This window comes from Crocodylus siamensis, chromosome 2 (assembly GCF_052110815.1).
Source record: "Crocodylus siamensis isolate JL-2025a chromosome 2, ASM5211081v1, whole genome shotgun sequence".
NCBI classification, from domain to species: domain Eukaryota; kingdom Metazoa; phylum Chordata; order Crocodylia; family Crocodylidae; genus Crocodylus; species Crocodylus siamensis.
The window spans coordinates 17,663,094-17,951,451 of NC_143396.1; the positions used below are offsets into that span (position 1 = coordinate 17,663,094).

The window sequence follows — 288,358 nt, forward strand, 5'->3', positions numbered from 1 at the left end:
CAAAGCTCAGTATTTCACAGGTTAGTCATGGTGGTGACTATTTCTTCACCCTTAAATTTATTTACCCCTCTCCCAAACAAAACAGGGTTTTTTCCCTTTAATTTTAAATAGGGGAAAGAATTTGCTTTTTGCCCCAAAACAAAAGGTACGATTCCAGGACTGTTCTTGATCTTTTTTTAGTCATCTTTAATATTTGAGATTTTGCAGATGTACTAAATTAATGTTTAATGCTTTGAAGTTGTTTGACCTGGCCTTTGTAATGTAAATCATCCTGCTTCTTAAGTGTGATAACGTTAGGCTAGTTCTGGCATGAAAATTTTAGGCCAGCTCTACACTGGCTTATGTTTCCACTTCACAGGATAAATAAGGAAACTGTATTCAAATTCACACTTAAAAAAAAAAGCTTTTCAAAATTAATTGTCCCTAAAAAGTAATGTTACTTTTTTCATTTGAATTAATTATTAAATAGTATTATTGGTGTTTAGACCTGGTGCAAATATTTTAAATTCAGAATTGTTGCTTTTTTTTTTTTTGCAAAATGTATTGCAAAATGCAGATTTTTTTTTATCAGCTCTTATTTTAAAGTGCTTAAACAGATGCATGTAAAAGTGTCCCTTATTACTACTTAAATGGAGAAATAGAAGGATTGAAGAAAGGAGCACAGTCAAGTGATGAATACTTCTTGCTACATTCACCCCCACATTAAAATCCTGTTTGTTATAACTTGGGCGGGGGTGGGGTTGTTCCCTATAGAAACGTAATGAACTTCTCTGGAAATCACTCTAAAATCCACAGACCTTATTACCGAGTTACAGAATTCAATAGCAGAAATAGTCTTATATGAAATTTTATACAAAGGTTTCAAATGAAACCTACTTAAAGTTTATTATTCTCTATTCAATTCCATAGTATTTTCTGATTCATAGACATAAAGGCCAAAAGGGACCATTATAATCATCCAGCCTGATTGCCTAAAGGCCTAAGACCCTCACAACCAAGGTTGTGCATAGTCCATAATTCTGTTTGACATCTAACTTATCTTTGAAGGAATTAGCCTTGATTAAAAGAAATCAAGTGCTAGCTAAAAATGCTGTCAGGCATCCAGGTTGTTAGCTAAAACTGCTAAAATTTGCGCCTAATCATTGCTTTTTGACAATAAGATCTTTTTTTTTTTTTAAATCAATACCACTCGAAATCACCCAGCCTGCACATTCCCTTTACTAGCCAGGGTTCATAACGTTTCTCTTTCTCCAGTCCTCTTATCTCTTGTTTCTTTCCGTCCAGCTAATGACTGAGCCAAATGAAGTGTGGCAGCTAATGATGCTTCCTTTAACAAAGGGGTTTAATGTGTGGTAAAAGATTATCTGAAGTTCAGGGATGAGATAATTGGCATTTGAAGAATAACAGTGCTATGCGAGTATCAAACTAGTGACAAGTAATACCAAACAACATGCAGCTGATAGCAGAAGGCTGGCTCCTGCAAGCCTTATGTATGCAAGTGCCGGCAAAGAAATAGGTCAATTTGAGGCAAGTTGCTCACATGCATAAATGTTTACAGAGTTACCCTATATATAACAATTGCATAAGCAACTAATTCGTATATATAGCAAGCTCTAACGAACTGTGTTTATTACTAGCAGAAAAAATAGCTTTTTGCCATATACAAAAAGAAGTAATTTTCCATGAAAGTTCACTAAGCAGAAACACACACACAGAGTCCATTTCAAAATGTTAATTCATTTCATACATCAAGTCCCCTGGGAAAATATTGATTTTTTTTTTTCAAAAAAGAGTAGCATTTTCCCTTGTAAAAATGTCCAGTAGCTTTAGGTCACATTTTTTGCCTAAATATAGGTTAATTCTCCATTTGAAAAAAACCCCAAAACCAACAACTGCCAGTGTGTTCAGGCCAGCAGTCTGAGAGTTCAGAAGGAAGAAGCATTTGTCTCTAGACCTAACTTATGAAATGCATGGGCTTAAGTTTAAAAAAAAATTGAAAACAAACCCGCAGACACACAACATGACATAGCCATTTCAGAGCCTGAGTCTTAAAGCAACCATCTTGTTTGAAGGGGGTGTCAGCCATCTTGTTGCAAAATGATGTCATGTGTGACATTGGCAGTGCTGCTGGAAGAGCATTGCAAAGCCCTGGTTTTCAACCCGGCTTCTTACAGCTGAAAAATTTAAAAAAAAAAAATCAGTGCTGTATTGAAACAAAACTGACATTTCTATTCAACCTCAGAGCTTTTCTCTGGTTCTTATTGTTAAACAAATATCAAAGCAAACGTGGAACCGGAAAAAAGGATAAAACAAATACACTGCTGAGAATCACCTCCATGGGACGACACTTCATTGATGCACAAACAAAGCCCAGTGATCTAACACATGCGAGAGCTTGTTGCATGGTTCTCTGTAGTGGGCACGTGCATAAAGCACATGGTTATAACAGTGGGGTTTTTTTATGTACAGGCGTAAAACGAGCAGGCTAGCAAAATGTTAATATTGAATCTGGCTCTGCTGCTTCTCAGACTTGCGGGGCGCATGTCAACGTTGCAGAGGGAGTTAAAAAGCAATGGCTAATTGCAGGAAAATCCATATTATTCACAGCAGATTTCTGCTCCCCCCCCCATAATGCTGGTAACTACTTGTCCCCAGCTGTTATTTCCCCCCCACCCCGCATAGCGGTACCCCTAAGGGGCAGTGCGGAGCCATGAACTGGAAGGCCCGTGTGGTCACTTTCTGAAGAAATAGGAATGGGCAGAACTGGATCCTTCAAAGGATTTGGGGGCATCTGCACAGAAAGATGCAATTCGCCCTCACCTCAGCTGTCGACATTTCCTGAAAGGAAGTCGCCCATACAAAGCTTATCATCCCCTTCCCGCTTACAGCTCTGGGATAGACAACGGGACCTTCAGCCCTGCCCTAGGGCATATAGAAGTTGATGGATATGCCTTCTGCGAAGCTGGCTACAACACTGCGCTTATGTAACTTCGCAAGTCATTGGTGGTGCTGGCCCATGTGCAGTATTTAAAAGTAAGATTATGCTTGTAGGCTGAAAAAATCTGTTTCCGTGGCGATGTCCAGGGTGACTCCTTGAGCAGGTTCAACTACATAGGATTAACCTTATCTCTTTATTCATCACCGTACAGCAAAAGTAGGAAAAAAATTCCAGCGGTGTGCCAGAAGACGCACTGAGTTAACATTCAACGTGGAGAAACCAGGTGACTGAGGTCCTTTTTGACATGAGAAGAGGAAAATTCTTATTCTGAACTCCAGTTTTGGGAAGAGATTCCCAGAGTACAGAAGCAGCCTGCTTGCAAGTATTAAAGTCCAAAGGCAAGAGTTCAGGTTATGGCCGCGTTATGGAATGTACCGCAATATCATCAAGTTGTAAACAGGATCGAGATGACTTTCACTTTGGTCAGTAACCAGCAAAATCATCTGGTTGTCAGCCTAGCGAGTGTTGGCTGTCCACCCTTTATCGGGAAGTGTAGGCAAGGACAAGCTGTTTAGTACCAGCTCAGAGACCATAATTAAAACCTGCTCAGCAGTTTCCATACTGATAAGAATGCGCAGTAAACAATCACTCCCCACATAGGCACAATTATTTAAGTGCCAAACATATATTGTTTCAAATACAGAGTTTAACCTGAATCTCCCCATAGAGCTGCTGAGTTTGTTGCCAACAAATTTAATCTTTCATCTGAGCAGACAAGTGGACTATGATTGTATAAACATGCACAATGTTAAATCCTGTCAAACAGAGGAAAAATAGATTTAGGGTGACATTGGCTCAGTCTGGAAAATTATACAGATTCCAGGTTTTACCAGCAGATGGAGCTTAAGTGGAGCAAACAACTAGGTGCATAATCATTATTGTGCAGAAAATGCTTGTCCTAGAAAGACCAGCTGCAGGAAGGGAAGAGGACACAGTGAAAGCTAAATGGTTCTAGCCAGGAAAAAAAAAACCACATCAGAGAAAGGAAAGGGTGACAGCCAGGCAAGATCCCTGGCTCCCCAATGCACATGTCTCTCCCTACCAATATCCCTCCCTTCAGCCAGCTCTAGTTATCACAGCCAACGTGACCTTCCTTGCCGAAACAGAGAATGTCCCTCTTCCATTTTAATTGAAAGAAGCATGCCCCTTTGCTCACATCATCAAATTTAAAATTCTCATCCTTATGCATTCAGACCAGCCCACACATTGGATCTTAAAAAAAAGTCTTATCACCCTTGCCCCTACTAACACACCCATCTTCCATACTGCTTCCTATGCATGGAACAACCTCCCAGTTCCCATTTTCAAGCCTCCTGCACCCTTATTCAAATCAGAGGTGCTTTCTCCTGAGCCACTCTTTGTCCCTCCTCCCAAAGATAATAAAACACAGATAAAGAGATGACAAATACTTAAAATAACTCTTTCCTTTGGACTGGCCAATATGTTTTACCATGTTCTAATCTAGCAGATGCCAACTTTTGGCATGTGCCACAAGTTAGCCCCATGCCCTCCCAAAGGGCCACTGACTCCCTTTCCCCGCATTATCTGTTGCTCTTCTTTCTTCTTCCTTCCCTGTACTTCCTGCCTTATCTGCTCCTCTGCTTTTGCTTCTTGTCCCATAGCCAATTTGCCATCTGCCACACAGGGTGCCTATGCCACTTGTGGCACATGGGCTGCAGATTGGCTATCAATTTTAAACTGTAAACTCCTTGGTCAGGGACTGTCTGGATATCAGCATCTAGATCTCAACAGCAGCTACAGCATTGGGCCCTAAATCAGCTAAACACCTACATATGATGCATATTGCTTTACTATGGTAGCAGTGGAACTACAGGCTGTAGCAAAGTTAAATACATGCATAAGTATTTGCAGTATTAGGTGCTTGGTGCAAGTTACAAGTGTTGGGGTAGGTTGGAGCTACAGTGAAATTCTCTCTTTGCATGCAGGATGTGGAAGGAGCAACAGTTTGTCAAAACGAAACTTTCAACTCAGTTAATAACCTTGGGGTTGAGCCAAGATGTAAGCACATTAGGAACATACCAAGGGGAAATCATTGTTAAAAGTTAAACTACTACAAATAATTATCAGTACAGCTAAGGACGCATGCGCGCACACACCGCTTTGCTAGGGTTTGTTCTAACCTCTTTTCCTTCTCAGTCCTTCCCACAAACTCACTGCAAGCACAAGAGCATTGTGAAAGCAATCCAGACAGGGGGCATCTATACAGGTGCTTCAGAAGGGGGGGAAGAGGTGGGAAGCATTTTAATTAGGGCAGCTCTTGGGAACCACTTTAAATTAAAACACTCACATCTCAGGTATTCAGTATCCCACATTTCAAAATAGCAATGGGAGTGCTTTAACTAAAGCTCATCCAACATGCTCAGTTTGGTGCTATAGTAGGTTGTTGTTCCTTCAGCCAGGCCCAGAACCCAGCCTTCCCCCTTTTCTACCTCAAACTAAACAGAACCAAAACAGCAATAAAAACCCACAGGCACAAGCTTCAACAATACTTTTCTTAACAGCTTCTTCCTTCTCCAGTATCAGCTGTCTGGGAGCTTTTAACTTCCTCCAGGGCCACCCAATCATCCCCATCAGCTGGCCCACAATTCCTAAGTAGGCAAGCTATTACCCTCTAACCCTCTGCAGCTGAGCTTCATCCCCTGGCCTGAGCCATGCACTTTGTTATAGGTGCCTATAGATCAAAAGCAACTGAGCAGAGCATGTTGCAAGCAGAAACACTATAGACATGCCCTGATTTTACAACTTTATCAACAACTGGAGGCAACTGTGTATTTTTTGGAAATTAATTTTCTTTCCTTTCTTGCGCGATTTATCCACTAGCTTCTATGTAACATGGCAGGATTAGAGCTGAAAAAGGATGATTGATAGTTCTGCTCTGAAAATGTTACGACCACTGCAACATCAGAGGACCATCAGTGTAAATAAGGCAATACTCCATGGTCATTATTTTTAATGCTACATTATTTGAATCTGTTTAGGCCACTTCCAGATTACATAGAAGCAAGTACACCTGTATCTTCCATTACTATTGCTTTAACTCAGGAGTGTCAACCCAACTGGCCCCATGGGCTGGATAAGTGGCACAGGGCCAGTCTGCAGACCTAGTTGGGCCCATGGACCCCTCTCTTTCTTCCCTACCCAGCATGTGTTCTGGCAGCTACTCTAGCTGGTCTGGGATGAGGCTGTGTGCGTCAAATATCATGGAGCATCCAAAACAGGCATCGTGTACACTGCAGCCCAGCAGGTCAGACTGGGCAGTCAGACTGAGAGGCTCCACAGACTGGATCCAGCCCACAGGCCATATCTTTGACGCCCCCACTCTAAGTCTTGCTACCGACCATTAAGGAGCAATAATGTTAGCAACAGGGAGGGATTTTCCAACGATTTGTTAGAAAGCTAGGAAGGAAAGAAGTCAAGGCTTAATTCAAATAATAACTTACATAAAAATATGTCCTAGAGGTACATCCTAGAACTTACCACTTCTTGGGCTATAGTTGCCTTCTATATTTATTATAGATAAATAAATCTTATGGAGCCAGGCTTCTACCTTAATCCACCAGCAAAAAGTTACTTTTTATCTCTCCCTGGTGGATCACTACCAGTGAATGCAGTGAATATATAAAACTGCACTAGGATTTTTTCTCTTGCTCCTCTTACTGGCATTTGTTTATCAGGCTCTTTCTCCATTTTTTCTTTTGCTCTGTGATCTGTCCCTTGGACCTATTCCCTGGAACTGGGACTAGCTACCCGGATCAAGGACAACAAGAAGTTCTTTTTTAAATACATAGGGGGTAATAAGAAGGTACTGGGTAACGTGGGGCCTCTGCAAGACATGCTAGGAAATCTGGTCATCGCACCAGACAGCAAAGATAACCTATTTAACAATTTCTTTGCCTCCATTTTTCTGACCAGGGACAGGGTCATCCCCACCACCGGGACCCCCGTAGGCCCCAGGGGAGGCGCTGCCAGGCCTAGGGTAAGAGAGGACCTAGTCAGGGAACTTCTGGAGGGACTGGACGTGTTCAGATCAGCAGGTCCTGACAATCTCAGGTTCGAATCAGCGAGTCCAGATGCTCTCCATACAGGGTGTTGAGGGAGCTAGCAGGGGTTATTGCAGGGCCCTTGGCACGGCTTTACGAGCGCTCGTGGTGCTCTGGCCAGGTGCCAGATGATTGGAAGATAGCTAACATGGTCCCCATCTTTAAAAAAGGAAGGAGGGAGGACCCGGGTAACTATAGGCCCGTCAGTCTTACCTCAATCCTAGGCAAACTCTTTGAGGAGATAGATCATCATGGAGCACATCTGCGATGGGCTGGCCTCAGAGATGATGCTCAAGGGCAACCAGCACGGTTTCATTAGGGGCAGGTCATATCAGACCAGCCTGATTGCCTTTTATGATCAGGTCACAAAAGCCTTGGATGCAGGTGTTGCCGTGGATGTAGTCTTTCTGGACTTCAGCAAGGCCTTTGACAAGGCTGAGTGGGGATCTTGTGGCCATTTACAAACTAGTCAGAGGAGACCAGCGGGTATTGCGGGAGTCCCTGTTCCCCCGAGCACCGCCAGGAGTGACCAGGAATAACAGTCACAAGCTGGCAGAGGGTAGATTCAGGCTAGATACCAGGAGGCGCTACTTCACGGTCAGAGCGGCTAGGATCTGGAACCAACTTCCAAGAGAAGTGGTGCAGGCTCCTACCCTGGGGGTGTTTAAGAGGAGGCTAGATGAACACCTTGCGGAGGTCGTTTGACCCCAGTACTCTTTCCTGCCCATGGCAGGGGGTCAGACTTGATGATCTGCTCAGGTCCCTTCCGACCCTAGAAACTATGAAACTAAGTTTTGTCTCATTGGCCTCCTGCCTCGTTCGAACTTGTGCCTCCTCTTCCCTTTTGTTCTTGTAGCACTGCTGTGGTTCTCAACCTTTTTCTACCAGGACCCATTTGTAAATATTAGTGGCCAGTCCTGACCCAGTGCTCCTTGCTCCTAACCTACTACCCCTCACCCCCAGCCCCTCAGTGTGGGGGGAAGGGGGTGGGTGTGTGGGGCAGGGGATGGCCCAAGCAGCCCCTCATAGGCTGGACCTCTGCCATGGGGAAAAACCACAGTTCCCCACATTTTTCTTCTTTGAAGGAGAATCCATTTTTAAAGTTTGGTCATGAATATATGAAACAAATATATTTCATATATTCTTTCATATGTTCTTGCAACCCACAGGTTGAGAAATGCTGCTCTAGAGCATAGCATTTCAGCATAGCATTTCAGCATATACAGCTATTCTGGTGTTCTCTGTTAAAAAATCCAAAATTCCCTGTTTAAACACCCCCCCCCCATCCAGGTTTTTCCATGATTAAAATGAAACACTGCTATATATAGAGAGGTATCAGTTGAACACAGTGTTTTATTGATATATTTACAATTTTAAAGCAATTTGGAAGCTTCCCAGTGCCTCAATCATTATAATAAAATCAAATATATATACCTATAAGTTTTGGCATTTGATTTTGGGATTTTTATCATGGAAAATCAAAGCTTCCCCTGCCTCCTTCATTCACCCCCACCCCCCTGCTTTGTGGCACTGAACAGCCCTGTTATGCAAATACCTTGTCCCTTCCCATGCCATTGCCCCTCACTCCCAACCCACAGTCCCCCATGCCCCCAGCCTTGCTGGTGCCCATCACTCCTGACCCGCAGTCCCCCACACCTCCTAGCTCTGCTGGTGCTCCTCACTCCCAGCCAACTGCCCCCTGGCCCTGCTGGTACCCCTCACTCCTGACTCACATTCCCTTGCCCTACCCCAGTTCTGTTTGTGCCCCTCACTCCAGGGGGTTTGTATGGAGGGCTGGGGGTATACAGGCATAGGTGATACCATAGGTGATGTGTTTGGGGGTCATGGAGGGGCACATGCCCCCCCAGATTTCTGCACCCACAGTGGGGCACAGGGCTGCACTGTGCCCAGACCAACACCAGGCAGGAGCCATCTCTGCAGCCTGGCAGGCAGGACCCAGCACAGGAAGAAATGCTCTGCCTCCATGGCTGCCAAGGTGAGGTACCCCCTGCCTGCCTGGCAACAGTGGGGAGGGGGCATAACTACACACTGCTGCCGCTGCCAGGAGCCCCACACCAGCTACACCACCATGACCACCAAGGTGAGGTGCCACAGCAATGGTGATGCAGAGTTGTGTCCCCCCCCTTTGCCCCCCACCCAGTGCTGCCAGGTGGGCAGTGGCACATCACCTTGGCAGCCATAGCAGTGCAGTGCTCCTGGTGGCAGGCTTCTCACCCCACAATGCCCTCCTGTGCTAGGTTCCTCCCACTGGGCTGCAGATGTGCCTCCTGCCTGGTGCTGGACCTGGATGCAGCCCCATGCCCTGTTGCAAGCACAAAAACCTGGGGCGGGCATATGCCCCCCATGCCCCTCCCAATGCATCGCCTTTTCCCCCCCAGCCTCCCACATGTCTCTATGCCCTTATCCCCCCAGTGTTACCCCCTATCCTCCTATGCATCGCCTGTGCCCCCTGCCCCCTATTGACTTACCTGCAGGGAGGTGTGGGAGCTCTTCACCACGCTGCCTGGCTGTACTGTCAGCAATATGTATGTGCACGTGTACATGGCACCCTGCCTTCGATCGCCCTCTTCCCACTCCCCCCAGCTCTGAGTGACCCCACAGTCTCCCAGGTTTTACTCCTTTAAAAGGGAAAATCTATAACTTTCTTCTTTCAAGGGGAAAATTCTCATTTTTCCACAAGAAACAGAAAACCTGGATCCATGGCCATATATATATGTATACACATAAGTGAGTGAGAGTGTGTGTGTGTGTGTGTAGACACACACACATACATGAAAGCAGAGAAGCAATTCAGGCATGTATTCAAAGTGAAGCATCATAAGGAACCTCAGCCTCTAATTCAGAAGCAAACTGCACAGCACTCAGACATTCAGGAGACATATATTTGGATAAACAGGGGCCCTAAGCTCTGGCTTCGATTGTTTCCTGAGGTTTACTACTAATTCTTTTCCCCCTAGAGACCCTATAAAAAGTTTCAACATCCAAATTTGGCTGGCCTTAAAACTGACTTAATTTGATTGAGAAAGTCTTCTGGCTGGTTGTTTAGTCTGTTTATTCTAAATTTTGCTATTCCATCACCAAGAAATTAATGGCAAAATACATTAGCCAGCAGTGTTACATTTAATTTTGGCTCTGCAGCAGCAACAGTTAACTACCAAGGAGTATTTGCAGAGCCCTGCTGACAATAATTGAGAAGGATGGATATCTCAAATATGTTGAGACAAGATGCTATAGAACCTGATTTGCCGGAGTGTTTTCTGTCAGTGGGCCTGAATTGTACCCTTGCAGAATGATGGACTGTATAGGCCAGATATTTTTGGGATGGCTACAGTGAACTCAATGGAGATACATTAGGAAAGAAACTACTCCTATAATCTCAAAGGTGCTATTTTTCTCAGACTCCTCTGATTGTACTTTAATTTAAGCTCCATCTGAAAAGCAAGGTGAATGTGCCCATATTTGCGAAAAGAACAAAAGTAGTTGAGGAAAGATTTCTTAAGAATATATTTAGTATATTTCCTACATTGGCAACTATGTTTTTAATCATCACATCCATCTACTGAAAGCTTTGAATTAGTAAATAGGTAACGAGATGGACGTTTTTGCTCCATTCCAGTGTGGTATACAATATACCCTGGGGGCATTGCTTCTTTCCTCATATCTGCTGTCTTAAAGATGTTATTCAGTTAATAAGATTCCTGTCAGAACGGTAGTTACAGCAAACCAAAGAATCACATGGGGAAACAGAAATAGAAGATTAGTTGAAAATTAATTGAACCAGAACAAAACTATTGATGGCATAGGACCCATTTCATGATGCACAGAGCACCACATTCTGCTCCAGGTGACACCTCTGTGACCTGTAGAAGTAAATAGCCCAAATAGCATGTTTATATGATTATTGTGGAATTGCATGCATTGTGCCAAAAACAGATTTGTCATATACACTTACATCAGTCTTGCCAGCGCTCCAAAGTTAAGCCTCCAAAAATCATGCAATTGACTTAAAAATTATAAGCAATTTTTAAAAGGTTTGAGTTCTTGTCACTTGATCTTTTTGAAAATATTCAGGGCACATTGTGAAGCTTTTCTCTGCACTGTGAGGCCTGATGCTTCCTTTTCTTTTCAAAAACAAGATGAGATTCTTAAATTTGTAGGATTTCGTGAACTGATGCTTTAACAAAAACAATGGATGTCCTGAAAGTTGGTGTGTATGTGTGTATATGTGTGTGTGTGTGTGTATATATATACACACACACACACACACACACACACATATACCCCCCCCATATATATGGGGGGGTATGTGTATGGTATGCACACATTATGATGTCTGGAGTTTTTTTAGTCAATATTGGTAAGATTATTTTTTCTACCACATGAAAAATTGAAATGCAGATGAAAATAAATGTGCTGTAGTCTCTTTTGTAAAAAAATCAAGATTTCTTAGGAATTGGAGACGTCACAATAACAACATGTGACATTAAGTATCTATGAAAAAATGGGGAGCCTCAGGGGGCAAGGAGTTTTAAAGTGTGTTATGTTGATTTATATAGTGGCAAAGCTATGTTTTGGTAGTGCTGGAAGATACGGTGGAATTGGATTGAAGATCCTCTTTGTTCTTTTCTTTTTTTTTATCTACAGATGGGGAATGGAGACAGAAAGTTTTACTAACTTATCCAAGGAAGTCTGTAGCAGGAGCAGAAACTGAATCTGGATATCACAAGTCCTAGGCTAGTGGCCAAGCCACCAGGTCATCTTTCTTGTTGTGCTTGAAAGTTGAAGTGGACAGATTTGACATATCAAAGCAATGATTTTACTGCCACAAAACAGAGAAAGAAGAGATTTGAACAACATCTGTATGTAGTATGTGAGTGTACACTTTTAATTATTACCCTGCTTAGAAAAAATGTTAAACCTTCCTTCCTAGTTTTCTAACAGTCAATGTCTAGATAGAAATAGAGTTTACATTAAGAGGAATCTCTCTTTTGGGAAGGGGCTATAGAAAAGTGACCTCTTTCTCAAATCTCTTCCCCCTGTCTACATGTGCTATTAATGCTATGAAGGCTTACTGCATGGTAAAATCTACATGTGCTCCTTGCTCCTGCCCAGCTCTGGCCCCCTACAGCAACCTGGGGGAGCTTCAGGCTCCCCCAAGGTGCTAGCCCAGGGGCTGGCAGGGAGCATGGGGCTGCTCCCCATACACACAGGGTCAGGAGAGCTCTGCCAGCTGCAGCAGTGGCTGTCTCCTTGCCCCATACACATTGGGAGGGGTCCTGATGTGCACAGAGCCGGGAGACAGCTGGCACTGAAGAATCCTCCCAGCCACATGCACATGGAGAAGTGCGACAGTTCCTGGCCAGCTCCTGGATGCAGGGGAAGCAGAGAGCTCCCTAGTCCTGGTGCTGCTTGGCTCCCAGCTCCTGTAGGGAGGCAGGAGCAGCACCAGGATAGGGTGGGGCAAAAAGCTACCTTGTCCAGGTGCTGCTTGGCTCCTGCCAGGAGCAGGGAACTGAGCAGCACCTGGACCAAGGGAATTCGCCATCCCCTGTGGCCCCCTGGTGTCAGGGCTTACTGGGAGCAAATTTTCCCCAGTCAGTGTCTACACATGCACTACTGCGCAGTATCTACTGTGCAGTTAGTTTATGACCCATATTTACAGTGGTAGCTAGCTGCACAGTAGACTAATTTACTGTGCAGTAAATGGTGTGCATGTGTAAACAGTGATGCTTTACTATGCAGTAGATTAGTCTACTACTCAGTAAAGCATCTCTTGTAGATACATTCAGTGATGAAAATACTTCATAATATTTTTGTATTTTTTGTATAATGTTTTTTTAATTTTTTATTACTGCCAACATAGCTCAGCAAGAATGAATTGTATCCTACTCCTTCTCTTGCATATTTGAGACTTTTTAAAATTCAGCTTCAGCCATTTACACCTTTGCAAACCCATGGAAGGCAACAGTTACATATGTCAGTGTAATCTGAAGTCAGTGAGAGTGCACAAGAGTAACTGACAGGATGATTGGGCTTAGTAGCAAACCTTAATAACTTGTACAAATGTGCAAGAAATAAAGAGTCCAACTTCATTGTCCATTCCCATGCTGAGTTTATAGAGCTGGTGTTAAAAATGCATCCTTTGGCTTCTTAATTGAAAACACTTGGCACTGAATTCAGTTAGACACTAAAGATACAGGGCCCTTCAATGCTACTGCAAATTTTGTTTAGATTGGATGTGAACTCTTTGGTTTGATTGAGCAGTAGCGTAGGGATGCAGCTGGGAGCCTAGAGCACAGGGAAAGCGATGACTTCCAGTTGCTATGCAATCATAATTGCCATCGTGAAGCCACCAGCAGCAGCCACTTTTTTGCACCCCCTCAAAATGAAACACAAGATAGTTGCCCCATTTACCCCACCCTATTTATGCCACTGGGATCAAGCCTTATTCTCTCACTGGTGGTAAAGATAGGCAGGCAATAGTTTAGTAGTCTAAACACAGGAATACGAACCAAGAATCCTGGTGTCCTGACCTCTGTCACCAAAAGTATCACCCATTTGCAGTGAGTGACCATGTCCTGGCTCATGAGCAGATATGCTCATGCTTGCCAGGTCTGCCTCCAAGCCTTTAATGTTACAGAGCTGCACATAACCCATACCTACATGCCCACATCCACACTGGCACTACAGTTACAGGTTTAGTATTACGATTCCTTGGGTTATATATCAGGGTTCTCAGCACCTTATTAACTTCAGCTGTTGCAGGCAATGATTTATAGCAGAGGTTTGTAAATGTTTTCTTATTGTGCACCCCTTCCAGATTTACCAGCTGTCTTTCCAGCATACATTTTATATTTTAACCCCTTAAATGTTACATTAAGCATACATTAAATATTTTAACCCCTTATTATTATTATGAAAATTATATCTTCCATTACACAATTTTCCCTGCATACCCTCGGAGATGTCTTGCATACCCCCAGGTGTATATGTACCACAGTTTGGGAACCCCTGGTTTACAGTATAGTGTGGGAAAACAAACCCCTTGCAGAAATGGTTTTGGCCCACCTGTACATTTAGTTGAACTACTTCTGGTTCTGCAGTTTTTATTTGTCTCCATTCAAGCTGCTGCCAAATGATTCTGTCTATACAGAAGCATTAATCAATTTGGTGTTGACAAGGCATCTGTCAGTGCTGTGCTGATAGAGGTTTGTGAGGTGATAAATACTGTGGGTTGTAAGCATAACTAATGTGCCTGAAATAATAGCAGGCTTTGCAGGCATGGCCTTCCCAGAATGGCTGGGGCCATTTCATGCCTTTATATACCCACAGTTTTTTCACTATAATGTGTAAGTGAATAGTGCAGGCACAAGGTTCGCTACTCCATCATTATGCACAGCTTGTTTAGTCAGAGAGGAAGATACATGAACACCAATGGGAGATGCGCTCGGAAGGTGCTGAGAAGATCTGGTCCCATTTATTTCAACAGGGACCTTATTCCCTCCAAATAACATGATTAACAACAGGGTGTTTGTGCTCACTGTATCCACTTCCCCTTTCTTGCCATGGCCCATGAAACCCTGCCCTGGCATCACATCACAGCCCTTGGACACTTAGCATTTGCAGGTGGTAAAATGTGCATTTGGTGGGCCGAAGGCAAGATGGCACTGCCTACAAAACTGTTTGAATATCAGTGTGGGCAGTGCCATGAATATTATTGTGGCATGCCACACTGTGCAACATCCAGATACATGTGAGAGTTTTCAAATGGAGTACACTTCCCAGTTTTGCAGGCCCAGTACCGTTAACCAGAAAGTGCATCCTTCACCTCTGGGCATCACAGACAGATGGAATAAGGAAATGTGATGCCATACACTTTTTCATATACCTATCACTTTATTTGCTATTTGCTGATTTACTGTTGTGTATTTGACATGTATTATACCTCATATTAAGAAAATCTGACACTTTATTAAACCCTTTGGCTACACTTCCTGACTCTTCTTCTTTTCCATGTGCTCACATGCAAATTATTCTACAATCAAAGCTATTTATTAACAAAAGAAATGTATTAAAGTATTCAAAAGTATTATCAAATCCTTACAGGCATTCAAGCTGCCTGTCAACAAATAAAGTGAAAATGTATGCAGAGCAGTGACATAAATTACAGTCCAGGCTCCATTTCTCCTTCATTCTGCAAGTAGATGTCAGAAGTAAACTCCTGTTCTCTTTCCCTGAAGCAGTGTTTTACATCAGCAAATGCCAGCTGCATCTTCTTTGTCTCTTCAGGGATCAGGACTGGGTAGCTGGTCTTTGAGCAGATGTTCACCATAGTGGCCACCAAACTGTAGTGTCTAGTACTGGTCCACTATCACCTCTAGCACCATCCACCATGACCTTAAATTCTGCTTCACATTACCGCATCCTGCAGCCAGGACAGACTCTGGAAAACTCTGGGGATGGGTGAAGAGCTCCAAGAGTGGAAATGGACAGATATACCTGTGCACTCTATCTCCATATGACCTTGTAAAATATTGGCTTCAAAGTGGAACAATGCCTTTTGAGGCCATGAAGCAAGGATTGAATTGTGGGATCAGACCATGATGCAGATCTGGACAATGAGCAGCAGACTCTGAACTTTCTGAAACAAAAGGTCTCATTTCTGGAATTCCATGACAAATTTTCTCTGGGCTTCCAGTGGGGGCACACTGGATGAGATCTGTCTTTAAAAGCAAGCAATAATTACACTCTGGAAACTTGCAACCCAGACTGCTATATGCTAATCAGAAATCAGATCATTGTTGGAAAATCTGTGGTGGGAATGGTTGTCACTGAGGTGCTCAAGACCATTGGGTATGTCCTTTTGCATAGATTTATGTCTCAGCAACATGAAGGAAATAACAGAAGGGTTTTGAAACAATGATCTTCCTGTACTATGGAGGGGCTAATGGACTGTCTCAACAAGTTCAATGACTTGCCTTAGCAAGGTAGGAGGGACACGGCCAGGCCCTGCACTTACTGGGGCAATGACCGCTGAGTGCTTCACAGATGGTGGACTCCCAGGCCATCCCAAAGAAAAGCAGTGAGCCCACAGGCCAACAGCACCCCCACCCCCACTCCTATGCCCCTGCCTCCTAGCTGGGGTGGGCAGACTGCGGGCAACACACTCCCCACAGGCCCATCTGCCCTGGCAGAACTGAGAGCTGGAAACTGGATTCCACTTAGGCCTGGGGTCCAGCCCAGGAAGAGAACAAGCAGCCGACACGGTGCTGCCTAGAGCCCAGAGGCCATAGCTGCAGAAGACATTGAGCCCCTCAGTGGCTCTCAGCACTCGGCAGCAGACTCAGGGCACATGGGGGCATGCAGGGGTCTGGGCCAACCCATGGGAGCATGCAGGACCTGGGCTAACCTGGAACTTCCTTTATAGGGAAGTGCCAACCTCAGACATGGGGAGGCACTGATGTAGGAACTGGCCCATACTGCTTCCCTCCAACAGAGCCAAAGACATCCAACCTGAGACCAGCTCAACTCCAGCTCCCTCTGCAGAATCCTGACCACCTTGTAGATGCTGGAGGTCAGGTACCTAGATAGGGACTTCATGGGGGGTTTGTAATACCCACGGCCCCAGGCTACCCAAAGGGTTTGACCCAACACCGGCCAGCCTATTCGGATTAAGTTCGTAACAGGGGGTGAACCCTGAAGAGCCTCGACTGCCTGAAGAAAGGCAGCCACATGTTGCAAGGCCAAGACAGGGCCTGAAGCAGATGCAGACATTATTAGTTAGGTTATATTGGTTTATTTGTTTCTACATGGCCCAGACACCATTGCCTGAAGACCCTTATCAGGATCCCTGGGCTCGGTCAATTCATGCTGATTTCAGCCCACTTGGTTTTCTTCTTTCAACAGGCCTTTCTACCCAGCACATGAGGTCAGGTGCCTAGGAAGGCCAGGCACCTACCCTGAACCCCAACAGAATACCTGAGTGAAAAGGGGTAGGGTGTAGGGATGGTAGAGCCCCACAGAAGACTTCCAAACATTGAGATCTGCACCTGTCTCAACAAGCCCCATACATTCAGGTACCACCTCCTGATATCCTTTACAGTTACATCAAGTCATGCTGGATGGAATATAGAAATAAGAAGATAAGACACCATTGAGAGTGTGGCACCAGGGTCCCACCCTGGTGTGTCTTTTGATCTGGGTCCCACTACAGCAGATATTCCTATTATTATTTAGACGTTGTATTTTATGGAATACTTCTGAAGCAAAGGATAAAACATTACTGACATGATTAGGAGCAGAAGGGGTAAAGTGGAAAGGCTGCTGGTTTTGAACAGCTAAATACAAGGTCAGTTACAAGAGTCCCCCATGAACTAGTAGACAGAGTACTGAAGTGTGTTGTTTTTTAGCTAGTTTCTTATTTGGTTTGAGTATGAATTTGGAAAGGTATGCACACGGCTGTTATGAATTAGGTGAGAAAGTGCCAGTCAGATATGGACATTTGCATTTCCTTAGATCCAGCAAATAGATTGTGATTTCTAAAAAAAACCTTCTTTTATTGAATGGTAATAAACATAAACACATGTAGAATACTCAGTTAAAAATATTAAAAGTATCAAACCAATTAAATATTAAAAATTCAAAGTGCAACTTGCTTGCTGACTGATTCTGCAGGTCAGTATATGCATAGTCATACCAGTTCTCCATGGGATCCATTGGAGAAAAGTGATAGGGATAACATGCCTTGTTGAGTATGGGGGGACAGAATGGTCCCATGAATATTCACTTGTCCATGGGATACAAAGCCTGCTGAACTGAAGTCCTTGGCATGTTTACTCCAAAATAGCCTGCCATATTGATGTTTGTTTTCCCAAAAGCCCATAATCTCCTGATGCACTTTACAACACAGCTTTATATTCTCCCACATTTCCTCTCAGTCTGTTTGACTTTGCTTCAGAGCAAGGTCCTTCCTGTCCTAGTTGACTCAAGCAAGCTGTCCCTCAATCCTTATTTTCTTGGTAAGCAGTCTCTGAGGAAACTAAGAACAATGAAATCATGTTCTTCCATGTCTACTGCTTTCCCTCCTGATCCAGGTCAGTCTTTGTACAGGTGGAGGGGAAGCTCTTTCAGGATGCTCCAGATGAGACCACTGATCTAAAGACAAAGATATTGTTATATTCACAGTGAAAGCAGAACGGAAGAGAGAAGTATAAAGTCCTAAGTCCTTTCTCATAAGAAATCTTTCTGAAATGCTGCTGCAGTTTGACTTGTTTCAGACCAGCTCGTTTCAGGATAACTCTGCACCTACTGGCATGGGGGGTGGGGAGATACCCTCCCCTGAACAAGAAGTCAGAAAGTTCACAGGTTGACCAATGACCTACCCAACTATGTGGCCCAATGCTAATATTCCAGCATTGTGGTCTTTCACTAGAATTTGTCCTTCTCTTCCACTGCAGTATTCCCAGAACAACCACTTTCCCTTTTCCTCCAATCTAATATTTAAAATAACTTGGCACAGAAGTGCATCATGAAGGACTGTGAACTCCATGCAATGGGCAATAGTGAGGACCCAGTCAAACTCTTTGGAATAGGGGCAGGTAGATAGGAAATTAATCGGTTTACTGTTGCCATCTTTGGCCTTGTGACATAGGGGTTTTAGGTGTTTTATAAACTCTTTGTATACTGTAGGAATCCAATCCATCCCCCTCTTATGCCACCTTCTTTAGCTTGGTGTCATATAACAGTAGATATCATACTCCTTGAATTTGCCATATTTCAGGTTAACCAGAACCCTGGAGAGCTCCTCCGGGCAGCTAGCAGCACACTGCACAGCTGGTAAATTCTGGGGCTGTTTGTCTGTGCACAAACTGGAGTAGGCCATATGGAAGTGAAGGGTTAAATGCTGAGCATGTATATTAAACTGGCAAGGAGCCTCCAGGGTGTAGGGAAGAATAGGAAGTGAGGAGACAAAAGAACTGGAAGGCATAGCCGCTAGAAATGGTGGCATAACATGGGAAAACTCTTTTAATATGATCACAGCTATGTGGGCTTCAGCTGTTTCCTGACTGTAAGATGGGTGGACTGAAGCATGTTTCAAGCAACAGTATGAGCTTTATGCAGTACTTCCAGCACAGTATAATACAGGTTTAATACGTAACATCAAAGGTCTGGAACCACTGCATCCAGGCCCTATGCATAAACAGGTGCACAAGGCTTGGTGTACAAATGGTTTGGGGTGACAATATGTATGGTAACTCACAGAAACTGCAATATAACCTAACTCTAACTGTGACCTTGCAGGAGTCACTTAACCTCCCTGGCATACATTTTCAGAGTCTATTAAAATGGTTGCTTACCTATCTTACAGGCATATTGTGAAGATTACTGTTTGTCAAATGCTTAGAATATCAACTGTGATGTTAAGTGTTAGACATTATTAAAGAGGTAACAATTATGACTCTTTAGCTAAGACTGCACCAGGATTTATTATTAACTTGATTAGTAAGACAGCTATGAAAAAGTACTGTAATCATTTTTTTCCCATTGCAAGAGTTTTATTATTCTTATCATTATTAAAAGTTCTTTCTGGAGTAATGATAATTCTATTATTTTTCCAAACCCACCTCATCTGTAGGATGTTATAATTTGGCAATTTCAAGGCATTTTAATATAAATCCTATGGCACATGCCATATAACGCATTGCAGAGTTCACCCAATAGCAGAAAATGTATTCTGAATGCAATATCACCTTATCAGTATTCTAACACCACAAGCTTTCTATCTGCGAGTAGGGCACTGTTCATTACAGTGAAGCTGAAAATGAAATAAGGGAATGATACATTGTTATGCCCCTCATTTAGGAATGTTTTAATTTTGACATAATCTCTTTTACTGAACACTTAAACACTGTATAATTTTTTATTCACTGCCTTTAAAGGAAGGAGCACAGATCTATAGATCAGCAGAGTAAACGGTGTGTAACAGAGTGGTAGAACAGATCATGAAGACTGCAAGAAAATGCACGTTGATCATGTGACTGTGCTCCAAACATTGTCTCGAAGAGCCAATCCCTGAATTGAGCTAGTCTGAGAGCAAGCAAAAAGCATTATGCAGACATTTCCACAAGTTCACTCGTTTGCTCAGAAATCCCAGTTGACTCTGTACATTGTTATAGTGAGATTAAGAGCATGCTAGTAAATTAAACTGCAAACCAATTTGCTTATTATAAAGCACAGGAAAATGTTTAGAAAATTAGTGATCCTACAGAAAAACACAGGCAGATTCTGATGTCTGCTGTGCTCCCAAAGAGGCACTGAATCTGCTGCCACCAGACAGCTAAGGATTTCCTGCTCCCCAGTGGTGCAGCTCACTGTTTTATCCTCTTCTGATAGCACCTTTTTATATGGGGCATAGGGAGGGGTGGGAGGGTAAAGAACGGGAATGCTGCAGCAAGTGAAAGTTAGAGCAGCAATGCACAGCTTTCTGGGGAAGCAGCTGGTTTGAAAGCAGATAGAATCCATATTGAGTTGGATGGAAAGATGCTTTTTAAGGAGGGGAATATGCTTCTGCCTACCAGAAGCCAGACAGCTGTGGAATATGCTGTTTGTTAAAACTCTGATGAACACAGCTCTATTGTCGTAAAGGATAAAAAACAATGCATCTTTTTATTTTAAACAGATTTACAGAAATTTTTTTTTAGTTCAGTGCTAATGAAACACCCCATCATCCAGATGGTCAGTCCAAGGCTACCATTCAACCCCTTTCTTTTTCCTTTTCCCATTCCTGTTTCTGTATATTTTATTTTCCCTCTACACAGGCAAATCTCTCTCCCTTTGAGTCTATAACATGTTCCTCCTCCTTTTCCCCCCTAAAATGTTCTTCTCTGAAGCTTAATCAACCTTACTCCATCATATCTGGAGGAATGATGTTTCTGTTTTAAAAAAAACCCTTATTTTTATTTAGTATATTTTGTGTCTGATCTGTAGAGTTTGTCTAAGCTTTAGTTAGATGTAATCTGTTTTAAGCAGGGGTATTGTCTGCTTCTATGTTTCATAGCATGCTAGTCCAAAGATATTATTCCCACCTATAAATGGGTGAAGACACAATCTTACCTAGTTCATTTACTCCTTGTCCCCTTGGCTATGGACAGACTGTGCAAGAACTGCAGAGGCTACTCTGAATGTACTACAGGCTGTTGAAGACAAAGCTGCTCCCATGAATGTGTCAAAATGGATGGAGAGGACTAAATTTGCTGCTTTTTGTATTAGTAAATGCCTGGTTTCCTTTATATATTTGATGAAGGAGAAAAAAGGCAATTCCAGTGTGACTCCAATTTATATATGGGTTTACCCATATATAAAAACAGTTTTCAAGAGTGAGATAAAACAAAAGATTATATAGTAATTAGCCTGCCACCAGGAAAACCTTAAGATCCACCAGCACTGAATATGGAAGAAAACAAGGAACAAGAATTACTGGTATTTTCTTTTTTTGTATAATTCAATTAACCCTTGATGTGGATATAGCACTTGCTGTTGCACAGGAATACAATATTGACTAACATCAATTCTCTCTCCTGGGGAACTTCATGCAAGGATCAGTTCTGCAAATGCTTGCATGCATATTCCTCTCCAGTCTATTGAATTTCCAGACAACAATCTTGACCGCATTTATCAGGAAGATCGCGACTGCAACAGAAGCAGTCCACAACCTGATGTTCCAAACTGCCATATTATAACCTATAAGTCAGTTCTGTGACTTGACTGGGTATCATATCCCTGATTCCCATTGGTCCATACCACTCATCCATTTAATAGAATCACAGGAGAGTAGGGCTGGAAGGGGCCTTGGGAGGTCATCTAGTCTACGCCCCTGCCTGAGGCAGAATCATCACTATCCAAATCATCCCATCCCATACAAATCCTTGTCTAACCCATTTCTAAAACTACACAGTTGACCCTGTCACACAATCACAAGGACCCTAACCTGCCATGGGTAAAGCAGGAGAATAACAGTGGTCAGTGTCCTGCTGCAGCTGAGGTTGTTAAAATATGCTCAGGAGATCCAAGGACCCCCATCCCTTCCTACAGAGAAAAGCAAAATCCCCACAGTCCACAAAACAATATGACCATGGGGTATAATTTCTTCCTGCCCTTAAATGCCAGGGGTGCTCAACATCTGGCCTACAGGCCAGGTCAGGCCTGCATGGCCACATCATCCAGCTCATGGCTGTCCCCACAGGTTCAAAAATTTGGATCCAGGGAAGCAGTGGCTGGGATCCAGGGGAAGGGGGGGGGGCGGGGCTGGGCTCGGCACTGCTCCTCCTGCCCAGGGCAGAGGGAGATTACTGCTCTGATCATGGGTCACTCACACGTGTGTGTGTGTGTGTGTGTGCGTGTGTGTGTGTGTGGTACCCCCCTGACCATGGTGCCCTGGGCAGGTGCCCAGATCACGCCCCCCTAAGGCCAGCTCTGGTTCCAGAACTAAATTTGATTCAGTGTCGATAAACCAATGCCTGCTAAAAGCACCTCTAGGAAGCTTTAGAAATAATCCCCCTTGGGAGGAAGGCGAAGGTAACCCTAGTCAGTGAGCGATAAACCCTAGTTAGTGAGTGATACAGGATTGATAAGGACATTTTTATAATGCGCTTTGCATATGCAAAGCATTATGTTAGTATTACTCTTCCTGCACACTGATAACAGTGGCTATCCTAGTTATTATAAGAAAACCTAGGCTTTATGAGTAAGCAGAAGATTCAAGGACTATTTCAAGAGTTGCTGAACATCCACAACTTGCATTAGAAAGTAGCGGGAACTGTAATTGCCCAGTGCCTCTAAAAATCAGGGCCAAACTCTTTGGCTGAAGAGCAATGAAAATGTGTGAATGGAGCACTCCCAGAGTCAGCCAGAGGTTGAGGGATGTATGCCCTGGGGGCTGAAGAGGAAACTTGTAGAAAGTCACAGTGAGAATCAGAGCTAAACTGTAAAACACTGGTAAAGATACCTGATACAGGAAACATGCAATAAATCTGTGGGTTTGGAACAGAATGACTTTTTGGAAGAATATTTTGTTCATGTACTAATTGAAGTATCTCATAGGAATAGAATGAGACAATAGGTGTTATAAGAAGTTTTAAAAAGTGCTTTCTTTTTGAAGTGAGAACTGTATTAAAAAGAATAAAAATGATTTTCTATTGTTTGATAAGAGTTACCTTTTGAAATGTGTAATCTGTGGTGCTGTATTTAAAGCATATTCTATATAACAGCGGACAAGATCCCAACTGTGCGGATGCCTACATTAGGTTAGAAAGGGAAGCAATTATATTTTCTACATCTTAGAATTCCAGAGGGAGTTTTGATGAGTTTTAAACTCAATTGGAGATGGAAGAGAAGTACATATGTCTTTATCTCTGGGTGTCATTTTTGAATAGCTAGGGTCAGGTGGCATTACCTCAGGATGCTGATCAGATATCTGGTCTCTATGTAGACCTTAAATCTGATCCTCAGCAGACAATACAGAATTTCATTTGTATTTCTGGGAACAATTACCCTATTTAGGGCCCATATCAGAAATAATTTTCCTTGCTTCAATACCCCTGATTCAGTGGTAAATTAGAAGCTCTTTTCTGCCGTTCATTTTTTTCACCAATAGGGAAAGGTGTTTCTGTACTACTGTAGCATACACGCCAAAGCTGTATCTTCCTTTCATATCAGCCAAGATATAGATCCTGTTTCAAGCCCAGGTCAAGGGAAAAAAATAACTCCTGATTGTTTAAGATGCAAAGTCATGAAAACAGAAGAAGTCCTTTGTACTAGTTGTATACTCTGCTAAGGACAAAAACCAAAGTATCGTTTCTCATCACTGCATAGTAGACATATGTATACAGGCCTAGCAAGCTGCAAGTCAGTCTTACTCGCAGTCTTAAAGCTCACTTTATCTGAGCTCTTTCTATCTGCAAGACAGAAAGATTGCACAATGGACTTTCAAAGTAATGCCCTAGGGAACATGTCGCACACAGACACAGCCTTTTAGCCAGTGCAACCTTCTAGATGCAGGACTCTCTGATTTCCCGTACCAGTTCCCTTTCTTTCCATTTTTCAGTTCTGCTAGACACATACCCCAGATAGGAGACAGATGAGGAGAAGAAGGGAATTCCAAGAACTACCGCTCTTCTCCCCTCTGTTTGAAGTGAAACATATTTCTTACATAACGATTCTTTTAATTGACTCCATTACTCCAATACAAATTCATAGATTCATGGATTATAAAGCCAAAGGGACTACTCTGAATATTCAGTCTGATTACTATAATGTGGACCATAAGATTTCCCTAAATTAGGTCCTGCTAGAACCAAACCAAATTTTTTAGTAAAGCATCTGATGCTGACTTCAAAATCTCCACAAAAAATACCTGTATTTTGGTATTAATACATTTTTTAAAAATTGGTAACGTTTTTATTACTAATCTGACCTACATTATTGTCTTGGAAGATACTGAAAAGCAAAGAGGGGCTGGAGAAGGGGTTAGGCTGCTTTGAGGTTACTAATAGTCTTGGTTCTCATTGATTTCCAACATCTGCTTATTTTAAATTAGATTATTTTATTGCTACCTATAACACACCCAAGCATTACCCATTCAGTAACTAATACCCAGTCTTTAGTATTAATTTACAATAAGAAGTATCCATTATTTCCTAGCACAGTGTTTATTTTAGGAAGTCAACCAAACAAATCAAACAAAACACATCAGATCTTCCCCAGGTCTTGCATCCCAGGCCTTCTGTTTCTTTATATGCTTTAACAACCACAGCTATAAGAAATATAAATAGTCCAAAGTACAACAGAATCACTGTTCACAGACAACTGGCCTAGAGTCCTACTTTATAAGTTGCACCAGTGTAAGCAAGGTATATGATCCCTAACCGGCAGGTTAACAAGGCCCATCTGCCAAACAAACCCGCCTGTGAACCCTACTTGCTCTGGATAAATCCATGTAGTCAAGTCAGAGAGAGAGGATTTTCTCCTCAAAGACCAGGTTGAGCAGATACACTTTTATCCAGAATGGTTTACCCTTTTGAGCTCTAAAGAACTAGTATACCTGAAACCCATTCGTGAAAAGGCAAAGAGGTTGGAAACAGAGGAAGGCATGCTCCCTCAAAAGATGCTGTCCCACAAAAGATACTATTAATAGTTATATTTCAATACTGTCTGAACCAGAAGGGTCAAACATGTGGCCTAGGGATCAGATCTGGCCTGATAATCTGTATCATTCAGCCCCACAGTACTGCCCATGGGTCTTGCTACTCTGGGGCGCCGGGGCCATACTGCCCACCCCATGGCAATGGTGGCAGTGGCTCCGGGGCCCTGCTGCACAGCCCTGTGGCAGTGGCAGTTCCAGGGCTGTGCAGAGCAGCACTGGAGGAGTTAAAGCAGGACTGCGCCACACGTGGCACCCATTCCAGATCCAGAATGCAGGCTAGTCTGTTGGTCCATGAAGCCCATGAGTTTGACACCCCTAGTCTAAACACTATCACTCTTCTGACCACAACAGTGCTTGTGCTGTTTGAGCAGGTGAGCCCTGAAGTCCCTGCCTTTTCTAAGGGCTAAGTATTAGAAATAATCAAGCCTTCAAGTTTTCTAACAGCTTAGTGCACAATGCATGTTTGCAACAGCTTGAAAGGAAAATGGAAGAACAGGGTCAGTCTAGTTATTTTACTAGCTTAAGAGCTAAAAGTTATGTGTCACTATGTTGAATTTTAATATCTGTAATGATCCTAATCAATGCAGAGTTCCCTTCATCCTGTAAACACTTATGCATATGAGTAGATGTAAATGTCTGATACTCTCTCTGAACTCTTGGTTTCTTAATTTGCCCTCTCCCAGCTCAGGTCGGGCCAAAGCCTGTAATCTGTTCCTTGTAAGCAGATACCTGGACCTTGGCCTACAGGGACTTGTATCTTACTGAACTGTAAGTAATATTACTAGTAGATTCCTTAATACACTGGTCATTTTTAACTTTTTATATTACCTGTACATATATAATGGGGAGAAAGTGTATTAGAGTATGTGTCAGAGCCTTTAAGAATGAATAATGCCATTAATTCATGTTACTGGCAAGTAGCCTGATAAGGCAGAAGAATTCTGGAAAACATAATTTCCCAGGAGGCATAGTCCCAAATGAGGCCATATGATACAAGGATCACAAAACAACTATATTAACAGAGCTAAAAGGGACCCAAGAATAATCTAGGAAACAAAAGCACTTGGTCAAGGAATGGGGGCTGCAGAAAAGGCTTGTGAGAGATGGGTCAGGGTCCTCCATAAGCAGAGAGCACCTCTTCAGATTTCAAATCCTGGTCTCTGCAGGTCCCCCTTGTTTGCTTGCGCATGCTGGAGAGCCTGCTTATGGAGCCTGTCTCCATTCAAATTTTTCTTATTAAGCCCCATTCTTCATGCAATCCTAATGGTCAGATTAGTTCTCTTATTCATATGACTCCTGTGGGTTACATTTCCAGTCAGGCAGCCACTGCTGGGGCTCACCTGTCTTCCTTAAAAGGTGATTTTCAATTATGTACCAGGTAGTAGCAGGTGTTCCTCAATGTCCCAGGATGCTTTGCAACAGCATGGAAAAAATACTCCTTTTTTCTGCCACGTTTCAAACAGTAAACAGGATGTCTGGGTCACCACTTAGCTACATAATACAGCTTAACTGACCTGAGCTTGTGGAAGCCCCCCACAAAATTACTGTATTTCCTCTCCCTTGCCCAAGTATCCTTACCCCTTCTGCAGCATTTAATTTATTCCATGTACACCTACCTCTTTGAATAAAAACATGGAACAGGACATATCTACCATAATTCTGAAGCAGCCACTAAATGAAACAATTTTATTTATAAAACATTTGTTCTCACTCATTCATCTCCTTCTTTTCTTTCTTCACCTTTTTTTGGTTTGTCTATTTTTACTGAAAAAAGTCTGCAATGAAGTTTGCACAGAAGCTCCAGAACTTCAAAAGTCTGCAATGAAGACTGAAGGATGAAGGATGTGGTGTACCTTGATTTTAGCACAGCTTTTGATATGGTCCCCCACGGCATTTTCATAGGCAAGCTAAGGAAGTACGGGCTGGATGAATGGACTGTAAGATGGATACAAAACTGGCTGGAGCATTGGGCTCAGAGAGTAGTAATCAATGGTTTGATGCCGAGTTGGCAGCCAGTATCAAGTGGGGTGCCTCAGGGGTCAGTTCTGGGGCTGTTTTTTTTCAATGTCTTCATCAGTGATCTGGAAGATGGCATAAACTGCACCTTCAGCAAGTTTGCAGATGACACCAAGCTTGGGGGAGTAGTTGGTACATTGAGGGGTGGGGGGTAAGGCTAGGATTCAGAGTGACCTAAGCCAAGTGGAGGCTTTGGCCAAAAGGAATCTCATGAGGTTCAACAAGAACAAGTGCAAAGTCCTGCACTTAGGACAGAACAATCCCATGCACTGGTACAGGCTGGGGGCTGGCTGGATGGGCAGCAGCTCTGCAGAAAAGCACCTGGGGGTTACAGTGGACAATAAGCTGAATATGAGCCAGCAGTGTGCCCTTGCTTCCAAGAAAGCCAACAGCATACTGAGCTGTATTGGTAGGTGTGTTGCCAGTAGATGCAAGGAAGCAATTCTTCCCCTGTTCAGCACTGATGAGGCCACATCTGGAGTACTGTGTTCAGTTTTGGGCCCCCAACTACAGAAAAGAAGTGGAAAAATTGGACAGTGCAGTGGAGGACAACAGAAATGTGGAGAGGGCTGGGGGACATGACTTATGAGGAGATGCTGAGGGAACTGGGTTTATTTAGTTTGGGGAAAAGAAGACTGAGGTGGGACTTAATACATATAAACCCCCACCCTAAGTGACTTAGGGCTTTAGGGAAAGCCTCCATTCATTGATTTACAACCCTAAGGTAGGTGCGCATGTCATTTCTTTCTATTATTTTTTAAAGCAGGGGTAGACAGTTATTTTGGCTAGAGGGTCTCTTAAAGAGTTTTGGTGAGCTGTGGAGGTCCTCAACAATAGCCCCACCCCTTGACACATGCCCCGCCCCTGATTGCCATCTTGGGACTGAAAGTCCTGACCCCTAACCCCTGACCTTTGCCACTGGAGGTCTCTCCCCTTACTTCTTTTGTGGGGGTTGCAATCTATCTTGGAACTGAAAAAAAATCAAATCACATCCTAAAAGTCAAACAGCTACTGTAATGTATTTTATGTTATTTTAAAACTATTTTTGCCCTGATTGATGTGTGTTTGCATAGTGCATATAGAGGTGATTGCATAATAGCTCAAATATAAAGTCTTACTCTTAAGATAGGTTGCAACCCCCACAAAAGAAGTATATGTGGGGGGCTGTAGGAGGGGTGTGGGCAGGGCATGTTGTGCACACACCCACACCCTGCCTACCTGAGCACCATGCTCCTGCTGCCTTGCTGGGCATAGGCCCCAGGTCCCCACCAGTCCCAGCCCCATGCTCCACGCTCCTGCTCAGCTGCGGCTTCCCTACCTGCTGCTGGAGCAAATGCAGCAGGGAAACAAGGAGGAGCCTCTGGAGGCTGGAGAAGCTGAGCAGGTGCAGCAGTGGCACCAGTGGTCCTGCCTGGAAGCTGTATATGGTGGCTAGGCCAGGGTCAGGTCAGGACCAGAGCCCTCCCATGCATGAGGATGGAAGTGAAGTGAGTGGCCTGGGGAGGGTACAATTAATTGGTGAGCGTTCATAGGCCGGATGAAATCACCCGGCAGTCCAGGTCTGGCCTGTGGGCTGTATTTTGCCTACTTCTATTTTAAAGGATGGCTAAGGGGGAGGTGTTAGTAATGCCCATCTTCTATACATTAGCCTTCTGGGTAGAGCACTCACCCAGAAAGTTAAGACTGTTTCAATTTAAACCCACATTTCATACCTCCCAGGAAATTACTCTTACCACCAGATGACAGGGTGGGAGAGGAAAGGGGAAACTCTTTGTTCCTTTTTTTGAAATTGTGCCAATGTACAAAAAACATACATTATTTTTGGCCAGAAAGAAAGGGAACAAGGGTGAATGTGACTATGGATGATGATATGGCACTGTGCTAGGAAGGGGGAATCTTGGATTCTGGTCTTTCACCCCAGGATTATTTCTGTATTTATTTTTAAGGGAAAATGTGAGTTTGAACCTGTAAGCCAACTCTCTCACTTTCTGGATGAGCACTCTAATTGTTAGGCCAGGGGTGTCCAACTTTTGACTGGTTGAGGGCTGCATGCCCCCTGGACCACACGCTAGGCAGGCCACATATTGCACAGCATGGTTTCCTCATCACACCACGTGGACTTCCCTGGTGCACTGCCCATGCCATGAGGGGGACCCAGCCCTCCAAGCTACAGGCTTCCTCGGCTTTGCAGGCTGGGCTGATGTGCTTCACGCGTAGGGCCAGAGGCAGAAGCAGAAGCTGGAGCAGAGAAGGGAGGAGTCTGGAAATCCCAGCATCAGCAAAAGAAGAAAAATAGGAGTGGACCTGGACTGCAGGGGGCACAAGTTAACCCATCACAGGATGCTGGTTGTCTCGCCCTAACCTAAGGCATTGCATGAAAAATAGCATGCTATTTTGAAAATATGCATGTTTCTTTTCCTCCACCTCTGTGTTTTAAAAGAAAGTGATGGCTGCAAGATCCTGATCCTGTAGGCACTCAGAACATCTAAAGAAACCAAGCCCTTCAGAGAGGGTTGGGGGAAGGAGCAGGAGGGAGCCCCTCAAGAAAAGTGGGAGGAGAAACATCTGTTTCTGCATCCTGAGCAGGTTCAGGGCTCAGCTGGGCCCTGAGCTGCTGCGATCTGCTAGGACTGGGGCAGTCCTCGGCACCCATTGCAACTCAGCATGTCTGTAAAGTTTCAGTGGCAGCCAAGTAGCTTTCAGGATTGCAATTTTGGACTGAGGCACCAAAATGCCACTTAAAGTTCTACTTTTTATACTTAAGTCTGTCACTTTGGTGGGGGTGGGGTAGCTATATCCTTGTGTTTCCTACATGCTCAGGGCTTGGAAAAGCATTTAACATGCTTTAGATCCATCTATATACAAATTACCACTGCTGCAAAGAAACAGGTGATAAAAGAAGGTGCTGGAAGGTCTTTAGGTAGATGAAGATGTCAGTCAGAACTGGAAAGAGAAAAAGGAGAAAAGCAAAGTCCCCTCACTAAGGGGAAGAGAGCAGGGTCAGGTCAGGCAGGGAGATCTGGTTGGAGGCAGAGTTGAGCCAGGAAGAAAGAAACAAGAAACCAACAGAAGTAGGCAGAAATGAGGAAATATGGCTGAAAGCAAATGAGAGCCCTTCTGCTAATCGCCCCTAGCTACACTGAGAGTATGAAGCCTAAACAGTGATCATCACCCATCCTTTACATATCAAAAGGGGTGGATTGCTAGCTCCAGCACCAGGAGGCAACCCAGGTAAACACATGCAAGATTTGCAATCACTTGGGCAATTGCAGAAAGGCCGGCAGCAGGGGGGCTATGGCCTCACATCCTTCCTAACCAAGATGGGATGGTTTGTGCTCCTGGAGAGCAGGAGGAGGGGTTGACAGGAGGAATCCTAGCTGTGCCTAGCTGCTGCATGAGGCACAGCACAGGGGGAGTTTATTATTTGCTCCTTCCTGGGGTAGCTACTTGGTAGCTGGGCATGTCGGAGCTCTGGTACTTTTTTCCTATTGATTAAATTCCTGACTTGGACAATAATTAGTCTTGCTGCTGGGTAAATGGGGGTCAAAGGGGGCAGTATTTTTGCAATGGCATGTTTATGTAAACTGGTTTAAAGATTTGCGGTTACAGCCGCAACTACCGCAGTACGCGACTAGGGATCCTTCAGAGCAATCTCTGGCAGAGCGAACAGCGTGGCCTAACTCACTGCAGGCAGACTACCAGCCACTGCTGAGTGCGAGGGTCCTCTTCATCAGACAAGGCTGGCTGGTAATATGCCTGTTATCATTTATAATGCTATGCTTCACCTACAACTAAATGTACAATTAGCATTCAGTGGAATTAAAAACATATCTGGTGCAAGGACATGGTAATAACATGGGGAACAGGAAGAAATGAACAATGAAAAATATCCTGTTTTATTCGATATTTATTTCACAGCAAAAGACTAAAAAAAGAAAAAAAAGACAGCACAGTTGATGTGTTACAAGTAAGGCCTGCATTTGCAAAGCATCCTCCTTACGGTGAGCTTTTTGATATCTCTCTAATTGATTAGGTTTATAGGTAGTACCGCAGCAAAATAGGCCCAAGATCCAGCAGGCTGGGCCCCCAAATCGCGCTCAAAAATGAATGGACAGTTTTGAAAATGTCTGAAAAGCGTCCTCTGCTAAGACAAACGTAGATATTGAGTGAATGAGACATACTCACAAAGCTGCAAATTCTCAGGACAGGAAATTGACTGCCACCAACATAATTAGAAACAGTTAATCTGATTATATTAACCACTCAAGAGCGATCAATTACTGTGAACAGAACAATGGAATTCTTTAAGAAAGATTGAAATGAACCTTTAAGACAGGTAGGTATATTTGTCCTCACCTGTCCACACTGACATAGCAAGGATGAGTCTCTCTGAAAAATAAAACATTGCATTAAGGGCTACGGAATATAAGAATAAAATTGTCTGGGCTATTAAGAAAATTCCTTATCTTCTACTAGTCATATATATTAGAAATATTAGTGGTTTCTTTTCAGCTGAAATAAAGTAAGATTTTCTTTAGTAATTATTTATACACAGAGCTCATCTTCATATTTTTTTTTTTGGCGGGGAGTGTGTTAAAATAGGTTGAAAGTATATATCAAGGTTTTATATTAAAATATACTATACCATAGGCATGTTGTAACTACCACCAAAATAAGGTCTGTAAAATCCAGGACATTTTAAGTTAAACTTAAAATGAATCTAAACGTACTAATATATACCCAAGGAACCTTCATTTTGCTTCATACGATTCCATGCCAATCACCATTTTGATTAATAATGCATATATTCCAAAATAAGATCAGACTGAAGGTGTTTCTGGACACAGTAGTGTCTGTGGCTATAATTACAGGCAAGAGTTACTGCATTCTGGGTGCCCTAACAGTTTTTTCCATACTTGAACATGTTTGGATCAATTTTTCGTTGTTTTGTTTTTTTTTAATTAACTCTCAGCCTGAACGTTCTTTATTTTTCAGATGATAACCGTAAGGACTGCAGATGCACCAATACATTCTGGCAACATTGTGCCATTCTGAAGCAGCCCAAACTGCCAGAGCATAGTCGCTAATTAAACTGATCTTACAATTGCTTTTCATCACCACAGCCCTGCAAAGCAACTGGGGCATACATACACCTCTTTCCCTCTCCCTCCTGACCTCTACATTCCCCTGCAAACACACGGGCCAGCTTCCCACTCCTTCTTCCACATTCCCTCCCCTCCTCCTCCTCTGAGTTTTTTCACCCTGTCTTCCCAGTTGAAATGAGGTGGGGTGACAGGGAAGAAATACTTGGGGGAAAAAAGATTTTTTTTTTTGCTATTTTTGTCAGCAGAAGCTGGTGCCTAGGATCTAGTCCTTCACAGAGATGTGCAAATTATTGCATGCTTTCACAATGGGTGCTCTCTCCTGTTCTGAGCAGGAATGAAGCTACAGGCTCACTTGAGACGTCAGACATTTTGAAAGAGGATAATTCTTGGAATTCTCTGAAGTAGATGATTCTTCAGTCTCTGCTAAAGAAACTTCCAAGTTTTAAAAACCCTTCAATGACCATTTCCTATTTTTAACGCGGGTATTTATGAGATAATATAGTTCCAGTTACATAAAGTTTGAAGTTTGTATTATCTTATTATTGAGACATGATGCCCAGCGCTTGATCTATTTTAATTAGTTTAAAAATTCAAACTCTTTTAACAGATTTGTAAATCCCATGCCCCCCTTCCCTGCAATTCAGTCTGTATCGCTCTGTGGACTGCAGTTTTGGGGAGCATATGCTGTATTTTTCTATACATAATAAAGAGGTTGAATCTGTGATTTAAGTTCCAGATTCAACTCTGTCTTAACAATTGATCTGCTACTGAGACCTCTTTTATAAAATGATTGTGAGACAATTCTATGGGCTATGCACTTTAGATGTTTTCTCTGCAACCATGATGACACACAGACTGATTGGACCATAAGTCTCCGTCTCTTGTTTAACACAGCTGAGACTGGAGCTGGGAAGGGAATGGCAAAGGTGCCAGTCTTACTCTGTTATTGTTACACGAAGTTAAATTTCCCTATCATATTACGATGGGTATCATTGACTTTTACATTGGCAGTGGAGCTAGAACCCCTTGGGCATGAAAAATTAGGCGCAAAGGTACTTTGGGTTGTCAGTGAAATAAACATGTAGGGATGTCTCTATATATACTGGTATCTTTTGACCTGGTCAATCTCTTATTTCCCCAAATATCTCTTTAGAGTGATGAGACAAACAATATCAGAAGGCCGAGGACAACTGTTTGACGACACCGAATGTACTGTGTTATGTGGAAGGGCCTGATTAATTCCTCAGATGCACACACACAACTCTGATTTACTTCATTGGTAGTTATGCATGCACCACCACCAACACAATTGGGAATCTGGGAAATATTACCTGCTAAGCAGATGATTAAATAAAATCCTGTGACAGAGTAATACAGGCATGGGTGACAGCACAAAACCGTAAGATTGATAAAGGGGAGAAGTACAAATGTGTGAAATTCATGCCAAAGAAATATAAATATATAATAAGATAAAGATATAAGACAAATAGAAGTGTGCTTGCTAACTGTAATGCACAGTATGAATAACCCCTGCATTGGGGAAGAGGAAGGCACAAAGGTCATTCACATTTGCAGCCTTTTGCTTAATACAGCACAAGGTACCCTAAAGCGTACCACAGGCTATATAGCCCAACCCACTCTGTCACTTGAAGCATCAGAACTGGCCAGGCTCCCAGAAGAGAGGACACTGCACTCTCACATGCAATGGTACAACAGGCATGCAGTTCCTCGCAGAGCTCTGCCTGGGGGCAGTGAAACTCATTGCCAGTTGTAACATAGGCCTCTGCCTCCAAGACACACTTCTGTCATATAGCTGACAAATAAATCCTCTTGCCACTTAGATTAGTGTTTCCTAAAATTCCAGAGTCCAAGGCTAGGAAGACAAACTTCCACCACCACCATTACTGAAGTGAACCGAGTAATGCACTTAAGAAGATATTTACATTGTGAATCATTTTACAGCCTGGTGACTCATTTGTAATATTTAACATGTAATTTATCTTAAATTCTGTTTCCAGGAAAATATGCATTCGTTACATTTGTTTGTTCAATTAAAGAAAGGGATTGAAAGGGATACTTATCTTGGTACTTTTTTTTTTTTTTTTTTTACACAGTATATCCATAACATTGAAAATAAGGAGCAATGAAACAAGTGGATACTAACTGAAACAAGGGTCATTAGTGAATGAATGTGATTGCCTACTCAAGCCATAGCACAGTTTGCTTCAATGATCTGTTCTGTCACCAGAGAAACATCAACCTTTAAAAAAAAATGTTGGCTAATTCAGACCTATAAGAGTTGCAATGGAGAGAATGAAAACACTAAGAGCTCTGATCTGAAAGCTATAAGAGCCTGCAACTACTGAAAACAGATGTGATATTTGCTTCAATTATTTCAGTCTCATCACTAAAAAATACATGTACTGTGCATCTGACTTGATTGGCAGTACAAAGAAATTTTGATCTTATTTCATTCAGGTGCAAATGACTGCACAGGGCAATGGGAAATCAGCCGAGTGTTTGTTGGGGTAGAGAAAGGCTTTTGCTTTCATGGCATAATCTCAAGAAAATGGATGGGCTTGTCCTTAACATATAAAAAGCATTGCAGGCGCAGTCTATTTGAATGGATCATAAACCCTCACTAAATTAAAGAGATCTGCACCACTGTAAGTACATCTGTATAGTCCAGCTGTAATCCAGTTGCTGGAGTAAATCATACCAGTATAGTCCCTGCTTTACAGTTATGCACTGGGTCTACACAGATGTAATTGCAGACACACATTTCCCTCATCTAGACAAAGCCTGTGATTCATTTCAACAGAAAGTACATGCAACATTTTTCTTTAAGGAAACACCTATGCTTCTTTCCTGAGTTTATCCCATGCCAACAACACCCTTCCATCAAATCTTAGACTGACAAGGGAAGAAAAACATCTGAGAAGCATTAAGTGTAGGGATCTCATGTATCATTAACATACACAGAATAAAAATCTGATTCTCCTTAGTAAAACTGAACCCACAGACCTGAACCAAGTATAATGGAGTGCAAATTTGTCCCCAAGAGTGGGTTGCCAACTTATTTATGTAAGTCCAGTTACTGGTAAGTAAGGAAGGCTTTCCATTCGAATGTTTTCTTGTGGGAATCATCAGTGTGCTACACCTATCTAAATATACCTTGATGCTTTTTATAGCAAAAGAAAATATGGATATGGATATACTGGAAGCGTGGTTAAGAATTTATGCATTCCAGTGTCTTTTATAAATCCTACTTGCTACTCCATCTGAAATAATTTTTAATTGGAAGAAATTGTCTGAAAATATGCATGGCTAAAATGCAACAGAAAAATTATGAACTTTAAGGGAAAAGCCTAATACGATACTTAATCCGTATTTGCCCACGTCTCACGATTCTTTGCACATCTTTATCTCAGTGCAGGAAATGTTCAAGTATTCCAGCAAAGTCTCACTCGTATAGCAGCGTATAGGTCTCACCACTCTTGTACTTAGCATAGTTTCTTCCCAGACTATTTTAAAAAGTATTACTGCATCTTCATTGTTGTGGACAGATCTTTTGCAGCACCTTTGAGATAAAATCTTTAAACATCCAACTATTAAAGTTTCTATCACCCGATGATTCAAGTTTTCATTACTAAGCAATTGGCACTTAAAACTTTAAGTGCTAACTACTTAAACAGCTAAATGCAATCCAAGGGAAGATATACCATTAAAAACACCTGTAAAAACCCACCAGGGTTAAAAACTAGAGAAATAAGAAGGTTAGTTTGGGTAAACAATACTGACACCAAGGCTGACATCCAGCTTACACACACAGGCCTGTTATTAAAAAAAGTAAAAAAAATCTTATGGACTAACAAATAGCAAAAGAACCCAGTTTGGAAAAGATTTACATGTTAGCGTAACCTCTTGCACTGCACATATTCAGCATGTAAGGCTTTGAAAGACTGAACTCTTGATTGATTTATTTTCATTTGAGGAAACAATTCAAAATTCCATCCAAGGCATACATTTTCAAACCAGAAAGGACTATGAGATCCCCGTGATGCGCCTACCACAAGCTGGTAATTTGAGCTGGCACTGCCTTCTCTCCCCTTGTCTGGTCTTTCCTTTGACTTGAAAGGGAGTTAACAGCAAAATTGCAGTGTCCTGGGTCAGACCCCAGGTCCAGTGTCACACCTTGGGCTTGAGCCCATGTCCTGCAGCTGCACAGGATGAGGCCTGTGTCACACAGGGGCAGGGAGTGGATGCTGACAGGGAGGGTGAACTGGGTAAGAGCAGGGTTTTCCCCCCCCATCTCTTTGCAGCCCCCAGCCTTTGAGGCCCAGGAGGTCCTGATTCCAGTGTTGCCAACTCTCATGATTGTTGGCATTGTTCTTAAAGTCTGTGCTTCAAGAATGTGAAAAACTTAGCTCTTTCTTATATATATGCATATAAAAGAAAAAAGCTAAGGTTTTCTTAAAGCGCAGGCTTGAAGAACAATGCCAACAATCATGAGTTGGCAATGCAGATTTCCCTTGCTATCTGTGGATTCTGTATGTGTGAAATTGCTCTTATGCGATGTCCCTTTTTATGCCAAAAATTTGTTATATGCAAGGTAAATTCACTCTTATATGATCGGTGTGGTGAAAGCCTGCAGCCAGCTGCTTTGTGTGGTGCATTGCAGGAGTGACACAAACCAAAATATAGTTCGTGTGTGGATCCGCGCTCCTCGCTCATTATCTACGACACATGTTTCTGTAGTTGTCATCACCATGATGGCTTCTAAGTGTCCCGCTAGCTTACCTCCTACCCCTCCCCCTGGTCCATCAATGGCCATCACCATCTTTTCTTCACAAAACTAAACATTCACCACCACCCTGTGCGTGCACTGTCTGCTGTTGACGAGTACCAAAACTGTCTTGTAAAAGCAGTTGAAATGGGCCTGAGGGAAAGTACAGTTGAGGTCTTAGAGCATATCCCTGTTTGTTACATTGTAAAGTGGCTTCCCTTTACATGAGTTTGAGTTATCTATCGTTTTCCAGGAACTATACATTTCCCTCCTGGCACAGGAATAGTACCTGCCAGGGTAACGTATAGTAAACCTCCCACTTAGCTCCTGGAGTGGGAAGGTCTTGGCTTTATGTCCACTTTATGGAAAGGGGAGACTCCTCCCTAGCTTGCTCCTGCGGCCTTATAGCTAAGGGCAAGTGAAACTTGGGAGCATCCAAACCCCAAGCCTCTGGGCTTGGGCCTGCAAATAGGATGCCTGCCAAAGGTTTTGGAAACATCTAAAGCCCCAGATGGGGCGGAAGATGTTTGCCAGTAGTAGGAACACTTATGGTTCTGGACTCTCGCATTTGGAATTCGTTTTGGCTAATTTGGCCTGGAATACTTAAAATTAAAAAAACAAACAAAAACCTTGGCCTATTGAAGACTCAGATCAAGCATAGTCTATTCTTGCCTAGCAAGGGAAACACTGTGACCATGGAGGCGGTCTTCCTAGCTGCACCGGGGAAGACCGCTCTCCTGGCATGGGGATAGTACCTGCCAAGGTGATGTATAGCGAACCTCCTACTTAGCTGCTTGAGCAGGAAGGTATTTGTAGATTCAGTTTCAGCTTTCACAGATTCACAGGTCTCTGCTTTAGGCCCACTTTATGGAAAAGGGAGACTCCTCCTTAGCTTCCCCCTGAGGCCTTACGGCCGAGGATAAGTAAAACAGGGATCATCCAAACCTCAAGAAGCATTCCCTCTAAGCTGCGTGGCATGCCAGGGGTGCACCTGCATGGCCACACAATGTTAGAGGGAACGCTGACCCCAAGCCTCCAGGCTTGGGCTTGCACGTCTGACTCCCAACAAAGCATTTGGAAATATCTGAAGCCCCAAATGGGGGTGGAAGATGTTTGCGGGTACAGCTTACCCTCACTTTATGTGGGTTCTGTATGCACTATGACTCTTCTTATACCGAAAATTTATGTGCAAGGTAAATTCACTCTTATGCAATCAGTGTGGTGGAAGCCCGCAGCCAGCTGCTTTGTGTGGTGCATGGCGGGAGTGACATGCACGAAAATATAGTGCACGGATCTGTGCTCCTCGCTTGTTGTCTGTGACATGTGTTTCTGTAGCTGTCATCTCCATGATGGCTCCTGAGTGTGCCGCTAACTTATCCCCTACCCCTCTCCCTGCTCCATCAACGAAGGCTTCACCGTCCTTTCTTCACACCAGCTAAACATTCACCACCACTCTGTGCGTGTGTGCACTGTCTGCTGTTGGCGAGTACCAAAATTGTCTTGTAAAAGTGGTCAAAATTGATCTGGGAGTCAGCAAAGTTGAGGTCTTGGAGCATCCCTATTTGTTACATGGTAAAGTGGGTTCCCTTTACGCAAGTTTGAGTTATGTGCCATTTTCCAGGAACGTGTGAAGTGAGGGAAACCTGTAGTATGGCTCTGCCTCTCAGATTGGGAATTAATTTGGGCAGACATGTCTTGGATTAGAGAAAATTTAATAACCCCTCCCCCCCACATATCAAAACATTTTATGCATTGTTTCCCAAGAACACATGAAGCAAGGGAAACCTGCAATATGGTTTTGCTTCTGGGATTTGGCATTCGTTTGGGCCGATTCAGCTGGGATTAGGGAAAAATCTAATAAAAATTTTAAAAAAAAATCCAATGCATCATAACAATGGTGCCTTTTTCCAGGGATGTATAAAGAGGGAAACCTGTCTTGTGGTTCTGCCTCTCGGATTTGGAGTTTGTTTGGGCCAATTCAGCTTAGATTAGGGAAAATTTAATGTTTAAATAATTTACATGCTGTTTTCCAGGAATGCACGTATCACATAAAGCAAGGGAAACCTGTAGTACAGTTCTGCCTCTTGGATTTAGAATTTGTTTGGGGCGATTTGTCTTGGCTTAGAGAAAATTTAATTAACCCCCAGCCCCCAACAAAAACCCCACCCCAATATATCAAAACATTTCATGTACCGTTTCCCAGGAAAACACGAAGCAAGGGAAACCTACAGCGTGGTTCTGACTCCGGGGTCTGGCATTCGTTTGGGCGGATTCCCCTTGGATTCGGGAAGATGTAATGTAAAAAAAAATGAAATAAAACCCACCCGCCGGGTCTGAAAGCGCCGGGCCGAGCGCAGGCGGCGGCGGGGCCGGTGCTCGAGGCCCGCGCGTGCGGGCGGCTCTGCGCGGGGGGATTTGAACGAGCCGCTCCGGGGCCGCGCGGCTGCGGCGCCCAATCAGCGCGCGGGATTTTTCGCGCTGGTTCTGGCCGGCGCGGGGGGCGGGGCTGTTGCCACCGTTGCCGCCGCCGCTGCTGCCGCGTCTGGTCGGTGCCGCCGCCGCCGCTCGCGGGCTCCGCGCTGCAGCTCGCCCCGGCCCGGCCCCAGGCCCCGGCCCCGCCGTTGCCGCCGCCGCGGGAGGATGCGCTAGGGCACAGGTCAGTGTCGCGCCGCCGCTCCCCGCCCCCGGGCCGAGCGGGACCCGCCGTTCATCCCCTCGCAGCGCCCCCCCCCCCCCGGAGCAGCGAGGCGGGCGGGAGGCTGGAGCCGTGGCAATGTATGGAGGGGGAAGCCATGTTTGATTTATTCCTCCAGCAAACACTGGTGCGAGGATCCCTCGGCTCCCACCCGCCGCGGCTCGTCCCGGACCTGCCTCGCTCCGGCTTTGGGCGGCCGCGGAGTCAGGATCGCGTCTTCCCCGGCGCCGCGGGCGGGCGGGCGGGCGGGCGCGCGCATCCGTTGGCGCGGGGACCCGGCCACGCTGCCCGGGTGCCTCGGGCTGGCCCTGGCCCCGTGGGGCTGCTGCAGGAGCGGGCAAGCCGCCCCCCCCCCCCCCCAGCGAGAAAACAGGCTTGTATCGCACCCGGTTGCGGCGGGAGCGCTGCTCGACCATGTCGGGGCGCTGCTGATTTTTATTTTTATTTTCGTTCTTTTTTTTCTCCCCCCCCGCCCTTTCAAGAGTTTCCTGGTTGCTTCTTGCATTCAGATGAGCTTATCGTGATTTTTTTTTTTTTTTCAAATGTGAAGGTGCCCTGTTGGGAGTGAGCTAGCCAGGTTGGGAAGGAAGGAAACAGGGGCTTGAGGGTCTCTCCGGGCATCCTGCACACGGGGTGGGGGGGGGTGGAGCTGGGAAGTTATTGTCAGGGATTTTGCAAGGTCTTGTTTGCAGTTGATGCATCAAGGTCTGTCCCAGTACTTATTGCAATCTTGGATGTGGAGAGCCCTGCTGGATCTGGTAGGTTAAACTGGTATATATAGTTATTCCAATCCCGAATGTGGTAAGCACCGCTAGATCTGGTAGGCTAAATTTTGGTATATAGACTTATCCCAGTCTCTTGAATGTGGAAAGCACTGCTGGATCTGGTAGGTTAAATTGGTGTGTATATATACTTATTCCAATTTCTTGAATGTGGAAAGTGCTGCTAGATCTGGTAGGTTAAATGTAATAAGTATATATACCAAATCTTGAATTTGGAAAGCGCTGCTGGATCTGGTAGATTAAATTTGCTATTGATGCCAAAATGCTGCTGGAATTTGAACTTAATACAGAAACTCTAACAGATTTCTGTTGCAGTAGGAATTGTGGTCAGGTAACCAGAACAAATCAACCCAAATTAACTCTCCAGTACCATGTAGTGAAATGACTTGACTGGTGGGATGTGCTTGCTTAATGAAAATGCTGTCTTGGAGGGCTAGTCAGAGCTCAGATCCTTAATAGCGTGGGTCACAATTTAGATTTTAGTAAGCCTTTAGGTCACATTTGTCAATAATGTGCTCTGGAATTTATGTGTCAGTGGGGAGCCAGGAGGAGGGTTGGTGAGAATCAAGGTTCTTTGCTGATTTATGAGTCTTCACTGACACCTGTAGTAATACTAGTCCTTTCGTTAAGGCTAGAAGGCTACATGTTCAGAAATAAGCAGTTTTAAAAGACCAGTAAAACAGCAGTTTATCAAGTGCCCTAAGTAAATAGAAGTGCTGGGGGGGTGTATTTGGATGGGTGGTCTTTGATGTGTGGAGAGTGGGGCAGCCAGAGGTAGCTCTGGGATTTAAATGTATCAAACCCCAAATACCAGGATTTTTATAACTCTTTTTAAATAAGTAGGAACTCGAATGGTCATTGCAGAAAATAATTTAAAAAAAAAAAAGTATTGTTAAGAGACTTTAGATTCTCCTGAGGTTGGGACCATAATAAAAATCCAGAATATTATATACTAGCTGTAGCATGCTTATGAGATGCTGGGTTTTATGATATGGGAGTTAACTGGTATTAGGCCAGGAAAGGAAAAAGTAAAATGGCTAGGGCTCCTCCCCTCCCCCACTCCTCCCCCTTCCCCTCCTCAGGCTTGGGTAGATGAACCCCCCCCCACAAATTTTAGTGCTAAGATTACATATTAGCAAAAGCTTGCTGATATGGAAAAATGCACTGTTACTTCATGTCATATTGTTTGTGGCCTGTTTTGCTTTGGATGTGACTTTTGTGGGACTGGTATTGGTATGTATCCAAAGCTAGGCTTTATCCTAATGATTGTATTAACGTGCATAGAGCCCTGTGCCTATGTGGGGCGTGCTGAATTTCTTGGGACTCCACATAAGTGTAAGGCTTCGTCTGCTCCACTCGGACTGCTCGACTGAGGCCTTAGTCTTTGCCAAAAGAGGAAAAATATGGGTAAGAGTCATAAACATGGTGGCAGTTTAGCCACCTCCATTTTTAAAAAAATCTTTCTGGTGCTTGTATAATTGCAGAGCACTGTTTTAACTGTTAAGCATATATCTTATGCCTAGCAAATTCTGCAGAACACAATAAAGCATCTTTTTTTAAATAGGGGGAAAAAGTAAAATCTTCCTTAGAGCTCCACAGTGCATTGTGGGATACAAGATATCTTAGCTGGTAACCCTGTAAATAACATGCCATCCTTAATCTTAAAGAAATCTTTCTAATAAATTAATTCAGTGTTTACTAGAATTGTTTCTGAATAGTGCGGTCCAGGTTTTGGCACTATGCTGATAGCTGTACTATTTTAGTACTAATTTGAATCCCTTTTATTACCTTTCTGTAAATAACTCGCTAAGGCAAGTAAATGAGAGAGTTCTGTGATTTGGTACATTTCTTTTATACATCAGACACCCAAATTCATAATTTTGGTGTGTATTACCTTTTGACCAAGGAAGAATGGAAGTGCTGAGGCAGAATGAAGTGGATAACCAAGTCTGTTTCTACCAAACGTCTTATTTTCCAGTCAGTTAAGTGGCTTTGAAGCTTATGTGCGCATCTTCACTGAAGTGATATCAGCTAAGGATGAATTGCCAAATGTGGGGTAGAGGGGGAACAGTGCCTTAAATTGGGATTTGTATTTTCTCATTGCAGGCTCATTTAGGAAGTCAGAGTCCCTTTGGTTTATGCTTCCAGGAAATAGGAAAAGAGGCTTGGTGAGACACCTTAATGGTTTCTGCCTCAGTCTTTTCAGATTTATAGACTATCCATATGTTGCAAATTAAATAGGTGAGTTTTATCATTTACTTATAGTAAGTGAATAATTGGAGTTTTTATGATTAAGAAACATATTGTTGAAGGAATAAGTAAGCTGCATAATTGTAAGATGCTTCTTCAGCCTAAAGGGGTCCTATCATCTTCCAAATAAACTCTTCTTGTAGAAATTGTTATCTATGATCACTACAAGAAGTACCTGAAATAAATAAAATTGCAAAAGTATAATAATTTTTCTGCTTTTGGTGACCATTTTGCGTTTGACAGAAATGAAAACAATTGGATTAAAATTAGAAAAGACAGTGTAGCAAATGATATTGCTTTAAACACATTTATTAAATTGAGTGGATTTCAAATTGACAATCACCTTTTAGTAGTCAGAATGATTATTTTTTATTAGCCTGTTTATCTAGTAAAAATTAACGGGTTTTCAAAGTGAGATTGTTATCATACATGGAATTTTAAGATGGGAGTCCTGGGTTTATTATTAAGCACAGATCATTCTGTGTTCAGCTTTGCCAGTCTGTTTGGGTGAATGAATAAAGTACTCAAGATTTCTGAAGAGCATGTCTTTACATTTGAATTCTCTGTACCTGATGGGTTATAGATAAATGTATAGTACAACATGCATCACTATGCGTAGAGGCAAAAAGCTAATGATGAATTAACTTTCCAGTGTTAATAAAACAGAATGTCTGAGAGAGATAAAAAGCTACATCTTTCTCCGTAGGACAAAATAGAATAGATTATTCTTAAAAACAATAAATCTTTTAAATATGTTTTGTACCACAAATACATATCTGTAACTGCTGAACCAAAAATAAATTTTCTGCTATTGTGTTTGGCTTTAAAAGAAGGTGTGGATGTTTTTCAGGTAATCCAGTGGAGGAATGGGTAATGCAGCAAATACAGATGTTGTAAAGTATCTCTTTGAACATTTCATAGGTGTATATATAGACTTTAAAATTAGATGTAATTTGGAACCAAGCAATAAATTGTAGGTGGTTTTGGTAAGGTTATGAGAATTCCCCAGCACGTGATCGCCATTCTGCCAATCTTTTGGCTTCTGTGTTGTAACTCACTGGGCACATCTAAACAAGACGCTTATGACGCATTAGCCTAACAACACTGTGCAGTAGCCTGGTGGGTAAAAACTGATCTAATAGCCTTCTGCGTAGTGTTATTAGGTTAATGAGCAGTAAGTGTCACATAATAACCGTGCACCAGTGCTACTGCACAGTAGCTCTAATTACAACACATTCAGTTAGTACTTTATTAAGCAGGTAATACATGTGACGTATCTAAGGCACATTAATGAACATGTAGACATGCCCACTATGGTGTTAACTTAATGTAGGACAGTAATATGCTATTAAAATGAGTGTTGTTACTAAACTCCAACTTCTGTGTCTCAGACTTGGAGCTATTTTGTGTTACTTAATCCCTAACTAAAATTGAGGAATGGCTTCTCCTGTATCTATAGGTGTAGATATAGTATGGAGATGGAGGGGCATGAAACACCAGATATTGCAGTAATGATTGCAAAAGCAGTGCTTAGCTTGAAAGCTAAGTGCTGGTCTTTTTTTTTAACTGCTTACCATCTCATGGTACCCACTTGAGAAATAATGACTAACTTAAATACACAAGCTTTTTTTTTTAAGTCTATTAAACTGCTTTGTAAAATACTCTTAATCAAACTGAAATGGACTTGCATAAAGGCCTTTATAATTATAACCTTCCTGTGTCTGTGGAAGCCAGCTTTAGATTCAGTCTGCTGAGTGAAGCCCGTGCAACAGTCTTAGCTCTGCTGCTTCTCTCAACTAAGCAGACAACATTGGGGATTAAATCAGTTTTGTAAAATGTGGTGGTCTTTACCCAGCATCAAGCCTTCCTGTGAAAGCTGAATAGCAAAATACTCAACATTTAAAATTTCAAATCAAGAACAGAAGGCATACACAACTTGTAATTTTTGTAATGGATAACTGATCATTATTTTTATGTTTTGGGGTCAAGATTCCATTTTTCCTTTGCAGCAGTTGATGTTTTTCTCTTAGTCCTGATTTAAAAAAAATATCCAAGAAGTAGAAGATAGAATATATCACAACAAAAGTTCCTTCAAACGATAACAGCTGGGGCTAGGTAAGATCTTAAAGGAGGCATGATTTAAACTGAATTTGAAACATTTTTTTTTTAATAGCTGTATATTGATGGAAAACAGAGGAAATGGCAGATGAATAAAAACCATAGTAAATAAGAGCAATGCATGCTTATCATTTTTTAGTGTACTACCATGATTGGTTTATTGCCAGCCTTGTGATAATGAAGAGTGAATAGACTTTAGTAAGTTTTTGCTGGAGTATGGATTAGGTTATGGAGCTGAGATGTGCTGCTCCATGCTGGATAAACTAGTTCTGGAACTTACCAGTCACAGTGCATATGAGCAGAAAACGTGGCTGAACTGACATTCAGGAAAGACCAACCTTGATGTGTGTTTACAGATAAATGCCCAACTTAGTCTCATCAAAGTGGAAACATGTTAACCCTAAAGAATCAAAGCCAAAGTAGAGACCTGGTCAGTAGTGTCATAAACATTGAATCTGATATGTTAGGGGAGAAAAATAACTGCTCTTGAATGAGATTTTTTTAATTAGAAGTAATGGGCTACCATGTTTTATTGCAGCTTTTTAAGGTAAACTCTCAACATAGACTTGCTTATCTAAAGGGGAAAATATTACTGAATAAGATGAACTGTGCGTGAGTCAATGCAGTATTTGTGTTGGATAAGGTCAGGCAACAAGAAGAAAATCTGTAAACCTCTAGTTGCTTTATTGTTAATGATTGTACATATTAATCACAAAGGGGCAGTTGGAAGCAAGTTCTGAAGAAAACATTTTCCATGCTTGTTCAATAGAAATCGCTTTTACTGTCTCAATTAACTGTTTCAATAATGTTTTAATTCACATTGTTAACAGACCATTTTTAGTAATGGTTTACACTTCCATACCTCCATATACCCAAGGATCTCAGTTCTTCACAATATCATTTAAGTTTTCAACACTTTTTTTGTAGTATGGTAATATTATTACTACTTTTATAGATGCATAAGTAAATGGAGATACAGAAATTGTGTGACCTAGGGATGTTGCAGATTTCAAAATAAAACCCAAAACTTGTGACATTTTCGAGCCATTGCTCTGTTTCTAATACAAAACAGTCTTGACTTCTGATCATTACATGTCACTCATTTTATTGCAAAACAGGTCTTGTGAATCTGAGCTTTTTTTAAATGTAAAACCTTGCTGTATTTATGATCATGGTGATTGAAATTTAAGCACTGGCACAAAATCTAAGAGTGAAAATTTAAAAGCAGGTATAAAATTAATAAAAAGAAATGCCTACCCAATCTCTTTAGTAATGGAACTTTCTGCTTCTGGATGTTATGGAATCAAGTAGGTTAGATCAGGGGTGTCAAACTCAACTGGCCTCACAGTCCTCAGAGCGGGCCGAAGGGCACTCCTTTCCCTGGCACGCTGGATCCACCGCAGGCAGTATCTGTCTCAGACTGGCTGGGGTAGGTGCCACACGTGGTGCAGTCTGGCCAGGGCAGGCCCCACGATGTAGTACATCGTAGACTGACCAAGAGCCGGTGCAGTGTGTGACTCATGGTGCCTGCCTTGGTTGGGCTGCATTGTATGGAGTGTCCTTTCCAGGATCTCTGCAGCACATAGCAGTGCCACCCCCCACCGCCGGCTGGTCCTGGATTGTGCATCATGCAGAGCCTGCTCCAGGTGGTTCATATAATGCCTCTGGGTGCAATGTGCAGCACAGGCCCTGGACTGGCTGGGATGTGGTGCATGCATGTCCCATGCCCTGCCCATAGAGGGCAGCACCAAGACGTGCGTGACAGGTTCCATGGGCCAGATCCAGCCTGTAGGCTAGATCCAAAATTAAAACAGTAAAAACAGCATCAGTAGGTGCATAACAGGACTTACTCCCAGGGCATAATCTTGTTCCTTTTCACTTGTGAAGAATAGAAAAATGGTATTAAAGGAATTTTCATCTTTTGGTTTAATTTTTCTGATCAAAACTTTTTGTGAACAAATCATGCTAGAATGTGTGTGTGTGTTTTCTCTTTTTTAACTTGAATTGACTGGTAATCTGTGATAGGAGATAGGGGCAAAAATACTCTGTAACCAAGGCAGGACATTGTGTATGACATCAGGAGAATGGGCAATGGGATTGTGTGTGGCACAGAAACATTTTATGTTGTCTCTTGGTTGGGAGACATGTAATTAAGATATGCTTGCATTGTCCCAATAATTTATCTTTTATATTGTTCATCTTCCTAAATGGAACCTGCTTTGTGGCCTGTAGTTTAGTCTTTCTCTAAATTAGTGCTTTTTACATGCCTATGTTGGTCACGAGAGTGGTCTTTTCAGTGCCAAAAAACTGGTGTACAATCATTGATATCGGTATCTGCATGCGTGTACTGAAAGCACAATTGGGCTAGGTCTGTACAGCTGACTTAGGTTGGCTTAGCTGTGTTGATTAGATGCATGAAAAGATATGCCCCTTGACATCGTAATAGTACTAGTAGAAGCCTTGAGTGTGGAGGTAGTGAAAGCACAGATTCACCAGCACTTACTCATAGACTGCATAAGAGAAATAAACCATAAGGAATGCACTGACACACCAACAGCTTTGTCAGTATAGTTGTGACCATGTCAGAAGTGCTTTGTAAGTGTTAGTATACTAGTACAAAGTGAACAGACATAGGTTTTTATTGCTATAACCATGTATTCACTAGAGGGTTTTAATGTTATATCTGTATTTATATAAGTATTGGCAAAACTCTCCTAATACAGAAAAGGCCTTAAAACTCACTCATTCTGCCGTAGTGCCTTTTAGAGATGTCACACTGCGTTACATTAGGGTGCTTTTGGCCTCCGAGCCTGATTGAATGGTTGAACAAATTCCAGTTAAATGGAAAATGAGTGGTTGGAACTCCAGGGTGTATGGAGAAAATTTCTTTGTCGTATTTATTAATCCAATTATTGAGAGGAGGGCAGTAGAACTGGAGTAATAGGTGCACACATTAAAAAAATATTACAAAACACATTTTATGTTGATTAGCCTATTGGGGAGACTGTCCTAGATGTCTTATGGCTGTAAGCCCATTGCTGTGGATGAGGATTTCTGTAGAGAAGACAGGCCTCACTTTGCACTCCATTTGCACACAAGGTTCTGTCCTTACTGGGATTTATGCAGGCACCTAATTTTGTGACTTGTATATTTGTTCTTTTCTCTCCATCCACTTTACAGTGAACATTTCTTAAGTGTAATTTCACAAAAAACTTGCATGCTCTTCTTGGCCATATCCAGGCAAGGTGTAGCAGAAGCACCAAAGAGAAATCTGACAGATTTAATGTGTTTCAATCTGCTGCAGAGGTGTTTTTCATGGGAATAGTGGGCAAAGTCCTGATTTTGCTGAAGGAATATGTATGGTGAGAAGAGTGGTTTTCAAGCTTTTTAGGCTCAAGGTAGCCCTCAGTCTACTTAAAACACCTCTCCATAACTTCTGTGAATTGGGTGGGGTACCCCATTTCAAAAACTAACTTATTTACTATAGTGATTACTTCCTTGCAGAGGGGCTGGGCAGTAGGGGCTGAGGAACAGAGGTGCAAGGACAAGCCTGGGCTTCTCTGTTTAGTTCCTCACACTTGGCTTATTTTTTCTACCTTGTGGTACACTTCAAAGGATCTCATGGTATTTCAATGTGCCCTAGCACCCTGGTTGAGAATCACTGGGTTAGAAAGTAGAAAGGAAGCTAAGAGAGGAGGCTTGAGAGAGAAGTGGAAAAAAAGCTGCTGCTGTATCAGCAGGTTAATTAATTTGAGATTATACTCTTTGTAGGACACATGGAGACTAAGAACACAGTAGAGAAAATACTTGGACACCTTGTGGGAAGCAGCTGTCCTATCATTTGTAAGTGATCCCTAAGCAACTGGAGAAGCATGGGTTGGCTGTATTATGTAGCCCTTCTCTGCTAAACAGGTGCTGTGGAAAATAAAGGAACCCTCAAACAGAAGTTTGAAAATGGTACCATTCTTTAGGGAAGTGATCAGGGGAAAGAGAAGAGCTGCCTCCAGATGTTTGCTAGATGGTATCCTGGATTTCCTGCCAAAGCATAGCTGTTCCCTGCTTGTAGCTTTGGGCTGGAGGAGATGGGGTGGGGGGAATAGCATGTTGATATAGGAATCTGAGGTGCCATCTTTGGATCCCTTAGTATCTGCTATTTCTGGTAAATGTGAAGCTGCTTTTGCTGTGTTTCAGGAGAATGGCAGTTCTTTGTTCTTCCCTCTTTATGCTTGGGTGTCATGGGAAGACTCCTTTGTCTTGCCATGAAGATGCAGAGCTCCTGTCTTCCCTGTATGTGTTTTGTCATCCTGCCACTGTTGCGATCCATAATGTTGTAACCAGCAACTCATTTATGAGAATCTACGTTTTCAGTCAAGCTTCCCTGCCTATTGAGTGGCAGGAACATGACATGGACAAGGTTTTAAGAGAAGTTTCTCTTTCTGCATTCTGAAGAAATCCCATTTCATCTCGTCTCTCACTCAGTCCCCCAGCAGTTTTTCTAAACAGCAGCAAAGTGAACTTGATCAGATTTTTTAAATAAGTATTTGTATGTGCTGTAGCTGCTGAGTAATATGGGTTTTGGCTGGAAAAACTCTTCATTCCCATCAGAAGTTCAGGAACCAGTATGATTCCTTCCCTTCCTTTCTCCCCCAGTAAAACAGTTAATTCAAGAACATCTTGTATTTGAAAGCTTGTCTAACTTTATCCCAGCTATGCAGTTGGTCCAATAAAATGTATTGCCCTAAAAATCATAGAAACGTGGAACTGGAAGGAGCTGTAAGATCATCAAGTCCGGTCCCCTGCTGTGGGCAGAAAGTTATGGGCTCAGATGAGCTCAATAAGGTACCTATGCAGCCTCATCTTCAATACCTCTGAGGAGGGTGATTGGACCACCTCAGCTGGGAGTGTGTTCCAGATTTTGGTGACCCTTATAGAAAAGATGTTCTTATATCTAGCCTGAATTTACCCTCTATTAGCTTGTGCCCGTTGGTCCTTGTCTTTCCTTGGGGTGCCTTCCTGAAGAGTTGCTCCCCTAGATCCCGGTGCTCATCTCTGACATACTGTTTGGCGGCTACTAAGTCGCATCTTAGCTTTCGGTTACTCAGGCTGAACAGGCCGAGTTCCCAGAGTCTCTCCTCATAGAGCCCTTGGTCATGTGAGTGGCCCTTCTTTGTACCCTCTTAGGCTTATCCGTGTCCTTCTCGAAGTGCGGTGCCCAGAATTGGACTCAGTACTCCAGCTGAGGCCTCACCAGTGCTGAGTAGAGGGAGGAGCACCTCCCTGGATCTGTTGGCCCCACATCGGCTGATGCACACGGCTGATGAGTTCTATTTGCCCTTCTGGCAACCTCGTTGCGCTGTGACTCGTATTCATCTTTCGCTCAGTCGTGACCCCCAGGTATCATTTAGATGCTGTGCCAGCCATTGCACTACCACCCATTGTGTAGTTGTGGTGAGGGGTCTTCCTACCCAGGTGAGGGACCCTTGCACGTATTCCTGTTTAAATGTCACCTGATTTAGTTCTGCCAAAGAGTCCAGTCTCTCACGGTCATCCTGGATCCTGGCCCTGTCCTCCACTGTGCTTGTGTTTCCTTACAGCTTGGTATCATCCTTGCCCCTCACACAATTCCTGGACCGTTGCAGCCACAGCATCACTGTAATAGTGATTTTCAACCTTTTTTCATTTGCGGATCCCTTTGGAAATCTCAATGCAGGTGTGGACCCCTTTGAAATGTAAGTGAGTATTCACATACATTTGATTGATCATAGCTGTCTTTCGTGGACCCCATAGACATAACCTGCAGACCCCCAGTGGTGTGTGGCCTACAGGTTGAAAACCACTGCTCTAGCACTACCATCAGTTTCTCTTTGCATTCTATTTGGGACTAAATCACAACTTTCCTGACTTAGGAGGAAATGAGTGCATACAGCCTCTCCCTCAACCGTCCCTCTGCACTGGCTTCTTTTTCTAGAGCATCCGTACGTTGGGACAACTGGTCCCTGCTCACTAGCCTAGAGCAACACAGTTCCTTCTCTTTAGGTTTGGCAGCTCTGGTATTGCAGAAAAGCTTAATGCAGAGATCTGTAGCCCCCTCCTGGTTTGGCAGTTTTGTGACGTTTACATTTATTACCTTAAATGAAAGTATTTCTTCACAGTAGATTTTGAAACTCTGCTCCCTCTTTTAAAAACTTAATACTGGAACCAGGGCTATATTAACAGAGTCCCTTTTAGTGTAGTTAAGTACTTCCTGATACTTTTGTTATACCTGTACTGGCCAGTAGAATCACAATCATACTGCTCAAAGCTAGATCGTCCCAGTCAAAGCTTTGTCCAGCTGAGTCTTAAAAACCTCCAAGGATGTTTTGCTCAACAATAAATGCCCAAATGTGCTTATTTTCTCTTCCGGTAAATACAGATCACCAGATTCTGTCTTGAGTAAGTATTAGGCAGACAAGGTTCTTTAGGTTGATGCGATATCTCTTATTAGTTGGTCTAATAAAAGATATCGCATCTACCCAAATAACCTTGCATGCCTATAAGACTTGTGCAAATAGGGAAGTATTCAATTTGGATTCAGATCTGGCCGATTCGGAAGACGGTGATTTGATTTGGTGATTCAAATCACTGTCCCCATTTGATTTGACCGAACCAGAATCGGCTGTTTGGCACTGATTCAGAGATTCGCGTTGGCTGGGGAGAGGGAGAGGCAGGCACAGCCAGGGGGCTGCATGTTCTCCCACAGCTCCCAGGTGGGGGGGCAGCTGTGGGAGAAGCCTCCATGGGTGCCCTGCCCAGCTCGGCCGCCACAGGGGAGAGGGGTGCGCAATGCAGGTGCGGCTCGCTCTGGGCAGCAGCAGGGCATAGCTACCATGCCTGTGTCAGTGCTGGGAGCAAGGGCTCTGTCTAGCTGTCACTTGTCAGCTGGTGCAGGATGCAGGCACGGCAGCACTGGGAGTGGGGGCTATGCCCTGCTGCTGCTTGCCCCCTTCTGCCTGGAGTGAGCCGTGCCCGCATCTTGCTCCGCCCTGACTTGGCAAGTGTCAGTGGGGCAGAGCCCCTGCTTCTAGCAGTAATGCGCCTCCCCTGCCCGAGCTAGGCAGCTTGTCCCCATCCCTCCCCCAGTCCCTCCCTCCCCCATGCCCTTTCCCTCCCCCAACCCCAACAGACTTACCAGATGGAGGCAGCTATGTCAGCTGCCTGCTTAGTCTATGGCCGAATCTCCAAAGTGGCCAAATCTTTTTCCGAATCAATTTGGGTGCTTTGAATTGGTTCGGAGAATTTAACTGGTCTCCTGATTTTCAATTCAGGTTTAGAGATTTGGTCCCTGAATTGGGCCAAATCTCTGAATTGAATTGGCTACTGAAGCTTCACACAGCTCTACTGCCTATGTTCTTAGACCAACATGGCTACAACCAACAATCCTTAAAGCATGGAAGATATTTGATTAAATATTAACATTCATTCAATTTGAATGCTTATCCCAACTTTTTAGAATTATTATATATAACAAAGCTAAATGTCTTGCTGCATGTAGGTGTGTTGCCATTCTGGTTAATATAAGTCCTTTCTATCAGGTGTATATATCCTTTGCAGGACAACTCTTGGGCTTTAACTCTTCCTCCTCTGAGGCAAGTGGAAAATATCTGCTTTAACATTTTGGTAAAATTATTTCTAAATGCTTTTCTTCCATCCAGGTGAAAATGGATAATGCTGTCAAAAGGTTTTTAGGTGCATTGTTTTGCACTTGGATAACTAAGATATAATGATAACATTACATTTGTATAGAGTTGCTAGTCACTGGTGAGTCACAAGCTTCTGATTGATAGAGGAAAACTGGCTTATAAAAAAAATACTACTGATCACATTTCTAATGTTTCCCAATCTTGTATTGTTCTTGAGCCAAAGTCCTTTTTATTAAAATATGCAGTAACTTTGCACTCTTAAGGACCTGGGGTCTGGCTCTTATGGCAAGTCTGTGTTGTGCTATACTGTAAGACATGCAATGCAGATCTTGGTTCATTTGGTGTTCTGAATTTATGTGCAAAAGAGTTTGAATAAATAAATGACCAGGATATTCAAATGCAGTATTTATTTAACAAGAAGTCTCAAGCCACTCCTAATCCTCTTCCTTATCAATTAAATCGTGCAGATGAGTTAATTTAATGCTGACTTGAGGATGGGCACAAATGTCGAATACTCACAAAATGGATGAGGGAAGAAAAGTTTTATTGTAAAGCTGTTTTTATCTTGTGTCTTTTCTACTCCAATATATATATTTTTACAGAAAATATTACAGCCTCTATTAGCTCCTTTTAGTTTTTGTTTTTATTTTGTTTTTTTCTCTTTCACCAGGTGAAAGGCTCATTTGTGGATGTCATAGTAGCTTTTATGGATACATTTAAAAAAAATTATCCATGCTGCCCTTCATATAATGAACCTTCTCATCAATTCATCTGAGAAGCAGTTTTCTTGAAGTACAAGTGGTATTTACCAATGAAACTTGTGTTGATTACTTTGTTCCAGCTCTTCCTTTTGGTAGAAATGGATAGAATTTGACTATCCAATAATTTCTGTTGCACAGACGAGCATTTCTGTGCAGGTCTTGTGAATTTGTCATTGAGGAGGCAAAAGGAACAATACTAAAAAGAAAAAAACCATGTAAATGAGTAGTTTGGACACTGAAATATAAGAACATACTTCGAACAGGTGGAGTAAGTATTTGACATATGGTTGTCATATGATAGACACTTAGCTAGTTATTACAACTCTAATATACACAAAGTAACTTGTACTGTAATCTGTATATACAGAGCCTGCTGAGGAAGATGGTAGTGGTTGGTCACTGGTTATATACATATTTTAAGGTACTAACTTGAACTCATTAGCTCCTGCTGCTACTTCTCCAGTCTTCTTTTCCAATGCACGTGGAGCACTCCAAGCCAGAAAAGAGTTAGCATTTGCACTTGGTGCTGCATCATTTTGTTTTCTAACAGGACCACAATGAATTTAAACATCGACTCTAGTGCCAGGCCCACTCACAAATACAGCTGCTTCTAGATCTCATTCCTGTAACATTGCTCAGCCAGATCCCTCTCTGCCCATCTTGCTTCATTTAGCATTACTCACATCCTTTTTACGTTAGACCTCCATCCATCTCCCCAAAGTACATAATGTTCTTAGATTCTTTGGTGCCATTGACCGTCTTGGATCCTCCCCTTTTTCTTCAGCATTGACTCCATGGGTCCCTCACATCTTCTCAAATCATTAACCCTTCTGGCTCATTTTACTCTAGTCCTGTCTCATGCTCCTTCCTTCTTTTTGTTTAATTTTGTTCCTCCTGTGCCTGCCCTCATTGCTAATCATCTCTGAAGGGATGTCAGAGACCACGCAGAATTTATTTACTCCATATGTCTTCTCTTTCAGTTTTACCACTTCACTTACTGGTCCTTTTATATTTCACTTCTGAGGTTCCTGCTCGTAGTCTTTGCCTCCTGTCTGCTACCTTTTGACATTTTCCCCTTTCCTATGCTTCTTTGTTCATGTCAGTTGACTTTGAGGGGAAGATGGATCAAACATTTTTTCCCTGCATCAGCTGACACCTCTAATGTATGGCAACTAGCCTTCAGATTGATCATCTCTGCATGATACTATCCAATTTCAGGTACTTGCTTCCCTTGTCTCTGTCACTTCTTATTCTCCTTCTCACCCTGATCTTTGTAACTTTTGGTACCCTTAACTCTTAGTAGAAATGTGGTATTCATGGTCTCATAGTTTGTAGAGTTGAAAGGGACCTGAGCAGATCACCAAGTCTGACCCCCTGCCATAGCAGGAAAGAGTACTGGGGTCAAATGACCCCAGCAAGGTGATTGTCAGGCTTTGTCTTAAAGACCCCCAGGGTAGGAGCCAGCACCACTTCTCTTGGAAGTTGGTTCAGATCCTAGCCGCCCTGACAGTGAAGTAGCGCCTCCTGATATCTAAGCCTAAATCTACCCTCTGCCAGCTTGTGACTGTTATTTCTAGTCACTCCTGGCAGTGCTCAGGGGAACAGGGACTCCCCCAGTGCCTGCTGGTCCCCCCTGACTAGTTTGTAAATGGCCACTAGATACCCCCTCGGCCTTCTCTTGTGGAGGCTGAACAGGTTCAGGTCCCGTAACCTCTCCTCATAGGGCCTGCCCTGCTGCCCCCTGATCATGCGAGTGACCTTCCTCTGGACCCTCTCCATGTTGTCCACATCCCTTCTGAAGTGTGGTGCCCAGAACTGGACGCAGTACTTCAGCTGTGGCCTGACCAGTGCCGCATAGAGGGGGAGGATCACATCCTTGGACCTGCTCGAGATGCATCTGTGGATGCATGACAAGGTGCGGTTGGCCTTCCTGACCGCATCCCCACACTGCCAGCCCATGTTCATTTTGGCATCAATAATGACTCCAAGATCCTTTTCTGCCTCTGCACTGATGAGAAGGGAGTTCCCCAGCCTGTAGGTCTGGTGCTGGTTCTTTCTCCCCAGGTGCATCACTTTGCACTTGTCAGTGTTGAAACCCATCCTATTCTCATCCACCCACCCCTGTAACCTGTCTAGGTCCGATTTGCAGCCTATTCCTCCCTTCTAGCGTGCCCACTTCCTCCCACGTCTAAGTGTCACCTGCGAATTTGAAATAGTATTTTCCATGTTTTAAACTCCACACACTTTTTCCCATATCTGTATTTCAGACAGCTAACCATCTTCATCTCCTCATCAGATTGACCCCATGAGCTGAACTATACCCAGAACTTCATTCACTAAAATCTCTAGCAGTTGTCTTTGTCCCTGCTTCTAAGCTGCCAACTATGACCTTGTGGAAGTTCTTAATTTATCCTTAGTTTTTGTTTATCCATCATTTCAAGTTGCTGGTAAAAAGCAGTTTTGCACTGGTACCTTCAAAAAACATTAAGGAAAAAAGTCAAATGTAACTACTAAGTAGACTGTAAGCTCCCTGAGATTTGAACTGCATTTGCCACCCACGTTTATCAAGAATAGATCTTTAATCACAGAATGGTGTTGTCTCAGGTTAGGTTTTCACACTGAACCATGGATTGTAAAAAACAAAACAAAAAAACCCCAAGCAAACAAACCAGGTAACTAAAAAAAATGCTTAGTTGGTCTCCCCCTTTGCTAATACATATAATTTCTATATCAGTCCTTTTGTCTCTAGGGGAGGAGAATATAGAGCAAAATTATTATGTTCTTAGCTTTAATTCGGCATGGGAGTCTTTTCAGAGACTTGTAAGGAGCAACTTTGAACTATCTGTATACGCATTCACTTCTTCCTCACTTTTATTTTTTTAAAATTCTCTAGATATTCTACCCTTTTTGATCCATATAATATTTAATTTTAAATGCCTGTAATTTTCCACCTCTTTATAGACCTACATTCATTGCTAGGTAGGATAACCCAAGTTAACTGAAATAACTGCCACTCTTTCTAGTTGTCTGGTTTTGTTTATTTCAACTTGTCAAATGGCTTTCCATCTTGGAGAAATAGGCTATGAAAATCCATATTATTTAAGGAGAAAAATGTTAATACTGTAGTACAATAGGGGAAAAACCAGACTAAACGGTATTGTAGATAAAATACAGACCTTCTAATCTGACACCTACATAGTTGTTGATCAAATGCCGAGTTAACCACCAGAGGGCACTAACAGCTTCAGGTATGTAGTACACATTTTTAGGTAGTTTTCTTTTGTAATGAGTTTTGGGATACCTGCTTTACGCTAAGGAAATTCAGCTATTTAAACTACTGCTTTCTATTGTGTACTGTAAGTTTCTTCTAGTAAGGACTGGTGAGGGCATAAATACAAGACTAGTTATAATTTGTTTCCTTGTTTTAAAAATAAGGGCTCAAAAATGCAAATGTTATTTCCATTGCAGTAATCTTGGAGTTGCTAGTTTATTCTGCAATGGATATGCTTCCTTGTGTTGATTTGATTTGTGTAATTTGGCTGTGATTATTATTACTGTGAGAAGCAATTTATGGTAAGAAATCTGAATCGGAATGTGAAACACTGGAAAGTACTACCTCGTACAAAATGGGTCTTCAGGTTTACTTGACTCTCAGAAGTAGAACCTTCATTTTTAGAGTAGAGTTTCTGAGCTTGCATGGGCTTTGGCTTTTTTTCAACCTCTATCTGTACCTCTACAAGCTTTTCCTTTTGGTTGTATTTATTTTATTCCTTTTTTCATCTCCTTTTCTTTTATTTTTAACTCTGTCCTTAGTTTTTCTAAATTCAGCTTCTTTTCACTGAGTGTTTGCAGCATGGTTCGTCATTCTAATTTATCAGTTACTGAATATAAATTGTGTTCACAGTAGTGTTTTGCAAATCGAAGTCTTTCACTCCTTCAGAAGATACAACTGAGAGTGTGCTTCTGCATGGGAGCATGCTTGTGATAATTCTTGTGTGACGACTTCTACTTGCTAGAGGAGAAGTGAAAGTTTATGGGATGCAAACACTGCTTTTTCCCATAACCACAGTTGAATGTAAGCTTCTGATAAGTATTTTTTTTAATCTTCAAAAAAACCCCAAAAGCTGTTCACCTTGGCTCCCACCTGACTCTTGATGCTTGTTGTCCCGTTCTCCCCACCCCATCCTATTAGGAGGTCATGTGCAGGTAACATCTTGTCTTCGGGCCTATAGTCATTCTAGATCTTCATTTAGACTAGAACAGTAATTGTCTGCTCTGGACTTTCTTCAAGAGCATTATATCTAACAACTACTTTGAACAGAAATTCTTTTTGCATAGCCTTAAATTATCATAGCAAAAAATGTTAGCTTAAAAAGAGGTCACTTAAAATTGAGGCAGGTCAGGGATAACTATAATAAAACACTGAAAATGGGATTTCAGTTAAAGCTATATAAATTGGTCCAACCTTACAGCAGATGGAGATTTAGAAAAATAGCTACCTGATCCCATACTATTGTCTGCTGCAACTGTTAGCTGTGGATCACAGGAGGAGTGGCTATTCCCATTGTAGCCCTAAGCAAGGCCAGTAATTCACAAAATAACTGGTGAAGCTGCTAAGGGTATGTCGATTCTTCACTGTAGAGATTTCTGAGCTAGCTTTAAAACTACATAGAAATAGCCTAGAAGTAGGGTGTGCTGGTATTAGCTCATAACAAGCTGCTGCCTCGCTTAGACTGGTGTTGGTATTCAAACAAAATCCTTTTAAAATTAGCTAGGATATCTCTGCATTATCCTGCAGTCACAGTCTACACATGCCTGACATAGCAGTGACCACAGTATAATTCAGGTGAGCATCCTTGGAGGGAGTTGAGTAAAAAAACAGCACTGGCACTGATTTTTCACGAAGTAGTATCAGTTTTCATGCCTAAAGCCAGTTGCTAACTCACAGACTTTCAGAAGAAAATTCTTGAATAGCAGGGAGCAATTCTATAATTGTCCATTATTGGTTTTCTTGCAGCTTGAAACCGTCAGATATTAGACTGAGTAGGCATCTCGACATGGCCGTTCTGCTTTGATATAGTCACGTAGGAACTCGGTTACTCTGTGGGTAGATGGCTTTATTCTATTTATTTCGCGATTGGGCAGGGCCTAATGCATTGTTTGAAAGTGTAGATTTTTTTAACACTAAAATGGGCTGGTTTAGCTCTGGTAATTTTTAGAAATCTGTCTATATCTGATTGTAAAAACATGTAGTTTCACTTGCTTAAGCATCTTACCTTGGTGGGTGAGAAATCGATATTACAAAGTGATGTATAGTCATGTTAAATTTACAGATGAAGTGGGTTTTTGTTGTTTTATGCTTTGAGGAAAGTAATCTTAATTGACATCCATCCAGGTCCCCATGGGCGATGTCCCCACCATAAAACTACCACTACAAGTGAAATTAATTGACATCTGTTACTGACAGTTTTTAACTGTAAAGCTTAGGATTAAGTGCAAGAACTGAGCTGCAGTACCTCCCTAGGGGTAGTGCTTTGATGGAAGGTGTAGGGCCTATTTGCAGTGCGCTGTGAAGAAGCTTCTGCCATGCCCTTGCTGCAGCCATTCAATGAATACATTAGAAACATTGGTCCGTGGGGGTTCCAGTCCCGCTGGGTTTACTAAAATGGAGATTGCCAGTTTTTGCTATTAGTGTCTTTAGGTCAAACTCCTTTTAATTCAAAAGCATGGTTTCAAGGTGTAAATGGCTCTGCTTTGTGGAGTAGTGTGAGCAGAATTTGGGCTGTAGGTGCTTAAAATGAAAACTAAAACATTTTAATTTTGCTCTGTTTGCACATTGCCAAAGTATACTTAGTGAAATTAGTGTGGTGTTGCTGGTTACATTTGGAGTTTCTGTGCTAACAGAAACTGTCGGTAGAATGTGTCCATTCTTAAAATTGGAATATATTTTTAAGTATAGATTGCAGAGTATACCTATACGGGCATCTTTAACAAGACAGTTAATTACTTTGTGTTCACTCTTATTTATCTAAACATCTCTTTTCTTTTGTTTTTACTGTAGCAGTGTAAGACTGGAAACATCAAGGCTGAATGGACTTTAGCGTCAAAAGAAGTTCTCCGCTGTTAACACGAAAAATTAACCACATCAAAATGAAGCAGGTACCAGAGATCCTTGGAAATGCCAATGGGAAAACACAGAATTGTGAAGTGAATCGTGAGTGCTCTGTCTACTTGGGCAAAGCACAGCTTTCTGCCACTCTACAGGAAGGCGTCATGCAAAAATATAATGGCCATGACGCTCTCCCGTTTATTCCAGCTGATAAATTGAAAGATCTAACTTCTCGTGTGTTTAATGGGGAATCTGGGGCCCAAGATGCCAAGCTGCGCTTTGAGCCTCAAGAAATAAAAGGAGTTGGAACACCACCCAACACTACTCCTATCAAGAATGGCTCTCCAGAAATTAAGCTGAAAATCACTAAAACCTACATGAATGGAAAACCTTTATTTGAATCCTCCATTTGTGGAGACAATGGTGCAGAAGTGTCCCAGTCAGAAGAAAATGAACAAAAAACAGCAAACAAGGAGCGGAGAAATAGAAAAAGAAGCATAAAATATGACTCCTTACTTGAGCAGGGTCTTGTCGAAGCAGCATTAGTTTCAAAGACTTCAAGTCCCACTGAAAAAAAGGTACTATTTTTTTAAAATTCTTTCTACCATTAATTTAGTAAATTAATTAGATTTAACATTTGCTTGATTTCTTTATACTTAAATACTTTAAATAACACTTTCTTTTGAATAGGTCAGTAATGGAGATCTTTTCAACTGTCTCACCCTACTAAGTACCTTATCTAACACTCCATATATTGGAGATCAAAATTATTCTGTTTTCCCAACTTTGAAATAAATTGAACAATTTCAAAAGACAAATGGTCAGTACAAGTTCCATATCTTAGCTGAATAAATAAATTGCATAAATTATAACTAGCATGTCATATCTGGATATGCCTTCATAGATGTGACGCACTCTTTCTTACAGTTTCAATGCTTTTGTGAAATTTAATTGTTACCGTAGCATCAAATTTGTGTGTTTTGTTTTCATTATGTTTTTTTGATGTGGACAATGACATTTGCTTAACTATAGGTACGTATTGTTCTGCTTTCAGAAGTGAAAATGGGAAATACCACTTGAGCCCCATTTTCCTTTTTTAGTGCAGCTATTTAGGGAATTTTTGTTTTGTATTACTCCTATCACAACAAAGATCCTTGCAGTACAAGTTTTGTGTTACTCACAAGCTTTTCAATAACATTTAGAATGGCTATATGTAGAAACCTGGATTAATACTTATTAGTGGCATGACCAGCAGGTGGATGCAATTTTTTGTGAAAATTATGAAATTGTTAAATTTACCACGCATAAAAATGCTGAGTTTTTAAATAGCTGAAGGATTATTAATGAACATTTTAAATAAAAAAGATCATTGCTGTCATGCTGTATTAAAACTGACTGTAAGTGATGTTTGAAGAAAACAATATAAATATATTGGGTTTAAAACACGCAAAAACACAATATTTTGGAAGTTCATATCAATTTCACTAGTTTTGTAAGTGTCAGGAAAATCATCAGAAACTCTGTAATTCAGATACATACAGGATTGATGATAAACATTAATAAAAGAGCATTCTTAATTAAAAAGCCTCTCCAAATAACTTAACCATTATGTAAAGAAGTATAAAAATATAGGTAAATTACTAAGTTAAATGCAAATTCAGAAAATTTTTAAATTATTACATTTCTCAAAAATTCTGAATTAAAATGATCTTGTGTAACATGAGAAGACAGCTTAACTAAGTGTATAATACGAGTTTTTGGAAAACTGATCTTCAAGTTGTGGCCTATAAACAGTGCGATCTGTTTTTCTTGTTATAGCAGAGTCTGCATCTGTTTATTATAGGGTTTACAGAAGCTTTTTTAACGACCATTTACTTTATATGTGTTGGCTTCTACACCTTATACAACAGTTGTAAACTGACCATTCCGTCCTGTCCTCTGCAGATCTGATTTCTGAAGTCCTCAAAATGTGAGTGGTAGGAAAACCAGAAAAACAAAACGGAAAATTGGAGCCTGAGCTAGAGATGTTAGGAACCTCATGCCAGACAATGCCTTAGCTCAGTGGTGCTCAGCTTGTAGCTGGTTGGATGAGTGGCATGGGCCCAGCCTCCAGGCTGGATTCTGTGGGTGGGATTTGATCTTTTGTGGGCTAGAGCCAGCAAGGGTTGGTGTGTTAGTGCAAACCAGTGCACTGGTTCTGCTCTGTGCTTGATTCAGCTGTGGCGTGACGTTACGCATTAGACTGACCCCACATAGCGAATCCGGTGTGACGTGGCACGCAACTGGAAATATTACCCAATATTACTGAAGACTTCTGTTCAAATACTAACATTATGTGGTCCTCAGGGCTCCCCACAGGTCTGGTTCTGTGGCAGTGGATTGTGCTAGGAGCACAGGGTAGGGAGTGGAAAGCTGAGCAATAGGGCAGGCAATAGAAGGGGATTCAGTTGGCACTTGGAGAAGGTGTGGAGCTGAACTTGTGGCGCACCTGCCAAAAAGGTTGGCCCCCCCACTGGCTTAACAGATGTACACAAGGAAAACCAGTATCAAGATACTGTCTGATTGGATGTTAAAGACATTGTTAGCTAGCCAGCTTTCTAACTATAGCGATAACTTATAGCTGTTTTGGCAACCACACACTGGGAACCACTGACCTGAACCTGATTAATATAAATTTATTTCAATTTATTTCCATATTTGCTTTAAATTGCTATGATAGAGCTATAGTTTAATTAGTTATGCTGGTATTACACTTTGAACATGTAACATACTGCTGCATGAAAGAAGCCAGTTTACCAATAAGAAATTACTCTTCCCAGTATCACTCTGTTGGCCCACGCAAGTACAACTTCAAAATCTGTTTTTTGCAGTAATTACTTATTAACTAATATTAGAAAACACTATCAGACTGTCATGAATGCAAACAGGGCCAGATCGTCCATCTGCTGCAAATTGGTATAACTCCAGTGGAGCTGGGTTTCAGACTTGGTCCATATCATTTAACCTAAGTGTGTGTATTGTTGGCGTGCAGAGGCCAGATGGTAGTTGTATTTCAGTTTCTTGATGTGGCTGCCTTGGTAGTCCTTACTGTTATCAAGCCAAGAGTCTTAAACGCTTTGCAGGAGCAAACCATCCTGATGTGCAGGAAGACTAGCAAGTATGGCAGAAGACCAATTTGGCTTAGCAGGGAACTCTTCAGTAAACTAAATCACAAGAAAGAAGTGGAAACTTTGGCAAATAACTAGTGAGGATTATAAAAGCATTGCTCAGGCATTCAGGGATGAAATCATGAAGGCCAAAGCGCAACTGGAGTTGCAGCTAGGAAGGGATGTGAAGGGGAACAAGAAAGGTTTCTACAAGTATGTCAGTAGCAAGAGGAGGATCAGGTAAAGTGTTGGGTCTCTTACTGAATGGGTGAGGCAGCCTTGTAACAGAGGATGCAGAAAAGGCTGAAGTGCTCAGTGCCTATTTTGCCTCCGTCTTCACAGGCAAGGTCAGCTCCCAGACTACTGCACCAGGCAGCACAGTTTGGGGAGGAGGTGAGTAGCCAACTGGTGAAAGAACAGGTTGGGGATTATTTAGAAAAGCTGGACATGCACAAGTCCATGGGGCTGGATGGGATGCCCTTGAGAGTGCTGAAGGAGTTGGCTGATGAGATTGCAGAGCCACCGGCCATCATTTTTTAAAACTAATGGCGATCAGGAGGGGTCCCAGATGACTGGAAAAGGCAAATATAGTGCCCATATTTAAGAAAGAGAAAAAAGAAGATCTAGAGAACTATAGATGAGGCAGGCTCACCTCAGTTCCTGGAAAAATCATGGAGCAGATCCTCAAGGAATCAATTTCTAAGCACTTGGAGGAGAAGAAAGTGATTGGGAACATCCAGTGTGGATTCACCAAGGGCAAATCAGGCCTGACCAACCTGATTGCCTTCTGTGATAAGATGACTGGCTCGGTGGATTTGGTATACCTTGATTTTAGCAAGGCTTTTGATAAAGGCTTCTCCCACAACATTCTCCCAGGCAATGAATGAATGGACTGTAAGGTAGATGGACAACTGGCTGGAGCATGGGGCTCAGAGGGTACTAATCAGTGGCTTGATGTCTAGTTGGCAGCCGGTATCAAGTGGAGTGCCCCAGGGGTCGGTTCTGGGGCCTGTTTTGTTCAATGTCTTCATCAGTGACCTGGAAGATGTCACAGAGTGCATCCTCAACAAGTTTGCAGATGACACCAAGCTGGGCAGAGTATTAGATATGCTGGAGGGTAGGACTAGGATTCAGTGACCTAAAGGAAGTGGAGGATTGAGTCAAAAGGAATCTCATGAGATTCAACAAGGACAAGTGCAAAGTCCTGTACTTAGGCTGGAACCATCCCATGGGGCTGACTGGGCAGCAGCTCTGCAGAAAAGGACCTGGGGGTTACAGTGGACAATAAGCTGAATATGCACCAGCCGTGTGCCCTTGCCAAAAAGGCTAACGTCATCCTGGGTTGCCTTAGTAGGTGTGTTGTCAGTAGGTGCAGGGAAGTGAGTCTTCCCCTTTTCAGCACTGGTGAGGCCACATGTGCAGTACTTTGTGCAGTTTTAGGCCCCCCACTACAGAAAGGATGTAGACTGGTTGGAGTCCCACAGAGGGCAACAGAAATGGGGGGCTGGGGGACATGACTTATGAGGAGATGCTGACGGAACTGGGTCTGAGAGGGGACTTAATAGCAGCCTTCAACTACCCGAAGAGGGGTTCGAAAGTGGATGGAGCTGGATTCTTCTCAGTGCTGGCAGATGACAGAACAAGGAGCAATGGTCTCAAGTAGCAAGGAGAGTTTAAGTTAGATGTTAGGAGGAATCTTCTCACAAGGAGAGAAAACACTGGAACAGGTTACCCAGAGAGGTGGTGGAAGCTCCATCCTTGGAGGTTTTTAAGACTAGGCTAGACAAAGCTTTGGCTGGGATGATCTAGCTGGGGCTGGTCCTGCTTTGAGCAGGGGGTTGGACTAGATGTGACCTTCTGAGGTCTCTTCCAGGCCTAATTTTATATGATTCTGTTATCCCACTGGATTCTTTATTGAATTAAAATTTGTCTTTCAGGACCATCGGTTTTCTTCTGGTGGCCTCAAATAAAAACAGGTTCTCCCCCAAGTAATTATTAAGTGTCCTTTCCTTACTCTGAGACTATGAAACTACTTACATTTTTCAGGCTTTGAGCACGAAGTAGGCCTATTTACTATTTGTAGGGGGCTACCTAAATCACAGTGGAAGTGTGATGTGCAGTGGCTCTTAATCTTAACCTTGCTCTTTCTGCCGTGCACTCCCCTCCCTGCCTGTCCCCACCACTCATTGGTGGAGGGGTCCTGTGATCCTGCTGATCAGCCAGAGGCAAAAATCTGAGTTCTAAATATGCCACAGTTTTTGCCTCCTGCCACTGACTGGCCAAGGTGCCCCCAGAGCCCCAGTGCTACTTGCTGATCAGCTGGGAGTCAAAAACCATGGTATATTTAATATCACTGTTTTTACCTTCCAGCTGATCAGGAGCAAGTAGTGGGGCCGCCGATTCAGTGGTGAGGTGGGGTGTATGGCAAAAAGGAAGATGTAAAGGAACCTCTGTGCGGCGCACTTCTGCCACAATTTAGGCAGGTCCCTAACTATATGACTTCAGCATTAAGTCAGCAAGAGGTAGGAATTGAAACAAGGATTAGGTAAGAAGTTAGTATTAAAATGAATCATTACAGCAGTGGAATAGCCAAGCTGACTGTCAAGACTCGTAGGAGCTGCCAAACTTCGAAAGCCATTCCTTTAGTGAAACAGATTTTTTGTTGTTGTTTTTTAGTGGGATGAGCCATACTTGGAACTTATTTGTCGGAAATTTTGGGACATAAGTAAAACTGATACATGTGTAGTCCTCAGTTGCCTCCTGTTCTGTCACAAGAGTTTACCTAATTCTTTGGAGTATGCCCCAGTCTGTGCAGTGGTACTAAGCAAGGAGTGTTCTTGAGTGGTCTCTGCTACTGCCCACATGGAACCTGTTTGATACCTGGCGTCAGTGCCGAAATATTACCCAATGCTGAAGACATCTGCTCAAATACTAACAAGCTCTGTTCTGACAAAGGTCGGTACAGACTTTTCCAGTACTGCTTGCCTCAAAAGTAATGCTAATGATAGTGATGGTTTCTGCACCAGACATTGTACAATGAGGTAGATCTAGAGGTGTTAGCCTTCCTGGTGCTCCTGTCATGAACATTTTCCTAGTAGTACCAACTGCAGATATTTGGAACTATAATGCCAAAATAATTTTTTAGATTGGGTCATTGGAGCCCTAATTCAGTATCTCTATTGAAGGTGGAATATTGACTCTTTTTCAGCAACAGATAAAAGTAGAAGAGGTTCACTTCATGCAGAGATTTCTATCATGTCATCCATATGCATGCAGTAAAGAATCCAAGGCTTGTGGTTGTATAACAAATACAAAGCATATAGCTAGAGACCATCTCTTCCCTTAGCTCTTGTATGCAGTTCTTATTCTTGACAAGACTGGGTACCCCAAGGTGTCCACGAGGCTGGAAACTAGCTTTCTTGCCTCCTGCAACTACATCTTGTTCTCTGATACAGTCCATTAGGTTCAGCCGTAGCTACCCCAAAGGCAGTTGCTGGCTCTCAGCAAGTGTAAGTCACCGGAGAAGCCTGTTGACTAGCCGAACATGCGCCCACTGCTATCTCATCATCTTCATCCAATGAAACTTTGGTCTGTTCCTCTTTTTTGCTTTTTGACTGCCTCCTTCACGGAGTGGTAGAAATTTCAGAACTCCAGTCAAGATGGTATTAGGGAAGTCCTACCATTGTTAGAAAGTGTGTGTCTCTTTGCTGGACAGAGTGATAATTGAGGTGCTACTAGAACTTACATACCTCCTATGACTCACCCTTTTTGCATATAACAGGTCCCAAATAAAATATGCACCTTGTTTCAGAAATGCAGAATAAAGAAAAAGATCTTTCTTGGAAAATGTAAGGAGCAGCTTTTTCAGTATGCCGGGGAAGAGAGTCCATAGCCTGAAGCTAGGGAGCTCCACATGCAATACTGCAGCATTTTCTCTCTTCACTTGCAGTTACTATATTTCACTGTTTGTAATGCCACACCCCAATTTTTGGCAGCTTGATTTTGGAAAAAAAGGTGTGTGGTGTATGTAAGAGAATGTAGTAGAACAGGGTGTTGCACTGTGGGCCTGTAGTCCAGACCTTTGTCAGAGAACTCATCCAAGACCCAGAGATCCTGGACCAGCCCAGTGTGCTGCATGCACCATGTGCTGGGCCTGGCCGTGTACACTGCGCAAGGCTGGAGCCAGTTGGGCACATGCTGCATGGGGTGCCTGCACTAGATCAGCCCTCTGTGCTGGACTTCAGGCCAGTTCAGCTCTGGGTCTGGCACATGTCCTGCATGGAGTATGTGCCCCGGACTGGCCCTTTGCATTGCATAGGGTTGGGGTCAGCTTATGTGGTGCACAGCATCAGAGCTAGGGCATGCATTGCACACACCACATAGGTCCTATCTGGGAGCATGCTGGCTTGGGTGCACGGGGCTGATTTTTGGGCATGATCCAGCCCACAGCCCGGTGCCACGCTCTTCCTCCGGCCCTCTGGGCCAGATCAGTTTGATACCCCTGCAGTTGGTAACTTGTGAAATGTATATAAGGCAGACAAAAGAAACGTTCATTCTCTGGGATGAACTTACCCCACACTTGGATCTCTTGTAAGCCTCTCAGTTAAGTTTTATGATGACTCTTAAAGAAAAGACACATGCTTTAATTTTTTTTTTTCAAAATGAAAAGCTAGTGCTTTACTAGCCTGCATTTTAGGTTTGGTGATTACCAGGAATTCCTTTATTGCATACAAGCATGATTACATATATAGAAAAAAATTAGGTGTGAAGCCTTTTGCCTTACTGCAAGAGCTGTAGGAGGAATTAAAATCTCTATTGAGAGAGGGTCAGTTAATAGAGTGAGCTATATAGACACTGCTTTATGCAATAGATATGGCCAAGTCAGATGATGAAAATGCATAATGGTTCTGATCCTTAGGGGTTTCCCAAAGAAGCAGACACCTCTAGAGGATCTTCTTTTTGAGGCTTGTGAGCCATTCAGTAATAACACAGATAAGTTGTTACTCTTCAAAGGATTCCTGAGCTATTTCTAAATTTCTGAGTGTTTATACATCACTGCTATAAAGGAAACCTATCCAAAGCAGTCTCTTACCTTTTTGGATAATCCATACCAAGGGTGTCAGAACTTCAAAGGCAGAAAGTGATTGTGTAGATTTTCCTGTTCTTCAGCTACAAGGCACAACTAGCCTATCCTGAGAGACGCTTTGATGTTTTATTCAACAACTGCTTAAAACCAGACCTCTAGACTATATCTATCACTATTTTGGGGACTGTTGACTTCTCAAGATACTTGAAACTAATATTACTTTGACTTGGATCCTGGAAATTGTCATGAGTAGGTATCTGATCCAGTTTGGGGTTTACCAGTACTTGTTATGGATCACCCTCATCAAAGGCTGTTAGAACAGGATGTTGAGTCTCTTGACTCTGGGAACATCAGGAGTTGTGCCCCTTTGTTACAGTGAAAAAGGTCTTTAGTTGTCACTTTTTAATTGGTTCAGTCTAGTGACCCTTGCCTTAATAATCTAATCTCTAGATCCTTGGGACTAGTTCATTATTGTTCTTGATGCTTATTTCACCCAAACACTGAGAAATACCAGAGGTTTCTACTGGGAACTTTTGCTTTTTGCATTTTCGGCACAGGACCCTGAGAATTTTCATGAAATGCCTTGTAGTCTGGTGTACTCCTTGCATCTTTTAAATACAAATTTACCCTTACCTTGATTGATTTTTTTACAAGGGAACTCAACAGACAAAAATGTTCAGGATATTCCACAACTGGCCACTTTGGGACTCAAGAGCAGTGAAGACAAGTCATCCTTGGTGCTTATCCAAAAAAGTGTTTGTAGGAACATATGTAAACTCAGCAGCAAAAGCACAGGACCTTTTTTACATAGTACTCTGAAAATTTCACCTTCACAGCATGTAAATGGACTTGAAATTGCTTACCTAGAAAGTATCATTTCCTTGATGTGCCAGTTCACATTCCTCCAGATAACATAAAATAATTAAATTGCATCCAATCGGGGGCATCAGTTTTCTCAAGGGCAGTAGTGAGAGGTTCTTCCAGTCTCCCCTGGAGAATATCTCTGAACCAGTGTCGATCTCAAGATTTGTACTCATGAGAAGAAAGATAACTTCATGTACTGCTCTCAACTCAAATTGTTCATTAGGTTTGTGTAATATTTTTTTGATCCCAGGTAAAATGATGCAGGTGATGCTAGCTGGTGAGAGTTGACACCATGAAGTAGAAATGAAAACTTTCTGCTTCTGGGAAGGCCTGAGTCTGGGATTTTTTCTGCTTTCATCATTCTTTGAACCCCAGTTCTGAGATGTTCAGGCCCACTGAACCCTCCCATACCAAATATATTATAGAAATTTAGGAGTTTGCAGTAACAATCCTGATCATACTAGATTAGCCCAGACAACTCTGGTTCCTGGTCTTCATGGGATTTTATATTCATCTCTAAGTAACGATGTTTCTGAACAATAGGAGCATCTTCCACCCAAATCCAATCTCCATTTCCATAGCATGGAGTGTCCTCCAGTGGGGTGCTTGCCTGGACTACTGTGGCCTTGTTTGGTCTCTGTCGGTATTCCTTTGATGCTTTGAACTCTTGGCATCATGTTCCTTACCAATGTCTTCTGGTAGCATTCTTACTAGTGGTCACACAAGATTGTAGGTTAGCATACAATGGTAGGCTGTCTAAATACTTTTCATGGAGAGAAGCCTACACTTAAGATAAAATATTAGATGATGCCTATGGTGGATGACTTCTGCCTAATCCGGATTATTATCTATCAGTGTTCTTCCTTAATCTCATTCCAGCCAAAACAAGATGAAGTTTTCACTCATCAAGGTACATGGGACCATCTTCTTGTACCTACAGTACCCAGACTAATTCAGGGTTTTACTTCTGCTGTGTTTTCTTGTTTGTTATGGGGAGAGAGGTTGATGCTAGGAACCCTGAACCCTTTTATTTACAATGATACTGAAAGTGCATCTTGGACTATATTAAGATACGCAGTCAGCTAGGTAGTGTAGATTCACCTTTTCCACTTGAGTCTATGTAGCTTTTTAGAATCATCCTCATTATGTTAATATGTAAAATAGATATTGGAGATCCATAAATATTACCTGCAAAACACCATTTCCTGGGGAAGGCATCAAGATCAGATGCATTTTGGAATGTGCTCTTTGTCAGGATCTGGCTTCCTGGTTGAACAAATATAGAATCATAGGAAGTTAGGGTGGGGAGGGACCGCAGGAGGTCATCTAGTCCAACCCTTTGGTCAAAGCAGAACCATCCCCAGCTAGATCATTTTAGCTAAAGCTTTGTCTAGCTGGGTTTTGAAAACCTCCAAGGATGGAGATTCCACCACCTCTCTGGGTACCTTGTTCCAGTGTTTTACTAAACTTTTAGTGAAAAATTCTTCCTGATAACTAACCTAAACTTCCCTTGCTGCAACTTGAGATCATTGCTCCTTGTTCTGTCACCTGCCACCACGGAGAACGGTCTAGCTCCATCCTTTTTCAAACCCCCCTTCATTTAGTTGAAGGCTGCTTGTGAAGGAGTGAGAGAGAGTGAACAGAAGCCCACAGGTGTCTTACATGCTGGGCAGGGGAGGTCAGGAGAAGAAAAACAGCTTGCAGCAACAGACGGAGAAAGTGAAAACACGCAACGCTCACAACGTGGAGACCGGAAGGGAAGAGCAACACCCACCACACTTCTGGAGCACCATCTTACTCAGGATTGGAGGAGGAAGGCTCCCCAGAGGTATTTCTGGCCCTTGAGAGGAGTCAGTTTACCGCAGGCTGCTAGGAGAGATTCTCCAAGGAACGGAGATGAGGCCAACTGGTCTGTAGTTCCTTGGATTGTCCTTTTTTCTCTTTCTTAACTATGTTTGCCCTTTCCAACCATCCAGAACCTCTCCTGGTTGCCATGAGCTTTCAAAGATGGTGGCCAGTTCTTCTGCAGTCACATCAGCCAACTCCCTCAGCACCCTTGGATACATCCTGTCTGGCTCCATGGACTTGTACACATCCAGCTTTTTTAAACAGTCCCTAACCTGTTCTTTTACCACTGAGGGATTTTCCCCTTCTCTCCAAACTGTGCAGCCCAGTGCTATAGTCTGGGAGCTGACCTTGCCTGTGAAGACTGAGACAAAAAGCCTTCGAGTACTTCAGCCTTTTCTGCATCCTCTGTCACAAGGTTGCCTCCCTGATTCAGTAAGGAACCCACAGTTTCTCTCATCCTCCTTTTGCTACCAACATATTTCTTGTTCCCCTTCACATCTCTTGCTAGTTTCAACTCCAGTTGCAGTTTGGCCTTCCTGACTTTATCCCTGCATGCCTGAGCAATGCTCTTATACTACTCCCTAGTTGTCTGTCCAAGTTTCCACTTCTTAAAAGCTTCCTTTTTGTGATTTAGTTTACTGAAGAGTTCCCTGCCAGCCAAGCTGGTCTTCTGCCATACTTGCTAGTCTTCCTGTGCATCAGGATGGTTTGTTCCTGCATTCTCAATAAGGCTTCTTTGAAGTGCAGCCAGCTCTCCTGGACTCCTCTCCCCATCAGTCTGGCTTCCCAGGGGATCCTGTATATGAGTTCCCTGAGGGAGTCAAAGTCTGCTTTTCTGAAGTCCAGAGTCCTTACTCTGCTGCTCTCCATCCTTCCTTTCCTCAGGATCCTGAACTTGGTCATCTTGTCACTGCTGCCCAGGTTTCCATCCACTACTACATTCCCCACCAGTTCTTCCCTGTTTGTGAGCGGCAGCAGGTCAAGAAGAGCACGGCTCCTAGTTGGCCATTTCAGTCCTTGCACCAGGAAGTTGTCCCCAGTACTCTACAAAATCTTCCTGGATTGCCTGCATGCTGCTGTATCGCTTTCCTAGCAGATGTCTGGGCGATTGAAGTCCCCCATGAGAACCAAGGCCTGTGATCAGGAAATATCAGCTAGCTGTTTGAAGAAAGCCTCATCCACCACTTTCTCCTGGTCTGGTAGTCTATAGCAGACCCCTGCCACAACATCACCATTGTTGCTTTCCCCTCTGACCCTAGCCCAGAGAGTCTCAACAGGCCTTTCTCTAGTTTCATACTGGAGCTCTGAGCAATCGTATGGCTCTTATATAAAGAGCAACTCTTCCTCCTCTTCTCTCTTGCCTGTCCTTCCTGCACAGTTTGTACCCATCCATGACAGTGCCGCAGTCATGCAAGCTCTCACCACATCTCTGTTATTCTGATCACGTCTTAGTTCTGTGACTGTGCGAGGACTTCCAGTTTTTCCCGCTTGTTTCCCGGGCTCGGTGCATTCATGTACAGACACCCGAGGTAACTAGTTGATTGCCCTGATTTCTCAGGAAGTATGAGAGCACCTCCTCTGTTGCCCCTTCCTACTTGCTCTTCCTCCAGGTCTCCCACTTTCCTACTTAACCTCAGGGCTTTGTTCTCCGTCCTCTGGCGAACCTAGTTTAAAGTCCTCCTTTTTATAGTTTTAAAATCATAATGTTCTGTACTTTTTTTGTAGGAAATGTTATGTTCTCTTTTTTTTACGCTAATTTCTGTATTGTCTGAGTGCACATTTTTGGAATATATTGCAGTGGGAGGGTATTTTGATCGCATGCTCTCTTAAGAGATACTGTATGCTTTCTGCTGCGCAAAGTGTAAAATAGTGTTGCTGAAATTTTTCAAATGGCATACACTGCAGCTCATAATTTAGCAGACTAAAGAAATGGAAAGACAAAACTCAAGTGAGTCTAGCTGTACGAAAATGGTTTCCATATTTGGAGGAGAAGAACTTTTAATTTCTGTTTGAAATCTATGATGGAAATGTTCCATATTTTAGATTTAACAGGTTGTATCTGTAACCAGTCAAATTTAGCCTAGACTTTTCTGTTCAAACCTTATTTCTAGACTGATGAAAAAGAATTGTATTCCTGCAGACACGCAGTATTGCCATGGTTTCCAAGATACCTGCTCCTGAAGAATTTGTGCAGTCGTCTTTGGCTGATTTTTTGAATAGGCAGAACTATGTTCTAAATATAGAAGCCGTTAGTCAAATTCTATGTAATTATTTGGAAACGAAATATTGAGAAGCAGGGAGGGGAGAACCGAAACCCCCCCTGAAATGCAGACAAATATGTTAGAATTTGGCAGCTGTTTAAGTCCAGATTTGAGTAGTGTTCTGCTTTTCAATGCCTTATCTGTATTGTAATTTTGTACCCAAACACAGATTGGCTTCCACTTACATCTCTCCTCTTTTCCTCCTGTTGTACAAAGAAATCAAGTTTTGTATAAGTGCAGTACCTTGACCTACTAAGAATCAGGTGGTAAAGCGTCTCAGTCACAGCAGGTATACTCAAACCCTGTTCCTTAATGCTTTTTTGTCTTCTCTTTTGGAAGCAAGGATCCTTATCTCTGCCCTTGTTTACTTCTCATTGCCTAGTCCCTTCTCACATTCCTTCTCTTTCGTCTTTTGATGAGCAAAACTTGAAGAAGACCCGTTAATATAACTGCATTAAAACTGCAAATGTTGGTTGCTGCTTGTAGTTCAGTATCATCTTTACATAACAGGAATCTCTCTTTGGGCACTTCTGTATTTCCAGTCCACATAACCTGGCTTCTTTTTTTGGAGTTAGGGTATCAGGTGTCTTCAGAAGCTATGGTGTAGCTTTTGCTGAACTTGATGAATTGGCTTTTTTGTAGTCTTGCAGCACTGTGTGCGCAAATGTTTCCTTACTCTACTTCCTCCCAACCTTCCTGTTCCATAATGAAGATCAGGGATCAGGTTTCTTCTTTTAAGCTTCATTCAACCACAGTCATTTCTGGTGGTCACACTCCCTATTTATTCAGCAGAGAATTTCATTTTTTTCCATCAAGCCGCTAGTTAAGCATCGTCCATCACCTTATCTTCAGTAGTATCTCTTTCTGCTCTGCACTGCTTTTTCTTTTTTCAGCAATCTTGTGTGTTTGCCAAAAAAGGAGTCTGTTAAGTTACTGAATTTTTCTGGCTTGGGTTGCACCATTATGAAGACCCCTTTCCATATCTGTTTGATGCATAAAGGCTTGTAGAGCGAACCTGCTGCCAGTCATTTTCATTATACTTCCTTTGTGCATACAAACTAGGCAAGACTAAGTTTCTAAATTGTTGTGCAGATAGTGTTGGGTTCTGCTTCTTTTCTTTCCCATCTATACAGATTTTTCAGTTTTATAAAAACTGTAACTGTATTTTTACAGTTCTGTAGATTTTTATGATCAGAAAGGACAATTAGTCTAATGCACCTGCATACCATTGTCTCTGAAATGCCACCCAGTAATTCCTGCAACAAACTTATAATTTAGTTGATATATAGTAGGGATGGGCAAAATACAGCCCACAGGCCAGATCTGGCCCACCAACAAATTGAATCTGGCCCATGGATGGATGGCTGCCAACTCATGGGATGTGGCCTGTGGGCAGCCAGTGACTGGTTGCTATATGGTGTTGGGTGAGCCAGGCTACTTCTGCCCTTGATGTGGTGGCATCAGCTGTGGACCTGGGCAGGGCTTCTTCCATAGTGGGCGAGCAGTATGGTCGACTGGATGATGTGGGCTGATGATGCTGCCCACCCAGCGTGGTGAAATCTCCTGCCCAGGGCTCTGACCTAGAATCTGCCAGCAGCATTAGCCGTGGACCTAGGCAGGAGGTGCTGCCATGCTGGGCCAGGAGACAGCATCTTTCTCTGTTTCTCTCCCCCTCCCTTCCTTTCTCTCCAAAACCTGACCAAAGCTGTAGCTTGCCAAGAGCCCCAATGCTCAGCTGTGGACCCGGGCAGGAGCTTCTGTGGTGCCCATTGGGTGTCAGCATTAGCTATGACACTGCTGGCAGGTTTCATGTTGGGGCTCTGGATTCTGCTGGCTGTGTCCACAGCTGAGGCTGTCAGTCACCTGGTGCACCAGCAGCTCCTGCCTGGGTCCACAGCTGAGCACTGTGGGGAGCTACAGCTTCTGCAGGGTTTTGGAGGAAGGAAGGGAAGGGGAGGGGAGGAGAGAGCACAGACAGAAGAAAAGAGGAAAGTGAAGAGAGAGGGAGACAGAGATGGATGTGGCCCTTGACAGGTCCCCAGAACTCATTAGGTGGCCCTCCAGCTGCAATAATTCCCCACCCCTGATATATAGCATGTATTTCAGAAGAATATCCAGTTTTGATTTAGAGGTTGTCTGTGCAGCTGCTTGATGGGTCCTGGGAAGGATGAGACCCTCCCCTCCTGGGTGTCCGGAGGCACTCTCTAGACCTGAAAGTTCACTAGTAGGGCTGGGCTCTTCCGTGCTTGTCCCTAGTGCCTGCTGTTAGGCCTGTCAGTAGCTGAGGATTGAAGACTGAGCTCTGAAGGCGAGTCCTGAGCAGCCTTTCTGATGAGTCCATAGGCAAGGCAAGAGTGAAGTTCAAGTGGCGGGGAGCACTTGGTTGACGCTACCTTTGCCATGCGGTTCTATTGCTGGGATACAGACAAACTTTTCAAGACCCCAAAGAATCTCTCGCATGGGCAGTCTATAAATTACTTGTCTTTTAATTCTGCTTGAGTACATAACCTCTTAAATACAGATCCTGCCTTGTTTTTGTCCCATCCTCTTGCTTTCGCATGCTTTTCCTATATATTGATGCAATAGCATATTCCCATGTTATACCATCTTGTTGGAATTGTGGGTCTCTCCTTCTATTTCAATTTACTTTAAGTAGGCTGGCTTGAATTAATTAAATGCAATTTAAATCACCACAAAAAAGCCTTTAGTTTATCAATTTTAATCAACTTTTCCCTTTGCCCCTTTCTTCAGAAAATAATTTTAGTACACTTTAACTGGTTGATATATAGACGTAGATTTACAAGTAAATGGAGTCCTTACACTGAATTTAGAATTTGTTACCTAGGAGGATATACTATAATTATATACATTTATTTAAGCAAGTATAGACTTTTAATATTTTCAGATTGGATTAGTTTTACATCTTAGTGTGTTAGGAAATGGTAACCGCTTATTTACTAGATAATTAATGTCTTGATTATGACTTCTCAAGGAGCTGCATTACAGTGATAATTGAAATTTCATTAAGTACACAGAAAAAGTATATAAAATGACTGAATGTTTTAGATGTGTCATTTTTTCTTATTAATACATGTTTCACCTAAAATGATTTAGTGAACAATGGGATTAACTGGTGAATAAATTCAAACTGGTTATATTTCTAGTTAGCATAGGACAAATCTCAAAAGTCTCAGTGAAAGTTTACGTCTTTTGAAAAATCTCTTAAGTTACTTAGGTTGGCCTTCCAGCTCCTTAAAGTTAGTGGATCTCATAGCTTCTCTCCCTTATTTTTATTCATAGACTGGAAGAGACAAGTTTTCCTGCTTTTTCAGCTCCAAAGATATTTTCTCACTTGACTAAAAAAAAAATCAAATGGAGACTTTTTTTCTTTCTGCAGAGGAGGCTATTGCCTTCAAAAGATTATTCATTATTTCAGCAAACTAGTTCTTGTTTTGAATAATTGTCCTCATTGTCGGTGTGCATGCACCTTGAACATCTCATTGAAGATTTTTTTTTTCCCTTTGGCCTACCCAGAGGATGCACTATAGCGCAACTTCTCGTGTCCGATGCCAAAAGGATAAAGGTATGCAGGTCATGCATGCTATCTGCTTCTCAGTTTCTTTCCATTTTTTGCCTTGCTTACAAGATAGACCACAAAGCCAAGAAACATGCTCTACAAACATTTCAGTGCCCTTCTATTTGAAGGACTTCTTAAAATTAATATAGCTTTCTGCTTTGTTGCTGGTGTTCCTTTCATTAAAGGGGATTATTTTTTCTCAGCTTGTTCTTTTCCTTTATCGCGGCTTCTGCCCTTTCGGGCCTTCCCTCATGCCCTGTTGTCTTTTTTTTTTTTTTTTTAACTGCACTGCAGGGCACTGCTATTGTGGGCTGTAAATATACCACTGTGTTTGATGCAGGCCTGATTGGTTCCTAACCCTGTGTCCTCAGGGTTCTTGCTTTTACAGTACAACTTTACTGGCCTTTGGTGTTTCTGGGCTCCCACCTCCCCTCCACCAATCCCTCAAGCTGGAGGATAATTCAGGTCTCACCTTGCTCATTTTTGACATAGTAGGTCTCTTTTGGGGCAGCCACTTGTTAGGTACCCAAATTGAGAGGACTGTGATCCAGAACTGAGACAGGGTTATCCATGGAAACTGATGTTGTCTGACTATGCCTCTTCTTTTTTCTCCATCAGATGAATTTATAGGGGATTTTAGGACCTGATATGTTACAAGGTCCAGATCCTTCAAATGCCTTTGAAAGTTCTTTGACTTCCTCAATACTAACTGGTAGTCTTCCTATAGTAGTTTCACCTGCAAAGGTATTCTTGCTCAAATAGCGAGGTAGTCATGGAGTCTGCCTCTCCTAAGAAGATATGCTCACATAAAAACCCATGCCAAGTTCCTCTTACACTGTCTGTTGTTGGTGTCGATAAGAAAGAAAGGCAGTTGATCTCAACCCCAAAAGAGACAGCTTAAGAGTTTGGACCTGCTTGAAAGAAAGTCATACATTTCCTTTAGTCTCCAGTTCAGAATTGCAAATTAGCAGACTCTTTTTGTAGGTATAATTTTCAGGCCTATGAGCAAATTACTAATGCTGTGGACTCCTAGCAGTAGAACAGAAACACTGTGGACTCCTTGCTGTGGAGGGGCAAGGGGTGTGTGGTTTGTGGTACCACAAACTGCACATGTTGAACATTAAAATGTGCCCTGCACTGCAGATTTGCAGCGCAGGGCCAAAATTCAAAAAGCAAAACAAACAAACAAAAAAACTGCACAAAAAGCAGGGCAAAACATGCGCAACAAGCATGTGCTGGTACACACGGAGTCTGGGTCATTCAGAGAAATGCTTTGGCTGTTTGCTTGGCTTCTGTGCTGCCCAGCTATGCCCCTGCTGCTCCAGGCCACCAGGTAAGACTGTTGGGTCCAGCACTGGTGCTGTCCCCAGCCTCCAGCAGCTCCTGCCTGAAGAGCCAAGAGGAGCTGGGCAAGGGCAGTTTGCCTGTGCTGCAGTAATTTGTGCAGCTGCAATTGCATGCCCCTGTATGTCTGGATGCGGCCTTAGAGTTTATTTAGCAGCTCCTTGCAGGAAATGAAAATTTGTCATTCCACTCATGGATATTTTTCTTTCGTACTCTGTTGCTTCTCTGCTGGCGCATATATCCTTAGAACTACCCAGAAAATGTCAACTATTCTTTAAGTACAAACATTTCACAGCTGCACCAACTTCTCTACCATACATTTGGGGCTACAGGCAAGGTCTCTGCTTGTGCAGTTCAGAGAGACTGTTTGCCCCGTGCAGTGTTAACCTCTTTCCCCTCCCTCCCACGACCTTTCACAACTGCCTGGCCTACTTACAGCCTCCATTGGCCCGTGTTTCTTCAGACCAGTGGGTTCTGGACACTACCACAATGGACTACAGTCCTATCTTACACTCTTACTGGTTATTTCATACACTTCAGTTTTGCTACCTGCTCCAAATTGCTTACGAGTTTCTGTGACAACAGGAGGTGCTCTAGCTGCTAGCTTTGAAGGCAGTAGAAAAGGTCCTGTCACACTTAGGAAATGGGTTTGGCAGTAGTCCTGAACTTTTGTACCTAGTACATGCCAGACTCTACCTGGGGTGCATGACAGATGCCACTCTTAGATTGGGCGGCTTACGGCAGTGACTTTCAGGCATAGGCTGTTTGGACACCAGAAGAGGTAAGGTTGAAAATAAGGACAGTACTGAGCGCATCCATGCCTTCCTCTGTTATATTCAGGGGCATAGAATCATAGAAAATTAGGATTGGAAAGGACCTCCGGAGGTCATCTAGTTAAACCCCCCTGTTCAAAGCAGGACCATCCCCAAGTACAACATCCCAGCCAGGGTTTTTATATACAGGTCATGCTAAGTAACATTACCATAAACCTTTTCTTAGCAGGAAAAGTGAACCAGGTCCATCCTGTGCAGGGAAAATGGTCTTCCTGTGATGCTGCCTCTGCCATCAGAAGACACTTGTTCACGATGCACCTGCCTCATCTTCAGAATCCCTAGACAGTCCGTCTCAGCAGACTTGTCTCCCTATACCAGGAGTGGGAGGTTGAGGGCTTGGTTCTTCGGTCCATCTTAGCAGCTTAGAGTTAACAAATAATAACTTGTTTGTATCAGAAGTCAGCATGAATTTCCAGTTTTCCTACCCCATTGAGATTTTGTCCAGGCTCCTTGCCAGTACCTTTTGTTATTCTGTCATCAAAAACCCTGCTGGATACTTCTCAGTTGAGACTTCTGAACCCATGGGTACTTGGTGAGGTGAGGTGGAACTCAGTTTAGATAACCCTGTTAGCTTCCACATGGCTGATACAGTTTTGGTGCCAGGAACCTCTGTTTGTGAACAGCCTGAGGGCTGTGCTTTTAATCTTAGATCTTATCCCTGAGAAAGGGAGAGTGATTCTTCCAGATATGAACCCGCTTTATCTCCACAACCAAGTTGCAGGATGGCTCTTGGGGAAGCAGCCTTGTCTCTAACAGATATCCTTCTGAAAATCATTGCATGAGTCCATCAATAACAGAAAAAAGGGAAATGATCTACTCAAGCAAACAAACATACCCATTGCTATATTTTACACACAAACATTTTGAAATTAATAAGTTTGTGTTTTGGGTGGTTACTTATAATGCTGTGTTATTAAATTATAGTAGATTAAAATAATGAGTGGTAGATAGTTGGTCTGAGTGTGGGCATGGCTGAATGTTCTTTTCATGGCTGCTGTTGCTGCTTGCACCCCGGGAGGGCACTGTGGGGGGTGCCCCTGCATCTGCGCAGGGTGGGTGGGCTGCAGCAGGGCGAGCTGTGGGCCCCTTTTGGCAGAGGCTGGGCTTGGTAAGGGGGCTACAGAGATGGCCGCAGCAGATTTCATTGTAGCTCTGCTCCCAGTGCTGCCGCACGCACCTGGTGCAGCCCTGGCTCTTCACGCCATGTGGGTGGAGGTGAGCCGGGCCTGGCTCTTCCTGCCATGTGGGTGGAGGTGGGGTGTCGAGCTGGGGCTGCACAGGGCACATGGTGGTGCTGGGAGTGGGGCTGTGGTGAACTATGGGGTGGCTATAGCCCACTCCATAGCCCCTGAGCCCAGCCCTTGCTGAGAAGAGCCCGGCGTAACCCTGGTTCCAGCCGCCAGCTGCAGCCTACCTGTCCTGCACAGGATTAGGGGCACATGCTCCCCCTCCCCCACCCTCTCTGTGCCCTCCTGGGGTGCAAGCAGCGGTGGGAACCGCCCCCCCACTGAGCCTCGGCTCCGTCCTGTGTCCCGCTCCGCCCCGGCTGGGCAGTGCATACCCTTGCCTCCTCCCTCGCTGCAGGGGGTGTTGATCTGCCTGCCCCCGACTTGTCAGCTGCATGCAGCTGTATCAGCCAATATGCCTCCTTAAATAATGGCTATTGGTATTAGCACCCAAAATCTCTCAGTGTACCCCGAGATAGTGCATGTGCTGCTCCAAGGTTTGTGGTTACTATACTTTTTTCTTATCCATATACTGAGCTTGAGGAGTGTGAAGAAATATTTGAAAAAAGTGGTAGGAAAGAGGGAATCCAAAACCATTACATTTACTTCTGAGTTCTTTCCTGTCTTTCATCCAGTCCAGCCGTTTCCTACAAAAGCTACCCTTTAAAGTAGCACAGTTACAGTGAAGCGGAAAGATGTAATGAAATCGCTCCCAGTTTTTCTTTGTTAGAGAATATACTTAAAAGCAACCTAAGCACTTTTCAACCCAAAGGCTTCTTTAAACACTGAGTGAGGGAGTGAAGGATATCTCTGCCGGCTCTCTGACAAACTTTGCAGCACTTTTAGAATAGAAGAGACCCCCATCATCTGCTTACCTTTCCCTCACCCGTTCTGTTACATAATGCCCTCCAGCTCTAGTGGGTCAGAGAAGCCATGGTACCCTTTCCAAAGCAGGAGAGAAATAATTACGCCTGCTATCTTTTTTTCCTCTCAGGAGAGAAGGTCATGGCATTTTCTTCCAGCGCACCTTTCTGTCTTCCTGTGTCAAGAGATAATTGACAAACTAGCTAGCAGTATTGATGGGGAGGAGGACATTTAATTGTGCTCCTCGTTGTAGGAAAGCTATGGGACTTGACCTGATTCCTGGCACAAAGCAGAGGTGTTCTGACACTAGAGTTTGATGTTTGCTTTTTTCTCTTGGCTTTGGTAGAAATACTAAGACAAATTTTCGAGCAGTAGAGCCCATGGGGAGTGTTTAGAGCAGCCCGGTCTTAGTCAGTAGTAACAGTAGGCAAAAAACTTGCTCCTAAGCTGGAGGAATCAAGCAAGCCCCTCTGAGGCTAACATGAGAAACCCCTGAGGGTGAAATATCTAGCTAGATAAGGGAACAAGTAAGAGAAGTACAAAATGATGACTTTTTAAAAGCTGTTTGGTTTTCAATTTACAGCAGCTTCTCTTTAAATATAACCAGGGGCGTCAAACTCACCACAGACCAGATTTGAATGCAGTGGCAGCCTCGGAAATTAATGCAGCCATCACTCCCCTCGCCCCCACCCCATCAGCTGCCACCAACACACATCCCCAGCTGGGTTTGCTGGCATTGTCCCCTCTGGCCCAGGCACCTCTTGGCGCCCAGTCATAGTTTGATACCCCGCTTGAAACAGTGCAGAGAGTACAAACGACTCAGGTGTAAGTTGTTTTTTGTTGCAATTGCTAGTATGCTGGTAGGGAATTGGATGGTGCATTAGTGTTAGAATACTATGCAAAATGAAATCAATAAGGTTGGAAATTGAAGGCTAAAATCTGCGTATATGACTTTCTTCTAGTATTCTTTAAAATTAAAACTTAAGTTTCTCTTCAGTATTCAATTGAATTAGTTATTAAAATTGCCAATTTAAAAAAAAGTGTTGTGTTTTTTTTAAAAGCAGATTGTTGATGAACTGTGTATGTCCTTTCTCATGATATCAGTGAAGCAGAAATCCACGAAAAGACCTGTAAAAGAAAAAGAAGTCACCTTGGTAGCAGTGGACTTTCAGTTGAAATGGTCCTTTCCTTGCAGCAGTATAATCACCTGAATACCAGATTCAAGCTAAAATAGTATTAAGCTAAAATTGTTCAGTTGAAACTAAGTTACAGAAATGGCTTATGCCAGAAATGTGTATTGTGACTTGGGTTACTTCCTACAAGAAGTTTACGTGACATACTTTAATACAATATTTTGTCACTGCTGCATTTGTGAATTTATTTTAAACAATTTAAAGTTTAGCTACAGTGAGCGATGTAGATCATGTGATAGACTGGGATTGGCCAGCTTCTGACTTACGGGGAGAGGGTGGCAGAGTGGGGAGAGACCAGAGTGGCACTTGGAGAAGGGCAGGGCTTAACTTGTGGCAGCCCTGCTAAGAAGGTTGGCCACTAGTGATAGACACTCATGTGCTTCTCACGGGAGTCTTGTGCCTTTAGTCTGACTCATGCCAGAATTCTTGGCACTTTTTTGCCCTTCAGTGTATGTATAGAGGTGCCTCAGAAGAGCCAGATATTTCATGTAGTTAGATTACTAACCTCCCTGTGAAGATAAGAGGTTGCAAACTAACCAGGCAACCAGGGATGGGCAGCCTGCAGGCTGGTAGTGTACTCCATTTCCCAGCAGCCCCTGCTCGCATGGCTGGGGCTGGTCATTGTGATTAGTGCAAGGCTGGGGTTGCCATGGAGACTGCCCCCAGCCATGATGGCAGGATGCAGAGCAGGGCAGGGGGGGCAGCTTGGTCTGGGGTCAGGGCAGAGCTAATATCTGCAGTCTGCATGCTCTGGGGAGGGGTCCGCAGGCAGCGGATCACGGGTCTGCCCCAGCTCCTGGTCCAAAAGCAGCTGATTGTTGATAATGTCATTTTTCCTTTTATTGGTACTGATTCAGCACACCTCTAGAAGACTGTCCAACTCCCCTTCAGGTACTTGAAGGCTGCTATTAAGTGCCCCCTCAGTCTTCTCTTCTCCAGACTAAATAAGTCCAGTTCCCTCAGCCTCTCCTCAGAAGTCAGGGACCCCAGCCCTCCAACCATTTTCCTTGCTGAACATAAGCAGAATTATAGCAGATGGCTGTGTGAGACCATGAGGGGACACCAGCTGTTTGTGATGCTTTTCTGCCTTAAAACGTGTCACTTCTCTGGGCAGCTGCATGGGACCCCAGCTGTGCTTCAGCTGATCCACAGAGCAGCACCCTTTGAAGTAAAGACCTCAGCATGCAGCTGTGAGTGGCTTATTCTTAATTTGGCAACCTGCTGCAAAACTATGTGGGTTGTAAACCACCCAGATAAGAAAAAGCTGAGTTTGACTGAGCTGCCCCTTCATTCCTCTCTCTAAGCATGCTTCCCTGTAGTTTTCAGTTTTTCGGTTAATCCCATTTTGAAAGGTTTCCATTAGAAAGTTTCCAGTCTTCCAAGATTTCCAAAGTTGAATCATGCTCAGAGGAAACTAAAACTGACCAGCTTACACATCCGTAGGAGGACTGGAAAACTTGATAAATGAGTGTACAGCATCAGAGAAAAGGAGGAGTGTAAGGACCTCAGGCGATCTAGGATCCTCAGAGGGCAAATGTCCATCTAAACTGCTTTTGAAATCTTCCAAGGCTGGCAATTTCTGCATCTTCTCCAGGAAGCCAGTCCCAGTGCTCATCACCCTCACAGTGAGAGACTTCTTCCTAATAGTGAACGGAGGCTTTTCCCTGCTGTAATTTAAGACTGTTGTTCCTTGTCCTTTCCCTTGTGGCTACAGAGGAAAGTTTGTCTATTCTTGCTTGACTCTTGGTTCTTGTTTGACACATGGCCCAAAAAGTTGGCCTTAAATCATCCAGAGAAGCTGACTTGAAAAATGAGTAACTGTTTCATGCGTAAATGACAGCTTCATGTTTGTTAGGAGCAGCTTAAAAAAAGGGGAAGACATTTCTTCTCATAACTTGTAAGCTGTAGACATTGTTTCCTAGTTGAACGTCTTTTAACTATTTGTTTTGAATGTCATAATTGCAATGTGAATATGATGTTTCAGGGTGCTTTAATGTTTGTGCTCAGGGTCATGCCTTATTAATCAGCAATCTTTTGCGATCATTTACTCTTTTTAGGAGCAAACATTGCTTTCTTCCGTCATGTGTCATTCCCTTGGCCCCTCATGCTCTCCAGGTCTGTTATCTCAGTCTGCTTTTGTCACATAACTAAAATTAACTTTAAACATGCAACCTGTAAGTATTATTAGATGATTTATTTCTTATTGTACTTTAGTTAGTAATACTCAAATTTTTAAAGTCAGAAAGTACTATTATATTACTGCCAGATATTAATACTATTAAATAATATCTGAAAACTAGCAATATGGATCAAAATGTAAGTAGTTTTTTTAATTGCATCTGTAACATGAGATAGAAGAATGTAGTGCAGTAATTCTGTGCATTTTCTGGTGATTAGTGAATATAATCATAAATATGAAATTCCAATGAAGTAAAAATAAGGCACAGAAATAAGCTATCAAAATAATAAGAAATAATTTGACTGAAGGTTGATGTCTGTGTTACTGGACTCTGCTTGATCTAGCAAATCCATAATCGTGCATATGTGATGAGAGAGGCATTTGAAGTGCTTTGCTGTTAGCTTGGTATAAGAACCGTTAAAATGGAAATATTGATATGCTTTCCTAATTTTTTTAATAGCTTTAGAATTTTAGTTGGACTTTTGCAAGGCTTTTATTTCCAAAGGTGTCGAAAATGATTGATAAAGGGAAACTAATAGGTTTCTGTGGTATATCCATCCTTTGACAAATGCATCTAGTTTGAAATGTACAGGGATGTTTCTGAAAGTAACAGAAGTTTTGAAATAATACAGTTTTTGTGTGCCATGCTCATTTACCACTATGTAGAGAAGTGATATGGACCAGTAAGCAATGAGCGCGTTTCACACTACTGCCTTCAGTGTTTGCCACTGCTGTGTAGTTTCCTTCTTGGTTGCAGACATATAGCTTGGGCAGCCATTTTGCCATTAGGTTGTCATTATACATCCACATTATCCTTGGGTTTTTACTAGTAACTTAGTTAGTAAACTCTTTTTTTTTAAAACCATTTAGGAAGAGATTGACTCCTGTGTTTAGTCCTGGGGTCAGATCCAGATCACAGGGGCTCCTGGGCTGGGACCATGGAACCTGCAGCAGCTGCAGTGGGTCCACACTTGGGTAGCAGCACATATCTGGGGGTGCACAAGTGCAGGGCTGCATTTGGGTAGTGGCAGAGATCTGGGGATGTGTGGCAGTGCAGGGCTGCATTTGGGTGACACTGCAGATTTGTGTGGGGGTGCTGCTGCTGCCAGGCCATATCGATCAGGGGCCAGTATTCTGTAGAAGGCCGTACACTTTGCTTCTGGCAGGCCAGATGTTTGACTACCCTGATATAAAACTTTTGCATTAATACTTCAGTAACATCTTATACAAAGGAAGACCAACTCTTTCACCTGCACTGCCTTTCTCCTTTAGTTAAGGTGCTGGAACTCACAGCGGGCATTCCAGAGAAGATCCAGCAAAATGAAGGGGACACCAAATATGACCCTGAACTGATTTATAAAGGTTAAAAAGAACAGGAATGAAAGGAGGAACATCTTCCTCCCCATTAGGACAAGAAACACAATTTAAAACAACTTTGCAAGCCATCTTTTGAATGCAAATGAAATACTGACCATTTATTCTTTTGAAAAACAAACATTGATTTCTTATCTGCCGTACAATTTTATCCCCCCTTACCCTACTTCCCCAGGTCTGTTATCCACATTTTGCCTTTGTCAGATAACTAAAATTTACTTTAAACATATAATAATTTAAACAGTATTAGATAATTATTTCTTATTCAATGTTAAACAATCAAGGTACAAGATTTGAAGGGGAAGTATACTAAGTGTTGTTTTTTTTCTTTCTTTTTTTCTCCAGACTTCTGTGAAGAGAGATGCAACTCAAATTACGGTTAAAGAAGACAAAGTCTATCTATTGAAATACAATATAGGAGATCTAGTCTGGTCAAAAGTGTCTGGTTTTCCATGGTGGCCATGTATGGTTTCAGCTGATCCTGTTCTTCATTCCTACACTAAATTAAAAGGTATGTTTCCATCGCTGCAAACATTTTCCCTCCCTTCAAGTGTGTGGAGGTGTTAATTTCTGGGAGATTCAGAACTTTAATAAGTACATTCTGAAATCTTGATATGTTAAATGAAATCTGTACCAGTCTCTTGTCTAGAAGGTGATTGAAATAGTTTTCACTTTGTGGTGGCCTCATATAGAGTGTTACAGTAATTAACTGCCAATGGCTACTTTGTCCCTTTTTTAAAAGTGAGATTTTTTTTTTTGGCGACCTTTATATTTCAGGGCTTTTTTTTCAGGGGTATTGTAGATGAGTGGATTCAATTTAAACTTTCCTAAAAGCTTATTAGTAGTATTTTTAGAAATGATAAATGACTTAGTTTCACTGATGGTTAGTGGCATTTAGATTTTTTTAAGTGCCTCACTGATGTTTGACAATTTTCCTTGTTTATTTAAGTCTAATTTAATTTAACGAGCTGTGACTTGGTAGCGATGCATCAGCTGTCTTGCTGGCACCCAAAGAAGTTTTGTGGCTTCTGGAAGGTGGAAAATTCTGGACCTTTTTTTTTTTTGGCTGAGCAGCCAAAAAGTACTGTCAAATGGAGAGTGACAGTGTAAGTACCCTGGACTGTACTTCTCCTGCTTGCTGGCAGGGAGAAAAAAGCTGGCAGCCATTTTGCAGTATGGTGTCTTCAGACTTCTAGCCTGTCAAAGAAAGTCGGCTTCTCTTCTTACGGCATGCATCCCAAATTTGGAAGGCTGTTTTGGCAGGAAAAGTATGTGCGGTATGCTAGTAGATATGGATAATTCCTTTTCATTGTGACAGGAACATTAGCTAAGCCTTGCCTGGGTTTTGTCTGGCTGAACAGTCTTTCTTCTCTTAAGAGTGTGGCAAAGGAAATAATCTCTGCCTGTTAGATAGACCAAAAAGTTACTCTATAGTAGAGGTGCACTGATATGTCAGTCTGTACCGTATTGGCATTGATAAAAGGAAAATTGACGTTATTGGCAATCAGCTTTTTTTTGTCCGGTGTAGTTGATAATGTCACTGATAAATGGTGTGTGAATGCATGCAGCCGCAGCATGCACGTGGCCAGGAATGGAGCTGGGCAGCTTGGAGAGCAGTGTCCTGCTGGTAAGTCTGTGGCGGGGGAAGAGGCAGGGGAGAGCAAAGAAGCATGTGGTGGGGCCAGATTGGGGCCCCTAGTGAGGGAAGGAGGTGGGACAGGGGCAGGCACTGCCCAGTTGGGCTGGAGCTGCAGGGCATATGGAGGAGTGGGGAGAAGGGGGCAGCTCCCGGCTGCTGCGTGTAACCCTGGGGAGGCATGGGGGGCATGTGACCCCTGAATGGGCTGTGCCAGCTTCTTTTCAGTAGGGGGCTGGGCTGGGGCTGCATTCAGAATGGGCAGGGTGGGCTGCAGCGCTGGGAAAGGAGTTATGGCGAATTTTGGGGTGGCTGTAGCCCATCCCGAATTCCACCCCAACACTGCTGCTGCTGCCCGCCATGCCCCCCTGGCCCCAAGCACAGCCCCGGCCCAGCCCCTTACTGGGAAGAGGCTGACACAGCCACTGAGCCTGCAGTGGGCAGCCCACCCTCACCCCGCACACAAATCTGGGGGGATACATGCCCCCCATGCCTCCCCCCAGGGTGTGTGCAGTGGTGAGGAGCTGCCCCGCTCCCTCCCTGTCCCCTGATTTCCCCTGGACAAGCCACTTGCAGTTCTGTCTTGCACCCCTCCCTGGCTAGGCAGCACCTGCCCCAGCCCTAGCCCCACTCTCTCCCTCACCATGGGAGCCTCTTTTCAGCCTCCTACACCCCTTTCCTCTCCCTCCCTCCCCCCCCACAGACTTACCGGCTAGACAAGCTGCAGGGTTGCATTTCGACAGTTGAAGCGGTATCGGCGGATATGGCTGGTTAATAATCTGTATTGGCCAAAAAAAATCTTTATTGGTGCACCCCTACTCTAGTTAAGATTGTATACTATTTTTCGTTGTGGCCACAGGTTTGGCTCTTCTCTTAAATCCATTGATTTACTAGCCTCAGAGCTGATGTGGAAGTACAAATTTTCTCTGGAACTTGAAGTGAATCTGAAGTGGTGGGGAGGGTCCAAAAAGGTGAGAACAGGAGGATTCAATGAGCATGAAAAAATTGTTATCCTTTTTATCCCTCTTCAGCAGGTTGTTTTTCTTCCTTATTTCTAGTTTATGGGAAATTCCCAAGCTCAGTTCTTTGTCTAGTACCACATTTTAGCTGATTCGGCTAAATTTGAAAAACATGATGTTTCTGTGGGGCATCTGTGCTATCAAGTTTATATGATATGAAATTGTTCCTAGAGGAAATAATTTTATACAGAGAGAAAATCTGGTCTTTTGTTGTACCGAGAAAGATGTTGAGCATGTAAGCTAAGGATTAGGAAAGCATGCCAGTGAAAAAGTTTGTTCTTTTTGTGTAGTCAAGGAATGGTTTTCAGTTGTTTGAGACTCAAAGGACCCCTCAAAACTTGTTGAAATGAGGTGCCATTCAGTTCACAAAATGAATTTACTTGTTACAGTGCTTACCTCCTGATTAGGCTGATGGGGGTGGCAGGGAGAGAACCCAGTTGAGAATCTTTTGTACTAAAGGTACAGAGTCTCTTGACTGGCACGATCTGCCAGGGCTGTGCATGTATCCTGTTTCTTCTCATGGATTTCAGTGCACTAGGGATCACATCTCTCCCTTGGTTTAGTCTTTGAGCCTGTGAGAGTGGGACAGAACCCAGCAGTTTCCTGACTCACTACTATGTTTAGCAATATAAACTCAGTTTTAAGGGCTTGTCTTGACAAAGCTTGTCCTTTTTGTCTTGTTTTTCACTGATGAGATGGCCCACTGTAAGTCGTATTCCCCACTGACATCTCTTCATTGTTAGGCCAAGGGCTCTGCCCAAACTACAATATCTTGTATCATTCCTAAGCTATTTGCATCCAGTCCATGGTAGTCTGATAATAGACTAATTCCACAAAGGGCAAATGAAAGGGCTGGTTTTCCCTCACTGCAGCCTCTGTTCACTGTCACTGAAAGGACCAGAGGGAAAAGGTGGCCTGCTGATAACAAATTATGGCTTGCATGAGTAAAAGCTTGTTGACCTCTGCTACATGGTATTGCTGCTCTGCATATATGCTGATGTACTGTTTTCTGGGTATAAGTAGAGATTTCTTTACTTATCTCTGTCCAGCCTAAACGAAGCTACTTTTATACCAGTGGCACTATGGGTCTTTTTACCAGGAATGGAAACTTAGTAAAAGTGCCTTTCATGACATTTTGCTCAAGTTATATTAGTCTTGCTGGAGACTGTTCATAGAATCATAGAAGTAGGGTCGGAAGGGACCTTGTAGATCTTCAAGTCTGACCCCCTGTCTGGGAAGGAGAAAAACTTTGTCTCCAGTCTCTCCCTCCCTGCTAGCGTGCTCACTTCACCCCAAATTTTGGTATCATCAGCAAATTTAAACAGGTTGCTTTTCACCCTGTTGTCCAACTCGCTGATAAAGAAATTGAACAGCGCGGGCCCAAGGACCAAGCCCTGGGGGACTCCGCTACCCACTTCTCCCCAGGTCAAATATGACCCATCCACCGCTACCCTCTGAGTGCGACCCTTCAGCCAATCTGCAATCCATCTGACTGGGTAGGCATCCATGCCACAGTCGCCCAATTTTTTAATGAGGATGGGGTGGGAGACAGTGTCAAAGGCCTTGCTGAAGTCCAGAAAGACTACATCGACGGCGACACTTGTGTCCAATGCTTTTGTGATCTGATCATAAAAGGCAATCAGGTTGGTCTGACATGACCTGCCCATAATGAAACCGTGCTGGTTGCCTTTGAGCATCATCTCTGATGTGCTCCATGATGATCTCAAAGTTTCCCTAGGGTTGAGGTAAGACTGATGGGCCTATAGTTGCCCGGGTCTTCCCTCCTCCCTTTTTTAAAGATGGGGACCACATTGGCTATCTTCCAGTCGTTTGGCACCTAGCCTGAGCACCACGAGTGCTCGTAAAGCCATGCCAAAGGCCCTGTAATAACCCCTACTAGCTCCCTCAACACCCTGGGGTGGAAAGCATCTGGACCGACTGATTTGAACATGTCCAGCCCCTCCAGAAGCTCTCTAACCCGGTCCTCCCCAACCTGAGGTCCAGAGGTGTTCCCCTTGAGTCCGTGTTGTGTCACGGTAGGGAAGTCCCGGTCTCTGCCCAAGAAAACAGAGGTGAAGAATTGGTTAAAGAGGTCTGTTTTATCCTCTGGCACAACCACCAGATTGCCCAGAGAATCGTGCAGGGGCCCCACATTTCCTGGTGCTTTCTTCATCCTCCCTGTATATTTGAAAAAGGACTTTTTATTATCTTTGATTTTGGATGCTAGTCCTAGCTCTATGTCTGCCTTAGCTTTCCTGACAGCTCCCCTACAGGCCCGAGCAGAGGAGGTATGCTCCTCTTTGGAGATAGCACCCCCCTTCCACCGGTTGTACACCACCTTTTTGGCAATCGGACATTCCCAGACACCCTTGGTGAGCCAGGGGGGCTTTCAGGCACTCTTGCTCCCCTTTCAGGCACTCTTGCTCCCCTTGCTTCTTGTTGGGATGGTCACCCCTTGGGCCTTGAGTATTGTCTCCTTAAGGAACGACCACTCATCTTGGGCACTGATCTCCCCTGCTCTCGAACCCCAGTGCCTCTCCCACTAATCTCAACTCGTTGAAGTTGGTTCTCTTGAAGTCTAGGGCTATCGTCTTGCTGCAGGCCCTTGACACCCTGTGCTGGATGGTGAATTCCAGCAGGTGATGGTTGCTATCACCCAGGTGGTCAAGGACTTGGAGACCCCTTACCAGGTTGTCACTTGTGGAAGGGACCAGGTCCAACAGGGCATTTCCTCTGGTGGGACTGTGCACCTCCTGAATCTCGGCCAGGAACCTCCTGGAACGGTCCAACCTGGCTGACTGTTCCTCCCAGCAGAAGTCCGGGTAATTTAAATCACCCAGGACAACTACATCCCTTGCCTTAAGTGCCTCTGCAAGCTGGCCAGAAAATTCCAGGTCCAGCTCCTCCCCTTGATTAGGGGGTCTGTAGTGGACCCCCACCGTTAGATCCCTCTCCCCACGGCCCCCTTGTATCTTGACCCATAGCACTTCAGCTTGCCCCTCCTCTGACTCCATTCTGCTGGCAGAGGATGTGTATTGCTCCTTGACATAGAGCGCTACACCCACACCTTTCCTTCCTTCTCTATCCCGCCTGTAAAGCCTATAGCCCCTAATGCTAACTACCCAGTCATGGGATGAATCCCAACATGTTTCTGTAAGCCCTATTATGTCTGGGTCTGAACTGGCTATTCTGAGGGCGAGTTCCTCCTGTTTATTCCCCATACTATGAGCATTGGTATATAGGCATTTAAGGCCTTGCCTAGCTGTGTGTGCCAACCCCCAATTTGGGAGACTGTCTGGGCACTCCTTGCATTTGTCACCTGTCTTGCTTGGGTGGTGTCTCCTCATCTTCCTGTGGCCCCCTCCCCTGGCAAGGCTAGTTTAAAGCTCGCCGTATGAGATCAGCCAACCTAGAAGAGAAGACACGCTTGCCTTCAGGAGAGCGGTGAAGCCCATCCCACCCCAGCAAGTCCCCTGCCCGAAAGCATGGGTCATTATCTAGGAACCCAAGGCCTGCCTGGTGGCACCAACTGCATCAGCACCGGTTGACCTTCCCAATGCAGGCCCCATGTTGCCGTCCCTGCCTACTCACCAGAAGAAGAGAGGAGAATACCACCTGTGCCCCCGTCTCCTTAAGCTTGTTCCCTAGAGCCTTGAAATCCTTCATAGTGCGGTCAGGGTTGCCCCTGGCTGTGTCATTCGTCCCCACGTGGATGACAACCATGGGGTACTGGTCTGTAGGCCAGGATCCTCTCTGTGATGTCTCTAACCCGAGCCCCAGCCGTGAAGCAGACCTCTCACGTTATGGGGTCAGGCCGGCAGATGGGACCTTCCAATCTTTGTAGGATGGAGTTTCCGATGATGAGGACCCGGCGTTTCTTCATGCTGGTGTTCACTCCCTGCCCATTCTTTGTCATGTGGGGAGTGGCATCATCCCCACTGGAGGCAATTTCTCTGTCTTTCTCCATCACAGCTGCCAGGGCATTGAACCTGTTCCCCAGGTGAACCTGGGGAGCTTCCACCACTCTAGGCCTAGCAGCTCTGGATTTGGACACCTTCTGCCACTCCTGCATTGGATGCATCTCCTGTGGAGGCTGTACGGTGGGAGACCGGGCCTGCAGAGAACAGAAATAGGCATCAATTTTATCCTCTGCATCCCTGATCCCCCTCAGCCTGCTCACGTCAGCCTGGAGCTCCCTCACCTGCTCCTCCAGGGCCCTAAGTCGTGCAAAGGAGGGACAGGCAAGGGGACCACCAGGCATGTGTTGCATGTGTCCAGCAGCTGATCCCCGTCCATGGATGTTAAAGCATTCCAAGACTCACATTGCAGAGACCCTGGAAGTTGCACTACATTCATGCAGGGGGAGTCCCATAAAGTTTTTGGTATGTTGAGCTGCACAGGTTCAGGTCAGAATAGCTTTCTGTGTCAGTGAAAGGATCCTGAAATCAGGTAGATGGCTCTGGCAAACTGTATTCTCTTTGTACTTCAAAGTGAGAGATACCAAAGAACTTTGGAGTAGCATCACAGGAAAGTTGAGCTGAAAGGGACTTTAAAATGTCATCTAGTCCAATTACCTGCTCAGGACAGAACCATCCCTGCTGTCTGTCCAATCTGCTTTTGAAAATGTCCAGAGGCCGAGAGTCCACAGTTTCTCTAGGCTGCCTGTTCTGGTGCTTGAGCACCCTCATAGTCTGAACAGTTAATCTCCAGCCTAACTTTCCCCTGCTGCAGCTTGAGACCATTTCTTTGTCCTCTCCTCTACAGCCACAGAGAGAGGCTCATCTCCATTCTGTCTTTAAATCCGATTCAAGTATTCGAAGACTGTTACCACCACCTGCTTTCTGTCCCCCCAGCCTTCCTTTCTCTAGACTAAATAGCTAAATTGCTCTTTCAGGCTGTCTTAGCAAGCCATGCTTCTTAGACCTCCAATCATTTGTATTGCTCTGCACAGGATTCTTTCCAGTCTGTCCACATACTTCTTGAAGTGTGGGGGCCAAAACTGGACACAGTACTCCAGATGAGGCCTCACCAGTTCTGAATAGAGCAGAAGAATCACTTCCCTTGGTTTGCAAGTGACACTCCTGTTAGTACAACCCAGTGTGTTGCTGGCATTTTTGCAACAAGAACACAATTGTTGGCTCATTCAGCTTGTGGTCTGCGCTGTAGGGGTGGCCAGCCTGTGGCCCAAGTGGCATGAGCGACCTTTATGCGAGACACGCAGCCAGAGTCAGGAAGGACAGCAGCAGATAGGGAAGGGAATAGAAAGCAGAGGAGGAAATTGTGCTCCCTGCTCTGGGTAGGGAGTAGAAAGCAAAGCAGGAGTTTGGGGATCAGAGTGGCAGTCAGGGAGGAAGTTGGGTTAATTTGTGGCATGCCTAGCAAAAAGGTTGGCCCTCACTGGTCTACCGTAATCCCCAGGTTTTTCTTTGCAGTATGCAGTTGTTCCCGAGTCTATATTTGTACATGCAGTTATTCCATCCCAAGTGCAGGACTTTGCATTTGTCCTTACCAAACACTTCTGTGTTCCAAATCAGGGCCCATCGTGTTGGCAGCTCATGGAAATTCCAAGTTCAGGGGACACACGCAAAGAGTATTATATCCATGTGTTTGCTAGACAGAGCTGTAGTATCAGGTCCGGTTAGTAAAATACAACTTTCTTATCTGGGAAAGGATCACTCCTTACCTGCCAACTCCTGCAGGATAGCAAGGAAAACCTACAGAAGTTAGCAGAAGAGCTTGATTTCTCTGCCATGGATTCATTAGACTGACCTAAAGGTAAATGGCTGTGCCAGTTGTAATGAGGTGAGCCTCATGGCTTTTAGGTGTCTGGCATACACGCATGTTACAAACCACTATAGGGGACCTACACTTTGAGGAATTGGAGTGTTTTACCTGAAGTGCCCCATCCCCCTCAAAGGCTCAAGAGCCATGCTGTATACCAGGACCTCATATTAAGCTAAATAAGTATTAGCAGAGGGTATGTGTCCTCGCATCAACAGCCAGAGTACTTTAGAAAGGACCTAGGTATTCCAGAAGACACCTATTTTATACTTCTTCAACAAACCTGCCCCCTCTTAGAAGCAGCAGATTTCACAGGAGCATAAAGAATCACTTGCCTGCCTTGCCTTTAGGACACCACTTACCTTTTTCTGCTAATATTAGGCATTGAAGTCTTTGCCCAAGATATGCCCTAATTATTTTTAGTCATTGCTTCCACCTATACCTTTTTTCCTTGCTTTCCAGGTTGATTCCACTGGTTTGCCCCCCCCCCACAGTCTGTAATAGAGTTCCCTTGTTTTATCTAGATGTGGGGTTTTCTGTATCAACTATTACACCTCATGGTACAGTCTAAGCTGTCATTTTTTAACTTGTTGATGAACAGGCACACACTTTTTTTTGTTTAGAAGACAGAATACAAGGGAAGATGCTTAGATTTCTGCTATTTCTTTTATCCTGAGGAATAATGTGGATTTTAATTCTGTCCTAGACCTGGGGACCCTGGAGCATGTGTATAGATGCTCTAGGATTTGTGGTGGGTTCTGATCTTCAGTATAAGTTACTGTCATTTGGAATTCTGTTAAATTAAGTGCCTAAAAGTGGTAGCAGCCCATCTCAGGAGAGAGAATATTACTTCTGACTTGATCATTGGCTGACCAGTAATCCAGCTGTGGATTTGTGTCCCCGGCCTCTCCTGTATGCTTTTGTCCAGCTCTCCTGATTCTCAGGATTCCCAAAATCAGATGAAACGGTCAAGAGCATCCTGATGATCTTCCTAACTGAACATGATTATTTTTTTACTGAGTGGTCTTCCTGCTGCTGTTGTGCCGGCCAGAAGAGTAACTGCACTGCAAACGCTTGTAGTTGATCCTTCTTGCACAGCATTTATATTAATATAATAGGGCTAAACCTCACCCAAAACTCATTCCAGGGTAATCTTGGGATTTATCTACATCAATCTCTGTGGTTTCTTCTACAACTGATACTCTGCACCCTGAGAGAAGAGTTTGCACACTCTGGATATTTCCAGGTCTTGTACCATTGAAACAACCAAACAGTTCAAATCAAATCAAGCCACCCAGTTCCTGCATGTCTCTCCCTCTTTCTCTGCCCATTATAAATGTCAGTCTGTCTCATCTGTTTAACAGTGTGTGGCAGGCCAGTGCATCTTGTTTTCTTCATTACCTCTCCTACTGAATATCACGGCTCACTCCATCATTAAGTTTAGAGAACTGAAAACACTGCCTGATTCATAATATGCGTGTCAGAAATGTAAGGTGGTCATGTAAAATGTGATACTAGTCTTTGTCAGCATTTCATCGTGGATTTAGCCACCAAATCAGAGACCAATTTTGGAAAAGCAGTACTAGAATTCCTGTTCAGTTCATGTAAATGAAACTCTTAATTTCACCTCTTGACAGACACCCACAATATGATCCCCTTGTAGATAAAAAAAAAAAAGGGGGGGGGGGCATCTGTTATAAAATTAATAGGGAAAAAGCATCCCTGGTGTGGAAGGAGGAAAGGGATGGTTGGAAGTAATGAGTAAAAGAAACAACCCTTACTTAACCTACAGCAACCATGAACCATTGAGATGTTGTAATCACCCCATGACGTGCTTTTTCATTTCTACTTTTTGTACTCCTCAGCTGTTGTAGGCTTTCATTTGCAAGGTAAGCGGGAGAAGGTTGCAACCATTTTATCCTTTGACTATACAAGAATCTGAGGCAAAAGAATGTGTGTGTGTGTCACTAATGGACAGTTGCTGTTCAAAAGACTGTAGTTGTAGATGAGGTATGTGTGAATGTGCAGCTGTTTCCACAAGAATATTGTGCTGAAAAACCATAGTTTCTTTTAAAATAAATAACCATTTTTCCTGTCAAAACTGAAGTTAAGACAAAATGTAAACTAACAACAGAAGTGATGGACTAACAACAGAAGTGATGGCCATCAGAATAAGGCAGCGGTGCTCACACAGCCTTCTGGCCCCATGGGCTGAAAGAGCCACATGAGGGCAGTCCATGGGCCTGATGCAGTGCCAGACCCAACACCATGCATAGCCAGATCTAGCCACATGTTGGCCCGACCCTGCATGTAAGGCATGTCATCTGGCCTGCAGGTCTCCCCATGGGTCTGGAAATCTGGCAGCAGTGGAGCTGCAATTAATGATACTACCACGCCCCTACCACCAGATTCTCACACCTTGGGGAGACCTACAAGTTGGATTCTGTGGCCTTGTCAGGAGTACAGGGAATTTCAGAATTTCTTTTGAGTTTATGCCAAACCTTAACCTGAGTTAGGAGTGGAAAGCATCAATACAAGCTCATTTAAAATCTTAAATTGTTGGGATAGGATGGTGGAGGATGTTTGCTAGATATCTCAGGTATACTGCATTTCCCTCTCCCTTTTTCCATTTAAGGTTCCTCAATAACTTTGGTATTTCTTATCCAGAGGCTTAAAGCATTCCCTCCTTCTTTCACCAGAGCTTAGAGGAGAAAACCACCAGTGATTTGGGGAGTAGGGGTGGAGGATATTTCACTGCAAGTCTTTTCTGTACCTTTTAAAATAAGAGACTTGACTAGTGTGCCAACAAGTTTGGTTAAAATGAAGGTGGTGGAGTAGGAGGTACTTGTCAATGGTTGGTGTATGCATTTCTTTTCAAGAATATTATCATATGCAAAATCCAGGAAATTTCGGAGTTGAAGTGAAGTATATATGATACCTAAGCTTTGAGAATGTAATCTTGACTTTTGAATTAGTTTTCTAATGCAGCTTTTTAATTTGACTTTTAATGTGTTTGAAAGTTAGCATACACTTACACTGTTGACAGATGATCGTGATATTAACTTCAGTCTTACATTTTTTAATGGAGAAACTTGCTGTTCAGTCCAACAGGCAATTTTTTTCTTTATTTGAACATATTTCTACTTTGTTTCCAAATATTTATTTTGGGTGACAGGAAATTAAGAGGCTTTCCAGTCCCTACATACATGATCCTCTAAAATTAATCAAAATAGCCAGATGATTTGTAGGAGAATAAACATTTTAACATCCTTATTGAGTACCTAGTGTCTAAGTTATCTCTGTATTTGATTCGAAAGCCTGTAAAAGTGCTGTTTACTTCCACCATTTGGTTTTAAAGTGCATTAACAGAACCTGGAGTCCTATCTTAATTTTAAAGCTAATTGCTTTGTCCAAAATTACGCAAGGAGTCTTGAGCAAAGCTGGGAATGGCATGTAGATTTTTCTTAGTCATAGTCCAGTCTTTTGAGCATAAAATCCTCTTCCAGAATAAATGCTTATTAGAATGATACTGTTTTAGAGACTGGGTTACTTAGGAACTAGGTTCCTGTTTGGATGAAAAGGGTAACTATTTATTCCTTTTGCTCAAAATTTCAAAGGTTAGGTCAGTGAAGAATTCCAGCTCATTAAGCAGATTTACAGAAGGAAAATTAGCCAAACTGTATCTGTTAGAGTTCCAAGGACAGTAATTTACAGAAATGTGAGAGTGTTAATATACTAAAACTGAAGCCATAACTCACAAAATTTATTTTTAATTTTCAGGACAGAAAAAGAGCTTTCGTCAATATCATGTACAGTTCTTTGGAGATGCCCCAGAACGAGCTTGGATATTTGAGAAAAGCCTTGTGCCATTCAAAGGAAAAGACCAATTTGAACAATTATGCCAGGAAAGTGCGAAACAAGCCCTCACAAAAGCAGAGAAAATAAAGGTAAGAGTCTTCCCAATATGAACTTGTTTGCAATTTTAGCTATTATAGAACTGTTATTTGCTACGCACTATCAAAGGGATAATCTAGAAAGAATTGCCTGCTTGTTAGTGTAGAAAATGTAATTGCTTAGACATTACTTGTTAATTTTGGTGCACACAATTTAAGCAATTGATTCATCCATGGCAAAAAATTACTGTATTTCCCATATACCACACACAATTTTTTTCCCTCAAAAACCAGCTGCTGGAAATTGGGATGTTCATTTAAGTGCAAGACATGTGATAAAAGCAGGTTCTGCTGTACTTGGGGGAAACCAAAAGTAAAATCTGTAGCCATCCACAGGGAGCAGAACAATGAGCAAGCTCAGCTCCCTAGCTGCTGCTGCCCAGTTACTTTCTACAAGGGAACATCTTAGTTTCCTTTATTCTATTTATTCCTTTATTCTTTTTTATAGCAGAACCATTCAAGCATAACTCACTTAAATATTTAGAATAGAGAGATAATGTATACTTGTTTTCAATTAATGTTAGTATTTTGGAATCGAAAGTAAGCAAGCTTCTCAAATCAGCATCTCTTCTTGCAGATGTTAAAGCCTGTTTCAGGGAAACTGCGACCCCAGTGGGAGATGGGGATAAAGCAAGCAAGTGAAGCACTAGGCATGTCAGTGGAAGAGCGGAAGGCCAAGTACACCTTTCTCTATGTTAGAGATAGACCTCATCTTAATCCTCGAGTGGCAAAAGAAGTTGGTATTGCTGTGGAACCTTTAGAGGAGATAGATGAGTTGTCTTACGCAAATGAAGAAACCACTCAAAGTCTGAAATCGGTGAAGGAATCTGGCATTCCCAACAAGAGAAGGAGAAGGACATCAAAACTGCCTGCAGCTAATGATACTCAAGAAAGTAATGAGTCGGGGACTAAGAATACTACACCCCAAAAGGCATCTGAACAGGCAGAATCCAAAAGAGGGATAGGCTCCCCTGTCACTAGAAAGAAAACTGCAGCATCCACTCCACGAAGCAGAAAGGGAGATGCAGTGTCTCAGTTCTTGGTCTTTTGCCAGAAGCACAGAGATGAGGTTAGTACTTTTGAGCTATTACATGGTGGTGTTGATTGCTGTTGTGTATTGTGTGTGCAGAAATCTTCCTTTCCATATCTGACACAATACCTGAACAGTCAGGTGTATATCACTGCAGGATCCAAAATAAATTAGGTGTTTTGTGTAGACATACTATGACATAGTCCTTGTCTCAAAAGACCATACAAACTCAAGACAAATAGGTAAAATGTAATGATGGAGGCAAGGAAGGAATATGACATTGAATAGAGTATTCTGTGTCAGTCTATTATAGTATTACATCTTGTTATTGCAATTTCGTATATTTTCATTCCATATACAATTACCAATTAACCCTTCATTTAGACACTGTGAGTTGGGTTTTTTGCATTTTTTAAAAATATATAAATATGTATGGTTATACTTTTTCAGCTTTCTGTCTTGAGTGTCGTGTCCCGTCCCCCCCCCCCCCCACTATTCTCTGGAGACCAATTTATTCATGATAAGAACTGCCATTTACTGGGTCACACCATAGGCTCATCTTGGCCACTATCCTGTGTATCACAGTGGCAGGGTAGATGCTGAAAGGGAGAGTGAGCAGGATATAACCAGGGTTTTTTTCTACTGCTCTTCTCTCACTTGCAGCATCCAGCATTTAAGCTCTAGGAAGTTCTAATTCGTAACTAACTCCCATGCTTAATAGCTACTGATGTGGCTTTCCTTCAAGACTTTGTCCAGTCCCTTTTGGAATTTAGCTAAATTGTCAGCTTCCGTTTGAATTGCATGCTGTGTGAAAAAATAACTTCTGTTTGTTGGCTTAAACTTAGTACCTACTAATTTCATTCGTATGACCTCCTCGCTCTTCTAGTGTATGAGAGAGTAAATAATAAATACCAGTTTACTTTCTCTTTACCATGTAGTATTTTGTAAACCCTTATCATGCCTGCCCATCAGTCGTTTATCTTCTAAACTGGATAGGCCTAGCCTCTTTAGTCAAGCCCCTCTATACCGCTAATCATCCTTGTTGTCCTTCTTTGTATTTCTTCCAATTCAGGACATAATGTTATTTTCTGTTTTATTTACCATGGCACGTTCCCCAGTCTTCCAAGTTCCAGAGTACTCTGTGTCCCTAATTAGAGTTTCTTTTTCCACCCTTGGGAAACAAATTACAGTCTTTAAAAGAAACCCTCAACAGGTATCTCTCTATGGAGGTAGCCATTTTCTAATGGTAAGGAGTCTACTAGGACAGGAATTGTATCCTCCTGGTATCTTCCTGATTCACTCTGGATAAGGACAGCGCTGTGTATTTAAATGGTAGTATTGTCTTGTCCCATAGGAATTATGCATGGAAAGAGAAAAATATCTCTCTCAGGTTTCAGTCCGCTGCCTTAAATACTCTTTTTCCTCCTCCTCTTCCTCATACATTGTCCATTTTGGGTGCTGAGTGAAGTATGGGCCCTGTAAGATGGAGCATTTTCTCCTGTACTTTCCATAACACAATATAGGGAGACCAAGTTAAAATTACTCTGGTGGCACAAATCCTGCCACTTTCTAACTTTTGAGTGCTTGACTTTTCCCTAACATTCTTTTAACATCATTATTTTAATACAAATACTTCAGCTTAAAAAAAAAGCTATAAAACCAGGTTTTATCCTGTGTAGTTGTATTGACCAGTCCAGTTCACAGCACTGGAACTTGAGTCCAGAACCTTTTTAGAACTTGCTTTACTTCTGTGTTGTCATGTTAGTAGATGTGAACAGGACACACACACTTAGCTTAAGCAACTCTTTGCCAGACAGTCCAAGAAAACTGGCAGTCCATTTTCCCAAATCAATACATACCTGTTCTTTATAACAAGTCATCTAAGCAAGCAAATAGATTTGATGCATTCATTTTTAAAGATGAAGCAGATGACAGTTCTTGTGTTAGAGCTGAGAGTTTTTTCTTCTGAGCTCTGTCATATGTAAACCTGTACAACTTCTGTCTGGTAAATGGCAGGGTAAAATATTACTACCTTGGTTTCTATGATGGGAGGTATGAGAGATTGCCCAATAATAAGCTCTGTGTGCCATAAAATTTTTAGCTCCAGTCCGCAGAAGTGTGGAGGCTACAACTGATGATCTCCTGATTCCTAGCCCTTCCCCTGACTCCTTCCAGCATTTAGAATTGGACAAAGACTTGGTAGATTTTTCACAGGACAAGAAAAGCACTTCTGTTACCATGTGCCAAACTTCCATGACTTCCAGGAGTCCTCAAAGAGGATAGCCAATGTCTCTGAAATTCCTTCAACATGCTACGGTGTGTCCTGTCCAGCTCTGCCAACCTGAAAACACCTAGCTTCTCTAAATAATCCCTGGCCTATTCTCCAGTATTGTATCTCCTTGTCTTCTTCCCTGGCTTTGCTCTCACTTGCACTCATCACCTGGTAGCTGAATATTCATAAAGACTAAAGTAAAAAAAAAGGCATTAAATACTTCATTTCTCTTCACACCTGTAACTAGATTGACCTCTGCGTTCATTAAGTCATCTACACTTTCCTTGGTTGTCCTCTTACTTTTGACATACTTGTAGATTCTCCCCCTCCTTTTTTTTGCCTTTTAGACTCCTTTCTTGTTGCATCTTAGATCATGTGTTGGCCTCCTTGATTGTCTTGCTGCATGCCTGTGTGAATCAAGTTTCCTCTCTTTGTAAGATTCCTTTTTAAGTTTTAACTCATTGAAGAGATCACTATTTAGCCAGGCTAGTCTCCTGTTGCACTCCATTTCATCACCTTAGGATAGCTTGCTCCTGCACTCTTAGTAAGGCCTTCTTAAAGTCCAGGAGAATTGGCTGTGTACTCTTCTTCCTCTCGGATTTGCCTCCCAGGGGATCCTGCTCCCTCCCCCCAGTTTGTTAAAATCTTTTCTGAAGTTCAGTGTCTTTATTCAGCTGGCCTTCTTCCCTTCTCCACCCTCCTGATTGTGAAATCTAGCAGTTCATAGTCTGTCACCCAAGGTGTTTTCCACCTTCATATACTCAACAAATTCCTCTGTTTTTGAGCAGCAAGTCGAAGAGCTCGGCCCCCACTCCTTTTCCCAGTTGTGTGCTGATCTTGATGATGCATTTTCTCCTACCCGGGTCTTTACCCTGGACTGGAAGTTTCAGTGAGAATATCCCCTGGGACCCTGCAGTTCTAATACAGTACAGGACTCAGTAGCATAACTAGGGCTGGGCATGAGGGGCACCAGCCCTGGGAGATGATTATGAGGGGGTACCAGAGAGTTTTCCTCACAGCAGATGTAGTCCTGTGTCCAGTCATATATCTGGGTTGGGGAGAAGCAAATGGAGCCCAAGAGGCAGCTTCCTAGAAGCCCATGCCACAGAGTTGCTGTGGTGGACTCTTTTTCTCTGCCGTGACTGCCCGGGCTCTCTGCATAGGAACGACAGCATCAGCTATGGTAGCAGTAGCTGTTGTTTCCTGGGCAGGTAAGACATCCCTTCCACTGTGGTCAGCTTGCCTCCACCACCACCCGCCATCCCAGATGCCGAATGAGCTTGCTATGCCTCTGCCAGGACTCTGCTGTTTTGTTCTGTATTTACACAACTTGGCTTCAAGAGTTAGATCTCTGGGAAAGTACACCACCTACACCTTAGGGTTTTTTGATAGAGGTCATAGATTCTGTGTATTTACTGTTTAGCCTTATACTTATAATCTCTTCAACAAATTATTAAATTCAGAGTTTTAAATGTTTATTTATAAAAAGAAACTTTCATTTAAATAATTCTTGAAATTAGATGTCAATTAAATATTTCATTTAAAAATAGGCTTTTATCAACCTGGAGACGAGATGCCATTAAACATTAAGTTTATAACTGAGGGTCATTGTGATACGTTAAAATTACATAAGGTAAAATGAGGAGACATTAGGTACTTAGTTTTGTTCACAGACACTTCTGTGAACAGTCACCCTAATATCTCACCATCAGTTTGTAATTTATCTGAGATCGATGAACAGTCTTTGATGTATTGGTATGTCTCAGGATTTCATATTGGTAACCAATAGTGGAAGCATCTGAATGATTTCTGTGTAAAATAGATTGCAACAACAAAATCCTTAGTGAACTTCAAGGAGTTTGCGGTACTTCACTTTTGGCCTTGGTAGGGATGGGGGAAGAAGAGGACACTTTATGGGTAGACTTACTGTTTTGTTTTTTAAAATAGTAAATAGTTTTTTATTTTCCTGGTGGATTATTTGGAGTATTAATGGGCTGCGATTTAGAAAAGTGTCAATCTTGTGATGGAAATAAAAGTTTTGCACTTATTTTCTTGGACTTCATGATCTGTATTGGCCCAGAGTAATGTATAGAATCATTGAAAATTAAGGTTAGAAGGGATCTCACTAGGCCATCTAGTTCAACCCCGTGGTCTCAAAGCAGAACCATCCCCAATTAGATCATTTCGGCCAAAGCTTTGTCTAGCCAGGCCTTTTAAACATCTCCAAGGATGGAGATTCTGCAACCTCTCAGTAACCTGTTCCAGTGCTTTACTACCCTCCTAGTGAGAGTTTGTCCTAATATCTAACCTAAATTTTCTTTGCTGCAACTTGAGACCATTGCTCCTTGGTCTGTCATCTGCCACCACTGAGAACAGTCCAGCTCCATCCTCTTTCGAACCCCTCTTCAGGTAGTTGAAGGCTGCTATTAAATCCCCTCTGAGTTTTCTCTTCTCCAGATAAAATAAGCCCAGTTCCCTCAGCCTCTCCTCCTCACGTTGCCCAGCTCCCGAACCATTTTTGTTGCCCTCTACTGGACTTGTTTCAATTTGTCCATATCCTTTCTGTAGTGGACGATCCAATACTGGACACATTATCCAGATATGCCCTTGCCAGTGCTGAATAATCACTTCCCTTGATCTGCTGACACTGCTGCTGCTAATGCAGTCCAGTATGCCATTAGCCTTTTTCACAACAAGGGCATACTATTGGCTCATATTCAGCTTTTTGCCCACTGTAACCCTTAGGTTCTCTTCTGGACAGGTGCTGCTTACCCAGTCAGCCCCCAGCCTGTACTGATGCATGGAGTTTTTCTGTCCTAAGTGCAGAATTTTGCATTTGTCTTTATTGAACCTCATGAGATTTCTTTTTGTCCAGTCCTTCAATTTGTCTAGGTCACTTTGAATCCTAGGCCTACCCTCCAGCATATCTACTACTCCCCCTAGCTTGGTGTCATCTGCAGACTTGCTGAGTGTTCACTCTATGCCATCTTCCCAGTCATCAGTGAAAATACTGAACAAAATTGGCCTCAGAACTGACCCCTGGGGCACTCCACTTGATACTGGCTGCCAACTAGACATCAAGCCATTGATTACTTCTCTTTGAGCCCAACAATCCAGCCAGTTTTTTATCCCCCTTACAGTCCATTCATCCAACCTGTACTTCCTTAGCTTACTTGGAAGAATGTCACGCAACACGATATCAAAAGCCTTGCTAGCATCAAGATATATCACGTTTACTGTTCTCCCTGAATCCGCAGAGCCAGTCATCTCATACAAGACAGTCAGGTTGGTCAGGCATGACTTGCTCTTGGTGAAGCTGTGCTGACTGTTCCTCCTCATCTTCTCCAAATACTTACAGATGGATTCCTTGAGTGAGTACCTGCTCCATGATTTTTCCAGGGACTGAGGTGTGAAGCTGACAGGTCTGGAGTTCCCCCAGTAGCTCTGCAATCACATTTCATAGATTTCATAGACATTAGAGCTAGAAGGCACCTCTTGAGGGCATTGGGTCTAACCCCCTGCCCAAGGGGCAGGAAGTCAGCTGGGGTTAGATGACCACAGCAAGATAAGCATCCAAGCATTTCTTAAAGGTACAGGTGATCCTCACCATTCACGGGGGATATGTTCCCGTATCCCCCGTGAATGGCAAAATCCACAAATAAGGCACTGTGTTCATGAACGCAGTGCCTGCTGCGGGGGGACAAGGCTCAGGCAGCAGCAGGAGCCTGGTGGCAGCAAGTGCAGTCCTGTAAGTGTATAAAGTGTATTTAAAATGGGGATTGAGCATTCACGAATGTTTGAAATCGTGAATGTTGAACCCAAGAACAATGAGGGTTTCCTGTATTTGGAGTAGGTGTTTGCGCTACTTCTGAGGGGAGTCTATTCCAGGTGCTAGAGACTTGGATGGTAAAGAAAGTTTTCATTATGTCCAGTCCAAAATGGTCATTCAGCATTTTGTGACCATTAGATTTTGTCTTCCCTTGGGGTGCTTGGTGAACAGATGTTCTCCCAGTTCCTGATGCCACACCCCTTATATACTTATAGGCTGACACCAAGTCACCCCTGAGCCTTCCCTTCTCCAGGCTGAAAAGTCCCTTGCCTGTCAAGCCTGCTCTCTTGACCTAATCATGCACGTGGCTCTCGTCTGGACTCTCTCAAGCTTCTCCACATCCTTTCTAAAGTGTGGAGCCCAGAATTGGATGCAGTACTCCAGTTGCGGCCTCACCAAGGCTGAGTCAAGCAGGAGGATGACTTCTTGGGTCTTGCTTGAGATGCATCAGTAGATGCAAGCCAGAGTTTTATTTCCTTTGCTGGCTGCGGCATCGCATTGGTGGCTCATGTTCATCTTGTGGCCAGTCGTGACTCCCAAGTTTCAATCATGACCACCACGGTTATGGTGCTAGCGAGCATGGGTATGATGTGGAGTTTTTCTCCCGAGGTGGAGCACCTTGCATTTCTCCGTGCTGAATGTCATCAGGTTTTGATCCACCCATCTTGCGAGCCTGTGCAGGTCAGCCTGAATTGCCAGCCTATCCTCTAGCGTGACTGCACTTCCCCATAATTTGGTGTCATCTGTAAATTCAGCCAGTCTGCTTCTGACGCCTAAATCCAGATAACTTACGAATATATTAAAGAGTACTGGTCTGAGTACTGAGCCCTGGGGGATGCCACTGGTCACCATGCGCTATGTTGACTCAGTTCCATCGACTAGCACTTTCTGGGTTTTGACCACATTGGCCAGCTCCCTCAGCACCCTCAGTTGCATTGTGTATCCATGGACGTATCCAGTTTTTCTAAATAGTCCCTAACCTGGTCTTTCTCCACTGTTGGCAGCGTGTTTCCTTCCCAAACTGCTGCCAGATGTAGCAGTCTGGGATCTGGCCTTGCCTTGAAGACTGATGTAAAAAAAGGCATTGAGCACTTCAGCCTTTTCTACATCATCAGTCACTAGGTTGCCTCCCCAGTTCAGAAAGGGACCTACATTTTCCCTGATTTTCCTCTTGTTGCTGACATACTTGTAGACACCCTTCATGTTATCCTTCACTTCCCTTGCTAGCTGCAACTCCAACTGGGCTTTTGCCTCCCTGATTTCATCTCTGCATGCCCGAGCATACTCTTGTACTCCGCCCTAGTCATTTGTCTACATTTCCCCTTTTGTAAGCTTTCTGTTATGTTTTAGCTCACTGGAGAGTTGCCTGCTAAGCCAAGCTGGTCTTTTGCCATGCTTGCTAGTCTTCCTGCACATTGAGATGGTTTATTCCTGTGCCCTCAGTAATGTTTCCTCAAAATAAAACCAACTCTCCTGGACTCCTTTCCCCCTGAGTGGCCTCCCTAGGGATCCTGAGCAAGTCAAAGTTGCTTTTCTGAAGTCCAGTATCTGTACTCTGCTGCTCTCCATCCTTCCTTTCCTCAGGATCCTTAACTCAGTCATCTTGTATTGCTGCTGCCCAAGTTGCCATCCACTACTACATTTCTCACCAATTCTTCCCTGTTTGTGAGCAGCTGGTCAAGAAGAGCATGACCCCTGGTTGGCCATTTCAGCACTTGCACCAGGAAAATTTCCTGGATTGTTTGCATGCTGCTCTGTTGCTCTCCCAGCAGATGTCAGGGTGATTGAAGTCTCCCATGAGAACCAGGGCCTGTGATTGGGAAGCTTCAACTAGCTCTTTGAAGAAAGCCTCATCCTCTTGTTCTGGTAGTCTGTGTAACAGAGCACAAGTTGTACTCTGTTACTCACAGGGGTGTGGGAGCAGCAGAGTAGTCTGCAGGTGGCTGCACTCCCAAGCAGGCACAACTGCCTGACTGGGAACAGGGCCCAGCTGTTGGTGATAAAAGCAGGCCCTGAGCCATGGAGCCAGCAGTTTGCTGCTAGCAGCCAAGGGGAGAACATCACCCGCCTGGAGCTGCTGCTCACATAACATCTTGGAGGTACAGGGTAAGAGCTATGGGGAAGGTGGAGGCTCCTGGTCTTGGGACATGACCTAAAACTGCACTCTGCTGGGGCTGGATGGTGTGGTGGGGCTGTCAGTGGCAGGGCAGTTCCCAGGAAATGCCACACCTGTGCCTCTCCAGTGAAGGGTGAGTATGGAGCACCAGCAAGCCTCAACCCCCACTGCCCTGCAGGTTACCTCATGGAGGAGAAAGGCTAGGGGAGCACACTCCAAGACAAAGCCCACGTTACTGTGCGGAGCCTGAGGTGGGGTCCAGGTGAGGTGAAGGGGCCAGAGACAGCCTGGATCCACAGCAAGGCCTGAGGCATATAAAGGGAGCAGGGTGTGAGGCTCCAGGGGGATGGGATTGTGGGCCCCAAGAAGGAGCTGGGTGTGAGGCTCCAGGGGCAAGGGATTGAGGCTCAGTATAGGTAGGGGATTGAGGTCTGGTTTTGGGCAGGGGGTGAGGTCCAGTGTGGGCGTGTGAGGGGACCAAGAGGGTCCCGAACCAGGCAGGGAGCCTGAGCAAAAGGGAGGGTCTGGGAGCCCTGAATGAGTGAGATTGTGAGCCCAGTGTGAGGGCAAGGGAGTGAGAGTCCCAACGTGAGGCACTAGAGCGCGGGTCCCAGCCTGAAGGCACGGGATTATAGGCCGGGTGGTAGGCCATGTAATCTTAGGCCAAGTGTTAGGCCATGGATGCCATCTGCAAGACATGGGACACAGTAAGGGGAGGTTCAGAGTTGTGTACAGGCCCTTGGCATCAGGGCAAGTAAATGGGCAGCCTCTTGCCTAGTTATCAACTTGCAATTATTTCATCTAAGGCAAGGTAGGCAGCGGTTAGCCCAGAAACAAGTAGGTGGGCCGACAGCTCGACCTGTAGCAGACACCCACCATGACCTTGTCGTTCTCCCCTCTCGCCGTAACCCAGAGGCTTTCATCAGGCCTATCCCCTGTTTTATACTGGAGCTCAGTAATCATACAGCTGTCTTACATAAAGTGCAACTCCTCCTTCTCTTTTCCCCGTGCCTGTCCTTCCTGAACAGTTTGTACCCATCCATGACAGTGCCCTACTTACCTCAAGGTTTTGGTCTCCATCCCCCGTCAAACCTAGTTTTAAAGCCTTGCTCGCTAGGTTTGTGAGCGCGTCTGTGAAGCTGCTCTTTCCTGTCTTCATCTGCCGTACCGCCTTCTCAGTGAATTCATCCAGAACTGGGAACCAGTTAGGAGGTGCCTTGATTTCACGGCCTGCGGCTCAGATATTGTAACATTTCGGAATAGATGGTAAAGCCAAATTTAAGGGTGCCCGAGTAGAAAGTAAATTAGACTCCTCACCAGAATGTTCTTTTCTGATTCGTTCCAATTTATTTTGATTATTTTTATTGGAGGAATCGGCTGACTGCTCTTACAGCTGCTGGTGCTTGTTTGTTGTTTGGTGTCTTGACTGTACTGCCTGGGTAGAGGAGCGAGTTCACTATGCAGAATGGTTTGCTGGCTATGGCTTTGCTATGTTGTTTGATTATGGAGGAATAGAAACCCCCCCTTCTGTCTCCTCTGCTGCCGTGGCACAGTTCTTGAACAGTTTTTGGGCTGCTGGCAAATGGAATCCAGTGTGTTCTGCACAGAGGTTGAACTTTCTGCCTCTGCAGTTCACTTGGCATATTTTATTTGGGAACCATGGTGGTCTTCACTCAGTATGAAGGCAGTGGCTGGCTTTGTCCATGCATTAATAGCAGTGAATGGCAGAGGATTATACTCTTGCACTAACTCAGCAGCACATTGACCTTGAGTTTGTGTGGCTTGTTTTCTACTTATCCCAAGTCTAGGTTTCTTTGGGGATATAGAGCAGTTTTGGTTGTTCACTACCTGGCTTGTAGCAGGAAAGGTTTGTGTTTTTGTTTTTTTTTGGCTTGGATGATTTAGTGCGTGGACTGGGTAGTGGCATATACACAACACTTGCAGTATTCATTTGTGGACCAAGGAGAATGTATTTCTAGTTTCATGTTTAGGACCAAAAACTAGAATGAAGGATCCCTTGGTTTTCATGAACATCATAAGATTAAGTACTGTTATGTCACTTGCATTGTGTGAGGTTGAATCACAAAAAACAGGAATTTGGGGAGTTACAGTTACATTGTTGGATGGTCACTCCAAAATCTTGTAGAAAGTTTTATAGGGTTTCTGCCTAGAAGTCTGTGCACCATTGGGAATACTAAATTTATCTTGTCTTTACTTTGCAGATCACATTAACAGCTTTGCATGTTTTTTTTCTGTTTTTTTTTCCTGGGATAAGCTATCTTTTGCATCAGTGATGGTTGAGAATAGAACTACTACTTTGGCATTTTATGTTGTATTTTGGGGCCAGCTTTTGATCTGATTAGAATCTTCTTTGGGGACTTAACTGTTTTAGGGTAGTGTTGGAGGTGGCATTGAACCATATCTTGTTGGTGCAGTGAGGGCAGATAGTTTATCAAAAATATGAAGATGAATGGTGCTGGCTCTGTTGATGGTTGACCTTGCATTTTTAGCAGCAGGAAAATTCAGTTTGTAGATTTATTTCTTTTCCTCTAAATAATGGCTTTATTAATTGGCTTCAGGTATCATGCTTTTGGGTTCACGTGAAGGTCCTGTGGTATCTCATCAACTCTGTGATAGGATTTGGGTTGGCACTGGATAAATTGCCTTCTAGAGTCTTTGAAGCTACTTCTGTTTGTTCTGTAGATGCCAAGGGTCTGGGAGTTTTGTGCTGTGCTGTTGCTCGGAAGAATGATATGATTTTAAACGCATCTGATTTTAATTATCTTCAAATATTAAAATAGGTCTTATGTTGAAATGCTGTATCAGTTTTCTTTTTTTTCTGTTTTTATTGAATGGACTTTTTTCTCCATTGTGAACAAACAAATAAGGGCTATTGTGTTATCCTGAAGGTACTCGGTTCCTCTTGATATTCAAATAAACTATGTATATATTCTATGTTTTGTTTTGTTTTTTTATACAAACACAATTTGGTATATATAAAAATATATAAAATGATCTGGAAGAACATTTATTGGAGATGTTGAAAGCAATATCACTATCTGCTAAAGTAGATCTAGTTGTCTTTTCATTTAAAATGAATATAGAAAAGCAGTGACTTGTCTATTCCAGTGTTGTGTGTCTAATTTCTTTTATTGTGGTATTCATTTGAATATTAATTAGGAAATTACATGGCTCTTTTCAGAGAATACATTTTGTCATAGGTTTCGTTCTTATCCAGTTTTCTGATTGTTTAAAAAGCTGTTTACTTTTAGAATAATCTACTATACTTCAGAATTATTCCTAATGCAAAATGTTACAAGATTCTAAAATTAATTAATAAATAGAATATTCAGAGAATCTTCTAATCTGTGCTCTTAATGTATTTTTTTTATGGGCACAACAGAAATGTTATGCAATTCTGTGCGTGTCAAGTTCCTACTTAAAGCAGTGCAAGTATGCTCATTGTTCTTTAATGTTTATCTCTTTAATATAAACCCTATTTTGCATGCATAGGTGGTTGCTGAACATCCAGATGCTTCAAGTGAGGAGATTGAAGAACTGCTTGAATCGCAGTGGAACATGCTTAGTGAAAAACAGAAAGCTCGCTATAACACAAAGTTTGCCATAGTGACCTCTCCCAAATCTGAAGAAGACTCTGGTAAACGTAAAACTGTGCTAGTGTACTCTAACTAAATTTGATATATACATAGAGGTGTTTAAACTAAGCACATATTTGAGACCTGTAGGGAAAACGGCTTTCACTGTTTTCCAGTTTTAATTTTTGGTGTTTGTGCCAATAGCAAAAGAATGCCAATGGTTAAATAAAAGCGACCCATGAAGTCTACATTTCTTCCTCATTGTTCTGCAAATTGTTATATGTAAACCTTCTACTGTTTAGAGATTGCTGATTTCTCATTCTTCTTCTGCCTATAAGCAGCTGCCATTATATCCACTGCCTGTTAAGTGTGGGTGGTGGGAATGGGAAGATTGGGCATTTTTATTAATGTAAATTTGAGTAAGTTCTTATAAGACTAGTTAGAGATGGTTTATAAAGTGTAATGAATACTACCCCTTTTCTTTATATATTCTTCTAAAAGTACATTACCTCATAACAGGCATCAGCTCAGGAAGCAAGTATTCCAAACTCTTTCTACATCTTTCTTCCTTTTGGCATTTTACTGTGCTGCTCAAAGCTTTTAAGACAGCGTTAAGAGATTGCAAGATGACATTTTTTTGCTGTTGGCTTGGATTCAGTCTTGAAAAATAGTTTATTTAAATTTTTGCTATGATAATTGGAGATTAGAGACTAGTTTCCTTGAAAAATAGGGACAGAGGGAGCGTGACACTTGCATGATCCTTCTTAAACCAAATTAAATTATAAATGTGGTTGATATGCACAGTGCTTTTACAGCACTATGGGAGGGCCTGCTGTGGAAGTATTAGAAACCACCAGGTGCTGCTTTGGGCAACAAAAAGAATGAGAGGGAGTGTTTGAAAGATTGTCCGAATTGGAAAAAAAAATGTATAAAATGGCAGTCAGTTCTGTTATATTTCTTTGTGTGTGAAATAACATCATTTTGTGGAAAACTGACAAAAGTTTTTTATTTAATTTTAAAGTGTCAAATATTTGGATATCAGTTTAAAAAAACCACAACATTCTGTATCTCTCAAGGTTCATCATTGAAGAATATTGGAGAGACCAAACGTAAAGTGTTTCAAGACTCACCTAAAAGGAGATCAAGATCCAGAAGTAATTGAAATTTGTGTTGTGTGGAATTAGTTCATCATTATAAGTAGCTATTGAGTGTACCTCTTATGTAATCGCCCACATATCATAACCTCTTTATTTTCTCTCAGATGTTGTCTTCCTTGACTTAGAATTTTAATGGATCCCAAATTAAATATCTAAACACTGTAGTGCTGAATTTTGTTCACCTTCCTCAGTGTCATATTGCGAGAAATGTAATTGGAATTGTACCTGTATCAGATGTTTCTAGTCCATATATTAGTGTACGTTTATATATAGTTTTCTACAAATGAAAGCATGTCAGTTCAATCATTGCCCATCCAAACCCTGCCACCCTAACTTGCAAAAATATTTTTTTTTAAACGCTGGCTTTCTGTAAATAGCAGGTTCTCCTGGACCCATTTCAGTCTGTTTGCAGATTCAGAGCTGCTTTGAATTTAAACTGATAAAAAACTTATAGCCATTAGATATGGAAAAAAATTGACAAGTAGTACTTCATTTTAAAGCTGCAGCTTTATTTTAAATATTTACAACAAATGTTTCTATCAAAACAGCACATTTTAGCTGTAGAGCAAAATTTTAAATGTTAACTACAAGAGAAGATTGTTCAGTAAATATTTGTGCCCTGGGGCTCTGTAATCTCCATATTAAAGATGGTCTATAGCCTCAGTACTGGAGTGTCTGATATTAAAAGAATGTATTAGGGTCATTTCATCATATGAAACAACTTCTTACCCGATTATCTGTCTCTCTGAGGTGTAGTGGATATAAACTATAGCTAAACCTGCTGGATGGCTATGTAGATTAGTCACTGGAATGTTGTATTTGAGTCAGTTGTTTGAACTTTTACATTGAATTAAGCAAATGGATGGTTAAACGACTTGTGAATTATTTAAGCAGTTAAAAATGACCTTAGTGAATTGAGTGGTAGTTTCTTGTTCACAAAACAATTATGGTCTTGTGTTTTGATCATTACACCTGTTACATAGAGAATTAGAAATTGCTATGCCAGAAAAGACTAGTGACCTGTCCAATTGGTGATATCCTATATGTGACAGAGACCCCTTAATACATGTCTCTTGTACCTTCATTTATATTTTTGGGAGGAATAATTAAAGAGTGAAGATGACACAAAAACTTTGGTACAGTGGTAAGACACTGTTACAAAGTAATAGGACAGTTATAGCTTGTAGGATATTCATATTTTATTTGACAATGTGAAACGAATTTGAGAAGCTCTTTACACTAGTATTTACTCAGCAAAATCTTCCAAGTTTGATTACTTAGTAATTAGGAGTTTGGATGCATTTTAGAACTGTTGTTCAGCGATAGAAATTGGACCCTAGCCATCAAGAAGTTTATCAGATTTGTTAATGGTAACCATGTTTTAAAAGTAATGACTGAAAGAAAAGTAACTTAAGTAGATCAGTTCAAGATAATTTCAAAGTGGGCTTTAGATTATTTTTCATGTAAGTTTCCCCCATCCCCCCCATTCCAAGGTAACTTACATGGAAATAAAAGAAACCAAAAAAAGAGGACAAAGGAACCAACAGAAGATTTTGAAGTTCAGGAAGCACCTAGGAAAAGACTCAGGATGGATAAACAGAATAATCGGAAGGTAATTATATTGTTGGTTTGTTTGGGTTGATTATAGCAGCACCACTCACACTGCTATAGTTAAGTTTGTCAGCATTTCCATTTTGAGGATTTAGTATTTACTCTTAACTGTCTTGGATCAAATTTCCGTAGATTTGTCTGAGGGACATTGAAACTTAGCTTGTTTAATCTTGAGGTAGAGACATCTGAAAAGGTATCCTTATGGGATACTTATTCTTAACTTTAAGTATATGCTGAAGATGACATTGGTAGGAACTCAGCCTGCTTTCAGTGATACTCTTCCTTTATTCCTTTTTCATGCATCAAAATTTAGACATGTATTTGAGAAGGTTGTCTCAATCAGATGCTAAATAAAGTGTAAAAATACTGAAAAAATATTTTTAAAAATAGAAGTTATATCTATAAATCCTTTTCAAGGCGACATGTTATCCTTACCCCAATCTGTTAGATTTGGAAATTGCCATACGTAGGACAAATTACTGTGGTTCAGATTTCAGGCTTTTAACTCTGGCTTCTTTTCATTCTGACTAGTTTTTGAGGCTTGAATCATAATTTCTTTAAATGCCATCTTTAAAAGCTTTCCTACATCGCTAAGAGATCGGCTTAGTTCACATGCTCAAATGCTGTAATTATTCAGGGTACATCCTTAATTTTATATAAACATACCCAGTGAACACAGTGGGACGATTTGTGTGGAAAGTTAAACGTGTGGAAGTATTTTTTTTTTTTTGGATGTCTTTTGCTATATAAAGACCTGCTGTAATTTAGTGTTGTGAGCCACTGGTGAGGAGGCTGTAGGTCCAATAGTTAAGCAAAAGGGAACTTTTTTTAAGTCAGTGGTTGGCAACCTGTTAAGGCTGTGAGGTGGATTGACCCAGTTCAGGTCAGAGGAAGCTCGGTGCCAGGAGCCAGCCCTGAACTTGACCTTACAGGAAGGCTTGTCACACTTCTGTAAACAGAAGGTCCCGTACCTCGGAGGATGGTTCCTTTCAAGCTGTTATATGCAAATTGTCTTTTACCCTTTCCCTCCTTTCATAGACCCAGAATAGCTCCGGCCATATGCTCTATTGCAATAAGCAACTTTAAAATCATTTGACTGTCATCTGCTATGACATGGTAAAGAGCACTGAAGTTTTCTCCCTTCCATTTTTCACCCTTGTGGCAGGCTTTGATTAAACTCCCCTGGGGAGTGAGAATCCTTAAGATTACTCATGAACTTTTACTTCTTGCATGGGAACAGCATGTAACTATTAACCTTTTTGTGTCCTTAGTTGCTGTTTATGGAATTTGAATGCTGCAATGTAAAATTACTGGGGTGGTAATTCATATTCCTTTTTGATAAATTATTAGGCTTGTTGATATCACTTATGGTGCATGTAGAGCACATGTTAGCACAATGGACAATACATTAAAGACGGTTTAATTTACAACAAAAGCAAAGACAGATTCCATTATGAGTGAAGCTTACCTTGGATTCTCAATCATCTCATAAAGCGTACATCAAAAATGTATGAACTTGATGGACCTATATACATTTATAAGTAATCATTTATATAATCTTTTTAGAAGTCAGGAAAGGTATAGTTTAGCTTATGCATAAACAAACTGCTAATGATTTCCGCTAAAGTCATGTATATATTGGGTTTTTTTGTTCTCTTCTTCTCCCCCCTCCCTTATTTCTTCCCTTTTCCTCCCCCCCACCCCCCGACAGGAGAAACTACATGCACAAGTTGTTTCCTTGTAGCCAGGCCTTAAGGTAATCCTACAAGTGAACAATGGAGTGCCTGGGGAAAACTTTAAAATACCAAAAATCCTTTTGTAAATGTATATAATTTTATTATATCAGTTATCAGGTTCTTCCATAATGCCGCTGCTGTTGATCAGAAGAGCATCATATAAGAAAAAGCAACCAGGGCTACCATTTAAGTAGTTTTCTACTTCAGTAAATCCATAGATAAGAAAAGAGACTGAGTGGGTCTGTTGCTTAAGCCAGTAAGGCCAAGTGTCTTATTTTGACCAGAGGCATGTTCACAGAATCCAACAGCTGATGTAAATTCCCCCAACATTTTGATCTAAAACCTTTTATGACAGATTTTTCTGTCAGAAGCAAATTCATACCATTTTTACATTCCCTTTAAAAAACAGTGTTTTATAATGGAAATGCTGGCACAACATTAACAATAGTAATGCAAAACTGGCACTGCTGTAGGTAGTAAAGTTGGAAACAAGCATCTGAGGTTTAACATTTTGTGCAGAGGTGATCTTCAAATTTATATATTTTTGCTGCAGTTTAATGTTACTAATTTTAAAGATTCTAGCTTGACCAGTATAGACAAAAGAATGATAGATTAGCTAATGTAAATGCTTTAGCTTCAAATGGAGATTCCCTTTTCATGATGTGGTTATCTTCAGATACTCATGTATTTCAGTTTGGGATGGATAAGCGGGGCATTGGAATATTCTGTTCTTTAATTTTTTTTGTTTTGTTTTCTGGTTTTGTTACCCTCTGCTGTAGTTGGTTTTGAAAAAAAAATAAACATGACTAAAATGGGAACCTTGAATAACTTAACTACATTAGAATACAGAGCAGGATATTTGCAGAGACCCTTTCTTTCTAATAACATAAATCCAGGAATAATTACCACCTTATTCCAATCACTCATAAATTAGGAGTTTTTTTATTTTTATTTTTCATTTTTTTTGTGACAGAGGGAGACAAGCAATGACAAAACAGCAAAAACAAACTCTACTAAGGTCACAGAAACCTCCTCTTCACAAAAGAACCAGTCAGGTAATGTGGTCAGAATAAGTTTTAATTTAACTTTTTCAATTAAACCATTTATACTAAACAAGTTGTCTGAGACAGCCAACTAAAGTTTGCTGGACCTATAATGAGTTACACCTGTGAAACCCCAAATTGGGGGGGTGCATTCTTTTGCACTGCTACTGTTTTGCAGCAACATATTCAATTGAAATTGTGTACTGCTGATTTTAAAGCAGCAGTTCACAAGTTCACCATTTGATGGCACCAAATAAAAACTATTCCCCAGTGGTATCGAAGAGCAGCAGTAACAACCCTGTTGTACAAATGCATAATTAATTACACATTTATTTGATAAAATAAGTAAAGCAACAGTCAAACTCTTAAGATCATCTGTGATCTGAGATGCCTTTTAAAGGATTTGGGAAGGCAGTGTGGAGAGTGAGAGGGAATTATAAAACAAAAATGTACAGTGAATGGTGCAAAGAACCGATTTGTTAATGATTTACAGGTTTAAGGTAACTTTTTATAAGTATGCATAAATACACCTCAGAATGAGCTGAACTTAATATCTATGGTACTTGTTGCCATTTTTAATTTAATGTATCCACTTTCTCTGTATATAAATGTTTGTTGACAAAGATTCAGATTTCAGTGATATTTAGACCTTCCCATATAGTATTCATCTGAGCAAATAGCATCTGCCCATAAGGTCATAAGGCACAGAGTATTATAATTTTAAAATAATTTAGCAAACTATTTGGGGGGATCTTTAACAGTTCTTACTATATATTTGTTTAATAGAAGACCTCTTTATTCTTAAAAGCATAACAAAACCCACCGTTGTTTCACAACTAAATCTATGTTCACTCCCAGTACTATATAGGTGACCAGAAGACCTAACTGATTCCTTCCCTATCAGAAGGACTTTTTTAAATGGCTTCAGGGAGATAACGTTGTAAAGTTCCAAACTTCACTTTGTAAACCAAAATTATTTTACAGCAACGAAAAATCTGTCTGATGCATGTAAACCACTGAAGAAGCGAAATCGGGCTTCAGCAGCAGAATCTTCAACTCTTGCTTTTAGCAAGGGTTCATCTCCTTCAGCTTCCTTAACTGAGAATGAGGTAAAAAAAAAGTGGTATTCACACACAGTCATTTAGTTCTAAAAAATGTCAGGTGTGAATCTTTTGCTTATAAAACAAACAAAACAAAACAAAAAAATCTCTAACATTGGTGCTCTAGATGAGTTACAGTTTTGACCTTCTGTGAAACCTGTTAATGTGTGCATTGCAAATTCATTTATTGTAACAGGAACGTCCACGTTGGGGATGTCAGATATTACTGTGGTTTTTAAATGTATCTACAAACAAAGTTTTAGAATTGTAAACTTTTCATAGAGGCAAAGTAAAATTCCGGTGTGTTCTGTATTTTCTTCTACAGATTTTATGTAAGTGTTGACTACATTAGTTACATTATGTAACTCAATACTGTCATGTTGCCATAGCTTTTATATTGAAGCAATTTGCTGATCCTCTATATTTGGTCTTGAACTTTCATGGACAATTTTACGAGCAGAACCCCTTAAACTCACACTAGCTTTTAGTCTGTTTGTTGAAGTACTGTTACTCTGTGATGCAAGTAGCTTCATTTCCAGTATAGTTAAACAGGCAGTGAAGGATGTATCTTTTTGATACTTACTAATCATAGTCTTAGGTCTGCGTATTTGGTACTGTAATGCTCTTCGACTGACATACAATAAATGAAATGTATGTATCAGAAGTGTATTCATACAATAAATGGAAACCATTCTCCAGGTCATCTATACTGTTAAAAATGATCACCAGCCAAAAACAGCAGCACAAGAACAGCATGTACATGCTGTATTGAAATGGGGATCCAGAAACATAGTTATTAAGTCCTGGGTTAAGAGCCAGAGGCAGAAAGCTTCAACATCTAATGCTAAAATGTTATATGTAGGGGAGTGTAAAAACACAAGAGTATTAGATTATGCAGGAAGGTAGTGATCTGTTGCTGAACATATAAGACATCAATCAGGTTGTATTATCACCTCCTGTGGCTTGGTTTTGGTGAAAAACTACAGTACTTGTCTACCATTCTGACTAGTACAAGATAAGTACTTAGATTATGTTCCGTAAATGACTTATTTTCACAAATTGGAATGATGGCATATTAAATTTTTATGTATATGGCTGAATTACGTAAATGTATTACCAGAAAAAAAGCCTTCAAAAACTACTAGCTTGGGAAATAGCCAAGTAATATAGTGCTAGTTATTATTTTCTTCCTGTCTTACTAGCTTCCACAGTTGGAGAACAACTGTTGAGGCTTTCTTTCTAGTGGCTGTGTATGTTTTGGATCTGACTACATAGTTAAACTCCATTCCAAGATAACACTACTAGGCTTTCTGGCTTTACATTTATATCCCTGTATATAGTAATCTCGGGGGGAGGAGAGTTTCTTCAATATCTAAATAGTGATTTAAAATCACTTTTCATAAATCCTTTTCTGCAAAGGCTCAATCTTTACAAACTTGAGGAAAATCGGAGGCCAAATTCTGCTTACACGTAAAGATGAATATGAAAAATGGTGCATGCAGGTAGAACCTCTCAAAAATGTTGGCTGCTAACAGTGTACCCTGCCAGTCAGCAAATGAGTTAGGAGGGAAGGAGGCAAATTAACATAACACTATGCCAGAGTTATAGTTAGAGAATACAGGGAAGTGAAATGACTTTTGTTTCTAAGGGAGGTTGAAAATATTAAAATTTCTCCTTGGCATATCCTCTTAAAACTCTCTCTTTACAAAAAGTAATTATTTTGAAAGGTAGCTTGATGTGAGCTGGTTCCTTAGTTGGTCAACACTGACTACCTTTTTGTCAACTGAGGATCTGATCCAGTGTGATTTCTATAATAATAGATATTCTGCCATTTAAATATGGCAGGTGTTTCTGAACTTATTGCTGATGCATTCCATCAAATAAAGCAAGATGTAAATAAACTTTGTTTTTTGTGGGTGGTTTTAAAAAACATTTTTTCTCTGTAATGTTACTTAGCACTTGTCTAGATTGCCAAATGTGCATGTGGCATGAGGTGTTCATTTGGAGAAAAACTTTCTCCTTGTTAATGAAGGGAAGGGATTTTTAAAAATAAATAACGAGCAAAAGATGTAATGAGCAAATTGATCTTTGTTTTCATGGGACCGTCTTGCAAAACTAGTTGAATAGGATACAGTTCTTGATATTAAATATGTTTGATCATCTTCTTTATATTTCTGTTTGTGGTCATTTTTATACCACTTACCTGTTAACTTTCTAAAGAAGAAAAAAAATAATGCACATGCTCTACTCCAGTGATGTTTGACTCATTTAGTTGCATAGAGACAGTCCACAGACTCCCTATGGATCTGGAAATTTTTCAGTGGAGCAGATGGTGACAAATTTAATTTCCAGACCTGTGGGGAGCCCTGTGGGCTAGATGACACCAGCTTGGTCACTCCTGCACTACTTGTGTGGGTGAACCCACACAGGCATATCTGCAGTGCAGTGAAGTCAGTTGCTGGTCCCTGATTCTTATCAGTAGATGAGCAGGTGTTGGTTCTGGAATTTTGACACACTACATATTACATTAGCATCTGTTAACGTGAGCAGCTGCTTCCAAAAACTTGTGCCCCTATGAATTAGTTAGTCTATCAGATGGCCACTCTGCCCTGCCTTCTACATATGATATGTTGAGGTTTGTTGGAGACTGCACAAAATTCTTACCTGTTAGCCCAGTGCTGCTGATTTTTATGAAGGGACGTATTTTAGTTTTTAAAAGAGAGAGAGAGAGATTCACTAACCTGGTATTTCTGACAATCTCTTTGAAACTCTTAAGTGCTGCTTTTATATTTCGGTGGAGGAAAAAACCTATGTGAATAATAAGGCCAAAAGTTTCAAATGATTAGTTTGGTTGCCTAATTTGGGGGGTTGGGGGAATAAAAGACCTTATTTTTCAAAGGGCATTTAAGGTTTTGTTAAAGGGCAGTTAAGCGTTTGCTTCTTAAAATTAAGCTCTTTTAAGGGGTTATAAATTGGGCACTTAAGATTGCTAGTTGTTTTTGAAAGCTTTTGGCTGTCACCAAGAAAAACTTAAAGTACTGCAAAAGAGTTAAAAATTAACACACACAAATCAGTGCATCAGAAATACTATTCATTCATCTAATTTTTTCGGAGAAAGTAATTAAATTTTCCATAAGGGCACTTGACATCCCCTCTATCTTATGTGAAACATGATTATGTTTTTAAAATTGAATTCTTAATGGGCAATTTATGATAAAATAAAAATAGAAAGTTATTAAAACACTACCAAATCTTTAGATAAAGACAGAAACCTTGTATAGCATATATCACAACTCGGTATAACACCTCAGTAGTCTTGTGGTCTTTGTAGGAAAAGATTTAGGCATTTCATTTAATTTTTAGAGAATAAGGCAAGAGGTAATGGATTTCATTTTCTCTACAGCAAAAATTGAATGGGTAGAATAAATTGCTTGGTAGTACAGGTGCCATTTTAGTGTGACCAGTATTTTCAATTAATAAAAGATCTCACGCTACCAGAAATTCTAGATAATTCGCTCACTTCTTTGACTGTGTTCATGATAGCATCTACCTAGTTCAGCTTTTCAGTCAAACTTTGCAGCTACAGATAGCTTTCAAAACAGTATCAGCATTATGCGTTGGATAGGTATTTTCCCAAGCATTGGTTTAGAGTCCACATCTTTAATAGTGGGGGAGAAACCAATCTCGAATGTGAATATTTAAAATTCTTAGCCAGGCTTTCGTTGGGAACATCTGTGAGAAGAAGGAGTTTGAGTAGACCAGAACATAGCTGTTTACAGAAGCCTGAGGACGAGCCTGTGGAATTTTAACATAATTCTCCATCCTCCTGTAGAGAGAATTCTCGCTTCTTTCTGTAATTTACAGTATCAAACAAGCTGGATTGTTACTCATAAGTACAACTTCTCCTGTTTACAATGTCATCATAATCCAAGATACCTACTTCAAATTGTACTCTTTTTGCATACACTAAACTGTATTTCTGTTGCTGTCAGTTTGTGGCAGATCTGTTATCATCTGTTTTTAATGGGGTTAGCAAATACACACACAGTGAAGAAAACAGACCTACAGTCTTAACACCAAGGTAAGATATTTGCTAAAGAAAGCAATCTTAACAAACCATGTGCAACTTGTAATTAAAACACCATATCAATTTCATTTGTCAGCCCAGGAATCTAATTTTGTTACAATATACAAGTAAAATCCTCATCATAAAATGTTCTAAAAAAACATTTAAAAAAGTGTCCAAGAATAGCAAATCCTAAATGGTAAGAAAGAAAGTAGGTGGGATTTTGAAGAATTTACCATCATAAGAAAAGTAGTTCAAGTTAGTTTTCCAGGCTTGCAAAGTTACTTCATGCTTCTGGCACTGTTTTCCTAGCTTCCTCTCAAAAACAATGGCCTGTTCAAAATGTAAGAATCATCTAAAATGACCAATTATTTTTAACCCCTCCACAACCTTTTTTCCAATAAATTATCTAATGTCTGTTTCTTGTGTGCACAGAACTAAGACTTGTAACAGTTGGGATGATCTTTTTCCTTTGTGGTTCATACCACCAATAAACACAACTAGTGGTGTAATTTTGGGGAAACATTGCAAGTAATTGGACTTTAGTGTCTTACTACATAGCATCACCAGGGCCTACAGTAGTTGAGGAGACTTATATATTGCCCACCATATGTTACTGCTTTGTTGGGATGCTTCCACATTCACATGAAAAAAAGTTCTAACCCTGAATATTTGTTTGATAGCAACATATTCTACACAGAAATTGAGTTTCTTGTGTGTTTGTTTTCTTCTTTGTAATCTTAGACTTCAGAGCAGACTCTGTTTATTGCATGTTCACAAAGTAGTTTTTATTCCACCTCCATCACCATGGAATCTTGAGTATTCATAGGCAACCAATAATGTTACATGTTCTTATAGTTTATAATTCATATTCTAAGTATATTCAGAAATGCAAAATATATCCTTATTTCAAACGTCAATCTATTGCTAATGATAAATGTGAAACATGTCCCAGACTGTCTTTTTACTATTATAGTACTGTGTACACTTATGGCACCATATATTTAAAGAATAATATACCCAGTCTAGCATTTTGGGCCAATACATCATTCTTAAGTTCAGGAACATCATATGTTGAAATAAAGGAAATGTTAACTGTAACTCAATTGGCTCTGTCAGTTTTTCTGTCTCTCTCTGCAGGTGCACAACAGATCCAGTCTATTTTGTCATTTGTATGTTGGTTTATGTCTGATTTTTCATATCTGTTGTACTTTAGATTGAAAAACATGTATAGGCAAACTGTCTTAAAAGGCAAAGAAACTATTAGGTAGTGTACCCTAGAAAGAAGCTTGAAGGTTACAAGGTCTTTGGAGCACTGAAATGAAAAGCTAGTAGTACCTACAAATCCTTGATGTGTTAACATACCCACAAAAAGAGGGTGGATGTCTGCTAGTGGATCCCAGTAAAATAGCTCATTTCTTGAGACACCTTGGAGGCTGTGGGTAATGGGTGGGAGGACACTTTAGTTAATGGGTTCCCTGTTTATAATCCTGGCATAGAAATCATTGCTTTTATAAACCAAACAGCAGGATCAAATGGTATTTTTCTGACACACCTGGCTTTTAAAAAAAATGTAAATACCTGTAACTTGTAAAACACAAGGATTTATACATAAACATCGCTCTGGCTAGCACTCTACAGCACAGGTGGCCAACGTGCAGTATGTGCCTCAGTGTGTGACATGCAGGGGATGGGGAGGGCACATGCTTTATTTGTGCATGCCAGCCAAAGAGGTTGGCCCCCACTGCTGGAGAGCACTGATTCCAAAAGTCACAGTGCTGAATGTAACAGAATGGAAAGTGGGTGGGTTAATTTTTTTCTGATAGTGGGACTTCCTTTAATTTATTGGATAACTGCATAAACACAACATAACTGGGGATTAACTAAACATCCTGGATACAAAATAAGACCAAAAGCTGGATGCTTTCTAGTGCTTGGGAAGTGCTGTTGAATATTCAAGATCTTGATATTAAATTGGATCCATTTTTATAAGTGAAAGAATAAAGTAAGCATTAAAAGAAACTATTTAACACTTTTAAAATGACACTTAAGAAATGTGGCTGTGGGAGGGGTTACGTTTACCTTGAATCTCTACATATTTTAGATGGATTCAATTTTGCTTTGAGCATTACTAGATTAAAATAGGGTGGCTTGTGTCTGGGAGAGTTTGTCTAAGTAAAGGAAATGGGAAGGAAAGGGTCATAGTACTAACACTAAGCACAGAAATGTGCTTAACTCTTTCTAGCTCTGCATTTGCTAACACATGGTGAACAATATTCCACACTTGACTTCTCCTTAATATTTATATTCTTGCCTCTGCACATATTGACCTCATTCTTGTCTATTTAAAACTATATGGTTGCAAAAAAAAGAAAATATGGTAATTGAGCCAATGAAGAGGGTGCTATAAAATCCTTACATTGGTAGAGAATTAATCATCAGTCTAGTGCAAAAAAACTGTTATACCTTGCCTGTCTAGCTCACTTGTTTCAGGATCAGCTGAGCAAAGTAAATCAGATTTTCTTGCTTTCCTACTATGACTGTTTTTTAATTCTGAAATTGGTAAATTGACTGTATACGGCCTTACTTAGTTTATTTTGGTGCCTAGACTTTCTGAACCCCTTTTTTTCTTTATACTTGCAGTAACCAATAATTTTGCAAGAGCCGTTTTGGGGGTTTTACTTTTATTTAATTATTTTTGGAGAGTAGTCTCTTAAAATTAGAGAAATTTACAGAAAAATCATGCCAAAGGGGTTTTTTTTAACGGCCATGTGCTGAGGAATATGTATGTATTCCCACACTCGTTTTTGCATTAATAGAATTTTCAGAAATAGTTTTTAAATGCTGAGGCGTGGTGTGTTTTTTTTCCTTCCCTTTATCCAATTTCAGCCTGTGCCTTCTGACTTTAGTGTAGCTGGAAGCCAGGTCACCTGTCAGCACATTTTAATTCTTCTTCTTTTTTTTTTTTTTGAGAATTCAGTCTCATCTGGGTATGGAATCTACATTACCACTCATAGAGAACAGTGTGTTAAAGCAAGCTATAGCTTCCTACTAACCTTAATTCTGAGGGGAAGATGTAATTGCAGGTGATTAATAAGGTTATAGTGAATTGGTTTGGTTTTCTGATCTGATGTTAAAAACAATGAATCTGACAAAATACTTAGTACAAAAATGCTTGGATAAATGAGTCTAAAAAAGATCACATTAATATTTAGATAAGGTGCCTGAAAGGTATAAGAGTGATCCCCATGTGCTAATGCTTCTCCTGTCACTTTGGAAATCTTTATGATTAAGTACACATCAGAATTGTAGCATGCGTCTGAGAGTCTTACAGTCAGGAAGAATTGAGAAGCTAACGTTTGTCACACAAGCATGACTGTCCGTATTTATTCTTTCCCCATAAGTAACCCAGCAAACAGTTTCACTGAAAAAATGAAATTTTAAAAATCCAAACATACAGGCTATATGCACATATACAGGCTAACTTGAATCACTTTCTTTGCAGAGTTCTTGTCCTATAAATCTCATGTCAACCTGTAAAGAGAAACTCCTGTTTCCTCAATCTTCCCTTCTCTAAAACAGGCATATGCACACATGCTCATCTATTAAACATCTGTTTTCTCAGAAAGGAAACTGCATTATCCCACAAAATTGTTTCCTTTTTTCATAGGTCCTTTGAGGTCTCCTTGCATTAGTATGTATATGCCTCCTTCAGTCTTCTGGGATGAAGTAGTACAGAATTCAATAGAAAATAGTGGACCAACATCAATAAGTTTTTGCTTATAGACAAGTATGAACCAAAATTCAGGGCTTGTTACTGCTCTAATTCTGACATGCATCAAATACTGCAGCTGTTCTTAGTAGATGTAAACTATTCTTGTTAATAGGGAAGGAGTGGTGAAGATTTTTTTTTTTTTTAATATATAAAATCTTCCTCAAAGCTTGTCTGCCATTTGTCTAATTAAAAGATTACTCTAAACAGCCTTTGGTGACCATGTAAACCAGAGGTTGGCAACCTTTAAAAATGGTGGGCTGCCTCTTGTGACCCAGTTTTTGCCGGTTCCCCCTGCAGTGCCCTCTTGGCCTACTCTGCTCCGTGCTCCCTTGCCACTGATCTCTGCCAATTTTTTTCTAGTGGCGAAGGGGAGCCACAAATCTGGCAACGCAGGGTGATGGAGGACGCTTCAACACAGAGCAAGTGCTCTGGACACGAGGGGATTGACAGCATGCAACAGAAGAATGCATAACAGAGAAGGTCGCTTTCCCCCCTCCCAAACCACTGTACCATTGATCTCTGCTGCTGCAGGCTGTAGGTTTTCAGTCCCTGTTGTAAAGGATTGTAAGGTGCCTACAAGATACATTCCCCTCCCTCCCCCTTGGCCCATAAAACAGCTACACTTAAGAAGTGGTGTCAATCTGCTCTTTCCTACACCAGTGTAAATCCGGAGTAACTTGAAAAAAATGGTATAGCACTAATGGGTGTAAACGGGGATGGGGGGGGAATCAGGCCTGTCGATCTTATACTTAGTTACATACAATCTCTTTTTTTTCCCTCTAGCTTGACTTAATGCCACTTATTAAACAGAAGGCAGGGAAGATGTGCACTTTATAGACTAAATCAATGATGCATAAGCTTTTCTGAGCCTGAGCTCACTTCAGCAGATGCTGAGGCTCACAAAACCTTATGCATCTGTTTCAGTTTATCTGTAAAGTTCATCTCCACCCTGTTTTCTGCTCGACGACTCCTTCCCCCACATTTCTCTCCCCCCCCCCCCCCCAAAAAAAATTGTTAAGAAACAGCACGTCAAACAGAAAATCTTACAACTGAATGACAATCAGGTACTTTGTTTGACGTAATGCCACGTCAAAAAAGGAATACAAAAAGGCAGTCAAGGCAATCACTTTCTTAATTTTCTTCAGCTGTTGTGTATTGGTTAAGTGAGCAACGTATAATGGTTAGTGTACACAAGGGGTTATAAGATTCTCTTCAGGAGGTAAGCGTGAATTTTTGTTACTCAAATTACATAATTGAGGTCAGGCGCTGAACAATGTTCTGGAGAAAAATCATGGCCCTTTAAAGTCAATAGCAAAATTCCCGTGCAGTTCAGTAAGGCCAGAACCTTCCTCCATCCCCTCGGTTTCCAATGAAGAAGCTGTAGTGGAGGGAAGGGTGGGGGGAATCATTTACTGACTGCTGTAACAAGTATAAAGTCTGATTGTGCTTGTACTAATATACATGTTGTCACCTAACTTAAATACACCAATGAGAAACTTATTCTCTCTTTCTGCATTCAGTTAATTGTGCACAAAACATTCAGCTAATTACAAGACTGTAATCTTATGGATGCAGTCACACTGAAGAAGAACCTTACCATTTTTATAGTAAATCTTTTAAACCAAATTGTACATTGATTTATTTTTTTTTTAGTTTTGTTACTTCTTCATAAAAAGTAGGAGTATACATATGCAGGGCACTACTAAAGTAAAAGGAGACAACAGGATAAGGCTGCCCATATCTATAGATCAGGCTTTTGTGCTGGTGTAAGTGGTTGTTACTCTGACCCTTGAACTGAACATTGGAAAGAAGTTAATTATACACAGCTTATACTTTACTAAGGAGGCTGCCGATTTTCTTTACAATACTGTGCTCAGAAGGGAAATGCCAATAAGTAGGACATGTGCACTTAAAACAAAACCCTGTACCAGTTTGGCAGAGCATGGCTGTCTGGAAGCTTGAACTATTTGCTTATTTTGCTATGTAGTATTTACCAGACACAATTAAGCTAGTACTGTCCTTAGCTAGGTTTAACCCCTTGCATTTCATACTGATTTTGTAATTATAGATTTGTAAGTTATCCTGAGTTTAATTTTAAAAAAAAATTGCAGATTAAAAGTACTAAAAAATTCTTCTGGATTCCTAGTGAATCCAAATCCTTCCTGCACCATAAGGTATCACTTAAGAACAAAACTGTTTATCCTGAGACTCTGTGGATGTCCTCTATGTTGTGAAGTCCTTAATAAATTACCTTCTCTAAGAACATTTTCATGGAGGGATTTTTTTTTTTCCTGTTGAATTCTCTTACTGCCCTTTAGCTCTTCAGGGCCACACCTACAGCAGGCAGATGTCTTTCTTCCTTCTTCACACACTCCCATATATTTCCATCTTGTTTGGATAATTTCATGGGGAGGGAGGGGAGGTGTTGAACTCATGGTGAATATCCTGGGGCAAAATAAGAGTGAAAGGTGATGAGAACAGATATGTTGCAAGGGATTTGATAGCAGTGGGTCTATTGTACAAGTGTCACTGGATGTGGTTGCTGGACATGATTGTTAGGCCTACCTCCCAGAAAGGCCCTCCCAGAATAAGTATCTGCCCCTAGTAATGGCATGGGTGTTCTTTCATAGGGGCAACCACAGTCGGGCCATGGTAGTGAATAGGATATTGCTGTATATACATACTTGTTCCTATACAGCATAACGGGGTTGGAGACGAGCTTTGTGACCTAGAGTTGCTGGAGAGTTTACTTTGCGGATGTGGTTAAGGGTCATGCTTGGCTGAGTGTTTCATTAGGTCTGCAGCTTTTTTTTTGGAAGTTCCCATCTGAAGCTTCTACTTTCATATAATTATAGAATTATAAAAGAGTTGTCATCTAGTCCAACCCCCTGCTTCAAGGCAGGCTCAGTCTTGCCTAAACTATTGCAGAGAAATGTATGTTTAATCTGCACTTAAAAGCTTCTGGAGACGGAGGGTCTGCAACCTTCCCAGGTAAAATGTTCCAGTGCTTAAGTACCCTTATCATGAGAGAGTTCAAAGCGGAGCAGCTGCATTCTTTAAATGACTACTGAAGAACGCTGTGCGCTGAAAATACAGAGGTCCTGGGGGAGGGAAGAATAAGTTGTGGCAGGCAGTCCATCTTTAATAAAGTGCACAACAGAGACAAAATAAGCTTATGAACTGTACTATAGACAAAAAGTAAAAGCTAAGATTTCAGATCTGTTGGGGTTTCACACTGTTAATTTTAAAGAAACTGGGCTATAAATGAATAGGGAATCCCCTTCTTCACTCTATGTAGTTTAGTGCAAGATGGATAGTTAATAAGATGAATATAGTGTCGGGTTTGCTCAGTGTCTAAGGGCTCTAATAATTCAGATATAGCAGAGCCCTGTTTAGTGGATACTGTAATGCCACTTCATGCCCATCCTTTCCGGCCATGTGTATGAGTCTCTGCAGGTATTTGGTTGGTAGCATAAAAAGCCTTTTCCCCTTGTATACCAGTGTCCTGCAACAACACTAGATTGGAGAGTTTCTGTCTTGTGTTAGAGTCCCAGGAAGGGGTTAAAGTGGTATTAGCATTCATATAGACTGGTTGTCCGTTGTCCAGTTGCCATATTGAAGTGTTTGAGTCCATTCCTGCAGTTGGATATTCAGAGCTTGATTCTTCATGATGATGCTAATAATCACATCACACCAATAACTAGTCTGAGTGTCTCTACTAGTTTCTAGATCAAGATCAGCATAGAAAAATTCAAATGCTTGTGACTGTAACTTATTTGTGGTTAGAGATGATAATCGGCTAATGTTGCCCTGGCTTAAAGAAAAAGAAAAGGAAACTGGGGAAGGTGGGAGATTATTTGTTTTCACAAGAAGGTGGTAGAAATCTGTCCTGATGCAGCAGAGGTTAAGTTAGTCTTTAAGGCACTCTGTGCAGCTCCTGCTTGCTCTCTCTCAGATTGGGAAGGCTTGTTGGAGATGAGGGGACTTTGTAGGGGAAACTAGTAGTGGGATATTTTGTGGAATTTTTCTCAAATGTGATTTTTTTTTTTTTAATTGTTAAAAGCAATTGGACTCAGTACCAGAAAGAAAACTCTAATAGCTCCTGGCTGTTTTGCTGAAAATTACTATTTTTGACCAGCTGTAATGGAAGTGTAATAGCCCACAGAAAAAAAAATGTGCCAAACATTTTACTGCTTGTGCAACTTAGCCTTAATACATGAAAGGTTTAAGCATTGTTAAAGTGTGTTAGATTATTTAAACCAGGATGGAAACTGTTTTGTTTTTCAGCAAACTCCAATACTGCCTTTCTCAAACTGCCACTTTTCAGCAAGATGGCTGCCACTAGCAATACACTCAAATTCCGTTTTCAACATAAAACTGTATGAAGCAGAGTATTTTCCAGCTCCTTTGAGATGAGGTACATCTCCCGATATCGACTGATTTGCTTTGCTCACAATTACAGACTTTCTTTTAACCCTTGAAATGCTGGCACTTTTGAAACTGCCAACAAAAATGTTTTTGCATCTTTTGAAATAGAGAAAAATCTTTAGTATAAGTAAAACAAAATATGCAGCGTCCTAGTAGATTAATAGGATGCGTTAATGCTGTGCTCTTACATAGACAGAATATGCTTTTTGTATAGAGGCAATATACTTAGAACTTTTTAAATTTTCAAAAGTCTGTTCTATTTAAAAAGTTAGCATTATATCAAAGCAATTGTGAAAAAGATTTAAAAACTGGGTAACTAAAAATCTCAAAAACAAAAGAAATAGTAAATAGGGTATTAGCACTGAATGGGGTCACGCTTTTCAGAGATCAATAAAATGTCTTGATGCTAGTCAACACTTTAATAAATAAATAAAATCACTTCTGATAAATTAGCATTTGACACTAAGGTCAGTAGAAATGTAAATGAAGATAAGGAAGTAATTCAGAGCAGTCTGGATTGTTTGACAAGTTGTACTGTTCCAAGAAAATATTTTAAAACCAGATGCAATCTAACTGGAAAGGATTTTCTGGTCACTGGACAAGCAACTAAGCATGAGCTCCCAATGTGGCTATTGCAATCCTAAGCTGTATAAGGAGGGTAGTACTAACTAGGAAGATGATTTTTTTTTTCACTTCTAGGTGGAGCATTAGTGAGACTAACAGAAATACTACATCCAGTTTTGTTGTCCACATTTTTAAAAAGTCAAAAAAAAAAATGTAGATGGTGCAAAGAACCATACAATCTATTTGAGAACCAGGGAAGATGTCTTGGGGATTTAAGAAGCTTAGTCTGTTTAGCTTATCAAAAATAAGACTGAAAGAACTTGTTTACTGCATACCAGCACTGGGAGAAAATGTTGGGTACTAGAGTGCTCTTGTACTCTAGAGAGGAAGGCATAGCAAAAATCAGTAGCTTGAAGCTGAAGGTAGACAGACTCTTAATGGAAATAAAGCAGACTAGGGCTAGGTATAGACATTCAAAAAGCTTGAGGCAGAATCAGTCTAAGTTTATGTGATTTTTCTGTAAGCAGCATAGTTTAGATTGATAGCAAACAGAACACACATTCACCCTTTGCGGGGTGGATGGGGTGGGACAGGGAGGGTGCAAATCTTAGATCGTGGTCCACCATTTTTAAAGCAGTCTACGTGCTGATCTTCTGTTCCGTTATGGGTATAGACTGGTTTAAACCTATAGCGTTAAAAGTGTAATGTCAGTCTCTGGCCAAAGAAAGTAGTGGATTTTCTTGATGTCTTCAATCCAAGAACTCTAGAATATATATTTTAAATACAAATTGAGTGGAATACAGGGGTAAAACTGGGTAGAATTGTATAGCCTCTGAGATATAAGTGGTAAAACTAGATCACTTAATGGCTTCTTTTGGTCTTAAACTCAATGAATACGTGAAAATTACAATCTTCCCCTTTTTTTGTCCATTCATTTAAAATTTCCATAACTGGTGTTTTTGGACTTCAGTTTCTTGAAATTCCCTATTCAAACAATAGCCTCCTGATATCTGTTAATCACGTTGCACTTCATTTAGCTACTCCAAAGTTACGTGAACATATTCAAACACCTTTCTCCCCTACCTTCATCCACTGGCTTCTCTATCCATTGCTGTATTTGGCTCAGATTTTTTTTGTGTACGTCTGTCATTTTAAATAAGCTCTTTTTTATGTCTACCAGGTTTCTTTCTACCTTTAGCAACCCCTACTCTATGAAATTAAATGTAGTTTTAAATGCCACAGAAGCTCAGGATTCATAGGCTGAATAATGTGCACCTCTGAATTCACGATTTTAGCTTGCCATGATTTAGATGGGATGAGTTTCCAGACTATAGGAATAAACTATTTCATGATTTTAGTAGTCCCCTGTAAAAATAATACTTTTCAAACTGATGGAACTTGCTGGCAGATGCACTTAAGATGTTTCCATCAGTGTAGACAGAATAATATGGTTTTCCATAAATTTTAAATCCATTAATTTTATGGATTTCCCCTAAGAGACTTAAACTGGGTGTTGAGACGCATGCTGCTGGTTAGGGGGACAGGTATCTGTGGTCTCCAGCTTCAAATTAAGTGTCGAGCTAAAGTGGGATTGAAATCCAGGCTCCAGAATACTTTTGTTGTAGAGCTCTCCAAGGACTTTTATGCACATTTAGGCTGCACTGTTAGTTTGGTTTGGATCTAGATTTTTTTTATGTTCTCTTGTAACAGGAGACTTTTGCAATCTTTGTTTAATTAGAACTTAGTGCCTCATCCTCCTTGTGGATTTCATTGCTTGTTAGAGTTCCACAGCAGGGAATGTGCAGAGGCTACCTTGGGAAAAAAAATTACCTCCCAGTGTTGTCCCTGGCGAGTCACCCAGCATTTCACTTACGTCTTCCTAAGACTGAATCAAGGCAATCAGGGATGCTATACCCTGTTACTGGCTAGATCTGAAGTTTGCTCTGTTTTTGCAGTCCCAGTAATATGCTGACATCATTCTTCAGCGAAGTACAGTCATGGAAGTATGTCTCTGTTTCATACACGGCCCATCCATTTTTGGTCATGGGATACACAACGTACTGGCCATCAGCTAATTGCAGTAGAGCGCTGGGTCTAAAATAAAATGTCACACGGAAATATTGTGAGGTTTTATTTATATGATTTGTTTAATTTGTAAAAACAATGATTGTATAGTTCTTTTTACAGGGTTTCCACAAGCACATACCTGTAGTTTTAACTAAAACTTATTAGAGGTGGAAAGGCAAGTAAACATCAGAAAATCTTAGTTTAGTACTGCATCTCTATGCTTCCTTTACAGTGTTTGTCCCTATATATCTGTATCTGCCATGTTATCTAATGTATACATTTAATCTTTAGGTCTCAGATGGTCAAGGAGATGAGCGGTCGGAGTCTCCCTATGAAAGTGCAGATGAGACTCAGACAGAAGTATCTATATCATCTAAAAAATCTGAGCGAGGAGCTGCAGCAAAAAAAGAATATGTATGTCAGGTGAGAGACTAGTTGGAGCTGTTGTTCATTGCTCCCAGATTCGTTCCTGAGATGCTTGTAGACGATAAAGTTGTTTAGGTAGGTTTAGTCCAAGCCTGAGTTATTTTACATCTCTCAAGGAAGGAACCGTGTAGTGATTGAAGACAGCAGTTTAAATTTGCATAATTTCTCAGACCTGAAGTGGATCCACTTAGCCATGCTGCTTTTTAGGTAGCAGATCTGTAAAATGACTGCTGTCCCTCCCCCAAACAAATGCTGAGAGGTAATGCTTTATAGTTAAATCGGTGAAGCAAAGATTGTCTCCACTATTTGTAAAATGACAGTGGCTAGCAGAGTGAGGTGGCGCTGCTCCTGATTTGCAGCCTCTGGCTATTATCATAATGCAAATAAATAGCAATGCTTGCAGTAGTAATAGTGTTCATATGGTTTCTTTGTTTAAAAGTTAGTTGTGGCTTAGGAAATGAAGTAATGCTATAAGTTTGTCTGTAATGGATCAAACAAGAAAATTCTCCCCAGCTCCTTGAAAATAAATCTAATCTCAGGTGCACTATTTGAACATGCTGGTTAATCACTGAACAAATGGTGCTCAATTGGAATCTGACTATTGGTAGCTAGCACATGCTAATTCTGACAGCTTAGGCATGAGGGCCACTTACAGATATGGGAACCACCCCCTCCCCCAAAGCTTTACTTTCAGTGCAGTGCATGCCCAGAAGAGACATCATATTAGTTTGACCCAGCTCACCCAACGTCTGTATAGATCACATGCTTCAGCAGGGCTTTTTGGCATTTTGATTCAATAGCTGATTGAATCAGCTATTAGATAAAAATACCAAAAAGCCCAATTCAAGTCTGATCTATACAGACATGGAGGAGCCAGGTCAAGCTGATACACTTCCTTTTCCAGTAAAGTGCTGGATTTTTTTTCACATCTGCCAGTGGCCAAAATGTCCTTTCCCTAAGGGGGAGAAAAGAATGCTTTTTATTTCATCCTGTTATGGTAATTTAAGATAAGAGAATTTGTGTAAAATATTTTTGTTAATATTGGTCTACCTCATTTATAACCTTTTACCTACTGTTTCTTGTATCATATGGGCCTGTCCCTGGTTTGCTTGGAAATAAAGTAATCTTTTGATACTTGTAGAATGATTTTACTTTCCTTCGCATGTAAAGCTGTTTGATTTTAAGAGTAATAAAATGGTATGTGAGGGGAGAGGTTTATGAGAGAAGGAATGGAGAAAGTAATTTCTCCCACATGCATTTTTTTTTCTTTAACACTCAATACTTTTATGTTGGAAAAGCTATGTGAAAAAACAGGTGATCTCCTGCTTTGTGAAGGAATATGTTTTGGAGCATTTCATGTCAGCTGCCTTGGGCTGTCTGGGAGACCAGCAGGAAAGTTCATCTGTAGTGAATGTACATCAGGCAAGTATTGTTTCTTTGATTTAAAAAAAAACACTGTATTATTGAGATTTTTTTTGTCCTTGCCAATCCTGTTAGCTCAGAGTAGGTATTTCTGAATACCTGCTATTCTTCTGGTGTCATGCAGCATGAGAACTCCTGTTTTTCTACCTTAATGCATAAGTTTTGGGAAATCCAGGTGCCACGTTTTTCTCATCAAAGACCTCTTGCACTAGGAGCTGGTTTACTCTGTACATAGTAGTTGTAATATGACCAGGGTATTTGTCATGTTTAATCATGGAAGATTCAAAAACTCTCACAGATTCAAGAAAATCCTCAAATTAAGTGAAGGCTGGAGGCAAAAGAATTCTTTCACTTTTTTTTCCTCTTCTTCCTCTCTCTAGTTTCTGCCTCCAGTGTCTTTCTTTCAGTCTATTTCTTTCCTTAAGAAATTTGCTTGTAGCCTGTAGCTATTAGTCTCCATTGCTTCTGATCTTGTAGACCTACTATATAGTAGTGGTGATACTTCAGTGTGACATGAAAGATATTGAGCACCTGTTGACATTCTCAGACGGTGAACGTGCTGAACTTTGTTACGGAAATGCTGTGTTCGAAGATAGTGGAAGTTATGGTCTCTTAGTCAGGTGGGCCAGCAAGAAACTTAGCAAACTTTCTCACGGAGTTTGTGCATCTATCTGAAGATCTGCAGGATCACAGCCTATGCTACTGACTTACTATTAGAGAGAGGCTTTTACCAAGTCAGTGATCATATGAAGATTTGATTATTAAACATTATATTACATTGGAATTGTATCTGGTACATTTTAGGCCAGATTGGTTAGAAGATCTTTGATACCAAAAAATGTAAGTCAAAATATGACTTAAGCACAGAAGCTAGGATGAAAATGTCATGAATTATTTTTATTGTTTTTATCATTAGGTGTGCACACCTGTTTTGTTTGTAAGGAGAGAAAGGCAGATGTGAAACGATGTATTGTATCCCACTGTGGAAAATTCTACCATGAAGCATGTGTAAAAAAATTTCATCTTACTGTGTTTGAGAACAGAGGTTTTCGATGTCCTCTCCACAGTTGCTTGAGCTGTCATGTTACTAACCCCTCAAATCCAAGAGTGTCAAAAGGTATTGCTAAACTGTTAGAGATCTAAGGAAAAAGTTTTAAGCTGCATTTGTTAAGTTACAGCTTAGTATTGCAGAATATAAGGAATAAAATGCACCTCTGCTAATTCAGCTATTTGCCTTGCTCTGCCCATTATAATTCTTTAGTAGGAGGGTTCTAGTTGTAATGAAAGGGGCTTTTTTACTGAAGCCCAACTTTGTTCATTATGTGGGGGTTCTTTAGTATTTTATGATAAACTTTTAAACACTGAATGAAAATCCATGTGGCTTTTTAATGTTTATTCTTATATAGATAATATAATTACATTCCCATCTTTCTGAGCACCTGCCAGTTACTAAAAAAGCAAACAAAAAAACCCCCACAACGTTATGCAACATGCTTTGAAGGTGGAAAAAAACAGGATTCTTTGAAAAATGTGAACATGAGAAGTTTTTATATGCTTGGTTTTCTGTACTCTTTTTTGGTTCCTTCCTAATTCAGAACCACTCGAGGAGGAATGCTTTGCTCAAATTAGAAAAGTGATTGAAGAAGAATTAAATGGGCTGAAAATAGCAAGACACAATGTGCTGCTTTTATTACCATTTCATAACCTGTTCTTTCCACACTTACTTAGTCCCATTCCTTGCAATCGAACCATTCATACAAAATAAGTAATTATTTAAGAGTAGCAAAATCCAGTCCTTTAGCATGTGTAGATTGCCAGTTTCAGTAATGCAGACATGCACACAATAGTATGTTACCTGGAAAACCATTTGGAGTAAATGTGTAATTATCTCTCAGCATTACAGGGGATTTTTTAGCTTCTTTTCTAATTATACTAGCAACAGTACAGTACAGAACTGTTACCAGTAATTAGACATAGTATCTTTCTAATGAAACGAAATATAAAATGTAGGTATGACAAATAAAGAGGATGATAGACAAGTTTATCCATGTATGCCTATAAAACTTTAGTCCATTGAAGCTCTATTTGTACTTATTTGTATGTATACCTAGTTTTCTAACAATTGAACGCATATTGATTGATAAGCACAGTTGCAGAAAGCTTTCCTGTACTGTTATAAGTATATGAAGATCAGTACAATTAAATATCATTTAGCAAAAAAACCCTGCTAGTTAAGTATTTTGGCTGAATCCAAATGCACCTGTTTTGAAGATATAATAGCTGATACACTGTCTATATGTCAGCAGTGTTATAGACTATTAAAATGCATTGCTTGGATTAAATCTGCAGAGCAGTCTGAAAGATAAATACTAAAGTATTCTGCTTCTGCTAGGCAAAATGATACGGTGTGTTCGCTGCCCTGTGGCTTACCACGCTGGAGACATTTGCATTGCTGCAGGCTGTGCTGTGATCGCTTCCAACAGCATTGTGTGTACCAATCATTTCACAGCCATGAAAGGAAAAAGTCATCATGCGCATGTCAATGTGAGCTGGTGCTTTGTGTGCTCAAAAGGTAACTTGATGGAAAGCTCTTTATTACTTTGCTGTAAGCCTCATCAACATCTAAATGTGTCATTTTTTTTCTGTTTCACCTGGATTTCAGTAAGATCTCTAAATAAAAATGCCAAAGACATGCACAGTCACTTCAGGTTTAATCAGATTTTGTTGAAGATATTAAAGTATCTGGTGATAAGCAGACATTTTTTTTAAAGAATGTTTTTCCTTATACTTCTGCCTATCTTACATCTGATTTAATTGCTAGCCAGGGAGGCATAATGAGACCTAATTATGTTCCTTCCCCTGTGTTCAACATACTGAAGCCTTTTGTATTTACTTTTGTTAATATATATGTAAAAATATAAGTATTTTAAGAGATGCTTTTGGCTTAGTTGGAAAACAGCAAATTAAGCCAGTATTAGTTATTGCTGATATGCTCCTAATTAATGGGTTTTTGCTTTTACATTCGGCACTAAATTTTATTACTTATTGAGCACAGCCCTGTGCGCAGAGCTGATTAGAACATAGAGAGACAAACTACCTGACCTGCTGACAAATTAAACACACATTGTAGAAGCTTATTAAGCCACAGCTTGCTTAACTTCCTACTTGATAATTCATGCACACAAAACAGTGATCTCATTCCTCTGCTCAACAAAGATTTAATGAAAAAATTCTGTGGAGGCTCGTTTTTATTAAAATTTCACATCCTGTGAAGCATTAGCATAAATTAAACTACAGTTGTTAAACTAAAACGAACCAATTACAATTTGATGCATTATCCTAGCTGTTTTGATTGTTGGTTCACTTGCTAATTTGTATAATATAGTAATCTGAGTCTTCCAGTCAATGAAATTACTTAGATTTGTCTTTGGTTTTTACAGACAAATGAGTGATAGGTCTTTGTTACCAATCAGTATGTTTTAACTAGTTTAAAGACTGTATTTATAGTTGCATATTATACAGATTTAAATTGCACTGAAATGCTAAATTCCTCCCCTCCCCTTCTGACTTTGTCTTCTTTGTGCAGGCGGTAGCTTGTTGTGCTGCGAGTCATGTCCTGCAGCATTTCACCCAGACTGTTTAAACATTGAAATGCCAGATGGTAGCTGGTACTGCAATGACTGCAGGGCAGGGAAGAAACTCCGTTTCCAGGATATCATTTGGGTCAAACTAGGAAATTACAGGTCTGATGAATGCACTTGTAGTTCTTATATATGGGCTGAATATAACTGGAAGAAAATTAATTTGTGCGTAGAAATGTTTGGAGGTTGCACCCTTATGTAACACCCTCAGTTTCAGAGATATGTTCAAATAGTTAAGTGTGTATAACTTTTGTAATTGATTACATTTGTTTCTTTTTTTGCCTGAGGGATTAGCCATTCAGGCGTCAGCCTTTTAAACTCCACTGGGACGTGGATAGAACTGATCTGAGTGGTGTCACACTGGAAGGTGACACCATTCTTGTGTAGTGTAGACAGTCATAGTCATGTATGGTTGTCCACAGACAGAATCTGGTTTTGCTAGCCAGACACGGGAGAGGCTGTGTAGCCTGATTCCCTCTTCTGGTTTTCAAATATCCATTAAGTCAGTCAGTTTCTGCCCATTGCCTGGAACTTCTTTATAATTTTGGAATTGGTTGCACGTGGTGTCCAAAAGTAACTGCTGCATAGGGAGACAGAGAGAGATGTGCCACCAAGCAAATGTGAGGCCTCACTTTGCTTATCCAAATTCTTTTTCTTGTTTAATGAATTTAAACAATGGTAGGTTTAAAGCTGGTTTGCTGTTTTGTGTTGTCTGGTGACTTGCTTTCTTAAATCTGATTCTAAGCAGCGCTCAATCTACAGTGTTCAGTCGTTGTTGTTGATTACTGTTGCTAAACTGTCTTGTGAAGAAAGGATTTAACTAAACTGCTGTATTTATTTGTGCTCCTGTGATAGATGGTGGCCTGCAGAAGTTTGCCATCCAAAAAATGTCCCCCCAAATATCCAGAAAATGAAGCATGAAATTGGAGAGTTTCCTGTGTTTTTCTTTGGTTCCAAGGATTATTACTGGACTCATCAAGCTCGTGTATTTCCATATATGGAGGGAGACAGGGGGAGTAGATACCAAGGAATTAAAGGAATTGGAAAAGTCTTCAAAAATGGTAAAACAAAGCAAAAATAATACGTGTCTGTGCACGCTTTGATTTCTAAAGATACTGTACTTGAGCCCAGAACTACTTTATGTAATCTTGTCTTGCAGTGTAAAAGAGGAAAAACCAGTTTTGTGTTTCAGTATATGAGTCACTACCATTAGTTTGAATTGAATATATGGGTTTTGTTACTTCTAGCATCATATAGGGTAAGCCAGTGATGTCCAACCTTTTGGCCTTATTGGCTAAATGAGTAGTTCAGGGTCAGTCAGCAGGGCAGATTGAGTCCGTGGGGCTGGGAGGTGCACTGCCTTGGGCCAGCTAGATCCAGCTTACAGTGCCATGTCATCTGGCCCATGGGGCTTGCACATATGGCATTAATTGCTGCCACTCCCCACTGCCAAATTTCTGGAGCTTTGGGGAGCCCCATGGATTGCATCACACAGCTCTCCAGGCTGGGGGTTGAGTACTCCTGGTCTAACCAATATGGTGGTATTTTTGCCTGTCTGGAAAACAATCAATGAGCATAAATACTAGTTGTGTTAAAAGAGCTGTAAAGGAATTTAGTTAGTCCATTGACATCTCTATTATAGAGATGTGTAACCCAAGTAGAAGGAAAGTGAAGGAACAAGAGGGGGAGTGTTACTAGGTTGCAGGGAATAATCTTTCTCTAGGTCCTAACAATACAGGTGTTCTGTTTTTTCCAGCTTTGCAAGAGGCTGAAGCTAGATTTCGAGAAATAAAACTTCAGCGAGAAGCCAAAGAAACCCAGGAGAATGAACGTAAACCACCACCGTACAAACACATAAAGGTAAGGACAGGTGTCTTGTAACCCACTCGCTTCAGCAGTGTTCTCTGCTTCAAGGAATTCAGTCTCAGTTGGCCAGTTTATCATAAACTGGATGCAGATCTAACCTTCTTCTGCCATGGAGGGAAAAGAAATTTTAGCTTGTCTTTGGCAGAGGGCTTTGCTGGAAGGCTTCATAGGAGAAGAATGTGTTTGAGTAATGATATGAATTAAGTCCAGACCTTTAATTGACATGCTGTGAAACGGAAGTGGTTCCCGAGCAGGTTAAATAGTTCAGCCAGCACATAATGATTTTAAAGCATTTTGCATAGATTCCAGGGATCAGGATGAGCTAGGGAAAGATAAAAAAGAAGACAGTTGTGCTAATGGCGAAAGAATAGCAGAGAACACCCAGAAGAATTTTCACGGTACTAAATGGAAATTACTTTTAAAAATCTTGAGGAAGCTGCAGGATTTAATGAGAGTCATGAAACAAAAAGGGTCTGTCACTGAGGTTACAAGAATCAGAGTGTATAATGTCATTTTTTAAAATTAGGGAAAGGAAGCGAAGAAAGATTTTTTTTTTTATTTTTTTTTTTAGTACTTCATCATGTTGAGATTGAGGTGACAGCAGGAAGATAATAACCTATGATGGATTCACTTGAAAAACCAGGCTGTTTTACAATAATACTTGGTCTATTTTTATGTATGATTCAGGTGAATAAACCTTGTGGTAAGGTTCAGATTTATACTGCTGATATTTCTGAGATTCCCAAATGCAACTGCAAACCCACAGATGAAAACCCTTGTGGCTTTGATTCTGAATGCCTAAACCGGATGCTGATGTATGAATGTCACCCACAAGTTTGTCCAGCTGGAGAACGCTGCCAGAATCAGTGCTTTACCAAACGTCAGTACCCTGAAACAAAGATAATCAAAACAGATGGCAAAGGCTGGGGTTTGGTTGCCAAGAGAGACATAAAAAAGGTATGGATTATAGCCCTGTCTCGTTCCACATTATGGCATTCATTCCTTTTCGGGATAAAGATTCAGATCTGCCTTTTGTGTAAGTGCAGTGTAATTTTGGAATAGTATTTGCTCAATTGTGACCATCTCTCTAACAAAGTGGAGCTCTTAATTTCCCCCCTCCCTGCCCCCTCCTACCCTCATCCCTGCAAAGAAAGAGTTGTTAACTTGTGGCACTGTTAGGTTGGGTTTATTCCTTTACTAGCAATGCTCTTCTGTCCTTCAGGGAGAGTTTGTGAATGAGTATGTTGGTGAACTAATTGATGAAGAGGAGTGTATGGCAAGAATCAAATACGCACATGAAAATGACATCACTCACTTCTATATGCTCACTATAGATAAGGTACAATATTTTAATATTTCTCTTGTCATGTAATAATGTGTTTATTATTTAATGATACATTCTGATAAACATTTGACTTGCTTTCCTGTGGAAAAACAGTGCAGTAACTGATGGGTCCAAAGACTAAACTGTCTGATCGGCTTTGGTTTATCATCTGTTCACAGTGTGTTTCACTCTTTCTGTGACTTCTGCATTTCAACACTTATCTACAAGGTGATAAGCATGTCAGAAACACCTATGGTAGAATCATGCAGATTGCAGTTGGCTGCACTTGGCTGTCTGTCATCAAGTACAACAAAGATAAGCATATACCTGATTAAAATCGTGGGGAAAATATACATTTATTTGATATAGCAGATAGGAGACAGTTGAAGTGCACACAAAACAATAACACCAGTGTTAACAGACCACTTTTATTAAAAAATGAAATGGCTTGGTGGGAAATTGTAACCTTGAGAGCATGTCAGTAAGCCATCTTCATTTCTATGTTTGTTCACAGCAAAGTTTGGATCTGCAAAAAATGACCCCAAGCACACCATGCTCCTTTTTGTAGGAGCTTTTTCCTAGTGTTACCGGCTGTATAATTGCTCAGCCCTCACTGTCTTCCCAATGCATATGAGGATAGTGTTCTGTGTCTTTGCAGCTACTGTCACTATTTCTCCTGTTAGCATTGTAAAAGGAGTAGGTCATTGCCTGATGGAGATCCTGCCATGATCAACCAAGTAATTCAGTAAAGGATGAGAAAACACCAATACAGTATGTTAAATAGCAGTACTGGGGCTCTGGAACTTGTAACTGGTAACTGACAACCTGTGATCGGTCAGTAAGGGTCAGGGTTTTTTTAAATAAGTCTTCTCCTTTGTGTGCCTTGTTTGTGCATGTAAATGACCATTAAGCCTGTATGGCCATCTGCCAACAGAGTTACTTAATTTCCAGGCACATAGTCATAGTAATTGCACATGTGCAATGTCAACTCACCCTAAATTCAGGAGGAAACTTTAGTAAGGTAATTAAAACACGTTCTGCTTGTAATATGTTGCTTTTAGCATAACCACTGCATGCCACAAACTCTAAATAGTTTTGCTTTCCAGTTCAGCAGAATGCAGCATCAGTTATTTGTCCAAGGTCCAACCCCCTAAACATGAACTGTAAATGTGTTATTTGTCCCCAGAGTTACTGTCTTTTTCTTAAGAGACACAGTGGTGTTGTTTTTCATGGAGATATGGAGAGGGCTGCTAAACAGCTGGTCAAAGAATCAATCAAAACTGTCAGCTATTTTCAAGATTTTATTTTTTTATTGTGTTTTCTAGCTTTGGAAGTGGAAAGAGGTTAAAAGGCAGTTGCATGTAGGGTTGGACTTTCTTAAAGACTACTTACTAAAAACTTACTTGGGTTTATACAAGGATAAGCTAAAAAAAACTAGCAAGGAATTTGTAATGTCTGCAAGTCAATAGCAAATTGATCAATGCCATTCAGTGTGTTACTTAACAAAATAAATAATAAGGTTTCAGATACAGGAAAACTGATTCATTTAGGTTTTATTATTTTTAGGCTGTTTTTCTTTTGTTTTCTGAACCACTTGCTCACAAGAAAGCTTATCCTGCCATGTGGCTGTGATAAATACTGTGGAAGCGTGAGCTAGATCATGGTATTGCTTTGGGAGCGTCCATTCCAGTTCATATGAGGCGCTACAGTTTTCAATACAACAAGTAAAATAGAGGTACTTATATATTGCTGACTGACAAGACTGTCTGTCTTTACATGTTTGTATGCAATTCTGGAAATTACGTATTTTCATGAGAAAAAAAAAATCATTCTCTTACTATTTTAATTTTCAGGATCGTATTATCGACGCTGGTCCCAAAGGAAACTATTCTCGTTTTATGAATCACAGCTGCCAACCAAATTGTGAGACTCTAAAATGGACAGTAAATGGAGATACACGTGTAGGCCTGTTTGCTGTGTGTGATATTCCTGCAGGTATATGAATGTCTGGGGGTTTTAATATGAAACGTTAAACCTGTTGCCTGTCTGCATCAGATAAAAATCAATGCAAGCCAGTTCTGGTGTGATTTAATTGATTACTTTGGGCACAGAGTTCCCCATGGAACTCAGTGCATTCTGTCTTCATGGAGTGGAGAATGCCAAGTTTTTCTTTTTCTCTAGTAAATGTTTTCTTACTGTTGAGCCTTAGACAAACCTTAAAATGGCTGCTTTTTGTTCATCTGATGGAAGCTCCTAAAGGATCCAGTTACCACCTATATTGAGCTTTTCAGTACAGCAAAATATGGTTTTCCAAGGAATTTAAACTATATTTAAGACTAGGTGTAATGAACGGACATGTCGGGTAATTGCAGGGAGCGGGTAAAGGGGAACAGGGGAAACGGTATATTAAAAGAAATGTTTGTTTCTCAGCCCTGTGCATATAAATGATTTTAAGTTAATTATGTAAAAACATATTTGACATAAGAAAAAAATGAAAAGCCTCTGCTGGATATGTACCTAATAATGATCAGTGCTTGTAAAGGATGGAGAGACAAAATTAGAAATACTAATTGCAGAGCAAGTGCTAAAATGGGCAAAGCAGAATAGGATACTTATTTGTGGATTAGTGCTGATTGTGGATAGTCCTTACCTTGTACTTTGTTTAGTAAAGCGTATGGTAAACAGTCTTATCTCTTACTCAGGGACAGAGCTGACTTTCAACTACAATCTCGACTGTCTGGGCAATGAAAAAACTGTCTGTAAATGTGGTGCCCCAAACTGCAGTGGATTTCTTGGGGACAGACCAAAGGTATCTAAAATATAGCCTGAATTTAAAAAGTACCCTTCAAAACTAAAAATCCTGTAGCTATTTAAAAAAAAAAAAGTTACAGATTTTGTTTTGTTGTTTTTTGTGGGGGGGTTAGAGTATTAGTGAAAAATTATAATACCTGTAGAAAAACTTCAGCAAATAAAGCAACATACTCTGAAAACTATCAAACTTCTCTGACGTTACAGAAATGTTACTGTTAAGGGTGAAAGATGCATCATGTATTGCTGCAATTATTATTCTGGGAGGGGAGACGGGACATTGAGGCCCTTGGCAGACATGCAGTTAAAAGCACAATGGTATTTGCATGTTCCCCACAATTGCACTTCCTGCCATGCCACACATGAAAGACAGGAGGCATGACTGTGAGATCAAAATTTCAAATGAAGGCGTTGGACCCCTTTGGAAGTTTTGAATGGAGGTGCGGACCACTTTGAATTGTAAGTGGATATTCACATACTTCGATCATAGTCATCTTTCGCGGACCCCTTAGATATAGTCTGTGGATTCACAGGGGTCTGTGGACCACAAGGTTGAAAACCACTGGTCCAGTTCCATCCAAATGTGGCCTCACCGGTGCTGAATTAGAGGGGAATAATCACTTCCCTCAGTCTGCAGGCCATTAGCTGTTAGCCTTCTTGGCAACAAGGGTGCACTGTTGGCTCATATACAATTTATTGTCCACTGTAACCCCGAGGTCCTTTTCTGCAGAGCCGCTGCCCAGCCAGCCAGCCCCCAGCCTGTACCGGTGCATGGGGCTGTTCTGTCCTAAGTGCAGGACTTTGCACTTGTCCTTGTTTGAACCTCATGAGATTTCTCTGGGCCCAGTCCTCCAATTTCTCTACGTCTCTGAACCCTAGCCCTACCCTCCAGCATTTCTACTACTCCTCCCAGCTTCGTGTCACCTGCAAACTTGCTGAGGGTGCAATCTGTCCCATCTTCCAGACCACTGATGAAGACATTGAACAAAACCGTCCCAAAGACCGATCCCTGGGGCACTCCATTTGATATTGGCTGGCAACTAGACTTCGAGCCATTACTACCCTCTGAGCCCAATGCTCCAGCCAGTTTTCTACCCACCTTACAGTCCATTCATCCAGTCCGTACTTCCTTAGCTTGCCTACGAGAATGCTGTGGGAGACTGTATCAAAAGCCTTGCTAAATCTAAATATTTATCACATCCGCTGGTTTCCTTGCATCCACAGAGCCAGTCATCTCATCATAGAAGGCAGTCAGGTTGGTCAGGCATGACTTGCCCTTGGTGAATCCATGCTGACTGTCCCTAATCATCTTCTCCAGGTGCTTAGAAATGGATTCCTTGAGAACTCTATGATTTTTTCAGGGATTGAGGTGAGACTGACTGGTCTGTAGTTTCTGGGATCTTCCTCCTTCCCTCTCTTAAAGATGGCCACTATGTTTGTCTTTTTCCGATCATCCAGGACCTCTCCCAATCACCATGAGTTTTCAAAGTTAATGGCCAGAGGCTCTGCAATCACATCGGCCAACTCCCTCAGCACCCGCATGTGCATCCTGTCCAGCCCCATGTACTTGTGCACATCCAGTTTCTCTAAATAGTCCCTAACCTGTTCTTTTACCACTGTTGGCTGCTCACCTCCTCCCCAAACTGTGCTGCCTGGTGCAGTAGTCTGGGAGCTGACCTTGCCTGTGAAGACTGAGATAATAAAGGCATTGAATACTTCTGCCTTTTCCCCATCTTCTATCATTAGGTTCCCTCCTCCATTCAGTACTTATATCTAGAAATGACCTGTGGGAATTACCTTAGATTTGCTTAAACGTTATGTTCCTGGCACTGGTCACATGTAGACATTGGAATGAAAATCTACTGTGGAATTGAAGGGACTGGAATAGGAAAACAAAATCAGTTTCTTAACCATGAAAAGACTGTCCACCTTTTCAGTAACATGGTCCTTGACACTGCTCAGTGACTGGTCCTTCAGAGGGATGATGTACAATTGCAGAATACACCAACTTATATCTTTTTAGAAGAGGAATAATCTTACCTCAGCTTGTCATCTGTTTATGCACTGATCCAGGAAAAAAATTGTAACTCATCTCTATAGAGCTGTATGGATTGCTAGATAAAGTATGCTTATTTGAGTAATAAGTTATAATAATATTGCATATACAAGACTACATCCACATCCTGAAATAATGTTGTCAATGACAGTTAACTGTCTGCATGTAAAATCTCCACGTGATGCAGCAACAGAGACCTAACAGAAATATGTACCCTCATGGAAAGACAATTCTTGATACAAGAAGGTTCTTTAATTTAGACCCAGAAGTAATAATAATAAGATCCAGCAAATATAAGTTGAAGTTAACTGTCCTTGAAGAAAAATGTAAATGCCTAACAGGATACTAAATCATTGAACACTAGTACACCAAACCAAGGGTTTCTCCATCACTTGATGCTAGAGTGAATGCTTTTCAAATGGATGTTTTCACCCAGCCAGAACTCGTAGTCTTGATACATGGAACTCGTGGTTCTACAATCTGTATTTTTCAAACCAGGCTGTAATATTCCAATAATCTCCTTTTACTTGAAAATCTGAAATCTTTCTAACTTGTAGTGTGACTAGGGCTATGGTTAATTAATTAGGTCGTGTCATTATTAGATCATTTACTTATACTTCCTTCACTGTTTTAGACATTGAGATTGACCAGGCTAATTATAAGTGATATTTTGTGTTAAAAGGTATTATTCCATCTTGGTGTTACCTGTGTTACTGAGCATTCCTCCTGCTCTTGTGCATCAGGGGTTGTGTGGGAGCAGCCAGCAGGCCTCTGCTTACAGCATTTTTTGCTTGCACTGAAAAACATTTGCTTTCTGAAATATTTCTATTTTCTGTCTAATATTTTCCTGCAAGTAGAAAAAGCTGACAGCCCAAGACTGATGGCCTTTATCTACAGGATATGCACAGTATAGGTGGTCATGAGCAAGCTTCTTCATGCTGTCCTAGCAAAGTGGTGTTAGCTCTGAACTACAAGGATATCCTCTAGGGACTAGAAGCTGCCTTGGTCCCTGTGTTGAATCAAACTTAAGCTTTGCTTGTGAGACTGCCTCTATGGGAGTTGACACCAACAGAGTTCTCCTGGAAACTTGAAGCACTATTAGCTTAACTTCTTCTACCAGGAAATTCCTGTTGGTTGTTATAGGCTTCTTTTCTCTCTCAGTGAAATACCTTAATTCTTCTATTTTTTGGTTTTTTAAAAACTATAATTTCCCACAGAATTCTTCCACTAATGCTTCAGAAGAAAAAGGCAAAAAGACCAAAAAGAGAACGCGGAGACGTAAAACAAAAAGTGAAGGAAAGAAACAGTCTGAAGACGAGTGTTTCCGTTGCGGTGATGGAGGACAACTTGTTTTGTGTGACAGGAAATCTTGTACTAAAACTTATCATCTCTCCTGTCTTGGTTTGGTGAAACGTCCTTTTGGTGAGTAGCACGTATGAAGTGGTGGGGGAGGAGGCTGTTTGTGATGAAACCTGTGCTGCAGATGTGTAAACCAATAGATTACAAGAAATATTTGCTTGTGTCTTTAAAAGAATTCTTCCTTAAAATTGAGGAAAGTTCTCATTCTTCAGGGAGTAGTTTATAAATACGGCAAGAGTTTCTTTTGAATAGGGAGACGCCTAGTATTCTTGTCCCTTTCTAGACAAGCCAGGCACCTAAGTCCACGTCACTAAATTAAGGTAGGGGTATTCATGTCAAGTAGAAGGCCCCTGGCACCTAGAGCCCCTTCACTATGGCATGGGCAATATATTAAACACAATTCCATTCATGGAAAAGTCATGAGATTCATGATTCCTTTTTTAATTCCCCTGCTTTTTTTTAACTTGGCTCAAAAAGGAAAGAGACTCTTAAGTACAGTAGTCTGCTGCCTAGACTCATTGTTGAAATTCATGCTCCTCTCAGTAATGAAGTGCCCCCTTCTCCAAATGTATACTGCTGTTAATTGGAGGAGTATAATCAAGCTGAGCAGGTTCTTGGAAGATGGCTTGCCATACTCCTTGTTATTAGGACCTGTCAGCAACAATAACTTGTTAAATCCATATACTTGTAGCTGTTCTCAGAACCTTAAAACCCATCTGGCTTTTAGTCCCTGAGTTCATCGGCTGAAACCATGAATTGGATGTTGATTCCTCCAGCTGATTGGTGCTGGAAGAAAATGCTGAGATACGCATTCCTGTAAGATGATTTCTGTGCTGGGCTTTCCTTGTGTTGTTGGTAAAAGCACTTTGTATTGGACATTACCAAAGATGTTCACCTTTCTCCGTCATTTCGGTTCACAGAAAGGGCGTGGAATGATATCAGCGGACTGGGACTATCTGTGGCTGAAAGCCCCATGATGCCCCCTGGGCAAGGCTCAGTGGCATCTTAAATGAAAATAACCAAGGGGTGTGAAAAGATGACAAGACTAAATACTAAATGTTGTAACCTCTAAGATAAATTTCCAGTGCCAGTTCAAAGTTTTCTTGGAAGGGAGCAGTGGGCACTATTGCATTTTTTTTGTGGTTACCTACAGTGATTTATAAATGAACAGCTGAAGTTACAACATCTTAAGATATCCTCAGGTGGCCCATGGGGTATATATGCAGTTACAAGGACCTTTTACAAGGACCTTTTATTTAGATGGGTTCAAGGCTGTATGGATCCTACAATGAGAATCCACACAGATAAGGTTAAGAGAGCATTCACTCTTCACTTGGTACTACAGAAGAAGCTCTGCTTATAGTTCATTTTCTGTAGTTTGTTGCCATTCAGAGGTCAGAAGCTGTTAGAGAAAGAAGACAGGCTAACATAAAAATGTGACCAATACAAGTACATTTGGTACTGTGCAGTAACATCTGGAATGGGGAGAGGTTTCTGGAATACCATGTATTAGCCAGAATGAAAGAGATTGAATGCATTTTAATTTACTTTACATGGAAACAGAAGTTTCTACTGAAAAGTGGAAAGCTTTTAATGTGCTGGATTGGAACTCATTAGAAAATATTTCAGGGAACTGAATTATTTATATTGACTGGATCTGTGTTGTATTTAAGTGGTAAAGGGTCAAGCAGTCCATGTAAAGTAGTCTGCTCAGCTTATCTAGAGGTATGGCATCACATTTAGCTTTCAGCGAGTCTTTAGCCAGAAAAATTGCTATCCCCACTTACACTTTTTATAATTATTTCTGTGCTTTTTAAAGCAGACATTCAACACACAGCGTTTTCTGGCCTTTTTGCAACATGAAGCTTTCTTCTCATAACTGAACAGAAAAACATTATTCTTCCTCTGTTCTTTGTTCGATTGCAGGAAAGTGGGAGTGTCCGTGGCACCACTGTGATGTGTGTGGCAAACCTTCCATGTCTTTTTGCCATTTCTGCCCAAATTCTTTCTGCAAGGAGCACCAAGATGGGACAGTACTAAATTCTACATTAAAGGGACAGTTATGCTGCTCTGAACATGTTCTTGGGGTAGCTTCTGTTGCAACTCAGAAGACTCGGAGACACCCCAGAAAAATGACCAAGTTGAAGCGCAAGAGAAGGCAAAGGACCAGATGGATGAGAGCTGAATGCAAATAGTAATGGACTGCAGTATCTACTGCCAACACTATCTTGTAGATAAGTTGTGAATAGGGCCAGGGAGGGACATGGTTTTACATATATTCTGTAAAGGTTACATTTTGGGAGGGGATTGGGAAGCATTTTTTATTTTGTTTTTTTTAATCCACTGAGCCAACCACAGCAGTCTTCTGCTGCATCTGCACTGATAACGAACTGTGGCATACATAGTTCAGAATTTTTCAGGACAAACCAAACTTATTACTCAGCATTACAGTTACACTTGAATTGTTACGAATGTATAAGGTTCCCTCCAATATTTTTCAAGTTGGAGGTAGGTTAAATCAAAGCAGGTAGGCACATTATAAATGTAGGTTTTGAGGTAGTATTTGCCATCCAGCGATGTTTAAAATAGTTTATCCTTGAAAGAAATTATTAGGTGTCAAGTTTTTTTGGTCTGCAGTCCCAACTTATATCTGCTTGCCTTGAGTGAATTGTTGAGCAAGTATTTGAGTGCCATTTACAACCCAGGTGCTTATCTGATTATAATTAACACACTTTTTAATTTGTTCTTGCTCTTATAAAATGATTGTCTAGTTGTTCTTAAATATATTTTTAATATCCTTCATCGAGAAGTACAGTGCATGGTGAAAAAAAGCTCACCTGTCATAGAGAGGGAGAACCTTATAAAAGATTTTTTTTCTATACTGTTTTTTCCTGTATTTCATTTCAGGTAAATAGAAATACACTTGATCTTACAGAGTTGACAAGTCTGGACTTAAAGGGATATTGTTTTACAATCTCAGCCCAATATTTAGGATTTTTATGTTCTTAATAAATAAAAAGAATCTTACAACACGTAATATTAAGAGGATAGTTCATTATTTTTTCTTAAAACCAATAAAAAAGTTCACAGGCAAGCATTTCTTTGCACTCAATCCAAATCTTGCAGCTTTGTGATAGTGTGAGAAATAGTGACTTGATAGTGAACTGCAGAATAAGTCAGTAGAAATTATTGTCAAAATAAACTGGAATTTTAAAGAAACACAATTATTAAAATAATAAATGTGACCTACCTTGTCCCTTTCTAAATAGCATTTATAAAACTGACTGCTTGACTTCAAGAACAGACTTTGTCATTCCTTTCTCACTGAAGAGCTCAGAAATTGTTTCAGTAACACTTTTATTTTCTTGACCCCTGTTAGGTTCCAGACTTGCAGTGTGGTGCATATACAATACTTAGGTTTAATGGAAATCACTGTAGAACTAGGAAAAAATGGTGAAGGAAAATATCTTAAATAATTTTGCTTACCATTTCCTACCTTATATGTGTAATTGGTGTGCAGTGAGGCAGTGTTATAAACAAGTTTTGACTTGTGTAGTCATTACGTACCCCATGGAAACACAATGTGCGCCTTCATGACCATTTAATAATTTGTATATGTTCTAGCTTAGTGTGCCTTTAATAGTGCAGAAACTCTGTGTAGCTTTTTTTTTTTTTTTTTTTTTAAATGAAGCATAGCTATATTATAAAGTGTATATTTTTTCAAAGTATTTTTCAGGGTTTAATTGCAGTTCTAGTTATTTGAATGATTGAAATCTACATCTGTTCCCAGTACATGAGAATGTTTACTTTTTTATTAGATTTTATGGCAGAAGTTCTAAAATGTACCATTATGCTGTGCTAAGAACTGATTTTTTTTAAATTTCTTTTGTAATAGAGCAACTGCTTTGTTTTGTGGATCAAAATTTTATAAATACTGTTGGAAGGTTTGTTCTTCCCTTTTTCAAATAATCCTTGGCTGAAAGTAGCCAGTTCACTATAGGAGAGTGTTACATTTGTTAGCACTATGACATTTCTACTTTTACTAGATAAATATACAAAGCCTTGCACATGCGGAAAAATTGTGAAGGTTTCTGAAGGATGTTTGAGGGGACTGTTCTTTTGTCCTAAAGTTCTTACTTGCATTGCCAAGGCTAAAGCATAGCCAGGTGCCTGAAATCAAAACCAAAAAGATGTTTTGTATATTTTTTCAACGTTGGGGAAGGGAACTTAGATATTCTTTTGAAGGGAAAGGGAGGGGGGAAGCAAAAGCAAAAATCACTTTAGAGCAAAATGAAGGAATTTGGTATTATCAAGACATATAGCTCGATATTTGTTTGGATAACATTCCCTGTGAGGACGACTTTATAAAAATACTTTTTAAATAAGTTATTATGAAATCTTACCTTGACATTTTAGTATTTTAAAAATGTCTGTATTACATTTTTACCTTGTTCATAGCTTTGTACCTCTTCATCTTGCTGTAAGAGTTCCAGTGCCTTGGAATAGTTACAGACTGGTTTCTAATGGGCAGATATCCATGTCAAAGCAATCACCATACAACTGGTGGTAATTGGCACCATTGCTGAGATCAGCAACTGCATGATCATGAAATATGAAACCTCCCACTTCACTTCTAGGTCAGGATCTACAGCATTTCAGCATGGCTGCATGCACTACAGTCACCCATGCTGTATTTGTCTGTGGGAAAATAAAGACTTCAGTCTCCAGGGCTATCATTCCCGTACTTTTCTCATGCACATTAAATTCACACATATACCTTTGGCGAGTGGTTTTCTGCTGGTTATATGTGACTATATTTTTCTGCTTCCTTCCCACCTAACCAAGAATTCTAAAATGTTTGGGCCAACAGTGACGTACATCTTTGAGAAGAACAAATTATAGATGTGCGCTTACAGTTAGCAAAATTAGTTGAAAATCCAGCTTTTATTGGTCATCTCTTTTTAAAAAATTGATAGCTTAAAAATAAAGACCAAATTTTGTCTCAGTTCAAAGCCTTTAATATCCTGTTAGCTTAGCAGGGTTGCTTGAAGTGTAATTTGATATAATTTAGTACCTGGTTCAGGAGAATTTGGATTTCTTTTTTCACTGAGACTTCTACACTTTGTCTTAGAATGAGAAGAATCTGCTTTAATTGAAAAAGAGCCATGTCCACACTTTTCTTTTCCACAGGTCAAATACAGTGGAAATATTCCTGCTAAAAACCAAAGTGTAAAAATGACACAGTAGCTTTTAGTAGCCATCATATGTAAAGATTGGCCATTTGGTTGTAAAATCTTCTAAATAATAATTGCAACCTAAATAGGTCATCATAAATTAGATCAAAATGTTTACTTATTGTCATATCCATCAAATTATGGCAATTTTTCTCTTTTTGGTTACTTCTCTTGTACAAAGTTGGTATAAACTAGGTAAATCCCAAATATGCTGTTGCTTCCTGATCAGATGAGTGAGCATGGAAGTGATAGTTTCAGGTTAAAAAAAAAAATATATCAGAAGTTTTTTCCTACACTTTGGAAAGAATAATTAAATTAGATTGCAGCTTTGTTTTGTAGTTTGCAGCCATAGCCAGTTTTTAGGGGAGTTTTCGAAATACTTTAAATACTGGAGTTATTTGGAGAAGTATTAATGGGAATGCTCTGCGTTGCTGAGTCATATTATTCCTTGTCTGACCCTTTGAAAATTTTGGTGTCTTATTAAAGTTCGTTCCTAGTTATCTTATTTTGAAATTGCCAGTTTTTGTTTGGAAAATGAAATACATAGTGGGTTTTATTCTTACAGTAATTATTTAAAAGTGAAACAGTATGTATTGTGCAAATGCATCACTTTGTTGCTATATTGATGAGACTTAAAAATACTAGGATTTTATCATACAAATTTGAGATGTACAGGGTTTACTAAGTGGTTGGCCAGAATTTTGACGTTATAAGTTTCATTTGTAAGTGATATGTTTATGCTTTTAGACTCTGCTTTTATGTTTTTTCTTTAGCAAGTGGTGGCAATGCAACCTAACATTCCCCACTGTAAGATCCTGTTTTCAGTTGCTTGTCACTTGCCACGTTTTTAACTGTTTGGGCTGTAATTTTCCATGTCAGGCCAGAGGGTGTTGTTAAAGTTTCAGCAAAAATACTTAGTTCCAAGAACAAGATTACCCATGTTAAAATATATATTCTTAGTACTGTTGAGGAGGTCCGGTGTCCCCAAGGTCCAGAGAAGGAGCTTGACATTTGACTTGGAGGGTGTTTCACGGCTGGATTCTCTGAAATGTCTCTGAAAAATGTCTACAGAGCATGCTCCAACCCAGGGCCACAGGGACTGAACAGAAGAATTTGTCTTCAATAATTCCTGCAGGGGATAAGGGGGGAACAACATCAAGCACAAGGGCTAAGTACCAAAATACCAGAGGCAGAATGGATTCAATATTTGCGGTTTTTTCTAAGCTGCCTAGATTGAGCCAGTAACAAACTGAACTGCCCAAGAGTGGGCAAGGCCTGCACTGGCCCAGGCCAGAAGCCTGGGAGTGCTCGTGCACCACCCCTCATGGCCAGGCTGCCTAAGGCTGCTGAACCAGCAGCCAAGGCCTGATTTGCAGCCGGGGTTTGGTGGGGGGAAGCACCCACCAGGGGTCCTGTCCCCCCTCCCAGCCAGGCTGGGCTCACACTATCCCTAACCCTTCTCCAGCTGTCAGCCTCTGAGCCCACTCCCCAGCCCAGCTCTGAGCTGTGGGAAGAGCCCACCGGTGGGTGCTTTCCCCTCCATGCCAGGCAGACGTTGACTGGGGGGGTGGGCTAACCTCCTCCCCTGTCCTTTCCCCCACCCCTCTTGGAGGTGATAGCTGGGGAAGGGCTGGGGGATCCCAGCATGGCTCAGAGCTGCAGGGGGGCAGGTGAGAAGCTTCTGGGCAGGGGCTTCCCCACAGACCCCACCTGGAGGAGTGAGTTTCAAGCAGGAGTGGAGGAATGTATATTCCCCACCTCTAGGAGGCGGAAACTATGGAAAGGGCAGGGCTGAGCCAATCCCTGCCCAACTCACTGGGCTGCAAGGGGGGCAGGGAAGCAAAAAGCTACCGCCACTGCAGGGACTTTTCCGCTCCTTGCTGTACAGCCTGGGGCTAGGGGGGCCCAGGCAGTAAGCAGACTGAGAAGCTGAGGCTTGAATGCCTCAGCTCTGTGGCAGCTGCAGATTGGGCTGACCTTGCTTTGTTGGAGCTGACAGCACAGCCCAGAACTCCAAAGCCTTCTGGGATGCTGGGGAACTGAGAGTGAGCTTGATTCTGGAAGATTTGAGCCAGATGTTCCATAAACCAGTTTAACCTAAATCAGTTGAGTCTGATAACTACATCCATCCAGGTTTATCTTAAACCAGGCCATTTTGAAAGCAGTTAATGTGCACTGAACTTCTGTTCTGTTACAGGTTTAAACCAGTTTCCAATTCCTTAAATTGTTTCATGTGTAACTTCTGTCCCTAGTCAAAAAGTGAGAACAAGGAGACATTCTCTATAGTCTTAACGCCCCTCCTGAATGTGGGCATCACTGCAGGTGGAGCTCCCTGATTCCAGTGCAGAGGACCTAGGCTCCCTCTAGATCAGTGGTTCTCAACTTTTTTTGTACCAGGACCCACTTGTACATAGAGATGTACCAATATATCAGTTGCATGTCGGGTTAGCACCGATAATGGGAAAATAAAATTATTTTGGCTTTTTTTGGCTGATAAGGTCACCGATAAATGGTGCATGTGTGCATGCAGCTGCAGCATGCACACAGCCAGGAATGCAGTCTGGCAGCTTGGAGAGCAGCATCCAGCTGGTAAGTCTATGGGGGAGGGATGGGGTGTGAGGAGGCGCATATCAAGACCTCCAGGGTGAGGGAGGAAGTGGGGCAGAGGCAGGCGCTGCCCAAACAGGTTGGTGAATCAAGGGCAGGGTACAGGGCAGAGCTATTGGCAGCATGTGCAGGGGTTGTAGGGGGGTGAGGAGGGGGAGCAGCTCCACGCTGCTGTGTGCACCCCCAGGGTACGATCATGCACAAAGCTGGGGGAGAATGGCATGCTCATATGCCCCCCAGCTTTGTGCAGGGGGTGACAGTGGGCTGCTTCCTGTGGGCTTGGGGCCAGGGGTTGCACCATCCTTTTCCTGGTGGGGGTTGACTGCACTCAGGGCTGGTGAGGGCAGGTCAGGCTCAGCTGCGCCAGGTGGGCAGCATCACTGGGAGGGTTGGCTGTGGAAAATTTTGGGGTGGCCATAGTCTTCCAAGCCTCCCCCTAGTGCTGCTGCCACCCACCCTACACAGCTAAGGCCCACCCCGCCTCAAGTGTAGCCCCAGCCCCACTGCTGGAAAGAGTCTGGCATAGCCCTTGGCCCCAATCCTGCAGCAGGCAGCATGCCCTCACCCTGCATACAAATCCAGGGGAACATATGCCCCCCATGCCGTACCCAAAGTGTTCATGCAGCAGCAGGGAGCCACCCTCCCACCCCCTGGATGAGCTGCCTATGACTCTGCCCCATGCCCCGCCCTGGCTGAGCAACGCCTGCTCCACTTCTTCCCTCAACATGAGGGCCTTGATCTGCTCCTCCCCGCAACACCCCTTTCCTCCCCCACAGAGTTACCGGCAGGAGTCTTTTCTCCAAACTGCTGGGCTGCATTCCTGTAAATCTGTTAATGGGTTGGTATTGGCCAATATGGCTATCAGGATGGGCCAAGAAAATCTTCATCGGTACACTCTAATTTGTAAACATCCATGGCCAGTCCTGACCCAGTGCCCCTTACATCCAACCTGCTGCCCCCTAGCTCCCCCAGTGTGGGGCGGGGGGGGGGGCCCAAGCAGCCCTGTGTAGGCTGGAACTCTGCCAACCTGCAAGGGAAAAGCCAGTTTCCCACGTTTTTCTCCTTTAAAGGAGAATCCATTTTTAAAGTTCGTTTGTCACCCTTTCACATATTCTTGCGTCCCACTTTTGGGTGTGACCCACAGGCTGAGAAACACTGCTCTAGACCAGTGATTCTCAGCCAGGGTGATTCAAGATCCTTTGAAGGGTGCTGCAGGAAGTTTGAGGAGGTAAGTGATGTGTTAGGCCATTCCCCTAGGACAAAAGTTGTTGGGATACTTGGAAAGGCCCTAGGGGGTACGGGCAGGTGGGGACGGAGTGCTGCTACCCACCACCCCATGCCACCACCTCCCAGAAGCAGGGGTGGGGCAAGGATAGTAGCACCCCCCTGTGAGCCACACAGGTGCTGCCCAGCCAACGGGACGTGGGGGAGGAAGGTGGAAATTCCACGTGGTGGTGGTGGTGGCTACCACTCACCACCCCACGCTGCTGCCACTCTGCATCCCGCTGCTGGAGGTACATTTACTAAAAAAGGTTGAAAGCCCCTGCCCTAGGAGGTAAGCACTGTAATAAATAAATGAGTTTTTAAAATAGCATGCCACCAAACACTTCTCTAGGTGCGGAGACTAGAGTAGAATGGGATGAAAAACATGAAAGAGATGGAAGTAGGGGCCAGATCAAACTAGGAGTGAACTGAGATTGAGTGAGGAGCAAGACAGGGGAAGACTGAGACCTAGTACAGATGAAGGGAAGACTGAGACCAGGTGAGGAACCTTCAAGGAGGCCCAGGGTTCAGTAAAGGGAAGACCAGCTGGATGAGGGGCCTGAATGCATTTGCGAAGCTGGAAGCACAGGATGAGAAGCAAAAGTTGCTGCTTTTCCATGGATGTGCAGTTAGAATGGGTCCACTTTAGCCAAAATAACACTGCCCTTCCTCTTTCCATTGACATTGTTTGCTCAAGCTTTAAAAGCTGGTGACGTTTCCCTGTGTGGTACAGGGAGAGCAGGCCCCTCGCAACAGAGTGGATCTACCCATTCTTAGATGTGCTGGGAGGCAAGGGTGGTAGGAGGAATCACTTTAACAAAAGATGCATCAGTGTATATCACCAGGGCTGTCTGATTTAGTGTTAGCAGTGTCTAAAGCTTCCTTTGTTCCACTTTAGATGAATCAAAATGTGTTATATGATTAACCAGTTGTCATGGGTAGGGCTAGTGGCTAGAACTGTCAGAGTATCTAGTCCTCCCTTACAGAAAAGTGATTTCAGTCATATTAGTGCTCCATGACCTTACTCAAGTGATAGTGGCTGGGGAGTGAGTACATGAGATGCTGACTGCATAGTAGCTTGATACTACTGTGCAGTAGCGTTGCATGGCAGGAAGTGTGATGCGACGCTACTGTGCATGTGCATTACTGTTTATACAAGTACTAAATGACCGTGCAGTCAGCATCTCATGTAGATGCAGCCATAATAACCTCTTCAGTTTGCCGTTTCTGTTCTTTTTGTCTCTTCCTCTTGCTCCTGTCCCCTATCTTTTCTTTGCCTTGCAGTTCACTTTTGTGGCTCCTTGCTAAAGCTACAGGCAGCTCAAGTTGCCTCCTGTAATACAGCAGAGCTGCTTTTTACTAAGGACTTAGGAAGAAATGACGTTTTTTTTTCCCTCAGCAAGTTCCAGCCCTGTTGCTCTTGCAGCCAGCTGTGTTAGGGATGGGGAAGGTAACATGAGGGAGGTGTTCTAGTTGAGCACCTCTTTACCTGCAGATATCATCCAACAGTTGTGGGGCAAAAGCAGAGCTACCCTTGCTTTAATTTAAAGAAACAGTCAAAAGTACATTCTTAGAAGAATTATGCTCATGTTTGCTTCTGCCCTGATAGCAATAATTAGCATATTGTAAAGCAACTATGATGCATAATGCAACCAACCACATGCTTGCTCAATACAGCAAGTGGAAATAATTGCTAAGGCATATGACTTTTGCCCCCGGGCCATGGGATCAAGAATGTAAGGGTGTAATTATTCTTTTTCCTGAATTAAAACAAGCAACTGTTGTGGAGCAGGGCAAGGGGGAAAAGAGCAGTCTTATTATCCAGTTTATTTTAGAGTAGTGAGTTAGTACAAGTTCTCACAGACCTGCAGAAATCAAAGGTTTGTTTTTTTTAATGTATTTGTCAGGAGTACACTTAACACTTTAGCTTTGCAAACAAAATCCCATGGATTTACTCATATATTACACTCTGCCCATACATACTGTCCTGAACACATTTTTATCATTTCATCAGACATGAAAAAAAGAACTGAGAAAGTGCTTGCGATTGTTTGAGGTTTCTTTCCCCAACACCAGGAAATCCTACCAGCCAGCATATACTGGTTCTGTGTGCCCAGTTACACCATAAGTTGTATGTGGTACTGATTCTTTTGACAGTAATGGAGACTTCAAGGTTTTCCAGCCATATTCTTGCTTTCGTTTCAGAATTATTAAAGCAGCAGCCAGGACTCCACCTGAAAAATGGAGGGATGAAAAGTATTTTCAGAAGTGACAGTAAACTGTCAAGCAGTGGTTGTCCTTTGACTTTTGGGAAATGCAGTATTTTTTTTGGTAACCTGAGGTCTTACATTCATTTAGATTTGTGCAAAATCGGTTCTGGGTAGGTACATCAACTATCAGAGCAACTCTGAAAGTGCAACTTGAGTCTAAAAAGTGATTTCAGAGAAAATCGTCAGACTTCAACTATGCCTTTTCTGTTAACTGTGTGTGTTGTGCTGTAGTAGTAGAGGAAAGAGTATTACCATATATCCCCCACAATCTTTACCAAGTTCAAACCAGTTACATGCAACTCTTTTGCAAGACTTGGTGGAGAAACTTAGTTCATTTTCCAGAGTCCTTATGACTTTGTGGTTCACAGGAAGAGAAAAACCTAGACTGACTCTTAGATTCTGGCTTGACACTGCAGCATCCCCTCCCACAAAAATCAAAAAAAAAAAAAAACCCTCCAAAAAACCAAACAAACAAACAAAAACCCTAAATGAAGCACAATCAGTATGGAAACACTGGATAAATACCAAGGCATTTAATGCAAGTTTTAGCTTTCTACCATAGTCACAGCAGGGAAAATTGAGCTGAATAACTGACTTGTGCTCCTCTGTTGCAGTCCAACAACATGCCCTTCTAAAAGCAGCCAGATATGTCCACATTTAGAAGGTGTATAAGCTTGTGGTAAAATGCTGGATTTATTAAATGAACTATGAATTTTGTCTTTGAACTTGTAGGAAAACTTCACTGGGTTTTTTGTTTCTATTTCTGGCAACTCGTATTGCCTTTTACATTTAGCCTTTCTCCTGCTGGCCATATTCCTTGAAACACACAAGGTAACTACATCATGATGGACAGTTTTCCTAACAAGCGTTTCTGATGGAAAAAGCCCAAGGATGGTAGGGGTCATTCCAAACTGGACACACTTTTCCGACAAGCTTTTTCTTGTCTGTTTTTCCTGCCTGATATCAAGTAACTAGAACCTGCACAAAGGTTTTTGAACACAGTGTTGCCAGTTTTTGCAGTGCAATTTTCAATCGGTGTGTCATGCCAAGCTCTGGGTGGCCAGGGCTGGAGGTCACCCAGGGTCAGGAGAAGCAGCCAGTGCTTAGGAAAGGGAAGCAAGGAAAAGCTCTGAAAAAACAGAAGTACTGAGGAACAATGGGACAGGACTGGCAACAGAACTTATTGCTGAGCTGGGAACTGTGCAGATGTAAGGTTTGAGGGGCACAGGATAGGTCTGTGGGTACCAGTGCTTTAGCTTTTAGAGAAGCAGGAAGTCCCACATCAGTGAAGAGTTGGCAGAGGCCAAAATCGTTCTGTAAATTTGGGAAAACTGGCAACACTTCCAGTGGGGATCACCTGTACATGGTCATGAGTGAAACAACGTTTTAAATGCATAGAATCCACCTGCACTGCACATGGGCCTTGAGCTCCCATCCCTCACCCCATGGCAGCAATGTGGAACCTAGTGAGTGCCCAGCACTTCTGGATTTGATCAAGTTTCTTCTAAAATTTCATTAAAACAAATGTAGTATTTCAATTCTCTGACATGAAACTGCTGTGAATGTTACTTGATCGATCTGGGCTTGATATTCGTTGTCAGACCCCCCTGTAAAAGTCTGTCCATATTCATGTGAAGACGTCCCCTACAAAAGACACTTCATATCCCAGGTTGAGTAAGTTAATCCCGCATCATGCAAAGGCAACATCTAGCAGACAAGCAACCCTGAATATCAGCCCAGAAAAGATGGCACAAAGGAAAAACAACATGCCATATCTATTCATGTGCCATACTCCTCTTTTCCCCCAAAATTAGTCTTCCAATATTAGGATCCATGTTTTAACCAGGGAAGCTGGTCTACCCAGGATAAATGCAACGGAGACATTGTAAGATGTGTGCTGTTGTTTTTCCTTCTCTTCCCTCTAGCAGCTGCATGGAGGGAGAAGTAGAGGCCGGCAGGGGCACATTCAAAGGAGGTGCTATGATGTACTCTCATCCTTTTGATTCCTCCTCCAGCCAAAGTTTAAAAGCAAATGCCTGGCACCGGCAGTGACATTTCTATTACAGCAGTGCTGAGGGAGTGAATAGACTTCATGGCTCATCATCTACCTGGTTCCTGCTACTCCCTCTTTAGCCCACAGGTATTAACAACCCTCTCTTTTTAAAATAGTCCTGTTGTTCCATTAATCAAGCTATCTTTTCTCTAGCTCTTTTGCTGTCTATTAGCTACTCTTGGTCTCATCTATTTCACAGCCCTGCAGATTTTTTAGCTCCTTTTCTTTTCATCAGGTCCAGTCTTCAGCAGCAGCTACAGTTTCAGCTTTTGCCTGAGCAGGCAAGCGCTTCTGACAATTCAGCTATGAAAGGGTTAAAGTGTGGCACAGGAAAGGAAGGGTGAATGAGCTGAAGATTAGGCTCTGTTCCTGTTCTGTGTAGCCACAGCTCTTTGACTTGGGACAGAGTGATCCCCCTTCTATAAAAATTTGCCTGTGAAAGCAGGATGAAACTCAGGGAAGTGATTAAAGCAGGCCAGTTGTTGGCCAAGGCTGCTGTAATTCCTTTGAGATTATAACCAGTTCTGTATGGGTGGTGGCGATGTGTAGCAAAGCATTGTGGCTCGCCCCATCAGGTATCCCTGAGAAGGTCCAGGCAATGATTAATGATCACAGCGTAGATAGAATTCAGCAAACAAACTGCTCTGCAGCCCCATGCTGGAAGTAGCACTGTCCTCATTCCCAGTTGTGACAACAGATGCCCCCCAACACCAAAATATAATCTCATATACAACTAGAATCACTAGCTTTTTTCCTCTACCATGACACATCCTGCTCTTAGGTACAGTTAGCAAATCTGAAGGGACAGTCAGGATGCAGTCCAGAGTATGCCTACTTGAGAAGCTGCTTGGCACCACTCCACTGGGCACAGTCTGCTGTGACATGAGACAGATGTTTAGAAGTCCTGACTATCCCATCCAGTTCCACTCTTCTTCCTCTACAGCTCCCTTGCCTCTCCCTTTTCAGCTGATTTCAGCTTGCTATAAGCATGCACACATTCATATACCTGATGTTACTTGCCAGACCTCAATTGCAGACCTTGCAACTATGAGATCATTCTTCTGATCAGGTATATCCCATGATAGGGTCCCATTTAAGATCCTACAAGAACTCCCCTTATGGTGGCCCTGGAGAATGCACGAAAGGATTCCCTTTTTGATCCTATTGCCAACTATGACACTCTTCACCGATACCCCAAAACAAGTTGAAATGCCCACTGAGATGAACTGCATGTACAGGACATCAGGTTCCAGGACACCTTGAAGATGTCTGTGACTGTTTTGAAGAGCCAGGAACTGGATTTGCTGACCAGGGATGTTCTTTCTAGTTTTCAAACTTCCCATGCTCTGGAGTTAAAGCCAAGCAACTGGCCATGCTGTTACTGCCTGCCTTGTGGGGCTCCATGATGTAGGTTTTGATGGACATTGTCCAGAGCGCAGTGTACTATATGAACCAGCAAGGCTTTCAGCCTTCCCCATCAAGAAGCCATGAGATTATAGATATGGTATCATCACTACAAGGAACCCCAATGATCTGAACAATTGCAGGTACCAGCCATCCTTGCTCTAACCATTGGACTAGACTTCTTAAATAGATGCAAAGAGAATTACTTATGGCTTGGAGGTACTAGGTTCAACTGTTTCTTCCCCAGACTTCTTGTGTAACTGGGAGAAACCACTTAGCCTTCCTGTATCTTGCTTCTCCATGTAAAATGGGTATCATAGCCTTTCTTCCACAGCAGGCTGTTGTGAGGAGAAACTTAGGTGTTCAAATATTACAGTAATAAGGGCTATAGGTACTTCGTATAGCCAGATAACCAACTGTAAATTGTGACTTAAAATCCATCATTTCAATATTTCAGCAATGGAGAACTCCCTTAGTAAGCGTTTGCTATAGAGAACAGCCCCAAGTGCACAACTTCTTCTGCAGAGGTTGCATGAGGCCAAGCTCTGTCCAGACACCTTCCTGCTACTGTTGTCTCTGAGCTTCCTGTGTACCTTGGCTGTAATCATAGCATAATATCCAAAGTCAGACAGGACGAAGTCATGCTGATTCTGAAAGCACGTCTGTTCAGACCCCATTCGTTTACTGAGCTGCCAGGACCTAGTATCACAGAAGCACGTTGAGAGGCTGCAGCTGGTGGCTAAGATGCTGCCTGCTTGAGCATCTCTGAAAGAGACGGTTTTCAGTTGGTTTAAGAAATGACAGTGCAATGGAGGAAAAGCTCTTTGCTAGGATGATCTACTTCTCCAAATGGAAACAGTTCTTCGCAATATGGACCCAGATGGACCTCTGCTAATACAGCTAAAACAAGGTGGACTGGTCCATTAGTTCTTTTAAGTTCATTTAGTAGAAGTAACAGCAAGTTAAAGTCGTATTATGTGCATCTTCACATCCAATGGTTTTGAGGCATCTGCAGATATGCTAGTTAGAGGCCCAGCTCTTATGTGGGAACTCATATTGTCCTTCTGGAGCTCCTGGAGCCTTTATTTGTGCTTTTAGATCTTACCTGCAGGATGATCTTTCTACTGGCATGGTGGCTCAGCCAGCTCCAAGCCCTTGTGACCAAATATCCTTAAACACACTTTTCTAGGGATAAGATATACCTGAGACCTCTTCCTAAGGTTATGGGCAAACCACAAATAAAAACAAGTTAACAGGGGTGGGGATTGCCTGCAGAACTATTGGTACACAGTAACTTTTCATGCATCTGCAATGACCCTACAGTAATTGGAAAGTTAAACTGAGGCAACTAAATGAAGCAGACTTCAGTTGTCCTGGTTTAGTTTTCTACTGCAGAGCCTTTGTGGGCACACAGAGTTGCTGGTGCGTTCTGTGGCAAGTAACCAACCTAGCTGACTCGCTTGCATTTGATTACTTATCCATATCCTTAGTTCACCCTTAAAGTAGGCCTCAGGTTCACTTAATCAATTAACTTGGTTGTCTTCTTTCTGAAACCAGAATCCATGATGGGGGAGAAGCTATCTTTTGCCCCCAATACGTTTTCAGAACCTGGTTCTTTTTACCTGTACGCAAAGAACCCCTATCACTATCTCACCATTTCTTTGTGGCTAGATTTCCTGCTCATCAAAAGACCAAAACCATCTTATTACAAAGAATTTCTACATGGACCACACAGTGTGTCTCCATCTCTCAGTTAAGTGGTGGTTCCCTTCCTCCAGACTTCAGGGTGCATTTCCTTGGGGCACATGGAGTGCCTTGGCCTCCTTCAGAAACATACCATTATCTGAGATCTGTAAAGCAACAATATGGAACAGCCAACTGACTTTTATCAAGCACTATGCTTTCCAGTAAGATGTATGGTCCAATGCCAAGCTTGGACGAACAATATTCCAATCATGACTAGATGTGGCTGGCCCTCATCCTCAATGCCTGGAGGGGTGGCTGCTTGTCAGTCACCTACTGCATGATCTTCGCTGATGTATCCGTGAAGAAAAAGGGTGGCTGCTATCTTACAGTGACTGAGCTGATGATGTTTGGGGTCAAATACATTATCAGCCTTTCTTCCATGCTTTTTAGGCTGCTCAGCAATGTGGACTTTGAATTGCAAGGAAACCAAGGCAGGTCACTGTGACAGGTCTGGGCCATGGGCCCCACCTCTTCCTGACAGTATTCCCTCAAGTCTACTCCACCTCCTGCTTCTCAGCTACTATGACTTGATGGTAACCAGTATGTACTCAGAAGGAATACATCCTTTGAGACAAGGATAGCAGTCCTTTCCTTGGTGCCCTAGGGCTATTATCATGGCCTCCTTGCTGCCTCTGTAACCACGCACACACCTTACCAATGACTCTCTATGCCCTTTTGTCAGGACTCCCCATCTCGCAGTCTCTCTATGCAAAAGTCTTCATGAGGTCTCTCCAGCCCCAGCCTCTGTTCAGACTTCAGCCTGTTCAGCTGCTTTTCCTCTAGCGGAGACCCCTCAGTTCAGGTCCACTGTTCAGGCCCTGGGTCTCGGGGTCTTGGGCTCAGCCCTGCAGCAGAGGGTGCCCCCCAGGTACCCTGCTTGTGGCCTCCTGTGCCCCAGTCCTCCAATTGTTTAACTTGATTCCAAACAAAGGGGGTTAATCACCTTGTTACAAACCACTCCCAACCCTTCAGGGTTGCAGGAGTTCCCTTCACTCCCATACTGGTCCCAGCTCCAGCCAGGTTTATATCCCTAAGCTCAGCCTTCCTTCCTCACCTGGCTGCTGCCCCAGGCAGAGAGCCATCCAGGTGTCCCTATTTAGCTTAATAGGCTGCCTGGCTTCCCCTGATTTTCAGCCTTCGGCAGCTCCTTAGCTGTTCCTGGTCTCCAAGCCTGAGTCTGTTTTGAGCTGCCTACTGCATCTGCTGTTCCCTGGAAGTCCCAAAAGTTTGGCTCCTGGCAGGGGTCTGCCTCTTCTCTTCCTCTGTTGCACGCAGGCAACAGGGTTTGGGTTTCCTGTTGTCACCCTGTCTTTTATACTCGTATGAGAGAATAAGGAGAGAAAAAACATGCATGCAACCCTAATAACCCTTGCTGTTCAAAAGACCGACCTCATGTGCTTGAGGTGTATGTGTGTATAGGGAGGGGTTCACACTAATTATGTAGCATCTCAAAAAACCGTAAGTAACAATCCTACACGCTGGGGACTTTTTCGGGAAGTTCAGTGATCAGAGGATACAGTAAAAATCAACCATAAAAACCTTGTTTTGAAGTCATGACTCATGATTTTTGAACCATAGTATATTGCATGCACCATGAGGAAATTAATTTTATGCTACTGTTTCTGCTTGTTAGTAACTAGAGCACAGGCCTACTTGCTTGTGAAGGAAAACTGAATTATAGGAGGGCTCCTTTTACATTTTCCTTTGTATGTTCTCCTTAAAATACCACTCGGTAATAAGAACCAAGAATTCGGCACTGTAAAAGCATGGCTGATGTTCTTAAATGTGATTTAAATTCCTATCACAGTACTAAAAGTGGGATTTCATTATCCAGCTTTTGTCTTTAAGGTTACTATTCTATACATCTATCATACTGTGCTTTGGGGCAGCATTTCGGAGATCATGGGAATCCCGATGAAGAACAGGGCATTAAATTGTATTCCAGTAGTTTGGAGAACACAAAGACACCATAATTAATGTAGCAGATTGATTCCTCTGGAAAGAGGACTGCAAAAATGTGGCCCAAAGTCAGAAAATAATTTGCATTAGGTATTAAGCTATCTGGAGATTAATCAAGAATAAACCATCAAGGAAGCCTTTTTGCTGCTGTTTAAACAAAAGGGTGCCAGTTGCAGGTGGAATGCTTCAGTGCAACATTAAATGTTCATTACTTGCCTGCTGATAAAATGGCTAGTAGTACAATAGTTAAAGGAGCCAGTTCACAAGAATCTCCAGCCTTTTGAAGAAACGTTTCCATGCAGTACTGTGGTCGAGTGCTACCAGCTGGACAGAAGGCATCAGGAGGACACATAATGGGGTTCACATCTGGGCTCTGTTCAAATAAAAATGTAGCATGTTCAGTGACAAGCAAGACTTGTTGCTTAAGCACCATCACTGATCGTGTTGCATGAGGCAAGACGCTAGGTAAGACTGTCCCTGCACTGAATATCTTTCAAGCTAAGAGAAACACCAGAGACAATCTGGAGGAAGGTATAACTTTTTAGAGTAGCTACTAAACTGTGCTTTCAGCAAGAAAGATTGGGTTTTTAGATGTCACGTGAATGTGAAGGGTAGAAAAGAGACTGACTGACTAACATGAGTTTTGAGGATGGAGTTTTTGGTAAGCCAGGCTGGAGGTTAGGAACAGGCATCCCATGTCTCAACTTAGAAAAAGCAAAAGTGGCAAACTAGGTTTACCCAGGATGGCACTAGTCAGCATAAGAACGTAATAACTGCCATTTACTGAGTCGGGCCATGGATCCATCTTGCCCTGTGTCACAGTGGCAGAGAGCAGATGCTGAAAAAGAGTGAACTGGGTATGACCAGGGTTATTTCTTTATTTCCACTGTTCCCCTCTCTTTGCAGCCTCCACCATTTAAGGTCTAGGAAGTTCTAATTCAAAGGCTGCATCCCCAGTTCCCGTGCTTAATAGCTACTGATGCATCTTTCTTCCAAGAATTTGTCCAGTTCCTTTTTTGAATCTAGCTAAGCTGTCAGCATGCACAGCATCTGATGGCAATGAGTTCCACACTTTAATTACATGCTTTAGTTACCATAGGCTGGAGAACAGCAAATCCCATCTATTAGAGACTTGTCCCTATTTCAAATTACTCAGTCCATGGAGCCTTCTCTAGCTTTCTTCTAAATGCCCCTGAAACCAGTGGAAGCTTTATGGGGAGTGTGAGGACAGGTAATGGCTCTAGGGGTAGTTAACATTTATAACTATTTCCCTCTAACATGGCACTACTTATACTGGGAGTTAAAATAAAGATGCTGTTAATTAAAATGCCTTGCATTTTTCATGAATCAACTACATTTCTTAAGCCAGGCTTTTGCTGTAGTTTATAGAGACTTACAGGGCAGTAGTGATTTTCTGGGCATATGTCACAGCTCTCCTGGCCCACTTGTAATTGGTATTCTCCCGTCTTGCAGACTTTGCATTGGTCGTCACCAGAAGCTTTAAACATACCTACATATCAAAAGAAGCACAACATGAGGGTAGGATTAGGCCACTGGGGCTTTCACTGACAATCCTTGTATGATCAGTGCTTCACAAAATACTGGTAATGGGAAAGGAAAGCTGCTGAAAATATTTTGTGCACATAAGTAAAATCAGAGTGTTGAGTCAGTCTGTGCTGAGGGAAAAAGGAGACCGTAAAAGAGAGCATGTGAGTTTGGAGAAAAGGGAAGAAGAAATATGCATTTTTAGATTAGCAGATAGCCAGAGTTAAGTCTGAGGCATGAGTTCAGTGCAAGGGAAATAACCACGCTGAGTTTTCACATGCTCTAAAAGCAGTGGTGAGCGCAAGCTGTCCTGTTCTGAGCTGGGCTCAAAGGTCCGAGGTATTTACATCTGTAACTCTGGTTTCAGTCCATCTCTCGGACTGAAATGTTTTAGCCGTTTAAAGATGTTGAATAGTGTTTGAAAAGTTTTAAAAAGGGTTTTCTTTACTTCACGGGATGAGAACAACGGTCTCTAGAACTACCAAATGGTACCTTGGCTGAATTTGAAAATGTTACCGCTTTTTGGATGTTTTAAAAACATTATGGCCCTGTGAAACATTGTCATGCAGTCCTTCAACTAGTGATTTGAGGAGTGGCTCAAGACTGTTGCTGTGTCAGGGGCTCGCTGTGTATTTTAGTGTCATGCCATGTGATTCAGTGTTGCATCAGGCAGCACCGACTGCAGTCTGTAGAAAATGTCCTCATTTGCCTTCACAAGCTCCCTCTTGCTTCTGCTTTATATTCTCAGCCAACACTACTATATGGGTATAGTTAGTTACACTGGTGCGTATTACACTTTGTACTGTACCGCCCAGTGCGAATGCACCTTGTACCCACAAAACTGAGCTTTAGCCGCTACTTCGTTTATTCCTGAGCAAAGTAAGCTATTGACAAAAAACCCAACCAAAACAAAACAAAACCCTGCTTTCCCAGTACTGACACCAAGCAAAAGGCTTTTGTCAGCACAGCTATGTCAGGGTTTATGCTTCTTCACCTCTTTTTTCCAACTCAGCTATGCCAGCAAAACCTTGTAGTGTGGGTTTAGCCTTGAAAGTGCTTTGATTGCTGTAATGAATCTTGTTGTTATCAGCGGGGGATCCTGATAAATGGGCACTGAAAAGAGTTTGCTCAGTCATTAGCTTGGTAGAATCAGGTCGCAAGAATTGTCTGCACCACTAAGATGGATACGATTTCCTCTGTAAGCGACAGCTGATAAATCTATTCAGGCACACGGCTTGTTGACAATAATTGTCAGCTGCCAGCTTGTTGGTCAGTGGAGAGCGGTCTTAATCTTAACGGGCGCTATGTGAGATGTTTTCCGCAGGGCCAGCTAATTAGCTCCGCACTAAAGTCTCGGGGGCTACACATGCAGCCCTATTAGGCTTCAGTAAACAAACTAGTAAACCAATAAGCTCTGCCATAAACACAAGTACTATCCTGTGGCAGAGTTATTTAGTGTGCCACAGTGCACATGTAGATGGTGGCAAGGCTGGCTGCAGCACATTGAGCCCCCTACCAGTCAGGGCTGCTCTAACACATCTCAATGTGCTGCAGTCCCAGGAGCAATAAACTCCAATGCAAAATGTGCTGGAGTTTATTCATTAACATGCATTAATTGCATGTGTAAGTGCGCTCACAGTGTGCGTCTTCTGCAACTCTTCCTCTCTAGCTCTTTCTTGCCCTGGCTAGACTACTAGTGCTCTTCCTCACCTTTAATTGCATAATTACCTGGTGGGCAAGGTGAACATTCTTCAGAAGCTTCACTGATTGCCTCTTCTCCACTAGGGCAAATTGTGCAGGTGCTGCAGTTGGTTGTGCTTTGGAGGGATAGAAGACAAAGAAAAAGAGGTATAAAAATGGCGTAGGATATAACAATAACCTGGCGCAGCATGGAGGTTGGGTAGGGAGTGGGACAAAACCCAGGCAACTTGCAGGGGACGTGATGTTGGATGCAGGGAGACCGGTGGATGTGGTATACCTTGACTTTAGCAAGGGTTTTGATATAGTCTCCCACTACATTCTCGCAGGCAAGCTAAAGAGGTATGGGCTGGATGAATGGACTGTAAGGTGGATAGAAAACTGGCTGGAGCATTGGGCTCAGAGAGTAGTAATCAATGGCTTGATATCTAGTGGACAGCCAGTATCAAGTAGAGGGCCCCAGTGGTCAGTCCTGGGGCAGGTTTTGTTCAATGTCTTCATCAGTGGTCTGGAAGATGGCATAGAGTGCACCCTCAGCAAGTCTGCAGATGACACCAAGCTACGGGGTGTAGTAGATATTCTGGAGAGTCGGGCTAGGATTCAGTGTGACCTGGACAAAGTGGAGGACTGAGCCAAAAGAAATCTCATGAGGTTCAACAAGGACAAGTGCAAAGTCCTGCACTTAGGACAGAACAGCCCCATGCACCGGTACAGGCTGGGGGCTGACTGGCTGGGCAGCAGCTCTGCAGAAAAGCACCTGGGGGTTACAGTAGACAATAAGCTGAATATGCACCAGCAGCGTGTCCTCCTTGCCAAGAAGGCTAACAGCATCCTGGGCTGCATTGGTAGGTGTGTTGCCAGTAGGTGCAGGGAAGTGATTCTTCCCCTCTATTCAGTGCTGGTGAGGCCACATCTGGAGTCCTGTGTGCAGTTTTGGGCCCCCCACTACAGAAAGGGTGTGGACAAGTTGGAGAGTCCAGCAGCAGAAATGGTGATGGTGCTGGGGGACATGACTTCTGAGGAAAAACTGAGGGAACTGGGCTTATTTAGTCTAGAGAAGAGGAGACTGAGGGGACTTAATAGCGGCCTTCAACTACCTGAAGTGGGGTTTGGAAAAGGATGGAGCTGGACTGTTCTCAGTGGTGGCAGGGGACAGAACAAGGAGCAATGGTCTGAAGTTGCAGCAAGGGCAGTTTAGGTTAGATATTAGGAAGAATTTTCTCACTAGGAGGGTAGTAAATCACTGGAGCAGGTTACCCAGAGCAGTGGGGGAATCTCCATCCTTGGAGGTTTTCAAAGCCTGGCTAGACAAAGCCTTGGCTGGGATGATCTAGTTGGGGGGCTGGTCCTGCTTTGAGTAGGGGGTTGGACTAGATGACCTCCTGAGGTCCCTTCCTGTTATACTATGTTAATGACTTTATTTTCTCCCGTGGCCTCGGATACGAAAATTTAAGTCTTTTTCCTCATTAGAGGCTTAGCTGCCATCTGAGCTGTACTGGTTCAAACTGCCAGTATAGACCCTTGCACTCAACAAGCTATGCCAGTGCCAGTCAGATGTTGTTACGCTGGTGCAGCCTGTCTCCAGTTGGGCTTTGCACACCAAAGCTAAGCAGAACTTAAACCTAGAGGTGAGTCATGCAAAAGACTGGGAAGGGGAGGCAGAAAGGTGATCCAAAAACTAATAATTTCTGAGAATTGCTAGCATCCTAGTTTATCATCACCAAACTGCCCAATATTGTTAAAGTAAAAAGGCACACATTTTCCAGATAATTACTTATTTGCCTTCTCTCCGTTCCTTTCCACAGAGGAATTGCTCTAATGCATTCTCAGAAACCCCACTCCCTTCAAATTACTCACAGGAGTTTGTGCAGAGGAGTTATGCTGCTGCTCTCTACAAATCCCCATCCACTGTTTGGCAACCGTTGATCCTTCCAGATCATGGTGTATATATGAGAGGTCACCCAGACCTTGGATACCTAGGCACAGTTTTGTTTTTTGGGTTGTTTTTTTTCTGGAAGGAGTAGAGGCTGCCCAGACCTTCTACCCCGCCTTTACGCGCCTAAGACAGAATCCGAAGGCCAGGCTGAGTGTGGTGGCTCCACGGCTGCATTTGTATCTGGGAATTGAACATAGGTGTCCAGCGTGGCAGACGAGGACTCCCCATCCACTGGAACTTGTTTATTAAGTGACCACAATCCTAATTATAAAATGACCAATTAATCCCAGCACGGCTGTCAGGTGTGTTCTGATTCCACGGGCCATGAGTTTGCCTGTGCTCTAGGTAGAAGGGGACCCCCGGGTGCATCCCCAGGCTAAGCCTCCTCCATGCCTAAGCTTAGGTGTACTGACATTGGGCCAACCTTATGTTTCAGTTTGAAGGTAAGTGTAGATTCTGGGATTGGGCAAGCAGCTCCAAAATGCACACAAACTATAAACATTTGCTCATTATCACTTCCTTCCTTTTCAGGTCTTTGTGACCAGGTATTTCGCAGAATTTGCAGATTTGTTGGAGTCTGACAGGGCTGTACCATAAGTACTTCTGCAGTGGCCTCAAACTTGCAACCTCTGGGCTGTCAACGGTACATCTTAGTGCCCATGGCACCTTAACTAACCCCTGCTCATCATCACCGAGCCACTGACTTCTTTGGGTGCCTTGTCTGACATGGGTCTTTGCTACAGTTTAGTAAAGGGAAGATTGAAGTATGAAAACCTTCAGGAGCACCTTGCCCCCACTCCTTCCACATGTAATCAGATCCTTCACATAACACTATTCATGGATGAAAAAATAGGGATGATTTTTTTTTGGTAAGGTGAATTAGTTTCCTGAGGCAGCTAGTGACACCAAGAGAAACTTGCTATCATTTCCCAGACCCCCAAACAAACAGTCGCGAATGTAGTTCTTACTTGCAGAATGATCCACGAGGACAGGGACTACAAAATGCTGAGTTGTGCTGGGAGCTAAAATACCCTGTGAAAGAGAAGAGAGTGAGTCCCCTGGCATCTGCCCTTAGCTCTGGCAACATTGCTAGTTACTCAGATGCGTCTGTTTTGTAAGTGTTAAATTAATATCCAACCATTAATGTGTAAAACGTGTGTGTTCTTCTGAGGGCAATTTTTGTGGATTTGGTAGCAAACCTATAGAAATAAATGGAAAGCTCATGAAGACATTTACTTGATTCATGTGATGTCTAGAAGGCTCAGCCATGTCACCTTAACTTCACCTGCAATGCTATTGCTCTGATTTCAAGCTGTGTCGGGAAATGTAAGTTCTTTGCTAAAGGTGTTGGGGGATCAGACCCATCAAAGTTCATGGTGGCAGGGTTTGAGGACTTGGTGTTCAGTGAAAGGGCTGTTTGGAAAGGAAAATAATAGGTATAATCATCTACAATAATGGGTATAGTCAACTAACTGGTATCAAAACAAGTTAGTTTTCTTCCTTCCCGTATAAGAGCTACGAGGGTGAGCATTTTGTCCGGAGTGAGGGAAAGCACTTGGGCTAGACTAATTCTGATCAGGGTCTTTCTGAGGACTCCTGAAGGCCTGGACACCTGGTCTCCCCTCCACAAAAGAAGACCTGAAGAGGGAGGCTCCAGAAAAGACAAGTCAGCTTGGACAAGTAGATGCTTTGCAGGGTGGAGTTGTGCTGGCCACCCAGGAAAGAGAAAGGGAGTTAGTTGTTTTGATCTGAAGTTGTGCAACAAGCAGGACAGGGTGGCACCTTAACCTATTGCACTGACAAAAGCTTTATGCCCCTCTGAACAAGATGTTATCTTCGCAGTGGGATCAGCCATGCCAGGATGTGCCTTGCTTCACTGGCATTTTCAGACGCTGCCACGGTGTTGTCCAGTCCCTGTTGCTCCTAGGGCTTTTTTGTGCCAATCTGCATGCCATGCAGGGCCCGAGCAGCCTCAATTTTTCAAAACAGAAAAATAAATGATCGTTGTCAGTTACTTTTCTCTTAAGTAATCCATGCCTGTATGTTCTGTGATATCACACCACATGTTTGTGCTGAGGTCAGAAAGTCAAAGCATACCTTTTCCACACATGCGGCAAGCCGATGCCCCGGACTCATTGGAATAAGAGCCAGGCTGACAGGGGAGACACGCAGTACTTTGTGTAAAACTAAAAAGAGAGAAGAACAGGGTTTAGCTCAGCTTTGTATGTTTGTTATGAGGAGAAAGACCTGATGCAAATTGCTTGAGAGAAGGCTTTGGAGCTCAAAGACATTGTTTGCCTTATCCCTATGAAAGCCAGCAATCAGTGCAGCAAAAACAACCAGAACTACCCTGAGCTTGAATTGCTCTGCTAAGAAATGGAGTTCTCGGTACTAATGATAGATGTTTCCCACAGTTCACTACATGCTTAATAGAAAGGCAGAAGAGACCACACGATAAAGACCCATCTTCAAAAAGCTTAAGCCAAGATTTTCAAACCAGCCCACTTAAAGGTAGGCTTCAAGCATTTGATATCCAAACTGGATCCCAATGGGAACTGCTGGGTATTGTGTCTTTGTCCCTGTTTTATCTGTGGCAGGTTAGGATACTAGGTCTTGGGATTGTGTCAGGGTTGACTAAGAAGTTTTACTAACAGGTTAGATCAGCGGTTGCCAATCTGTGGTACAGGTGCCACGAGTGGTACGCAGACAACCTGTCAGTGGTACACGTTAACAGATGTATTATAATTACTTTATATGACAAAACTTTGCTGGTGGTACTTAAGGTTGAACTGAAAAATTTACTGATGGTACTTAAGGTTGTATTGTTTTAAATTGGTGGTGCTCAATTTGTCAAAGTTTGGGAACCACTGGGTTAGATAAAGAATTTGGATATGATAGTTTGGATAAGGATGAATCTGCCTCTGGGTTGGACCTCTGGAGGTACCTCCCAGTCCTATTTTTCTATGTTTCGAGAAGTCTGCCCCAAGTTCTAAGCTATAGCCACATGTCTTGGCCTTCCAGTCTAAACAGTATATAAATAGGAGGTGGAGATAGATGCAATAAGTTAAGTCTCCACGGCAGAGGAAAAGTATGTGTTGTATCCATTTCAAATAGCTGTGTATAAAATAGCTAGCACAAGGAATGCTTTGGAGAAAGATACGGGCAGGCTTTTTAGCTCCTTTTCAAAACTGATAGATTGGGTGAGAATTGTGGAAGACAGGAAAGAAAGTATGAATATTTAAACTGGGCCAGTATCAGCTAGAGTTGTCTCAAAGCTCAGGGGGAGTGTGGTATTTTCAAATACAATGAATAAAAATGTTAATGATCCAATTAAAGCCATGCAAAGTACACAAAACTAACATGGGAATGGATGAGCGTAGAGAAGTTATAGCTGCAGCCAGGTCAAGAGCGTATTTTTGATTTGGCTACCCCACACATTCCACTGAAACTAGGACGTCTTTGAGGAAATTTATTCGGAGGCATTTTCATGGTGTGATTCACTGCAGCATCTCACAGTCATTAATGAATAAAGCTTCATAATTGCCCCCCTGAAGCACTGAAATATGGGATGAAAATACAAAGGTGCAGAAGACATTTAATTAATTGCTCAATATACCCTGTAGGAAACTTTTGGCAGAGCTGGACAGAGAAACCCATATTTCCTAGTTGCTAATCTCGTTCCTCAGTCATAAGACCTTACTTCCTCCTAATGCATGGAGAATTCAAAACGGACATCTCAGAAAAGGAGCTGGAGTCCGAGGGCCTTTCTACACTGTTTTTTTGAGTTCATATAACTGTATCTTCTGCTATTGGGAAGCCTCTTCAACAGTTTCCTTCTCTCACTGCGGTGGGGAAAAAATTAGTTCTACATTCTTCAAAATGTATTAACTAATGGTTTTAAAATACAGTTTGGTTCCACAAATACAATCCCAATCCCAACAATGGTCTAGGTACTTACTTAGTGTAATATCCCTGCGGGCAAGGCAAACAGATCTGTTGTCCAGCTAGAGGCTGGTAGTGACCTGCTGGGCAGGATGTGCAATCGGCACGGTCTGCACAGGAGCCTTCTGAACAGCAGAGACAGCTCGATGTCTCTAAAGTGAAATAAGCCTTTAAACAATTAGAATTGTAACTTTTAGTCGTTGCCAAAGATAAAGTATTAAAATAAAAATTCAGGGCAGTGCCAGGAATGATAGTTTCAAACAAGCAAATCTTGAAGGGAAAAAATTAATGCTGCATATCAGATTTTAATAATCTCACAGCACTTAAATTGGTTCAGACAGGCATAAGAATAATTATTAAGCAGACAGTCAGTACTCAAGGGACTCAAATCTGTTGGCTTAATTGTGGAATCTTTGCTTAACAAGGCTATTTTTCCTGCTTTTAATTTGAGAAGCCAGGAAGTTTTTCTTCATCCTTAATCCAAAAAAAGAAGCAAAAGTGTATGGTTGCTTTTGATCTTTGATTAATCTAAGCCTGGCAGGAAACAGAACTGAAGCTAAAAACCTCAGAGCAGAGGATTCTGCCTTAAGCAGAAACGTCTTTGAGCGTGGATAACTTACCATTCCCGCACTGTACAAATACGATCCATCTGATTCTACAAAACCAGCTTAATCTACACAGAATAATTATGTAAAATTTGCTGTAACAGCTTGCTGGTCCATCAAGTCTTTATCCTGTCTCTGGCAGGGACCAAGGCTTGCTATGTCATAGCAGGTTATGCAGGACAGGGAAACGTACCCGGATGGGCAAAATAATACTCAAGTGCTGAGAAATACCAATTCTGCTTGGCCGCAGAGATTAACTCATGCTCTGAACCATAAATCTTGAGTGTCAGTGCTTATTTAGAGAGTGAAAAAAGTTATATCATTGGTCTTAAAATTATCCAGTTCATTAAAAAAAAAAAAAAAAAAAACCACACCACAAAACTAGGATGCTTATTTACCTGCCTCCCCCCAGCTGTTGTGACTTCCACCATCTGACTACATAGCATATGAAGGAGACCTTTGGTTGTGGGTCTAAATACTTTGATACTAACAAGTACTGTGTGGGAATGGGGATTATGTCCCCAGTAATCTGGCTAATGGAAACAACTGCCACTTGTTTCTGAGCGTCATAGTCCTCAGAGCTTTGCAATTCAGCACTTAAGGCCTAAAAGAAATAAAAACTTAATAATATGACTGTTGCTCTAAAGGTGGCATGTAATGGGGAGAAGGAAAAGGAAACGTATGGCTGTCTTGCTCTTTAGTAGCATGTTTGCAGACATTTATTTTTCCTTGTTGATTTTTTTTTAACTTTTTTTTTTTTTTTTTTTTAATATCAGAAATGCCTGGTCTCATTGCTGAAAAAACAAAAACCATTCTTAAAAATAAAAAAAAGACACCACAAAGGGCTGTTTTCTCAGCCCTTACTGTAAAGGCAGGAATGCAAAGTCCTTAATGGAGTTTTCTTACAGTTGGCTCAAAGAAATAGTTTTAAACTTCTTGTATTTTGTCCATATCTCTGTTGATTAAAATAAATCCCCTGTGTCACACATCTGCTAACTAACCCAGTTGCCGTTGCATCTGCTTTGTGTGTAGTTGAATGAGTGGTAGGAATATAGCTTAACCATGATGTTTTCCAGGGAAAACAGGACAGATAAAACCTGGATTTCCAATGTGAAGAAACAAGTAGGTAAATAAGTCCAGCCATTCTTTGCATGAAACAGCAACAAGAAAAATCAATCCCTGCCTCCCACCCCCAAATACACATGGCAAATGTTTGCCCTGTAATAGGAAAAGAAAAAAAAAAAAAAAGAGAGAAGACTGGGACAGGGAAGAGGATCCTCTGGGACTTACCCTTGTTGGGAAACGTTCCTGGTGAGCAAGGCATACATGCTGTTGTGTTCACTGCGCTACAGTTTGTGGACTCTGTGCTGCTTACGAATGGAGATGTTGATGGACCCCCAGTTGACATTACTCCTGTAGGAACCTGAACGGTAGTCGCATTTGCGGCAGGGGACACTGTCACATTTACAGTGGCAGAAAAATCTTCAACTGATGTTATACTTGGAGTAATTGATGGCTCCCCAGCTTTCGCCACAGGATTGGAAATGGCTGAAGGTGTTGCAACTGGATTTGGTAAGGTAGAGACCTGGGCAGCATTTGCTGTGGGAGAAGCCGGCAACCCCCCATCACTTGCTGATGCCGATGCTGAGGCCACAGAGATCTGGGCAGTGGTCGTCTGTCCAACAACCATACCTAAACAGAATAGAAAGTATTATTAGTGACTCAGTTAATATTTTCCACGTGGGAAACGGGGTTAAAGCTGCAATGATTTTGATCCCCTTCTACTGCCGTAGGAGTATGCATATACATATAACTTACATACTTATATAGCTTACACCAGTATTATTCAGTACTGATTTAACTGCTAAATCTCTTCACACCGTAGGTATTTTTCAGTAGTGTGTAGGATTAACAACAGTTGTCGCATGTGGTTTGTTCTCTCTGCATTATCTGCCCAAAGGGAGAGTTCAGTAAGAATCGTGGTTTTGCTTTAGTATGCATTTTTTTCCTTTTTGAAATACAGATGCTGTTTGCATTGCAGTCATAGCAAATGATTAGGTTTCTGAGGGTGTTTATTCCTTTTAGGTATTCATTCCTTAGCTTTGGTGCATCCAGTAGTACGACTAGGACGGGGCGAGTGGGGCACCCGCCCTGGACACTGACTATGAGGGGGCACGCAGAACCCCCCCTGCTCATGGGAAACCCCGAGCTGCCCCTGCCGCAGGAGCTGGGCACCACCACAGTGTCTCTGAGGGGGGGGTGGGAGTGGGGCAAGCAGAATGGTGCTGCCCCCATACCGGGGAGCCTTTGGCAGAGCAGGCACAGCCCTGTTTCCAATAGGTAGGTCTTGGAGAAGGAAGGGGAGTGAACATGGCACCAGAATCTGCTCCCAAGAAGCTCAGCCATGGGGTACCACCACAGCCGCTGCTGAGCGGTGTCAGAGGCAGGTGAGACTTTACCCCCCTGCCCTGGGTGCTCGATGAGCTTGCTACGCTTCTCAGTGCCACCATGAGCAAAGGTGCGATTCCTGTACAAATTAGCGTTATCCCTGTTTTAGAGCTTTCTATGAGGAGCAAAGTTGTTGGTCTTCATTCTCATGCTGGTGATCCAGGTGACCTTTCAGAGATGTTGTGCCCAAGCCATTGAGCACTTCGAAGAGAGAGGACCAAAACCTCAAACCCAACTCAACATGCTATGGCTACCGACCTGCTGTTGCAAGTCCCTTCACCCCTCTGATCCCTTCGCTTGCACTGTCTCTGTCCTGTCCATTTAAGGGCAGAAACCACCTCTCACTTTGCGTTCGTACAGGGCCTGGGCCTGCAATCATAACTGAGGCTGCCAGGTGCTGTGGTAATGCAAACAACTGCAGCATGAGAATTCAACTGGTTTGTGACCTCAAGACATTCAAGAAATATAACTGAAATACTTAATTTAATTTCCACCACCCACTCAGGCAACCAATTCAAATGAGTCCATTGACAGTTTGGCTTTAAGTACAGTGGTCTCTTAATCATGGGAAAACTGAGTTTAGCCCACTTCTGCACACCATGGAGGTTGCAGACATGGCCACACTTACCTCTTCGTTGCTCTGCAATTTAATTGGGCAGTACACAAAATATATGAAATGAACAGAGAAGTACCTGATACCTTGATTGTCTTCCAGACATGCTTACTATGGATTGCTGTTTGCCATGCCTACTCAGAGTGTGAGCCACTGGTTCTCAACCTTTTTAGCTTCAAGGCCACTCCTTCATAACTTTTGTGACTTGAGCACCCCACTTCTACAACTAATTTATTTATTAACGTGCTTACCTCCTCACAGCAGTGGGGTGAGGAAAGGAGTAACTGCCTGGGACAAGTGTGTGCTGGCTTCCTTGCAGCAGGGTGGGGAGCAGCCAAGCAGGGAGAAAAGCCTAAGTGTGCTCATCTCCTCATGCCTTGTAGCACCCAGCTGAGAGTCAGTGACGTCAGCTCTTGTAGGTTTGACTTGTGATGCTTTGCTGTCTGTATGCTCTGTTGTTGTAGCACCCACTGTGCACTAGGTGGGCCATAATAGTTTTGTGGCATATTAAGTACCAGATATTCAAGTCTAAGGACGTTGGGGCCATCAGATTTTCTCAGTGCTGGTTCTGACCACATACAGGTTCAGCAGCAGCTCAAAAGAGCTCCCTCTGGCCCCCACATTTAGACAAAAGGACCTAGACATTAAAACTTCTTCCTTGCTTGGTCTTCCTTATTCGCCATCTGAAGTCTGTTTGTTTTCTTGGGAGCACTTTGCAGTGAGCTGCCATGGTCCCATTTTTGTGCACGTGGATTGCTGCTAGTGCGGGGATCCAGAGCGGTGTGGTAGCACAGTCACCCCCCGCTTCCCCCACCTTTCAGACCATGCGGCAGGAGCAGCAGCCAGAGACTTTGTCCCTAAAGCAGGTAAGAATCGCATACCTTCTCTTCTCCCCCAGGCTCAGCAGCACCTCCCATCATCTCCTTCCCTCCTGTTTGCATGGATACCTTTAAGAGTGTTACGTATAAATTGTTATGTTGGCCTCCGGGATTACAGGAGGGAACAGCAGATCAGTAGGCTAAGAAGGCTCTCTGAATAAACAAGCTTTATTGTTTTATAAGTTCTTGGTCTTTTGAGAATAACACACCTTCTCCCCTCCCCTCCCTACCACTTCTGCTCCCAGCTGACTCTGGAGTGGGGAGATGCTCCCAAGTTACTCCTGCCCTGCGCCAGCTGGTCTGTGCAGGGATCCAGGCTCCACCAGGGACAGCAGCAGCAGCAGTAATGGGTGGGTTTCCCATCCCTGCTTGGTTCCCCACCAGCCCAAGAGCAGGTGCAAGGAGAAACCACCCACCAACTTCCCCAGGAAAGCCCAGCTCCCCACACAGCCGCCCCACAGCCTCTGCTGGAGCAGGATAGGAGCAGCTAGGACAGCGATGGTAGTAGGCATGTCTCCCCTTGCTGCAGCCAGAGGCATACGTAGAGAGGGCTAGGAGAAGGTGGCAGTGGAGGGAACGGGAGGTGCCGCTAACTATGGAGGGCAAGAGTGCAGAAAGGACGTTTCTTACCTGATTCAGGGACTTGCGTCCCTGGCCACTGCTCCTGCAACATGGTTTACCCACCCTAGTGGGAAAAGGGAAGGAGACCAGGAGTAGGGGAGTTGCATTTCTTTTAGACAAAAAGACCATTTGAAAAAAACGTTGGCAAAAAGTTGCTGCTGTTGAAGGCTTCAAAAACAAAGAAAAATGCGACCTTTTTAATAAAAATATAATTGCACCTAATCAAAGCAGTTCCTGAAACTTTTCTTTTCCTGACTTTGGTAGATGAAAAATTCAGTAACAGTTTGAATAACGCTTTTGGCAAAATAAGTCTGGAAGAGGGTGAAGAGATTAGGCCCACTTGAAACACTTTGAAGAAGCAGGCTGACATTGCTACTCACTCTAGTAACAAATCTGCATCCAAGTGACATTTAAGCAACCTTGAGTCTGTGTCTACTCTGAAGTTCTTGGGGCGATTTATTTTGCTCTCTCAATAGAAGGAATATATTTCCAAACCTAAGTTGAAAGAGAACTGCCAGCAACCGCTGCCAAGGCGCCGATTCATGTGCTAAGCACAAAATGTGACTGGACACAGTTGAGTCGATTGTGAAAGTTTTCTGAACGCTCCTCCGCTACAGGGCCACATGCTTCCTGACGTACACACAGGCTTAACCCGTGCTGTCTATAAGGAAAGCAGACTTTAGTCTATAGTTTGCAAGAGAAGAGCTGTCATATTGGTTTGCTGAATTTTTTTTCTAATCCTCTCTTCCACACTCCTCCAAGGTCTGCTGAGTGGGAGAAATTGATGGCTCAGTCCAAGAAAACCCAAATTGAATCTAGATTTGTATATTTAGGTGAATATATGCCCTCCTGCCCTCCCTCCCCAGGTACACGCACACATGTCTCTTGTTCTACTAATGAATAAGAACATGAGCAAGCTGTTCTTGAGCTGAACTGTCTCCACGTTTGGCCAGCTCCAAAAGGAGCAGGGACTCTCACCCAGTTAATGCATTATCTGTTAATCATGTGCGCTGAAGACAGATTAAGATGACCAAGTAATTTATCTAAGCAGTTCAGCCCTCTGAATAACAATTTTATAAAGGCAAGTGTGCTCATTTCAGGATTTCTGGTTTCTCAGTATTATTCCAATGGTACAAAAGCACACGGAGATGGAGCCAGGGCCAGACACCACACACAACATTACAACAAAAATATTATCTCCGCACTCTAAGTTGGCCTCTAGGGTTTATCCATGTGCAGGCTCTGCCTCGTACGTATTCTCAAGAATATAAAATTCTTGGAATCCAGAAGAGTGAAAATATCAGCAGTTTCTGAACTGGAGGGACAAATTCTGTCCTCAGATACATGGAGACAATTCTCATGTTTTTAATGCACTGGGCTGTGCATCCAAGGATGGAGTTTGGCCAGTAATGTATGGTCTGTTGTAACAGAGTTAAGTATTTAAGATCCTGCTAAAGCCTGTTAAATTGTTTTTGAAGAACGACTCTGCTTCGTCAGCGCATCTGGGAGCTGCAACTGCTGTTTTCTAAACCTTATTTCCATTTTGTTACAAATTTGCAAGTAAAGTGTTGCAGAATATTCAGAATTTGGCTCCGCTTGTTAATGTCTTCATCCGTAAATATCTGACGTGTAAAGAGAGAGCGAGCGAGCGTCCACCCGCATCACCTTTTTAGGGACGTTCTCCCGGCTCCGTGCTGTTACACGCGCGCAGTCCGTTACAAAACTCCCAGGCTCCTTATCTTGCAGGCTGTTCTCTCCCCTTCTGCGTTTTACAGTGCAGCAGAAACCAGTAACTGCATGAATATGAGAAGCCCCATCCTCATGCAGAAGCTTACAACTGCCTAAAACTTTCTTAGATCATGGAAACCAAAATGTCGCACTTTAAAAAAGGAGTTACTCACCTATCAAGCAGGCTGCGCCTAAACTCCAGAGCAGAGACCTGGGCCACGGACCCATTTTTCCAAGGGTGTACCATAAAGCGCCTCACCAAGCAGGATCAGCCACTAATCTCCTGGATCTAAGAGTTTATCCTCTTTAGTCTTTGTTCCCAATATCATCACCTGACTGGTCATGTGGCTGAGTCGCATCAAACCTCCACAATAGACCCAGCAGGGATTACTCGCAGGCTGAGGCGGGCTTGTTTCACAAGTCTCTTGTCTTTCGAAAGTGCAAGCCCAAAATAAATATTATGTAAAAAAGGTTTCTCTTGAGCCTGATGATCTTCCTGTTCTGGACTGAAGCGCTGGCAAGAGCACTGAGCTCTGAAAGCTGAAGGCAAAAGGAGCAGCTGCTGGATGCCACACGCAGGGTACAGAAAGGCTCGGCAGCTGGCTGCTGTCCAGACCCCAGATCTTAACTTCAGCAACCATTGCTTCATTTAAAAAAAAAAAAAAACAACAACAACAACCCACAGAGTCCCTCTTTCCTTTTCTTTTTTTTAAACTGCAGCCAATTATGTTGTAACTAAGAGTACCCTTAATTATGTCAGGGACTAACCTAAACAAATTTACTAGCATGACAAAAATTGCCAGGGTTGATTAGTGACTGACAACCATACAGTGGTTGATGCATGGAGAGATTTTGTTACTAGACTGCTTGCCACCACTGTTGCATTTTTTTTTTTTTTTATTTGGATGCAGGATCTGCAAAATAATTTCCCCACTTGCAGTTGTGTTTCTAAGGTCTGTGGCTTTTCATTCTTGTTTTTCCTTCACTTCTGGTAGTTTAAGTATTTTTTTCTTACTTGTTTATTGAATGCAAACTTAATCCTCCTTAGATTTCCCATGCACTTGCAGCTTCTAATGCTAGGCACTGAAAAGCACCCGTCTCTGATGTGTTCATTTAAACTGTAGTTAATTAACTGAGAGAGATCAGGAGCAATTTAGCACGTGCATTTTTTTCATTTTGTTCTTTCCAGGTATCACAAATTGCCAGTCATTTAGTGGTAAATCTAGTACTTGAGCACTCTTTCCTTCAGTGTGGACTGGAGCAACAGCTGAAATGTTTCAAAGGATCAGCTGTACAAGTGTGCATGCCCTTTGAAATGTTCCAAAAGCAGCTGAAGCACTCCAGAACAGTACTTCTTTAGAAGAGAGCTATTATTGCATGTATACAGGGAGAGCGGACTCGTATCCCACAGTCCCCTGTTCTCCCCTCCCCACCCCACTTGCTGAACAGAGTGGAAGAATCACTTCCTGCAGTTTCCAAGTGACACTCCAGTTAATACAGCCCAGGATACCGTCAGCTTTTTTTGTAATAAGAGCACACTGTTGGCTTATATTAAGCTTGTCTCCTGTTACTCCCTGGTCTGTCTCAGCAGGACTGCAGTCAGTTTGTGCATGCAATTGTTCTGTCCCAAATGCAGGACTTAGCACTTGCTCTTGTTGAATTTCACCTGGCTGAGCGCAGACCATTTTTCCAGCCTATCTTGGTCATTCTTGATCCTAGCCCTACCCTGCAGAGTGTCTGCAACTCCACCCAACTTTTGTCATCCACAAATTTGTTAAGTATGAACTCAGTCCCATCATCCAAATCATTAATGAAGATTTTAAATAATACCAGACCTAGGACAGGCCCATGGGGAACCCCTTTTGATACCTCCTCCCAATTAGACATTGAGCACTACTCGCCGAGTACAATAATCCAACTAGTTATATATTCACCTTCCAGTACTTTCATCTAATCTGTATTTCCTTAGCTTATTAATGAGACTGTTGTAGGAGATGGTGCTAAAAACCTTACTAAGTCAAGGTACATTTCATCCACTATTCTCCCCCCATACATGGAGCCTGTCACCTTATAATAGAAGGAAATTAGGTTGGTCAGGTATGGCCTGCTCTTGGTTAATCCATGCTGGCATCCTGATCACCTTTTTCTCCTCTAGATGTTTCAAAATTGATTCCTTGACAACCTGCTCTATTATAGTTTCATAGTTTCTAGGGTCGGAAGGGACCTGAGCAGATCATCTAGTCCAACCCCCTGCCATGGCAGGAAAGAGTACTGGGGTCAAATGAGCTCAGCAAGGTGGACTTCTAGCCTCCCCTTAAGGACCCCCAGGGTAGGAGCCTGCACCACTTCTCTTGGAAGCTGGTTCCAGATCCTAGCTGCCCTGACCGTGAAGTAGCGCCTCCTGATATCTAGCCTAAACCTACCCTCTGCCAGCTTGTGACCGTTGTTCCTGGTCACTCCAGGCAGTGCTCGGGGGAACAGGGACTCCCCCAGTGCCTGCTGGTCCCCCCTGACTAGTTTGTAACAGGCCACGAGATCCCCCCTCAGCCTTCTCTTGTGGAGGCTGAACAGGTTCAGGTCCCGTAGTCTCTCCTCATAGGGCCTGCCCTGTTGTCCCCTGATCATGCAGGTGGCCTCCTCTGGACCCTCTCCATGCTGTCCGCATCCCTCCTGAAGTGCGGCGCCCAGAACTGGATGCAATACTCCAGCTGCGGCCTGACCAGTGCCGCATAGAGGGGGAGGATCACCTCCCTGGACCTGCTCGAGATAAATCTGGGGATGCATGACAAGGTGCGGTTAGCCTTCCCAACTGCCTCCCCACACTGCCGGCCCATGTTCATCTTGGAGTCAGAGATGACCCCCAGATCCTTTTCCGCCTCCGTGCTGACAAGAGGGGAGTTCCCTAACCTGTAGGTATGGTGCCGGTTGTTCCTCCCCATCACCATGCACTTGTCTGTGTTGAAACCCATCCTATTCTCATCTGCCCACCCTTGTAACCTGTCTAGGTTTGATTGTAGCCTGTTGCATCCTTCCAGTGTGCCCACATCCCCCCACATCTTAGTGTCATCAGCAAATTTGAACAGGGTGCTTTTTACCCCCTCGTCCAAATCACTGATGAAGATGTTGAACAGTGCAGGCCTGAGGACCGAGCCCTGGGGGACCCCACTGCCCACGTCCTTCCAGGTTGAGAAGGACCCATCCACCACCACTCTCTGGGTGTGACCCTCCAGCCAGCTGGCGACCCATTTGACTGTGTGGGTGTCTGCACCACAGCCCCCCCAGTTTCTTAATGAGAACGGGGTGAGATACAGTGTCGAAAGCCTTCCGAAAGTTCAGGAAGACTATGTCCACTGCTACCCCTGCATCTAATGATCTGGTGATCTGATCGTAAAGGGCCACCAGGTTGGTCTGACAGGACCTGCCACTGATGAACCCGTGTTGGTTGCCCCTAAGCATGCAGTCCCCTGCTGGCCCCTCCTGGATGTGTGCCAGCATAAGTTTCTCAAACAGCTTGCCTAGGATCGAGGTAAGACTAACCGGCCTATAGTTTCCCAGGTCCTCCTTCCTGCCTTTTTTGAAGATGGGGACCACATTGGCCCTCTTCCAGTCCTCCGGTACCTCACCAGAGCACCACGAGTGCTTATAAAGCTGTGCCAGGGGTCTTGCAATGACCTCGGCCAGTTCCTTTAGAACTCTAGGGTGGAGATCATCCGGGCCGGCTGACTTGAATACGTCCAACCCCTCCAGAAGCTCCCTAACGAAATCCTCGCTAACCCGTGGCCCAGGTGTGCCTCCCCCGGGGTCCGAGGGGGGCCCAGCAGGGAGGTGGCTGTTCTGGTCCCTTCTTAGGAAGACGGAGGCAAAGAAATCGTTAAACGTGTTAGCTTTGCTATCTGGTGTGATGACCAAATTTCCCAACGCGTCCTGCAAGGGCCCCACATTACCCGGGACCTTCTTTTTACCCCCTATGTATTTAAAAAAGGACTTCTTATTGCCCTTAATCTGGGAAGCTAGCCCCAGTTCCATCTCTGCCTTGGCCTTCCTAACTACCCCCCCTACATCCCTGAGCAAGTACAGAATAGTCCTCCCTGGTGATGACCCCTTCTTTCCACTGGGTATAAGCCTCCTTTTTAGCAAGGAGACATTCCTGGATGCTTTTGGTGAGCCACGGAGGCTTGTGTGCTCTCCTGCTACCTTTGAACCTCGTTGGGATTACCTTCCTTTGGGCTTGGAGGATCGTCTCCTTAAGGAGCGACCACTCTCCTTGGACACCTGGCTCCCCTCCCCTCCGGGACCTCAGCGCTTCTCCAACTATCCTCCTTAGCTTGTTGAAGTTTGCCCTCCTAAAATCTAGGGCCGCTGCCATACTGCATGCCTTTGCCACCTTGCGCTGGATGGTGAATTCCAGCAGGCGATGATTGCTGTCACCCAGGTGATCGAGCACCTGCGGCCCCCTCACCAGGTCATCACCCATGGCCAGCACTAGGTCCAACAAGGCATCTCCCCCGGTAGGGCTGTGCACCTCCTGGGTTAGATGGAGGTCCCGCACTCTGGCCAAGAACCTACGTGAGCATTCAGACCTGGCTGACTGTTCTTCCCAGCAGATGTCCGGGAAGTTCAGGTCCCCCATGACTACCACATCCTTAGCCTTCACTACCTCTATGAGCTGACCCAAGAATTCCTGGTCAAGCTCTTCTCCCTGGTTGGGAGGTCTGTAGTAGACTCCCACTGTTAAGTCTCTTTCCCCTCGACTGCCTTGTACTCTAACCCAAAGCACTTCAGAGTGCCCCTCCCCTGACTCCTTGCTAATTAACGAGGATGTGTATTCCTCCTTAATATAGAGTGCTACACCCCCACCTCTCTTTCCTATCCTGTCCCTCCTGTACAGCCTATAGCCCTTGACATTTGCGTCCCACCACGTTTCATAATCCCCACTATGTCCGGGCTGGCGTCAGCCAGCAGGAGGATGAGTCCCTCCTGCTTGTTACCCATACTACAAGCGTTTGTGTAGAGGCATTTGAGGCCTCCTGTGGATGTGTGTACTATCCAGGTATCAGTCAGATGTACTAATCTGTAATTTCCTGGATCTTCCTTCTTTTTCTTAAAGATGGGCACTAAATTTGCCTTTATCCAATCATCCAGGATCTTACATGACTGCCACACATTTTCACAGAGGACAGCCAATGGCTCTAAAATTACTTCAGCTAATTCATTCAGTACCCTAGAGCATGACCACACATGTAGGCACGTGCACTTGCAGCAGCTCAAATAGCAGCAGCACAAATTTGTGCCAGAGATTTGTGCCTCAACACACACGCCTGAACATGCACTTTGGTGTGGGGCAAGTTGTACAGGCACTGAAGCAGAGATGCCTGCACCTCCATCCTAGCTGCTAATGGGCCATGCGTGCACAGTTGGCCTTTTTGCGGCACTGCTGGCATGTTTTCTGATGCACCTACTCTGCCACCTGGGCAGCTGTCACCCAGAAGATATGCTTTGATATGCATCTGTTGAAGCATGTCCTCTTTGCCCCAGATGGCCAGGTCAGCCACCTCTGCCCTCCAGCTGGGTCCCTGGTGCTGGCCCTGGGCAAGCTCCTCTGCCTGGGTCTCACCACTTGCCTCACCAGCAGACATCCTGCTGTTCCCTGTTTAAAATTGCAAATTCTCTGACAAAAAACCCCAAACTCTCTCATTAAAATACTGAAAATCTATGTTCTTCCATGATTAAAATGAAATGCCACTATATATAGAGAGATAAGTTGGGCAATGTTTCATTGATATAGGTACTATTTTAAAGCAATTTGGAAGCCTACCAGTGCCTCTATTATCATATTAAATAAGTTCTAAATATGTATACACTTTGGCATTTGCATTTGATTTTTTATCATAGAAAAATCAGAGCTGCCCCTGCCCCCTTTGCTCACCAGGATATGGGATGCTGAGTAGCACTGAGATGCGGGTGCTGACTTGAAATCATCTTCTCTAAGTAAGCCCTAATCCAGTGATTCTCAACCAGGGTATGCTGGGCTGATGCCAGATTCTTTGAAAGGTGCCTTGAGGTTTATCTGCATAAACAAGGTATGAGAAGATAAGTGGATAAGTGCAGGTCCAGGCTTGTCCCTGGGTGAATGATTCCCCATCCCTACTGCCCAGCTCCTCTGCAAGGAGGAAAGTACTTTAGTATATACATTAGTTTTGGAATTGGGTGACACTCAATTGACAAAAGTCAATTCCAGTGAGGGGTGCCTTGAGTCCAGAAAGGTTGAGAACCATTGCCCGAATCTGTTTTTCCACTCCCAGTAATGCCAACTCCTGTTAAAAAAAAAAAAAAAATCACAAGGCTCATGATCTCCTGATATATCAAATCTTGGGATTTTTTCTTCTGATGCGTGTAGAGAGCACCAAGCAGGTAACTCCATAGAGAGGACGGTACAAGGAGAGAAAGAAGGGGTGGGTGGTATAGATCAAGGCCCCCATGGTGAGGGAGGGAGTGAGGCGGGGGCTGGGATGAATGGGGCCTGGGGCCAGGGTGAGCCATGCAACAGAGCCATGGGTGGCTGCCTATCTGTCTGCTTATAGATGTGCGTGCGTGCATGTGTGTATGTATGTATGTATGTATGTATGTATGTATGTATGTGCTCCCAAGCCACAGCTCCTCCAGCCCTGACCCTTAGTACCCCAAATCCTGCCAGGGTATGTAGGGACCTCTTCTCCCCAGGCTCCAAACCCCCCCCCCCCCCACACACACACACACACATACCCACAGCCCCCTCCCCTTCCCCCCCAATGCACCCTTCAAAAACAGCATCTCATGATTTACGTTCCAAGTCTCTTGATTTTTAAGCGCTTATCTCATGAATTTTGACACAGTGGGGTTGACAGTACCACACGCCCCGTTTGTTCTGTCTGGAAACAAGAAACAAAAGGAAATATTAATGGGTTGGTTTGGTCTCCTGTTATCTCTGTTTTTTTTATTTCTGCTTTCAAAGCAACACACAAATGCTCTAAGCCCCAGGTTTTACTGAAGGTGAATCTGAATCGTGCACTGAATTTCACATACCGTGAGCTCTCTGTTGGACCTCTGCCCTTAAGTCCAGTCACTATTTGCCATACCCCTCTGTCCATCACAGAAAAGACCTGCCCACCAGAAACCTACACATGCAGAACAGCACATGCCCCCGACAGCTGGGGGGGGGGGGGCGGCACAGCTGTGCCAGCAGCAGTAGGAGCACGGAGGTGGTGAGCAGGGAGCCCCTGCAGAAGTTGGCAGGGGCAGGGGGGTGGCAAGTACCAACCAGAGGTCAGCGACTGCCCACAGGCGCCATCGGCCAGGGGCAATCATGGACCACCCGTACATGCTGGTGGCAAGCGGCAACTGCCCGCAGGTGCCACCAACTGTCAGTGGCGACTTTTTGCAGGAGGTGCACCACCAGGTGCAGGGGGTGCATGTGCACCCCCTAAACGTCACCCCTGAATCTACTCACCCTGTTCGGGTCCCCTTTCTTTGTGTGTCGTGGGCCCAAATAATCTCTCAAAAAGGCACCAGAATTGAGTGGGTGCCCCAGAAGTTTCCTAGTTTTATGTACACGATTCATTTAATTTTATCTGTTCTCAAAAGAGGAGTGGAAGGTGTTTCTTGTTACGAATTTAGTGACCTTTTAGGAAAGTCCTGTAGAGTTCTAGGGCTGCAAACAGACAACTCATCTGAGGCAGTTCTGATTCCCCAGGTTTTGACTCTGCTCTAACAGGATACGTAGACAAGGTTATTTGGGTAACATGCTGCGTGTTGCAAACTATTACCAATGAGCCACAACCTGCACCTGGTTTTCCTTTTTCAGCCCTCCCAGCTAGGGGTCGGTTTGCCCCCGACTGCTAGCATTAGGTATTTTCTTATTCAAAACATGTTTAATGATTACAGCCGGACCTGGGGCCTCCGAGTCCAAGAACTTTCTAGCACTCCCCGTTAACAGGAGCATCCCCTCTGATCCCTTCGCTCCCACTGTCTCTGCCCTGTCCATTTAAGGGCAGAAACCACCTCTCACTTTGCGTTCGTACAGGGCCTGGGCCCGCAATCATAAGTGGGGCTGCCAGGTGCTGTGGTAATGCAAACAACTGCAGCATGAGAATTCACCTGGTTTGTGACCTCAAGACATTCAAGCCTGTAAGAGGTGGGAATACCTAAACAAAGCCTTCCTGAATGCCTGGCTGTAAGGAGATGCTCTGCCCTCAGACTCATGCAAGGCTTTTTCTTGTCGTCCTGGTTTACATTTTAAGTTAGTCTAAGTGGTGTGTGCTGCGTTTTGCTGGGCTGTATATATCTTAGCTTAGGCAAAGATTTTTGGTAGTTCCCCATTGCATGCTTTGCAAATTGCTGTGTTCAATACATGCTTGCTTCAGAGAAAGGACTGCCCCCCATCCCCACCCTTCAGTCTGTCTGGCAGCAGCTGCCCCCCCTTTCCCCCCCAGGTTGGTGGCTGGCATCCTGTGTGGTGTGCTAGCCCCAGCTGGTACCTGGCCATACCCCCTCCGCTCCAGCAGGGAGGGGTGAGAGCCTTGGAGGGCATCTCTTTTCCCTCCCCTTTGGCAGTGGCTGGCAGGTGTGCTCTAGCACCTCCTGGCTTCTGGCTTGAGTTAATGGGCATGTGGCTGCATTTCCTGATTTAACAGAGAATGTCTGTGCAGTTATTAATCAGTTTAAGCTGTGCAGCTTAGACTAACCTACAAAGAGTGAATCAATTCAGGCTGAGGCGTTTTGAATGTCTGTCCCTAGCCCCAACGTAAAAGCTATTACCACTGTCACTAGCACCCCAAGGTGTTTCTGAAACAGTGAGCATATTGGAAATACTCAGACAGAGAAGCAGGCCACTGGTGGCAGGAATAACCACGGTTTGTAAGTTTGCTGCTCTTTTTGACGCCCCAGCTCCTGGAGTCAGGTGGTTAACGATAATTATTAAACAGAAAACTTCTCACTGTGCAAAAAGGCTGCAAAGGCAACACAAAAGCTCCCAAAATAAAAGGCAAGTAAAACTACCCTCTCATTTGTGCTTACAGTGATGTCAACTAGGTACAGTTACCTGGAAATCAGGATCCCAATTCTGGCACACTAGGACAGCAGCATTTCTGGTGCTGCAACCAGGCACAGCATGGGAAAGTTGTGCTGCTGGATCTGTTCTAGGCAACCACATCAATGAGCCAGAAGATTTAGAAATGTGATTTGTTCCTAGGAAAGTATCAAAGGTACTGACAAAGTAACCACACAGGGGCACTACAACCTCAGACAGGGCCATGCTGCTGTGTCCAGTCAGGGCCACTACAGTTATTTGAGATGGGTTTCTTAAGCAGGGGTATATTTATTTTTTCAAAGTAACCCATCATGCTGCAGTGCATAAAAACAGAACAAAACCAAGACAAAGGAGGATATTAAAAACAAACCAACCAACGACAGTCAAGGCAGCCACAGAACTAGCTTTAAAACTGAACACACATATCTTCAGCTCCGTTTTTTTTGTTTTGTTTGTTTTTGTAAAGATTTGCATATTGAATTTAGGAATCAGACTAACTCCAACTAAGCTAGACAGGAGACAGGTATGCATCAGACCAAAACCATCACGCAGTCACCACTAGATTTGGTGAGGACTAGTTTAGTCACTAAAACAGCACGTTAGGCAGTGGTGGGAACAGTGCAGAACTATCGAGTTCCTTTAGACGAAAGTTACTGCTCCCGTTAACGGCTGCGTACGGCAGGCCCATGGGGAGTAGCGTCCGAGCATTGCTTTCGACTATGTTGGGCGCGTCTTGCATAACGGCCAATGTTTTTCCTTCATACAGTTGAGCAAATGCAACATTAACGAACTTGAAATACTTCATTTATTGCCTACCCCAACCGCGAGGCCCGGCTTCATCAACACCTCCAGCAAAGGAGAAAAGTCACTAAATACCACCTTGCAGGTGGGTCACAAGGTTTGAAGCTCCCTGCATGCCAGCCCCTTGAGGATTACCGTATTTACTCTGGCATCTTGGATTTGAGCGCAAGGCAGCCACAAAGGGCAAGTAGCACTATAGCTCTGGCTCCCAATCTGGGTCAGAGGTGCAGCTGGTGCCCACCGCTGTCCCCAGTCTGGTCACGGCCACAGCAGCTCCAGCCTCAGCCCAGGCTCTGGTCAGAGCTGCAGCTGTTGCCCCACCTCTCCCACCACCACGGCTTGCCTTCAGGCCGGGGTCCAACCTTACCTGACCTGATGGCAGCAGCAGCAGCTCCAGGCCGAGCCCTGACCCAATTGTGGAGCTGCTGCCACTACCACACGCCCCCATAACCGCTTCTGCTGAGCTAGGGAGGGGCAGAACCAGCACATGCTCTGCACCCTGGGCCAAAGCATCAATGGAGGGTAAGCAGCAGTAGCAGACAGAGGGGAGGAGTGGTGCAGGAGTAGGTGGCACAAGAGGCAGGTGCCAGAGGGGACAAGCATCAGGGACTGCAGGGGGAAGAGGTAGGGGGCAGGTCACTTGGCTCTTCCCCACTCCCTACTATGCTTCCCCAGCTGCAGCGTGGGAGGATGTATTTAAGATGCCCCCCCTGCCCCATGGTCACATTCTATACATGGAAATTATAATTTTTCCATGTATAGAATCTAATTATTGGTCAGGTAGTCTTAAATTAGAGTAAAATACAGTATGTGGGGGGGAGGGGGGGGTTGGGGGAGGAAGGGAAGGCAAAGGACAGCATATTCCAAGTCAGTCCAACTGCTGAGGCCAGGGGCTCTGCTTGCAGGCAGTTCAGGTGCAAACAGAAGTAGCCTTTGTGCCTCCATTACCATTTTCATGGCAGCACAAAGACAAAGCAAACAAATGTCTATACCCTTTGTTGCATCACAAATGCCCCAATTTGTAGCTGTGACAAAAGATGGTAATCATTCCTGTCACTTCATAGCAGCTTTCCCTGCCTAGAGGTATGCCCTAGAGGTTTCCTGGGGCATCTCTCTGCAAGCAGGGAACCCCCTACTTCCCATGCTTACAGAAACCCACCCCATGGGAATCCCCAGGCACACATCGTACCCTTAAATATTGACTTTTTCCATAACAGAAGCGTTGACTCTAAGAACATCACAGACCACAGAAAATCAGCACAAAGCGGCAAACAGTTTGACTAACCTGGGCAAGTTGACACTCCAGCCACTGAAGCCCGTCTGGGGCACCTTGTGCCATTTGCCAGTTTCCTGCACTTCTTCCAGGGCTTGCCAACTGCCAGATCCTAATAAGGCCAGAAGTCTTGACCTTGCCTCCACAAGTTGTTTGATCCAATTCCCGTGAAGGAGATGCACTGATGAAAGCTAAATTCAGTGGCTTCATCAGTGCCCATTGCCAATGTGAAGGTGCATAAACCTGGCGAATCTTGGAGTGACTTCAAAAGCCATTTTCCAACAGCAGCTGTTACTGCTTCGAGACACTTACAGGCGCCTTGTTAGCACTGCAGACTTGGATTGTTTTGCTCCTACACAGATGACAGCTATGCTCTTGTACAGGTTTCAGAGCCAAGGTGCTTAATAGTAAAAAAGGGAAGCATCCTTTATTTAAACTAAGAGTTAAACTTTATGTAGTCAGCAATTTTAGTTGTACATATTTACATTGTTAATTTTTTTTTTTTTTTAGTATTTAAACACTCCTATGTATGTTGGTGTAATGAAAGCTATATCCAGTAGACTGGTAACTTCTCTATAAAGCAGTGATTCTTAGCTAGGGACGCTGAGAATATTAGCACTGTGAGGTGCACAGACAATTCACAACATAAACCCAATGACTTCAAATCAGAATCCATAGTATTAAAACATTCTGACCAACTGTGGTATTTCCAAGTTCTTTGCAACAGAAAAAACATGCTGTATTATTTCTTCCTAATAACAAAAAAAAGTAACTAGGTGTTTTTTCAAGGGGTGCCTTAAGTCTAACAAGATGTGCCTTAAGTCTGGAAAGGTTGAAAACCACTGTTGTAAAGCATCTTTCCTTGTGCACCTTTCCCAGGAAACTTAATTAAAAAAAACAAAAAAACCCCACCATAACTAAAATGGTAGCTTTAATATTGGCATCTCACCCATGAATACCAGGGACCTTAACTCTCAACAAGAAAGAACTTAAGTAGGAGCAAGTACACTTACCATTTGCAACCTTCTTGGCTACACTACTTTAAAAACAAAGAGGTAGTGTTCAGGGAGAAGGCAGGATAGGGGGCACCTTAGAGACTAACTGGTTCAGAGAGACGTATGCTTTCATAAAGGGACAGCCTACAGTCTACTTTGGATGCTAGGAATTGATTAGTTCATTTGGCAATCTCCTATGAAAGTGTAAGAGACTAAATGGTTCAGAGAGTCAAAGAGCTAAAATATACCAGTTTTGATTTGCATCAGAGTGTCTAAGGTCTGGATTTGACCCAGCACAAGAAACAACCAAACTCAGCGTCCCACATTAACTACCTGTGAATTATTCAGATTAATACTTCACCTCACAACAATTGTGACCAATTGATTTAATTGCCATTTAAGCCTAATGCATAAACAGCTAGGCCACACCTTTAAGGCATATCCCAGGCCACATCAAACCAGTTGTCTGTTTTTAGCACAAGGTGCCACCTGTCCTGCCTTATTGCTAAACAATGAACCTGACACGTGCTGTCCTTAAAGAACATCAGCACTTCTCCTTTCTCGTGTCCTTGCTACAAAGTCTTTGGCAGAACTCAGATTTGTTGGGATGCGACAAGGGTGCACTGTGAGCACTTCTGCTTGCAACTGCTGGGCCACCAACCGTGCACCTTAGCGTCCTTCTTGCTTATTTGAAGGACAAGGGCAGGGGTGACCAGTTCTTTTCTGATCTAAGAATTTCTTCAGCTGCTTTCCACTGAACTAGATAAAATGTAGAGTGGTTACATACTTAAATTTCATTTTGAAAGACTGGAAGGCTTTTTAACGTGGTTCTGCTGCTGGAGGAAAAAAAACCTCTCAGAAGCAACTGTAATCACAGCATTTTTGACAGCCCCACACATACATTCTCTTTTACACAAGAAACGACACTGTTACCACACAAAATTGAGAAACAAATAAGAAGCATAGTGGTAGTTGGACCATAGATTCAGTGGGTATTTTTATACATGCTTTGGGAAGCACAGGGGGGTGCTTTAATTAGTGAGTGTTTTTTTAATTAAAAGTGTCCAAGCATCATGTGTTAGCGTCCCCTGCCCTGAAAAATGGCAGTGGGGCACTTTAAACTAAAGCTCATTGAACAGGCTTTAATTCAAGCACCTCACCGCTATTTCTTGGTGCGGAGATGCTGATACACATGATGCCAGAGGCTGCTGGAGTCCATTTACTTCCGTGCTCCAGCAGACTTGATTAATCCATCTGCTCTGACGCGCTGGATTTCCAGCATGTCGGAGCAGGTTCCCTGCACGTGTACAGGAACCGAGTGATCCTGTATTTGGATGGCTAATTTTATCTGTTGAAGTCCAGTTCAAGACAACTCTCTCCAGCATTTAAAACCTAAACACTTTTAATTGAAAAACTTTTCTATACTTGATTGCAAGACTTCGGAATAGATATTACTGTGCAATTAGTCATGCAAATGATAAATACTTCACTGCTATGAAAGCTAGCAAAAAATCAGAGCTCAAGCACCCTTCAAAAACAAGATTATAAGCACTATAAAACAATCCACTACTGAGTCTGTTTTGAAGCTGGGCTATAAATGCGCATTATTCTGATACAAGCAGGTTATCACTTTACACTGCTAGATCAACCATTGGCACAATATGCGACACTGGGGGATTGTAAAAAACAGGCCTTGGAGTTTCTTTAGAAAATCTAAACTTTTATTATACATATTGTATTACACTGAAAATACGTACCCGGAGACTGAAGATCTTGAATTTACAACTGTACAAAAACAATTAATAGAAAACATACAGGCTATGCTATAGATGTAACATTTTACAAATGACATTTCTTGTTAAAGGCACCAGATTCCCAGTGGGCTCTGGCTTAACATTTTTTTCAGTTTTTTTTTCCCAGTCCGATCTTGCTATGAAAATGCAATCCAACCTCAAGCTACACAATGTCAAAGTATCAAGTTTGTCGGCTAGGTCAGTCCGTGGTTTAATGCACTTGGACATGCTTCAGTGGGAGAAATTAGCAGTTTCTCATGGGGTATTTTTTAGTACTAACTACTCAAAAGCTGATTTCCCCCAGTCATGTCTAGCATCTTATTTAATGGTAAAGCCACAAATAAAAATCAAGTTAATCCTTAGGGCACTAGCCTTATGCTACCATGCTAGTCACCCTAACAAAGCCAGTCTTGGATGACTGCATGGGAATTACCAGAGTCTATGATCATAGGGAAAAAATGTTTTTGGCTAAGGGGGTGGTGGGACTTTAACCACAACTCCTGACCAGGGAGCCCTACAAGGCCTCATCCACTCAATTCCATCTTCTCACCACTGCTGGTCCCACCTGCTTGCAAGGAAAGAGGCTAACCTGGAGCCCAAAGAGACTCGGTGCTCTGATGTGGGTGGGACCAGCAACTAGAAAGAAGCCTGTAAGGCAGCAAGTCTTTCTTCCTTATGGAGAGCAAGAGATGGAAGGTGGGGGCTGGGAAGTCGCACTCTTCTGTACTTCACAATTCCTAGGTAAAGCCAATTCTTCAGGTTACTCCCAGATTTATGAGCTTATTGGCTCCTCCATAGCAAAGCTGGGAAGGGCTTTCACAACTTTTTCCTCAGGTTTCCCTTTGCTCTCTGCAAGATGGAATTTGCTGGGATGCTCTTTCCCCCTGTGCGCACACAGTCTGGGCTGTTTGCTACAATGCTGTTCTTGTGCGAAGTGAAAAGAAAAGGAGGCAACAGAGAAAAAAGGTTAGCTCTGAACCATATGCATGCCTTCTGCACCATGTCACCAGGCCACTGGTGCATCACTCTGGAGTTAACTATTTTCATTTAACTTTGCAATTCACCTTTGAATCTCATGTACAGAATCCAGCAAGCATCTTAAATGACTGAATACTTAAGACAAAAAATATCAAGCTCAAGGGGTCAAGTTTGTTTTGTATCCTACTACCTATTCAAGCCCTAAATAACATACTGGAATTCAAGTGTTTGCTTTGCGCTCTCCTGAACCGCCTGGCACGATCCCTACTCAGACTTAACTGCTGGCTCAGAACTTTCAATTTATGAGCCATGGGTTTACCTATAGTTAGGTTTTTTACCAGTGTAATTATCCTAAAGCACTGAAATGGAAACTCTTTCCTCAGAAAGTTAATTTAAAATACCTCACGATACACAGAGCAAGTTGAAACATTCTGGTGCTCAGGGCCAGACTCAGCCAAGAGAAGTCTGCTTTTGCCTTTTTTTTTTTTTTTTAAAGCGAATTGCTGTAGGAGTGTTCTCGTCTTGATTCTAGCAATAGCAGTCCAGATAAAGTTAAACTGCAGTCAAAAAGAAGTTTTATATTGCAGAGGACTAGTTTGTGACAAAGAGGCATGGAGACTGAAGTGTGTCCATCCACACTGCGAAGGGGCAACCAGTGGACACTTTCCCTGTTCTTTATTTTATTCTCCGATTCCAAAAGCACTTCAAGAGGAGGGAGGGGAGCACCTCCGTGCTGACAGCTGAGATTGGGGGGAAGCATCTATCCATTAGCTATTGCCTGAGCCCTCCCACTCATTTCACATATCAGATAGGAGCTATCTGATGGCACACTACTAAATGCTGCCACACTGGACTGAATTTTGAACCAACAATTCAGGATGAGGACATCCCACAAGATGTGCAGTCCACTAAAAATCTTGTACCTTAAGTCCAAAACCTACTTATCAAAGCAGCAGCAGAAGACTGAAAGGTCCGACTGGCTTATTTTATAGAAAACTTATTACAAAAATGGCGCATTAAAATCTGACAGCAAATGCAAAAGGGAATATCAGTTCTTTCTTACAGCATTTTAAAAAGATGAACGCTTCTTTCATATTCGGACGTTAGCCCTTTGTGTGTAATGGTATCAAGTCAAAGAACTTAGAGCTACCGTGCAACTGCATCCTATAGAGAACTCAGTCTAGTAACTAAAACCCACCATGATCATTGTAGCTTGCTTCTATTATCTGTTGACTGACTTGTAATGATTTGGGAAAAAAGCAGCAATCTACATCTCTGCTGAAATGGGGCAATTAGGTAGGGCTGCACTGCACAGTTCTTGTGCAGATACAAGTACTGACTCCTTAATGGCAACGAGCTCCATACCTTTCTCACCAGAACTCAGCTTCCCTGTCAGAACATAAAGCGAGACGTTCTGAAAAATCTGCTCAAACAAAATTAAGAGCACAAAAATTTTGGTCACATATGTTGTAAATAAAAGCACACATATTAAACACTCTCCCCTGCATTTGAGAATTTGAAAATAAAAACGTCCACTATAAAAAAAAGCCTGAAATGGCGAAAAGCCTTGTTAGCATGCAGAGCTATCATTTTGGGGATGCCGTTTGCTTTCCTCTTAGGAAAAGGTTGCGTGGTTTTGTCTTGAGAATCAGACTAATGTTTTACTTTTATGCCAGCCTGGAGATAGCACAGGCCCCTCCTGCTCAGTCCCACACAGATGCTTCATGATTTACCTTTGCACTTCTTCCTCCTGAGCGTCATACTCTTAAGTGCAACCCCAAACGTGCACTGGCAGAAACTGAACTTTTTGCAAGTCTCTAGTAAGGGCTAAACCCTAAAGTTCTTTCGATGCAAATAAAATTGAACTATTTGTGTAAAACAGCAGAGCTATAACCTCTGTGGGGTGACATACTTGTATCAGTGTAACTACACTTATACTGAAATTATGTATTCCTGTACATGAAGGCAATAGAGCTATAGCAGTAAAAGGTATCTTTATGAGAGTGTAACTGGCCACCCAAGGAGTGGCAGTTTATAACTGTATTGGTGGAAAACAAAAACCACTTAACACAGTTATATTGGTAGGAAAAGCATGTTTAGATAGGACTCAAGTCATCAAGTGCCCAGCGACTGCTTAGTCACACGTGCACTAAAAGAAATGAGAATCTTCTCAGCCTTCTACATTCACAGTTGCTCGCTTTGCTGCTGGAAGGATCAGTTCTTTAAAATCTGTAGGAACATTAAACTGGTCCCTAGGGGCACTCTCCAGGACTGGGATGCTGTCTGAAGGGCCTGCTGTACAAAAGCCATATGTTAAACTTCTGCTGGAGCTTCACCTGGCAGCAGACACCAAACACCCCCAGACAGCCCACAAGTTGGGGTTTTTTTTGGCAATCTTAAATTTGACATGAAAGGAAATGGTCATTTTTCCTTAACAGAAGCTGATATTCAATTTTTCTTGATCTCTGCTGATTTATGCCAAACATGGATTAACTCATGCTGGGCATTAACATTGACAATATAGCAAGGTTAACAAGAAAAATCTCTCTCAAACCCACTCTATGACCCTGGCAAAAAATAAGCCAAAACGTATCAAGAGCCATTGGACACTGAATATCTACCATTGCAACAGTTAGACTTACTGCAACTGAGTTATAGGAATAACTGAAGACAACTGCAGTTTTAACTATCCACTTTTTAAATGGAACCCAAGTAAATATTTCTGCAGTAAAATCTGTGCCCTTGTGTAAAAGGTAAACTGCAAGTAAATTCTGCAGCAGTTCTTTCCCCAGGTGCCTGGAAGTAAACTGCTCCCAATTTGAAAAAAACAAGCATTCAGCTGTGATCTCTTTCCAGCATCTTGAATCACAGAATAAAATGTTAACTTCCCCCACCTCTTTAAAATAACTAAAAAAAAAAAAACCCAACAACAACAACAAAAAATCTGTCAGTCTGACACCATCTTCACGCTGCATTCACCTGAGCCCAGTTAGTTTGAAGAGCCACAACTTCTGTTCTGGAAGGTAAGAAGCCTACACATGAATGCCATTTTATATAGCTGACACTAGGTGAGCTGGCTGATCCTAAGCTCGATTTGGTCCGCAGTTTGGTGTTGCTGAATTCCTTAGGAGACATTAGTTATAGGTTTGTACTTCTTTAGTCTGGTCCACTGGCCAGTAGCATAGTTCATCTCAAAGACCGTATCGACTAACATGGTGGTGCTACCAGTGCCATCTGCCTTTGGTAACACTTCTGTGTGCTCGCTGAGTTTGATCTGAATGATGTCACCTTGCTCTTGACAAGGATTCTCTGTGGAAACAAGAATTAAAAACATTCAAAAATCAAACTGAAAGTTAAATACAAATCTCAATACGGTCTATGAAACAAATTAAAGGGTAAAGAAGAGCTCTGGATTTGCCACACCAGCAGAAACCAAATAACTACTACAGTATCACTAGCACCCTGAATCAAGCTGGGACCTACATGTTTACAAAACTCAGACATTAAGTTTATGAAACATAACAATGGAAACCAAGCCCAAGAGATCGCACTCAGGGCTTAGCAAGATAGCTGGAGGAAGGTCTTGGAAGTGTACTAGAAGAAACCTCTCCCTGTCAGTTCAGCATTATAAATAAGCAAATAAATAAATAAATAAAAATTACACAAAAAAAACCAACCTCTGAATCAGTTTTATAAGACCATACACAAAGCTTACTATAAGTCTTAGCAGGCTTCAGCAGTTTGGGAATACGCTTCCTTCAAATCCTCTCAAAGCTGAACAACAGTTTCCACCCACTGGGTAGTATGGATAGTGAGACTAAAGGCTATGACCACATACTACACTGTCTGTTTCCTGACCTTTCAAAGAATGCAGGTGATCACCGGAGAATATTTACTTAAAATGTGTATTATTCTACATTACAAAAATGGTCTTGGAAGCTCAGTTTGGAAGTAGTGTAGGATTCTCTTGTTCTTTCAAGCTCAGGAAATACCTTGGGTAAAAAAAACACATCTTCTCATCTGTGCCAAGCCAGATATACAAGAGACTCCTGCAAATTTACAGCAGTTCATACCCATGTCACCTCAAGGCTGGACCGCTGTGATGCATTCTACTTGTAAGGGCTTAGATTCTACGGTGACAAGATCTGTTAAGTATTAAAATCAAAGCCAGAGATGTTGGAGTGAGTTCAGGGACCATTACACCCAAATAGTTGTGTAAGACTTTGATCTATAAACGCTTGATATAACCTGAGATCTGACGTTGCAAGATGGCCCCTCTCCTAGCGATTCACAGGATCCGAGACAAGAGTGCCTATGTTTAACATAGTGAAGAACGGGGGCGAGCAGGCTCTGTACTGTGTGACTACAGAACACCTGAATTCACTCGTTTCTGGACTGAATGCAAGACTTACAAGTATTTTTTTTACTTGGCAACAGCCTTGACCAGTTTGTCCATGTGGGTCTTCTTTTCCAGATTTACTTTTTGGATATTTATTTATTCAAACGTGTTTGTCCTAAGGGGTATATTTTGTAACTGCCAAAAATAAAAAAAATAAAAAGTTAGGGCAGCAAGGCAGTCCAGTGAGACAGCCATCCCATAAGGATTACTTCTACTACCACTGTAGGGACAGTATTGACAAAGAACGCAGCAAGGCAACTCCAGCCCCTTACAAAAGGCTCTCTTCAGACTCCTCTGAATTGTTATACTTAAACCACACAATAAGATGCTGCCCAGTTGTCACTAATGCAGCATTAGTCACATCTCTACACCTCAAAATAAAGCCATGTTAGTCTTAATACATGCCTCTGGATCCTGCCATGAATCCAAGTATGAGAGCCTTTTCTGGCCTTGTAACTTTATTTGCAGTCTTGAACATTTCCTGTGCAGCGTACATCTGCTCCCTCTGCAACACATTAAAATAAAAAGTATGTATTTCAGTAGAGAAAGCAGTATTAAAAAGTATATACAGTACTATTCTATTCAAAAGCCAAAGATGACAAACAATCTTTGTTTATACCACACCAGGCACATGACAGCACATGTTAAGACTGCCATAGGATTCACAGTCCCACTAAGACCATTTCAAAGCTATTTAGTACAGAAATATTCTATTGTCTGTGCTTGGCCTTTCCCAGAAGATGAATTTTTAAGAGTCCAAACAGAAGTTCTTTCAAAAACACCCTCTTCCTATTTTCCCTACTGTCAAAAGGAGAGGAGAGAAGGAAGGAGTTCACAACAAACTCATATACAAGAAGCAGTTAAAGAAGAGTCCCCACCATCAATGACCGCTGTCTGGGCTTGAGAAGAGGCAGCAACAAGAAGGTGGTTTCAATAATTTTCAAATTGTACTAAACACAGTCTCTGAAGCCTCTGCCAATACTTGAGCAGATACTAAATCAGTTCCACCTTTTCTGCAACAGCACATTATGAATCTTACAAACCCTTGGTACATTTTTTAGAACAAGTGAATGTAACACACTGAAAAGACAGAAAAAAACGGACTTGGCTCTTCCTCAAAATCCAATTCTGGAAACAGAAGCTGTTTGCAGTTACAAGGGGAAAAATGCCTGGCACTTTAAACTCAGCGCGCTCCTGGGCCAAGCCCAGCACATGCCCAGAAAAGGCACTGTGTTAGTTGCACCTGACTTCCCAAGTCTGCACAGGTCAGGCACTTTAATGGGAGGTTTTTGGCAGTTTTACCTATTGAATCAGCTTTGGATAAAACCACAAACAAGCCCCGCTGAAGTACCCAATCTATACAGATGATGCAGAGCTGGGTCAAAGTAATGTACTGCTGCTTCCGCTAAAGCATGCTCCCCCCGTCAGTGCCTAGAGATGCTTATGATAAATAGTGCTTCACTTCACATGCTTAACTTCAGGCATATGCATGTGCAGACAGGGACACATGCAGCTCTTTCACTAGGAGCACAAGAGCTGCAGCCAGGAGATGGAAGGGTGCATGGAGTTTTACAACATCAGAAAATTAAAAGTTTGACTTTATAATATGTCACTACCTTTTTCGTCTTTGTCATTTTACATTACAACTCCTCTCTGAATTGGAAATGTACCATTCCCACTCCATTTATTTCACTTGTAATCCTAGCAGCCACAGTGGGACCTTTTCATTGTTAGAAACAAAAGTAATTCATTTTTAAACAGTGTAAGGAAATAAGGTAACAAAAAATCTCCCTTACTGTACCATTAAGGTTGAACAGGTAAAACCCAGAGATGCATGAGAGTGTTCAACAGCAATGGTAACTAAACTGCAATGCATTTCTATTATCCCTAGGTAACATCTGAAGCCCCACCTATGCCCCAATGCCAAAAAAAACAAGTAATGGCTAGTGAACAAAACAAAAATTAGCATACCCTCAAGGCTAATGGTAAAGAGCTTTCAGGAGGTACAAGAAAAGCAATTATCAAGGAATACACTGGTATGTACCGTGAGTGAGAGACTTTTCTTGGGTGGTGGCTGCTGCTGAGTTTGGGGGGTCACTTGTGGTGTTTGTGCAGCAGGGGAAATAGCTGGAGGCGTCGTAGGTGTTAGGGGTGAGGTAGGTGTAGTTGCAGGTGGGTTAGAGTTACTATTGTACATAGGGGTTCTCTGTTTGAACTGAGCAGGAAGAGTAGTAGTGCTTGGAGTTGTAGGCTCTTCTGGCTGCCTGTTAGTCTGCAAGACCTCCCGAGTAGAGCCAGCTGCTGAAACAAAATCAGGAGAGTTAAAAAAGGATTCACCCATAACTGAATATGGCTTTCGTACTTGTAGACAAGCACATCCAGATAGTTACATCTTAGTAATATGATTCAATAAGCCATTTATTTCTATTTACAGATTAAGATGGAAAAAACCAAAATTCTCTTTTCCTTCCCATTACATTTTTTTTTTTTTTTTTTAAAGCAATAACTGGACAGACATGAGCAACTTCTACTGGTTGTATTATATAATTAGAATTTGCATTTAATGGAATCTGCATTACACACTTGGTTTTCATACTTCCATCATTATAAGCGTACTCTAGTGGGAGTATACTTATTGTTGGAAGACCAAGTATACAGTAGCTGAGACTACAGAAATGTTCCACTTCCTGAAATGAAAAAACAGAAGCAACTTACAAGGGAAGTGGAAATTGAGGCCAGGTACATAAAAGTTATATTACTGTGCGATAGGCGTGCAGAGAGCGCTCTACAGTTGTAACCAAACAGATGGTAACGGCACAGAGTGCTGTAAAAATGGCAGATCCCACTCTAAGATAACTCTGGATGGATGTGGTATCAGACTTTAGCACTTTAAACAAAAAGCACCATACTGAACATTCATAACAGATCCCATCGTGATGTATATTACATAGCATTACACCAGCAACTTTGCAGCACCAAGGCCCCCACCACATGCCTTCTGCTTCCTCCTGACCTAAATGGAGGCACTTCAAGTAAAGGTTGAAAAGTTAGAGTGCTTCCACCACGGGCTTCTTGAACACCTCTACTTTGCCCAATTCTCAGCCTGTTAGTGCAGATTAAGGACATGGACAGAATAGCCTATGCAACAGACATTGTAGAATTCAAAACCAGTCCCCAGATCATTTGTTTAAATGTGGACTTAAAATGAGAAGGAGCTCTCTCTTACCAGGAGTTGGCCTCGCCAATGAGATTTCACTTTTCTCCCCAAGCAGAAGCCATTAGAAAAATGAATCTCCCAAATCAGATTTGGAGCCTATTCCAAACCTAGTCTCAAAAAATTACAATCCAGGGAAAGTCCCACACAGACAAGTCTGGCAGTATAAGGGTCAGAAAGCATCATGGAGAACTGCAGAGGGCATCAGCAACATGGTGCGGTGTGGTGCAGTGCAGTGCAGAGAAAGGGGATGCACTGGGCCAAGCTGCATGCCACTGACCCCCTATGCCACTACAGATAGGGTTTGGATTTTCATGGGTTGGATCCAGCCTGCAGGAGGGGCATGTAGGCAGACTACTAAACTAGAGCATGGACAGAGGCAGAAGAGAGTAATCAAGTAGTGAATGGACTGACATTAATTATGTACAAGGCTAAAATGTGAAGAAATAAGCAGCCAAAATGCACAAAAAAATTTGCCTATTTAAATAAAAATTAAGTTCTCCTATGCCTCTCTGCCCTTATGACACTATGATTTATTTTTGGCCCTCTTCACACCGACTGTGGGCTATAGTCCATTCAAAACCGGATACACCATTTTTCAATATTTTTCCATCCAAAGTAGAATGAAAGAATAAATGCAAGTGAAACAAATTATTGATGCAAGAACACTGCTGGAGGCTCGTAATCCTGGGCCTCTCATTTTAAGCAAAACTATACGATTTTTAGAAAGAGAGTGCTATTAAACCCTCTAAAAATGAGGTTAACCAACTAATGCAGTTAAACACAGGCTCTGGGGATCACAGCCTTATGGCACAACAATGTATGTATTTTATGAGGAGAGAAGGTCTATTATTTACAGACTATGGAGAGTTGTCTCCAGATGAAAGGATAACAAGGGAATCGTGATTCCTGGGTTCCATGTCTGGCTCTGGCATTAACTCTAGTGACCTCAAGCAAATCATTTAACCCGTGTCAATTTCAATTTCAATTTCAATCTGTAGAACAGACAAAACCCTAGACTTTTTACCAGTTCTCTCTCAGCTAAGAAATGTTAAGATCCTTAGAAAGAGCACAGCTCCTTCAAAATTATATTAAGCCAATGTTCTCTTTATACAGCATCTATTAAAGCAACAACTTTATATTTGCTGGTTATAAAAAGTGGAGATGGAAGGGAAGTGTAGTGAGGAAAGATGAAGACAAATACAAGGCTCAGAAATATACATGTTGATTTTTCTGCAATTTAACAATGCCTATACCCTAAAAATTAGCACTAGGGCCTGTTAATGGTGATGCTCTTTGACCAGGGTCTTTCCAGAGCTGCCAATTTTCAACCAGAGGGAGGTTTATTAAGAGAAACATGGAGCTTTGCTTCTGAGCCACGCACATGCCTCAGTCTGTGGTGAATAGCACGCCATAGCTTACGTACTGAAAAGTAAGCACTGCTACAAATGACAGATCTGCATGAGCAGTTATAGTTTTCATATGGTTACAGCAGTTCATGTTGACTGAAACATCCCAAAGTGCTTTAATAACAAAGCCCTATTTAGGTATGTTAAGGCATTTCACAGACATACAACATGATAGGTCTCCACTGTAGTCTCATTAAAAATCTAGACACGTGGAAAGGTGGAAAAAGACCATTTTCTAAAAATGCTTTGATCCAAAATATGCTGTCCTTTCATTCTTGACCATCCTCTATTATTGAATGTAATTTAGTTTAACATTTTTGAAATATTTAGCCATTTAAGCTATTCCTAGGAACCTTTATAAAAAACAAGGGGAAGACAGAGAGTGGAAAGTATTCAACCACAGACTATTAAAGTAAGAAGCCTTCACTACAGTTAACACTTTAAAAGAGATGAACACCCCCCTTCCCTCCCCCACATACCAGTCCCACAAGGCAAATTTCAGGATCTACCCACATTACTGATGTTTTACAATCAGATTTTCTATTAAAAAACCAAGCAAATGAACTATTTAAGAGTTAAAACCTGAAGCTGCTTAGCCTTAAGTCAGCCCTGTAACCAACAGCAATTTAATAAAGGCAAGGAAAGAACATTTCCCTTCTTTTATAAAAGGTGTGTAAAATGGCGAGTCAGGCAATTGAAAAAGAACCCAAGGACCCATTTTGACAACTCTTAGTCACATAAATAGTCCTGTGAAAATCAGTGGGATTACTTATGGCAAGAAAGTTTCAGTCCTGCATTTGTAATGCTAGGCAATAAAAATGTACAAGCAAACCAAATGTAGCAAAAGTGCCCAGAAGCAAGAAAAAAAAAGTTTTACCTGGCTGTGTTTCTGAGCTTGGAATATAGGAAGAGGATGGCACCACACTGGGGGTAGCAGGCAAATAGCTTGTAGAAGGTAGAGCTGGCTCATTGTTCAAAGCGCCAAGTTTCTGTAAAACAGCAAACAATTTTTGAACTTCTGTGGCTTACTGTATGACCTCACGAAGATTCTTACATTTTTCAATGCAAATTTCAACTTTAAAAATTCCACTAGTATGTCTGATCCTCTATTTTTCTGTAGCAATTACTCTTCCATCGAGTTATGGGAAACTCTTCCAGTTATTCAGATGGAGCTATAGCAATTTAGCTATATTAGTAACTCTTACTAAGAAGAGACAAGCTTCCCCCATTTTAAACTGCTTCTAAAGTGACATGGGAGCTAAACAAGAAAAACAAACCAACCCACCCAGTCTGGTGTACGAATGTTATCCGCATGGGAAGTTCTACTGGTAGAGCTGTTTAAAGAATATCATTTCCTAATGTAGATAAACTGCAAGACATAGCCCAAAGACATTAAGTCATTCAAGGATTATACAGAATTAGCATCTTGCAATGACAAACAACTATTGCCTTACATTATTTGAGGTACATACTTCATATGGACTCCATCAACACTTTTCTGAAGAAAGGAGTATCTGTCAAGGGCCAGGTCTGCAGCCTTGCAGTGTGTAAGCCCTGTGATTGAGGTTATAAAAAGAAACAGGATGCTCACAGCTGCCCCTTAGCTTCTTTACCAATGAAGAATCTCATGTTAGGACTCCAGATCAATGGGTGTGGAGGATGGATTGTGAAATCTGGAAGAGTTAATTACTATTAAGCAACTTTTCTTTCAGGAATTATTTATTTATATTCTCTCTCGCAGATATAAATGAGAGAGTTATTTATAAATATGAGCTGAAGGCCTGCCCTACTAAAACCTGCTCTGAAGTAGAGGCCTGCGTCAAAGAATACCAAGTGGTAAAAGCATGAACTGAACTCCACTGCAACAGCTCCACACTTCTTAGTCATAAGGCTTTATTCAAGAGGAAAGAGAAGCCATTTGGGTTCAGGATGCACATGTCCAATATACTGTCTCTATGATGATACCACTGGTCTCAAGTGTGAAAGTCTCAGGGAGGCTCCGACCAATCAATCAAATTCTGTCCAGATAAGAGGACTACTAAACAGACTATTACCAGCTTCAGCTGGTAAAGAAAGATTTAGTGGAAAAAGACTTGAAGCTAAAAAGAACAATGTCTCAGTTTTCAGCTTCCTTAGACAGGACCATCCAGGGAATTACAGATCAGTCAGGCTCATTTCAGACCCTGGAAAAATCATGGAGCAGATCCTCAAAGAATCCATTTCTAAGCACTTGGAGGAGAAGAAAGTGACTAAGAACAGTCAGCAAGGATTCACCAAGGGCAAGTCATGGCTGACCAACCTGACTGCCTTCTATGATGAAGATAACTGGTTCCAAAGGGAGAGCAGTGGACATGACGTACCTTGACTTTAGCAAGGTTTTTGAAAGTCTCCTATAACTTTCTCACCAGCAACCTAAGGAAGTATGAGTTGGATGAACCGGTAAGGTGGCTAGAAAAGCAGCTGGATGGTCAGGCTCAAAAAGGGTAGTAATCAATGGCTCAATGTTTAGTTGACAGCCAGCATCAAGTGGAGTGCTCCAGGGTTGGTCCTGGGGCCAGTTCTGTTCAATACCTTTATCAACAACCTGGAAGACTGAATGGGGTGCACCCTCAGCTAGCCTGTAGGTAAGAGGAGCAGTGAGGAGCAGTAGATAGGTTCGGGGGTAGGATTCAGAGAGACCTCAACAAACTGGAGGATTGGACCAAAAGAAATTTCATGAGGTTCAGTAAGGGATGATCCCATGCAGAACTACAGACTAGGGACCAACTGGCTAAACTGCAGCCCTGCAGAAAAAGGACCTGGGGGTTACAGTGGAGAATATACAGAATGAGCCACTAGCATGCCCTTGTTGCAAAGGCAACAAACAGCATACTGGACTGCATTAGTAGGAGCACTGCCAGCAGATCGAAGGAAACTATTATTCCCCTCTATCTGGCATTACTGAGATCACATCTGGAATACTGTGTCCGGTTTTGAGACCCCCCACTACAGAAAGGATGTGGACAAATTGGAAAGAGTCCAGCAAAGGGCAAAGAAAAAAATCACTAGGGGGCTGGGGCACATGACTTCTGAGGAGAGGCTTATTTAATCTAACTTGGCTTATTTAGTCTGGAGAAGAGAAGACTGAAGGGATTTAACAGCAATCATCAACTATTTGAAGTGAGGTTACAAAGAAGATGGAGCTGGACTGTTCTCAGTGGCAGTAGATGACAGAACAAGGAGTAACAGTCTCAAGGTACAGCAAGAGAAGTTTAGGTTAGATAAGGGGGGGGGGGGGAAAAAAGCCAGCCTTTCCCTATGAGGGTAGTAAAACACTGGAACAGGTTAGCCAGAGGGGTGGTGAAACCTCCACTCTTGGAGGTTTTTAAGACCCAGCTAGACAAAGCTTTGGCTGGGATGATCCATTTGAGGATGGTCCTGCTTTGAGCAGGGGGTTGGTCTAGACGACCTTCCAAGGTTGCTTCCAACCCTAATTTTCTGTGATCAGACATAAAAATAAAAATAAACATCTGTAAGCATCCCTGTACTTATGAAATGTAGACTGAAGGCCTATCAGGAGAACCTGGAACTTCCTTACCCTTCTCATGAAAGTGCAGACCACTAGAAAGGGTACCTTCTTTGAGAGGTGATAGTAGAAGAATGTAGTCAACACTAAGTTTCCCTCCCTCCCTGGAATCCCAGATTTATGCTGCTAGAAAGCTCTTTTCAGAATTTTTTTTTTAGTGGATAAGACTGTACCAGAGCCAAGTCTGTGACCGCCATTGGATGGACTCCAATTGAAATAGAAAGGACACAATTCGTTTCACTTCTCCCCATGATAATACTATATAGAGCAAATTATTTGCCGCCTTTAGTCCAAACTATGCCTTAACTTGATCAGACTGCATCCAACTCTAGTTACAGCAATTCAACTTCTGGCAAAGCTGTTCATAACATTGTCTCAATTGCTGTAAAAGACTTCCGGAAAGGAGTGACCCATGCTTTTCTACAGATTAGCTAGGAATGGCTTAGAACTGAATGTGATAGCCCTTTTTCCTCATATGTTGATAACTCACTATCCCAAAGCCATTTCAGTACAATCTTCTCTGAAATGAAACCACCTGCATGGGTGCAGGCTCTATGCAGCCCTAGAAGAACTGTCTTCTTGCCACGTGCCCCTTTTGTGGAATGGCCAGGGGAAAAGGTTAAGGAACCTTCAATAGAAGCACCAAGCAAGAAACTGTTTTTAACAAAGGGCATTGTTGAAGGTAATTGCTCTATGTGTGCACAAGTGTTGCAGATGCTATTTTCACGTATGATCCAGAAAGTAAACATCACTCAAATCTTTTAGTAAGTATAATCTTGTGTTTGTGTCACCACTAAACAGACTATTACTGTGAAAGTGTAGATCTTCCACAGTTTCCTGGATTTCAGAAACAAGTCCTCTCCGTGGCTGCCACCTTGATGCGGTGAAGAGGCTTGCACGTACTGATAACCCCAAAGCAACATAGTCACGAGTCTTGTACTCCTGGTAGGGTCACCCATGGCAGTAAGGTCAAAGCAGTGGAGCAGGCAGATGCAGAAGGCATACTTCTCAATGGCTGTGAAGGCAGATAAAGGCTGCAGTGGAAGAGTAATCCCAGATGTCTTGGATCTCCTTGCCACTGGACACAGGTTTCTCCTCTGTTAAGGTCTGGGCAGTTGCTGATGCACAACAGCCTCCTCATGTAAAACAAGTCACATGCAGGCTTCTCCCACTGGATCCAACGTCTACCACAATAACCAATCATCAATACCCATAACTTCTACAAAGTCCTGCAGTGATGGACAAGCAGCAAAAGGAACAGACAAAGTGATTGCCAGGAGTTCGTAGTCATGGATCCACACACAGGTGGCAGTTGTGTGTTGGTTGCTTCACCTTTAGTATAGGACAGAAGGGTGATTCAGCAGCTATGATTACTACCAAGCAGTCATTTTTAGGATCCTTTTTGCTTACCCCCGCACAGGGAGGCGGCTAGAAAAGGTGCCCCAAACATAGACTCTTCCAGCTTATCCTACCCTACCCGAATGAATAGCTGCTTCTGGGGGATCATTCAAAATTGCAGTCAAAACAAAAATGTCCTCTGCATCCTGGAATGTAGGACCCTACTAGATGACCCAAACAGTGACAGACCTGAACGTAGAACAGGTATTGCTGCTCAACAACTCTGGCGATACAATATGAATATTGCTGCTCTCAGCAAGACCAGACACGCAGGCGAAGGCCATCTGATGGAGAGGGGGGGTGGAGGGGTGACTATACATTCTTATGGAAAAGAAAACCTGCAAGTGACATGTGAATACATGGCACTGGTGTGTATTCCCTGTTGGCATTAATGAGCACCTCATGGCTCTGTACCTCCAACTGACCAATAATTCGTTTGCTACTGTCATCAGTGCATATGCCACAACACTACGCTGAGAAAGAACAGTTTTATGCTGACCTTGCTGAAATCTTGACTATCATCCCCAAAGAAGATAAAATCATCCTTCTTGGAGGACTTCAGTGCAAGAGTTGGCCAGGACTTTAGCATGTGGCGGGGCACCACTGGGATGGAAGGAGTGGGAAAAGCCAATTCCAACAGCATCCTCTTACTCAGTAAATGCGCAGAGCACGACCTTGTCATTACTAACATTATCTTCAGACAGTGTAACAGGTACAACACAACACGGCAATACCCCCACTTAAAACAATGGCACTTCTTCTACTACATTATTTTAAAGAGCTCATGATCTAAAATATGTCCATATCACACGTCATGAGAGGAGATGATGACTGATGGACCTATCATCATTTAGTGAGATCAATCGTGTTCAATGAAACATCAAAAGCAACCTAAATTAGTCCAAAGACAGTACAATATCAAATACCTTCAGACCCCTAGATAAATCACAAAGCCCTCCAAACATATTTGGCAAGCATCTTGCTGAATCTTAGGATTGAAAATGGTAACACTTGTGTTGAGGATGACTGGCAAGCTCTAAAAGGAGACCATCCACAAAGCTTCCATGGAATCAACTGGTTTTATTACCCAATGCCATGAGGACTGGTTTGACAGAGACAATGCTGAGATCAAAGCCCTTTTCGACCAGAAAAGAAAAAGCTTTCTGTGACTGGCAAAGCCCTCCTACATTCAGTCAGAAGCAGGGAACTTTTTGATGGCTCAAGGCTGAAGTCCAGAGGAAGATTCAAGAAATCAAAAACAAATAAGAGGGAGGAGGTCGACATTGTATATCTAGGCTTACAAAAGGCCTTTTATCCAGCACCCCACAGTGTTTTCATAGGAAGCTGGAGGATTGTGGGTTCAACTGCTTGACAAGTAGGTGGGTAGGAAGCTGGCTGCAGGGTAGGACCCAGAGAGTTCTAACAAACGGATCCGTGTTGTCCCACCAAGAAGCCGCCAGTGGTGTCCCTCAGGTGTCTGTGCTTGGTCCAGTGCTTTTCAACATCTTTATCAATGATTTGGTTGTGGGGGTGAAGAGCTCACTGGCCAAGTTCGCAGATGACGACAAATTATGGGGAAGCATGGTCACACTTGAAAATAGGCTGCAGATACAGGCGGAACTAGACAGGCTGGCAAGCTGTGTGGAATGAAACCAGATGGAGCACTTTACACTTCTCAGTGTTGAATTGCATCTGGGGTGGAACAATCCCCAATATACTTACAGGTTTGGTGGCGCCAGACTAGCACCATAACTGAAAGGGACCTATGGGTAATAACAGACTATAGTCTGAACATGAGCCGTCAGTGTAATGCTGTTGCCAGCAGGGCAAACAATACTCTGGCATGCATCAACCAGTGCATCTCAAGCAAGACCAAGGAAGTGATTCTTTTGCTTTACTTAGCATTGGTGAGACCACAGCTGGAATACTGCGTCCAGTTTTGGGCACCACACTTCAACAAGGATGTGGAAAAGTTTGACAGAGTCCAGAGAAGAGCCACCCAGAGACTCGCAAGGCAAGCCATATAAAAAGGAAAGGCTAAGGGACTTGGGTCTAAGTCTAAAAAAAAAAAAAAAAAAGAGAAGGCCGAGAGGGGACTTGGTAGCAGCGTACCACTATATCAGGGGAATATATCAAGGTCTTGGTGAACAACTGTTCACCAGGGCACCCTTGGCGAAAACCAGGAGTGATGGTCACAAACTCCAGGAAGACCATTTCAGCCTTAACACTAGGAAAAAACTTCTTCACAGTTAGGGTGTCCAGACTGTGGAATAAGCTTCCTCCAGAGGTGGTGCAATCACCTATCCCGAAAATCTTCAAGAGGAGACTGGATGGTCACATCACTGGGGTTAGCTGACCCCAGTTGTCTTTCCTGGCTAGTGCAGAGGGGCTGGACCTGACGATCTTGTAAGGTCCGTTCCAGCCTTTTACAATCTATAAATCTATTATTAGTGGGAAAAGAAAATGAAAGAAATTTAACAATTTGTTGACAATCATGACATGCGGAGCTTCTTCAATGCAATCAAGGCTGCATATTGCCCGACTTAGGTCTGAAGATGGTAGTAGCACACTTCTCAAAGATAAGTCCATCAAAAACCATTGAAAGGAGCACTACCACAGCTCCTGAACTGAGAATCAATGGTGACTAATGAAATCATCTTGCAGCATCCAGTAAGGAAAGCTCTTGCCAGTCCATCAACCTCTGAAGTCCAGCATGCAATAAAAAGAGATCAAGAACAAAGCATCTGGCCCTGATGGCCTATGCCAGCTGAGGACTTCAAAGTAGGCAGGGAAACTATGACTAGCAAGCGCCACACACAGTTTCTAAAAATCTGGAATCACTGAAGAAATTCCTGCTGACCTACAGAATGCCAATGTTATCACCATTTTTAAGAAAGATGACGACAGACTGTGGCAACTATCAAAGCACTGCCTCCTTTCCACTGCTGGGAACACCCTTACTCAAATTTTGCTGAACCGACTGTTCCCTCTTGCTGAGGAAATCCTTCCCAAGTCTCAATGCAACTTCAGACCACTATGAGGCATCACAGACATTAACTTTGCAACCTGACAGATCCAGGAAAAAAGTGCCAAGATCAACACCAGGAACTGTACATGGCCTTTAATGATTTGACCAAAGCCTTAGCTTTGTTAACTGTGAGACTCTATGGAAGATCTTATCAAAGTTTGGCTGCCAATGCAGTCATCATCCCCACTCTCCTCTATGAACGTGAAAAACTGGTGACCTACTATTATAATCTCAAGAGAGGTGTTGCCAACGATACCTCCAGGAAATCCTGCACATTAAATGGGAAGATCACCACACAAATGCCAGCAACCTTACTGAATCCAGCATTACCAGCATTCAATCAATGATCCTCAAGCACCCAACATCACTGGAAGACCAAACATTGTGTGCAGATGCCCGACTTGGCTCCCCAAACAAGTGCTACACTCCCAGTTTAGTAATGGCCTGAGATCTCATAGTGGCCAGAGGAAACGCTACAAAAAGACATTGAAGGCATATCTCAAGAAAACAGATGCAGACATCAAGAGTTTGGAGGAGCTCGCTGCCAGTTGACTCCAATGGCATTACAGCCTCAATCAAGCGGGAGCTCGTTTTGAAGTAAAGCGTCTTCCCTTTGAAGCAGAAGAGAAGACGGAGGAAGGAAGAGGACAGAAATCCCAGCCTGCAGCCTATTCTCTCCTGGGGAAAAGTTCTGCAACTCCTCCAGACCGATCTGCAGCTTAAGGATTGGACTCTTAAGCCATCTCAGAACCCTTTAATGAGCTGTGGTAGAGATCATCCTTGAATCAAAAGATTTCCAACCATGACAGGCAAGGGCCTCAAGACAGTATAGTAGCTTACATTGCTTTACATGGATTCTGTCTTACACAGTGGTTTTTTCAATTTTTTTTCATTTGCGGACCCCTAAACATTTTTAAAATGCACACCCATTTAGAAATTTCAAATGGAGGAGTGGACCATTTCTGAACTGAAGTGTAAGTATTCACACACTTTTGGTTGATCAAAGTCATCTTTTGCAGGCCCTTAGACACAATCTGCAGACCCCAAGGGGTCTGTGGACCACAGACTGAAGACCACTGTTCTAATGGGATAGTAAGCATTTCTTCTCATTATTAGGAAACAAAGAGTAAAGAGATAGAGGTTGTCAGGAAAGAGCTCACCTCCATTGAGTTCGCGCTCTCTCTTCCTGCTATTGATGCGTTAGAGAAGATGCTTAGACCTGCTAGATCTACTAGGGTGATCTTTATTTGCAGACCTCTCAAGAAGGTTGTTTCCTGATGTAAATTGCTATCCCAGAGACGAACAGGGCCATGGTTAGCAGATGTAATGAAGGGAAAGAGCTCACATGGGTCAAATTAACTTCTTAGTCCAGAAGATTTAGGGAGATCCTCTAAAACGATTTTTCCCCACAATTGTCTTTCCATCCCAGAAGATTATCCATGGTAGAAATGGGCCACCAGGGAGGAGGGTCTATGTTCTCTAATGAAGCTGAGAAGGGAGATTCCTCTTCCACTGAGGAAGCACACCAAGTCCCAGACCCAGTCCAATTGATAACCAGTGTCAAAATATCATGATCAATATCAGGGATTTGGGTACTGGTTCAAGAGTCAAGGTAGTGGACATTTGTGCCACTACTGTCTGTATGGAGCTTACACAGCACTGGTACATGTGGCACCAAAAAAAAACAAAAAAACAAAAAACCAGCTTTGCCTGCTGAGCAGTACCAGAGATACTACAGTTTCTTCTATGGTGGTATAAACAGAATTGGAAATTTCATCTTGGGCAAGGCTCAGTGGTGAGGTTCCAGGGATAGCATAGGCTTGGGGGATTCATCTCTTCACTGGACGGGGAGGTCCATAGTGGCCTCCCTGGTTTTTGGACCCTGGGCTGGTGATCAGGACTGCTGAGCTCAGGAGAACACTGTAGCTCACTGGGGGCCGCTAGCAAATGGGATAAGTCTTTCCAAATGCTTGCCAGGATTTGAAGATGCCTGTACAGATACTGCAACAAGATGCTGTTTCAGTCTACTTTCTCTAGCTTTAAGAGTACACTAAGAGCACTGTGCTTGGCTTCTCCGATCATAAGGTTACTGTACATTACTGGCAAAGTCTGGAGAATGGCCTTTTTAGGCCTGCACACAGTGGATGAGGGGACAAGAACCATATCAAGTTGTGAACCTGAGAAAGAAAAATTAGATAGCTGTTTAGATGAATTCAGCTCCCAACAACAGGAATTACCTACTCTTTCTTGATGACGGATGCAATTCATTTTGTAGTCACAGGGCACATGCAGATGAAACGAGGGGCATGTGTGCATGACACTTTAAAGTAGGTTAAATGCTTCTGCACCGCTTTACAGGTGTTTCTGTTTGCATGTGTCGGCGGCATATCGCACATTAATTCCAGCCACTGTTAGCACATTCAGCAGCATAATGCATGTTAAATGACTTTGGGGAGCAGCAAATGAAAACGCCTCCAGAGAATTTTAGTTTGCTGCCCTACAGCCACAGAGTGAAGCATCAAGCTTTGTGCAGCTAAGGGGCTCTGCAGGCAGCCCAAGAAGGCAGGCTGGCAGCAGCCCAGGAAGGCTTCACTGAAGGAAAAAAAAGAAAGAAAGAAAAAAAAAAAAAAGCAGCAGTGAGCCCAATCTTTCCCACCTCTCCTCCAGAGTCTACCTACCCGAGCTGCACAGGGACCTGGCCCTTTCCTCCATGGCTGCAGTGCCCCCTGCAACCACCCGAGCTGGGAGCCTGTCCACGGGTGCTGCTGCTGATGCAGAGGGAAGCACCAGCCCTCCCTGGCAGCTTGCCCTCCCCTCCCTGGGCCAGAGAGGTAGGTAACACACAAGTGTACGCGACACGTGGGTTTACTTCACCCTAAATTGAAGCGGTGTTTTTAAAAACCCACCACTTCAATTTAGGGCCCCTGTTTCGTCTGCACGTGCCCACCAGGTAATAAAATGGAACTGGCTGACAGTTGAGGAAGGCTATCCTTTTACTTTCAGCTACAATAGTCAGGAGGGTTCCCAGAACACAGGTCTGACCCCCAAAGAACACTGCTATTCAAAAGAGAACCAAATTTAGTACACATAGTGAAATCTGTGTGGACACTAACTTGAAGAAAAAGCTACCTTCTACTAAAGACTTCTCATGCCCTCCTAAGCCTTAGAAGGGAAAAAGCAATCTTATTACATTTATCAGAGAGCGTCTCATGGCTTGCTTAAAACAAATTTAAATTCGTTCTTCATTGTACAGTATTAGCAAAATGCATTATTAAAGAATGCTTTACAATTTTTTATCAAAATTTAATATTAGATTAGAGGGAAGCCTTAGAAGCAATACAAGAAAACTCTCTCTTTGCAAGTGAGCCAACATTTTGCAGTAAATTAAAATAAAATCTTGCCTGTGTAGATACAAGGCCAGCTGCATAATCTGGAGTAGCATTTTCCACTACTGTTTCTTCTTTGGCTTGCTTTTCTACCACTTCTGCATCTATAGAATGGAAAAGGAAGAGTTGGTTCAAATTAGCTCTCCTAACTACAGAACAAGCTTTTTCTCTTTTTAAACAATGACAAAGAGAGTCTATGTAAGATTGGTTGATTTTTTATAAATAAATAAATAAATAAATAATGTATATAGCGTGCTAGTTTTGCACTGTTTTTTCTATAAAATATCCAGTTGGTTTTGCAATAAAACTAACACTTAGAATACAAACAAATTTACAATTTACCAAAGCACTATAATTTAGCCAGTTCTGATTGCTTAATGTTGTGATGAACATTAGCAAGCTTCAGTCAAACCAAGCACAACAACATTTACTACAATTATGGCTTCATTCACTAAAATTTTGCTTATTTATTTATTTTAGGTAGCTTTAAAAATTAATTAAGGTTTAAGGGGAAGAGAAGGCAGGGGCCAGGGAGAAGGGGGAAACCTGAAGCCACATAACTAGAACTGGTTTTAGAACAGTCTACTTGTTAACACTAGTAAACTTGATCAATATTATATTGGACTAACCTAGAGTCTTTCTTCTTCGCTTTGCTTCACGGCCAGCACCAACCATATCCAGCTCTGAGATATCTAGTAGCTAAAAAAAAAAAAAAAAAAGTACCACCCACATTTACTTCAAACTCTTTCATCAAATTAAATTAAATTTTTTGGAAATTAGTATAAAATACAACTGCTCATACCCATAGCTCGAAAAGGGACAGGAAACTGGAGATCACTTTTGATCAAAAATAGTGAGCTGATAGCACGTAGAAAGGATTTTTAAAAGCTATTACCTACCTTTACTCCTCTTTCTTTGCGCAGAGGTGTTCTCGAAGGAGGAATAGGGGTTCTGTTGCCAGAGGGGCTAAATACACTAGGTGTTGTGGGACTCCTGAATGGAGCTTGTTTTGGTATTCCTTTGAGTGGTGCTTGAAGAGAAAGAACAGCAGCAATTAATTTAAAAAAAAGTTTACTTGGTTAGAAACAGACAATAAGAGCCCAAATTATTTTTGTGCTCTATTTCTGTAGCTTCCTAAGCCACTTCTATGGAAGACACCACATACATACACACACATGCAAACCTTCAGGTCTACTTACTATGTTATACGTAGCTTACAGTTTGCGACCCAGAAGCATAAGGCTAACCCATTATTATTATTATTATACGCATACAAATACTTTCCATGCATACGATTTTAAAAATATATGAACGAACTGAAATGCACTAGAGCAATCGCAGGCCTGGTGCTAGCATATCAGGTGGCAAAATGCTTCCATTCTTGTACAATAATGAATTGTAAATTTTAGCCATTTTTTGGCATTAAAAGTTTGTAATTTTACAAGAATGCATTTTGCCACCTGATATGCTAACCCCAGGCTCCTGGCACTGATGGTGCAAATTGCACCTCACAGACCAGAGACACACAGACACCTCACCACAGACAAATTCCTGCCCAGAAGAGCTTTCCATTTTTCCACTCTCCTGTGAAATATGAAACATCATAAACTGAAGGAAATATATTTTTACATTCTGCTTGCCACCAGACAATGCCGAGGTAAAAAGACTTTCAACCTTTCTCTGTGCCTAATCTGGACAAAATGAACTATTCCAACAGGAGACTTTACCACATCTTCAGCTCTTCTGTGAAATACGAATTTTCATTTCTGTGCAGAAGAACTTTTACAGTCTTTGCTGTCTCTCACCTTTCATGAGGCATAAGTGTGCCCAAAAGCTTGCAAATAAAGAAAATAGTGTGGTTGCAAATATCCAGCTGGTCTAATAAAAGATATCACCTCTTCCACGAGTTTTGATTCCTTCTCTCTTAGCACGTTAAGCTCTATTTTACTGTCAAGGACAGATACATTTTTTGCAGTTTGCAACATGTTCTTTGGTTAAGGATGGCAAATACTTTCCATTATAAAAATCAGTTTTCACTTGTTTACAACTTTGGCAAAACTTCAACCTTTGACCAAGATCTTCCATGCTGGTTGCACAGTGCTAGCTAAAATATAAGGAGAGCAGGAGCCCAAGGATGTACCAGAAGCAGCAGCAGCAGCAGCAGCAGCAGCGTAAAGTCTGAAGACATGTTGTCAAAACCACAAATTAACAGCAGCTCTTTCTCTGCCTATACCTGTACAAGCCCCATCCAGGTACAGACTCTAACCACCAACGCTTCCACTTGGGACACAGTCTAGACTTGTGGGATGCATTTCCCTACACATCCCTCCTAATGGATTCCTTCAGGAAACAGATGAAGGGAGGAGGATGTGGCAATGCAAACATGAAGCAATATGAACATGAGAAATTCCTTTGATGTGAGGAATAAGGAGGTTAAGAGGCCAAGCATGAGAGATGCAACCTGGAGTTTAACACACTGGTACTGCAGTGCAACTAGTGTTGCTTGAGGGGCTTTGGCTTCTTTGGCAATAGTGTGGTGCTCAAGGAAGAGGGCTTGCTGAACAAGGACCCACCTAATGAAGGAGGGAAGAACTTATTGTGCACAAAGGCTTTGACCTAGTGAGGAAGGCCTTAAAACTAGGTTCAACAGGATTGAGCAAGTCCCACAGGTAAAGAAAAAGATGATATGGATAAAAGGCTAAAAGGGACAATGTGGTGAGTATGAAAAAGGTAATGAGTGAATCATGAGCAGGGCAATCAACTAGTCACTATCTTAGGGTGCAAGAAGCATGAGGAATAGGCAGAAAGAACTAGACTTCTTAGTACACATCAAATTATGATCTTAAATGGGATAAACAGACTTGGTGGCACAGATTGCACTACAGGAATATTGTTAAGGATAGGTATAATTTGGTCCAGAAAGGACAGATGAGGTATGTCCAACCAGTTTCTGTTTTTTTGATTGTGCTGGGAGCAACCTTTTCAGTACATATGATGGGGAAAAAACCAACAGGGTAAAGGGGGCTCAATATACTTATTTCTAATAGAGAGGTGATGACTGAGAACCTGAAGGAAGGCAACTTGAGTATCAGTGATCAGCAGGGATCTGTATTTTCTGTTTGTCATGGAAAAAAAACCCACAGTAAAACCCAGATTTTATCCTTTTAAAGAGACAAGACACAGGAAAAGGCCAATTTCCCCCTTGCAAGCTGGCAGAATTCCAGCCTGCAATGGGCTGGGGGAGAGCAGGAGGAGGGCGGTCAGCAGGGGTTACCAGGTCATGCGCATGCTCACACATGCACATGGGAGCCAGGCAGCCTGCAGAGTTCTTGCAGCTCCCCAACTTACCAGTGGGGAATTGAGGCGTGGAGGGGAATTGAGGCCCTTATAGTGCAGGAGGGAGCCAAGCTGGGCTAGGGCTACTGCCCAGTCCAGCCCAGGTGGCGCATAAGGCTTGGGCCCCAGGCAGGGAGCAGGATGGAGCTGTGGGTGGCTCATCTACGGTGTACTCCTGTGGGGGTGGGGAGCAAGGGGGTATGTGCCCCCCATACTTGTACATAGGGCAGGGGCGTACTGGTGGCTGTGGTCTCCCTGCCCTGCTGCCCACCTCCCTGGGACCTCTGCAACCCAGCAGGTAGGACCCAGCACATCAGGGAAGAGCAGGGCAGGGAGGTTTGGTGCTCCTGCCAGGAGCCCTGCAAAGCCGTGGCGAGATGCCCCCACCCATGTGAAAGCAGCAGGGGGCACAAGCCCACGCTGCCACCCCCACTGCTGTTGGGCGAGCAGGGGATGCATTGCCATGGCAGCACTGGGCAAGCAGCGGTGCCATGACATGGTGGCACCAGGCTCCCAGCAGTGGCACTGATCCTCCCTGCTGTGGTCTGCCCTGGTGGGGCTGCGGAAACCCCAGGGGGAAAGCAGGGTAGAGTCCCAAGCCCACAACAGGCAGCCCACATTCACCCCTCCCCATGACAGGCCCCACTTCAGCCTTGTTGCCTGTGGGGATGAGGGAGCCAGGCTCTACACTCTACTCCCTCCCACAGGTGGCAGCTGGGGCTCAAGCACTGCTGGGGAGGGCAGGGGGCTGCAGACCTGGGTACCTGGCTTCAAAGCCCTGGCAGCTGGGGGCCCCTCTAGCTGGGCACCAGCAGGTAAGGGGGAACTGTGGCTTGGGAGTGAGGGGCAAAGGCATGTGCAGGGCATCAGTATATCAGGGCTGCTCAGGGCCACAAATGCCAACATTTACAGGTATTTAGAATTTATTTTATTATAGTGATTGGGCACTGGTAGGCTTCCAATGCTTTAGCACTGGACTGCAGAAATACAGACTTCAAACTCAAAACTAGGGGGCAAGATTCCATGGGAGGCAAGTCTAAGGGAAGAAGGAATCCAGAAAAGTTAACCATCTTTCAGAACAAAAGCATGCTATGCTGATGCGAAGGATGGACAGGAAGTGCAGCAAGAGACTAGCCTGCAACTTAAAAAGACATCTTCCAAAAAGTGAAAAAAGGCCATATATTTTCACCTGTAATAATAATGGTCTATTACAGGGACATGGGGACAAAAATCAGGAAGGCCAAGGCACAAATTGAGATACTGCTAGTAAAGGAAATAAAAAGGCAATGAATATACCAGAAGTAAGAGGAACACCACAGAAAAGCTAGGTCCCTTACTGACTCAGGAGATGAACCTAATAATACTTGATACAGAGAAGGTTGAAGCTAAAAGTTTAGCTACCACATTCAAAATAGCTCACAGTAAGTAGATAATCAGCTCAGTGAAGGGAAAAGATTACTTCAATAGCAGGATGTTTTCAAAACAGCATAGATGCATCTAGTACTCAAGGAACTGGCTGAAGGAAACTACAGAACTACTGAGTACTAACTTTGAAATAACAGGAAATGACAGGAATAGGCCCCACCAAATGAAGATGGGGAAGAACATATTTGTGCATAGGCTTGGTAATCAAGTAACAAGGGGTCCAAAACTGCTCTGAATTGCTTCATTTTGCACATTTCAACATTTATCTGGGTGCATCCATAAAAAGCAGGAAAGCATTTACCATAATTTTTAATGCTACAAAGAAATTAGAAGATATGGGACAGAGCATCTTGATCATCAACTTTCTTTCAACAAGAAAAAACTATGCACCTCCAGCCCTCCTTTTTTTGGAAAGAGTTCTCAGCATTGTCCACAAGGACTGATGAAGCTACAGATAGTCCAAAAAGCAGCTGTACTTGAGAACAGAAAATGCATGATCCATATAAATAAATGCACTGATTTCTTAAAGGCTTTTGATCCCAATTGACTGTAAAGAGGTTACCTGTACATGCACCAAAGAGACTGAGGCCACTCCATAAACTTTAAAATTAATATAAACTAAGGATAAAGTAACCACCTCAAATTATATTAGAAATACAGCATATAACACTTACTGGTCTACTTAGTTCAGGTTAAAAACAGAATAAAACAGAAGTAGGGGAAGGTGAGATACTTTGGATACCCTTTTCATACAGGTATTATAAGTCACAAGCCTTGACTAGATTTACATTCATTATTACATTTTCCACACTTTGAGTCCACCGAGGTAAGGTTTAGGGATACTTTTTGCTGCAAATATTACCCTTTTAGAGTACCCTTATGGCAATATACTAAAATATACATACTGGGGGCCCAATTCAACCTTGCTGAGTCATTCCTTTTATGCCATAACTCCACAGATTTCTTCCACTGAGTAGAATTTGTTCTATGCCAAAACAGACTGGCTTTTATGTTGAAGTCTTGAAGTTCTCACTCCACCAAGAACTCCTTATCTATCTATTTTACTTTGTTAAGGAAAGACCTAAAGATGACTCCATACTCTTAATCTCCAGATCGATACATCTGGCTGTTGCAACACTTTCAACTGGAAATGTGTTCTGCATTTGCTGAAATCACATTCATGACTTAGTATAACAGAGTAGCTTATACCCTGGTTATGACATGGTTAGTATTGGTCTCCTACATTCCCCAACGTAGTACTGGGGAACCTCAGTATCAGCTACCAAGGGCAGGAAAGGCTGAGTGGAAGCTATGGAAGAACTTGTACGGTTGAAGCTGCTTCTGGCTTTAATAACCTCCTGAATGCCTTAGTATGTTTTCACGCCCAGTAGCGTTTCAACAGTGAAAAAATACTGAACAGTAATAAAACACCAAGTAGGCATCCTAAGCATTCTTTCACATTTAGCAGTGATGGCACTCTGTTATCTAAAAGACACCATTCTGAAGGAGTCATCAACCCTTGCTTCCTGGAACATACCACAACTTTCCTGCAGACTTTTTGCAACCCTGTGAAAGTTCCCCCAGGATTTCCTTTTAACTGTGGGAGTGCTACCACCCCACTGAAATGCATGCAGCAGCACATCAACAGAAGTCATTTATGCATCTTTACATTACAAGCAACTACTACAAATAGCATAACTGTTGAATGCAAGAGGCAGGCACACTTCGGATTTTGCTAGCTTGACAGAGCTGACTATGCAGTTCTTAAGTATAATTTCCTTTATGACAAAGAATTGTACATAGTTCTTGATAAATATATTGTACACTTATAGCCTATTTTAAGTACTGCAATAAAATACAGTAGTAGTACCCCCCTTTCTGTATTTTTAAAGCAAACAGTGAACATTCCTTGTGGAATAATTTGAAACTCCTCCTTGGTATAGCTACCCAAAATTACCATCAGGTTTGACAAACCAGATAAGAAGTCCCATCCCTTTGCTTGGCTGCATTTTGGGTTCAGCTCAGCATATTATCCTGTTCTATGAAAATGACAGCAGAACTGGACAGACTTTAGGCTGTTTCCCCAGCTCAACAGCGAGAGTAGAATGTCAGGGACAAAAGGGATGGGAACAGAAGTGTAAGCCATATGCTTTTACAGCTATTGTAACAAGTTAAACTCAAACTGCTATTTCCTGGAACAAGAAAGAACTTTATTTACTCCTAGAACTGTGCCACTTATGAACTACCTCTTCCTTAATAGTACCATTTAACCCTATGTTTTTGGCAGTGCTGTAAGTGTACTGACCATGTAAAGGAAAACATATTCCTTTAAAACAAGATGTTAGAAACATTTAAGTAGGGAAAACAGAAATGCTCTGACTTCATAGAGAGACAATTTTAAAATAAAAACAGAAGTGCACTGCATTTTGCCTAAACATGAACCAGACACATTTTTCTCAACCAAGTAATAATAATATTATAAAAGAGTCATACTTGTTGTATCTATTTTTTTGACCAGCCCTCTCCCTTTGGCATGGAAAGGCACCCCTGCAGTCTTCTTGAGTTGTTGTGCTGTTTCGGTTGCTAAAAGGAGAAAAGCTATAATTATTACTAAATCTTCACTGAAACGTACGCTACTATATTTCCTACATAAGAGCCTTCTGAAGTTTAGTCTAGTGTGGACAATCCTGTTTTTCACAATGAAAATTATTTTTCATCAAATGCTGGCAACCTGTTTCAATTATTAATCATGTAATAAAATACTAATAGAAAGCAGAATTAAAAAGGGCTTGTGCAGCTAATATCATTGTTTGAATTAGAGTAACACAATCTACTTGATAAGAAAAAGCAGAAGAGATAAATAGACGTTCATTAAAAATAGCAAGCTACACATACTGATATTTTCCACTCAAACTGACTAATCAGGTCACTATGTATACATGAATTGCTACAGAGTGCTATGTGCAGGAAAATATTTTAAGTTCAGCCAGTTAAAGGAGTTAAGACTATTTTTTCTGCCTTTCTGTTAGTGAAAATCCTTTTGGATTTCATCCTCAATAAGCCTACTGAGCACAGGAAAGCACGTGCTTACTGCCTACGCTCCCTGTTGCAAAAACATATGGCAAAATAAAGCTCAGTTACATTCCGATTTCATTTTTTGTGGCCAGAATCTTAACGAAGGCTTTCCCTAGCAAGTTTCTACAACTAACTATTAAATGCAAGACAGTGTATGCAACATTGCTATTAAAACAAATCTTGTGAACTTTGAAATCTAAATACCATTTTAAAACTACAAGAGCACATTAATTCAGTAATTACCCAAATGACTTGGTTAGGTTCACACCTGCTTTTATTTTGCTAAGATGCAGTTTTACACAAGCTGATGCATAACCTTGTTAAGAAGGGAAGATACAATGTACATTCCTGAACTGAAGAATAAAACAGAATTCTGTACTTCCCTTTTACCAACCAGTTTGCATAAATATTTGATTAACTAGCTGGGATAGTACTTACACTTCTGCAAGAGTTCTGCTCGGAGAGTGGCACTTTTGGGTTTCCTTTTCAGCTGGAAATGTTTCACTGGGGGAGTAAGTGGCCCAGCAAGTGTTGTCAAGGCATTTTTGTTTAAGTACTGGCATTCCAACGGCAACATAGCTGAAGTTTCACATTCGCTTACTGTGTAAAGAATTAACAATACACGTGGGTATAAATACCTCTTCTACAGCTGATTACAAGACCATTACATAGTTTTGCAAAGCGGGTTTTAAACTTCGGAATACCTGTTCAAATAGCAGGGTAACTACCATTTTATGCCATCAGAGGTCCAGAAACCTGCCAATTAATTTATGTTCTAATAACCCTGTTGCCAAGGTGGATAAAAGTACAGTAAGATTTGCCTTGTAAAATATAAAGCCATTTTAAGAGTCTTTTTGCAGAGAACAAAGATTTAAAAGAAGCTGAGGTTTAACTCTCAGACATCTCAAAAGTACAAGCAACCTGACCAGCCACAAAATGCCAACAAATTACTGGAACTAGTAAAAGGACACTCCTCTGTTCTGAAAAGTGCAGAGTTCCATCTCCAAGGAGTTTTGCTATTAACCTGCTCCATTGTAGGGCCCCAAGACCATCTCTGTCCATTAAAATCCCCCCAACATTTCTACAGTAGCAACTACTACCAACAACTGTATAGCATCGCTTGCTAAAGTAATTATGGCAGTAATACCACACATATAGCTTAAACAGTTTCACTATCAAGAAATCTATATTTGATTAAAACTGCAAAATTAGTCTATGCTAGCACTGCCACTGCTGTTACCATCAGTGGCAACCGTTGATCCTCCTGGATCATGGTGTATGCATAAGGGCCACCCAGATCTTTGATGCATAGGCCTGGGCAGGATTTTTTGCAGGAGTGTAGGCTGCCCACATCTTTCATCCTCCCTTTAGGCCACTGAGACAGAATCCACAGACCAGACTAAATCCAGATGTTTGGTGCCTCCATGGCTGTAGTTGTAGAAGTGTCTGGGAATCAAACCTAAGCCTCCTGTGTGGTAGACAAGGAGTCCATCACTGAACCACGGGGCACTCCTGTTACCATCAGTGGACCTGTATCACTGGGAGACTTCCTAATAGCTGAAAGGGTAGATATAGCCTATTCATATGGCCCAATAGTTGGCTCCTTCCCTACAAGTCTGCCCACAAAGTCCATTACAGGATCAGAGCCTCAGAGTAGATATTATACTGTGCTTTAGGAACCATGGACAGATGGACAATAGACCCTATAACATGGCAGTTCTAAGTTCAACTGTTTTTTAAAATGTACATATATGTATGCCCTGAGTAGAAAACAAACTCCCTCAGTACAAAAACAAACAGGAAGAAAAAGCAAACACAAGATATACATTTAGTACAAGTTAGCTGATATTTTCATACATTAGATTTACTCCAATTCAAGCTCAGGTGATCATTCCTTGCATTTCAAATGGAACTGAACCCATCAACAAGAATTAAACCTATATTTGCTGCTTCAGTGTAGATCCCAGAACATACGGAGTGAAATCTAGGTTTGAAGTCACAAAAGCCAGGATTTTATCCATCATGTTTTGAATGGATTTGTCAAGTATTTTGTATTTTCAAGCCAAATACCTAAGCAGAAGGCAACAGCTTACCTTTTTCTCTAAGTTCTCCTAAAATATCTTGAACATTGGGATTCTGTTCTTCAAGATCAAGGTTAAGGGAGCCAGTATCTGGAAAGGATTTTAAAATATCAGCTACCATTAAGACCCAGGGGTCTGAATCCAAGGTAGCGAGCTGGATAATTTCAGTCAGTGCACCTTTCATCTAACAAAAAAGAAAAAAGAAAATCAACCAATTGGCAACAGTCTTAAGCAAGTTGCTTTGTATTAGGAAATATATTCAGATACCAGCAAAAACATGCACAGCACAGCACAGCAGATTACTTTGTATAGGAGCCTAATAGGCACTTTATACCCCAAAATAAATGCATAAAAACTGAGACTAGAGCTAAGCCACTGTTTCAAGTCTTCCCAAAAATCAAGAATCTTTTCATCCAAAGTTTCGAATGGGAAAAAAAAAATATTGCACACATTCAGCCAAAAACCGACTGCTGATGTTATTCCCAGATGTAAACAGTGCTGGTTCTAGTCCCCAGAGCTGGTTATGCCCCAAAGCTCATATTCTGGGGTCGTAACATATCTGGCAGCTGAGCAACGAGGTTACTCATCTGCAACATGGGAAGCCTCAACTCAAATCCCACCCTGCCCCACCTCTTTTTTTCTTTTCTTTTTTTTTGTTGCCAGATTCGATTTGAGCTAAGGTCCCCTTTTCACTCTAGCACGTGCCTAGATTAAAGTGGGGCACACCCCACCTACAGCATGTGGATAGTACTCAAGCCCTTTTAAATTTTTCATTAAATAGAAATAATTCCAGTTGTAAGCAACCCAAATTTATCATAACACAAGTTGACCAAAAATGTATTTTGGCCAATAAACAATTTGCTAAAAACACCCACTGTGTGGCTTTCTATAAACTATGTTACAAGACTTTTGCCACAAAGTTAAGAATAAAAGCTATTATGAAAACTTATTTGTGGGGAGGTGAGAAGCTTGGAAAAGAAGAGAGAATTCATAACATTGTAGTGCGGAAGTTATTACACTAAGCTTTTGGTTGCTAATCAAAACATGTATTATCATAGTGGCAGATGTAACAGCTTATTGGTATTAGCTAATATTGTTGCATCTGCATGATTCTGGAGTGCAGTGGTTTCCAACCTTTTTTATACTGAGGACTGGCAAACTCACTCAAAGAATTTTGGCAGACCAGGGTATAGAAACAATTTAATTTACATATTTATATTTAATTTATGTGGCAGGGGAGGAGGGAAAGAAGTTGTGAGGTACATCAGGAACACCATCAATAAAGGAGGAGACAATAACTAAATGTCATACATACACATCACTAGCTGGCTAACATTAGCTAGCTAGCTGCCGAGGATACAAGGAGACAAGCCAGACATCAGTAGGTCTCACTGAAACAGAAGCAACTAGCTACAGTTACCACGGTCCAATTTCAAAAGCTCAAGTCACAGTCATTGGCCAAGCGAGGATATTCTCACCCAGCCAATCAGCATGATGTGGGAGTGTCCTGGGCATACAACTGTTGCTAGCAGTGGTTAAAGCTCATGCCACAACCTGGCAGCAAACCCTTTGGGCCACGCCCTGGTGGTTGGGAACCTCTGCTGTAGTAGCACAAGGAAAGCTAAACTGCTTCAACTTTAACCCTGCTTCATTCAAGGTCAAAGTTCACACAATTTAGCTCACTTACAGCTCAATGTCTACTCAATTTGGAATTCTGCAGAAACTGCTAAATCAACTTAAAACATTTAATAAAAATAAAGTGCTCGCTCCCTAGTGGGAGCCAGTAAACCTTCCTGCTGCTGTGGCAGCCCAGCCTGGGGGCTGAGGTGGTGTGGCACCAGCTGGTGGGACAACACAAAGGGCAGCAGACAAGACAGGGGCTGCCCCCTTGTCCCTCCACCAGGGTCTCTCCACCAAACAGTGTCAAGGAGGAGGGCCACATCAAGGGCAGCCAGCAGACAAGATGGTGTCCCCCCCCCGCCAGGCTTCTCTGCCAGCCAACCAGCACTAAGGGGCAGGGTGGTCAGAGCACATTCAGGAAACATCTCCAGAATGTGCTATTCATGCTACAACCAGCCTGTGAAAATTTAGTTTCTCTGCGATTTAGGTAGACCCTTACTTATAACACAATGGCTCAGAAAGATACAACAGTTACAGTGCAATAGCCAATGCGCACACCAGAGGACAAAGCTTCCCCTCCCCTTTAGAACAGCTGAAACATATGCTTTCCATATTCTTAGCCAGCAGCAACAGACCCATCCTAAGTGACATCCAGATTACTGACACTTCACACAATGATTTTTTTTTTTTAATTTAACATTTTAGTTCTTCATTTATAGATAGCTCAGGCTATGAAGTACAAGCTGAAAGTTGGACTTTTTAAAACTTTTTTTTGGTTTTGTTCTAAGATTTGTTTAAAGGTTAAAAATTAACCTGCCTCAATCTATCCAACCTTTAACAGAACAGAGATGTGGCTTCAGGTAGTTGTACATACCAGGCCATAAGACAAACAGAACAAAAACTAGCTGATAACTATTAAGACACTGGCAACATACAATATTAACATTAGAGATTTTATGTATGGAAATGCAGTCTTAATATGGAGACTTGGCCTTTTCCATCTCCAATTGTATTTACACACTGGGAATTGTACAGCATGTATTGCAATGTTTGCAGGTATTCAAACATGGCAAGTTATCAAAGATAGATTTTCAGCCTTCAATCTGCATTTCCTTCCCTTTATTGATTTAGAATGGGACCCCTCTTATGCAAACATTTCACTTGCTTTAGGCTGATGTGTTTCTTTGCTCTCTTTAAACTATTAACTTGACTTTCTGTTCTCCATTCCTCTCTGAAAACACCTTCAGACCTCAAAAATAAAGTCAATTGCTTATGGTCCTTTTGATTTTGCTGCTTCTTATACAGCGTCTCCTCCCTTCCACTACAAACCTGTTTCATTCCCCAATTTAATTACTATTAATACTACGGACAGAATCTGTTCCTGGGAATTTCTAGTCCTTAAACCTCCACTATACCTCCTATTCTTTCCCAGCATGGCTAAAACTCATACTTCTCAATGAAACACAAGTAGACTAAAGGGTAAGAAGGAAAAATGACATTTTCCCTACAAATCCATCAGAAGTGATTTCCACTACAGCTAATGAAAGAATGAAGTGGCAGCAGAAAGAAAGGATACAATACTTCTGAGGATGTCACTCTACATTTTCAGCTCCCACCCCCCACATGAATTCTAAAACTTTAAAATGGGGACTTTCAGGGCCTGTAAATGTAACAGTTGTATAGTCAACAAACCCTTCCGCAGGTTTAGGTAATATGGTGAAAAGACCCCCAAAAACCAGATAAACGCATCTACTTTCTGCTAGGTTTAACATTAGTCCAACTGAACTAGTGATTTTTGTTTGGCATGTCTCCAACTCGTTCCCACATTGTATCTGTTCTTTTTAAGCTGTTTCCTACATTCCCTCACAGCCATCCTCAAAATGTAGCTTTTTCTTGTTTTGATCAGGAAGAACCTGTGGATTCCCTGACCCCAGGTTGAGCTTACAGTGCCAGCAGGTAAAAAAGGTTAACTTTTATTTGCAAACTGAGCACACTGTTGTGACAAGTGTTCTCATTTTTAGGTAGCGTTGGAGTGATGTTGTAGCTGTGATGGTTCAGGAAGTGAGGCAAGTATTTTTGTGGGTAATATATTTTACTGGACCAGTGACATGGCTGTAATAAACTCAGACAAACTTTCAAATGTAATGCATTCATATCACCCACAAAAATCCATGCCATTTTTACTTTCCAGAGAACCGCAAACTAATGTAATTAAGAGTATTGAAGATGTTAAGGTCAGGCCCAACAAATTTTGTCAGTTCTCCTTGCACACATCTGAAATGCAAGTGTTTAGCAAAAACAGCTTTAAAAAAGGTATGAAATTGGTATACAGAGAAACAAGGTGCCAACAGTAATTTGCACAGGCAGCCAAAGGTTTTTCCAGAAAAGTTCGCTAACAAATCAAGTGTATATGTTTCGTATTTCAGTTGTGGATGTTAAACAATTCTGTAAGGCTTTAATTTAAACAAAATGAGAAAAATCAAACTCATTTTCACTTGCAATAAACCACAATGAACATTATGAGTAAACAAACATTTGAGGTAAAGGAAAAGGAGAAAAAAGAAGAAAGAATTATTTGGAAGAAGCCCTTTTGGAGCTCTTGGTCTAGAGCACTGTGGACTAAACAAAGTGGATTCACAACTATTATGAAACCTGACATGTTTTAATGGTTCTGTGTCAGTACAAAAGAAACCTGTTGTGATGCGGAATTTTCATTTAGCCAAAAAATGGAGTAGTAAGTATGCCAGTATTATCTGTAAATGATACAAAGATAGAAAGCATCAACTACATGTGTGTGCATGCACTATGAATTTGTAGTGCACCCATAAAGATTTTTTTGGTTGATACTGATGGCCAATACCGATCTGATTGCCGACATGCAGCTTGGAGAGCAGCTTTCAGCTGGTAAGCGTGTGGGAGGGAAGGGGCATGGGGAGAGGAGGAGATGGAAGCCCCCATGGTGAGGGAGGGAATGGGGCTGGTGCAGGGGCAAGCACTGCCCAGCTGGGGCGGGGCACAGGATGGAGCTGCAAATGGCTTGTCAGGGGTAACACAGTGGAGGGGGAGATCCCTGTGCTAAATGCACCCTGGGGGAGACCTGGGGGGGTATGTGTCCCCCAGATTTGTGCATGCGGTGAGGGCAGGCTGCCTGATGTGGCTCTTCCCAGCGGGGGGGGGTGTTGCCCTGAGGCTACACTCAGGATAGGTGGGGGCATGAGGGGGCAGTTTTCAGAGTGTATACAGCCATCCTAAAATTTGCCATAGCTACCCTGTAGCCCCTGTCTCAGCACAGATTCCCTCCCTACTCCCCGCCCCCAAGTGCAGCCCCAGCCCAGCCCCACTGCTGCCATAAGGCTAGCACAGCCCTTGACCCTCAGTGCACAACCCACCCTTGTCCTGCACAGAAATCTGGGGGCACAGCTCAAGGGAGTTAAGAGACACAACATGAGTACATTGTGCTTGTGCTCCCTTATACCTTGTACCTATGCTGCTTCCAACTTTGAGAGTGCATAAGGCAGAAGGTCTCCCCACTCAAGTAGACTGGTAAGAGGGGGCACTGCACTGACTACCTTCTACCACAGCAGCATTAAACTCATTTTGCTCCATGGCCTGGATAAGAAGCATGGGACTGAGTTGTAGGCCAGACTGGGCCCACAGAGCAGCCCTATGCACCAGAGGCAGCACACAGAGCTGATCCGTGGCAGACACCTCACACAGTGTATACCCCACACTAGGCTTGCATGCCAAGTGCAGCACATATCAGCCCCAGCCTGGGGACTTAAACGTAAAGCTGGCACAAGGAACATGCTGCATGCAGCACCTGAATCAGAACATGGAGCAGGTCCAGCAGGGAGCCATATGGAGCACGTGCCCCAATCAGCCCCCAGGGCCACATGCATGTGTGCCTGGTCTGGCCCCACATGCTGCATGAAACACATCAGCCTTGATCCAGGGCTCACACAATGCACACAGTACACTGTGAGCATGAGGCAAACAGTGTGTGGCACCCACACCAAACCAGCCCCAGAGCCAGTGTCAGCTTGTGCATTGCATGCAGCATCCAGGGCTAGGGCCACCATGTGTTACATGAGAGGTCAAAGGTCAGCTTGAGACCCATAGGCCAGATCCTAGGTCTCCACAAGGTGGATCTTTGACACCCCTTCTCTACATCAATGGCTCTCAACCTTGACAGAATCAAGGCACCCCTTAGAAAAATGTTAAACTCACAGTTTTCACTCAGTTTTTGAGTGCAGAAAAATGATAAAGCAATTCTTCTGTTGCAAAAAGCTCAGACAACATCAGATCAGGATGTTTTTGTCACTATAGATTCTTATTTGATATCTTTGGGATTAGCCTGAGAATCACATGTAGGTGTTTGTGCAGCACCCTTAAAAATATCTTGCAGCACCCCAGGGGACAACTGTGCAGCAGAGCTACGCTGGATAGGACCATCTCCCTCACAGGACATTCTAGGGATACCAAAACATACATTGCTCTTACTCTGGCAGGATCAAAAAAAAAAAATCACAAGATAGCTCTACATGAGTATGTGCAATGCTGGCACAAAAATTTACATGCCAGGAGTTAACAGGAGTACAATGTGCAAAGTAAATAAATATCATTATTCTGACAAAAATCAGCCAGAAACTCAAATAAACACTGCACTGAGCTTTAGGCATCATTTTAAAAAAATGTGCTTAAAAGAAATTAGGAAAAAAAGGAAGAAGTTTGAAGAAACAGAATCCATGAAAAAGTATTCAAACACTTCCATGTTCACCCCAAAAAAATACTCCATGAGTATAGATTTGACAACTGTCTACAAATACACAGATACATCACAAAACCAGGGACCAATTATTCTTACTAATCAGTGATGACAAGCAAGCAGTAATGGGGTTTATGATAGGGTAAAGAAAACACTGTTTGACTATCTATTCCTGCTCTAAGATGATGTAAGGATTAATTCATCAGTACTGGTAAAGTAGAGCTCCTGAATGAAAGGTACTATGGTAGTTGTAAAATATAAAACAATCGGGAGAAGAAGCACGATACCTAAGCAAAGGACCAAGCTATCAAAAGAAGACTGTAGAGATTATTCTTGTCTGAACTTGCCTAAACTTCCCTGGGGAAAAAAAAGTGGACCAATGATCCACTAAAAATTCTTTTTAAAACCAAAGGGCATCAGATAGTCTAATAATCCACGTGTTTCACTGTAGTTAGAGGATCAGTTCAAGAGGTATTCCACCATTACAAAGTACACGTAATCCATCACTCATTTAAAAAATGAAAGATTCTCTGTAAAAAGAGACAGAACCCCTTGGAAACTGCCTTACTCTTCCTTTAAAGAAGTGTAAATGCAACCTGACACGCAGAGGGCACAAATAATTTAAAGACTCACTATGTACAGCACCCACGGTGCACCAATTACACATACAATGCACAATTTAGATGCACAAAGCTGATGCAACGTGGGTCCCAATCTCATTATATTCTGGTGCCAATGCCGCGCTCCTGTAACCTTACCAGTACACATGCGTACACAAGGAGTCAGGGGAAGTAGATGTACAGCGCTCCAAAGTACAGAAACAAAGTCAAATTTAAGGCTAACTTGTTCACAGAGAGAAACCTGAATTGAGAGAGGCTTGAAGTTGTCACCAGACAACTTATACAATTAAAAATATATATATAAATCAGAGTGAATATGGATGGCTTTACACTTTCCTGGAGCCATTGCTCTCTTGTATTAAAATACATCAAGGCTGACAGCCCGCTCAGTGAGGCATAATGCACAAAACATAAATAACGGTCCGGTCCCAAACGCTAAAGAAACTTTTTTTTTTTTTAAATGAAACAATAAACACGAGTCGTTTTTAAAAGCAGCCCACTGACAAGCACCATCCGAAGCATGGCAGCAGCAGGATGGGTGTAAAACAGTAAAACAGCTTGCTCGGTGGACCGGCCCCTTCCCCATCGACTCACCGCTAACCCGCGCTGCTTCATCAGTCAGGCAAGGGGGGGAAAAGAGAGATCCCTCCCCCAAAACGGTTTGAATGCACACAAAACCAACAGAAGAAATAAGCGGTACAATGAACCAGAGCAGTTTTCCCTTTTGTAAAACCCAAATAATAAAAATAAAAAAAACAAATAAAAAAAACACTTTCATTTCTACCCAGAACTTTGACCGTCTCCCCCCCACCCGGTGCCTGATGAAGGGGGTTTGTGCCCCAAAAGCTTGCTATTAAAAAAATATTATTATTATTTTTTGCAAAAAATAATCTCGTGGGTCTAATAAAAGAAACTGCACCTCTCCCACGAGTCCCGACATTGCCGTGTTACTACGGAGAAACGCAGAGGCAGTTTGTGTCCGGGACGAGTCTGCCTGAAGCGGGGGGAGGCCCGAGGCCGGGCCCCGGGCTCACCTCGTCCACGGCGCGGCGGGGCAGGTGCAGCATCCCCAGCAGCAGCTTGAGCTTGACGGGCGACGAGAGGCCGTGGAAGCAGAGGCGGATGTTGTCGATGACCGAGGCCGTGAGCAGCGAGGCGATGCTGGGTGGCGCCCACAGCTCGTCCGTGGAGCCCAGCTTGTTGTGCAGCCACAGGCCGGTGTCGCTCTCCCGCATCGACGCCATCTTGGGAGCGGGCCGAAAAAAGAGGGGGTTCTGCACGGGCATTTTATGAAGACACCTCAGCGGAGGCAAGAAGGGGCGGAGGGGGGGCAAGGACCCGCGCTTTTCGTCACCCAAAATGGCGGCGCGCGGGCCAAAGGGAGGGCGGGATGTGGGAGGGGGTGTTGTCCGTCCGTAATTTAAAATGGCGGCGCCCAAGCGGGCGGGTGATAAAATGGTGGCGTGGCCGTACAGCAATATGGCGGCGCCCTGCTAAGGGAAGCAAGCAGGGAGGCAGCGAAGCGGCTACATGATAATAGTATCATGTGACGGTATTGTGACAGCCCCATGGGCTTCTAGTCCCGCACGTGGCGGGAGGCGGGTGATGAAACCGGCGCGTAACGCGGGCGTTGCGGCCGTGCCTTCCTCTCGGGGGGACGGGGCACTGCGTGCGTGGACGTGCGCAGCTGCGGCCTTGTCATCCTCGGGGGCACTGCGTGCGTGGGTGTGCGAGGCTCCTTGCTTTCCACACATGAAGAGCGTGCGCACCAACTGAGGATGATTCCTCAGCCTGTTGATGGAGGTTTCAACCCGAAAGCTTGCAAAGAAGAATTGTTGTAATAATAATAATTAAAGATTAGGCCCCCAAAAAAGTGTCTGCCTGTGGCTTTTGGTTACAACCTCCGCCCCTGAGACGCTCCTCGTAGCAGCCGCCGGCATGGGTCGGGGTGGCTTGTGTGGCAGCCGCTGGACGTGAATGAAGGCGGCAGGCCACCCTGCTGGGCAGGTTGGGAGCAGAGTGACAGGCTTCGCAAGCAACTAAAGTCCCAATGCACACTTTCTCCGCGCACCTGCCTGGCCGAGGCGAGCTCATTGCTTTTGAAATTTGGCCTGTTTGAATGGGTGGCCAGTCCCCAACGAATCGGGCATGGATTAAGTGGGTTGTCTGCTTGTAGTCTTGGAAATTGGGGGAATTACCTCCTTTCCGGGAGCCTGAAAGCTTGCAGGAAAAAAGTGTGTGTGTGTGTTGCAATTTCTCATTTGGTCTGATAACAGGGCTCATCTCTGAACCACGAGCTCTAGGTTTCTGTATTTCTTTTTGTCTCAGACCAAGAGGCAACCAAATACATCCCTTCCCTCCTTTCCAGGCTTTTGAGAAGACCCTGTGATTCATAATGATCTACCTAAAGAGGAGTTTACTTCCTACCTGGCTTCTCCGTGGGGGATGAGCTGGGTGGCACAGGAGAGCTTTACACAAATCCTTCTGGCCTCTCCGTTCCTGCAGTGTTGTTCCTGATTTGTGCAACTTGTTTTTTTCTAATCAGTGTCCAACATGCAAAGTGTTTTGCAGCTCTTAAAACCTCTGTTCATGGAGTGCTAGTTTGTTCCTCATCTATGAAGTGCTTTGGCACTGGCTATGCGTAGGGGCAGCACATGGGTGAACGTGCGCTCCCTGAGATTGGCCACCGCCAATGTCTATGGCGGGGCCTGCGGGCGGTCGCCACTCGCCACCCTCCCCCCTCCCTGCTGCCAGTGGCGTCGGGGGTGGAAAGATGCTCTAAGAATGGATGATTAATGCTAGGACAAGTGTTTTTTTCATCCCAGCCAATCATTTCAGAAATAGATGCAAGTAACAGGTATATTTTACTAGTGGTATAAATGCATATGCAGTATATATAAAGAATCATGATGCATTCTATACATACATGTATCTACATATACATATACTTGTATGTGTGTATAGGAATGGGTCATGATTCTTTTATATATCTAAATCTTAAACTGCGGTGTCTGCGCTGCATGTGAAGTTATACCACTTTATATATCTGGGTATATATATGGGTGTAATGGGTCATGATTCTTTAGACCCTAGGGATGCTGTATAGTCAGAGTTTAAGTTGTTCTCTGGTAAATGGCTTATTGTGGCCCTAGGCAAATCACTTAACCTGTGTGTTTCATGTTATCCAGGTGGAATTTAGGACTGGGGGTAATATTTATCAGTACAGAGATTTGGAATTAGTTTGTATAAAACAAAGTTAGATATAGGCAACAGGTACCTTGGAACCAAGCAGAAATTATTAAAATGGAAACTTAGCTGTTAAGAATTTTAAACAAACTGGAAGTTAGAAAAAACCTTTATGCTTCTCTGTATTAATAGATTTGTGGCTATATAGATGTGGTTTTATGGTTTAGTTAGAGCCGTTAGCTTCTTTCTCTTCTCTCCGCTAAACCCCCTTACTATATTTTAAATAGGAACCAATGTTGCAAATGCTTAAATATATGTTTATTTTAGCATGTACCATATTCAGACTTAAATATTTGTAGGTCCCTGCATGATGGGGAGGGTCAAACTGTAAACTTTTTGAGGCAGGAACCATATCTTCCTTTCTGTTTGTATGGTTCTTAGACCAGTAAGTGCTAACTTTTTTTTTTGCAGGTGTGCTACAAATTAAGCTCCATGCTTTCTTCAAGTGCCACTCCAATCCCCTACCCCTGCCTGATCTGCTTTCTTCTCCTTGTTCTATCTGCTGCTGTGTTCCTCACCCCAATCTGCCAAGTGCCATGCAGAGGCTGCCTGTGGCACTTGTGGTGCACATGCCATAGGTTGGCCACCCCTGCCCCAGGCAATCATTGAATTCTGCTTGGGGTTTCTGGGTTCTGCCACAGAAAAATGCTTTGGAAATAAGGGCTGAATATGATCAATATAACTGAATAAAACCATTGCCCCAAATCCTCCACTTTGAATAGAGCATTTAATTAACTTTAAAAAGGAAAATTCTGTTTACTTCACACCAAAACTAGTAATTCTCTAACCTACTATGCACCTCACCACCTGTGCCAAAATGTCTGTATCAGAAGGCACAATTTGTTCCCACTCCCATGGGCATGGGGGTATAATGGAGTTGTATTCAGCTGCAACATAATGGAGTTTGTATTCAGAACTCTAATACATAGTATTATGGAGGGAGTTACAAGCAGTGGCGACATGTAGGGGGTGCACGGGGATGCATGTGCACCCCCAGAGAGTGTTGGTGCACCCCCTGATTGGCTGCATTCGCCACTTGGGTGATGGGCGGAGGGTCAGGCAGGAGTGCTGGTGGCTGCCCCCCTGTCTGCAGGATCACCCATGGGGGACCCCCCTGGGTTGGCAGGACTGGTCACGGGGGGTGGGCACGTGCCCCCCTGACTAAGGCAGCACCAGTCGCCCATGGTTACAGGAATGATACCCAAGACTTCATTTTTGGGAGAAACCAGTAATAAACCTCAGATGTGGTCCCAATTCATGGGTTGCCATCTTGATTTGGCAAATGGCTCAAGCTAGTATGGACAATTGAGTACTCAGTCCACAAGCAGCAAATATTACTCTGCATGGCACCACGTTGGTACACAAGCAGCAGGCATATCACTGGGCTCTTACTGATATCCTGTAAATGCAGCAGGGTCTGGTCCAACACTGTGGTCCAAGAAGATGGGCAAAGAAGATGAACATGAAGTATTTTATGTATCACAGATACACAAAGAACTCTTAAAACACTATGATTAAGGTTGAGCAGGTAAGCATTAAGAAGTTAAAACATGCTAAAATTAAGGATATTTATGCAACATTAACCTGGCTGTCTTGTGTGCATGTATAAATTTTGATGCTTGATTTTGCCTCCTCAATAGACATCTTAGATTTGAACAGCTGCATTCCCCCATGATCCTGTCTGTTAAGGCTTTCAGAAGTTTAAAATAGTCACGTGATCTGGGGTAGATTTTCGCTGAGAAAGGCACAAGGCTGTTCTCTCTGTTAAAGGTCAGGTCCAGGCTGCACAGAATAGGAGTGTGTGGGGATTATGAAATATACTGTAATTATGCAATAGGTGGTGGAATATTTTATTCTTAAATCTGCCAGGTATCCATGATTTGAGAAACAGACAGGCAGACACATGCACACACAGGGGGTTGAAAAGCTACTGTTGGCAGGATAAAGTTTGAGGAACCACAGATAAATGAACAGGTGGTGAACAATAGCAAGGAGATTGGTAAGCCAAGGAGTAAACCTCAAGGTCTTGGATGAAGCCCACCAGCAGTACACAAAGTAAGAAAGAAAGCTTTGTGTATTTGGCGTAACAAGATAGATTTGTGTGAAAGTTCAAGGCTAGATCAGGCAGATAACATGGGGTGAGAGAACTGGATTCTTTGCTAGTGTGAACTGATCTGCTGGAGCCAGACAGCCTGGGACAGGGTAGAGTCTCTCTCACTAGCTCAGCTGTAGGTGTTCTGATCAAATGTTTGTACCCGTAATTATTGTGTGGGTGCAGTTATTAAATAAGCATTGTAACACTGCTAGTGGTGCTTGGTATTTTGTTACAGTATTTTAGGATGTTTGTTTAATGTAACTAAAAAACAGTTATTGGTCTTTGGATTTACTTAAGGCATTTTAGCAGGATTATTGATACAGACATTTGATTCCAGCAGCACTATGCCTTTTCCAAGGGGGTATGCTCCAGCCTGGGCCTGGCTGGGACCCTGCCTGCTATTGCTACTTCGGGGTGCTGTAGGCCATGCCATGTTTTGTGTCCTGGAACAGAACTGAGAGCAGAGGCAGCTTCTTTGCCTCAGAGACAATCTGCTGGGCCCAAGCGGTTCATGGAAGAAAGGTGTTGGAATCAAATTTAGTTGGGGCAAAAAAACTGTTTTTTTCCCCTACTTCTTTCTTAAAAATGGCTTTGATTCCCACCCCCCAAAAAAGACCAAAAACAAAACCCCAAAACAAAAGCGGGTAGGGTTACTATATGCCTGGGGTTTCCCAGACATGTCCTCTTTTTTGGCCCCCTGTCCTCATGTCTGGGCAGGTTTTTAAAACGCAAGCAAATGTCTGGGTTTTTGATCTGCCTCTGTTTTCCCTGGCTGGCTGCTTGGGGCTGGGAGCAGTGGGCAAGGTGATTGGCTGTTGGGAATCATGTGCTCTGCACACCCCAGCAAGCCACTCCCAGGTAAAGAGACACTGTGTGCGTGTGTGCGCGTGCGTGTGTGCGTGCACGTGAGCACAAGCACACACGTGGAAGCTGCTTGCACAGCTGGGCTGGGGGGAAGGGTGCTGCAGGTCAGGAGTGAGGGGCACCAGCAAGGCTGGGGGGCAGGGGCTTTGGGTCCAAAGTGTAGGGCACTGGCAGGGCTGGATGGCAGGGGCTGTGGGTGGGAGAGGGGGGCAGGGGGCTGTGGGTTGGGAGTGAGGGGCACTGGCAGGGCTGGGGGGCAGAGGCTTAGGAGTGAGGGGCAGAGGCAGGACACGGACATATCACTGCCCTCCACCCCCCATCATATGCCCCGCCCCCTCCTCTCCTCTCCCCCTCCCCCTCCCCTCACAAGTGTCCCTTTTTTGATACTGGAAATAGATCACTGGAATTAAAAAATTCAGCCCAAATACCTAGGGAAGTTGTGGAATCTCCTTGATTGGTAGTTTTTAACAAAAGAAATGTATCTGAGATGGCTTAGGAGTAGCACATTCTTCCTCTGTTATGAAATACACCATCTTCCTGCTCTATGATTCCATGATGAAAGTTTGGCAAGTTTACTGAAAACAAGGCTTCATAATGGAAAGTCTCAAGCAACCTTATTATGTAGGCAACCTTATCATTAAACCTGGCTCCCAGCACCAGGGACTTAGCATACAAACAATATCTTCACGGTCCATTATAATCTTCCTGATACTTACTAACTCCAGGTAATAATGACTCTACTTAACAAGCTTTTGTTCCATCTGCTATTTAGTGCATCTCTGTCTGCTTCTGTCTCCGAAGCCTGACAAAGGGTACTGTGATACTGGGAAGCTTGCTATACCAGCTACAGTGCTGGTCCAGTAAAAGATACCGTGAACAAGAATTCTTGCCTTTCTCAAATCACAGTGTTTCAAAAACATACATACGTGACTGTTTTGTTTGCCTACATTTTGTACAAGAAAAGTTACAAAAGAATAAACAAGGCGCATGTTAATTAATGCACTAATTTATATTGGGGTTACCCTGACCTAGGACAATTGATGTCAGTTTGGCAAAGTTACTAGTAACCTGCCAAACAGCTCAGTGAAACCCATTGCAACATTGTCTGCCAACAGAATGAGGTGATGCAAACCCAAGTAATAATTAAGTCAAAAGATGTAAACTCAAGTGAGGTTGATGTGAAAATGAAGGATTCTCGCTCATAGTTTCATAGTTGATATTTTGCTCAGGTCCCTTCTGACCCTTCCAAGTCTGACCCCCTGCCACGGGCAGGAATGAATCCTGGGATCAAACAACCCCAGCTAGGTGATTATCTAGCCTCCTTTTGAAGACCCCCAGAGTAGGAGTGAGCACCACTTCCCTTGGAAGTTGGTTCCAGATCCTAGCTGCCTTGACTGTGAAGTAGCGCCTCCTGATATCTAGTCTGAATCTACTCTTAGTCAACCTGTGGCTGTTATTCCTAGTTACTCCCAGTAGTGCTCAGGGGAACAGGGGCTCTCCCTTTACCCGCTGGTCTCCCTTGGCCAGTTTATAGACAACCACCAGATCCCCTCTCAGCCTTCTCTTGTGGAGGCTGAACAGGTTCAGGTCCCGTAGCCTCTCCTCATAGGCCCTGCTCTGCTGCCCCCTGATCATGCGAGCGGCCCTCCTCTGGACCCTCTCCATGTTGTCCACATCCCTCCTGAAGTGCGGCGCCCAGAACTGGATGCAGTACTCCAGCTGCAGCCTGACCAGTGCTGCATAGAGGGGGAGGATCACCTCCTTGGATCTGCTCGTGATGCATGTGTGGATGCACGACAAGGTGTGGTTGGCCTTACTAACCGTGTCCTCACACTATTGGCCCATGGTCATCTTGAATCAATAATGACTCCAAGATCCTTTTCTGCCTCTGCACTGACGAGAAGGGAGTTCCCCAGCCTGTAGGTATGATACTGGTTGTTCCTCCCCGGGTGCAGCACTTGTCAGTATTGAATCCCATCCTGTTCTCATCTGCCCACCCCTGTAACTTGTTCAGATCCAATTGCAGCCTGTCCCTCCCTTCTAACATGCCCAGTTCTCCCCACATCTTAGTGTGATCTGCGAATTTGAACAAGGTGCTTCTCACCCCCTCGTCCAAGTCGCTGATGAAGATATTGAACATTGCAGGCCCAAGGACCGAGCCCTGGGGGGCCCCACTGCCCACGTCCCTCCAGGTCAAAAATGACCCATCCACCACCAGTCTCTGCACGCGGCCCTCCAGTCTGCAACTCATCTGACTGTGTAGGCATCAGTACCACAGTCACCTAATTTTTTAACGAGAATGAGGTGAAAGACAGTGTTGAAGGCCTTCCTAAAGTCCACCGTGACACCTGCATCCAAGGATTTTGTGACTTGGTCATAGAAGGCCACCAGGTTGGTCTGAAAGGACCTGTCCCTGATGAACCCACGTTGATTGCCCTTAAGCATAATCTCCCCTGCTGGCCCCTCGCAGATGTGCTCCTGGATAATTTTCTCAAAAAGCCTTCCCAGGACTGAGGTAAGACTAACTGGCTTATAGTTCCCCAGGTCCTCCTTCCTCCCTTTTTTGAAAATGGGGACCACACTGGCCCTTTTCCAGTCCTTTGGCACCTTGCCAGAGCACCACGAGTGCTCGTAAAGCTGTGCCAGGGGTCCTGCAATGACCTCTGCCAGTTCCCTCAGCACGCTGGGGTGGAGATCGTCAGGACCTGCTGATCTGAACACATCCAATCCCACCAGGAATTCCCTGACTCAGGAAGTACCCCTGTGTTGAAATGTATACAGATGGCTTTCATTTTAGTTTAGCGATGACTCTTTAGCTTTCATTTGCTCCATGTCTTGAGTGTGGCCATCTTGCTTCTGTTTGTCTAATGCAGAGGCGTAACAAGCAGTCTTTGCACCATGGGCAGTGGGTGTAGCTGAGCCTGTGGTTGGGCTGGCAGCAGTGGTGGCCACGAATGTTGTACCCCCCCAAGATGCTCATCCACCCCTGTTATCCTGCTGTTTTAATGTGAACACGAGTAGTGAATTGCTACTCAGGCTCCCCTTTCCTCAACATGGCTCCAGATTTCTTCCCTACTATCTTGTCCTTGTTCAGCAGCATCCCCCTGTTCTGCTGCCTGTCCCCACATCTGTTTTCCTCTGGTGCTGGGAGAGACCTCAACATCTTTTCCCCTTGTTCCCTTTATTCATAGTGTCTTCAACTGAATTCAGCATCTGATGCATATTCAAGGTCAGAATTTGGTCTTTGGATGAGCTGAAAAAAATATTCCTAGCAAAAATGCAGAAAAAAAGTTTGAAACCTGGCAAATTATTAGAAGAAATGAGCATCTTGATGGATGGTTTAGGAGTGATGGATTGATTAAGCAAGTTTGCTGGAGCATAGCAATTACCGTGCTCCAGCAGCCTCCCATGTCTCATGCCCCCGCACTTCAAAAAGGTGGTGGAGGGGCTTGTTGAACAAGCTTTAGATAAAGCCTCCCATTTTGAAGTGCAGGGATGCTGATACACGAGATGCTCTGGGGGCTTTAATTAAAGTGGCTCTTGGAGCCACTCTAATTAAAATGTTTTCCCCCTTCCCCACTCCCAGAGCATTTGTATAAATCCCTCTTATTTGCAGCAGTGCTCTCACTGCCAGCGCTACAGGAGCTGTCCTGCATTGCTTGAGGCTGTATTCTATCCTAAAGTTGAAAACTGCTATAAGAGAGTTGAATATTATTGTTACCCCAAAAGCTGTACTTTTTCCAAGGTCTTGCCTTGCAATTTTATCTCTTTTGCAAGCTCAAAAGTGTCATTGCAAAAGCTCAGTAAGTGTCAGAACACTGGAAAATAATTTCTTAAATTAAGTTTTAAAACAGTTCATTAGAAAAAGTTATGTTGCTAGCAGCTAACATCTTGATTCTGGAAAAAGCCTGGCCTTGCCGTTGTGTTTTTTACCTTTTGTATGGCAACGAGTCATGCCCACTTATAAAATAGTCCAATTTATGCTGTCTGTTTAGAGAGACAGTTCTGTTCAATGTGTCTTTTCCTTTGATATCCCCTTTGGGGCACAATGCTGTCTCCCCGCAGGAAGCCTAATTAATGAAGCCTTGATTGCCCTACACAGGGAGATAACACAAGCTTTGAGCTTTTTTAATAGTTTTAATGTCAATTTAAAATTTTTTCTTAGATGTTAAAGCAGCTGATGCTGTCACCTATAACCTAAATATTCCTGCTCCAGCAATGGGTATATTCAGGCCTTGGGAGTAGTTACATTAACCATGGGCATTTATACACCAACTTTTTTTTCCTGCGATGCACTGGAGATCCGCTGCTTCAGAGCAGATTCGGTTAATCAAGTCTGCTCTGCATGCAAGCTGACGTGAACTGCTCTGCACCGTGGGCTGTTGTATAAGCAGCAAAATGCATGTCAGCACACGGAAAATAGCAGTGGTGAACCTTTGAACTGAAGCACCTCCAAGGTGTTTTAGTTCAAAAGTGCGTTGCTGCATTTTCTCAGCACTGATGTGTACTTCGCTGCTTATACAACTGCAAGTGTTACAGCACCAGGTGCTTTTCACAGCACCCGGCGCTGCAGTGCTTACATGTGTAAAAATGGTCCAAATGACCAAGAGGGCACGCATAAGCTTTTATAACTGTCAGTAACAAAAACTCATGCTTCTCTGAACTGGTTAGTCTCTAAAGTGCCACTCTGCCTTGCCTTCTGCCCAACATCACAGAGACCAGGGAGGCAACACTTTCCCTGTGAATTTACCTAAACAAGGTGTTATTTGTCACTTTTAACTTTTCCTCAAAGTCTAGCAGTATTTCACTCTCTCCTCTTGCTTCTGTTGTAAAATGCAGTGCAGAGGAAAGCTTGGGCATTGCCCTAAACCTTTTTTCTGTCTTTTTTATTATGCTTCAGAAATGCTGTCTTCTACTCACCCTTCTTTTTATCCTACTTTTAGGATGCATGCAAGATTTAGAAACACAGGACAGGAACTTCTTCAGTCATCAAGAGTCTTGCAACCACATCCTCAGGGATCCTGGTTTTCTCTGATAAAAAACCCACCCAATTTTTGGTTTAAAAGAAGTAGTCCAAAAGCCACATTTTTCTGTGATCAAAATGAAACACCACTAATATATACATATATTTTATATATATATATTATTATTATAAATATATGTAAGTAGTGGCATTTCATTTCAGTCACAGAAATATGTGGATTTTGGGTTCCTTTTTTTTTTAAATAAAAAATTGGGGACTTTTTTTTTCAGAGAAAGCCAGGATCCCTGCAGTTCATATAACTTCCCCCCCCCTTTTTTTTTTTAACTGATTGAGCTCCATCTTAAAATTGTTTTGGATTTTTGCTCCCACTGCTCCCAGTAGAAGCTTGTCCCTGAACTCAAGTCCTCATAGAGTGAGACAACTTTTAACTTACAGTGGTAAATGATACCCATTTTTTTTAACATGTTATCTCTTGAGCTCCTTTTCCTCTTCTGAATATTGGACAGGTATTCAGTCACTGTAGCACCTGTTCATACTTACATCTGTGTCAGTTGCTTTTAGTATTGTTGCCCTGTGGGGTCAGGCCAACTCTCAGGATCTCAATATTGTGCTGTTAGACAGGAGGGTGAGACACAATTACACATATACAAACACACAAATCAATTAGGCATGTGCACACACATGCACACACAACCAGCTCAGGCACATACACATCCAAACCAGCCTAGGCACATGCATACCTAACACCAATTCAAGCACATACACACTAAAAATTAGACAAAAATCAATTGTCAATACCGGCACACTCAGTACACATACACAGATCACTAATTCGTATATCATGCACACAATGATATATATATATATATATATATATATATATATATATATATATATATATATATATATATATATATACACACATATACACACACACACACACAACCCACCTACACATATACACAGGTAAGTTCCTAACTTGGATGGTATAGTGTGTATGTGTGTGCTTGGGGCACCAGGGACACTTGGGCGAAGGTTCAGGTGAGAGAGAGTTAAAGTAGAGGGAGTGAAAGTTGCCAGAACCAGGATTTGAACCCGTGACTAGAGAAAAGCTGGCTGAGGAACTGAGGCTTGGGGTTACTTAAGGTAGATTGGGGCTGGAAACTGAGGCAGACAGCTGAGATATTGTGGGGGAGGGCAGATAAGTGGTAGCAAGGAAGAGACAGCCAGGAAAGAGAGAGAGACAGAAACCTGGGAGCTTGGGGCTGGAAACTGAGGCTGGCAGCTTAGACATTGGGGGTGGGGGGATGATTAGTGGTGGCAGGGAGGAAACAGTCAGGAAACAGACAAAAACCCAACTTGGCGTTTCAAAATAACAGGTTTATTAAACAGACAACATGCTATGCAGCCCCATGAAGTTATTGGTTCACACACACACACACACACACATACACACACACAAGCACTCACAGTGGGGCAGCAGGAGAAAAAGACTCAGTGGAAGGGCTGGAGTCCAGGTGGGGAGAAGAAGCAGAGTCCAAGTCCTTGGTTGAAGAGGGGGTAGGGGGTGATAGCTATCTATCCAGGCTGGAAAGGGGTCCTTTTTCAGCAGGTGTTGTCCAGAGGGGGGTTGCCAGCAGGGCCTCTGGGTAGATAGTTGGTGTGGTGTAGTGCTGGTCCAGATGGAGAGGCATCCCAAGGACACTACCCCTTTTATGGGGCAGACTACCTCTGATCTCTTATGGGGAGGGCCCGTCCAGGCAATGTCAATCCTTTCCTAGAGGGCTCCAGGTGTTGAGCATGTGCAACGTTGGCACAATGGTAGTTGCCTCATCTTTTGTGTCTTGAATGCTGAGGGTGGTTCCAAGTGCTGGGTCATTGGTCCAGGTATTGGTGTTGATGGTTTGGTCATTCAGAAGGAGCTATTTTTTAGACCTACTGCCATTGTCTCTCAAGCACCCTCATTCATCCCCATTCATTCAGGAACCAGGTTACTTATGAGGGGTAGTATGAGTCATAGGTTACACAACTGGGCATGGGGATAAGATGGAGGGTTGACATTACAAGATGGAAACTTGACATGACTTATGCTAACTTACATATATAGGCCTAAAACAGTAATCACACAATATAAAAGCAGTAAAAAATCAATACAAACATAATAATTATCACTTAGAAAACAGTGGCTATCTAGATCAAAATAGCAGGACACTTATTTGCAAAGAGGGGAGAGAAAAATAAAACTTATTACCTAAAATAAAATGTTAAGCTTATCCTACATCTTAGCTTACTTATACTTACCTATAGGGAATACAGAGGGAGAGAAAAAGTCAGAAATGGTTGGGGTAGGGGAGGGAATGCATTTTAAAATAAAAAAAGGAAAAACTAGGGGTTTTGCTACAGTATCTTTGGCTTAAATTTTCTTTTGTTAGCCTCTGCTCATCATCATAAAGTGAACTGCAAAATAAATAAAATCCTTCAGCAAACCAAAGCAGGGTGAATGATGTATTTCCTTTTGGAAACATCTGTATAGCATGACCTGGTCAATATATCTCACGCTACCTCGCACCAGTTGCTTATTGACTCCAATGGCACCCCAAGTGGCAGCCCAAGTCAAGATAAAATGCCTTGCCCTTGACCAGAGGAAGGAAAAGGAGAGAAATCCTAACATACAGCCAACTCTCCTCTGCAGAAAGACCTGCAACTTCTGTGGACAGATCTGTGGCTCAAGGATTGGACTCTTAAGTCTTCTCAAGGCCCATCAATTAGTCCTCAAATAGAATCAAGGGATTGCCAGCAACCTTGCATTGGCTAAACACTAAGGATGTAATGAAAATGAGAGCTAGATAAATGATTCAAGTGCCTTTTCTATTTTCTTTGTATTTGCTGCTGCAATAACAATGTTCTTCCTTAACACCAAGGCTCTTGGTTTTCTCTGATAAAAATGCCCAACATTATCTGATTAACCCCCTCCCCTCCAATTCACATTTTTCCATGATTAAAACTAAATATATATAGTGGTGTTCCATTTTAATCATGGAAAAATGTGGATTTTGGGGGGGGGGGAAGGGGACATTAATTAGAACATTTTGGATTTTTTTAATCAGAGGAAACCAGGATCCCTGCTTATCAGTATCTCCTCATTAATCCACACAGTACCGCTATGGCTTGGGGTGGGCCTTGGTTGGCCTGATGATCATGGTGGAGAAGAAAACAAGGCCACCATGAGAGGGTGTGGATAAGACAAACCAGAGCAAAGGGGTTTTAGTGTTTCTGCATGCATTTAGAAAAAGTGATGGGATGTTGTTTATTTATTGTCTAGCATGGTTGCCATTTTAAGCAGTGGAGAAAAGCTTAAAAGCCCAGGAGGCAAAGTAGGCTTATACCAACATGGCAACACCTTGCCTGTACCTGAATTAGGTTGTATACAATTATATTATACTGTGGTGTGTAATGACCAGTGACTTTGGTTCCTTCCAGTGCTTACATCTCCATCTGTGATCTTTGGCTGTGATTGTAGGGGTCCCTGCATGTCTGGTACTGTTCCCAGTACCTCTGGGTTCATCATGTCAGTGAGATCCTGGATTTCAAGAAACGCTTTCTCATGCTTCATGTCCTTTTGACACCAATGGGCTGTGTTGCCTGTGGAGTTCACAACATGAAGTGGATGAGCAATGGGATTTCTTGCAAATGTATGATTTAGCTCCTTGTAGTAGTTGCAAACCCTGTGAGCTCTTACAGAGGCCTGCTTATATCCTTCAGAATAATATAAGCAAGCCAAAGCTCCACTCCTTTATTGTGGCCCTGGCTTGAGTTCCACTTGTCCTGCAACCTTCATTTGTTCAGGGAGTGACATACAGAGTAACGAGGTGGCTAGCGTTCAAACAGGCCTATACTTTCTCCTCTTCCTAGGGCCTAAGACAAGGGCCACACTGAAGTGCAAGGTGGGATATAAGCTCTTCACAAGGTGGGATCACAATAAGCAGCACCTGCCTGTATTCACTTCCTGTGTAAATTGGAAGTGTCATATGGATGACTTGGGAGCAGCACAGGATAAGCAGGTGAACAAATAGGAGACTTGTGCAAAGCACTGTGGGAAAGTAGTGGGACGACTTAGCAGGGGCACCAGTGTTTCCTGATGGGGATGTCGTCATATTGACTTTTTGTAGGTAAACTCATAGCACTTCTCAGGAAACCCTCTTCCAAAGTGAGTTTAACCATACATGTGAAAGCATCACAATATGGAAAAAATGGTTTGTGGATGCAAGCATTGTGAAACATCAAATGTAGATAAGCCCACAGAGAAGGAACAAATACCAATCTATTTCCACAGACATTGCAGAATCCCACCTTAAGACCACTTGTAGAAGCTGTCTAGGGCCCGAGTCTTATGTAAGGGTTAAGACATTGCTTTGAAACCTGGACATTGTCCTTAAAATACATCTGTAGAGAAAACAAGGCTGCAGAGGCTACAAGGAACACAACAGGCCATGCATAATCAAGGACCGTGTCTGGAGTGCTACCAATCCTTATTGTCAAATTATAGTAATCTAAACAGAAAATGAGTTCAAAGCTTTTTCAGGTACATTTTCATGGCACTTATTTCTCTCTACCACATGTGTGGCTAACACTGATATTTTCCTATTTAAAAAAATGGTTTTTTTTCTCCCCTGTTGCTGTGAGAGAGATCCTAACAAAGAGGGGGAAAAGGACTAGGTCAGAAAGAGGTAGGATTATTCACAGGATATTGAGAATGACAATATATTCTCTAAATGCTTTTAGTTACAGGTACCCTTAGGTTTTACTTGAGTAAGATCCATTATTTGGCTGGTGTACAGAGCAATATATTTAGTGCATCCCACATGGCATGCCCTTTGTTTTATCTCTAGCAATCATGATCAAGCATTTCTTGTAAATGCTTTTATTTTTCAACCCATTTTGGCACCAAGGTTGAATTTACTCCATGGGAAGAGCAATAACTTAGCACGTAGTTTGTAATAGTTTCTTGTCCATACTTACTATATTACTATGTGATTTTTATGAATTATTCAAAAACGGCTGTTCTCTTTGACAAGCTGAGATACAAAAGAACTCCATTTGTTGAAAAACTGCACTTTCCCCAACATTTAAAACTAATAGTATTTCACCACGATGTGAGAATCGGTATTTTCTTGTCTTGCTGGTTTTTTAGCAGCGTTTTTGTCAGTCTTTTATTGAGCAGCTGGCCTTAATGGGCACAAGGCAATATAACTTCAGAAGGTAGAAGCTTGATTTACACTCTTTTATCCACTGCTGATCTATCAATCCGTCCTAGGTACTTTTATGGTTCTGATCACCATGGTATTTGATCAGCTCACAATAGCTAATGCATTAGATCCAAAACCCAACCCTGAGATGGAAGAAGTATTATTTTACAGGAAACTAAAACACATAATATACCGTGTCTTGCTCGAGGCCATACACAGGACTTCAGTATAGCCAGGTATTTAACAAGGTCTTCTGCATTCCAGGTCAGGGGTTAACCACCAGAGCATTGTTCCTCCTTATCTGAGGTTTTGCCAGTAAAGAATAAAATGCAAGACTTAAATAAAGGGGATACATTTTCCCCTAACCCTTTCAGTCTATATGAATGAGGAAAATATGTTAAAGCCTAAATAATCTAGACAGATCTTTTCATCCCTTCTAATTTTGGTGGGAGATGTAAACTAGTTTGAAAAAATTGTGTCTCAGGGCTGGAATGAAATGAAGTAGGTAAAAAATTAATTTGCATAGCGAGCGTTTTGATCTCTAGCTCTCAGAGACCTTTTCCGAGGAATCCTCACTTATTAAGTCAGCATAGATGAAGTCAAAGATGATGAAGAAAATGTGGGGAAAATGAAAAGTGATACAAGGAAAAAGATTTACTTCTAATTAGGAAAAACATTCTGCAGAATTTCAAAACCTGAGATGGCTTTGAAAAAAAGCTTTTCTTTTACAGAAAAAAATTAAAACATGTTGATCAGCTCTAGTGTTGAATGCCTTCAGGTTTTGCTGCTTGGGCATTGATGGGAGCTGAGCCACTGTGTTCACGTGACCAGGTCTGGCCCTCAGGGGAACTAAGGATGCCCAGCATTAAGGATGCCTAGAAACTGTTCCATGTGCAGTAATTTATTTACTGTTATTAATGTATCTCATGCGATACCTCCTTTTGAAGACCCCCAGGGTAGAAGCAAGCACCACTTTCCTTGGAAGTTGGTTCCAGATCCCAGCCGCCCTGACCGTGAAGTAGCGCCTCCTGATATCTAGCCTGAATCTACCCTCTGCCAGCTTGTGACCGTTATTCCTGGTCACTCCTGGTAGCGCTTGGGGGAACAGGGACTCTTCCATTGCCTGCTGGTCTCCCTTGGCCAGTTTATAGACGGCCACCAGATCCTGCCTCAGCCTTCTCTTGTGGAGGCTGGACAGGTTCAGGTCCCGTAGCCTCTCCTCATAGGGCCTGTCCTGCTGCCCCCAGATCATGCAAGTGGCCCTCCTCTGGACCCTCTCCATGTTATCCACATCCCTCCTGAAGTGCGGCGCCCAGAACTGGACGCAGTACTCCAACGGCGGCCTGACCAGTGCCACATAGAGGGGGAGGATCACGTCCTTGGACCTGCTCGTGATGCATCTGTGGATGCATGACAAGGTGTGGTTCGCCTTCCTGACTGCATCCCCACACTGCAAGCCCATGTTCATCTTGAATCAATAATGACTCCAAGATCCTTTTCTGCCTCTGCACTGCCGAGAAGGGAGTTCCCCAGCCTATAGGTATGCTCCTGGTTCTCTAACCCCAGGTGCAGCACCTTGGACTTGTCAGTGTTGAATCCCATCCTGTTCTTATCCACCCACCCCTGTAACCTGTCCAGATCTACTTGCAGCCTGTTCCTCTCTAGTGTGTCCACTTCTCCCGACATCTTAGTGTCATCTGTGAACTTGAACAAGGTGCTTTTCACCCCCTTCTCCAAGTCGCTGATGAAGATGTTGAACAGTGCTGGCCCGAGGACTGAACCCTGGGGGACCCCACTGCCCACGTCCCTCCAGGTCGAAAATGACCCATCCACCACCAGTCTCTGCGTGCGGCCCTCCAGCAAATTTGCAACGCATATAACTGTGTAGGCATCGACACCACAGTTGCCTAATTTTTTAATGAGAACGGGGTGAGAGACAGTATCGAAGGCCTTCCTAAAGTCCAGAAAGACTATGTCCACTGCGGCGCCTGCGTCTAAGGATTTTGTGACCTGGTCATAGGAGGCTACCAGGTTGGTCTCACAGGACCTGCCCCTAATGAACCCGTGTTGGTTGCCCCTAAGCATAATCTCCCCTGCTGGCCCCTCGCAAATGTGCTCCTGGATAATTTTCTCAAAGAGCTTCCCCAGGACTGAGGTAAGACTAACTGGCTTATTATTTCCTGGGTCCTCCTTCCTCCCTTTTTGGAAAATGGGGACCACATTGGCCCTTTTCCAGTCCTCTGGCACCTTGCCAGAGAACCACGAGTGCTTGTAAAGCCGTGCCAGGGGTCCCACAATGACCTCTGCCAGTTCCCTCAGCACACTGGGGTGGAGATCGTCTGGACCTGTTGATTTGAATACGTGTAATCCCACCAGAAGTTCCCTGACTAGGTCCTCCCTGACCCTTGGCCTGGGTGCACCTCCCCTGGGTCTGTTGGGGATCCCGGTGGGCGGGATGGCCCGGTCCCTGCTCAGAAAAATGAAGGCAAAGAAATTGTCGTCTGGTGCGACCACCAGATTTCCTAGCATGAGAGGCCCCATGTTACCCAGTACCTTCTTTTTACTCTCTATGTATTTAAAAAAGGACTTCTTGTTATCTTTGATCCAGGTTGCTAGTCCCAGTTCTGTCTCCACCTTGGCCTTTCTAACAGCCCTCCTACAATCTTGAGCAATGGAGGTATAATCCTCCCTGGTGATGGCCCCTCCCTTCTACTGGGTGTACATCTCCTTTTTAGCTTTGAGATGTTCCTGGATGCGTTTGGTGAGCCACGGGGGCTTTTGAGCACTCTTGCCCCCTTTGATCTGTATTGGGATTGTCACTCTTTGGGCTTGGAGTATCGTCTCCTTAAGGAGCGACCACTCTTCTTGGATTCCCAACTCCTCTCCCCTCCAGGACCTCAGTGCCTCCCTGACTAGTCTCCTTAGTTCGATGAAATCCACCCTCCTGAAGTCCAGGGCTGCTGCCTTGCTGCATGCCTTTGCCACCTTGTGCTGGATGGTGAATTCCAGCAGGCGATGATAGCTGTCACCCAGGTGGTCGAGCACCCGCAGCCCCCTCACCAGGTCATCACTTGTGGCCAGGACCGGGTCCAACAAGGCATTCGCCCTGGTGAGACTGTGCACCTCCTGGGTTAGATGGAGGTCCTGTAACTCGGCTAGGAACCTACGTGAGCAGTCAGACCTGGCTGACTGCTCTTCCCAGCAGATGTCCGGATAGTTTAGGTCACCCATGATGACCAGGTCCCTTGACTTAACTGCCTCCGTGAGCTGACCTGAGAATTCCCGGTCCAGCTGTTCCCCCTGGTTGGGTGGTCTGTAGTAGACCCCCACCGTTAAGTTCCTTTTTCCCCGACCCCCCTTGTATTCTGACCCAGAGCACTTCAGTCTGCCCCTCCTCGGGCCCAGTGCTGTTTGCTGAGGATGTGTATTGCTCTTGCTCCTTCTCCTCTGAATGCACTTTATATGCAATAGTGGAGAGCCCTGAAGCTTCAGGACTTGCATGTTTTGTCTGTGATAACACACAGGCTAGGAAGGCAACAATACGATGCTTGTTGTGACTTGGCAATCGTCATTCCAAGAGGTAACCAAGGTGGAGCAGAATACTCAGTCGCACACTGTTTAGCTCAGTTAGTTGCAGGTTTGATTCTGGGTTGGACTTGATGATCTCTTGAGGTATCTCACAGCCTTACTTCTCTATGATTTATTTTCCCTTTAAACTCATGACCTACTTACGGTTTAGGCTTTTTAAGGACTGATTATATCTGGGGGGAACTTGGGGTGGAGTTATTCTGGCTGCCTATTTTCATATTCATTAGAAATGGGAGGGTGTGCAAGGATCCCTGTTGAGCTTCAAGATATAAAAGCAACTTTGGTTTTCCCCCTTTCAAGACAAGGCAAATCAAAGGCAGCTCTCTGAGTTCTGAAGGTCTCTCCCTCCCTCCCTCCTTTGTACCCTCCCTGTCCTGCTCACAGTCCTCCTGCTCACCATCCAGGCTAAGCAAGGAGGGAAAGCCCCCACGTGGCTCCCCCCTCAGCTGTTCTAGCTGGGTCCTCCCAGCGGGGACCTCTGCTTTCCCCTGCCCAGCCTGTGGCCGCTGGTAGGGAGGTGGGCCTGGGCTGGCTGCCCCTCCCTATGGCTGACAGCAAGAAATTGGGGACATGCCCCAGGCAGTCAGTCAGGGGTGGCCAGCTGATAAGCTGCATTCAATTGCCCTCGGCTATCTCCGGCACGCTGGGAAGCATGCAGGAACGTCCCCCACCTTCTGACCTCTGCCAGTGCAGGCATCTGCTTGCCTCCCTCCACCTTCGCTCCCAATCTAATCTATGCAGTTTAGAGAAACCTGCATAGATAGGATCAGTTCGGCCGTGGGCTTTTTTAATGTCTGTACTTAGCTTTAAAGCACAAACCTTGTAACTTACCAGACAACATCTGGCACTACAATACAACAAAAGTGCCACATTCCCTTCCTCTTGGCTGTACAGAAATAGCCTCTTTATAATTTCTGCAGAGCTCAATGATGGGCAAAATAAAATGATAAAATGCTGATGCTTTTGGGGTAGAGGCAAGGCAATTCTTTTAGATCTGACAACATGACAGGAAAATGCAGCTCTGGAAAACAGTAAGCAAAGGGTAAGCTCATTCTATATAAGCAGAGGATGGTGGTGAACGCAAACACAATGATAAATTTAGTTTAGTTTTTTGTTTTACTTCCATTCAGTGTTTGCTTTTTTACTGTTCAAAAGTTTACCAATGAATAGCTGAAGCCTTCCTTCTAATTACTTTTCATAAACCATTAATTGCTTAATCCTAGGTGCATCTACATGTGAAATTAAGGTGAAGCAATAAACTCTGGCATAGTTCGCGCCAGAGTCAACTGCTCCCGGACACCGCGTCTACATGTGCTCCTGGGACAGCAGCACTTTGAGCCGCCTGGAGTAGCCCTGGGTTGCCAGGGAGTCCAGGGGATCTGCCCCGGGTTCCAGGTGGCAACATCTGGCAACTTTGGGGCTGGCTGGAGCACAAGCTGTGATAGTGTGGGGCTAGGTGGCAGGCAGCCCCTGCACTTTAGCATGCTTGCATCCCAGGCAGCCCCTGTCACAGTCTACATGTGCCTTTGATTGCATATAATTACTCCACCGTTAGATAGAGACAGATAATCTTATGGCAGAGTTAATTAATTTACTGTGCTCTAATACTGGCACTCTTGTAGACTGTAATGTTTTACTGCAGAGCTAATTAGTCTACTCCACAGTAAAGCACATGTGTATATGTATCCTGAGCCATATCTCCAAAGAAAAAAAAATCAACCTAAAGTATACAGTCAAGAAAATTTCAGCCTGAACAGTTAACACTGGGAAAAATTATAAACCATGAATAATATATTTGGTAATAGAAAGTGTCTGGAAACTTTAAGTATAGGTATTGCTGTTGTTGCCAACTCAAATGGGCAGTGGTATTGATCCCACCAAAAACTAATCTTAAAAATGATTTTCAAATGCAGTGCAGTGTTTGCTTGTTTTTTAATCAGTTCTTCCCAGAATCAATATTGTGGTTCATGTACCTATTCTTTTAGCATTATTCCAAAATGCAGAAGAAAAAGAAAAACAGGAGCAGGGAAAGCCAAATCTCAACCTCAACAGCTTAAACAACTTAAACACAAAAGCCAGGAAGAGACACTTGAGGACGCAGCTTCATCTCTGCTATTTGGCAGGATGGTAATAGTTATGTTTTGCTCCATGCCAACTTTTGGAAAACCTTTTAAACTCTAAAAATAGTTATGCCAAGGTCGTAACATCCAGTAGCTTATTTTTCCAAGCTCTTAATTCTGGGTAGCTTGTCCCCTTCCATTCCAATGACTGGTGTTTTTTTTCCCAGCATGGCATAGTTTTGTTTTGTTTTTTAAACTACCCACATTTATGTCTTCAAGGTATTCCTTTGTATAATTAAACTAGCTGTAATTTAACAGTAAATACATCACCAATATACAGGAAGACATTTTTCAAGATTTTCCATGGGACTGAGCTTTGTGCTACATTTATGAGTTAAACCATGAAGGAATACTTCTTTCACCATGTAGAGCTTCAGAACATTTCACTGCGGCAAATGGGTGCAGCGTTTTTTTATTTTCTCAAAGAAATCTTTCCAGATTGTACCTGTTCCCATGACTATAGCCAAAAGGTGGCAGCATATTGTCTACTATCGCATATTGTCTACTATCCCCTTTCTTTCCACTTTATAGAGACACCAGCAATAAGCAACTGAACCTTGCTCGCTCAGTCTACAAAGATGCTGGAAAGCCTGGTATGACCATACTGACTTAAGGGAGGGAAGTGATATCTGAGTTTGTATGAATTCAGCTGCTTATCACCTTTAAAAAGAAATGTGGGAAAGAAGCACAGATTATTCCAGTTGAAGCCTGCTTGCACATTACTGTTTGACTTTTGATACAAGAGAGGAAATACAAAATGGTTATATTTCAGTTCACTGTGAGCCTGCAGATACAGCTTCAGCCCTTTGTTTATGCTGTACAGATCTGCTGTTAACAAGAAAGCCTTGTATCAAATGTTATTTGTGGTGCCCACCTTGGAGAACTGGGCTGGGTACTGGAGACCTCTGCAGAATCATTGGGGTGGGGGTTTGAGTTCTTTCCTTGAGACTAGTGTCCAAGGTGAAATGATATGAATATGCCAATTGAGTTTTGCTGCATGATTGCCTCCAATTAGAGGCTTCTGGCAAGATGCCCAAAGATGCACATTTCCTTGCTTTGGTCAGGGAGGGCAAAGGGGCTGGAACGGTAAGACATGACTTGCTGTCTGCACTGCAGTAATCCAATATACATGGGCAGGAAGCCATCAGCCCTCAGGAAACCCCGATAGATACAGAACGCTGCAGTGCATCTCTTCAGCCACCTGGGCCACAATAAGTAAAAGTCCTTTAATCTCCATGCTGGTTTCCTGAAGTTCAGTTCAAATGATAAGGGATCAGTGACCCGGGCCTAGGATCTCCAAACAATGAGGTGAAGCTGGGGGGTGAAGACTGTTGCTGACATGTCCACCTCTCAGGCCCCATGAAACTTCCTACCATGGCACAAGTTTACAGAGGGAAACTCATGTGTCTGGCAGACAGGTTTTTTTCGGGGGCTGGACACAAACTGTGCAACCAACTCTGACAGGAAGATAGCAAGCCTCACACAGCAGGCACATCTCTTCTGCTGCCTTCTCCAACATAAACACAGAGCAACAGGCAAAGTTATAAACAGAAAAGGTATCCCCAGAGTTAAAATGTACACATTTCCCCCTAGAAAGAGGATGAGGCAAAGAGCAAAACTCCCACAATAGCTATGAACAAGGCAGTTTTACACATCAGTGAAAAGTGCTCAGATATACAGGGTGGTGAAGGAGTGTAAAAGCTTTTTTAGAATGGAATCGATCTCCTGGGTTTCCGTTCTTGTGTTACATGAATATAGATTTCTTGGGAATTGCTGGAACTTGACTTCTCTATCATATTGGTTTCCCTATTTTGGAGCATACAGATTTAGCACCAGGCCTGGTTTGCACCTCTAAAAATGATGACTGCCCCTCACAAAGTCATACCCTACTTACAATGCAGGAGTGACAGGGAGCACATGTATATGAGACGCCTAATGCACAGTAGACTAATTCTACTGCACATTAGCGTGTCATGGCCAAAGCCATGCTAATGTGTAGTAGAATTAGACCGCTGTACATCAAGCATGAACGATTGGTGCTTCCTGAGACTGGGGGGGGGGCACCATTTGTAGGTGGCAGCGTCAGCAGCAAGCGGCAAGTGGGGAATGCCTGCAGACACCAGCGGCAGTGGCAGCAGGGTGGGGGTGGACAGCAGTGAGCAGGAACTGCCTGTACACACCAACGGTGGCATCAGTGGCAACAGGGGGGAAGGGGTGGTGAGTGGTGAGCAGGGTCCACCTGCAGATGCTGATGGCGGTGTCAGCAGCGAGGGGCGGGGGGTGAGCAGGGACCACCCACAGATGGTGATGGTGGCATTGGTGGCGGTGGGGAGTGGTGGGTGGCAAGTGGCGACTGCCCAAAGAAGCCACCAGCAATGGCAGCAGCCAAACTCAAGGCGGGCATGTGCCCCCCCATACCTCCCTATGAGTCGCCTATGACATTAAGCATCATGAAAACACTGTGCGCCTTGCTACTGCACTACTTTGCTATTGCGCTGGCTACTGTTCATTTATGTGGTACCTCATATTAGAGGTACTAAACTGAAGGTGCAATAGCAAAGGCAAATTAATGCATGTGTAGACACACCCAGGGAGAACTAAATGTATTTGTATTCAACTAGGTATGTAGAAATCTAGGAGAGGGAAATGACTTCATAGTGTCTTGTTTTCATCCTAGGTATGAGAATACTCATTTCACTGTGCCAACATGAGCAGATTTTGAAGCTGCTTGCCTGTTGCTCTATTTACCGTCTTGTGTTGAACAGCTGGTCTCTAGAAACAGAGGAAATATTTCCACTGGGAGATTTCAAAGCCAGCGTGAAAGATGAGGGACAGAGGGTACTTCAATATGTTCTCTCCCCCCCTTCTTGCCTCCTTGCACTCTAATTTGGGAACTGTTTGTTTCATTGGTAAATCTTATGCCTTTGTAGATCCGGAGCCAGGCATTCAGCTCAGCCTGACTCTGAGCAATAATTGCCTTGTCCCCTATGAACAGGAACTCCACTTTCCTTTATCCTTTATTTTAAAAGCATCTGTGATTCAAAGCTTTGCTCAGAACACAGAATGCTTACAAGCCAGCCGGTAAGAAGAAAATGCCAACATAATTTGGTGTGATATGGGCAGCATGCCAATAATGCTTTATAACTTTTTTTCTCTTGAGGCAGTGAAGGAAGTTTTTGAAAGCCCTATACTTATGTATGCCCTAAATGAAGATGTTTTAGCTGAGTCTTCAGGCTGTACTTTCTTGACTCTGGAGAATTACTATTTTCTGTAGCTTTATTTTCCTCATACTCCGCTATAATATTTACAATTCCCCACCAGCCCCCTTTTGGTTAGGAAGGCAAAGCAGTATTCATACTCCTTTCCAGATGTGCAGTGTATCATTAGCCCCTCTGCTCAGGGCCACATGCATCACAATTGGGATTAGAAGGGATTTTACCCCATGGTCAGATTGTCATTGCCTTCCTGTCGCAGAGTGCATAGTCCTCTTCCTTGGATATTCCCAGTACATTTTCACCACCACTTCTTGTCTTTGCAGCAGCAGGACATGGGCAGTGCCCTAGTTCAATTGTTTGACCTGTAACATATTAGGGGGTTCTTGGTGTTTTGAGGCTATGTGCCTGGTAGTTGTTTGACAGGTGTGTGTGTGTGTGTAGTTGTAAGCTATAGACAAAGACTCTTACAGGGTTCAGTTTGTACAGGGATGGTCTTGCCTTGAGCAGGAAATTGGACTGGACGGCCTCCTGGGCTCCCTTCTAGCCCTGCTTATCTGTAATTCTGTGATTATACCACTGAGGCTAAAAACAGACAACAGGCTTGGTATGTTTTGGGCATTTTATCTTGTGACAAACCCCAGACCTTACAGACAGACAAACCCATTTGCCCACATTAAGTACCTGTGAATGATCTGAATTAACACTTTGCCTTGGAACAATCACAGCTAATTCAGTTCATTGCTATTTAAGCAATTGTGTGTAAATGACTGTGCCTCATCTGTCTTGGTGCCAATCATTTCCTGAACCAATGGGCACTACGTTAACTCAGTGGCCTGCTTTGTGCCCCTGTCTGTGAAGGTGAGTCACAATAATGCCCCCGTCAAATTTGAATCATTTGCTTTGTGTAAAGCATGACTTGGGGCATCATCAAACTCTCAAGCTATTTTTCCTGACTCAGCTTTTAGTTTAAAAGTGATGCTATGGTGTTTTACCGTTTTGTTAAATTTGGAGCATTTAGAAAAAGATAAAGTCTGTATAAGTACCAATATGACTTAAACCCCCAAATCTCAGTGCAAAGCATACAGGACTTATGCCTTTTTGATATTTTACCCAATCTGTGTGCAGGCATACATAGTTTTGTCTCTCTTTCTTAGACCAACATGGCTACCGCATATACCCGTGAAACCTGGAAGATATTGTATTTAGCTGTTTGGAGATATAAACTTCATTGCTAACTAAGAAAGAAGAAAAGTTCACCTCCCTGCCTGACATCGGACACCTTCAGGGAAGAAGCCTGCCTAATCTGCATGTTACAGAGCAACTCTCTCACAAAAGGACTCTGATGAACCCAGGGATGAAAACTGCCACCCTTTACCTCCCCTGTGAAAAATGAAGTTTCTTTTCTACCTAGGGAATGCAAAACTCCAGGACTTTTGGTTCAGAGATGATACCTTTTATTAGACCAACTAAGAAATGGCAACAACAAAAAAAATCATTTTCTGCAAGCTTGCGGGCACACATGCCCTTCTTCATTTCAGCTGGTTTTGGATTTAAACTTCATTGTTGAACAACAGGAAAGATTTCTACACTTCCCTGCCTTTCTGCCATCTGACACCACCAGGGAAGGAATCCTGCCTTATCTGCACATCAAAGACATTCTCATGGACCGAGACGAGCAGACTTCCACCTTCAGCTTCCTCTGTACAAAAAAATTAAGTTTTTATTTTCTACCTATGGGGACTTTTTACCATCCTTAATTTTCCCTGAGCTTGAGGAAGGGCCTGTGGGAGCATTCTGTGTTGCTCTTAAGCTAGCTATTTGAATGGCAACTTGGGCAGCAGCGACCATGCGATGATTGAGTTGAGGATCCTGAGAAAAGGAAAGATGGAGAGCAGCAGAGTAAGGACTCTGGACTTCAGAAACTCACTCAGTGAACTGATGGGTAGGATCCTCTGGGAGGCCAGTTTGAGGGAGAGGAGTGCAGGAGAGCTGGCTGTACTTTAACGAAACCTTACTGAGGGTGCAGGAACAAACCACCCCGAAGCGCAGGAAGGCTAGTAAGTATGGCAAAAGACCAGCTTGGCTTAGCAGGGAACCCTTCAGTAAGCTGAAACACAAAAAGGAAGCTCATAAGAAGTAGAAATTTTGAGAAAACTAGGGAGGAGTATTGCTTGGGCATGCAGGGATGAAATCAGGATGGTCAAAGTGCAACTGTAGTTGCAGCTAGCAAGGGATGCAAAGGGGAATGTAGCAGGGCACTAAGGTGCCTGCTACTGGAAAAGCAGCAGTATGGGCTCAGGTGCTTGTTGCTAGGGGCAACCAGGAGGGGTTAAGGGCCCACAAGGCTGACTACTATGAGACCCAGACAGGAGGCTGTAAGTGCTCCCCCTCTCCCTCTCCCGGCTGCCAGGGGGAAGGAGTACTGCCTGACTAAGGAAAAGAGCTTGGCCTTGAAGGTGGGAAAGGGAAAAGGCCTGGATGGATGAGCCACTAGTTACATGGGTGAGAGATGTGGTGTGGTTGGGGAGAATGTTTAGCCAGGAGGCTTGGATTTAAGTTGTAGCTGACTGGTTTGTGGTAGGGCTTTTGTTGTTGCTGGTACACCGGAGGACCAGGTGAGGCTATTAGGGGTTGGAGGAGGCCTCATAGGGGCTCACGGTAGCGTAGAGACCCCAGTGCCAGAGAGGGCGCAACATCCAGGGGTGCACTGACCCTAGCCCAGAGCAGGGTGGTGCGAGGAGCCCCCAGAGCAGGGGCAGAGATTGCGTGCCGGTGGGGCGCAGGCTGTGAGACAAGCCAGAGAGCATCTGGGGTGTGGAGAGTGGAATTGACTAAACAATTGTACATCTGCAAGGCTTGGGGCCTGGTACAGGGGTGGTTGGAGCCACACACAGGTCCATCTTGGGTGACTTGGTGCACCACAGCCTTATGGGCTAAGACTGAGCTGCATCAGAGCACTGTGTCAGAGAGGACTAAGGGCAGCCTCCTTTAAACATTGTTAAAATCAAAGATGTGGTGGGCAAGATTGTGAGGGTGCTTTGACATGGACGTGGTACGGTAGGGGGTGCTAGGGGAGATCACGGCCACTGCTAGGACCCTGTGCCATCCCAGGGAACTAGAAGGGTTTCTACAAGGATCAGTGAAAGTGTGGGTCTCTTACTGAATGGGACGGCAACCTTGTGACTGAGGATGCAGAAAAGGCTGAAACACTTGATGCCTTTTTCCTCAATCTTCACAGGCAAGGTCAGCTCCCAGACTACTGCACTGGGTAGCACAGTTTGGGGCGGAGGTGAGCAACCAACACTGGCAAAAGAACAGATTAGGGACTACACGCGTGAGTGCTGAGGGAGTTGGCTGGAGTTGGCCAGAGCTGCTGGCCATCATCTTTGAAAACCCATGGTGATTGGGAGAAGTCCTGGATGATCTGAGAACAGTAAATATAGTGGTCATCCTTAAGAAAGAGGAAAAAGGAGGGTCCAGGGAACTACAAACCCATCAGCCTCACCTCAGTCCCTGGACAACTCATAGAAATGGATTCCTTGAGGATCTGCCCCAAGCACTTGGGAGAGAAGAAAGTGAGTAGGAACAATCAGCGTGGATTCACCAAGGGCAAGTCATGCCTGACCAACATGATTGTTTTCTATGAGGTGAGAACAGGCTCTGTGGATGTGGGGAGACCAGTGGATGTGGTATACTTTGACATTAGCAAGTCTTTTGGTATGGTCTCTCATAACATTCTTGCAAGCAAGCTAAGGAAGCCTGGGCTGGGGGTATGGACTGTAAGGTGGATAGAAAGCTGGCTGGAGCATTGGGCTCAGAGGCCATGTCTACATGAGATGCTTACTGTGGGGTAGCTTGCTACTACTGTGCAGTAGTGTTGCATGGCATGAACCATGACATGATGCTACTGCACGGTAGTAATGGGTTGCTGGACAGCCAGTGTCACCAGGAAGCTGTGCAGGGATGTGACCTACTGGCTAACTAGCAGCTCTGCAAGAAAGGACATGGGGGTTACGATGGACTATAAGCCACTAGTGTTCCCTTGTTGCCAGGAAGGCTAATGGCATACCGGGCTGCCTTAGTAGGAGTGCTGCCAGCAGATTGAGGGAAGTTATTTTTTTTTTTCTCTTCAGAGTATGTGGAATACTGTGTCTAGTTTTGGGTCCCCAACTATACAAAAGAAGTGAACAAATTGGAAAGAGTCCAGTGGAGGGCATCAAAAATGGTTTGGGGGCTGTGGGACATGACTTATGAGGAAAGACTACAGGAACTGTGTTTATATAGTCTGGAGAAGAAAAGACTTGGGGAGGATTTAATAGCAGCCTTCAACTATTTGAAATGTGGTTACAATGAGGATGGAGCTGAATTGTTTTCAGTGGTGGCAGGTGACAGAACAAGGAGCAATGGTCTCAAGCTGTAGCAAGGGGCGTTTAGGTTAGATATTAGGAAATACTTTCACACAAGGAGAGCAGTTAAACACTAGAATAGGTTACCCAGTGAGGTTGCAGACTCCATCCTTGGAGGTTTTTAAGACCTGGCTGGACGAAGCCTTGGCTGGGATGATCTATTTGGGGCTGGTCCTGCTTTGAGCTGGGGTTGGATTAGATGACCTCCTGAGGTCCTTTTCAGCCCTAATTTTCTATAATTCTATGATCTGTTAGCAAAAGTAAGATCCTGGAGGCATATTTTATAAGGGTTTTAATTTTAATTAACTTCAATTCATAAACTGTTTATTTGGCTGAAGTTTTTCAGAAAAATTGCATATTTACTCTTGGAATATGTGCCGTACAAAACTGAGGTTGAATTCCTGTTTGAAATAGATAATACCGATTCCTAATGCACAGATGGTGTATGATATAGTTAAATAAAAATTCATTTTATATTCAGGGCCTTTCAAGTTTAAGGATTCAGGACTTTAAAAAGACTGCATCTCTTCCCTGCCCCGCCCCCCCCGGAAAGAATGTAGATTTCAACAAAGCTTAAAAATTAGGCAAAATATGAAGACTCTTAAAATAGGTATGCTTCTGTAGGGAATTGCTGCTGATTGGCTGAGAGGGCCGTCCGCCATGTAGCCTTGCCCTTTGCCACCAATTTTCCTATGCCCTCCCTTCCTCCCCTCCCCCCCTCCACTGGCCTTGCCACTGCAGTGGCTGTTTCCTAGCAGTTGCTCTGAGCCCTGCTCCCCAGCAGGGGGCTGTACCAGGGTGGGCAGAGGGGTCTCAATTGGCCTGTGGTCCATGAATTTGCTTGCCTAGGGCTCACTAAAGAGTTAATCCTGCTCTATTTGTAAACATCAATGGCCAGTCCTGACCCAGTGCCCCCCAGTATGAGGGGCAGAGGGTGGGTGTGTGGGGCATGGGGGGGGGCCCCAAGCATCCCCTTGCAGGCTGGAACTCTGCCAGCCTGCAAGGACAAAGCCACCAGTTCCCTCATTTTTCTCCTTTAAAGGAGAATCGATTTTAAAGTTTGTTGATCCATTTCTAATGTTTGTTTGCACCCCTTTCATATATTCTCACGACCTAATTTTGGGTTACGGCCCATGGGTTGAAAAATGCTGAGCTAGAGAAAGCATTAAAAACAATATCGGCTTAAAAATTGACCATTTTAAGTATCCTATATATTCTAAATCACTCCTGAAAACAGCTCAAGCCCACAACAACTAAACTCTACCATGCGTATGAAAAAAAACTAAATGCATGTAACTTTAAAATGATGAAGCAGGTGTTCTTTCACCTTTGCTTGCTTTGTAGCTATAAAACCACCCAACATTATAAATAAAGATTGAAGCAACTCTGAATGATACAGGCCCATTTCATTCCAATAAAAAAAAAAAGTGAGGAATGGTAGATTTAAAGCAATCGGGAGTTTAGTAGAGATGATACATTTTATTAGACCAACAAGATTTTTTCAAGAAAAATTATTTAATTGCAAGCTTTTGGGCACAAACACCCTTCATCAGGCACTGGAGAAAAGATTGTAAAGTTCTCCTGGGTAGAAATGAAAGTTCATATTTTGTAGGATTTCACAGAGGAGTCAATACTCCAGAAAACTCCTGGGCAAGTCAGTTCATAGCTGGTATGAAGCCGCTCATCTCCTGTGAGGATCTGCGATGATGCAAATTACCTTGAAACAAAGGTAGGAGCAAGATCTCAGGTTTTGGGTGGTCGCAGTTGTTTCCTGCTTGGGGAAAATAAGACGATTTCTTCTTTTTTTAAATCCTGCCATCAAAAAAAATGGTAGATTTTTGTTTTTGAACAAACTGCATGTATCCTGCTCAAAATATTTTCTGCGAATTCACTTCTGTGCTGAAATCAAGTATGGACAATCACAGCCTCAAAGGAATTTGTTTGCAAAAGTTAGGAGTGACTGAAGAGGTTAAGTTGCAGAAGTTAGAATCTAGTTTTATCTAGTGAGTGGTCAGTATCCCACATTAATTAATCTGCCCAATTTAGTGGGTTTTTATCAGACCTTTAGAGAAGCTGTGGTCCTTCTTTGAGCTTTTTTTTTTTTTTTATAGTTGTTACTTAAAATCTTTTGCTTGTCTGAACCACATTGTAAAGGTATCACAAATCCACTGGAACTTCGCAACTTTTTTTTTTCTTTTTCTCCCTTTGGATCTTGAAAACTATTCACTTCAACCTGCATATTTAAATGTTCCCAAATTATACAATCCATATACCATGGATATGAACCTGTTTATCCTGCCACAATTCAGGGCAGAACTGGATTGCACTGTAACTCTATGAAGGTGACAGCACTGTGAAAAAAAAATTAGCATATCACAAGTATTCTATTAAAATAGACACGATAAGAATATGCACTTTGTATAATAAATGTTTTAAAATCCCACTGAACTCCTTTCTGTTTTTTAATCCATGTACAATTTTCAGAGTGGAGCTGGAAACTGGGTAGAAGTCTGTTTTTCTGAGGAAATGAGATTACTCATGGTGATAAAACTCAAATGTGTCTGCCTAGAAACCTGCTCTATGCATTAAAAATCATTTGAAAATCAAAGAGTTCTGCCTTCCTTTCTTCTTTGGGGCAGTGAGCAGCAACTAGAACTGCAGTTTCCAATATCAAAGCTTCAAATACTCATTTAAATTGCCCATAAAACTAATAATAAAAGGTACTTTGGATTCCCTGTGTTTGTGGGGAATTCCACTCTAGTGCAGGGCTTCTCAATTTGGAGACTATGAAAAGCAATCGGGATATTATGACAACCCAGCTAAATAAGGGTTGTGGTTAGGGCTGGCTTTATTTTTAGGAGGTTTTTGTATGTTGTTAAACTACAACATACTTTGCCACCAGTACTTCCCTATCCCCAGCCTCCCCTAGAAAAGTTACTTAGTCCTGTCTCACCTTCCCCCAAAATGAATGTTAATTGATTTTTTTTTTTTTAAACACCATGATTCCTTCCTACTGGGCACATGGAAGTAAACACCACAATGCCCATCTTGTGCACATCTCAGACGGTCTGTCTTGGGATTTTATTTGGTTACTGCAGCCTCTGAATGACTTCACTGTTGCTGCTGATTTTTATAGGGAATTCCCTAGGTTAGTAGGATAATTCTGTGGCTTTGCAAAGAAGTAATCTCTTTACTTTTAGTTCTTGTATCCTTTTACAGAAACAGGGTTTTATAAGGACCACAGGAAGGAGCTGCTGGCCAGCTGTGCCGGTGACACCAGCAGCTGCCTGGGTGAGCACCCTAGGATGCCCTTGCTTTGTCATACAATTCCACCCCACTCTATCGAGTTTCCTGCCAACCATTACAAATGAGCTGACCTCCCACATAGTCAGGTCTGTGGGGGTGGCTAAGACCCTGGGCACTTGAATAGCAGCCTGTAGGCAACAAAGCTGCACTGCCTGCTACCCCATCCAGGCAACTGTTGCTCCAGGCAGAGGGCCAGCATTGGTGTCGTGCAGGTGTGCACAAGTGTGGCAGGGTGTCAAGGGCTGAATGGGAAACAAAGGGAAGAGAGAAAGGACTTAGAATGAAAGTGAGACACAGAATGAGTAAGCACAGCAGAGGGAGAGCTAGGAAGGAAAGAGAAAAAAGGAGAGGGAAAAACAGGACAAAAACACCAAAGGATGGAGGAAGACCGCTGCCTTGTTCCTTGCCCTGTCTCTGCTGCCTACAGTCCTGTGCATACCACCTCAATCTCCACAAAAACATCCTTTGTGAATTCTTTTCCTGGGGAGCAGGAATAATAGTCATTCATTTGAAGACTAATTTGTAGCTTAGTGGCTCCTGGCAGAGTTGAATGCCCAGCATATCCATAAGTGGTAGAGAGTAGAATGACCTTCAGGAAAGGTTAGCTGCAAAATAAGTGGGGGTAATTGGCAAATAAGCAGTGGCAGACCAAGAAGCAGCAGTACCACCAGGATGTGGTGGGGACAGCAGCTGACAATGCTCTCCTCCTGAAAAGAAACATAGCCTCTGACAGTGCTGTGACATAGTGAGTACAGGTCACCATTATAATAAGCCTGTCCAGCCGTCAGCCACCAGTTTACAGGTCCTCAGTGGCAGAGCAGGCAGAACATATTAGAATTCCAATGGCTGCAAAGGTGGATCAAGGCTTCAGTGGAATGAGATTTCCAATTGTGTTGGTCTCCTTGCCATTGGATCAAGGTCCCGTTCTTCAAGGACTGTGTGTAAGCTGATGTGCAGATAACCTGTGTTCCATCAGCAATAACCTTTCAACACTAGCAGTTGGCTTTCTTTGTTTTCCTTAGTTCACATGGTGAAGGAAACCTTTGCAAGGAAAAGGCTAGGATCTTACTGCTTTTTAATAAGGAGTCTGTGGGCTTGAGCTTGCAAGCCTGCAAAATCTTGAACTGATTTTTGATAACATAGAAACAAAGATATAACAAAGAAGCCAGGTGTTGGGGGCAGTGGCAACTTCTGGCTGCTGCTGTGCTGTTGGCACAGTTGTGTGGTTGTGGTGGTAGCTGCCCTGGTGGTTCTGCCCTAGTTACATTACTACCAGGAGCAAAGCATAGCCATCTGAAATACCTGTGCATCTGTAAGACTGCTGCAAGGACTTGAGGCTTAACAAATTCAGTGTGCTGGCAATGCAGAAATTCTATAGGCAGTGCCATGTGGGGGGGGGAGACAACGGCTCTGGGCACTGAAGCAAAGGGGGCACCAATAGGTGCTGCCCAGCTGGGGCAAGGTGCAGGATAGAGCCGTGAGCAGCAAGTTTGGGGGAGTGCAGGGACAGAGGAAGGGCAGCTGCGTGCACTCTCAGCCAAGCATGGGGGGGCATATGCCCCCCAGATCTGTATGTAGGGCGAGGGTGGGCTGCTGCTGCGGTCTTTGCCCTGTGTGCCAGACAGCACTATCTGTCAGCCACTGTTGTAGACTTTATGCACTCAGAAATAGCTTAAGGACAGCTGGGGACATGAGAACCTATTTAATCACAGATGTGTGGATGGGATGGCGGAGAAGGCATTGAGTGCAATACCAGGGATAATATAAACTCTTTTTGAAAAGCGCCATGGGATCTTTAAATTCCTTTAAACTATGAGAGACAGGCAGGAAGCTTCGACTTCAATTTAACATCTCATCTGAAAGGTAGTAAGTACTTCTGACAGTATAGCATTCCCCAAATGCTACATGGAAGAGAGAGCATTGGATGGGAGCCCAGTCCTAGCATCACACTTAGGCCCAAAATATCTTGGGCCTGAAATGATTTTGAATGAGCTATACTCTGAGTGACAGTGATGGTGGGACCTAGAACCTATGTGTCGCTAACACAGAAATAATTTCTAAGATTACAAATGAAAAAAGTACCTTAAGGAAAAATTTCAGGAATTTAAGCCTCTACCCAGCTAAACTAATCCAGCTCTGGGATTAGCAGAAGGCTTCATATTTTAGTCTGGTCAGCTTGATGCTTCCCATTTAATTGGAGGGAAAAGAACAAGAGGTATGAACAGCTTTGTGAACAGTCCAGATACTAGCCTGTGGGACAATGTAATAAACATGAGGTAGTTTGATAGTATCATTCATTTTTTGTGTCTCAGAAGAGATCCCAGTCAGTGCTCTGGGGCTTGTACTTTACAGACAAGTGAAAATACAATCTGGGATTACAAGAACACAGGAGTTAGAATACAGTGAGGGGCATGGGAGGGAGAGGCATCAATTTAGCAAGCATGTTTGCACATATATATAATTAATTCCAGACAGCACTGCTTGTAGGCATCACAGCAAGGGGAAATCTTAAAAAAAGGATTTCATGAAGGACAAGAGAGCAGCTTCAAGGGAACATGATTCTCCTAGTTAAAAGCACTGTATGATGGAGGCTTGAGGGACAAGATGAAGGCTGTCTCCTTGGTGAAGCCAGGGTAGAGGTCTCCACTGTGACAACACAGTAGATATAAGTAGGAAAGAACCAAATGATGAAGGGTCTTACTGGAGAGGATTAGAGCTGAGATTCAAACTGGTTTTCCATCCTAAAAAATTATTTGAAGCGTCAAAAAAAATTTTGTGTCCCAAATAATCAAGCAATGAAGTCTCAATACTATTTCATGCACCTAGAACCTGGGCAAACACTCTATAACACCTGAGCTAAGTACAGACAGTCAAAAAGCCCAAGGCTGAATCAATTCAATCTTTGCAGGTTCATAGATTCATAGATTCATAGATGCTAGGGTCGGAAGGGACCTCAATGGATCATCGAGTCCGACCCCCTGCATAAGCAGGAAAGAGTGCTGGGCCTACATTACCCCAGCTAGATACACATCCAACCTTCTCTTGAATACCCCCAGGGTAGGGGAGAGCACCACCTCCCTTGGGAGCCCGTTCCAGACCTTGGCCACTCGAACTGTGAAGAAGTTCCTCCTAATATCCAATCTAAATCTGCCCTCTTCTAGCTTGTGGCCATTATTTCTTGTAACCCCCGGGGGGGCCTTGGTGAATATATACTCACCAATTCCCTTCTGTGCCCCCCTGATGAACTTATAGGCAGCCACCAGGTCGCCTCTCAACCTTCTCTTGCGGAGGCTGAAAAGGTCCAGTTTCTCTAATCTCTCCTCGTAGGGCTTGGCCTGCAGGCCCTTAACCATACGAGTGGCCCTTCTCTGGACCCTCTCCAGGTTATCCGCATCCTTCTTGAAGTGCGGCGCCCAGAATTGCACGCAGTACTCCAGCTGCGGTCTGACCAGCGCCCGATAGAGGGGAAGTATCACCTCCTTGGACCTATTTGTCATGCATCTGCTGATGCACGATAAAGTGCCATTGGCTTTTCTGATGGTTTCGTCACACTGCCGACTCATGTTCATCTTGGAGTCCACTAGGACTCCAAGATCCCTTTCCACTTCCGTGCCACCCAGCAGGTCATTTCCTAGGCTGTAGGTGTGTTGGACATTTTTCCTCCCTAGATGCAGCACTTTGCATTTCTCCTTGTTGAACTGCATTCTGTTGTTTTCTGCCCACTTGTCTAACCTGTCCAGGTCTGCTTGCAGCTGTTCCCTGCCCTCCGGCGTGTCTACTTCACCCCATAGCTTAGTGTCATCTGCAAACTTGGACAGAGTACATTTCACCCCCTCATCCAAGTTGCTGATGAAGACATTAAAGAGTATTGGTCCAAGCACCGAGCCCTGCGGTACCCCACTGCCCACACTCTTCCAGGTCGAAACCGACCCATCCACCACAACTCTCTGGGTGCGACCCTCCAGCCAATTCTCCACCCACCGGACTGTGCAGTTATCCAAGTCACAGCCCCTTAACTTGTTCACCAGTATGGGGTGGGATACCGCATCAAAGGCCTTCCTGAAGTCCAAGTATACGACATCCACCCCTCCTCCTGCGTCGAGGCGTTTTGTGACCTGGTCATAAAAAGAGACTAGATTGGTCAGGCACGATCTACCTGCCACGAACCCGTGCTGGTTTCCCCTCAGCATAATTTGTCCTGCCGGGCTCTCACAAATGTGAGCCTTGATGATTTTCTCAAAGATTTTTCCAAGGATGGAGGTGAGACTGACTGGCCTATAGTTACCCGGGTCCTCCTTCCTCCCCTTCTTGAAAATGGGAACCACATTGGCCCTTTTCCAGTCCTCCGGGACTTGACCCGTTTGCCACGAGCGTTCAAATATTCCCGCCAGTGGCTCTGCAACGATGTCGGCCAGTGCCTTCAGTACCCTCGGATGGAGCTCATCCGGGCCTACCGACTTAAAGGCATCCAGTTCTTCCAAGTGACCCTGCACCACCTCAGGGTCCACGCATGGAAGTCTGGTGCCTTGCTGCTGCCTCCCTACACTCCCAGTGAGAGACTTGTCATGCCTCTCGCTTAGGAACACTGAGGCGAAGAACTCGTTGAGGAGTTCAGCCTTGTCCCCTCTGTCCGTCACCAATTGTTTCTGCCCATTTAGCAGAGGTCCTATTCCTCCCTGGGCCTTCCTTTTACTCCCTATATATCTAAAAAACAATTTCTTATTGTCTTTTACTTGGGTTGCCATCCTCAGCTCCATGGTAGCTTTGGCCTGTCTAACTGCCTCCCTACAAGCACGAGCAGAAGAGGTATATTCCTCTTTGGTGATCTCTCCCTGTGTCCACTTTTTATGTGCTCCCCTTTTGGCCCTTAGTCTGCCCTGGATTTCTCTGGTCAGCCAGGGAAGCCTCCTGGCCCCTTTCCCTCTTTTACCTCTCACGGGGATCGTCTCGCTTTGTGCGAGAAGGATAGCTTCCTTAAGGCACAGCCACCCTTCTTGGGCTCCCATCATTTCAAAACTACTACTCTGCAGTGCATCCTTCACTAATCGCCTGAGTTCGCTGAAATCAGCTTTCCTAAAGTCCAGCACGTTCACCCTACTGGTTACCTTACCCACTCGATGCCTTATGCTGAATTGTACTTTTAGGTGATCACTGTCCCCCAGATGGCTACCGATCTGTAGGTCCCCTACTATGTCATCCCCCGTTGCCAATACCAGATCCAGTAAGGCATTCCCCCTAGTGGGACCATGTACCTCCTGCGTCAGGTGGAGGTTAGTCTAAACTGCATAGATTGAACTGATAAGCAAGTGAAGAGACATTCACTTTTGATTCAGGACATGTCTGCAGTGGTCCAAGCCAGAAGCTGGGGAGCTAAAGAGCATGTCTCCCTGCTTGGCTGAATCAGACAGCTTGGGACAAAGCTAGCCTGCCCACCCTGCAAGAGGGAATTCACAGGGGAGATGCAAAGCATCCTGGGATGTTGGGGGACTGTGAGTTAACTTGAATATGGAGGGGATCTGGGACTGCAGTTCAGTAAACCAATTTAACTTAAATCAGTTAATCATCCAGGTTCCTCTAAACCAGGTTTGGCCATTTTGAAGGTGGTTTATGTGCACTGGACTTCTGTTGTGTTACAGATTTGAACCAGTTTCCAATCACTTATATGAGTTCACATGCAATTTCTGGCTCTAGCCCTGGCTATTAGGCAGGATGACCTTCTTCCTTTAGCAAGTGCGTATGTATCTGGATGATCCTCTTCTACCACAGGTGGAAATGGAATCCAGTCTATTTATAAGCACCAAACATTGCAGTGTATTTACAATGCTCCATCCACGCAGTACATTGTGTAAGGAAATGCAATGCAATTCATTGTCATGTAGCGTAGCTCCAGGGATAAAAGAGGAACATCGCTGTGGGCTAAGGGTTGTGTGCCTTGTTTCATTGAGTCGGTAGATAAAGTTCTACCTCCGGCAAGTTAATTGACCCAATCTTGCTGATTCCTCTGCTGCTTTGTAGGCAGTAATTGGGATTGCTCTTCAGGAATAATGTCCTGAGGATCAGGCTTGAGTGATTACAACCACTTGAACTGGCCATGCAAGTCAAACTTGCCTCAGCAGGCAGGAGAAACCACCACAGAAGCAAACGTTCAGACGTTCAGCACAAACTTCCTTCACGATGTGCTGAGGCAGAGCCCGTTCCTCTTTAAATCCTGCTCTGTACTGCAGTGCTCCAGCACTGTTGCCATGGCAGAGCCTTCACCATAGTAATAACCTCTTTCAAGGAAGGTTAAAGAGAGGCAATGCACATGCTCAGAAATGCCATATTTGTTCGGTTGGCAGTTCACAGCAGCCATTCCAAAGAGACCATCACAAAGACGAGAGAGAGCAGGTACTGGTATCTTTTCATTTGTTGGAGGGGGGACTTTTCTTTTTCGGGGAACCCCAGGCAGGCCACGCTCAGCTTCTGATCTGAAGTCAGTTGCAATGCCAATGGAGACCACTCTTGAAAGCATGATGGTATTTTTCTCCAGACTGATTTTTTTTTTCCACTTGAAAAATTAACACAGTGAAATGGAGGCAACTGATGTCCTGTGGGAATGTTTCTTAACATGGGGCTTACGTATGCAGTGGAACTGGGACTGTATCGGGTATCTTGCAAAAGTTTAACTTAGCATCTGCTTCATTTGTTTCACTAGGGCTGAAACTCAGTTGACTACGGGAACAGTCTGTTCGTATCAAAGCACAGAGCCACAGGTATTTTAGATAAAAATTGGTGCTATTCTAATTTTCTGTTGCAGGAAACACTCAGATTTTGCTGTATCACATTGCAATGCTTGGGGGTTAACTAGATTATTTTTTAGATAGATCACAACTGATTTTAAACAGTTAGCTTATTAGGCTTTTAATCCTCTGATTCAATTTTACTTTTAAATAAAGATTGTGGAAACGGTAGAGGATTTAATCAGATCATTATTTGTTGTCAGGAGGGCTTGGGATTTAAATTCATGCAGGGTCTCAGTGATATGCATGGAAGGAATTGCACTAAAGCACTGGTGCTGGCTCCTGAGACTGCGTGTGTAATCAGTGTGATGCTCCTTGCTGCTGCAAAGCCTGCACTTGCAACTGGGTTTTGTGCTTAGAGGGAGAGGGGGGCACACAGAAGTATTCATTTGCTGCACCAGTTGGTGGTTTGCCCCAGCTGCAGGTGTTCATGAAAAGCTTGTAGCTTAGTTCAGGTGTCAGGGTCTGGAAACATGGCCTTGCAGTTGTCTAACAGCAGATTTATTCCCTTATGTTTCTGTTTCAGCACTGGGGGGAAAAAACCTCTTCTGAATTGAAAATGTTCACTGTAGCATGTAATGCTGTGTTCCAGCATTGCATGCTGTGCACGCTGAATTCACATTCTTATGCAACGTCTTTTGTTCAACGTGCCTGGACTTAAAAATCAGGGAAAGAAGAGACAGTTTGTCCTCTTATCTTCCTGAGGTTTGCTAAAGAGAATCTGTGCTCTGGTTATGTGGATTTGATTTGTAATCCTTTCACAGCTTCACTTTATTTACCTTCTTGCTGTCTGCGTTGGGACATACAGCATGGGCAGCTAAAGCTGGGTGAACCAAGGCCATATTGGCATCTTGTCAGGATCCTGAGGGTAGTGGGAATTAAAAAAATTGCAGTTGTAATTTCTAGTAAAGTTTGCTGCTTCAAGGGCTACAGTGCTCCATTTTGACTGAAGCCTACCTGGTTGGGTAAGATGAAATGCTGTACACTGAAGCTGGTGGTCTCCAAGGCTACGTACATAAAATCAAAAAGCCCAAGGCTGGACTGATTCAGTCATCTCAGGTTAGTCTAAGCTGTGTAGATTGAACTGATAAGCAAGTGAACAGACATTCACTTTTGATTCTGGAAATGCAGCCACATGCCTGCACTGGCCCAGGCCAGAAGTTGCGGGGTGCTAGAGCATGACTCTTTGCTCATCTGAAGCAGACAGCTTGGGTGAAGTCTAGCCCACTCTGCAAGGGGGGGGGGGAGGGGGCTTGTAGGGGAGGTGCAAAGCATGCTGGGATGCTGAGGGACTGTCAATTAACTTGAATTTGAAGGGGATCTGGGACAGATGTACAATAAGATGATGTAACCTAAATCAGTTAGTCTGATACTGCATCCATCCAGGTTTATCTTAAACTGGTTTTGGACACTTTGAAAGCTATTAATGTGCACTGAACTTCTGTTGTGTTACAGATTTCAACCAGTTTCAAGTCACTTATACCAGTTTATGTGTAACTTCTGTCCCTAGCAGTGAAGCCATGCCTGCAGGTTCCCATGTTAATTTTAGTTTGTATAGAAAAGGTCAAGAATCAGCATTGCAAAGCTGCTAAGGTAGTGGGTGCCCTAGCAGGCAATCTCTGCAGAAAGGCCAAAAATGGAGAAGCCATGGTAGCTGAACTTCCATTGCCTTCCTAATGACCCCCCTCCAAGTTAGGGACCAGGCACACTAGTGGAGTCATGAGAGAATCTCTGCTGTCCACCCTCTAGTTGTTCCACAAATCAAGGCAGGCAGTTACTCTCCGAGGCTGCCAGTCTGAGACAGTAAGTTCGTTAAAACAAAATGTTTTGTCTGTAATATTTGTCACACTTATTTAATATTTGTTAACTTATTTATTACTCCTTTACAAAGCAGGAAGTGCCAGCTAACAGGATGCTGTTTCCCTCTCTCCTAAGAAGAGCGGTCTTCATGATTTCAATACTTTCTGTAATTGGCCTGCTTTCCGTGGATCCCATTAGAGCAGACCAAGAATCAGGAACAGCAATCCCAGCTGAAAGTATGTACTGCTTGTCCACTGGTTCTCTCAGACCCTAACCTGTGCTGTGATACATGTATAATACTTAGGCTTTACAAATTTGTAGAGAGTGTTCAAACTAGGAGATTTCATGTTTTCATTGCACCACGCCAGAAACTTCAGAATATACCGTATATCCCTCCTTACGGCCTACCTTAGCTTCTGAAACACATGCATACTCCCCATATATTCATCTGAGGCTCCTTACCACACTGCCTCTTTGTGCATCCTGTGTTCTGCCACTACTGCGATTGCGTCTACCGTATGCCAGTGTCATATGCCATCACCTAGGGGTGGATCCGGGGGGGTGGGGGGTGCACTGGTGCACCTGCACTGTCCTTTGATTCCCGGTCTCTTCAAGGTTTAAAACCACCTGCATGGCAGTGGGAGCAGCATTTCTAGTCAGGTAGTCTATTGACTTCATGGCTCATTATAATATAGCTGACCCCTTCTAAACTTTTCATTCCACAGGTGTTAATGACCCTCTGTTCTTGTTGTTCCACCAGTCAAGCTATATTGTTCTGCAGTTCTGCTGTTAACTGTTCCTGGTAATGAAGCTCCTTTTTCACAGCCCTGCAGACTGGAATAAGTTAAAAACAATGAACTTATATTTGTTTTTGTTTCGGTCTTAAATTGAAACACTGTCCTAGCTTGTTAGTAAAACTTCTAGTTTATTTTTAACTGAAGAAAAATATGTGCTGTTTTATATGTGATGATGCACCTCAAAATTCCCACCTGTACCTGCCATCACTCCTGCTGCTCCCTCCCTTTGGCTTTTCTCTCCACTCTCATGTGCCAGGCGATAATACTGTCCTTTATAAGCATCTTAAGACTCACTCCTGTCAGCAAATACTGGCCTCTCATTGCAGCTTTTACTCTACCTTCAAACGTATTAAAATGTTTCTTTTGAATTAAAGAAGTGAAAGCCCAAGATACCAAGCAAGCATTTCTCGTAATCTTTTGCTGTTCATTTGCAGTAGTTTACCCCTCAATGAAAGAGGGCTAAGCTACTGCAGGTTAGCTTTTATTTACCAAAACGAAGAGGCATACAAATGAATAGTTACCATGGAACATATCATGTGCTATAAATCTATTTTACCTTGTGGTAACTTGTCCATTTGCTTATTCCTTGAGAGCTACTAATGAACAGTACTCTATCAGGGGTCATCATTATTAAGATGGACATCTTCATCTTTCCATTCGCCTCCTTTTGTTTGCAGTCATCCATTCACCTGTCTGAACCTAGTTTATATGACAGGCTAGCTGGAGCAAGGCCTGTCATTTTAATTACATAGGAAATACCAACCTCACCACTGGCACAACCTATCTGATAAGAACAGATGGACTAGTAACAACACTAGAAAATTCAGAAACACAGTTTTTTTTACAACCTGTATTTTTAGCCCTTTCTCCATCTATTTGGCTGAATATTTGGCCTACTTCTGTCCTCAGGCAGGCCAAATTCATCATTCCTTGTTAGCAGGCAGATCTTGTGCCGGAGGGTCCTGCTCCAGCTTGTCAAGAGTGTGTTGAAATCAGGTGAATGCCAAACATTTGCAAAATGGGCTGAAGGCTGCTGCACGATTCTTGTTCTCCTGAGGCTTTGTGGTGCAGGCTGGCCTCGGGTCTAGGCATTTTGCTGAAGCCAAGCATTTCAATAATGCAATCGAAAATGCATAAGAGGCAAGTGAGAGCCTACGGAGAATGAATGGTGGTTGATTTTAAAAGACCTATTTTAATCACTGCTTTAACTAGTCTCTCTCCATGATAATGCTTATAGCATATTTTCTAGTTGGATGAATATCAGACCACAGCTACACACATCAGTTTAGGTCACCTGGATGTGAGAATACAAGCCTTATAAACATTAGTCGACCAGAATACAGAAGCCCTGCTGCTCTGTAATATCAGCCAAAGAGAGCACATTGCTTCAGTGCAGTAGGTGCTACACTGGCATAGATTCCTGGGGCGCATTGAACAGTTTAGACTAAAGTCTGAGCCAAATTCAAAGTCTCAGTCCATTGTATTGGCCTAAGCAACCACTCCCGCGTGATCATGATCTTTCTTGTATTCTATTAAACCATCTCAACTCTCAAGCTTGAGACCTGGTGATGGGGTCTTTCTTGGGAACAGGTTCAAAGCTTTGGGGCTCGCTACTGGAGGAGATTAGGCTGGGCAGCACTGTAATTGCCTGTGAGATAAGTGGAAGCAGACAGCTCATTTCTTCCGGTATTCCCCCAGCAACTACAACACTGACAGAGAAGGAAAAGAAGTGGAAGGTGACAAGGAAGAGAAGGCAGGAAAGAGACAAACAGAAATAGCAGTGAGAGAATGGAAGGAAGAGAAAAAGGAAAGAAGCAAAAAGATTAGAAAAAAATTTTAAAAATGAAATTACTTACCATGCGTAGTCCCAACTGCTTCAAGTGGAGATGAGAGGAAAAGAAAACACAGTGGCTTTACTAAGCCTTCATTAGCCTTGTTTCAGTGAGTTCTTTTTGAGGCATTTGATGATACTGAGGGCCCTAGGATAAAAATTTAGGTGAATACTTATGTAGATGAAGAGATCCTTTTATCTAGATTTTCACCTATAGGTTTTCATTTGACTTTAGTCTGAACACTTTTCTCTCTCTCTTTTTTTTTTTGGCCCAGGCACTTGGAGTGCCTGTAGACATGCAGACTTGATTAATCTAGTCTGCTGGAACATGCTAATTACCATGCTCTAGCAGCCTCTGTGTCTCATGTATCATCATCGCTACACTTCAAAATGGTGGCTGGGGTGTTTTAAATAAAGCTTGTTGAATGAGCTTTAGTTAAAGCTCTCCCACTGCCATATGAAGGGCTGGGATGCTGATACACAAGATGGTGTGGATGCTTTAATTAAGGTGGCCCTTGGAGCCGCTCAATTAAAGTGTCCACCCCATCCCCGGAGCACGTGTAAAAACACCCTTGGTGCTGATATTGGATACTTTATTTCCACCTTGCTTATTGTTCTCTCTAAAGGGATTAGTGCAGCCCAAACCCAGAGTTGTTCCTATTGATTAACATTTCATGCACCTTAATATTGTCTCTTTGCTGAAACCCTTCTCCAGGTCGCCCCTGTGTTGACTGCCATGCTTTTGAATTCATGCAGAGGGCTTTGCAGGACTTAAAGAAGACTGCGTATAATCTAGACATGCGGGTAAGGAGATGCTGGGCTTTTAATTGTAATATAAAAAGGTTGTTTGTCTAAGGTGGATGGATTTGATTTGAGCCTGGACAATCTTCTCTGCAAATCTGTTCTCAGAAGCCAGTGTCAGGCAATTTGTGCTCACTGGCCAGTTCAAGAACTTATGAGGAACTGTTGGGAGAATTTGTAAGGAATCAGGGCCAGGAGTGTTTTGACTAAGCCAGTGGCTCCTAACTCCCTCTCTAATTCAGATCAATCAGTGCTGGCTAAGAATCATCCACGAGGCTGAACGCTTTCTACTCTGAGTGTATTTCTTGGACCTTTGCCTTCTCTGAAATAAATACAGAGAAACACTATATTTATTTCTTCTAACCCCACCCCCCCAAATCTCTGAAACCCTAAACACAAACAAAACCTCAAAAAAACAAAGAAAAACCCTACTAGAATAAATTAGTCCACTGCATACACTTCCTCAAGGAAAAGGATTAGAGAGCAAACAACCTGTGATAGCTATTGCTTAATTCTCAGCTGGTTGTTGCTCTGATGCTGTAGTGATGATAAGCATGGAATAAGGACCCATATCAAATGGACTGTATGTAGAATGGGAACTAGCTGGCTCAAGACCAGTCTGGAGAAAATATGCCAAGGATTTCTTCTCACTAATAGTCTGTCTGCCTTTTGTTACTAGAGCTTGCAATCTGTGGATATTGCGTCTCCAAATGCTGCTAATCAAATAGCAGCTTGTCCAGGATATTTCTGGTTTGTTTTTTTTTTCCCCATCATTATCTATCAAGGACTTTACTAGATGCAGATCTGACTCTTGTGATTCCTGCCTTTGTTACCTCAGTATTACATAAAGCAGTTCACTCTGCTTAGGGCTATGCCTTAATCAATCTGGGAACCTCCTCAAGTTCTATCTTAAATAGTAGTAGTGCTTTGTGCTCTTAAACAGCTGGCATGTTCCCATCATAATTAAGTGCTGACCTTGCTGTTCATTGGAACTAAGGACAGACATTACACATAAACCAGTTTAAGTGATCAGAAACCGGTTTAAACCTGTAACAGAACATAAATGCACATAAACCAGTTTCAAAAAAGCTGAAACTGGTTTAAGATAAACCTGGTTGAATGTAGTATCAGACTTAACTGATTTGGGCGAAACTAGTTTATGCAATGTCTGTCCCAGACCCCTTCCTGTTTAAATTAAACCAGAGTCCCGCAGCATCCCAAATTCTTTGCAGCCCTGGGCTGGGCTGGGCTGTCTACTCCAGAGAAAAGGGCTGGCCCTGCCCCACTGCTCCCTTGCCAGAGCTTCAGCAGAGACTACAGGGACAGCAGGATCTGCCTGGCTTCCCTCTATCCCCTCCCCTCCCCTTGCTGCTCAAGCAGAGATCCTCCCCTCCCATCTCCCACAGCACAGACCCCAGCCCCACGGACCCTAGGCATATGGTATACTAGTTAATGCTGAAAGGTGTACGTGTGTGTCCAATTTCACTAGGACAGGCAGATAGAACAGTACTCACTTACAGCTTTTTGGAGCTAATCAGCAGGTCAGCTGGTAATGTTCCTCCATTCCTTCCTTGGAAAAAGCTGTTTAAGAAGAACCTGAACTAATGAGAGAGGCTTTTGTTTTGTTCATGGGCTGATAAGTGCTGTGTTATCAACTCCCTGCTGGCTCCCTCACCTGTCAGGTTTGCAGACAGTATGAAGAAGCAGGGAGAGGGAGGTTGAAGAGCTCAGTATCATCAACAGATACATACACTGAACACCCCCATTTTGCCTCAGAGTGCTAGCCAGGAACTGGGGTCTGTCAACACTCCCACCTCTTGAGCAGCAAGTGAGAAAAAGCTTGGGATGGTACAGGGAGGGTGGGGGTTTAAATCCCTCCCTAATCAGAGTGTCCCGCTGGGGCCTGGCCACACCTCCCCCTCAGCTCAGTACTGTTGAAGGGAAGGGAGGGCTGCTGTAGTGCACCCCAGCTTCTAGCCTGAGCCACTGCAGGCATGTGCCTGCATTTCCTCAGTCCAGAAGGAATGTCTGCACAGTTGCAAACTGGTTCAATCTAGACAAGTTAGACGAACCTGCAAAGATTGAATCAATTCAGGCTCAGGCTTTTTGAATGTCTGTCCCTGCCCTTTGTGTCTCTGCACCCATGCAAAGTGGAGAGCAGGACAGCTCATCTAGAAGGAAGTAGCAACATCCAGAAATGGCACGTGGTAGTCATTAGACTTGTTCTCCAGTGAAATAGGAAGATTAATCATGGACAAGCTTTCCACTGGGTCATATCTAGTCATTTTGGATGTGATCAGAAGAGCAAAGGAGTGGGGGGGGCAGAGTTTTAAATATAGGAGTGAAAGAACAGCCACAGTGGCTGACTGCTCCAAGACTAAGCTGCATCTCCTCTGAGGGCTGGGTCTCTGTATTTGTACCACTTTGGATACAGTCTACAGATTTTGGTTTTACCAGCAACCAAAGCCAGTTATCTGTTAATCCAAGGGCTGGAGTGCTGCTAGCAGGGGATGTCCCTCATTGCTGACTGTGTCTTGAAGAGTTTGAGATACTGCAATTCTGTTCAAGTTCTGAAGCTTCGTGAGGATATGCAGTAGATGGACAACCATCAAAGTCCTTAGAAAGGCAGAACTCTAGTGTACAGCATTTTTTTCAAAAGAAGTTTCTAGTACTTTGGGTGCTCTGCTGCATGTCCTATGATTTATATAAGCCAATGCAGGTCCTAGGCTTGGAAGTGCAAAAGCACGCTGGCATTTTTAGCAATTGGATTGAAGCCTCTTTGAAAAGAGAGTCCCTTAAATGTAAATGAAAATGCAGCTGCTGGGAGGAATATTGTGTGGATGACTTACCCTGAAAAGATATATTCCAGCAGGGCCAAACTGGATGCATTTATCAAACAGATTTGTTTATAAGTATAAAAGTCAAATGTATACAGACAGCTTCTGAAAAAAATCTGCTTAATGAATACATTTGCTGAGTATCACTTACAGTCAGAATGATACATCAAGGCTGTGTTGAGTTGTGCCAGTAAATCCTTCTCCTCTGTTACAAGGATAGTTGAATCCCTTCAGCAAGCAGCACTCAGCACCACCTGATTGCTTCCCGGTAAGAAAAGATAAATACAGAGGAGATGTGACCTTTCTAAACCCGTGTGCTTGGCTTGAAACTCAGTTTTTTGTGTTTTTTCTGCAGCAATTTCTCAGGGCTTCAAAAATTTCTCGGTGACAATAAAGTGACTTACTGAGGATGTGTGTTACTGATGTCATGGCCACAGGCACTAGAGCAAGGAAAAGCAAAGGTTAAACTGTGTAACATAGAATCATAGAAAATGAGGGTTGGGAGGGACCTCAGGAGGTCATCTAGTGCAACCCCCAGAGATAAGAGTGGTATTTAGATGGGCTCAAATCAGGAAGGTGGCAAAGAAGGCTGAGTTCTTGAGCCCTGCAGTTGTCTACTTGTACTTGAAGAAGGGGATACTTTTCTTCCCTTATTTGTTTCTTTACTTAAGATGGTATGATGAAATTTTTTTCCCAAAGAGAAAATGAAGAGGGAATGGAAAGATTTTCAGCTAAGTTCAGAGTCATAACTACGAATTTCTCAGTTGTAGGTAGGAATAATGTTGCCATATGTCCAGGTTTTCCCAGACATGTCCTCTGTCTGGGCAGTTTTTTAAAATATCAGTAAATGTCCAGGATTTTGCTCTGCCTTTGCTTTCCCAGCTTGCCCCAGCAAGGAGCTGCTTGGGGTTGGGGATGGAGAGGGAGGGCAATTGGAAGCAGAGGGCATCACGGGCTCTGCATGCAGCCCTGGCAGCTCCAGGCAGGTAAGTCTGTTGTGGGCAGGGGTTGGAGGGCCAGGGCTGAGTTTGTGTGTGCATGTATAAGTGCATGTCTGCCTGCACTGGGGCTGCAGCAGGACAGTGGGGGAGGCACCTGCCCCTCCAGCAAGGGAAGGGGGTGGGAAGTTCTTTGGGACAGTAGGGAGCTGCATGGGCAGTAGGGCTAGGGGGCACGGGGCTGTGGGTCGGGAATGGGGAGCACTGACAGTGCTGGGGGGCAGGGGGCTGTGGGTTGGGAATGAGGGGTACTGGCAGGGCTGGGGGTGTGTGGCTTGGGAGTGAGGGACACCAGGGGGTGGGGAACTGTGGGTCAGGAGTGCAGGACACAGGCAGGGCGAGGGGACTGCGGGTCAGGAATGAGGGGTGTCAGAAGGGCTGGGGGGGCTGCAGGTTGGGAGTGAGTGGCAGGGGCAGGACATGGACATATTACTGCCCACCCCCCCAGTCATTACTCCCCCCTACAGGTGTCCTCTTTTTTGAAACTGGAAATATGGTAGCCCTATGACAGCAGACCATGGATACCTTGCCCTGTAATATATTTGTATGGTGCTAAACCCTGTAATTTTCTCTTCATCAACTTACAGCTCTTTTTACCATTAAGTGATTCCATATCTAAATTCTTGAATGGGCCTGGACTAGGAATTTTCTAGTCACACAGCTGAGCTAGGAATTGTCTATATACATTTTCAAAACATGATAAAGCATGGGGTCTGGACGAGTGTAGCTTTTCAGTTCTTCACTCATTAGTTCAGTACTTGCCTGAGTCAAACTGACCAAATGTTTCAGTATGGTAGTTGTTTGGTACTTTACCAATAGGATGTGCTTGGTTGTTATTATGCATATTTGAAAGATTTTGTACAATGTGTTTGGCTGCCTTAATTTAGTACCTATTATGCCAATGAGAGAAATTCCATCTAGAAAATCATTGATCCTCTTGCTGGTATTCTTATAAATGGAGATTCAACAATTTATGTGATGTGTTCTTATCTCTACAATGGGCCTAACCAAAATACAGTGTTTGAACAGCTCTGAATTTTGTTGGACTTAAAGTAGAAATTAACTTAGAAGCATGGGACCTTCTCTAATTTTTAGGAATAACTTTAGAAATGTTTTAATCCTGGTGTATATAGCTTTGTGATAATGCCTAAGTATTAGCTACCAGCCCTGTATTTCATACCATTCATTCTGGGGGGGGTTTCTGTCCATAGTTACTTGGCATGTTGAAAGCTCATGACAGTAGGAAAAAAAAAAAAGGCCTAAGCCATGTCTGAGTTTTTTTTAAACATTATTAAAATATATATAAAGATGGTGAGCAACCTTGAGACTTAGCTCAGAAAATGTTGGTGAGCTCTCAGATTCCTTATTCATAATAGTTTGAGTAGTGTCAAGGTGAAATTTAAAGTTTGGTGACCAAGTGCTTTTAGGAGATTAGCAAAAGTGTGATCAGATCTTCCCAGATAGCAGGAACTGAAGTGAAAAAAATTTATATATCCTGTATTAGTGAGATACCATATAACTATGCTTTATGGATCAATTAGAAAAAGCTTAGTACAGGAAGGAGTTGCTGCACTGCTCACCAACCATTTTCTCTCAACAAGTGCTGGCCCTCTAGGCTAAGGATAGACATTACACATAAACTGGTTTAAATTATCAGAAACTGGTTTAACCTGTAACAGAACAGATGTTCAGTGCACAATTTGAAAATGACTAAAACTGGTTTGAGATAAACCTGGTTGAATGTAGTATCAGACTTAACTGATTTGGGTCAAACCCGTTTATGCAATGTCTGTCCCAGACCCCTTGCTGTTTTAAGTTTAAATTAGACACCCCCAGCATCCTGGCATGCTTTCTGGGCTCTGCGAGGCTCTCTACTCCACAGCAGAGATGCCCCCTTCCCTCTGCTCCCTGGCTGCAGCTCAGAACAGACTGCAGGTGTCCCTGCTTCCCCCCTCCCCTCCCTGTCCCCTCTGCCTTACAGACACCTCTCAGCATTAGCTAACAGACAACATCCTGGCTATGGTCGGTGCTGTGGCAAATGGGACAAAGGGAGAATCAACAGATAGCTAATAGTGTCCTTCTGTTATTTTCTTAATGAGGTGATAAACACTGAATTAGGGCTGATAAACACTATTATCAATTCCCTCCTGGGCTGGTCAGAAGTGGGGGTACCCCTCCCTAATCAAAGTGTCCTGTTGGGGCCTGGCCATACCCCACACCCCCCAAAAATCTCCTTTTGGAAATCAGTGCCATCTAGTTCCTTCCAACTGGAACTTTTCCAGATCTCCAGCTGAATCATCTCTTCTCTGCTGTATGCTATTCAACAGAAAAGGGCCTCAGTACCTCTCCCTAAGCCCCTTTTGGATCCAGCTGTCCAGTTTAGGAAAGTCCCTGATTCTCAGGTGTCTTCAAACAGGCTAAACTAGCAAGCAAACCCTTCTAGTACCCTTCCTGGCATCAGCTTCTTCCTACTCAGGTAGTCTATCAGATCCAGCCACTCCCCTGCTCCCCCACTAAATCCAAGCCAGCTGCCCCCATTCCTGCAGATACCTAATCACTCCTTTCTCTTTTGTATTTTTTAGCCCCAGGTGCTACCATTCTCAGAGGACCAGATGCGGTACAGCTGCTCTGCTTCTTTATTTAAGGAGGCTGCCAACTCTGAGCCAGGGTTCAGCACTGACTGTTACATGTCTATACAGCATCTAGCATTTTTGTGCTGGAATGAAAGCTAGATAGTAATTATAGTAAATAGGTAGAAGAAGGAGTTAAAGACAGGAATAGAAATAAAGATAAAAATTTTTTTATGTCCTTGAGAGATTTAATGTTAATCCAGGCTGTAGAACTCGTACTTCTTTTCACGGTTTGTGTCTCTTCTTAAATAAAACCCAAATTTGGATTTTAAACCTCCCATTCCTGTGTTGTGACTACATAAAGTATTTCACCCTGCACAAAAGCACCATTTATGGCAAATACTATTTAGAAGGCAGGGTAGATATACATCTATGTAGACTAACTAAGTAATGTATGTATGTATATGTGTGTGTGTAGATAGATAGATATAGCTTTTATATATAGATATAAAAGCTTTTGTGAACCAAAGTTCACTTCATCAGATGCTATGAAAGTGCGTGCAGAAAGCAGAGTGTAAGAGAAATTAGAATACAAAAGACAAGGGAGGGGAGAGAGAGAAAAAGAGAGAGATGGGGATGGGCAGTGCTAGGAGATGAAAGCAAAGGAGCAGAAGACCCATGGTGCATTTATATTCATACATTTATTTGCTCCAACATGCCGGAGATCCTTAGTTCAGAAGTATACTGCCGCCATTTTCTCAGCACTGACGCGCATTGTACAAATGGATGCATGAGCACCAGGCACTTTTAAAAGTGCCTGGTGCTGTGGCTCAAGTCATGTGTACAAATGCCCATAGAAACAAAGGGGGTCCAAAAGCTAATTCACATAATGAGATAATAATCCATAGTCCCCATTAAAACCAAAACTTGGCACAGTCTAGTTTGTTCATGATTTCTTGTTCCACAGTTTCCTGTGCAAGCTAGGTTTTATTTTATTTTATTTTTTTTTGCCTGAGAATCCAGAAACACCGCAGTTTTCCTCAAGCTGCTGTGACACTCAGGCCAGTAAACAATTAAAACAAAATAAGAAATACAAATTGCTTTAAAAAAAATGTACAATAATAATGACCCCCCCCACAATAAAGTGCAAATACCCTGTAAAAAGGACATAAATAAAAAATCACTGTGTACCATGTTCCTGTATCTCTGTGCATCACAGGAAGTGATGCCATCTTGTTATACTAATGTAATCGGCAAAGGCTTAATTACCCGTTATAGCAGTAAACAATATCCCTGGTTTTTTTTCTCAGACTGTTATATAGAAGCAAACTGGAAACTTTTATGACAAAACTAAAAGTTAATTCTTTTCAGCAGGTAATTAGCTTAACTGCACTGATGCTCTTTTTTAATGTTACTTTCCCCCCTCTTCTTGCAGACAGAAACACTGCTTCTTCAAGTAGAAAAACGAAATCTGTGCGACTGTGTAACTGCAAACATGCTGAACTGAGTGTTGGATTACAGCCAAAGGAGTGTCACCTGTTCAATTGTTTATAAAATGCTGCTGTATATAATACAGACAGTTTTATGGAGTACATATTGCAAGCATGTAAGCCCCAGTGTACTGAGAAAAGTGTGGGGTTGTGTCTTATGCTTGTTTTCTATAGTTCTCTCTGTTTTCACATCTTCTGACCTGCTGTTAAGGGCTCAATTCACTAAACCAGTTGCTTGTTAGTGGAGTGGAGAGAACCTCTTTCCTTTGATTAAGCCAAGCATAACCCACAGAACAAGTGTGATGTGGAGAGTTTTGCAGTGTAGCCTGCTGCAGACTTCATCTCTACTATGGAAGTGCCACCGCTGTGGCTAGGCTAGTCATGATGAGCTAAAGCACTGAATGTTTTTAAGAGGTTTTTAAGACCTAGCTAGACAAAACAGTGGCTGGGATGATCTTGTTGGGGATGGTCCTACTTTGAGCAGGGGGTTGGACTAGATGTAACCTCCTGAGGTCTCTCCCAACCCTCATTTTCTATGATTCTGTGACTCTGTTGGGATCTGTGGTCATTCACAGATGGCTCCACCTCCATTTCAGAGGTGATAGAAGCTGTTGTCCACTTTCTTTGCAATGCAAATTAGGGTGAGACTCATCCATGTTATAACTCCACAGACTTCAGTGGCATTATACCTACTTACACTGGGATTGAATTTAACCCTTAACAAGCTTTAGTTTTCCTGGGAAGCTGTCACCTGGTCTGATAAAGTAATAGCTGCCTTGATTGTAATCATGTACCGTCACTACCTACTTATCACTCCTATTCAGTCCCCATCACTTGTATAAATACCTATTTTAACAACCTACATAACTGGTACATATAAGAGGGCAAGGAAAAAAGAACTTGATGGAGCAGGGAACTTCATACCAAATTCCCACTAGTAGGAATGGGAGAAAAGAGTCATATTGTCAGTCATTACTATTAACTCTGTGCAGTGTTTCTTCTCACTGGGACACGGCATTTCCCACTTGTATGCTCCAATGGAGATAAGTAATAAGATATTGAAGTGGCAACTCCTGAATAGCAAGCTTGAGCAGATATATAAAGCATCAGGTGAGGAAAGGGGCTGTTTCAGTTTGAGGGGTTTATCTGACATAGCTGCTTCTGGTACCAGGGGACTGGACTCAGTGATCCAGGAGGTCCCTTTAAGTCCTGTGTTCTTATAGTGCCTGTGCTGCAGGTACAGTTTCCCCCCCATGGTCAGTGCTTGGTATTTTCTTTGCACTCGGCAAATCGTGCATATTTTTTAAAATATGAAAAAGGAAGTGGAAAGGATAGAAAGAATTAATTTGTGCAGGTTTATTTATTTAGCTGCTTCTCCTTCAGTTCATCCTACAATACCCCACTGGTAGGTCTCCTTGTAGAAGTAAAATAATTTACACCCAAATCCCCCACTAACCACTGCCTAACATTGCTATATGTTTAACAGAGCATATGTTTCTCCCCCCCTTTTCAACCCTCTCCAGCTTTTTGTGTTAACATCTCAGTTTGACACTA

The 288,358-nt window shown here is 43.0% G+C and overlaps 4 protein-coding genes across 13 annotated transcripts in view; 2 read left to right on the forward strand and 2 right to left on the reverse strand.

Annotated features, from left to right (window-relative positions):
* Window positions 1–39,671: 39,671 nt before the first annotated feature.
* NSD2 (nuclear receptor binding SET domain protein 2) lies at window positions 39,672–152,793 on the forward strand. Of its 5 annotated transcripts, XM_090035407.1 has the most exons (24): window positions 39,672–39,842; window positions 42,770–42,904; window positions 59,533–60,158; window positions 85,721–85,886; window positions 97,592–97,758; window positions 98,342–98,833; window positions 110,525–110,669; window positions 111,684–111,761; window positions 113,258–113,376; window positions 116,085–116,166; window positions 117,139–117,263; window positions 132,446–132,577; window positions 133,879–134,002; window positions 134,919–135,119; window positions 136,395–136,574; window positions 137,589–137,745; window positions 138,499–138,704; window positions 139,400–139,503; window positions 140,197–140,466; window positions 140,732–140,848; window positions 142,687–142,828; window positions 143,536–143,642; window positions 146,915–147,119; window positions 148,983–152,793. In XM_090035407.1, exons 3-24 carry the CDS (start codon window positions 59,562–59,564, stop codon window positions 149,249–149,251), a joined length of 4,185 nt encoding a protein of 1,394 aa, XP_089891533.1. In that variant the 5' UTR covers window positions 39,672–39,842; window positions 42,770–42,904; window positions 59,533–59,561; the 3' UTR covers window positions 149,252–152,793. The 5 variants fall into 5 exon arrangements, with proteins under 5 accessions (XP_089891533.1, XP_089891532.1, XP_089891536.1 ...); XM_090035406.1 differs by lacking the exon at window positions 42,770–42,904; XM_090035410.1 differs by lacking the exon at window positions 42,770–42,904 and having other exon boundaries at window positions 59,536–60,158.
* Window positions 152,794–157,755: 4,962 nt separating this feature from the next.
* LOC149870013 (uncharacterized) lies at window positions 157,756–182,107 on the reverse strand. Its single transcript, XM_090035412.1, has 9 exons — window positions 181,780–182,107; window positions 176,609–177,010; window positions 174,730–174,865; window positions 172,869–172,957; window positions 171,740–171,803; window positions 168,866–168,954; window positions 166,990–167,102; window positions 165,809–165,965; window positions 157,756–158,394 (listed from the first exon to the last, which is right to left on the reverse strand). The coding sequence occupies exons 1-9, from the start codon at window positions 181,832–181,834 to the stop codon at window positions 158,243–158,245; spliced, it is 1,257 nt and encodes a 418-aa protein (XP_089891538.1). The 5' UTR covers window positions 181,835–182,107; the 3' UTR covers window positions 157,756–158,242.
* Window positions 182,108–195,444: 13,337 nt separating this feature from the next.
* On the reverse strand, window positions 195,445–235,182 carry NELFA (negative elongation factor complex member A). 3 transcript variants are annotated; one of them, XM_090035413.1, is made up of 11 exons: window positions 234,866–235,182; window positions 226,839–227,010; window positions 225,184–225,345; window positions 224,164–224,253; window positions 217,809–217,939; window positions 217,539–217,608; window positions 216,925–217,013; window positions 206,410–206,521; window positions 202,954–203,210; window positions 201,315–201,414; window positions 195,445–199,819 (listed from the first exon to the last, which is right to left on the reverse strand). In XM_090035413.1, exons 1-11 carry the CDS (start codon window positions 235,115–235,117, stop codon window positions 199,635–199,637), a joined length of 1,620 nt encoding a protein of 539 aa, XP_089891539.1. In that variant the 5' UTR covers window positions 235,118–235,182; the 3' UTR covers window positions 195,445–199,634. The 3 variants fall into 3 exon arrangements, with proteins under 3 accessions (XP_089891539.1, XP_089891540.1, XP_089891541.1); XM_090035414.1 differs by having other exon boundaries at window positions 202,954–203,207; window positions 234,866–235,180; XM_090035415.1 differs by having other exon boundaries at window positions 234,751–234,890.
* Window positions 235,183–235,267: 85 nt separating this feature from the next.
* LOC149870015 (NELL2-interacting cell ontogeny regulator 1-like) overlaps window positions 235,268–288,358 on the forward strand; it is a 54,009-nt gene continuing 918 nt past the window's right edge. The window contains exons 1-7 of one of the 4 annotated variants that reach the window (XM_090035419.1): window positions 235,268–235,383; window positions 260,344–261,246; window positions 265,208–265,324; window positions 273,596–273,653; window positions 275,572–275,716; window positions 278,824–278,912; window positions 286,750–288,358. The exon at window positions 286,750–288,358 is cut by the window's right edge and continues 918 nt beyond it. In XM_090035419.1, the coding sequence (XP_089891545.1) occupies window positions 265,299–265,324; window positions 273,596–273,653; window positions 275,572–275,716; window positions 278,824–278,912; window positions 286,750–286,821 (390 nt within the window). In that variant the 5' untranslated portion in view covers window positions 235,268–235,383; window positions 260,344–261,246; window positions 265,208–265,298 and the 3' untranslated portion in view covers window positions 286,822–288,358. Of the gene's footprint in view, window positions 235,384–260,343; window positions 265,325–272,961; window positions 273,289–273,595; window positions 273,654–275,571; window positions 275,717–278,823; window positions 278,913–286,749 lie in introns of those variants that run through there. The other 3 variants (XM_090035420.1, XM_090035418.1, XM_090035416.1) reach the window with 3 other exon arrangements.

Excerpts from the sequence above, each read along its gene's own strand:
- NSD2 (XM_090035407.1), top strand. The coding sequence starts at position 59,562 with ATGGACTTTAGCGTCAAAAGAAGTTCTCCGCTGTTAACACGAAAAATT. Across the intron at positions 111,762-113,257 it reads AAGGAGATCAAGATCCAGAA|GTAACTTACATGGAAATAAA; the intron begins GTAATTGAAATT and ends CCCCATTCCAAG. Across the intron at positions 139,504-140,196 it reads CACCGTACAAACACATAAAG|GTGAATAAACCTTGTGGTAA; the intron begins GTAAGGACAGGT and ends TGTATGATTCAG.
- LOC149870013 (XM_090035412.1), bottom strand. The coding sequence starts at position 181,834 with ATGGGTCCGTGGCCCAGGTCTCTGCTCTGGAGTTTAGGCGCAGCCTGC. Across the intron at positions 171,804-172,868 it reads TTGCCGCATGTGTGGAAAAG|GGTATTTTAGCTCCCAGCAC; the intron begins GTATGCTTTGAC and ends TCTCTTTCACAG. Across the intron at positions 158,395-165,808 it reads ACTAGCCATTTTATCAGCAG|GTGGAGTCCTGGCTGCTGCT; the intron begins GCAAGTAATGAA and ends TCCATTTTTCAG.
- NELFA (XM_090035413.1), bottom strand. The coding sequence starts at position 235,117 with ATGCCCGTGCAGAACCCCCTCTTTTTTCGGCCCGCTCCCAAGATGGCG. Across the intron at positions 227,011-234,865 it reads CCCGCCGCGCCGTGGACGAG|ATGAAAGGTGCACTGACTGA; the intron begins GTGAGCCCGGGG and ends CTTTTTTGTTAG. Across the intron at positions 199,820-201,314 it reads ATTCATGGCAGGATCCAGAG|AGAATCCTTGTCAAGAGCAA; the intron begins GCATGTATTAAG and ends TTGTTTCCACAG.